Source organism: Hesperophylax consimilis, chromosome 10 (assembly GCF_061612785.1).
Source record: "Hesperophylax consimilis isolate HC1 chromosome 10, BYU_Hcon_1.0, whole genome shotgun sequence".
NCBI lineage: Eukaryota > Metazoa > Arthropoda > Insecta > Trichoptera > Limnephilidae > Hesperophylax > Hesperophylax consimilis.
Window position 1 is genome coordinate 28,429,954 of NC_142845.1, and position 229,524 is coordinate 28,659,477.

The 229,524-nt window shown below is 34.4% G+C and overlaps 4 protein-coding genes across 7 annotated transcripts; 1 reads left to right on the plus strand and 3 right to left on the minus strand.

The window, feature by feature from the left end:
- Window positions 1-5,218: 5,218 nt before the first annotated feature.
- LOC149420574 (forkhead box protein J3-like) lies at window positions 5,219-34,068 on the minus strand. 2 transcript variants are annotated; one of them, XM_089636214.1, is made up of 6 exons: window positions 34,033-34,068; window positions 23,127-23,353; window positions 21,495-21,618; window positions 13,241-13,393; window positions 10,960-11,101; window positions 5,219-6,928 (listed from the first exon to the last, which is right to left on the minus strand). In XM_089636214.1, exons 2-6 carry the CDS (start codon window positions 23,291-23,293, stop codon window positions 6,849-6,851), a joined length of 666 nt encoding a protein of 221 aa, XP_089492340.1. In that variant the 5' UTR covers window positions 23,294-23,353; window positions 34,033-34,068; the 3' UTR covers window positions 5,219-6,848. The 2 variants fall into 2 exon arrangements, with proteins under 2 accessions (XP_089492340.1, XP_089492339.1); XM_089636213.1 differs by lacking the exon at window positions 34,033-34,068 and adding an exon at window positions 28,888-29,135.
- On the plus strand, window positions 27,350-31,860 carry LOC149420575 (uncharacterized). Its single transcript, XM_089636386.1, has 2 exons — window positions 27,350-28,870; window positions 31,840-31,860. The coding sequence occupies exons 1-2, from the start codon at window positions 27,350-27,352 to the stop codon at window positions 31,858-31,860; spliced, it is 1,542 nt and encodes a 513-aa protein (XP_089492512.1).
- A 1,321-nt stretch (window positions 34,069-35,389) lies between the features above and the next one.
- LOC149420576 (alpha-tubulin N-acetyltransferase-like) lies at window positions 35,390-64,902 on the minus strand. 3 transcript variants are annotated; one of them, XM_089636812.1, is made up of 7 exons: window positions 64,765-64,902; window positions 64,131-64,308; window positions 56,303-56,452; window positions 48,992-49,163; window positions 47,870-48,057; window positions 39,501-39,591; window positions 35,390-38,122 (listed from the first exon to the last, which is right to left on the minus strand). In XM_089636812.1, the coding sequence occupies exons 2-7, from the start codon at window positions 64,226-64,228 to the stop codon at window positions 38,093-38,095; spliced, it is 729 nt and encodes a 242-aa protein (XP_089492938.1). In that variant the 5' UTR covers window positions 64,229-64,308; window positions 64,765-64,902; the 3' UTR covers window positions 35,390-38,092. The 3 variants fall into 3 exon arrangements, with proteins under 3 accessions (XP_089492938.1, XP_089492939.1, XP_089492937.1); XM_089636813.1 differs by lacking the exons at window positions 64,131-64,308; window positions 64,765-64,902 and adding an exon at window positions 58,270-58,453 and having other exon boundaries at window positions 47,918-48,057; XM_089636811.1 differs by lacking the exons at window positions 64,131-64,308; window positions 64,765-64,902 and adding an exon at window positions 58,270-58,453.
- A 2,761-nt stretch (window positions 64,903-67,663) lies between these two features.
- Window positions 67,664-209,810, minus strand: LOC149420577 (uncharacterized). Its single transcript, XM_089636810.1, has 7 exons — window positions 209,785-209,810; window positions 200,728-200,911; window positions 77,500-81,798; window positions 76,715-76,768; window positions 75,181-75,226; window positions 74,699-74,757; window positions 67,664-67,876 (listed from the first exon to the last, which is right to left on the minus strand). Exons 2-7 carry the CDS (start codon window positions 200,866-200,868, stop codon window positions 67,676-67,678), a joined length of 4,800 nt encoding a protein of 1,599 aa, XP_089492936.1. The 5' UTR covers window positions 200,869-200,911; window positions 209,785-209,810; the 3' UTR covers window positions 67,664-67,675.
- Window positions 209,811-229,524: the final 19,714 nt, after the last annotated feature.

Genomic DNA, 229,524 nt, shown 5'->3' on the forward strand with positions numbered 1-229,524 from the left:
AGTAGTGCACTATTTAAAGACAACTACTCATACGAAGTGGTCGATCAATTCACCTACCTGGGCTCCAGCCTGACAGAGAACAATGAGGATCCAGCAGAAATCAGAAGAAGAATCACAGCAGCCAACAAAACATATTTCTCTTTGGTGCCAGTGTTTAAGTCACGTAGTGTCCACAGAAAAACCAAAATAACCATATATAAGACCATTGTAAGAACTGTATTGGCATATGGATGTGAGGCGCTGACACTGACAGTAAAGATGGCTGAAATGCTGGATACTTTTGAAAGAAAGGTGCTGAGAAGAATATGTAGACCGGTGAAAGAGGACGAACAGTGGCGTATCCGGCACAATAGAGAATTGTACGATATATATAAGGCCCCTAGCATCTCTGCACACATGAGACTCCTCAGGCTGAGATGGGCTGGTCATGTACAGAGAATGCCGGATACACGCGTCCCAAAAAGAATTCTGACTGGTCACCCAGGTGGAAAGAGAAAAGTGGGAAGACCCAGACTGAGGTGGGAAGATGAGGTAAGAGGGGATGCAGCACAGCTTCTCCAGGTGACAAACTGGAAGTCAGCCGCTGAGGACAGGAGGAGTTGGAGGCGACTGTTGCAGGAGGCCAAAGCTCGATATGGGCTGTAGCGCCATCGAAGAAGAAGAAGAAGACGAAAAAAACAATTCTAACTATCGTCCCATAGCACTCACATCAAATATAGCAAAAATCTATGAAAAAATTCTTAAAAAACAACTCAACAACTACATAAAAGATAAGAAGATAATGAGCTCAAACCAGTTTGGATTTAGGGACAATCTCAGCACACAGGATGCGATTGCTAAATTGACATCAACAATAATGCAAAAATTAGATAATGGAGAAAAGTGTCTTGGAATCTTCATTGATCTCCGCAAAGCATTTGATAGCATATCACACTCAAAACTCACTGAGAAACTAAAACAAATTGGATTGGACGGAATAGTGCTATCATGGTTCCAAAGTTACCTAAAAGAGAGATTTCAATATGTCAAAATCAATAATACCCTTAGTGAACCCAAAACCTCATCTTTTATCATACCGCAAGGAACTGTCATCGGTCCAATCCTTTTTATTATATATGTAAATCAAATGTTCACATTGTTGGAGATATCATATTTTACGCAGACGACACTGTAGTTATCACAAAAGGAAAATCATGGGAGGAAACAATGAGGATAGCCAATATCAATATAAACATACTCAAAACATGGTTCGACCTAAAGTGTCTCTCACTAAATACCGAGAAAACATATTTCATCCCATTCTCTTTGCAGGAAATAAGTTTAGAAAACAATATTACAATTAAAATCCATTCATCAGTGTGAAAATAAAAAAAGGATGCGGCAATGTAAATTGTTTACCAATAACATGCAAAAATAGTATAAAGTATCTGGGTATCATAGTAGATAGACACTTAAAATGGAACGAACAAGTCCAAAATACGGCAACCAGAGTAAGAAAACTTATTTACTTATTCATTAGATTGAGAAACATCCTATCATATAATATGATTAAAACTATTTATTTCTCTCTTGCCCAATCTATTCTCCAATATGGTATAATTGGGTGGGGGGGGGGACTTTCAAAACTAACCTCTTACCTGTAGAAAAGGCACAGAGGTTGATTCTAAAAGTCATCCTATGTAAACCATGTATATTTCCAACAACACAGTTATTTAACTCTTTTAGGGTTCTCAGTCTAAATATTATATTCAAAAAGAACTCATTGTTACAAACTCATAAAGATCATTTCAATCCTACAATAACATTTCCAAAAATAAGTAACCCATCAAGATCACGTGGCAACTTAGAAATCCCTAAATTTAAAATGAGCGCTTCTCAACACCATTATATGTACTTATCAAGGTATAAAATTTTTTAATGCACTCCCATATATAATCAAATCTGAAAAAAAATATAAAGCCTTTAAATTACAAATAAAACAACTTCTTGATCAACCAAATAATAATTATAAGTTTTAATTTGATTTTTTACATATCTTCTGATTACAGGTAAATATTAGTAGTAATTGATCAAATTCAAATTTTAATGGTACATACTCAGTATATAATTAACTATTTAATTTCATAAAATTAATTAACAAAAAAAAATATTTTTCTTCTTTTACCATATCCTCTTAAAATATTATATCAGCATTCGAGCCACCAACAGATTATTGACGCAATTTATTATGTACCTTCGCTTGCAATATTATCAGCTCTGTTTACTCCAAATGAATAAAATAACTCCATGTACCTACCACCTACTACCTACTTATTAATCGAAATATAATATTATTTTTAATTTATTTTTATTCTTAAATTAATGTTCAATGTAAATAAATATATTCTTATATTTATTTACATTTACTGTGTATCTAATTTAGTAACAGCTGTTGTAGTCTATTTCCATTATCTATACTTTTGTTATCATGCTTTATACATTTTGTTTATTTCTTACTTTATAAATAAAAACTTTCTTTCTTTTCTTTACCCAATATAATATATTGTAATGGCACTACTCCCCAAATCAAACACGAGAAACGTTTTTCTCTATTGAATTGGGTAGTTACGTTAAAAAGAAAACATTTTTATTGTAATTAGTTTCTTTTTTTAGTTTAACATATTTATGTTTTTATATAAAAGAAATACTATATTTTTAAATAAATTTTTTTTTAAATATTTTTAAATATCTTTGTTTACGTTTGAAATCAACGATGTCTGGTTACAACTTGACATAGTTAACATTGACGAGGCTGAAAGAGGAAGTGTGGAATTTTTAAAGCATTACAAATGTGAAACTATAAAGAAGCATTATTCACCTGTATGAAAACCTATAAAAAGTCTCGATAACCAAGGACATATGGCTGCCAGTTTAAAGATGCAGCAACATAACTTAAGATTGGGAATTGAAACCATGATTTCTAGCACCAGATTAAATATAATTATCCGAGTTGAGTTGGGAGACTCAGGGGGGTATAACTCCGATCGAAAATTTGAACCGAAATATTGTGACGTCATATGTGTGCCTAACTATATCCACCAATGAAAAACTCTGAAAATCTATGGAATAAACATTCAAAGTTTTTCATTGGTGTATATTACAATAAGTAGTTTCCGAATGAGAATTTTACTGACTATATATTGGCATATCTATGGTTTTTTAGGTCCAATTGTTTTATACAAAAAGCCCGAAGTTATCAATCTTGAGATGTGATGATTTCTGGGGAGACTCCCGGGCAGGGTGGCCAAGAGTCCGAGCCAGGCACGAGGTTGCTCATTACTGATCGCTGTGGGAACACTAGATATTAAAATAAATAAAAATTTCATCATTTTGTGTACAGTTTATTAATTTAAAAGAATGTTAAAGTTTTAAGTCATTTTCAACAATATGTTAACAACATATTGTTGAAAATGGAAAATGATTTTGTTAATAACAATCCACGTGAGGCATATAAAGGCGTCAATGTATTTAAAAAGGGCTTCAAACCCAACACATCCCTGTGCAGAGATAGTAATGGAGACATAATAGGAGATAAGGAAAAGATTAAAACTAGGTGGAAAGAATACTTCCAACAGCTCTTGAATCCCAATAACAACCTGACAGTCGAACCAACTCACATTCCGGAGGAGCTAAATAATGATGAAACGACTAGAGCACCATCGGTGGCAGAAGTAAGGGCTGCCCTAAATAAATTGAAAAACAATAAAACACCGGGAGGAGACAATATCCCGGCAGAGCTCTATAAATATGGAAACGAAGATCTGAAAAACCTGCTACACAATCTTATTGTTAAAATATGGACCGCCGAAAGAGTACCAGAAGAGTGGCAAACTAGTATAATATGCCCCATACATAAAAAGGGAGACAAATTGAAATGTGAAAATCATAGAGGAATATCGTTACTTTGTACAGCGTATAAAATCTTCACAACAATTTTGAAAGAAAGACTAGAACGTCATTCAGAGAACTTGCTGGGAGAGTATCAGGCAGGTTTTAGGAGGGGGAGATCCACCACTGATCAACTCTTTACTACTCGACAAATCCTGACAAAATGCTGGGAATTCGATATAGATATATATCAACTATTTGTTGACTTCAAACAGGCATATGACAGTATAGATAGGGAGAAAATATATGAAATACTCCTAAATTTTGGTAGACCGCCCAAAATAGTCAAGCTTGTAAAAGCAACGATGGTTGGATCACGATGTCGAGTAAGGATAGGAGGTGAAACAACGGAGGATTTTAACGTCTCCCAGGGGCTGAAACAAGGTGATGGCTTAGCTCCCACTCTCTTCAATATAGTTCTGGAGCACGTCGTGAGGAAGACAATGATTGCTACCGACTCAAACATTTGCTACAAAAGCAATCAAATAGTTGGATATGCAGACGACCTTAACATTGTTGGAAGATCCTTACAGGCTGTAAGAGAGGTGTTTGACCCTTTGGAGACTGCAGCAAGAGAGGTGGGCTTGCAAATCAATGAGAACAAAACTAAAATCATGATGCAAACCAGAACCCCACACCGCAGAATAAAAGATAAAGTGAATTTTAAAAACTCCTATAACTTTGAAGTGGTCGAAGAGTTTGCCTACCTGGGCTCCATCATAACGCAGGACAACGAAGACCCAGTAGAAGTAAGAAAGCGCATCACAGCCGCTAACAACACTTACTTCGCGTTGCTGCCAGTGTTCAAATCCCGAAACGTCCATAGGAAAACCAAAATAACCCTGTATAAAACAATTATTAGAACGGTCTTGGCCTATGGATGTGAGGCGGGAACACTGACAGCAAAGTCTGCGGAACGGCTGGACACCTTCGAAAGAAAGGTACTTCGAAGAATCTTAGGAGCGGTGCGAGAGGGAGAGGCATGGAGAATCCGCCACAATAAGGAGCTATATGACATCTACCAAGCTCCCAGACTCTCTACTCATTTACGGCTCCAAAGACTAAGATGGGCCGGACATGTGCACCGAATGCCAAGCACACGTGTACCAAAGAAGGTTCTAACAGGACACCCGGGAGGCAAACGAAAGGCGGGCAGACCTAGGCTGAGATGGGAGGACGATGTCAGGAAAGATGCCAGAGGACTACTCCATGTTGCAGATTGGAAGACGACGGCCGAGGACAGAGGGCGGTGGAGGCTCATGTTAAAGGAGGCCAAGGCTCGAAATGGGCTGTAGCGCCATTGAAGAAGAAGAAGAAGAAGTTAAAGTGAATGCAAAGTAAGTTAGCAAATATTTTCTGCTGATAAATTTAAAACTAATGTGCAACTAAAAAAAAAGTCCACATCCAAAACAACCATTAAAATAATTAGATAATTTAAACCAATTATGAATCTTAATAAAAAATAAATAAAAGTGCTCAAGATTTTATTCAATAATACCATTCTGTACACAACCAACGTAAGTTTTTAAAACTGACAAAAATTGTACCACATATTTTAAAGTAAAATAAATTAATATAGGTAGGTACTGTGGGACTACTTTGTTTCCCCCCACATGTGGCAATACTAACGCGAATTAATCCGCTGCTATACGCAAGCGAGCATGAGAAGAGAAATCTCCATTCCTGTTTCAACGTTCGATTCAACCGCCAGTACCTCCACTCTTTATGCCACCGTCACCGCATTCTGTAAAATTGTAATATTCATCCTCACGAATAAACTAAATTAATTGTGCAGACACTCGTTTCAATCTCCCATCTCCTGAACACAATTTACGGTTTGGGCAGCCGCCGTAAATTACAAATAAGTATAGCCCTCATACTACACACACGCTGCCACAGTACTTAACAAGTACACATAAAAAAGATTAGCTTCTAGGATCACAGATTTGGATATAAATTTAATATAAAATTAAAATAATGAAAACTACAGGAACAAAGCTCGTACATGTTCCACATGTTAGAATATTTAAGTATTTTAGGAATGTTAATAATTTTTTGAGATTACAATTTACAGAGATTAATAAATATTAATAAAGTATTAGATCTTACATAAGTTTGTTTAACATTCTTAGATTGATGTTTTACAGAAATTCAAATACTATAACGTTGTCATCAAATGGCCAATCAGCGCCATTGTGTTTTTTTTTAATTTGAAAGGTCCCCGTTAAACATCGACTCTAGGTCCGTTACAGCGTTTGAACAATTTGAGATTAGCAGAAAAGCACAACTGATGTATTGTTATGTTTGTCAGCTGATCACAATTTGACAAAATGCTAGAATCGTCGTTTAACAGGGACATTTCAAACAATGTTAAAAAACAAAATGTAGGTGATGGACCATTTGAAGACAATTGTTTGCATTATGAAAATTAATTCCTGTGAGACAACCCAACTTTACAAGAATTGAGAATTCATCAATCATTTCACTACAACAGTGGGGGTCCTTAACTTTTCAGAGAGTCAGAGTGCTAAGATTGAAAAATAACACCTTATTGATGTTGTTGTATCTGAAAACGAATTATTTTTTCAAAAATTAAAATTTTGTTTTTATGTAGGTTTTTCAGTTTGGGACAGCCTCCCCAAAATATTAAAATTTTGAAAAAAACTCCATTTCCATATGCGACATCAATAAGGTAATATTTTTCAATCTTAGCACTCTAGCTCACTGAAAAGTCACAGACCGCCACTGCACTACAAGTACACCATTGATATACAAAAGCCGTTGATCACAAAATAAATCTATTTTATAATTGTCTGATTTAACTTATAATACAATTTAATTTAAACTTTTTCACCAAATACGATTAGTCGTTTAGAGTCATAAATTTATTTGCTCAAACTACTACTTCTACAACAGCTCGGTTATGTTATATTTTCCACATCTCCGAGTACAAGGGGGGCAGCTGCATTTCGTGGGGAGACGGGGGCACCTGTTGGATTATCTGGAAACATGAGGTCAATATTATCACGTGCATTAAATAAATAAGAGGCAAGGTTAGCAGTCCAAAGTGGAGATCTGAGACAAGTCCTGATGTGTTGCAGTCAGAAATATTAGAGATGGATTATTAATGATTTAAATTTTTTTTTTGTTTTTTCAAAACGAATTTTTTTACAAACCATGAAAAATGTTCTTTTTCGATGTTTGAACAACCATAAACATATAAAAATAGAGATAGTCACTGTCAGTTAACCCCTCAGGCTAATTTGTTCAGTTTTGTCCAGTTCCCGTAGTCAATTTGTTCGCTTTTGGAAACAACTCATATATTATGGTCTCATAGAAATCATTGTATGTATCTCCCTTACTGCCATGGTGATAAATATAAAATAAATGGTGTTCTAAAGAGAAAGCACCACGCTTTATATTCAAATACAGATGTTAACCACAGAACAATTAAAATGTACTAGCTTTTTGCCCGTTGCAGGCAACTAATGGGTAAAAATTATTCGAGTAAGTGGATGTAAAAAATAAAAAAATAATATGTATTTTGGTGTTGAATGTGGATGAAGCAAAGAGTGTGTTTCGACACTTTTGCTTTTTGCCCGAAACTAATGGGTAAAAATGTGGTGCGTGGTGTAATGTTTGAATGTGAATGAAGCCAGGAGTGTGGGACTACAAAATTTAAAAAAAAAGAATATTTGGAGAAAAAATGGTGCCAAGGAGCTTACTGATCATTTTTTCACCGAGCCGTTCGGGTTGTGTAGGTCGAGACGCGTAATTTGATACCAATATCCAATGTACGGTTTTTGTCACCGACATTCTTGAAAAGTCCCAGGGAGTTTTATTTTGGAAAAAGCATTGCTCAATTAACACGCACAATTTAAAAACTTTTAAATAAAAAAATGTTTATAAATGTAATATGTATGTTTGCATATGAATTAAACAATGAGTGTGTGACCACAAATGTATTAAAATATATGTGTGTTTAGAAAGAAATGGATATTTTGAGAAAAAAATGTGCCAAGGAGCTTACTGATCATTTTTTCACCGAGCCGTTAGGGTTGTGTAGGTCGAGACGCGTAATTTGATACCCATATCGTATGTACGGTTTTTGTCACCGACATTCTTCAAAAGTACCAGCGAGTTTTATTTTGGAAAAAAACATTGCTCTATAAACACGCAAAATGTAAAAACTTTTATTGGAAAAAATTATACTAAAAAAAAAAACAATTAAATAATCCGTTTTTAATATTAAATAACTTTTCCAAACTTCTGTGTTCCTGGTAGATTACATTTAGCTTTATAAGAATTATCACTATGGAGGAAAAAAGTTGTCATTTCAAACTTAATTTAATTTTTAAAAAAAATTACCGAAAAAATATTTTCATAACGCAGTTAGGTACCTACTCGTTTAAAAATAAAGAGATAAAAACTAAAATATGAATGGCTCCCAGGACGACGGTACCCATGCCTGCCTCCCAAATTTAATGATTATTATAAACACTCAAACTGCATAAACTTTTGATTAAAAAAAATGTTTATTTTACAAAAAAATTAAAATCGCTTCACCCTACTAACTTCTGCGCTCCTGGTATAATTTACAAATTTGCGTGACGCTATTGATGTTGTTTTTCACTGTGGGGCGACGGTACCCATGCCAAATTATTTTTATCCAACTTTATTTTATTTCGTTTTAAAGCATTATCGATTTTAAAAAGACGAACTGCCAAAGTAAGTACCTGAACAGATTTAATCGTTTCTTTGAATTCACATCACTATGTTATATTTACAATTTTTTTTTTTTAATCATTTCGCGTTCAGGGTGCGTTCGAAATTGAATAAAAATATAAACGGTGAAAGAAAAAAAGTTTTACAGATAGATAATGATCGATGAAAATGAAACATTGCAAAAATGCACCGAAATCTAGCCGTTTCGCAATCGCGCGTGTTGTAACACTCGTGGCGAAACTGTTATGATGCAGGGCTAGACTCTTTTTGTTTTAATATTTTATTCATTAATTTGTTCTGCATCATCACATTTATCCTCGCCGATTCTCTAACCTAGTTAGGAACTGGGCGATTGTCGCTGGTATTGGTTTTGGTAAAATTTCGAATCATAATTTAAAATTTAACATCTGAACCGGGCGGAAACAAAAATCACTTCTTGGCTGGACAGCCAACGTGTGGGTTCGTGGACTGTACAGACGATGGTCGCAGTGCTTTTCGTTTTTGAATAATTAATTGTACGGAATGTAATTCCCCTTTTTGTGTCGCCGATGAGTGCGATTTTGCTTACGGGCACGGCGGTAAACGTTTATGTGACCGAAAAATAACCATTCCCGAAGTGGGTAATAGTGATTTCGCTGGACGGAAGTTGTTACGGACGGACCACGCGACCGCCGTTATACGATTGAACGGGAATCCGTAAAGTAACGGTCAATCCTGCGTAGGATTGGATCATACGCGATTTACATTTTGTGCCATGCATGGCTGTCAAGCGGGAACTTCGTTCTTTTTGATTTCTGGAGTTTGAATCCCGACATCGCACGTGTTCGACGGGCCGAGAAAGAGCCCTATGTATGGGTTGCAGCATCCCCAGGAACGGCTACCCGCTTATAGATAGCTGGAGTTTATGGATGTGGCCAGGAGGAGTATATCCACCTTTCCAGAAGACGGATCACGCTTCTACGGAGTTACGTCAGCCACCGAATGGGTGTGCGGGACGTTCCGTCGCTTTTCCCATCAAGAAAAGCAGTGTTCGGCATTAGAAAACGCGATGTTCGGCACCCGTAGTTTAGATACAGATAGCTAAAAACTGGTCGGTCTTTGGGGTATTTTTATGGTTTGTTTTTGGGGTGTTATGCCGTGTTGCGCTAACTCCTTCTTTAGCCGACGTTTCGGACAGCGTTGCAGTGTCCATCATCAGGGCAGATCCGGCATAACACCCCAAAAACAAACAACAAAAATGCTTTTGGCCGTGAGAATCTAAAAACTTACCGGTCTTTGGGGTAAGTCAAAATTATATAATTCTGTTAATCTGTTGAGTTAGGGCTCATCAGCAAAATGTCCAAAAGATTTCCAATACATGTAATATCAATCCATGCACCGCCTTTTATTTATGTACATTGAGATACCTTCCTAAAAAAAAGAAACTATCATGATACTGACACGCGACCTTGGTTGCGAACTTTCACACCTGAGATTATTGAGTATAAACATTCTAGATGATTAATTCTAACCTAGATTGGCGCGTTCTACCGAACAAAGTTTATACAATTATTATTATTTGTACCCTGGGTCAAACCCACTTAACAAAACGTCAATTTGTCAGCGGGAAGCTGTGCTAATTAAGCAGCGACAAATTAACGTTTTGCGAGTGTGGCCTTCCCGGCCGCCAAAAAGAGTACCGCGGCGCTTTCGTATGGCACGCCGCGAGCGCTTCCAGTTTCCGCCGCCAGAGTTTCCGGAAATTTTTGTCGACATCGAGTCCGAACGAATCTGGTCGAGTTTCGGGGAAAAATTTCAATACAAAGTTAAACTGACTCGTTTTCGCGGTTTTGCCAGACCGAATTGAACCTCAGGTTCTATACTGAAGGGAAGGCGTCTCGGTCGACTTTCGCCTGAAGCCCGAAACAAATAAACTAGACTTTTTTCGAAAAACGGGGCACGCGAAAACGAACCTCGAGTCGAAACGACTCTGGGGAAACGGCGGTCGCTTTTGGCCTGAAGCCCGAAACAATTGAATGGGACTTTTTTCTAAACGCCGCGCACGGGAAAATGAACCTCGAGTCGAAACAACTCAAGGGGGAGAGCGGTCGCTTTTCGCCTAAACGCCCCCCGAAAAAAACAAAACAACTGGGTATTAATACATGTATAGAATGGTCCCATTAGATTAACAGGCCCTCATTTGGGGTTATTGAAACTGTGGATGTGTGATGGTTATTGAAACAGGAGGCCAAAGCTCGATATGGGCTGTAGCGCCATCGAAGAAGAAGAAGAAGAAGAAGAAGAAGAAGAAACTGTGGATGTACTTACATTTCAGCGGTGTGGGGGGCGTAGACACGCTCACGGGGGGTGTGGGGAGCTCCCCAGGTCCCTTGCTGCCAACCGCCCGGCACCCCCCGCCTTCGATGTAGTCGGAGCTGTTACTGGAGCACTCCGGGCTGTAGGGGGCACTCTGGAATACAAACAAGACAGTATATAAGTACAACAACACTCATACTTCAGTAGAACCTTAATTAATTAATTCAAAATCCACGGGACATCAAAAAACAAATTTCGAATTAACGAATTACTACGTAATTCGAAATTTTATGAAAAAAAAAACTATATATTTCCGCCTAAATCGAGATTTCGCTGCCGATTTCCATTGCAATCAGCCTTTTAAAAAATAATAATAATAATTGGATGACTTGTATAGCGCCGTTTTTGTGCAAAATCACCTCAAGGGCGCTGTACTTATATATTCGAAGTATTTCATAAATTGAAATTTCGCAGCCAACTTTCGTCGTGGCTGGCCATTTAAGTGCAGTTATTCAAAGTAAATTTCGTAAAATTTCGCGGTCGGTTTCTGTTGCGGCCGACCTCTTAAATTCAGATATTTTAAGTAAATTCCGTTGCAGTCGACCTTTCAAACTCATATTCGAAGTAAATTCGTAAAAATACAATGTATTTCGAAATAAATCGATAGTTCGCCGCCGATTTCCATCGCGACCGACCCTTTAAATTCAGATATTTGGTGTAAATTCGTAAAAATATGACATATTTCAGCGTAAAACGAATTTTCTCGGTCCTTCAAGCTCGGATATTTGAAATAAATTGGAAAAAATACGACATTCAAGTGTAAATCGATTCAGATTTACAAAATAATATAATTAGGATGATGTATAACCCCGTTAAAATACATTTTTCGGCGTTTTACCGCCACGGCTGTCTTTCAGATTCAGATTTAGAAAATTTTATGATTTATTTTCGCAAAAGTTGAATTTTTTCGAATTACATAAATAAATTTTGGTGCGTGGACAAAAACAAATTTCGAATTAACGAATTTCGAATTTAAAAAAAAATGTATGTAAAATTTATCCAGGGATATTTTTTTAACTTTCGAATTACGCATTTTTTCGAGTTATCAGGGTTCGAATTAACAGGGTTCTACTGTATAAGAGCAATATAATAACTTCAAAAGAGAATTTTGTATAATTTTAAGGGTAATTATGTACCACTAGTGACATCTATGAAAGCTAAATTATATTATTTATGAAAGGTTCTCGCCTCTGCTAATTGCTTGATTAAATTCTGTCAGCAAAGACGATCTCTGTTTTGCGGCCTGTTGGATTTGAATGTGTCAACAGTCTTTTGTCAGGTTATAAAAAGGTGGTCTTTGCTTAAAAACGCGCTCTTATTCAAAAACAATCAAAGGTTTCACCTCTCCGAAATAACTACGGGAACTAGTACCTGTACCCAGAGTAGTTATTAAAAAGTGCTTAGTCATACCTGTGAAAGTGGATGTTTATTGTCAAATAAAAAGTGATTCAGTTTAACTCTCAAGAATCTGAGTTATTATTCTAAGGACCCCAATTTATAACAAATTTCACTGCATAATAAATTAGGCTTCCTTTTTCAATAACTATAAGATTTCTTGTGAGGTGTCATTAATCCTTCAAGCCTCGGAAGGACTTTACTAGACACACACGTCATATTCCATTAGAGCCACTGAAGGACAGATCCAACATGGGCGTCCATATATAATAAAAGTATTTTCATATTTTTTTTCTATGATGCGGAAATATATAATTTGTTCGTCATTGGAAAGAGAAATAATTTCTCAAATATTTATACTTGATTCCATGGATAAAATCCAAAAAATTGTCAAAGTGAATGATTACAAATTGGCGGGAATTTTTCATTGACAGTAATTTTTTTATTTAATGTATAAATGGAATAAAAAGTGAAATATCAAATTCTTTAAAAATATTGGATGTGTCGAATGAAAATGTTTCGATAAGTTTTTTTTATAACATTCATATTTGATATTAAAATATTTTTATTTAGAAATATCGATGTTTATTTCAAATACAAACTTCTCAAAGATAATTTTATCTGGTTTCTCCAAAGTATTTCGTTTTCCGAAAACTTATAAATAAGAAATATATAACACATTTAAAATATCTCGGAAGCATTACGAAATTCCATGAAATTTCACCATGTTGGTGGGGCAATCAATAAATGCATTCCTAGACCTAGACACCCTTCACAATAAGGTCTTTTACGCCGATGGCATGTCTTCAAGTAAAATAAGGTATGCAGATCCGCTCACCCTGAAGATGTGTCCCTTCTTCCTCTTGATCTGCCCCTCCTCCTGGGAGTAGGTCAGGTCGATGGCCCAGTAGGAGCCCTTCTCTGGGTCATCCTTGCTCCGGGCCACCTTGAGGAAACACTTGTTGTGGGAGAGGTTGTGACGGATGGAGTTCTGAAATATGTAATAGTCTCATATTAACACTAATTGGGAAAACAATAGAATGGTCAGCAGTAATGTTCCTTAGCATTTCTTTAAATTTTAATTAAAACTTGTCAACTATAAAAATATTGTAAGAGTCCAACTGCTGAGGAAGTGCCCTAATAATACAGAGAGAGAGAAAACAAATAAATTACTTATTAGCATCGCACGGTCGCACTCTTCTCTTGCCATCGTGCATCCCTTGTTAGACAGAGAATAATGTCATCGCTTACATTCTTTTTATAAACTACATTGTCAAAATTGAACAATCTGTCCAGTATTAGGTCTGACGCCGTCTTCTTTTGAACTGTCAGTCGGCTAATTGTAAAATGATTGCTTGAAAAGAATATAAAGTTCATTAAATAAACAGTCAAAATGCAGCGTAAGTGTTCAAAAATGTTTCAAATGTCATTAATATCATTTCATAGGTAAGTGAAAGTTGATGCGACCATTCTGTCATTTTTTTTATCATTCTGACATGTTTTGACGTACGTTAGTTAATATTGTATTAACTGAGGAGTTTATTCTTATGACAATAAACCCGGCCAAATATTATATTTTAATGGGCAGCCGTCATACAAATATTTGCATTGCACAATAAAAACACATGAAAATACGCCACGGCCCGGGGCTAATATATTTTTGCTTTCAACTTATTTTTAATTATGTATGTAACGGACGTACTGCTCCAATATCAGCCGACGTCACCTCATATTAAAATCTGCCATTTGCCTTAACTTTGCCTGTCCTTTAATTGAATAAACTGCCCTCTATGTATGTGAAATTTGTAAAATTGCTATGTAAAATTGTTATGTAAAATGTAAAATTGTTATAATAAACGAAACGTCGGAGCTTGGCTAGAGGTATACGGGCAGAGAAGTATTGTGAGAGCTGGTACAATCATAATCATATTTTAATTCGGGCACGATTGTTAGAACCGTGCCAAAACGTAGTGGGAAGCCGTGCCGTGCGCCATGCGCCGTCATAGCGTCACAAATGACCGGTGGTACGCCGTCATTACGTCCCACGGGCACGGTTCTGAGGATCGTGCCCAAACAAACGAAGGCCGTGGTCACGTTCGGCCACGGCCCGAAACTACCGGCCGAGCGACGGGGCGCCGCGATAGCGTCGCAAACACGGCTCACGGATTCCAGGAATCAAAGAGAAAGTGAGCCCGTGTGCGCGTCGTGCGCCCGCTGGCGGCTATAAAACGGGCAACAGGCCCTCAAAACGTCAGATCTCCAGCAACCACCACCAGCTCTACACCTCTCTCTCTGCTCTGCCCTCTACCTCGCTCCGACTTCTGACTCTGCTCGCCTTCTTTCACTCTGACCCCCGCCTCACCCTGGACCACGGACTGCCTACACCTTCGGACCAGACTCGGAATCAGCTCAAGAACAAGCGACAAGCAATCGGACCAGCTCTACAGCGGCTTCAGAGACGGCCCCGTTCTACCCCTCCACGCCACTGAAGGACGACATCTCACGCCTCCACAGATTGGGATCACCGGCCCCTTACAGTCTTGTGTGTCACACGATTACGTCTGATACAATGTATATCAATGAAAATATATATTATAACACCTTTTTTTTTTTGTATTAGGCAATTCACCCTAAAGAGAGTGCTTTGTGCCGATTGGGTTAAGATATATGGTTAAACTGATGTGAATTATCTATAAGGGGACTGGACATATCATATATTAAAGCCATTCAAATCTATAAACTTATAAATAATAGAATATACGCGAGAGTTGTTGAGAGACAGCAAATATGGAATACTAAGGGGAGACTGGTGGGTGATTTTAATAAGCAATCGATACATGCCTTTGAAAGAAGAGTGGTTTTTACAATTGAAGAAGACATGGTCAAGAGTCTCATCTTCCACACCACACTGGCATAATGAACTTTCGAGCACCCGAATTTTAAACAAATGAGTTGCAATAGAGCAGTGGCCAATTCTCATTCTCGAGATACAGGAAGTAAATCTTTTGGACTTTTTTTTGCCGTGGAACCAGGGTTTACTTGGAATATGATTTTGTATTCCAGCATAGAAAGATCCAGTTTGAGTTTTCGTGACTGTCCAATTTTCTTCCCAGGAACGAGACATGTTGGATTTAAGAATAGAGAAGACGTCAGAGACAGGAATTTTAAAATCTAAAGGAATAGAACCAGATACAGTTCCAAGTTTAGCGAGAGAATCAGCTTTCTCGTTACCCTCAATTCCTAGATGGCCAGGCACCCAAACCAGTATTGTCTCAAACATAGATTCGTTTAAAGAATCGAGGATGTTTTTAATATTACAAATAACATAGTCTTCTGGACATGGAACGATATTAGAGGAAATTTTTAATACTGCACTTAGAGAGTCAGTACACAGTAAGGCTCGACGAATATTGAGGAGTTGGATTTGAATTAAAGCTTGTTCAATTGCGAAGCATTCTGCAGTAAATATGGAAATTTCTTTAGGCAATTTATAAGACAGATTAACATTGAATTCAGGAATATATACCGATGCGCCACATTCTTTGTGGTCGGATTTGGAACCATCTGTGTATATGAGGGAAAATCCAGGAAACTTTGAAAATATAATCTTTTAAAAATGTTCTCAACATTTTGAAAGTTATTAGCTGAAGATAAAATGTTCGTCCGGAAGTCAGAAATTATTACGTTTGGGATAAAATTAATAGCATTAAACGGGGTACTGTAAATAGGAAGGATTGGATCATTTTGTAGATTTTGAAGGTAAGAAGACAGAGATCTAAATGATAGAAAACTTTTTAATAAGAGAGGGAATCGATCTCTATCTAGTACCCTCCTTCTGTTATTCAAAATACTGAACAAACGATCGAGACTCTGTTCCAATGAGTGACGCGATAAAGATAACGCTTTGAAGATATATCTATCCGCGAGGTATTGTCTTCTCAAAAATAAGGGGGGATCTACACATTCTATCTGAAGAGCATTAATTGGAGAAGATTTCATTGCCCCAATAATCATTCTGAGCCCTTTTGATTGGATTCTTTCAAGTTTTTTATCCAGATATTTAGGAAGTGGGTCGAAAAGAAATGTGCCATAATCCAAGTGACTTCGAACGAGGGAATTATACATTAGTTTAAGAGTAGTAGGGTGGGATCCCCACCATACTCTGGAAACAGCTCGCATCATATTAAGCCCCTTTTCACACTTAGCAGAAACGTTCTGAATATGCGGGAGCCAGGAAAGCTTATGGTCCAAAAGCAGGCCAAGAAATTTTATTTGCTTAACGATTTGAAGGGGGAAATTATCAAAAGAGACTGTAAAGTGAGGCAGTTTTCTTTTGCGAGTAAAAGCCACTACCTTGGTTTTAGAGGTAGCTAAATTCATTCCATTTGTCAACATCCAAACTTTAATATTATGTAAGGCCAAATTTAATTCCTTCGCAGCATGCGATAAATTTTTGTGAGATAAATATATGAGAAAATCGTCCGCAAAATAAAGTCGCTTAGTAGACGAAGGGATTACAATGTCTAAATCACTCATATAAATATTAAATAATAATGGACTGATTACAGACCCCTGGGGTAGCCCTTTCCAAAGCTTGCGCTTAAATATGTTTGAGGAAGAGTGGATAATAATGGATCTGTCTGTTAGCAAGTTGATAATAAATTGAACTAATTTTATGGGGATTTTTATTTTAATTAATTTTTCCTTCAAAACATCAATTAATACATCGTCGTAAGCTGAAGAAAGATCTAGAAATGTGGCCAATGTACAAGAGTTAAGGGATTGAGAAATACGGATATCTGTTGTTAACAAACTTAAATTATCCATAGTAGATTTCTTTTTCCGAAAGCCGTATTGATTAGGAGGGATAATACTGTGATTTTCAACAAACCATTCTAATCTGTTCTTTATCAAATGTTCCACTACTTTAATTAAACACGACGAAAGAGCAATAGGACGATAGGATAAGGCTTCGGACGGATTTTTCCCTGGTTTTAAAACCGGGAGGATTTTTTGAACTTTCCAGACATCCGGAATATATCCTGTTTCAAACATGTTATTAATTAAGGATAAGAAATATTCAACCGACAAGTCGGAGAATGCTTTAAAGAAGCTATATAATATTCCATCAGGACCCGGAGAAGAGTCAGAAAGGGATTTAATTACTCGTTTTAGTTCACTAACTAAGAAAGGAGAGTCTAGCCAGTTAGAGTGAGATGGATATGAAATAAAAGAGGGCATTTCTTCACATCTGGCAACTGAAGGAGGGGCAATCTTATCAGCAAAACCTATAATAATTTCCTCCGGAATATGTTTGGTACGCTCCGGAGCATATGACGAACCGAATTTTTTTAAATTAGTCCAAACAGATGACTGGGGAGTTTCAGGAGACAGGTTTTCACAAAATTTTCGCCATCCAGACCGCTTTTTATTTTTCAAAATACGTTTAGTTTCTGATTGGACGCGTTTCACTGATAAAAAATTTTCAAAAGACATGCATTTGCGGTAAATGGAAACTGCTTCTTTTCTAGAGTTAACAGCACGAGTGCATTCTTCATCCCACCACGGAGTCGAATGTTTAGTTTTAATGTTAACTTTACGCTTTGGAATGGATTTTTCTGCTGCTTTTATAACTATACTAGGAAATAATTCACATTGTGTTCTGATGTTCCCAAGAGAAGATTTTACAGAGTGAACAAGAGAGTCTAATACAGAAGAAAAAAATCTCCAGTTCGCATCTTTCGTTTTAAATTTAAAATTATTGTTAATTGTAAAGAAATGAGAGGTGGTTAGATAGTGAAAGAGGATTATAATAGGGAAATGATCACTGGAAAGGGGGTCTTTAAGTATGTTCCAAGAACATTTACGTATCACCGAAGATGAACAGAGAGATAAATCAACAACACTTTTCCTTTGTTGAGGGGGGGTGAATCGGGTTGGAGATCCGTCGTTTAAAATACATAAATTATGGGAATCAATAAAATCTAAAAGATTACGGCCAGAACGATTCGTTAATTCACTACCCCAAGAGGTAGAATGAGCATTAAAGTCGCCCAGTAACATATACGGGGGACGGATCTGAGACATAAATGATGACCATTCGTTTTCATCAAAAATAGTGGAGGGAGGGACATATATTGATAGTATTGTAATATCACATACAACGGCTGCTACTATCTGAAAATCGTTAGAGAGAGTATGAAACATGATTGGTTTGAAAGGGATAGAGTCATGGATGATTAAGGCAGCGCCACCTTTACCATCCAGTCTATCATGTCTAAGACAATTATATCCAGAAATCTTAAATAGATACGAGGGTTTAAACCACGTTTCAGAAATAGCGGCAACTGAAATTTCATGTTCATCGAGTAATTTTACAAGTTCAAATTTATTACAGATTAGACTTCTGATATTCCACTGAAGAATTCTGTTCAGTTTCGGAGATATTAGGAAGACAGGATAATAAAGATTTAATGCAATCGGCAGCGTTGGACGGTATATTATTGTTGTTTGAAAGAATAGAAATTAAGAGGGTAATTAAAGTCTGAATGAAAGCAGAATTTTCATTCACCACTTTCCCTAAATTAGGGGAAGATTGGGAACTATTTAAAGCACTCCCATTGAGTGTCTGAGATTTATAATTCCCATTTGGGTTAAACAAAATATCATTATGTTGATTTTTATCAATAGAAGCAATAAATTTTGGTTTTGGTTTTAGTGGTATAAAAATTGTTTCCCTGTGAGAAGATGATGGAGGAGATTTAGAGTAAGATAGATTGCAAGGAATTGAGGTAGATGTTACCTCTGCAAACGATTTTATTGCAGGTGGGAATAATTTTGATGCCTGGAAATAGGAAATGTTGTCTGAAGCCATTGATTGTTTAATATTCCTTTGTCTGGTCAATTCTGGACAGGCCACACTAACCGCTGTATGATTTCCCTTGCAGTTAATGCAACGTGGATCATTCGATGATTTTTGGCAAAGATCAAAGGGATGGTCCTCTCCGCAATGAAAACAACGTGGAGGGGAACGACATATGGGTTTTGAGTGTCCGAAACGGCAGCAGTTAAAACACTGGATCGTCGGGAATTTGTATACTTCCACAGGGAGTGCGTTGTAATAAATAAATACCCGAGATGGCAAAGTTTGGCCTTCAAAAGTAATAACAACCGATTGTGAGGGTTTCCATGTAGTGGTTCCATTAGATGTATCTTTGTAATTTAATCTACGTGCTTTTAAAACCTTAGGGGTCACTTGAGAATCATTAAGTGCATCAACAATTTCAGATTCTGAGAGATCGGTTGGTATACCTCTCACTCGGCCCATTCTAGTAAGGTTGTAAGTTGGAATATAAGATTTAAATTTGTGGAGTGAAAGCATATCAATTTTTTGGACAAATTCATTTGCAAAGTTTGCGGATTTAAATTCTAGGGATAACTTATAGCGGCCTTCCGGCTTAATAGATCCGTTAACTATGCCAAGGTTACTGTTTTTTGAACTAAAAATGAATTTCCCGAAATCCAGAGGATGAATGATTTTTCCTTGTTCAGTACTTTGGACATTGACAATGAATGGAGCCGAGGAAGATGGGGAATAACTTAGTTCAGTATTTTTAGATTCTGATAATATGGTATCCTTACGACTTTCCTTAGGGTTTGAGGTTTCATCGGATTGCGAAGGTTTAATTTTGGGTGGTACATTAAGACAGAGCGATGGTCTTCGTTTTCTGGAAGGGAGTATTATAGAAACATCCGATTCATACTCATCTCCAATATTAAATATGGACTCGGGGTCAGGAGGTCGATTTTCATCTTCCTCCATATTTATAAATTAATTAACAAAAAAAAATAATAATACAGTCTATTTGATTGACTGTACACACTAATTTATCAAAACCTAAATATAACAAACAAATAATAGAAAACAAAAATGTAACAATAATTTCTTATCTGTACGAAGTCCGCGACAGCAGGTAGGCAATTCGTCAAACACAGAGCACGACTATCCACTACCGTTGTTCGATGACTCTTATAACACCTTGATATTTATATTCGTAGAAATATTAATTAACACCTCAGGCCTCAGCCATATCTTGACAGAAGGTCACAGTATTTCCACTTTGCAATAAAATCCAAATAAGTGGAATATTTCTGAACGTATCTGAAAATTAAAAGAAACTGCTTTAGAAAGGTGATAAAATACGCATTCAAATTGTATTGTTTTAAATAAAAATATGATTTTCAATATGTTAAAATTTTGAATTTTTTTGAAAATACTGAATTTAAAGGGCCGTTTTCGAGGGTAATCGGACGCGAAATTTCGATTTAAATAAATAAAATAACTGAACTTGAAGGACCGACTGCAGCGGTAATTGGCTGCAAAAATTCGATTTACAAGTGACATTATTACGAATTTACTCAGAATTTACAGGAACTCGATGTTGGGCATTTTTTTTTCTTTATAAAATTTCGAATTTCGTGAGAATTCGTTAATTTGAAATTAGATGTCGATGATCTACTGTATATGTATAACATATTTGTGATATATCCACTCCCTTGCCTAACGTTTTAACAAAAACTGACAAGATTGCCCCGGATCAAACAGACGGCCGCGCGACGCATGAACACATTATATAATTTATTATACCAAGAAATATTCCATTTATTTGGATTTTATTGTAAAGCGGGGAAATACACACAAATTCTGACAGAATATGCTAGAGGCCTGAGGGGTTAAGGATCTGTTCGACAGATGTCAATGTCATCTACTACTTTCGTCAGGTTATAACATAAATAAAGACAAGTTAAAATAAAACAAAAATACTCAACTAGTTCAGGAATGTCAATGGTGTTATGTATTAACCTTCTGTTCACAAATTACCTACTTATTCAGTGATTGGTCATGCGTTATTGTCTATAGGAGAGTTATCTTAATTCAGATCCATTTAATACTGGCCTGAGGAATTTGCCTCGAAAGAAGAAGTCTATGTTGTCAAAAGAGGGATTAGAATGTATTTTTTGCATTTTATTGTAAAAAAAAAAGTTTTCATTAAGTGCGAGAGTAGTGTACAATGAGGGAGCTTATAGCGCACCTTCCATCCAGTGTTGGCCACCCGATAGTAGGGGAAAGTCTGTATGATGAACCGGTAGATCTGTGAGAGGGTCATCTTGCCCTTAGTGCAGTTGCTGATGGCCAGTCTGATGAGGCTTGTATAGCTGGAACACAACAAATATGTATACTATAACACAAATCCATAAATAGTTTGCAAATTAACTACTAAAAGTTATCTTCTTCTATTGTATAGTAGCGATCTGTAGCAATGACTACTTTAAGGTCTAGAGTGACAAGAAATCCATAGCAGATTTGCTAATAATTCACCGCACTTGCCTTGATATTGTATTTTGTACCTTAAAAAATGCTCCTAGCATACAAAAATATATTTAATTCGCTCGGCAAGGAAAAAATGTATCTCAATATTATTTTAGCTTGTCGTTACGTCAATTGCAAACATATTTATTTTATCTGTGAAAAAGAGCGTCGCAAATTCCTTGTCAAATGTCATAATTCTGATTTTATTGTATTTATTTTCAGGAAAACTTCATAAATACGACTTTTTTGAAGAATGTTTATTTAGCTGAAAAATATAATAAAACAAAAGAAAATTTCAGTATTTATTCAGTTAATATTTTTTTATAACATTTGAAAGAGAATTTATTTTTTCTATGAATATAAATACTTATCCTGGGAAACTACATTGGAAAGATATGTTTACAATTTTTATAATTACATAAAGACATTATTTTGTAAGACGGTACAATTTACAAAAACATCATTTTGCAAAAATTGAGTAAATTATTATGAAAATAGTGTCATAGCGAATGGTTGGCAACTCAGCCTTTTCCCTGGCATACTCGAGTAGTATCAGGTGGTGGGAACCTGGCATTCCAAAGGCTAGGGTTCAAAATACTATAAAATTAAGGCAAGCGCGCTGAGTTCCCAGCACATCCCCTACACGGATATATATATATATTTATTTATTTAAAAACATACGGCACAACATGTGCCATTAACATAGATATAAAGTTAAAAAGTGTAAGAAAATATAAAAATACAAAAGGTAAGAGAAAAAAAAAGTTAAAATGACATATTAATGAAATATAGAAAATTATTTTCCATTGATGCCAATCTGCACAAACCCATAAATAACCATTATTATCAAATTATATAAATTATCAAATTACAGGTGACTAAAGTAGCGTAGCAATCTATTTGTTGTCAGAATAACCACCTAGTTTTTATGGATCAAAAAAGAAAAAATAAATAATTACAAGTAAATCAATAATCTCTTAAGAACTTTAGTAAGAGACAATTTAAATGTAATGCTATCAGATAATAAAAAAGGCAGTTAAAATACCTGGATCAAAAACAAGAAATACAAAAGAATTCATGTATATAATTTTTTTTTCTTACATTAGCTCAACACATGAGGCCTTGAGGAAAAAACGCTGTGTGGAGTCCTTTTAGGGAAAGAAAGGAGAGGAAATTTTGGGTAGGAAAAAGGCGTGAGGGGTGGGTAGGAATCTGGATAGGATCTATATCAGGAGCGTTGGTTACCCAATAAATGGTTCCCGGGGCAGCGGTACCCATACCCGCCTCTCAAATTGAAATATTGAGGATATGGTGGAATTCAAGGATTAAAAAAGAAATAAGACAGTAATTTTACGTGTACGGCGGTTTTTCATCGTTGGGTTTGGTCTGCATCGCAGTGATAGCAGGGGGAGATAAGGGTAGGGCTGGCAAGGGGGGCAGGGGGCCCAGGGGGTTGTGGGGCGGCCCCCGCGGACTCAGCTCTCCCGCCCATTCCTCGCACTCACTGGACAAGTCACCCATCCTAGCACAGGCACACACCACTGGACAGACCTGCTATCATCCTGCAGCCCATAAGACTAACTGGAAATTAATAAAACATATCATTTAAATCGTTTTCAAATGTAATCATTTTTGTTATTATTCATATGACAGTGAAATCCCTGTACAATGGTTTGCATGTGGAAAAAATTTGGTAAGTAAAAAAGGATCGACAGATAAAATTAATAAGTAATTCTCAATATTTTCAATGTGGAATGAGCAGGTGATACGAACACCCCACGCAGTGACAATGTTTTCCAGACATTATCTATGGCCATGTATGTATGGGCACACCGCAATCAAGGGGCATAAAGTGTCATGGCATGTATCGACATACCCTACCTAAAGCATGAAAGAAAGAGGGAAAAAGAAGTGTAATATTATGTATGTACTATAATAATTTTACAAATATCATTACTTTTCTTTGTCGTGCCGATAAAATATAAGATAATGGCATAATGAGTTCTAATTACAAGTAAAATATGAAATACTTTTTCTGTGACTGGTTTGAGTGCAGTTTCGTAGAATTTTTTCAGGCTGTATAGCCTGCAGGGTAAAGATTTCCCTGATAATATCCAAACTTCGATATCGATCTGTCAACAATGTAAATAAAAAAAATATGCATTTCGAATAAAGAATTACGAATTCATGACCTGCCGGTGGCCGAGTTGACATCGCGTTTGGATCCCACCCAGGCGTAGTGTGTTCAATTCCTCGGCTGGCTAAGTCCTCCATCACAACACAAGCAACATTTTCAGCTTACTGTGGTAGTAGTAGGAGATTTTAAAATATTGTCAGGTTATTCGTAACCCGGGAATGTTTCTCTTTCTTATTAAGAAAAAAAAAAAAAAATTAAATAATTTTGTTACCTACTTTATTGCTTTTCTGATATGATCAAATATAATAGAATATAAGAAGATATGCTACGAGGGCTGCCCGACCGTCGGTGGATCAAGGTCTACCGAGCGTGATTTAAATACGTAAAGATTTCATTCGTTTGTGTTGTCGCCGAGTACAGTTCGTCCTCATTTTATTAAAAATGCCGTCTTGTGCAGGGTAACTTTGTGAAAATACGACACGCCAAGTGAACTTCAAATCATATGGAATATCATTTCACCTGTTAGTACAAAATTAGAATACAATATAAATTTTTTTATGATTTTTCAATGTTTTTATTGACGTAAGCCCCCAGACTCGCTGGCGAAACTGTCATCGCAAAGCTAGTGATGGGACGCGATTACGATGGTGACCGGATAAATCATCACATCTTTAAAAAGTTATATAAAGTCATGGAAAGTGGTGAAACAAAAAATTTATTAACTGGGTTAAGTAGGTTAGGTTAGGTTTAAATTTAATTTTTTGACTTTATTTTAATGACTTTATACCACTTTTTAAAAGTGTGTTGAATTGTCACTATGTTGAGTTATCATGGAACCGATTACGATTAAATACCGACTATCGATATTTTGTAATACTATTTTTTTTTATTTTATGTATTATTTTTGTTTTATTATTCTTTCCAAATACAAAATATTATTAACTATGAATTATTTTTTTCTATGAACTTTGATTGGAAAAATGGAACTTAAATGCATCTTTTACAATCTCTCCCGACGTAAATAGTTGCTTCTTGTTGAAACAAAGTTTTGTTTAAATAATTTGTGCGTAGCGGAGTAAAGAAATTTTACCCCTTTTGCCTCACAACATGCTCCAATTGGGGATGCCAGAGTATCACTGTCTCTGTACAGGTGGGAGCAGTTGGGACTCTTGTAGCATATTCACATGAAAAACACATGATTATTTATGTTAGGTAAAGAATAATTTATCTCAGTTTTCACGTGTCATAACTTATAGTATCATTATTTCAGATTTCTAAAGGAAGGAAAAATGAAAGAAACATGGATCGACGCAACGGGGAGAAAGGGAACTTGCCATAGTATCATTTGCTTATCTCACTTTGGCCAAAATGATTTTAAACCAGTAACAAAAATTCGCAGACTTATTGCATTGGCTGTTCCTACATTCAAACTACCACTTATTTATAATTCTGTGATTTCTATTCATTTTTTATAAACAATATTTTTTGTATTTTAGATTAGATGAGAAGAATAAATATTTTTTCTCCGTCGTTGCACAAGTTTCTGCTGTTTTTACCAATACTTTTTGTGTTGTTATTTACAATTCTCAAGTGAACCCACAATCTCTACTTCGCTCACTACAGCTGCAACGCAAACAGCAACAATTGAAGATTAACATAAGGAAAAAAATTGTAGTTATTGATTGCTAAAAACATTTAAATGCATATCAAAAATTGCACATAAAACGTCTTCAAGCAACCAAAAGGCGATATCGGAAGAAATTTAAATCAATGACAGATGTCATAAATGCATTAAAAAAAGAAATTTGATAAATGCAGATCAACAATAGTTGTTAGAGAGCTCCGGCAGCGGAGTCAGAGACCTGATGACTCTTTACATATGGTTTCTGTGTCGCGTACGAAATTTCAAGACCCTATAACTCAGTTAATAGTGCCGACCCCCACCTAATTCTTACAGATTCGGATTCCCCAGCCCTAAATTAGTCTTAATCAAGTTCAATTTCGGTTATTCGAGTGACTCCCCTAAACCGAATTTATTCCGAAATTAGTATTAATTACTAAGGACGGGTTGTTTCGGAGAATTTGAACAATTCATCAAATTTCAACGATCATTTTCAGGTTCCTTGAAAGATTTTTTCAAGTTCTGTTTTTATTTCAGTTCTGTCAAGTAACTAGCCTATAATTATATAATAACAGAACTTGAAGAGGACTTTCACAGAAGCCGAAAACGAACGTTGAAATTTGATGAATTGTTCAAATTCTCCGAAACAACCCGTCCTAACCTAACAAACGTCAACTTCAGAAAATTAGATAGTTTGGCTAGTAAGATTTTATCGTTTCGCAGATTTCATTGGTTATATTTAAAATATTAGAATCCTGAAATATTACATCGCGAAAAAATCTGCTGCATAAATACTGTGTACAATTTAATAAAAGCCAACAGATTATAATATAGTTCGTAAAATATGTATTCTAACTGCACGTTTTAATTGTCTTTCACATCGCAGAACGGTTGCGTTCACTGCCACTGCTTTTGCAGTACTTGCATATCACCACACGCCCTCCTGATGTCGTCATCACTGTACAAATTGACTTAACCAGCCCGGAGACCTTCGCACCCTAGTGGGTCGTCCTTCTGTACTGGTCTCTCCTTCTTCTTCACTATCCTCTTCAAACACATCGAAAAGATTTATTAAGGTGTTTTAATGGCGAGGGCGACGTTATTCAGTGGATAACAAAAAGTCGAGTTGGTTTTAAAGAAGTAAAGGATGTGTGCGCGAGGGACCTGCATTTGCTGTCTACAATGAGCTGAGTGCAGAGGATAAGGGCAATGGTGACGCCATCAAACATGCGTTGATTTGTGCCTTCGCAACAAACCCGTTTCTGGCCTATGAGGAGTTCGTGAGGCGCACATGGCGTGATGAGCTGGTCGACGTCTATATGACGGACCTGAGGAGGTTGGCAAGGCTAGCGGGTGTGACGTCAGATGCTCTCCTCATGAAAGCTTTCATAGTAGGTCTGCCTTCAGTGGTATCACGTGAATTGCGCGCGCAGCCAAAAGTAGAGACAATGTCGCTGTCAACAATCATGGAGCGTGCTAGAGCTCTTATGGCAGAGCTCGTGGATCAGCCTGTCTTGGCGGTGGCTCAGGGCCAACAGAAATTTGTCGCAATATCTCCAAATGCAAGACGGCGTTGTTTTAAATGTGGTGGGCCACACATGGTCAAATTCTGTTGTGAAGAGCTGAAAAGTGTCTGTTGGAACTGCGGAAAAGATGGTCACTTGGCCAGGCACTGTGAGAAGGGAAACGGAAGCAGGAGAGCTGGTGCGCCGGCAGCTCTTCTGAATCAGGTCTAAAGGCGCTACCAATAATCCAAGTTGCAGTCAATGGAAAGCAGGTGCGTGCACTCGTTGACTCAGGGTGTTCTCGTACAGTAGTGATGAGTGGGCTGTGTAGTGTACAAGGTCCTGGTTGTGATGTGATTGCTGTTGATGGCAGTCGTGTATTTTGTGAGGGGCGAGGTGTCGCCAAGATAGTAGTGCATGGTGTGTCGCTACTGGTAGACTGTGTGGTGGTGAAAAAACTATTAAGTGCAGTCGATGTTATACTGGGCATGGACGTTATCGAAGAACTGGGTGGTGTTACGATAATGCGCGATAGGGTAGAGTTCGTAAGAAGCAGACTAGACGAGTACAGTGCGAATTGTGTCGAGTCTGGTGAAACCTCGGCAGACAGAATATCTGTTGAGAACAAGGATTTTAAAGCTACATTCAACGGAAGAAACTGGTGCGTGAGTTGGGTGTGGAGAGGTTCTCCTGCTGAATTAGAAAACACTGTAGAGTGCTATAGAAGCATTAAGTTACCAGAAGCGGAGGCAGCTTTTGAAGAAGAGATTCAAAGGTGGATCTCCGAGGGCTGGCTCAGGCCATGGAAGGGAAGCTCCGGTGGTATCCTTTCTTTAATGGCTGTGATCCAAAAGAACAAGGGAAAAGTACGTCCTGTCTTGGATTATCGTGAACTCAACGAGAGTGTTCAGTGCCATACTGGTGAGGATGCAGCAGTGTGTGATGAGACACTTTGGAAGTGGAGGAAGCTACGTGAACCTCTAAAGTTGCTTGATCTCCAATCAGCATATTTACAAGTGCACATTGAGGAAAAACTTTGGAAGTACCAACTCATTAAGTATAAAGGCAAAACATACTGCTTGACAAGATTAGGTTTTGGGTTAAAGTGTGGTCCCAAAATCATGACACGGATTGTAAACGAGGTGCTCTCGCTTGACGAAAGGGTGCAACGGGGCACAGATAGCTACATCGATGACATTATAGTGAATGAAAACATAATATCAGCTGAAGAGGTTGCGGCACACTTGCATACTTACGGTCTCGTAACTAAGCCTCCCGAGAAGCTGGAGGGCGCAAGAGTGCTCGGATTGCGTATTGAACGTGATAAGGTCGGACGTCTTATGTTCAGAAGAGGCAATGACATTCCCATAATGCAAGAAGAATCGCACCTGAGTAGAAGGGAATTATTTTCGATCTGTGGCAAGCTGACTGGGCACTATCCTGTGTGTGGATGGTTAAGGACAGCCTGCAGCTTCATGAAGAGAGAGTGTCAAGGCCAGGCATGGGATGATTACGTTGGCGACAGGGCCCAACAAATGGCTGAAGAGCTTCTGGTGAGAGTGAGAATTGACGATCCTGTAAAAGGGGAGTGGCTAGTGCCTGAATCATTAGGTGATGCCAGAGTTTATTGTGATGCAAGTAATCTGGCCCTTGGAGTTACCTTGGAAATTGAGGGAAGAACTGTTGAAGACGCCGCATGGCTGCGTAAGACAACCGATGTAGCTCATATTAACATAGCGGAGCTAGATGCTGTCCTGAAGGGATTAAACCTAGCTCTCAAGTGGAATCTTCAAGTTGTGGAAATAATTACAGATTCGGCAACGGTTTTGTGTTGGGTGAGATCTATACTTACAGGGAGTAGTTGTGTAAAAGTTTCTGGCATGTCAGAGATGCTCGTCAAGCGGCGTCTGGGATTGGTGAAGGAGATTGTAGAAGAATTTGATCTCACATTGTCGATCACCCTTGTAGAGTCTTGTAAAAATAAAGCCGAAATAGCTTGTATTCTAACTGCACGTTTTAATTGAATGTCAATTGTCTTTCACATCACAGAACGGTTGCGTTCACTGCCGGGTCAATCCGCACCAAATCATCCAGAAAATTTTGGATTTGTCACCCACCATCTCAGATTTTGATGAAACTTTAAATTTTTAATCCTTCCATATAGATAAGAAAATATACCAAATTTTACCTTCCTACCTCAACTCGTTTTTTTTTTATGGGCAGTTGAAGTTTGGGCAAAATAAGCGTTTTTACATATTCCGAGCACTCCGGAAGAGCTTGTACCTTCAATGAAAAAAATTGTATCTTTTTCATTTATAGTGCAAATGCAATGAAAATTTTCAATATTATCAAGAAAACTATGCTGATTGCAGAAAAAAATAAATAAACCCTTTACATTTATCTACTTGACTTACCAAAAGTAATTTTTTAAGTAATTTTTGGGACGGAAAAGGTACTTTACAAAAAAGCAATATCTCGGGAAGGTACAGTGTTAATGAAGTAATTTTTTTTTTTATTCATATCTACAAATAGCATAGAATCACATACAAAAATAAAATTCATGGCATTTTACTTGCTTCAATAAATAAAATCCATTTTAAACTTTTTTCAAACTTTTTGTAATTTTTTTTTATTCTTATCTACAATAAACATAGTACAACCTAAAAAAATAAAACTCCTGGTATTTTGTGTGCTTCACAGTGTAGAAACGTTTTTAAAATAAGAAATCTTTATCATACAGAATTGTTCTAGGTTTTTTTAAATCTAGATACAAAAATAAATAAAATCCATTTTAAACTTTTTTCAAACTTTTTGTGATTTTTTTTATATCTATTTTTAGTTTGTAATTGGGCAAGTTATAGTTTAGGTATATAGCTAGTAATATAGGTTGAATGAATGGACTAATATCAAAGAAACAGTCCTAGAGACAAGTCACTACATGGAAATGATGTATCTGCAACAAGAACAAGACAGAACATGAAAATTACTATCTGCCTCATCACTAAGTTTGCAGGATACTACATGCTTTGTTTCCTCTGACATGCTTAGTTCTGAGTCAGCTTCAAAGCAGTGATCATCTATATAAATACAGTAGTTGTTTCATGTTATGGTGTACGTTGTTAAAATGTCTCTAATCGAAACAAGTTTAGTTAAATGTAGTGTGGGACAACATAATGGTACTGAATGTCACAAAAAAAGTTATACTAAGTCAGAGAAATTAACGAGTGTGGATTTGTTAAGTGAATTTGAAAAAAAGCTTATTCAACAAAGAAGTTTTGTATCTACAGACTTGGTTTTCAACATTTGTGAGCACCACAGAATATTTAACTTAAATAAATATGAAACATTTCAAAAAGCTTGTTTTGACCCGTTCCAAAGCCACAAAAGGAAAATTACAAAAACTTTAAGAACAGTATCCTTGGAATTTTCAGAGAACATTAATACCATTCTAAAAGTAACTAATAAAGCAATCCCTGGACAAAAAATTTGTAATGCATGCAGAGCAAAAATTAGTAAGAGCCAAAACCTTAACAATGAAATTGAAGAGCTTAACACTTTTCAAGAAGACATAAGTGAAGTTGAAAATGTTTTAAACAAAGAAATTTTTTTACAAGAAATCAACACTTCTTTAACTGACATTGGAGAATCTCCATTTAAACTACATGCAATACCATCCCACAGTAAGTCTAGTTACGCTAAACGGAAGTTAGATTCTGCTTGTTCAACCTTAAAGAAAAAAGTAAGTAAAGTTTTAGAAAAAGAATTTTCCCCAGTAAAATGTGATGCAAAAATACCAAGATGTATTCAAGAAAAAGCTAATGACATGGACAGGCTTGTTGAGTTGGTTAAAAAAAAATTGGAAACACAAGTTACACGCCGTGAGAGAATTCAGCTTCTAACTCTCGCTCCAACTTCGTGGAGTAGAAAAAAGGTTGCTGAAGAATTCAGTGCTGGTGAATACTCAGTTCGTAAAGCACGAGAGCTACTAAATGAAAATGGTATCATTGCTTTACCTGATCCAAAAAAAGGAAAACCATTAGACCAAGGAACAGTTACTTTGGTTAAAAATTTCTACCAAAACGATGAATTTTCTCGTGTTATGCCAGGGAAAAAAGATAAAGTTAGCATAACCAAAAATGTTTATGAACAAAAGAGACTATTGCTTTGTAACCTGAATGAACTTTATGCTACCTTCAAGTTTGAATACCCTGCTTCAAAAATTGGGATTTCGAAATTTTGTTGGTTGCGTCCCAAATGGTGTGTGCCAGTAGGTTCTCCAGGCTCTCATTCTGTCTGCGTTTGTGCAATTCATCAAAATGTAGTGTTGCTTCTTAATGCTTGTGACAGTGAAGAAACGTACAATGATACATATAAGTATATAAGTGTTCAACATCTAGTGAAAATCTTAAGAAACATTTGTTAGAAAAATTTGAAGAATGGGACCAAGAAGATGAAATTACATACAGTGCATGGGTAACTACTGATAGAACACAGCAGGTTTCAGTTACAGTTCCCTTTCATGAATATGTAGAACATCTTGTGAAGAGTCTTGTAAAACTTCTTCCTCATTCTTTTATAACAAAGTCTCAATCAAAATATCTCAAAGAGTCCCTAAAAGCACAGCTTCAGATAAATGAAGCTGTTGTGTTATTAGACTTCAGTGAAAACTTCTCCTATGTTATCCAGAATGAAGTCCAGGGTTACCACTGGACGCAAGACAGTTGTTCACTCCACCCAGTGGTAATTTACACTTGTGAAGAGCCTGGCAAAGATCTCACAGTGTCAAGCTTGTGTGTAATTTCAGATGACTTGGAACATGATGTAAGTTTCGTTTACGAAACTCAAAAAATTTTTGCTCAATTTTTAAATCAAAAATTTCCCCAAATTCAAAGTGTTCATTATTTTACTGATGGTTGCGCAGCGCAATATAAAAACTGCAAAAACTTTTTAAATCTGTGTCACCATCAAAAAGACTTCAACTTGAAAGCATGTTGGTCGTTTTTTGCTACGAGTCATGGGAAATCTCCCTGTGATGGAATAGGTGGAACAGTAAAACGCCTTCTAACTAGAGAAAGTTTGCAACTTGGCCCTGGCAACACTATCACAACTGTAGACAAAACTTTTAAGTTTTGTCAGTCGAGAGTAGAAAATACATATTTTTACTTGCTGAGAAAAGAAAGCTTATTCACTTGCAGGCAACAATTACAGCAGCGTTTTTCACAAGCTAAAACAATACCAGGCACTCGAGGTTTCCACTGCTTTGTTCCCCTGTCTGAAAATGAAGTTGGCACAAAAAGGATAAGTTCAGATTCAGATTATGCTTTGATTTTTAACTTCAGTGGGGAACGAAATCGCTCTGAGCAACTAAGTATGGTACAAATTTGTACAAACTCTTATGTAGCTTGCGTATATGACAACCATTGGTTTTTTGGACTTGTGGTTTCCAAAGATGAAGACGAGTGTGATGTATCAATCAAGTTTATGCATCCTTTTGGCCCAGCTCCATCCTTTTACTGGCCACATCAAAAAGAAGATATTTGTTTTGTTCCACTACAAAATATTTTTAATATCGTTGACCCTCCCACAACAAAAGGTTCAGGAAGAGCTTACTACTTTCTTGAAAAAGACGTTCATCATGCTGATCAAAAGTTCAACCATCTTATGGGTCAGATCAAGAATAAAAGTAAAAAATGAACTTGAACATTTATTTGTAAACAATATTATTGTAATGTACTTTCATTTAACCTAATCCTACATTGCCTGTTTTATTTTTATTGTATTTGTTTTTTAAAGAGTTAACTTTGTATTGAAAAGAGTGAAAAGAGTTAAAAAGTTGATCTTGTTATAAAATATTGCTATGGTGTATGCATTCAGGGTAAGGTACAAGGTACATTATTTTGTTGGTGCCTTAAGCTTACATTGCAAGCTTACCAGCATGTTGTAAAGGACCGAATAAGTTTGACTTTTTTTATTTGCAAATACAGTATCTAGATTTTAAAACACTTGGAACAATTCTGTATGATTAAGATTTCTCATTTTAAAAACGTTTCTACACTGTGAAGCACACAAAATACCAGGAGTATTTTTTTAGGTTGTACTATGTTTATTGTAGATAAGAATAAAAAAAAAATTACAAAAAGTTTGAAAAAAGTTTAAAATGGATTTTATTTATTGAAGCAAGTAAAATGCCATGAATTTATTTTTGTATGTGATTCTATGCTATTTGTAGATATGAATAAAAAAAAAATTACTTCATTAACACTGTACCTTCCCGAGATATTGCTTTTTTGTAAAGTACCTTTTCCGTCCCAAAAATTACTTTTGGTAATTTTTTAAAGTCAAGTAGATAAATGTAAAGGGTTTATTTATTTTTTTCTGCAATCAGCATAGTTTTCTTGATAATATTGAAAATTTTCATTGCATTTGCACTATAAATGACAAAGATACAATTTTTTTTCATTGAAGGTACAAGCTCTTCCGGAGTGCTCGGAATATGTAAAAACGCTTATTTTGCCCAAACTTCAACTGCCCATAAAAAAAAAACGAGTTGAGGTAGGAAGGTAAAATTTGGTAAATTTTCTTATCTATATGGAAGGATTAAAAATTTTAAGTTTCATCAAAATCTGAGATGGTGGGTGACAAATCCAAAATTTTCTGGATGATTTGGTGCGGATTGACCCTGCCACTGCTTTTGCAGTACTTGCATATCACCACAAAATACATTTGCTGATATGACGTTTATTCAATTTATAGAGCATTGCCCTTATTTGACGACTGTCATTTTAATTTGCAGATGTTAACTTCAAAACTAAGAGTATGTTTACACCTAGAATACGATACACACGCATTCGCCTTCGATATTATAATTGCATTCTTGAAACATACGAAAATTAAGGCTATACGGAAGAGCCTGACGTTTGATTTCACTCAGTAAAGACATACAGAAATGAAAATTTACATATTTTCAAGTAATAACGATTTGTTTTGTTTTATTTACAAAAGCATGTGTGCGTCGAAACTTGTATATAAACAAGATTACACAAATAAACAACACACGATTTTACCAAACAGGTGACATTTATTCAATGTTGCCAGCTGTGAATATTTTATTAGGTGCTGCCACTATCTGCGATTAAATAGGTACCTACTTTCCAAAAAAAAAATTTTTTTCACAAAAATAGAAAATCATGGGCCACGATCTTCTAATTATGAGATTATGAAATGCAGATCTGTCGAGACTGCTAAAAAAAGGGTTTTTTGAAAAATACATATTTACAAAATGGGTCGAGTAAGGTATCGTTTACTATGTTTTCATTCACGCTGAATCGAACTCCACTCTCAAATCAAAATAAGACGGGTTTTATGTAAAGAAACATGAAAATATTACATGATAGCCTCCTAGACTAGAGGCGTGCTCCATCACTTTATTTTGGGCAGACTGCAGATCTTCATTTTGACCCCTCCTACGTAAACTATTGTAATCCACGAAATGGCAATTTTGAGTTTTTAATGTTTCTAGTTTGGATGCTGTACAAATTTTATGTGGGAATTAACGAAAAAATTATAAAAATATAAACAGGTTTATTAATACCGTCATTTATCGTAACTCCTTTGGCTGTATGACCAAAAAACTGCTCTCCAACAATCAGGATTTTGAAGATACATTAGTTTACATAGGAGGAGTCGATTTCTATTGCCAAGAAGAATGCATGAAAAATTTCATGAATGCACGAATTGTAGTGTTTATCAAACCCTATTTATTTTACCTGTACCTACAATTTGGGTAGGAAAGTTGTTTTGTTAATGGTTCTTGATTCTGCTAAAGGTAGAAAGAATATTATGCTTATTTAGATTTTATTTAGTGATATTTTTAAATATCTTTGTTTACCTTTGAAATCAACGATGTCCGGTTACAACTTGCCATAGTTAATTAACATTGACGCGGCTGAAGACGAAGTGTTGAATTTTTAAAGCATTACAAATGTGAAATTATGAAGAAGCATTATTCACCTGTATGAAAACCTATAAAAAGTCTCGATAACCTCAGTATAAGGACATACGGCTGCCAGTTTAAAGATGTAGCAACACAACTTAAGATTGGGAATCGAACCCATGATTTCTAGCACCAGATTAAATATAATTATCCGAGTTGAGTTGGGAGACTCAGGGGGGTATAACTGAGATTGAAAATTTGAACCGAAATATTGTGACGTCATATGTTTGCCTAACTATGTCCACCAATGAAAAACTCTGAAAATCTATGGAATAAACTTTTTAAAGTTTTTCATTGGTGTATATTACAATAAGTAGTTTCCGAATGAGAATTTTACTGTCTATATATTGGCATATCTATGGTTTTTTAGGTCCAATTTGTTTTATACAAAAAGCCCGAAGTTATCAATCTTGAGATGTGATGATTTATGGGGAGACTCCCGGGCAGGGTGGCCGAGAGTCCGAGCCAGGCACGAGGTTGCTCATTACTGATCGCTGTGGGAACACTAGATATTAAAATAAATAAAAATTTCATCATTTTGTGTACAGTTTATTAATTTAAAAGAATGTTAAAGTGAATGCAAAGTAAGTTAGCAAATATTTTCTGCTGATAAATATAAAAATAATGTGCAACTAATTAAAAAGTCCACATCCCAAACAACCATTAAAAAAAATGATAATTTAAACCAATTATGTACCTTAATAAAAAATAAATAAAAGTGCTCCAGATTTTATTCAATAATACCATTCTGTACACAACCAACGTAAGTTTTTAAAACTGACAAAAATTGTACCACATATTTTAAAGTAAAATAAATTAATATAGGTAGGTACTTTATAAGTACACATAAAAAAGATTAGCTTCTAGGATCACAGATTTGGAAGATAAATGAGTGCGACATTAAAACTAATGATAAATAATATTATAAATTTAATATAAAATAAAAACAATGAAAACTACAGGAACAAAGCTCGTACATGTTCCACATGTTAGAATATTTAAGTATTTTAGGAATGTTAATAATTTATTGAAATTTTAATTTACAGAGATTAATAAATATTAATAAAGTATTAGATCTTACATAAGTTTGTTTAACATTCTTAGATTGATGTTTTACAGAAATTCAAATATAACGTTGTCATCAAATGGCCAATCAGCGCCATTATGTTTTTTTGAAATTTGAAAGGTCCCCGTTAAACATCGACTCTAGGTCCGTTACAGCATTTGGATAATTTGTGATCAGCAGAAAAGCACAACTGTTGTATTGTTATGTTTGTCAGCTGATCACAATTTGACAAAATGCTAAAATGGACCTAGAATCGTCGTTTAACAGGGATATTTCAAACAATGTTAAAAAAACAAAATGTAGGTGATGGACCATTTGAAGACAATTGTTAAATTAATTCCTGTGAGACAACCCAACTTTACAAGAATTGAGAATTCATCAATCATTTCACTACAACAGTGGCGGTCCTTAACTTTTCAGAGAGTCAGAGTGCTAAGATTGAAAAATAACACCTTATTGATGTTGTTGTATCTGAAAACGAATTATTTTTTCAAAAATTAAAATTTTGTTTTTATGAAGGTTTTTCAGTTTGAGACAGCCTCCCCAAAATAATAAAATTTTGAAAAAAAACTCCATTTCCAGATACAACGACATCAGTAAGGTAATATTTTTCAATCTTAGCACTCTAGCTCACTGAAAAGTCACGGACGGCCACTGAACTGCAAGTACACCATTGATAAACAAAAGCCATTGATCACAAAATAAATCTAATTTATAATTGTCTGATTTAACTTATTATACATTTTAATTTAAACGTTTTCACCAAATACGATTAGTCGTTTAGAGTCATAAATTTATTTGCTCAAAGCAAGCACCTAACTTAACAGCAGCTGAGGGTATGTAAATTTTAAATTTATTTCCTCACAGCTTAGCGTGTAATTAAATATTCTTCATAAAGCTGCAATTTTTGGCGAGGAAAGTCAAAACAGTCTTCAATTTAATATAATCCAATTGGAATGACAGGACAAATATTTTAATATATAGTTTTACTGAGCATTTTGTAAATAAAGCTCCCATCATATTGATCCCAACAATAGTAGGTATTTTAATTATGTACTAACCGTTACAACGCTGGCCTTGTCAATGCAATCTATCCCATCATGCAGCACTATTTGACACAATCAAGTGTTTTAGCGAAACTTCATGGATCATATACGCGACATCTGCATAAGGGGAAAGTCGCTGATGGATCACACATGCAAGTCGCGTAGATCGGGTTATTCAAGACAAACCAGGGTGTAAAATTATAAAACAAATCTATATATTATTTTGTTAATGTTGGCTGCTAAAAGTTCATCCAAAGAGATATTATTTTTTGTTAATGCTGATTACTCGATAATGAACCATTTGCGAACCTTTCATATTAACTTCAACCAATCCAAATCACCTGGGCAATAAAATTGACATTATGTAATAGATTTCGCAAACTAAACTAGTACAGTTCTAAAAATTTGATACAGTCTGACAAGTCAATGTAGAAAAAGTATAGGGCACTGCATTTGTTATATCTGTAGTACATGGTAACACAAATTCAAACCATTTTATCGAAAGTATGTAACTTTAAAACGGCACTAAGGTCCTGGTGCATATTTTTCACATTATGTACACATAGTCTACAGAAATTAGAGGTGCTTTTCGAAAGGATACGATTCTACATGATTTCTAAGGTAATTTAATTTTTGAAACAAGTTAATTGTCAAACTGTTGAATAACATAACATTAACATAACCTCACATCTGAATGTACTATTTGTTCCAAAATGGCCAAACTAGGTGTTGCCATGATAATTTTTTTCTACATTTAATTGCCTAACTGTACCTGATTCTATCACAATGCTCGTGTTGCCGCTATTCAGATTCTCTGCGTGATATCCTACTATAAATAAATATTTTAATAAATAAACAGTAACGGGTAACATTGGCTAGGTACTACTTCTACAACAGCTCGGTTATGTTATATTTTCCACATCTCCGAGTACAAGGGGGGCAGCTGCATTTCCTAGGGAGACGGGGGCACCTGTTGGATTATCTGCAAACCGAAACATGAGGTCAATATTATCACGTGCATTAAATAAATAAGAAGCAAGGTTAGCAGTCCAAAGTGGAGATCTGAGACAAGTCCTGATGTGTGACAGTCAGAAATAGTAGAGAGATGGATTATTACTGATTTAAAATTTTTGTTTTTGTTTTTTCAAAGCCGATTTTTTACAAACCATGAAAAATGTTCTTTATTGATGTTTGAACAACCATAAACATATAAAAATAAAGATAGTCACTGTCAGTTAACCCCTCAGGCTAATTTGTTCAGTTTTTCGAACCAACAGCTATAACCCGTAGTCAATTTGTTCGTTTGGGAACAGCTTATATGATCTCATAGAAATTGTATCTATCTCCCTCACTGCCATGGTGATAAATATAAATTAAATGGTGTTCGAAAGAGAAAGCACCACGCTTTATATTAAATTGCAGAAGAATTAAAAAGGTTCCGACGGCAATTAGAAAAAAAAAATGTTTTCACTTTCACGGTTAGTAATAATGTTTATAATACATTTGTCTAGTAAAATATGTGATTTTCGTTATCAGTAATAATTTTAGTGTTTTAGCTGAAAAAACTCAGGGTGAGCCATTTTTAAAACTTTTTTGTTTGATTTGAACATTTTAATATTTCAAAAATTATTTGTATTTTTCTAATAATACAATTTGAAAATGTATTTCATCAACTTTCAAAAACAGTTTTCGGATACATTCAGAAATATTTATTGCGAAGCGGAAATATGAACAAATTCTCTGACTTTCTGATAGGGTCTTTAAGAAATATAACGGTCAATATGAGGGGTTAACAACTATCAAATTACAAAAATAAAATCTAGTAAAACTTTAAAAATATTTAAGCGTTCATGATCGCAGAAATAAATCAAAAAGATTAGTTAACGTTTTCATTGAAACAATGTAAAACTACTGGGTAAACTCGTCAAATTCACTGTCAGTTTTAAAATGTAATCATAATTTTTTTTTTAACAAGATTAAATTAACAGTAGTGATAGACCACACTATATGCATCAACGCATATTTTTGAGTGGCCTATGCAGATTATATGTTGAGGTGTCACACTACTCTATAATCTTCCTCAGGAGATGTATGGGATCTGTCACTTTGACAGATGACAGCCGCTTGATCACGGCGCTCCTTAAATTGATTAGACCTCCTCTCCTGCGTATGGGGTCACATTATTTTCAAATATGCCTGGCCAGCAGATTATGGAGCATCATCTTGCGAGAGGCTCATTGCCTGACACTGTTGTCTTTGTTTCCGTATACCACAAATCTAAATCAAAAGATATGAAGTATTTTAATTTTAATTGTAATTTTTTCAGCAATATAAATAAAAACAGATGCGCTGGTCCTCACCTTGCTTATAGAATCCCCGCGTCTATTCTGAGAGCCCGTAGCTCCATTGGTAGGCTCCGGAACACATCTGTTTGACAGAATCTTACCTATGCTGTAATCAATAACATCACATCAAGTTTAAACACTTTCTTCATTCATTATTACATATTCAGGGTGTTCGGGGGTAAAGTGCACTAACTTTGGGAGATGATTCTACAAGTTAAAAAAAAGTAATAACTTTTTTCAAAATTCCAACTTTTTTTTCCCATACTAAAACATTTTTCCATAGAATAATATTTATTTTCCCATACAAATAATTCTACTTTTTAAGCTAAAAACTACCTTAAAACGTTGGAATTTCGAAAAAAGTTACTTATTTTTCTACTTCTAAAATCATGTAGAATCACCCCCACAAAGTTAGTACACTTTACCCCTGGACTCTCTGTATTGTTACTATAATAATTGGATAGTAATTTGTATGGCACCATAGACATATGAATATTAGTAGACCTGCCCTAAGTGATTAAAAGCGTATTATTCCCCACTCCCCATACCGGTTCCATTGGAGCCGGCTGGGCTCCCGTATGGCTTCCCGTGAATCTTGAGAATGTGACGTCATCATTCTTGTTCGAACTAGCGTCGAGCTATGGTCGAGGCATTTTATGAAATAACACGGCAAAATGTGGCTTGTGCTATGAAAACTTGTAAAAATAGATGTGAAAAAGAGAATAAACCCAATTGTCGTATTACATTCCATATGAAAGCATCATTTTAAGCTTATTCACAAGCGCCCCTGAGGTGATAACTCACAAAAGCGGCGCTATAAAAATTGTCCAATATTATTATTATTATATTATTATCGTATAATATGAATCAGTTGTAGAAACATATACTATCACATCGAGATACATCTGGTCGAATGTAGCGATTCTCAAGTGTGCGCATCGTTGTTACTGGGAAGTAAATTATGAACACTTATAAAAGTGTCTTAACTAAATACGTAAACAAAATATTCGACTCTGAAAATAGAAGAAATTTTTTTTTACAAATTTGGACTTCGCAAATTTGTTCATAACGTGGCGAGTAATTTGCGCTCCCATGTAAAAATGTCTATTCATTCAAAAGCAGATTTTACTTTTAAGAACTAAATGGTGATATTATAATGCGAGATGCCTATATACTGTCAGATTGATTTATTGACGAATCACAGTCAGCTTTACCCCCTTCGTTTTTCAACAGTTGATTTTACCCCTCACCTTTAATTTCTAGTCTATATATTCATTGTCTGTGTATGGCACGGTTTTTGTTGAAAATCACCTCAAGGGCATAAATACAATTTACATATTTAGGGCCTTACTAATAAACCTGTTTTAAATTTTAAACAACTGATAAACAACCGTTTAGGATACATAAATGGTTGTGTAAAATTTAATACATATTTATTAGTAGGACTGTTAGTTATTTACAATATCGTGGACCGTGAGAGATTTCCGACTTATTTATTGATATTGTTAATAAGTTCTGGTGTGTGATATTATTACTATGAGTGACAGCTATGTCGCCTTCTGAAGACTAAGGCGAACTGTGGTGAGACCACTTACAGACTATTTCTTTAAATATTACTTCTATATTGTCCTGAGCCAAACGGCACCTAGCGCTACTAAAAACCTCAAGGGTGTTGGTGCTAGGTATTAACAGCACCTTGGACCCTTAGCACATGGACGAGTCGGCGCCTAGAGCGGACGGTTCTAATTTTTTAAATTTTTCTTTATTCAGAGACATGGTTATTACAATTATTAGGTATCTTTAGACCACCAAGCTAGGCACATGCCCGTCTTGTGGTGGTGGTTGATTATATATACAGTACATTAGAATAATATATCAAGTATGAAATATAGAAGAAATATAAAAAAGTATATAATTTAAAAGAAACTAAGGAGCATAGAGTTTAAGAGAATATAAGTAGTATGTAATTTATAAAAAATATATATAATAATAATAATAATAAAACATTTATTTTATTGTAGAAAGCAATCACTTTGTGGTTTGACATATTTAATAAAATACTTTTTTGTTTTAAAAACCACGATATTTATTAATTTAAGAACCGACCGGTTTCGCTTTACTTAAGCATCATCAGGGTACAAATTAATACTACAAATAAATAACACAAATACAAATTAATACAGTATTAATTTGTACCCTGATGATGCTTAAGTAAAGCGAAACCGGTCGGTTCTTAAATTAATAAATATCGTGGTTTTTAAAACAAAAAAGTATTTTATTTTATTAAACATTTATTTGTCAATAGATGAATTTTATATATTTTTTAACATAAATTCTATTGACAAAAAAGTCACTGCTCAGTTATGCATTCCGGATCTCTCCGGGAATGCAGCTGGTTTTCAGCAGTGCCTCCAATATAATAATATATACTATGAATATTTAGGTATAATAATGAACAATGAAACAATATTAACAATAAAAACTCAAATCAACACAAACAAATAAAAATAGTAGGTATACAAATCAGTGCAAATAAATAATATAGTCAACAAAAATTCAAAATAAATATACTCGTACATAATCGCAACCACATGTAGCTAAGTATCCCCTTCATTGTAACGATAGCAACCATTTGCAGCAGAGCTTAGTGTTTATGTGAAATACAAAATAACATATAAAATAATTTGAAAGAATATATCAAAAGATTGAAATATAAAGGAATTTAAAAAGAATAAAAAAAATTATAGAATATAAAACATAGTAAGGAAGTAAAGGATTTAAAAAAAAATCTACATATATATATAAGAAATTATTAAAATTATACATATATAGCATCAAAGTGAGTGTGTACAACTGCGCTGGAACGTGACCTACCCAGCTTGTAAAGAAAATCAAATTTGCTTTTATTTTTATACCCAATACCCTTATTGATTTACAAGCAAATTATCGGAAAAGCTTGACGGTTATTACCATGTAGAGTTTCTCCACTCATCGTGTTTTCAAAATTGACTATAGGTCGTTAAAGTGAAGTGTTTCTGAATTTTTTTTATTTTTTTTTTATTTTTTATTTATTTATTTAATTCAAAAAACAGTTTTTACATAAAAAGCATACTCTGCACATCTCACTAGGGCATTCCTGTATCAAGATGTGCAGCTTTACAATAATATCATTTAAAAAAATACATATATGTAAATTTAAAATAATAACAACATTAAATTAAATTTAAACAAAAAAAGAAAAGTTTATGACACGGACGTTTCGAGACCGGTAGACAAAAATAAACAAAATTTTAGTAACAAATGTATGAAAAAAATAAAAACAAAAAACAAAATAAAAAACAAAAAAGTCAACAAAATAAAAGAAAAGAAAAGAAGCATTATTAAGTAAGTTGGCAACAATAATATTCTTCTGTTAACTAAAGTACAAGGTACCTGTGCTGGCTTATCAGACACAGGCATAGGGAAACCATACTGACAATTACAACATGGATAGTATGAATAATAGATTATAAGAAAAAATAAAAAATAACTAAATAAAAAAAGGTAAATAATAACCGATAGGTAAGTAGATAATATTATAATAAAAAGTAAGTAAGTAAATATTTTAGCTAGACAATAATTAAAGTAAATATTAATACGATAATTAAGTAGATAATAATAATAATAAGTAACATAATAATAAATAACCAAAAGTTATTTTAGAAGTAAATAAGTGCATGCGCAGTAAGTAAATAAGGATTGTATCGAAACAGAGCTTCCACAAGGAATTATGATATAAGCGACAACATGGGTGATCCAAAATCATCATTCTCAGCTAGTACGGAGATTTTGACCATTTTCTTGAATGAATTTAACGTACCTATAGTTTTTATATTTTCTCCAAGCATATTATATAGCAACGGAGCTTTATATGAAAAACTCCTTTGTCCGAAGGATGTTCTGGTATACACCGGCTGATACATTAAAGAAGAACCCATTCTAGTGCTGCGCACTTGTTGAGATCTTTTGGCAGTAATAGTGTTGTTGAAAAATTTACAGAGAGCCTGTATTATGTACAACTGCCTTATTGTCATAATTTTGCTTTCACTATATAATAACTTTGATGGATACATAAAATTTCTCTTATACATTATTTTTAAAATTAATTTTTGCGCAACATTCAAAGGCTCTAAGGTAGTCTTGTTACAAGAACCCCAACAGACAACATTATATGAAAGCATTGATTGAACTAGAGCATAATATACAGTTTTTAATGTAACTTTGTCCAATATGTTTCTTAGATTTTTGAAAATGTATGCTAGCCTTCTTATTTTGTTTCTTAATGTAGTAATGTGATTGTTCCATTTTAAATTTTTATCAATAATTAAACCCAGGTATTTGATGTTGTCTACTCTTTCCAAAGATTGACAGTTACACTCCTGCACACAACAATGTATTTTTAATGAACGTTCCAAAGATGGTTGATTTACAGAGGAAATGCTAAAAGTAATATAATATTTAGTTTTGTTCATGTTTAAGGTTAACAAGTTTTGATCAAGCCAATTTTTGACTGCCCTTAATCCTGCCTCGCACTTAGCATACGTTTCGTTCCACGTGTCAGCAGCAAACACCAAGACAGTGTCATCTGCAAATACAATTGAAGATCCAGAAAATTTCAGTTTACAGAGGTCGTTAATATATAACAAAAATAGAATTGGACCCAGAACACTACCTTGAGGAACACCATATACAATTGATTTATTTGAGCTAATGTGATCATTAATTATTACTCTCTGTGTTCTATTTTCAAGATATGATCTGAACCAATCTAAAGATTTATTAACAATACCCATTGAACTGAGTTTTTTTAAGAGTAAACCGTGGGATACGGTATCAAATGCCTTAGACAAGTCTAAAAAGACGGCCATTGCTTTATTGCCAGTATCAAGAGCTTCTACGACTGTGGTGATCATTTTTAATGCAGCATCACTTGTTCCCATGTTCTCTCGGAAGCCAAATTGATTATCTGAGAGAATTTCATATCTTTTTTTAATAGTTTGGATGACTCACTAGGGTTTTTTCACATATGACTTTCTTTTCTTTCGTTATAATAATATTTGGATGATTTATACAGCACCATTTTTGAGCAAAATCACCTCAAGCGCTTCCTTAGTCTATAATTGACTTCAGCTTAAACATACCTAGCTATTAACTTTAGGATTATTAGAATTAAAACTATAAAAAATAATATTATTCAATATATCATCTTAATGCGGAAAAGATTGAAGACTAATTTAATTAATTCAGTTCATTTCATTTCATTCTCTTAAAATATCTATACTTAGAGAGACTATATTCTATACTTTTCTATAAAATCCAAAATACATGTAAGTATTTTAGTTTTAAGTCTCTAACTATAAGCCACAGTTGTAAATATGTATCTTATTTTAAGTCACTAGTTTTAAGTCTTAGTCGTAAGTCACTAGCTTATAAGTCACTTTTATTTTATTTTTATTTGTACAGTGCCCTTGAGGTGATTTTTCACAAAAATGGCACCATACAAATCGGCAAAATTTTATTATTATTATTATTGTAAAAGAAAAACTTTAAATGTTTCTGACTTTTTGTATAGCAGTAGATCGACGCATTTTGTGCACTAGTGCATAATATAATAATCATTTTCCATAAGTGATCTTAAGTGAGGACTAACCAGCTAGCCTAGATATGCAATTTGGGTAGTGCCATTTGTGGACATGATTGTCTGAAAAGGCGGGTTTTAAGTTTAGCTCTAAGTACTATGTGGTACATAACACTTTATTGTGCAGGTAGTTATTGAGGACCGTGTAACATAAACATATAATGTGTCATACGGGAAATTAAATGTACAGTGCAATTGGTACACATGAAAATGAGGTGTGAAAACAATATGTAACATGAATATGTATGTTTAAATAAATTGATTTATATTTTTAAGATTGAAGGTAGTGGGGAAGGGGAAGGAGAAAAGAAAGAGGAAGGTTGGGAAGTACTTGGTCACCAAAGATGGCTAAAGCCATTTCACACAAAGTTTCTATTCTGATTTCTATTATTACTTCTGTGGCATTTCACCAGCGCGATACTGAAAGTATCTTTCACTCTGTAATGTACCGCATATATAATAATAATAATAATAATTGGATGACTTGTATAGCGCCGTTTTTGAGCAAAATCACCTCAAGGGCGCTGTACAAACTTTATATATTTATTATTAAATTAAATAATAGATTTCTCTACATGAGGGAGTATGGCTACTACCCGTGGCTCTATCCCACTGACTTTCTTTTGGGTATGCTCGGAATGAACTATCTACGGGTCAGGAGGGATGTGCACATTGCTACACATTTCTTTAGACTGATTCGTGGATGGTTTGAAAACTCGGTCATCATGGAGAGCATTCATTTCTATGTTCCCGAAGGTTATCTACGTTACCGACAACATAAGACTATTTTATCTCCCGGCCTGCAGAACTAACTTGCCAATGGTCATGCCTGTGGGGAGAGCAATCTTGCTGTTGAACAGAATCAATTCGGATATCGACATTTTTAACATCAATGAAGCTTCCTTTAAAAGGCAGCTCTATTATCACTGGTATAGTTGATATACACACTGTTAATATTAATCTAAGAATTCTTATTACAATTATTACAATTCTTGTTTTGAAATGAATAAACAAAATTGAATTGAATTGCAAAATAACATAAAATTATTATTATTAAATGAAGTTTTGTTTTTAACCAATTTAGGCTAGTATTATTATAAACTAACAAATCTATCAAGCTAAGCATAAAGAGTACAAATAAAAAGTTTATAAACTGTGATTACTTCTACAGGGTGATTAATAAACAAATGCCTATTATTAATTGAAATATTATTTTGAGATTTTTAAAATTAAAATTTCATTTATTTGACTTATAATCTTTATAACTAGCATGATAGAAATATTAGTTTATGGTAAAACTGTCCTAATCACTCGGGCGATGGCTACCCAAATTTAGGTAGGTGATTTTTATGAATTATAAATTTAACGATTTTATTTTTATAAACCCCAAAAATATGGGATAAGCGGTAAAATCTAGGTGGATTGATCAGCTTTAAGCTGCAGTAAGCAGTTCATGTGTTTCCCTATTAATATTAAATCGAAAATCAAACATCCGGAAATCTCCATCGCTCAAGCGGCTAAAGGTCAGGATACATTGACACAATGCAAAAATCATAATAAAGTGGTTAAGGCGAAGCTTAATGCCAAATCACTATTTTGATTAATCTTTATAACGAATTGCTGTACATTATGAATATCAAAAATATGATTTAGATAAATTTAAGGTTTTCCTATCGCTTCGCTTGAGTAGAATACAAATAAAAAAACAAATAACTCGATAAAAAATATAAATGTAAACTACTAAAAAAAATATTTCTTCTATAGAAATGTATGAACGCATAAAGAAAACATCTTTTTAAAAAACAGTATTATAGCTAAGATTATCTGTGACAGTTTCACTTGATTAACTTCTATGCTTTCTTATAAAATTATTTACAAAATAAATAAAAACCAGTTTTGTGCTTGAAATCGAACGTTTCTAGACTTCGTTTATCAAGCGATTTTAATGCCTATTACCTACAATATAAGGAGTACCAAGAATATACACATTTTTGGCTTGTAGCTTCCTCTTAAAAAGAAAATAATTTTTCATTTAATTTGACGGCCGGCATAGTCCAGTGGTAACGCATTGGACTGCCATTCCGAAGGTCGCGGGTTCGAACCCGGCGTGCGCAAATAAATTTTATTTGATTAATTTGTGTTATTTCACAACTAATTAATTAAAATAATATATAGTATATTTGCGGCACGTTCCAGAGTGGAAGATACTACCAGTATCGCCCTGGTGTAAGACCACCATTCAGAATTGAAACGTTGCTCCAAATGGCTTTAGCCGTGTTTAGTGACTAGATCTGAATAGCCAGGTACTTCCCCACCTTCCTCTTTCCCTTCCCCACTTACCTTCAGCCTCACAACATCCCCCAATTGGGAATGCCATAGTCTCACTGGCTCCAGACGGGAGCAGTTGGGACTCTTGTGAGGTATTCACTATAAAAATAAAAAAATAAATAAAAAATAACATCAGGCCACAAAGAGATTGGTGTCATCAATAAAAATTTAATTACACACTCGTAATCGCAGATCTTATCCACTCGACCACGGAGACCGTCAAGTGATAATGAAACTTTGACATCCCTACAATAAATATATTATATACATATTTCCATACCATGCTTATTTATATGAAATATGATAATTGATAATATATGCATGCAAAGCGCTATGTAATACAGCAGGCAAAATACAAGAACATTGGCTTTGGGTTTACCTAGTGGGGCGGTTGTTACGTTTGTCAGACTTATGAGTGTGGGAGTACCTATCGAAGTAGTCTCTGTAGATGGTGTAGCGGTTTGGCTGCCAGATAGAATTGATCAGGCCGTAGTGCGTCTGCAGGAACTTCAGCAGTTTGGGCGAAGGGCGGTCGTAGGCCATTGTGCCCGGAGTCAACTTCTCAACCTGGAACAAGTGCAGATGATTACTCTCGGTGAATCAATAGAGGTGTGGAGTTCAATAAACTAGATCTGATACATCATCTGGATACATGATCTGAACAGCTGTAGTAGAGGAGACAACGATTTCAAACTGTAAAAAGCGTTAACCTACGTGTAATTATTTAGGATAGAATACCAGTTTTCGTAATTCAGTCAGTAAAAATGCAAATCCAATGAAAAATATTTTGACTTTAAAAAATACAGTCATAGAAAACAACAAATAATGTAGATTCCATTATTTTTTTTCGATCTGAACATTTTTCCATTGGCAAATTTTTTTTTACTTTTTGGAGCTGGGTCTACATTTCTAAACACTAAATAGCGGTGTGTTACCTGAAAAATTCTAACTCTGGACTCAATTTACTTGAAAACAAAAACCACACAATTGACTCTAAATGTGATGTAGATTTTCGCTTGTACTACGAGTTTTATTGTTTATGTAGAAAAAAAAAATATTTTGAAAAATGATTTAAAAAATCCCACAGATCGAAAACACCTCTGACGTCATCCTATTCTGTCATTTAATAATAATAATATTTTGATGATTTGTTTAGCACTGTTTATGTGCAAATTCACCTCAGGGGCACTATGACGCCATTGGGAATAGAATAACAACTATGTGATGTTGTCTGACCCTGATTACTATGTTTAAATTTGGATCTCAATACAATAGATTCAAATTCAGTTGGTCTTTAGAGATAACCTTGGATTGCTGTGCCGTCCGAACGGTCCGTCAAATTTGTTTGCAATTTGGAACACTGTTGTGAGATGTTTCTATCTTCACAAAATATGGTATGTTGAAAAGCGCATGTTAAAAATATTCCACTTTTTTTTTCTTGGGTATTCTTTTTGAGTTAATTGGCATTCGTCATTGTGAAATAAGCATAAATTGAACATACGCTAAGCATGTAGTCGAATATCCTCCGTCCCCAGCCCTTACGCTGCTGGTTGTTGAACACGTAAAAGTCCAGCACGCAAGGGATGTCCACCGCCACTTGCTCCCGCACTCCGTCCGTTAGGAACAGCTTCTTCTTGCCCACCTTTATGAAGCCGGTGGCCGCACCCTGGCCGCTGGAAACCAGAACAACTCATTCAATATATGTACAAGCAAAAATAAATTACTCCAACGGTCCTGACGAACAATGTCAGATCAACAACGAAAAATGTTTCCATAGTAATAAATTGGTTAGAAAATGATTTTTATTACGCCTTAATGTGTGTTCCTCAAAACTCAATTTGGTAAACTTTTAGAATCGCTGGCCACGCTCAATACAAATAACCAGAAAAAAAACCAAAAATGACTGAACTGTCAAATCGCACAAAATTTTAAAAATTTGATTGCCAAAAAAAGGAACTTTAATGCAGTATTTTCCGTTCCCAGATGTAAATAGTTGGCTTTTATAGACTACAAACATTCCAAAATAAAGCCATTCGCACAGTCCTGGGAGTGGATGAGGGTCTCTCATCTCCACCGTGACTCCGAAGTCCCCCTCCGTAAAGACCACATCTTAAGTCTCGCAGAATCCTTTTATTCGGACATTTCAACCCATACTAACCCGTCCATTAATTGTCTCGCCCAGTACAAGGGAAATACCAAAACTCAATTTAAAAAACCCAAACAAATCTTACGTAAATTACCCCCCTAATTGCAGCCGTGTTTTCATTGCAAAAAATTTTTTCACAAGAAAAAAAAAACCAAAAATAATTTTCCAACAATCAATTTAAACTCATGATGAAAGAGAAAGGGGCCTTATTGGCCCGGAGCTCTGTATGCCAGTTATACAAAATGATGTATTATATTTATAAAAGGCCCACAGGTATTCAATAAATGCCAGCAATTCTAAAAGATTACTGTCTATTTATACAAAAGTGCCCGTGTGCTTTTGTGGCGATCTTATTTATACTCTCAATATTGAATTATAAAAATTCAATATCTAATTATCCTAGCCTATTGAATTCAACGAGTTTGTATTATGATTCACCTACCCACATAATAGAATATATATTATTACACTGGTTTCTCATTTACATTGTGTTATGTGATATTATTTTTATTTATTTATTTTATTTTATTTTATTTATTTGCAAAAACAGTACAAAAACCAATACATTGCAAAAGCGGTAAACAAATTATTGAAGAAAATTTTATACATAAGTATACAGTTAAAACATATGCAAAAGCGGTAAACAAAATATGGAAAAAAAAATTATACATAAGTATACAGTTAAAACAAATACAATATTTCGCGCTTAAAGTCGTTGTAGGACATATGGAAAATATCCAAGTTAGCTGGAAGGGAGTTAATTAACCTAGTGAGTCTTCCCAGGGGCATCACCATTGGTAAGTTAGTTCTGGACCTGGGAAGAATTAAAAGCCTGTGTTGGCGGCCTCTCGTGAAATTATCCGGGACATAAAGTCCTATTTTTGACAGAATGTCTGGAATTGATACTAAACCATTCAGAAGCTTGTAAGCCATCATCAATAATGCGACGTCCCGTCTGGAACTAAGGCTGCAGATATTCAGCATTCCCGAGATAAATGCTGTTGGAAACAGCCATGGGTAAAAACCAAATTCTCTCATATAGAGGTATCGTAAAAATTTCTTTTGAATTTTCTCGACCATTAGTACATAGACAGTGTCCTCTGGCCCCCATACCTGAGATCCACTCTCGAGAATGCTACGCACTAAGCTAAAGTAAAGCAGCCTAATGACTGCAAGGTTTGTCAGTTCCTTTGAATTGTGTATGACAAAACCTAACATTCTTGTAGCTGATTTACAGATCTTTTCAATGTGAGCGTGAAATGTTAAGCGAGCGTCATACACAATTCCTAAGTCCTTATAAGTCACCGTATGCTTTAGTGATGTATCTTTCATTTTGTAATTAAAATATACGATCTTTTGTGACCTCGTAAAACACATAACTGAGCATTTTTGGAAGTTGAAACCGAGTTTGCTGTCAATACTCCAGTCAATAATTGCATTTATATCTTCCTGGAGCTTTTTACAGTCTTCTAATGATCTTATTCTTAAGAACAGTTTAATATCATCTGCAAAAAGTAAAAAACGGACGAATTTGATTTTTCCCCGAATATTATTTATAAAAATTAGAAACAATAAGGGTCCTAAATTGGAACCCTGCGGCACACCAGAGTTTGTAGGATACGCGTTAGAGTTAAAACCACCATAGGAAACGAATTGTTCCCTTTCTTTTAAATAGTTAGCAAAGAGTTTAATTAAGTTTTCTGAAAAACCAATTTCTTCAAGCCTACTTAAGAGCACTAAGTGATCAACCTTATCGAAAGCTTTCGCAAAGTCATGGTATGACGTGTCAACTTGCTCATTATTATCGAGCGCTCTCGCCACGTAATCAGTATATGCCATCAAGTTTGTAGTGGTTGATCGGCCACGTCGAAATCCGTGTTGTTGTTCGATCAAGAATGGTTCAACCTTGGCATATACATATTTATGAATAATTATTTCGAATAACTTGGCAGGTGCGGAAAGAATTGCTATAGGACGGTAATTGGTTGCCTGACACTTGTCACCATCTTTATGTAGAGGGGTAACTTTTGACAGCTTCCACAGTTTAGGAAAAATTCCGTTTTTAATCGTAAGATTAAATATATGTAGAAGTGGATTAGACAGTGGTTCAGAACAACCCTTAATGACGAAGGGTGGAATGAAATCAGGGCCAAATGATGTTTTTGGTTTCAATTTTCTTATTGCTAAACTGAAATCCATGTTATTAACGTTTTCTATAGATATGTTTTGAGCTTTTGTCAATCCAATCTGTCCTGGTACGTAAGAATCAAAATCAGCTTTTTCTGGATTATAGACAGATTGGAAATATTTTGCGAAAGCTTCCGGTACGTCAGTTCCTTTGTAAGTACAATCATTCAGAATAATATGATTTAAGAGGCCTCTGTCATTTTTTTTGTCAGAAACATATTTCCAAAACGACTTTGGATCGTGTTTAACATTATTCTCTACCTCCACAATATATTTTTTGTGTGCTATTGAAATGCTATGTTTAATTTTTGTACGATAGGATTTGAATAACTCGTGTTCACTATCCAAACCTGATCGTTTCCACCGTCGATGGTATACAAGCTTCGTCTTTATGTCCCCGATAATCTCACGCGAAAACCATCTAGGATAGTTTTCATTTCGCGGCGCTTTTTTTCTTAGAAAACATTTGTCAAAATACGCGTATAGGGTATCGTAGAAGTACTTAACTGCTTCGTCAACATCGGAGATCTCCAAGATAGCCAGCCAATTGTGGTCACGCAATTGGCTGTACAGCTTCTCAAAGTCTCCTTTGCGGAAATTCCAACCACGAAAGTTATTTTCTGAATGTAAACAACGACTTTTCAACGGTCTGTCATGATCAAGACTAATTTCTGACACAAGTGTCGGGTGATAATTATCTTCTTGAACAAGACAGAAATCGGATTTTTTTGTAAACATACTAAAGTTACTTAATACTAGATCCAAAGTACGATTACATGAGTTAAGTACTGTATTAAATTGCTTCAATTGAAAAAGTTCCATAACATATAAAAGCTCAGTGTTCACTGCACGTGGATTTTGTGAAGAATTAATGTTAAAATCACCAATCACTAAGATTTTTTTATCAACAAGGTAAGTTAAGTTACTAATTAAAGTTTCGAAAAAAGTCGTGTAAATATGCGTTTTTGAACTGGGTGGGATATAAACAGAACAAATAAATAAACATAAGCCTTGAATTGTGACTTTGACCCATAAATTTTCGTCTCCCGTTTCCAGATGGGAAAGTCGTTCGGCTCGCATGTTTTCTTCGTTTAGTAAAGCGAGCAGTAGTCCACCACCTCGTGTTTGTTGAGTGCTTCTGTCTTTTCGGAAAACTGTGTATCTGCTGTCGAAAATTTGCACGTTAAATATCGAATCGTTTAGCCAAGACTCCGTAATCACGATGAATTTATGTTCTTGGTTAAGAACATTTTCTAGAAATTGATTCATCTTAGACCTAAGTCCTCGCACATTCTGGTCACGTTCACATTATGCATGGCTGCACACAAAAACAGCTTACAACCATAACATAATAAATTATCTAGTTATAAAATTACTTTAACCGTGTTTAGTGACCAGATCTAATTACTCAGATGCTTCACAACATTCCTTTTCTACACAACTCCTTCTTCTTCCCACTCTCTTCAGCCTCGCAACATACCCTGATTAAGGATGACTTACTCTGGGCAATTGGGACTTTTGTGCAGTATTCTTTTTTTAAAAACAGAGTAAGTTTAGCAGCGGTTGAATCAGCTTGGTTCTGAACCCAGAGGTTGTGGGTTGCAACTTCAAAAATGTAAAATATCTGACAAAATAAATGGAAATACTGGTCCCAGGGTTAAGTAGACCAAATAAGTCATTTATGCAATTGACAACTGCTAATTGATCATTTACTCCATTGACGTGGAGAATGATGTGGATTTTTGGACACCATAGTCAAGCGCCATTGACGCAGCGGAATGATTGTTTCGAAGCGCGATTGACAATCGTTCGTTTCCATTGCTCTATCTATAGAACCCTTTGGAATTCAGTTTCGTAGATCGCCATCATCTTACCCATCTAAAGTTACATAAAGAAAAATTCAAAGATTATTGACACATACACACATTTTTGGTTATGTTTCTGCAGATGTACACAAAGCAACTGGTGCGAAAGAATCGACTGGTCAATTGAAGTTCCGTCAATCATACTTCAATGCACATTGTCAATGACGTATGCATAGAGATACCCATTCATAGCATTAACGATATTTTCGCAAATTAAAGTGATAAATGGCTTGCACCAACATTCAAATCTGTTGATGACAGTAAATTCATGGAAAGTAACAGCTATTTTCAAAGACAGCTTGTAGAGCAAGTGAGGGATGGAGTCACTGTAGACATAATTCAGCTACTCTTAGCTGTAAAACTCTATTGTTCACAAAGAATTAGCTGAGGCAGCTCTGGTGACTGTGTGGGCCCCTGTGAATAGTGTAGACGCAGAAAGATTTTTTAGTCGCTATAATCTTGTATTGACACATCGTAGAACGAACATGACACACTCTACTGTAGAAACATGTGCCATGTTGAGTTTCAATCAATAATACAGGGTAAGTTTTTAGATTCTCACGGCCAAAAGCATTTTTTGTTGTTTGTTTTTGGGGTGTTATGCCGTGTTGCGCTAACTCCTTCTTTAGCCGACGTTTCGGACAGCGTTGCAGTGTCCATCATCAGGGCAGATCCGGTAGATCCAAAGATGTGTAAATTTTGGTTGTCGAGTTTGTGCTTATTTATTTGTGGCCTGGGCCCGTCCAAGTGCGAAATGCCAACGGAAGTGGCGACATCTTGTGGCAAATTCTGAAAGCACAGTATTTATGATAGCCTGGGGCCCATCCAAGTGCGAAATGCCAACGGAAGTGGCGCCATCTTGTGGTGAATTCTAGAATTAGAAAACCGATTGACAGCGGTTAGAGTAGATGTACCCAGTATCAAGGTATAAATGCAATGGTTTTATATTGTATTATTATATGGTATTGGAGTATACTTAGACATGTTATTTGCGTTTAGCTTTGGTGTAGCCGTCAATTACCGGATACCAAGAGCTGTTGAGCTTAGCTCCCTGATAAATCGGCAATCGCCGAACACTTAATTGAAACCGGCTATTACTTTGGATTTGCTCCCGAGGTCCTGGGAAGACCCAAAACTTATAGGTCACGCCTGATTATGGAGGCAATTGAAATCTACAAAAATCCATTTAATATCAATAGAGACGACGGAGCTAAGCTCAACAGCTCTTGGTATCCGGTAATTGACGGCTACACCAAAGCTAAACGCAAATAACATGTCTAAGTATACTCCAATACCATATAATAATACAATATAAAACCATTGCATTTATACCTTGATACTGGGTACATCTACTCTAACCGGTCAATCGGTTTTCTAATTCTAGAATTCACCACAAGATGGCGCCACTTCCGTTGGCATTTCGCACTTGGATGGGCCCCAGGCTATCATAAATACTGTGCTTTCAGAATTCGCCACAAGATGTCGCCACTTCTGTTGGCATTTCGCACTTGGACGGGCCCAGGCCACAAATAAATAAGCACAAACTCGACAACCAAAATTTACACATCTTTGGATCTACCGGATCTGCCCTGATGATGGACACTGCAACGCTGTCCGAAACGTCGGCTAAAGAAGGAGTTAGCGCAACACGGCATAACACCCCAAAAACAAACAGCAAAAATAATACAGGGTTTTCCAATAAGAGGTGTTATTTTGAATAGCCCGCTATTTCGGTAGATGTTACTTTTGAAGCTGTCATTTTTTGACATTTGACAAGTAGAAACTACGCCATTAATAAAAATGGAACGATACACTCTTCAACAACTTAAAATTAATTTCAGTGAATCAAATGCAAATCATCTTGAGTGATGTGGCCCATTTCCACCTCGGTGGCTTCGTCAATAAGCAAAATTGTCGCATCTGGGGCTCGGAAAACCCAAGAGTTATTGTTGATAAGCCTCTCTATCGTCAACGTGTGACTGTTTGGTGCGGTTTATGGTACGGCGGAGTCATTGGACCTTACTTTTTTGAAAATGAGGCTGGAGCAACAGTTACGGTGAATGGATTGCGCTATCGAGAGATGATTAATGATTTTTTATGGCCGGAATTGGATGGTATTGATCTGGACAACGTTTGCTTTCAACAAGACGGCGCTACGTGCCACACAAGCAACGAAACCATCTATCTTTTATGATTGAATATCAAAATAACACCTCTTATTGGAAAAACCTGTACAATAAACATGTTTCAAGTGATTTTGCTAATTTAATTGTTTGTCCCCTCTTGCCGATTCCCATTCTTTGACGTTATCCTATTTAGCTATAAACGCTATGAAAACGCAAAATTAAAGCTATTTTTTCAATAATTAATGCTACATTTCTTAAAAATTAAAGCTATGAATGGGTATCTCTATGTATGCACATTGACAATTGACAATGATTATCTCCGGAACCCAATACCACGCAGGCATCTGGGTGGTCAACCGATTAATGGCATTTCAATCCTCTTCCATCATTGCACAAGCAACATTTTCACTTAAAATTTTGGCAGTAGAAGGAATTCAAATACATATTGTCAGGTTATTCATAAATTAGGATTTAAAAAAAAATAGTACTTATTATAGTCTGGATCTAGAGCCATGTAGATTGTATGGTTCGTATTGATGAGATTCTTGAATGTGGTGATGGGCTTCTTCAGCAGCTGTTCTATTGCTGAAAGTTCCCCGAGGGAATCTACCAGCTTCTCTAACTGCAAGTAGTATCTCCTAGAATTAATGCAATAAAGTTAGGCATACAGAAATATTATTAAACAATATAATTTCAGATGTGATGTATATGACATTATAAAATTTGAAAAAAAAAACATAATTCTCACTTAAATATCACTTTACTTTTATATACACAATCTACATGTTTCGCAAAATTAATTATATTATATATTTTTTTGGAAAACCGAACAAATGTCCCAACTGCTCCCAATAGTCTGGAGCCAGTGTGACTATGGCATCCCTAATTGGGGTGTGTTATGATTCTGAAGGTAGTGGGCAGGGGAAGGAGATGGGAAAGAGGAAGGTGGGGAAGTACCTGACTATTCAGATCTGGTTTTCAAGCAATGTTTCAATTCCAAATGGTGGTCTTACACCAGGGCGATACTACTAGTATCTTCCACTCTGGAACGTGCCGCAAAATACACTACATATTATTTTTAATTAATAATTTGTGAAATAACAGCTGGGATTTGAACCCGCGACCTCCAGCTTGCTAGTCAAGAGCCTTACCCCTCGACAACAAAGGCCGTCATATCGCCGTTCTTAAAATAGCTGTTGGAGTAATAGTCTGCATAGTTGTCTTCCAATCGTTCATTGATTGGGGTTCGATTCTCGTCCGTAACATTTTTTTTTTTTTACTTTAAAAATACTTTTTTTTTTAATTTTTCCATGATTTTTCCCGGGTCTGTGCTAGTAGAACATTATTTTATATGTGAGTATGTAAAGAGCACGAGCATGAATTGTCAAAATTGAAACTGATGAAGTGTTGAGGAAAATATAAAAAGTATCACAAAAAACAAGCAATAAAGTACCTATATGAAATATATTTTCGCATACAATTATTTTAATTCTATATTTGAAACGTGCATACTATATGGCAACTTTTTTAGGCATTTTTTAAAAGTGGAACTATGCTCATAAGTTGCATCCTGTGATTTTTCATGGGTGGGTAGTTATATAGCAAAAATTTCATAATAATCACAAGCCACAATATATCTGGGTTATATAGTTTTACGAAGATTCTATTTTTATTTCTATGGTTATTCTTTGAAGAAAAGTGTGCACACAAGAATGTGATTATTTATTTAGTATATTTTATTAATTAATTTAAAACACAGTCCATGTGTTGTAAAGTTTCTGCTGTTTGATGTGTAAAATAAATAAATTTATTATTATTTACTATAAAGCAGAAATCTATTAATCTAAAGCAGCAAAAACTCTTGAACTGTAAGCTTTGTCACCATGAAAGTTGCACAGCTTCTTTATAGAAAATACATATTTTCCAGATAGATTTCTATTATCAAAAAATACAAAATGCAATATTGTTTATTCAATATTTTCACTTGTTTTAATAAGAAAAGGGAGAATTGAAACTCGAGTGAAGCCGGGTAGGATAATAAAGTCCACAGAATGAGTGGAAAACTAATTTGAAATGGTAAAATCTGTGACTAGTCGCATTATAAACACAGTTGAAACAAAGTGATTTAGAAAACGAAGAAAAACAAATGAAATAGTTTGTGTTATTCCTCCGATTCGCACTGCCACACAAACATTGAACGATCCCTTTATATACGGGACCGTGACTATAAATAATTTCCTATTTTGGAAATTAAATTCAACCTTCGTGCGATACACTGAATAAACCCGACCATAAAATGACAATCTTGTATGAAAATATATTCAACACGTTTCTTGTTAGAACTATTCGTGCGACAGGTAAATCTATTGTATTTATTGTTATAAAAATCTAGGAACGGTAAAGTGCGATACCGTTTTGTAACTCGCGAAAAAATATTTATTAAAACATCTGTAACCTCCTGTCGTCGCTGTTGATTTTATAATAAGACACTACGTCGGCTTCGCTGATGATTAAAAAATTTGCCGACTGAAGCTCCTTGACTTCATATTGAAATTCCATAATTTCCTAGGTATCTTGATGATTTTTCCAAAATAAATACAAATGACAACTCTTTCGCTGCTTTTGACACAACGACTAGGGAATCAAGGAAGCAACTGAAGCATAAATAAACCACTCACTGAACTGAAGTATGTCAAACATGACTCACTTCACGCATGAGCAACCTTGACAGATAACTACACAAACCTTGCAAGGAACATTATCCTCTATTACCTCAATATTAAGACCCATATTTGATGGACAGACAAGTGGATTTCTTTATTCACTATTTATCGGCAGATAAGTAGCTATAGTCTAGCGTTATTGTTATTTGTTAGCGCGATGGAAGACTGCAGCAGGTTACCGGCCGTCCCGGCCGATGCTAATTTGTATGGCAAATGGTGGCATTTGCACCTCCACTTTGGAGCGACGAAGGGTGGTTTATTTATGGAGCGACGGTACCCGCGCAAAAAGTAAAGTACGAAAGTAAGGTGAGGTACACCGCAGTAAATTGTGAGACTTTTCTGCTCGGCGGCATGGAATGGCGCGTGGATTCTTTGTTTGTTTTAATGTAAAACCGCACAAGACTCCCAGCTGCTCCCAACCGCCTGGAGCCAGCGAGACTATGGCATCCCCAATTGGGGTATGTTGTGAGGCTGAAGGTAGATGGGAAGGGAAAGGTGGGAAAAAACCTGGCTTTTCAGATCGTATTACCAAACACGGCCAAAACCATTTGAAACAACGTTTCAATACAGAATGGTGGTCTTACACCAGGGCGACATTGAGAGTATTTTCCACTCTGGAACATGCCGCAAATATACGGTAAAATTACTGAAATTACTAATTTCTGAAATAACACAAATTAATTAAATAATAATTAATAATTGAGATTTGAACCCGCGACCTCCAGCTTGCTAGACGAGAGCCTTACTCCCCGACCATGGAGGCCGTCCAGGTACTATCCTTCGAAGTATACGTGTGCGTTAGTGTTGAGTACCTCACATAAATTGCACTATAGATTATTTTTCTTTGTATGAACATTTTTGTATTAAAGCCGTGAGGTGAGCCGTACAGCATATAATATAAGGGATATTTGTAGTGCAACTTGAATGAGGGAACTCAAACACATTTAAAACGTATTACTCTTATGGTACTGTAAAATCTCGGCTTTTTAAAAATCTTTAATTTTATTTTTTGAAATTGTGTTATTTCACAATTCATTAATTTAAAATAATATATAGTATACTTGCGGCATATTCCTATAACTAAAATTGAAATGGCTTCCTCTCCCCCATCTCCCCACTACCTTCAGCCTCACAACATATCCTATTTGAGGATGCCAGTCTTACTGTTGTCCAGACGGTTGGGAAAAGTTGGGACTCTTGTGCGGTATTCACAAAGTAAGTAAGTATGACAGAATTACAGTGTCCATCATCAGAACAGATATGTAAAGTGTGTGCTATGATACCATGTGTCGCCAACTCCAATCCTCTAATCAGTTTTATCAATGCGGAGATAATTTAGTATGATCTTTTCTGAAGCTTAAATTTGTAGAAATATCTTAAAAACAACATTCAATATTCCGAAGTATATGTTCGAATTTCGGCGCAAACGCTCAACCGAGGCGTATGTTAGCTAGACAATATTGCGGAAATACTCTGCACCCGGAAACGGGCGCATTGTTTCACATTGTTAAAATCATAAACCTAAGAGACCCCGAACAAAGCTATTGGATAGTAATTTGAAGCCGCGGGGTGAGGGGGACGATGCATGAAAAATTCCTTTACTTAATTTTCTTTTTAATAAAATTGCCCGTTCCCTGTCTCATCAAATACCCCAAAAAGGTAAATACATATAGGAACACGCATAATAATCACATTTTATTTTTAAAACACTGGGTCCACAAGCCCCCTTGAGGTGATTTTTCACGAAAACGGCGCTACAATAATGAAAAATAAATATTTCAGTTTCCAGAAATGGATAATAATTCATTTTAGGAGCAAATTCGTTAAGAAAACGGATATTTGATTCTTCTTTTCACGCCTTGTTTGATATTATAATATTTATAGTTTTTTTACTAAACCCAAACTATGAACCTATTTATCATATTTTGGGTTAAACAGGAGAAGGAAAAAAACACTAAACCTAAAACTATCACGTCAATAAAATTGGCCGCTAAGGGAACAATCGATTTTAATTTTAACGAAATGACTATTAAAATGTTTTATTATGAAATACTTACTTCTGATTAATTAATCTAACCACTACAAAATGTTTGCAAGCAAAAAATAGTTCATTTTATACTACTTCGCATAAAAATCATTTCAAAAGTTTTTCAAACAAGATGGCTGCTAGGCAGTTTCTTCTCACCATAGATTTGGCTTTAATGCCATTAATTCAAAATCGCACCAATGCAATGTCCTGCGAAATAACCGGCCGTCACCAGTCTGCCAGCGCGCTTCAGGTTTAGACATAATTATTTTTAGCTGTGTAAAATAAAAGAGTAGCAATTTAGCTCGTATTATTATAGATCGTAAGATCCAAATTTGAATACAGCTCACATGTTTCAATGAGAAAAAGCGCGAAATATGAATATTAATTTTTGCTTTCTTCGTTTTGATTGTATTTTTTGAGTCAAAGTCATATATAAACCACTCACGTCAGCGATTTCAGAGACTGTTCGCATATTGTGTTTATGTTGAACATTTAATAAAAATTTTCTTCAATAGGGTATTCTCAGTATTTTCACAAATTAATGACTGATATTGTAAAAAATGTGCGGAATATTATTTTTCCCGGAATTTGATTAGTATGAATTAAAATGTTCAGTTTGTACAGTTTTTTTATACTTTTTATTGAAATATTATTCAAATAATTTTATCACAGAAAATTTTTGTACTATAATCACAACAAAAAGACATAACAAGCTTATTACAACCCCCAAAGCTGTTTTTTGGAAGAAGGAATGTGAAAGTCAGGAAAAGGGGACAAAAATGGGAATACCTTCTTATTCAGATCTAGTCACTCAATATGGCTAGAGCCATTTACAATGTCAGTTACAAAAAACTACAGATTAGTATGTTATTTAGCCAATAATCATTCTTTTTTTAAATATAGCTATTTGAATTTCACCAAACAACTTTTGGTGGCAATCAATACACACACTCGGCAATATACGCATTTCTCTGAAATCAGATGACATTACAGCAGTTAACTTATAAAATAAATGTCAGTCCTACCCGAGGGGCATTTGGTGAGGTTGATAGAGTTGTTGATTCTAGTTTCTCAAACGATTTTCTTCTTCTTTTTTATGTTTATATTTAAGATATTTAAAATAGATGCATTAAAGTAAAAAAAAAACTTTGTTCTTTACACGTTGATTGTTTAAATAACATTGTTAACAATCTTGACTATAAGGCAAACAATCTGTATGAATCAGCATTGGTATCATGAAATTAGCACAAATCTGTTTGGCTGAGTTCATCACAACTTCCATCATGAACTAAGGAGTTTTGAAATATTCAAACCACTGGGATGCCGAGCTGCCGCCAAATACAGACCCCTTCATGTGCCGGCCGTACTGGCGTTTTGCACGTTGTGCACCAGCTGACAGAAATCTATAATTGCGTTTGTATTTATCAAAATTCTGTGTTTATTTCATAAGCAGTTTCCATAGAGAAATTTTTTCTCCCTCATTTTATATAAAAAAAGTTAAATTTAGAAATCCAAAGACAATTTTTAAAAAATATTTTCATAAAGCTAAATAAGTGTCCTTCACAATGATTTTCAATAAATATAGTAATATGACATAAACAAACACAAGAAGTCCGTTGCAAGGTCGATCACATTTTCACAGATTTTTTGTATTTATTTGCAAGTGACATAACGTCAAGCCAGATAAATATCAAAATATATTATTTCCTTGCCAAGCGAACAAAATATATTTTAGTATGATAGGAGCATTTTTGAAAGTACAAAATACCACAAAATCGAGTCATGTGCAGTTTTGTTGGGGATAGGCCGGACTTCAAAAAACTTCTATAAAAAAATGAGACAAACTTCATGTTGTTTTTTTCACATATTTTTCAATTCAATCTCTGGCACATTTGAGTACTAAAACTAATTAAATATAAGGCACAATTGAATTAATTGAATAAATAGCACTAATTTGTTTGAGAGAAATCTTAACGAATAAATTGTTTATTATTTGATAAATTTCTTGAGATCCAGTCATGAAAACAACTTTTATAGATATATAACTAATTTAATAGATTATATATTGACTGTAGAACAGTATAAAAATAGTTAAAAAATATTATACATATAACTTTGGAAATATTTATATACATTGATAAAAACATTTAGAAAATTCGTGTTTAAACATTAATTCATAATATTATGTATGTAATAACATTATTATAATAAATGCAAAATACTGAAAAGGTATTTTAAAATATATTCACGAAAACAAATTAATATTATATGAACATTTTTAAGTAGATTTATTTTTATATGTCTAATAATCTCACTTTGTGGATCAATATGAGATAGAGAACATTTTTCTTCCTTTAAAATATAATATGATAAAAAATAAAAATAAATCAGGGAGAGAGTAGAAATGATACGCAAAGGATTCAAATAGGAACTGTACTGCATTTATTTTATATTGACCACAAATAATAATCTAACGTAGATTTATCTAATTATATTATGAGTACATATTCACAATTATTTCATTGACAGTTTTGTCAAGACATTCTCATCATCAAAACATCAATGAATGATGTATTCAGGCAAAAAGTTCAACTAACATCGGCCAATAATAAGATTTATTACTGTTGGACAGGACACATGGCAAAAATTAAAGAGAGCGACCCATCTAGGAAGTTTGTCTATAATAAATCTGCACAATGAAGGAGTGTCCAAGAAGGCTAATAATAATAAAAATAATGTAACATCTGTACAGTGCAGTTTTGTGTTATTTCGAGTGCTTTACTATAAATACACTTATAAAATAATGATTTAGTAACCCCATTCAGTGGTCGTGTTTTTAAAATTACTTCTACAGTCCTCTTTAATAATATTGACAAAATAACATGAAAATAACTACACAGTACTCTCTCACTAATCCCCCAACCCAAAAAACTGGGCAAGAGTCCAATTACAAGTTGGCTGGTTATAGTGTATACAAAATATGTATGCTAAAAATTAAAACGGGTATTTCATTGCGTAAAATGTTAAAATTTTGTTTTAAAGTTAAGTTGTCATGTTTACGCTTGCGAGAAGATTACATTTTGTAAGCTAATTCAAACAAAAAACGTACCATTCACTAGCAGGAATAAACAAAATGTTCCAAAACAATAGTAACTGGTAAAATGGTCAGCTCTAGAAAGTTAGACGGCGGTATAGTAACTGAGTGTGTAAAAGTATGATAATCCAACCCGTCAGTGTAAAAAGCTTGGCGTTCGAGTCTAAGCACGTAGAGGACTACTTAATTTGACATACAAATACCGGTGAATTATAGAGCTTGATTTTGCACTGTTAACTGATTATCAGATAATCGAGCGGCGAATTACTAAGAGAGTACTGTACAAACAAAGCAATAAGAAGAGAACAATAATATTAAAGCACAGGACAAAATAACAACATTAAAATACATAAAACAGGAGAGTTTATGTTAAGCAATAAGAACATTTTATTTTGACATTATACATAAAAAGTACAAGGAGGAAATAGAAATTAAACAATTATTATGGGAGGCTTGAGAACATTAATAACCTAAACTTAGGTGGCTGAACAGCGTGAAGGCCAATACCGCATCCTTGGGCATAAGGTGCTGGAGGGAGACAACAGTAGACTTGCTGGAGGGGATGCATTTCCTGTAGACGTCCGGGACTCAAGGGTTGTAGTGCCAAGGATTATGTTAACTTGCAGCAAGTTTTTGTTCTTCAAAAAACTGTGAAACAAAAAAGACTCAGTAAATTTTTTTTAATGTTACTATTGTATTCAGCTAAAACTTTATCATTGTTCATTATAAAAATTAAAGAATTTCATTTGGTAAAATGTCACTTTATTTTGAGTATTTTTCAAACATAATTACAGTATTTATTGTCTTTTATGTGCACATTAGCAAATATTGTAGACATTTTACGATGAACATTAATATATTGCCTTTTTATTATCGTATATATATTTAACTCTGACCTTCGATATTTAAGAAAAAGATAGAAGGACGGACATGTGCTTCCCTTTTGGATACTAATTTAATTTTAGAAAACATCCATATATGTGGGGAGTGAATGACAAATTAAAAATGACATTATTGCACATCAGTTGATACAGTAAGCGGCAAATGGGTTAAATGATTATTGGACAGCACAGTGCATATAGATAGGGCTTTAAGTATTATTACCTGCAGCATAAGTAATAAGAAAATTCTTATTTTGCTGGCTTCCTCAAGCTGCATTTTGTTTCGTCTTGTAGCATCTATGTATAGCATTTCTTCCAGTCAAGAATCGCCATCAAGGTTGTAGTTCCAGGAAACTGGTACCTCCCGGCGGCACACTTCATTCCAGATCTTCTCCCAATGGCTGCTCAGGTTTTGTCAGGTCCAAACAGAGATATATCCCAGCTTTTGAGATATGTCCCTGTGTGGTATCTATGGTATGTAAGCTAACTTAGATTTGATATGTTTAAGATTTTATTTGTCGGACTTCATTCCTCCTTGAGCCAATACATCTTCTCAATGCAGGCTAGCGATAGGTGCAATTGCAGGTTTAATGTTAGAGGACGCCAAAAACGTAGTTTCCGAAATGGTACATATGTATTTAATTCCTGTCATAGTGCAGACACCAAACTGCTAACTGAATGTGACATTCAATCATGCTTTTACTTCTTTCAGCATGATTGTTGAGGATTCATGTAACAATTGCCTTTCGGTACATTAGAAGGCAGTCCCAACATCTAAGCTTGCAACTTTTTAATAAGACATTTGGATTGAATACATATTCTTCTCGTCCGTTTTTCAACGTTAAATCAACATTTGATGTTTGAAGATTTCAGATAATTTTTACGATGGTTCACAGTAGAGTATTTCACAAGCAAATGAAAATACAATGTGAACATAATATTATACATATCTTAAGTTTTTTTTAAATTCGTCTTACCTTTTTGAATGAGTTTTTGGATAACTGACTCATAAAATTTGTTATCCTTCGTAAAATATTAGCGTAGGGATATCAGAGTATCAATAATATGCCATGGTGTACGACAGCAGTCTTTCTTTACCAACCCTATCTCTTTGTTGGGTTCAGCAAGTGTCACAGTAATTTATAAATATGGACATATTTGTGACATCTGACATGAAAATTTACATGTCAATAGCTCTATGATGTTTCATCCTATGTCTTTAAGCATACTTTACTTTCAGTAGATGGAGATAGAATTGGAATTTTCCGTATAAAATTAATTGCATATTATAAGTCCAAATTTTTCCTGAACAACTCAGTACTCGGGTTGGTGAATATATTCATCCTTTGCCATAGAGATTTCAGAAGATCAGTTTAATTGCATTCAATCATTCGATTTTCTAACACTGCTGTTTGAAAAGTCAGAAATTTTCATGGTTCCCTTAACCATGCTGAATTAGACAAGAAACAATAATTGATATATAGTGATAATTCGTTCCTATCATCATAATACGTATAATATATTGTCCATTCCTAGCCAACTGATGTTATTGGATGTCAGCTCATATCTCTATCGATAGACGAATGAAATAATTGTTTCTTGAATTGTAACAGTGACTTATCAACCTACTTCTTGTTTACTCTATGTTTATTGAGATAAAACAGCTCTTGGCTTCTTATTCTAGCCAATCAAATTGCTCCACAAAGGCATGAAGTCGAGCTGCAACTACCTCGAGAATATATTCGTCAGATATCATTGTATCAAAAAAATTCCTCAAGGCTTCAAAAACTTTTTGACCGGTTCAAGTTTAGTTCTGCTGAGATGTTTCAGGCTGCAGTCTGCAGGGTGAAGATTACCCCAATGAAAGTAAAAGAAGAAAATCCTATTGCAATCTTGTTCCAAAGATGAACGGGTATTTTCCTGTCAAATATATCTATCCTTAACCCCATGGTATCACGAGTTTGGACGCCTCTCCACCGACGAATAATCTTCAACCACGAGATTCTCACTCTTCCTCCAGCTATGAGTTTTAACTGCAGTTGTTTGGATTGTCATCATCATGATCGTCCTCACTTCTTGAGAAAGATGCTCATCATCAACATCTAAACGGATTCTAAAAGTAAATTTATCACCGCACGGGGTCCATCAGAGTATATAAATACCATCGTGAGAAAATGACATTGTATTATTAAAGAAGTTTGAAGATCTATTATTTCAGAATATGCATTTCCTTTGAAAATTGTTTGAATCATCTTCACTGATCCACTGATTTGGTGAAGCAGATGAATTTTGTTTTCGTTGTTATCTCCAGGGTTTCTTCAGGAAAACGCACCATCTTTGTGACGCGCATCCAATCCTCATTGTACAAGAATAATCAGTTTCTGGGGGGTTTAGCCGAAGGTGCCACATCAACATGGTAGAATCCATTTCTTCCAAAAGTTGTTCCAACAGCTTGCTTGAGATTCTCCAACCATTTCCAAAGAGTTCCAAAGTAGTTTGAATAGTCATTTATTCATATAATTAGGTAGTTATAACAGATAATAAAAGTATATGCTTAATTATTAAGTCCATCGCCTAATCTAATTTAACCTAATCCAATTTAATCTTATCGCCTAATCTAATTTAACCTAATCTTATCGCCTAATTAATGCCCGTCTCAACTTGAGACTTCTTCATTCATGTCCATTGGTTTGGGCTTTCACACTTTATATTATATATTGAATCTCTTATAATCTATCTATATTACAAACAATGTTGATTATTTTGGTTTAATTTTCCTTACATTATGGTTTGTACTACCCAGAATACTTCTATTTCCTGCAGTGTTTGAAAAGTCATAAAGTCTTTAAACCAAGATTGTATACTGGTAGGAAATTCTAAGTTCCTTTATAACTTCTATCACACTTTTAACAATGCTGGAGTATTTTTTTACTTTCTTTAACAATTTTAATATTATTTAAAGCATTTCTTATATTTGTACAAATTTTTAACAATATTTTGGCATGTAAGAAAACTAAAAAGTAGAATAGTAAAGTAGTAAAAAACTAGAATAGTAATAATTTAGAATGAATATAAATGAATGATGAAGAATACTGCAGTTAAGATGAAGAATTCACGGGGATTGGTTGGTTTGTTTATTTGGGTTTGTTGTTCCCTTGCCGGTTCTTGTAATCATAGCCATGTATCGTTGACCATATGTCTTCTTTCAGGAGAGGTATGAGTTTTTTGTTGTTCAGCCGTGGACGGAGTTTGCGCTGCGAATCTAAGCTACTTCTGGTCATTCTTTCTTTCCGCACTGGCTCTCTCTTCTCAATATTTTCTTTCCTCTTCTTTATCTGAAAGAAAGAAATACACCAGACTATTAATTAAACAACATTCTTAATTCTCTACAATGCGTTAATTTACCAAAATACAACATGCTTTCATGCTATTTATCTACTATCACTTTAATTATTATTATTCTTTTCAAAGTAGCAATTTGCCCAGATAAATGCTTTTGATTATTGCAACATGCTGAGTTAAGCCGCGTCTCCAGCGACAATATTACCACAAACATTGAACCAAATGTTTGTGTAAACATGAAACATTGAGGCGGGGCCACAATGCTTTTGTTTTCTGTTGCCGATGGAAAACATTTAGTCGCTGGAGATCCGACTTTACATACACATTAGTAAACAGAGTAAGTAATAATAAATTATAAAATACACATACATATTATATTAAATCACTTTCATCATAAAAATTCTTAATTAACCTCTTGTGCTCCGCCATTGCTGATAAGAATGATAAAAAAAATCATTTCAATCAATATAAGTAGCTATTTTGGGGAAACAAAAGTAGTTATGGTAGATAATTTTTATATATTTATAAACACATTATCTGGAAAGACAGTACAATTTATAAAAACATAATTTTGCAAAAAACAATATATTACGAAAATAGAATCAGCTGGCATTCGGTGAAAATTCGGCACACGAAGAGTTAATGAAGAAACATGTAGAAAGGTTTGAAAGGAATGAAAGCATGCAAAGGTTAGTAATACATATTTGTTGCAGGAGGGAAACACAAAAGCCGGCAAATCATTTCACAGTCGAGCTGTTGGGTTTAAGAATGAGTTAAAATTAACAAAAAATTTGTGCATAAATTTTGGGTACTCATTTGACCTATCCATCAGTGCTGAAGACATCAAATTTTTATATGTGACAAAATTTTATATGTGACAAAATTTCATATGAACAAATTTAACCCTTAACTACCTACCCCCGGTCTCAGACACCAGCAGTATTATTTTTGTGAATAACTAAGTGTGCATGCATCTTTACATTTAGTGGGTTCATGTACCTTCTCCCCGCATGTGCTGAGCATGCACTCGTCGAGAACATACATGCGCACGTTTGCGTTGAAATTTGTAAATTTTAGTTTACTATCGTAATTATGAAAATTTTCAAAAAAAAAGTTCCTAATTTTTTATTTATTTTTTTATCTTGTTTGTTCCAGATCTCGGCGAGGGTGGTGCAATCCCACGAACTCCATATTATACATAGAATATATAAAATAAATATATAAAAATATTGTAAGAAAATTTATGTTCCTATGATCGTGGATCTTATTTTCCAAATATATATGTTTGTATTTTGATTTATCTAAGAAATCCTGATGATTTGTCGCATTTCGATAATTTTAATAAATCCTAAAAGTGCCTAAAATAATTAATTTTATCTCAAAGTATCTTCCACTGCTATAGATTCTCATAGACGTCTCACGGACAGAGGGTAGGTAGCTAAGTGACTAAAATAGGGTATAGGGATAGGTAGTAAAGGTTTAAATACCTATGAAAAATCTAATTTTAAAAATCTATCTAATTTTTTAATAAATAAAGCAATAAAAAACACAATACCAGCAAGTTCTCCAGAAAAAACCGTCTCGGAGTTTGTTTCTTAATTTCATATTTAAGGCACATTTTGCTAAGTTATGTTGTTAATATTATATTTTATTGTTTAAGTGTTAGTTACACGGCTATATACAAGATTGTTAACGTAATCACCCGACATACATAATATATCCCCGCCAAACAAAGAAAATTGAACTAATAAAAATGGAAAAATATTGTTTTTAAAAACAACTTTATTTCAAATGACCTTACATCTGCTGAAAGAGATTCAGGGTTATCAGTATTTTTGTAATTATTCTGAGCAGTAAATATATTGAATAAGTGATAAGAATATTCACTAGATATTTAAAAGTATTTTCATTACGACATATCAATTGGATAAAATATAAATATGTAAAATAAAATTACGTAATATTTACAATAATTTCAAAGACAATGTTTAAAGAGCAGCAAAAATGTTTAAATCACTCTTCCGTATAATATAATTTTTTTTTGTTAGTTATTCAGTTTTAGCCGCATGACGACAATCAGAAACATGCAGTCATTAGAGGCTGTAAAACTATTCAGGCCAAAAGGAAAAATCTTTATCTTTTTTGGGACGTGCATAGAATTACAGCTTTTATGGACTGTACACCTCCAGTGAATATATGTTAGTCAAATTTAAATAAGAATGCACTTACTGCATTATTCTACGACGACGGGAATATATTCCATATTCACTATTTGCAAGCCAAAAGATTCATAGTTGCTATAATATGTAGTAGTATTCAGACCATCTTGCTCCAGAAGTCTCATTTTAGCGCACGTGATAAGTGATGCGAGTCTGTTTATTACATTATTTATTCTTATCACTTAGTCTACGAAGCGTATGTTTTTATCTAATTGTTCTGCCAATTATATTTAATTATTAGTCAGATTAAAAATGTATTTTTGGTAAATTGCAAAACAAGTCTTTTCTCTCTCCTGCTAAAGACGTCAGCTAATCTTTTTTAAGAGATTATGCAATGTTTATATTTATCTGTTTTATATTATAATGTTAATAATTTATTTTGTTGATATTGTTTGGTTTGTGTCTCACATGTTGAACATGTGTAAATTGAAATGTTGGTATGTCTCTTGGATCTGTGGAAACAAAAGTATGAAAACATTAGCATAAAACACATTTAAAAAAATATATATTTCAATGGAGTCACATTCTCTCTTTCGAGGAAACCATTTTTCTGGAATTAACAACCAGCAGAATTCTACACCTTTCCATTCTGTAGTTATAGCATTCTGTTGCATAATTGCAAAACTTCTCACATTTGAACAACTTTGTAAATTTGGATTCAAACAAACTATGGTTGAATAATAATTAAACAACAAAAAAATTGTCTTCATTTGTAGAGCACCATCATTGTTTAGAGCAGTGATGCACAACCTTTTTAAGAGAAGTGCGAATATTACTTATTTTTCAGACGTTCCAGGACTGCATAGGATGCGAATAGTGGTATAGTATGGCTTTAGAACTGCCTTATTTTAATCTCTTTTTAAATCAACAAGCCAGAATTTTTTTTATTTTGTCAGGAAATTTTTTAAACATTTAATAAATCAATCGTAGCATATACAAAGAAAGCCTCGAAGGCGTTAATTTTGCTAAATTTATGGTGAATAGGAATAGGAATTATCTTTATCATTTGGAAAGTAAGTTTCCAAAGAAAATGTAAATCGTAAAACGGTATTCAATCAATACACCAAATAAAGCACGCACAGAGAGAGCGCTATGGACAATTTTTTTCTAAATCCAAGATAAAACCAATAGGTGCAGTGGATTTAGTAGAATTACATAAAAATTATCCTAGAAAAATATGTAGTAAAATAAATATACTTAAAATATTAATGCAGGAGTTCCACAAGGAACTATATAAGGTCGAAGGATTTATATTTATAATTTATGTATCAATACTGAAAAAAAACTTTTCTTAATTGTTAAACATTTTATGTTACTGACGATACAGCATTGGTTATATTGCATAGACTTAAAAATTGCGAATGATATCATGCAAGCCAACTTTAAAAATCTTTGTAAGTGGTCACAAAAAGCAGGTTTTTAATAAATGCGAAAAAAACAAAGTAATGCATTTAAGATCGTCTAATGCTAAACTCCAACTTAATCCAAATATTTTTATTTCAAATTTTAATATCATTATTTCAAATAATTATAATTGTGAAAGCTCAGAATTAGTAATGGAACATGTTTATCTTGGTAATACCGTGATTTGCTACTTTAAATGGTATGTATTAAGTAAAAGCTTAAATTGTAATATTTAATCATTGAAGAAAATTTCATTTGATTTTTCGATTTATAATTTTCGTTTGAGAATCACTAATATTGTCTTCAATGTTTAATTATTTTAAAAAACTTGTAAAAGGCTAAGATCAATACTGGCAAAATTTAAACATAAACAAACCCAAATGATTCAAAACGCAATTGTAAAACTATTAGTTATCCCTAGTATATATTTACATTTATAGAGGAGACATGTCACCCTAATGCTATTCCAGAGTGAAAATTTTACCTGTTAAGAATGAAACTATGATACAAAACTGTAAATCAATATATATTTAGAAATTGGAATATGTATAGTTATAATACTAGATTCACAAGTGATGGATTCATACTTAAGAAATATATAAATAAGTACTGACGGAGAACATTGGTTGGAATACAAATATACCTTAAGATTTAATAAACACTGCCAAATAATGTTAAAAAATGTAAGACTATGAATAAGGTTAAATGATGACGAATTATTTTGTTGAACCTAATAAGCCAGCGTTTGCAAAAATCAAATTTTGGTTACGTACCCTTTTTACATTTTGTAATAAGGAACACATATTAATATATCAATTATATCATGCATAAACGCCCAAGGCCCAATCAATACAATTGTATTGATTACATTTTGTAATAATATATCAAACGAAGATCCAAACAAAGAAGCGAAGTCCAAAATTTTTTTACCGCAAAACCATTGATTATTTGGATCAAAGCATCCAGAACTGAGAAATATCAAAACTCACCTCTAATACTAATGATGATTATTCTATTTCTACTCCAACACCATGTAGATGCAGTTATAATCCGCTACTCCAATACTACAAACACAACATAACTTGGTTTTTTAAAATTGCAATGAGACAATTTTTGTTCATCCACTGTTTTTGAAATATTCTTCTTTTAAAATTATGAAAATTACCTTTAACATTATGATTTTTATTTAGGACGAGTTGTTTCGGAGAATTTGAACAATTCATCAAATTTCAACATTCATTTTCGGGTTCTGTGAAAGTCCTATTCAAGTTCTGTTATTATATCATTATGGGATAGTTGCTGGACTTGAAAAAATCTTTCACAATACTTAAAAATTCATTTTGAAATTTGAAGAATTGTTCAAATTCTCCGAAACAACCCATTCTTAGACTACAGCCATAAGAAACAGGCCCACGGGTTGTGCATCACTGGTTTAGAATAACCATGTTTAAAGTCTAAGTCAGTGATAAACAACCTTTATAACAGTAAGGGAAATTTTTCATTTTAGGAATGTGGAACATTTAAAGTACATTTTTCTGATTCTGATGATTTTAAGTTGAGGTATTTATAGGAAAAAATACAAATATTATTTTTGTTGTCCTAATTAGAGACATAATTATTACAAGGTTTTCCCTCTCAAACTCTCAGTTAATTTTTTTGGTTTTAATTTAAAATACTTTATTTATTATAAAACATTGATTTTACTAGATTTTTAACAGTAAAAAAAAGTTATCACAAAAAGCTGCCACATGGAAGCTTTTCTGCAGGTTCTACCATTTTTCTTAATTTAATAAACTAAATGTTGACTCTTAATTAAAAAAAAACTAATAATTGTATTTAGTGAAATTTAATTTCATGACAATGCCTATATATAATGCACTATATAATCTTTTTGTTATTCTTCTGGTTGATGACATCATCTTTTTTTCACATAGCATTTGTTGTTTTTATTTATTTTTGTAATGCACATTGAGCTAATTTCCACAATATTGATTCCATACACGAAGCGTTTGGGAGTGCATTGCATTAGTTCGTTCCATGAATACAGATCAGACCTAGATATGGGACATTGCTACTCTTCATTCCGGCGTGTTTATCAGGTAAGTTCGGCCTTCGACATCCTGTATAATATGTACTTTTTGTTTGATTGCAACAATCCCGAAAATGTTTGCCACTATACGTTTTTTCTTCACAATATTACTTAAATAATATATTCAATTCAAATTTACTTACTAGGAAATTAGTTCTAACTACAAAAAAACTACAGGTAAATCATTTTAAAGAGACCATTAATTGTGTACTGGATAGATCAAAAATAAATTAATTTAATAAATTTATTTATTTTTAAACGATTTTGTTTTTGTCAGGAAGCAAGCTGAAGAATGAAACAGAAAAACATGAAAATAACGGAATTGATGAACTTCGCTACTCACCCAGTATATTTGGGCATTCGCGAGGTATGAGGGGACTGCGGGCGGGCATTCCAAACTAGTTTATCTTTAAAATAATTTACCTCTACCTTGTTAGACTAAAAATAATATACATGTACAACATTATAATCACACCGCTTGCAAATTTATTAAAAAAATAATATAATGTTGACTAAAATCATATCAAATAAAGGAACAGTCTAACAGCATTATCATTATTTTTTAAAGTAGTACATTTTTTACTCAAGTGAGTATTTTCACAAACATTTTAACTATTTACTTAGTAAAGTGGGCCGATGGTCGTGCATCACTGGTCTAGACTTATGATGCTGTTCAAACAAAAATATGATAGAAGCAACATGATGTTAGCAGTAAAGCAGGGTACTCACCAAGAGTGTAGCACCGTGTAACGTAACTGATACTGTATCAATCTGCAAGTGGGTACGGCTCGTCCACGGTAACCGCGTATCCAGCTACGAGCTCCCGGATCCGCCTTTAGTGCTCGCAGTGTGATCGCAGTGAATCCGCCGTCGGCGGCTCGCTGCGATCACACTGCGCTCCACCCGCGAGCGGCTCGCAGTAGGCTCGCGCCTACGTACTCACTTGATACAGTTTCAGTTACGTTACACGTCACACGGCTAGATGAGTACCCTGCTTAACATTTTATGATTGTAGTATGAGGTAACAAATATGGTCAAGTTATTCATAAACAACCACCTGTATTAAACATGATTATAATATATAATTATTGAATGTATGTTACCTTGTGTGGTACCTCCTCCTGGTTCATCATCCACATTCCAGGGTTGGGTTCTTGCCCTCCTGTAAAGCAATTAATAAGTTTTGAACATCAGTAGATATTGGATTATATGCACTAAAAAGGGTAAAATTTGCACACTTTGTATTAAACATAGGTGTTTTTAAATAGGAAACGTAAAAAAATATGGGTTAGCTACCAGATTTCAGCAAAAGGGAAGTAGTATTGAAAGCGCCAGTGTAAATAGTCATACAAGGCAACAATATTATAACAATGCGGGAACATTGCAAAGCAACTACCCTTTTGTGGAGGTTCGGCAGTAGTGAATAAAGGTTGTCGATCTGTCAATGATCGTCGACAGTTACTGGGTGATCGATCTCTCAATCCATATTAATTATTATTATTGAGTTGAATTTTCACATTGGAATCAACACATTATTTGTGCGTCATACCAATTTAATCATGATATAAAAAAAATTTAAAAATACCTTGTTGATTGTATGGTGGTGGAGGTGGAATAGATTTATTTGGCGGCTAGAAATCAAAAATAAGATTTTATTTAGCTAAATTAATAACATTTTTTTCTAAAATTACAAAATACTAGCAGAATTTAAGAAGTGTCTGAAATGTATGTTCAAAAATCAATAAACACACATTAAGGATGCGTTGTTTCACAGAATTTGAATGATTTATCACATTTCAAAATTAAGTTATGTTATAATTTCATCAAAGGCCAATGTTTCACAGTACTCGGATAATAACAGAACTTGAATTATAACTTGGAAATTTGATGAATTGTTAAAATTCTGTGAGACAACTCGCCCTAAGTGTGTTCGGTTAGGTTAGGTTAGATAGCAATATCTTCAAAGCAATATTAAATGCTTAGTAAATTTAATTTAAATAATAAATTTAATTTAAATAATAATTTTAATTTATAGACCACTTTGTAAACAATTATTATTGAAAAATCGATAAAAGATTGTTTATCACCGTTTTAAAATAATATACAGTGAAACTCGCTTAAGAAGTTCCCACGTTTTAAGAAGTTTTCACGCTTAAGAAGTTTTATTTTTCAATCCCTTGAAATTCTATACAAAAAAACTGCAAAAACACGATTTTTTTCCATACAAGATGCCTAAGTTTAAAAAGTTTGGTGGTGAATCCATCACAAACAAAACAGGTGACGAAATATACCTGAAAATGTCTCTATTTTCTGAAAGTGATAAAATTTAACACTTTGTTATTATTGTCTGCAACCCATTGAGGTTTTAGAAGTTCGGCAGTAAAACCATCATAAACTGAAACTAGGGTCACAACATACTAGTTACACAGGTACCTTGTACCAAATGAAATTTTTTTTCAACAGTCATAAAATGTACAACATTGTTGAAGCAGATTACATAGTAACAACTCCAGATTTTTGTGGTAACTCGAGATCATTGAAAAAATACGAAAGAAACAATTATATATTTTAATTCATTTTACCTATGAAATTTAAAAATGCATAATAATAATAATTATGTGTACAATACTAGAAAAATCTTCATTTAAAAAATTGGATCCCATTTTTTAAGGAGTTTTTTTTTGTTCGGTCCTTTGGAACATTTCTGAAGAGAGTTTCACTGTAATAGCCCAGCTACACTACTCACGAAGTTGATCGAAGTTGACCGAATACGATAGTGTGGGCACGAACTTCACTTCGCTTCGGGCAACGTCGCTTCGCTTCGCCCGACTTCCGATTGTTGTCGGTAAATGCGCCCGAGTCAAAGGACTCGAAGCGTCACGGCATAAATAAACCAATCACTGACTGGTTGGACTGAGTTACTCGCGAAGTTGCACGAGTGTGTGGGCACGCACTTCGAACTTCGGCTAACTTCGTCGAGGACTTCGTCGAAGCGAGTAGTGTAGCGGCCGCTTAATAGGCAACTGCAGAATATTGCACAATATATTATGAAACTTTTAAGGTGTCATTTAAAAGTTTGGTTTATAAAAAAAAAATAATGATAAAAAACAATTACTTACAACAAATGGATAAGGGTTTGGTTGCTCATAGTCCGAATTTGCGATGTAAGGAGGCTAGAATTCAACAAGCAAATTGAAAATGTTACAATCATTTAATTAGGTATTGAGTACTTGGTCGATGGGTAATTTGCATGTATTACATTGTGCATTTTCAAACAGCATATTCAATAAATAAAAACTGACAGCTGAATAACAAAAATCAACTACTCTGTTTAGTTCCTCTTCTGGTAGCCTGCAAAGCTTGGGTAAATTACAGATTATAATTTGATTCAATATCAACACACTTCCGGCCGGAACGGTTATTCTACTTCTAAGCCGGTCCTATTTGAATAGCGGAAAAGGCATTAATGTCGGATAATTTTATAGGTATCAATATTTTTTAATAATCTCTTTGTAAGGATCCCAACTATATTTTTAAAATGTAACCAAGTTCCCAATCTTCAAATTCTTGTCTTTTGCGTGGAAGAATATTTTATCAACCGATAATACATCCTTACACTTTAAGTTTTATTTTGTAATGCTTTGTGTAATGTAATAAAATATGTACATTTTTACTCATAAAACATCACTAAATGGCTTTAAATTCAGTTTATGGAGTCGTATTACAAAAATAGGCTTTAATTTTAGACATGTTTCAAATTAGATATTGCCTCTCGTTGACCCATATTTGAATGTTTTTATTTTCCAGCTTTCCATATATGTATTCCAGAAATTCAGAACCATCAAGGTTTCATTTACAGTGCCGGGATGGTGAGATTTAAATTTGCTGTATAGAGTACACTTACATTGACAATGTTGCCGTGGGGATAGTAGGAGTTATTCCCGTGATGTGCATACGGTGGTTGTGCGTGCATTTCACGAGGAGGCGGCATCTGCGGAGCGCCCCTCCAGCCCCTGGAACCCATGTAGGGGTACTGTGGCTCCGGCTGCATGGGATAGAAGTAAGCACCCGGGGGTCCCGAGTGGTGAGGGACGTTGGGCTCCCACCGCGTCTGTCCCTGTCCTGAAGATCTGTTTGCCTGCTCCGGCTTCCAAGGCGAAGGAGGAGGACCTCTGACGCTCTGTCTCCGAGAAGTGATTCTCGCTGGCTTGCGGGTGTCCCTCAAGCTGACTGTGGATGTTCCATGTAGCGGTGCTCCCGGCTGCCAAAGCCTACTTACAATTCGACTTTGTTCCAACGGAGAAGCATATTCAGTACTATTTCCATGCCACGTGTTTCCAACATCGGAACGGGATGCCAAGTAATTGCTATAATTATTATTATTGGGATTGTTCGGAGAGGGTAGATTTTTTGTTGGGTAATTAGGACTTTGATTAGGATTCTGATTGTATTTTTTTAATTGATTGTTAGCTGCCGAGGCTGAATAACTAAATTTAACAGAATTTTGTTGGGTTTCCTTTTGTGGTGATTTTATCGAATGACTAAATAGTTTCTGGTTACTACACGGTGTAGTCGGAGAAGCGGTAGTGGCCGCACGAGGCGAAGGATTCATTCTCGATTCGTAGGGGGAAAGACGCGGCTGTGTAGCCAGAACTGTCGGTCGTGTCGAATGAGAGGAGTGCTTACGAATATGCGACGCTGGCGAAGTATTCGCAGAACCAATAATAGATATTGGTAAATTTGAACTATTTGTGGGATAAGAGGGTGCGTGGCCATTTTGCATTAGAGCTCGCCCTGCCACGGAAGCGTTAACATCTTCTGGAGGAATGGATGTCTTTGAGTAAGAATTATCATATTGGGTGGATTTGGGCTTGCTGTTTGAAGAATGCAAGCGCGCCGAGTGCATAGGTAAATTTGGCTTTGTGGCTACTGGCAGTTGCTGTGACGAGTCGTGTACAGATGGTGTTGTTGGTGAAGCAATAGCTAGTTCGCCGAAAGCAGGACTAGTTCTTGGATTGGCTAGCATTTGTGATAGAATCTGTGTATTGGCTGGTAGGGGTTGTCTGGCAAATGCTGTGGTTTGAATGTTTGTCGGAGTATTGTCAGTTTGCGACACAATCTCTCGAGGAGTTGAACTTGCAGATTGCCTGTTTCGTACTTGGGGTAGGGGTAAAGTAAACATTTGCTTACCCTTCACAGAGTTTTGTGAATTCAGAAGATTTTCTACATGCTGTTTTGTTGGAAGCATAATATTTGCTTCTCTCAATGAAGGGTCCATTCCTGAACTATCTCTTAAATGGTAAACAGGTAGGTTATTGTTATACACATGCTGCGAAGGTGCAGTGGTATGATTTCCCGCGACTGTGGGATGTGTCGTTGTATGCAAATTGTTAGCAACTGTTGAAACGGCTAGTATAGGTTGAGTCACAATTCTATTGATTAGAGAAGAATCGCTTCCTGCGTACATATTATTATAATGTGGATTTAATACTCCAGTTCCTGAATTTAAGTTCATATTATAAGGGTTCAATATCGGATTTGGCGCAGGGTTAACTGGTAGTTGCTTTTGTCGTTCTAGAGCAGTTGCAGTTGTAAGCGAAGACATATTATTTACTTGGCCAATATTTTGTGCTACACGCCGTGCTGGCAGAGAAACAATACTTTCTGAAAAAGCAATTTTAGAAGAAGTTTGTTTTGAAGCTGAACGTGTGGCAGTAACCGTGTTATTCTGTGCTGATATCAAGTTAAGGGTAGAGAGAGGCAATGCTGTTCCATCCACGGATGTCAGTCTATCTCTATCTGTCGGCACTGAGTTAGTGTTGTGGTAATAGCCACTGTTACCTCCCACTGTTGGATTGTAATAATGATGATATGAAGGAAGGAAGGCTGCGAGGTTGGGAGCTTCCGCTTGTGTCGGTGGCAACATTGGGTAATTCGATCTTTGCATTGAAGTTGAAGAGTCCATGGAAAATGTGGAGTTAGGAAAGTCCCTCATCGATGAAGTGTTGGCATTGGTGTCAGGGGATTTCCTTGAAGATTCAATATTGGCACCAATGTTCGCTTCTACTAAAACTTCAAAATCAGGAGGTATTTCCACATATTCAGGATTGTGGGAAACATACAGTTTCTTCAACACGTTAAATATTTCCATCTTGGAAATACTGATAGAGAGAGACTTTCTATAGACTGCAGACTTCACCCAGTTGAATGTAGAATCGACCAGACCATTTACAAAGGTATTATCCAAACAAAATGTGTTTAAGCTTGCATCTGAATAGAAGAATATCATTTCATAATCATCTATTTTTTCTGGCTGATTGGCCAATTTTTCAATAACATATTCTGATAAAAGCAGCCTTTTTTGTATGGAATAAACACCTTGTTCAGGTTTTATCTCTGTCTTGAACAATTTACACTTTTCTTCTCCCAGCGGAGAGTCTAGATGTCGTTTAGCAGCCGGAGACTGAGAAACCTTGATCAGAACACATTTTGCATCTGCTTCAGGAGACAATCTTTCTTGCGTCTGGTTTGTATTGATATTAGACGACCCCAATATTTGCATTGAAGATTCGGTGACTGTAACATTTCCAAGGGGCAACGGGTCTATGTTGGTATTACACACACTGCCACGTTGATCAGATGATTTATTGTTAGCCATAGATGGTTCTGTGACTGAATGGCGGCATACACTTTTACGTCGATTGGGTAAATTTTGTATATCGGATCTTGATTCTGTGATTGGATTGGAAACACTGTAACTTCGACCAAGTGATCTATTGTTAGCCATAGATGGTTGTTCTATGACTGAATGGCACACACTTTTATGTCGATGGGGTACACCTTGGATATCGGAAGATAATTCTGTGATTGTGTTGGACACACTGCAACTTTGATCGGATGATTTATTGCTAGCCTTAGATGGTCCTGTGACTGCCTGGCTCACACTTTTACGTCGATTGGGTACACCTTGGATGTGGGACATGGGGCCTGTGTTGGTATTATGCACACTGTCACGTTGATCAGGTGATTTGTTGTTAGCAATAGGTGGTTCTATGACTGAATGGCACACACTTTTACGTCGATTGGGTACACCTTGGATGTGGGACATGGGGCCTGTGTTGGTATTATGCACACTGTCACGTTGATCAGGTGATTTGTTGTTAGCAATAGGTGGTTCTATGACTGAATGGCACACACTTTTACGTCGATTGGGTACACCTTGGATGTGGGACATGGGGCCTGTGTTGGTATTATGCACACTGTCACGTTGATCAGGTGATTTGTTGTTAGCAATAGGTGGTTCTATGACTGAATGGCACACACTTTTACGTCGATTGGGTGAATTTTGGACGTGGGAAGATAAGTCTGTGATTGTATTGGACACACTGTAACTTTGATCGGATGATTTATTGTCAGCTGTAGATGTTTCTGTAACTGTATGGCACACACTTTTACATCGATTGGGTAGGATATCAGACGATGAGCCTGTGATTGCATTGGATACACTGTAACTTCGATCAAGTGACCTATTGTTAGATGGTTCTGTAACTGTATGGCACACACTTTTACATCGATTAGGTAAACTTTCGACAGGAGACAATGTGTCTGTGATTGTAATGGACATGCTGTAACTTCGATCAAGTGATCTATCTTTAGCCATAGACGGTTCTGCACCTGTATGGCACACACTTTTACGTCGATTGGGTAAACTTTGAACACGGGACATTGAGTTTGTTCTTGCATTGAATGCACTGCGACTCAGATCAGGTGAACTCAGATCAGATTCAGTGTAAGAATAAGGGTCTGTAACTATTTTACCCACACTTACAGGATACTGTTCTCGAATAATGTTATTTTGGGTTTGGCTTGTCAGCTCTGAGATTGAAACGAACATACTTTTACGACGAGCTGGTGCAAGTTTCATAGTTGTTTGAGGTGTACCAGATATGCTTTTACGTCTAATTGGGGCAGTTTTTGTGCATTGCGTGCTAATTTCTAAATTCATTTTAATTGCTCTTTGCCATTTAGCAGTCCTGTATTGAGAGGATTTCTTGATTGCTTTGCAAGCTTCTTTATATATTTGGCTTTGACTTTTTATATCTGTCATTTTAAACAATCTGTATTTGGTTCGCGTGCTGGGTGTTGTGTTGAGCGGGGGTGTGGGGGCACGGAACAAGTCTGCTGTCGAGAAGTGTGCCATGTCCTGAAAAGAAAATAAGATAATGTAAACAAATGTTATATGATAGAATATGTCTGCTGTCGAGAAGTGTGCCATATTCTGAAAAGGAAAAGATGACAAGGTGAACAAATGTCATATGGTACAATTGATCCGCCCTGGAACTTCAAACACTCTGTGAACATAAAAACGTAAATTAAAAGAAACAAAAACTAACACATTTATTATAAACATTTCATTACATACTCATTTATATATTTATAAAATAAATAGTTTAGCCATTATTTACAGGGTGGCCACAAAAAACGGATTTCAAAATTCCCTGATAATTCCAGGTTTTCCAGGGCAGTTTCTATATTTTTCCCTGATATGTTTTATTTGGTATAAGGACATATCGTTCAAAATTTTATTTTTGAAACACGATTTTCATCTACGCCAGAAAATTAGAACAGATACATAAATAAAGGGAATTCCGTCATCTAAAGCATTTATTATTTCTTTGCACCACAATGATCTATTCAAAACAAAATACACTTGTTACAAATTTATGATATTTCGCCTGAAGACAATTTGTGTACAAATGAAAAGACCAGACAAAAATAGACAAATAAACAAAAAATATTAACATTAAAAGAGATACTAACAAAGTATCACATGAAAGAAGCAACAATACTAGGGAACAGTTTAGAATATTAATAATTAAAAAAAACAATATACCCTTTGGGTAAGCAGTTGGGACATTAGATAATACAAATAAAAATATGGTAATAGAGAAAATTGAACCATAGCATTTGACTAAAGCTTAGAAGGTGATTTATTATTTATTTACACGAAACTATGATATAAATAGTGATGCAATGTCATTTTAGAAATACTAAAATCCATGATTTAAATGTTAAATTACCTATAAAAAAAACACACACACACCAATTAGTTGACAGGTCGTGTTTAGGTATCATTATTATTAATAATAATAAAAACAGATAGATGTAAAGTAAAATTTCCACAACATACAATATGTATTGTAGTGAAAATGAATAAATGTGAAATCAAAATCTATGCCAACAAGATTACTAACTGAGAATGGAAATCATCAAACATATTACATATACAGAATTTTACACCAAGAACAAAACTAAACCATTATTTACATATTAACAAAATATAAAAAAATAAAAGACAGTCAATAAAACAGAACTAGAATAAAATATGGTACCACGGGACATATTTTATGCAACGATAATATATATATATTTTATAAGATAGTGAAAATAAACAGCAATAGAAAGTATTTTTAATGTTAACAATCAAATTTAAGTTAAGTAAAAAAAGTTTAAAATTATTTATGAGGTGTCGATGGCCCAGTGGGTAGAATGCTCACTTGGCAGTCGAACGGGGCGAGTTCAATACTCGCAGCGGTAGTCCACTTAGTCCTTTTATACAAGTTAAACATAGTGAAAATATAATATGTATTTTAAATCTTAGGGTTTATAACTTAAAAAAAATATATTATAATATCGAGGAATAGCAACAAAAATAACAATAAATAAAAATAGTGGAATAATAATGTTTGTACGTGATGATTGTGAAGTTATAAATACAGAAGAGGTAAACATGGAATTTGTAAATTGTTTAAAAGTAGATTTTAAATTTAAAAATTCTGTTTATAGAATTATTACAATACACCGCACACACAAATCAAACATATCAAAATTTACAAATCAACTTTATCAATACCTTAATAAACTAACAAAGATTTTTACGATTATATGTGGCAACTTTAACATAAATATTTCAAATAACCACAATTAAAAAGTGTACTGAAAACTGAAACTAAAAAATAAAAACTGCACAGTAAAAACAATATCAATATCAAAAATAAAAATAAATAAATTAATAAACAAAATAATAAAAAATCTAACCAAAAAATTAACACCTTCCTCCCACATACACAAGCAAAACTTTTTATGGGAGCACTATCTAAAAATAAAAAAAAATACAGATTCAAAACAAGAAAGAAGAAATGTTATCTATATAAGTTATTTGTACTATCTTTTTTTACTGTTTATAAAAAATAAGATAAAAACTTGTTTTGTATTATTTATTATATTTATGTATGTAACAAGAAAAATTATTAATAAAAAGAATAAATTTTTAAAAAAAACATTAAAATACTTAAAGTAATATAATAAATAATACGGAGTTCTACAAATAAAAAAATAAAAAACAAGAGACACGAATAAAATATGTATAAAAAGTATTAAGTTCACAATGTGAATGCATAGTATTAACTTGTTCATCAATAGCACGAACTTCAGCTAAAAGTTTTGCTTTTTTACACTCCAAGTGTCGCTTCTCATCTGCTACACGTTTCTTTCTTCAGAGAGTGTGTTTGTGTAGCTTATTTTTTTCTCCGTTCTGTCTCTTCTGAAAGAAGTGAACGTGAGTTTCTGAAGGCATGTATTAGAGGCTTCGGAACATTTAGTCTAGTGACATCCCCACCAGTTTCCTTAATCACAGAATCATATGTCATCCTTTGGGCGACCAGTGTTTCGTTCTTCAGGTTTTCAACTAAACACCCAGCGTTAACCGAGAAGCCCCTTTCAATATTGGCATTGCCATGTGACAAAATCATTACCATCTTCAACAACTTCAGCAACGAGTTTGGGCGTGGATTCTTTAGAAGCAAATCTCTCCAGAAATGGTCCAGACGTGTATTTGCTCTGCTGTAGCTCTGAAGTTCCACTTCTGCAGAAGACTGAGAGCATAATAAAGTACTTCATTTTATTTAACTTAATTTCAATTTCAATTTGTAATATTTATATTTTTTTTGTAATATCTGCATTAACTGTAAAGCGCCCCTGAGGTGATATCTCACAAAAGTGGCGCTATATAAATCATCCAATAAATAAATAAATAAATAATAAATAAATAATTTGACAAAGGCTCGATCAATCTCATCAGCAGCCGTGCCAGTGATCCAATTTTTGTCGGTAAGTATGGTGAATAGATCCTTCATTCTTTTATTTCTTACCTCAGGCATGTAAACGAGGCTTGGATCGAAATAAGAAACTGCCTTTGTTAATTTATACAAAAGGGGTGATCTGTTTAGCTTTTGTGTAAATGCTTTTAAGGCAACTGCAGCATCCCTGCGAAATTCTAGAATTAGTAGATCAGTCACATTTTTATCTTTCCTTGCATTTTTTATGGCTTTTTTTGTGCCATATCCTAGATCCACTTGAGCTGGTGCCATCAGATTATTCGCATTCGATAAATCCACTCTAAAGAGAGTTTCTGCTGAAAGCGAATTCATCACATCGTCTTTAACGAACCTGTTCATCACATTTTTGAGAACTGTGACTAGAGAGCTGTGTAGGAAAGGTACCATGGGGGAGTCAGTTGGTATTCCTGTAGGAATGGTTGACATTCAGCAGCTAAAGACCGAAAAAACTCCAACTTCACAGGAAGGAAGGGGTCTGCAATGGCTCTGCTTACAGTTTTGTAACTGGCGCTAGTCGGTTCATTTTTATCCCGTTTCAGACCGTCGACCATTTTCTTCAGATTTGGAATAATTTCAATTGCACGTGCAGCGACTTTGTCATTTTCCAGCCAACGAACTGCACAGAACTTTTTTGGAAAAATAGTTGATCCTGAATACTCCGTAAGTTGGGCACGACGTGTCGGAATATTTTTGAATACACAATAGATTGCCCTAAGAAATTTAACAATCTCCCAACCGGTGGTCTCAATTCCACTCTTAAATGCACCATGCATGTTATGGAGACCGCAACTTCCCATGTCAAGTTTCGATGGATCGTTGACTTCTTCATTAATTTGCATATCAGCTTTAAGGTCTTTAAAAAATTTGTGATTGACATTTGGTCCATCCATTGAAATTTGCAAAATTTTTTAAAGTTTAATTAGTGGTGAAATAGACTCCGTAAACGACTTAATAAGATCAGAGGCCCTTGTGCGACGGAGAAAAGCAGATGCTAAATATCTTGTATGGACTTCATTACTGTCACCATTCCAAAATCGAACATTAATGTCCATCTGAGTTTCTTGACAAACTTTATTGAGTGACTTGTCAAATCCTATAACAAAATGATCACAAGAAGTGAGGGATTTGATCAATTTATTTTTATAATAAGGTGTAATGCCATAAAGAATGGAATAAGCTATTTTTGATCTTTGCAGTTCCATCTTTGCGGCTATTTCACTGTCATTAAACATAATTTTGAACAAGTTCACATCACTGCCTGCCGATCGCATTGAGTTATGTGTCATCATTGTCTGGATACACCAAAGAATTTCTGCACGACTCACATCTTCTTTCAGGACGAATGAATTTAGTGTATTACGTGAAGCTCTTCCGGGAACTTCTTTTCCATTCTCTTGATTAGGAAGAGGTTGAGTTTGAGGGAGGTTATTACTGTTAGAAGGAATCACAGCAGAAGTAGAAGGATCAAGCACAGTTGTCGTACCACTCTTCTGCTGTTGTTTTGGTAGCAAGAAATGATTGATAATAGAGTTTGAAGTTTTACTGGCTGTTATACGTTTAATATGCTCGACTCCTTTGGCATGACTGTTGACAGCTGTTCTGCCCATGTTGCTAAGGGAGAAAGTGACATTGCAAACTTAGCACTTTGCTTTAGTTGGGTCATTCTTAACATCTTCGATCCAAAAATTAATTCCTGAATCATTTAACCAATCATTTTGTAATTGTGTCGCCATTTTTTGTAAAAAGGTTATCTGGTGAAAAGAATAAAAAAAATTAACATAAATAACAAGACAACAAATGATGGCAAGGCAAATATAATATGTGATCTAAAAAAGATCAGCCAGGAGCATGCAATGACTCTTTGAAAGATGTTCATTTTAAAACATACGAGATTGGTATTTATTGGTAGTACCTATCGTCCTAGCGAAATACTACTATTTAAGATTGAAGGTTGTTTAGACATAGGCTCCAGTAGTAAAGTCATGTATATTCACAAGAGTCCCATCTACTTGGGGCCAGTGGGACTATGGCAAATCCATTTCGGGGAATGTTATCAAGTGGGAGACTTGGGGAGGAAAGGAGATAGGGAAAAAGAAGGTTGGAAAGTAGCCGGCTATTCAGATCTAGTCACTAAGCATAGGTATGCAATTTTCAAACAGCTTTCGATTCTTAATGGTGTCCTCTCACCAGGGCAATACTGAGAGTATCATGTACTCTGGAACAAGGTACAAATTTACTATTTATGAATTAAATTTAATTCTATATAAATATACTATATATGAATTAAATTTAATTCTATATAAATATACTATATATGAATTAAATTAAATTTAATATTCATACAATTTTTTTTTCTGTCTTTCACCCTTCAAGGGTGTTCTAGGCCATCATTTCAATTATGGAGAGAGGGAATATGAATTTATATATTAATTTTATTTAAATGGGCAAAATTCAAAATTATATGGAAGTTTGGAGTCAAGTTCAGACTTAGAAGATATGAGATGTTGAATGGAGGAGAGGCTATTTTAGATAAGGTTTGATAAAAGAAAGGATATTTGTTTAAAGAAGGATAACCAAAAAAGATGTGATCTAAAGTTCCCACTTCTTGAAAGGTACAATAACATTACATAATTTTCAAAAAAGATTTTTGTATAAAATAAAATTTGGTGTAAAGGCTTGATTCGTGCATTGCTTAACCCTAGAAGCCTTATCTACGCCTGCAAGGCGTACACAAAATCTTAAATTCTATTTCTCTTTCTAACGGTTGAAGTTAGCGCCTCGTGCTCTTTAACCAACCCAGTGGTCGACGGGAGCTCGCCGATGGTACCCGTATCACTAAGGTAAGTCCAGCCATTTTTGAGTTTTTGAGGTATAGTACGCCTGCGAGACGTATGTTTAGGCTTTGTGTAATTTTTAACCAAGATTATGTGTTTTTACTTTCGTTAATTTTTCGTCCATTTTATGTTTATTTTGGCATTGTTTCAGATACCAACATGTCATGGTCTAATGAATTAAACAATAACGATATTTTGAAAATCTTAGACAAAGAAGATAGTCTTTCTCTGGGAGAATCAGCTTCTGAAGACGAGGACAGCCAGTTTGTGGACGACATTTAAAAAAGATGAGAATAACTATGTAACTGAAGAATCTTTCCTTTTAAAAGAATCTGCTCCCACTGAAGAAGCCGACTCAAAATTGCAGAAGCTGACCTAGCATCTGATTCTGCTCATGCTTCGCAATCTGCCAACTCAGGGCGAATTTATCATGTTCCTGAAAATACTCTTCGCAGTAAGAATGGACGCGGGGTGTTTGGTCAACTAATAAGGGTCAATCATGTCACAGAACTACAGCTATGAATAAAGTCTGCACCTCTCGAGGACCAGATCAAATTACAAATTAAATCTAGTGGGCACTTTTCGATCAAATAGGCGGGAAATCCACGATTAATTGAAGAATTCTAGATCTCGACCTGTTGGCAGTTCTACGTTTTGTTTTGATGACCCTCTGACATTTCTATCGTACAAGCCAAACCCTGCAAGTATGTTTTACCGTTTATCTTCTTGTGATGAAAATTCAATAAATAATAATTCAAGTGCAAACTAGATATGATTCATTTCTACAACCAAACAAAAGGAAGAGTAGATTTATTTGATCAGCTCCTCAATCATTTGCAGCCGCAAAACTAATAGATGGTCAATAGGTGTATACTATGGCATCTTAAACATAGCTTTTGTCAATTCTGTTGTAATTTATGGCCACAACATGATCAAATAAACTCTCAAAACAAAAAAGAATTCATTAAACAACTCAGCACAGATTCGGTCAAGCCTTGGATTCAGACTTGAAGCTCCGACTAAAAAATATAAGCCAAATTCTTGCAAAACCTACTGATTCAGGTAATAAAATTCAGGCAGGAGAACTTGAGCTCGAAAATCGTAAATACTGCCTTTTTTGCTGCTAAAAAAAAGAGAATGTCGAAATTAGTGTGCTGTAAGTGCAAAAAGTCAATATATTCTGAGCACAAAGTTGATGTCTGTGTAGATTGCTCTAAAATTATATCTAGTAATTAAAAGCACGATTACTTTTAATGTTTGCCCTAAGAATAAGAAATTATTCTTAAAAAAATATGTGATTATTTAAAAAAAACATATGTTTAAGTTTATTTTTAAGAAGATGATTTTTTTGTTTGAATATAAGCATAATGTTTTGATTCGTTGTAATAAATACCTGTGATAGTATTTTTCATTGATAAAACTGTGTTTTATTATTAGTTTACATACCAACCTTAACTTTCCATCGAAAAATAGGGCACAAGCACAGACATAGGAATTAATAGACGAGAAGATAAAGGCGAGGGGTAAAATCAACTGTTGAAGAACGAAGGGAGTGAAGATGACTGTGATTCGTCAATAAATCAATCTGACAGTAAATAGGCATCTCGCATTATAATATCACCATTTACTTCTTAAAAGTAAAATCTGCTTTGAATGAATAGACATTTTTACATGGGAGCGCAAATTACTCGCCACGTTATGAACAAATTTGCGAAGTCCAAATTCGGCAAAGTAAGGCAGCTTCTATATTCAGAGTCGTAGTTAGTTTCAGAGTATTTAGTTAAGACACTTTTATAAATGTTCATAATTTACTTCCCAGCAACCAACCAGCTTTGTGTTTCGCGTCCAGACGTTTCTCGATGTGATAGTAACAACTGATTCATATTATACGATGTGAATATGCTTAAAATAAAATAAAATAATGCTTATATATGGAATGTAATACGACAATTGGGTTTATTCTCTTTTTTCGCATCTATTTTTACCAGTTTTCATAGTACAAGTAAACATTTTGCCGTGTTATTTCGTAAAATGAACCGATGATGCCTCGACCATAGTTCGCACAAGAATGATGACGTCACGTTTTCAAATATCACTTGAGGCCGTACGCGAGCCCAGCCGGCTCAATGGAACCGGTATGGGGAGTGGGGATAATACGCTTTTAATCACTTAGGGCAGGTCTACTAATATTCATATGTCTATGGGCACAAGTAGGTATATTTTGGCCTACTGGCTGTCATTTACATGTGTACGCCTCTGAGACGTATGTTAAGGCTTTATGTACCTATAAAATAGATTAGGCTTCTAGGCTTAAATGCGCTTGATATTGCATTGATTAAAATTAGATTATTTGAAAAAGAGTTTGTGACATGTTAAAACAGTCGAAAAATGTATGTCGTCTGAAAGGAGGATTATTTTTCAACAGTTTGATATACGAAGTAATATTAATAATGTGTTCATAAAATAAAAAGGACGGAGTCTAATGTTGTAAAAGAAGAGCAAAGATAATTTTACGCACAATATTTTGAATTATTTGTGTAAAAAATTTCTGAATAACTCAAAGTGACAATATTACATTAATTTACAAAGCAAATAGGAACTTACCTTAAGATACTCCGGATATTGTGATGTCCAAAACAATCTCTTATGATAGCAGCACACTAATAATAATTTAAAAAAACACGTCTCGATTTTCACTGAGAAACTGATCCAACTTACTGCACCGAGATTTACTTCCCTTATGATTGCTTATGATCATAGAATAGATATACTACTCTGTATTCCAGCTGAGTCCAGGAAGTACCGATTTTAGTTAAAAAAAAGTAAGCATTGACACTTTGTAAAAATGTTGATAATGATGATCTTTAAATTTTATTACGACCGTACTGGGTGTCCAACCCTTTTGACACTTTGTTGTAACTTTGCTAGCTTTTTCTTTACAGATTTCGCACCTATAGTATGGTGGAAAAACCAAAGTGGGTGCTTTACGACATGATTGTGTTGCAAGGGCTATTTACGAAAATAATAATAAAAAATACCTACTTATCTAGTTTGTCTTTGTCGGCATATCTTTTGTTACACACGCCGCAAGTAAAAGTAATAAAACACAACTTTGGGACTTCACAAATCGTAAGTAACGAATTTCGTTTTATTTTTGGAATTCCCTGATATTTTAAGAATATTTTGAAACTCCCTGACATTTCCCTGATAATTCCCGGGTCAGTAAAATTCCCTGATAATTCCCTGCTTTCCAGGTCTGTGTCCACCCTGATTTAACAAAGCATTGTCAAGTTATTTTTAAAGTTAATACCGCACTAGAATGCCAACTGATTACACTGCAGCCTGTGGGACTATAGCAACCAGAATGGTAGATACTCTCAGCTTCAACCTGGTGAAAATCCACCATTCAGAATTGAAACTTTGCTCGAAATGGCTTAGCCGTATCTGGTGACTAGATCTGAAGAGCCAGGCACTTTCCAACCTTCCCCTTTCCCTTCTTTCTCCCATCCCCAAACCCTTCAGCCTCCCAACATATCCCAATTCGAGAGCTTGAAGTCAAACTACGTTATCTACAAAAAACATGCAAATAATTCTAGGCCTTAAAGTCGAATAAATTATATACAAAAAAAAGTACCGTTGAAATCCAGTCCCACTGGTTCCGGTTAGCGGTGAGCAGTTTGGGACTCTTGTGCGGTATTCAAATAAAATAAAAAATCCCCAAATGGGGTACAGCTGTTTGATGATGTTATATAGACATATCTTAAGGTAGACGTTATATAAAATGTTAATAAAAAATAATAATAATAAGCGTTATGCAAAAGGAACGGTTCCATGATATTTCATCAAAATGAAAATTCAACACAGCTCCAAAAAGTGATATAGAGTCATGAAAAGTGATGAAACAAAAACTAGGTTTAATAGGTACACATGTAAGTATGTTACTATAAATAATATAAAGAATGAAATATACAAAATATAAAAATTAAATTAAAACTTAAAAACAAAATTATTATTTATAGTACTCACTTAAATTGATATATATATAAGTGAGTTTATTATTATTTACCATTATTAATAATAAAGAATAAAATATACAAAACGGACTGCTGAAAATGGATATTTTTTATTTAAAAGGGCCTTGAGGTGATTTTTCACGAAAACGGCGCTACATAAATTAGCCAAATATTATTGTTATTTCTTAAAAATATAGACTAAATGCCCATATTTTCTAATCTTAATCTATTAGTGACTATTGTAACTAAATGTAATATTAAAATAAAATAAATCTCTAAATAGTATTCAATCCACCTGTTTTCTACTCTTGCATATCCACTACATTTTCTTTTCAACCAGTCATTTCATTACAAACAGGACACTTTCCTGAAAAATGGAAATACAGCTTCCTCACCCCGATATTTAACAATGAGATAAAAATGAGGTGAGCAATTATAGACCGATCAGCCTTGTCAAATATTCCAAAATTGTTTGAGAAACTTCTTTTAAATAAAATCATTCGCTGTATCAAGCCAGTAATTTCACCTAACCAACATGGTTTCACTTCAGGAAAATCAACTTTGTCCAATCTTTTAATTTACCAAAACTATATATACGAATCCATGTCTAAGAAGTTACAAGTTGATTCAGTCTATACTGATTTCAGCAAAGCATTCGACAAAGTTAATCACGATCTGTTGTTAAAAAAGCTTCATAAATTAGGAATAGCGGGGTATTTATACATGTTTAACATGGTTTAACAGTTATTTAATTAACAGGCTGTTAAAATTGATGACTTTATTTCTTATAAATTTACTGCTACCAGCGGTGTCCCCCAAGGGTCACATTTGGGACCAATTTTATTTTTGATATTTGTGAACGATGTGCTCACTATATTCAACGATGTCGAAGTTTCAATGTTTGCGGACGATATGCAAATATACAAAGCTATAAGAAATATGAATGACTGTCAAACATTGTCAAATAACTTGTTTAAACTATTTGTTTGGTGCCAAGAGAACTATCTACAACTAAATATAAACAAATGTCTAATTATGAGATTTCATAGAATAAAAAATCCAATTATTTATGATTACTCCATCAATGATGCAGTTATAACCGCTGTAACCGAGGTGAATGATTTAGGTGTAAACTTTGAAACAAAAACTGAATTTTATAAACCATATTGAAATTACATCAAATAAAGCTTTGAAAATGTTGGGTTTTGTTATAAGAATTTGCAGCCTATTTAAAAATATTCAAACCTATAATACTTTATTTATTTTATTTATTAATCTTAAGTTAGCTCACATCTTCGTGTGTGCTAATAGTTTTATAAACATGTACATTGTTTGGCAAACAAAATCTTTCTTTAAATATTTCACTAAAGTCACAAAAAAAGAAACATTAATAATTGAGATAGACATATTTTCTTAATTCATTTTTGAACTTATTAATATTTTCTATCACAGCAATTTCCTTCGGGATTTTGTTATAGAGTTGAACGGCCTGGTACATCAGAGATTTTCGGGTGCTTGTTTTTTTTCTTGTTGGCAATCTAATTTATATACTTTGTATATATATTATTGGTTAGGAGTCAAATTGAGTACAACTCGACAGTGTGGGCACCTAGTTACGCTAATCATTCACTCATGATAGAAAGAATCAAAAAAAATCTTAAGATTTATTAATTTCAGAATGGGTATTACAAGGGAATGTGTCAACTATGATTATCTACTATGTCAACTCAATTTATTAAAATTATCTGAACGTAGAATAGTTAATGACCTAAAATGTTTCTATAAATTCAATAATTGACAGCCCTGAACTATTATACTTGATTTCTTTACATATACCTCGCAAACCAACATCGAGGCATTATCTACCGTTCTATTGTGATAACTCCAACACGGAATCTCAATTCTATACCCCCGTTCGCCGTATACAAAATTTGGGTAATGACTATAAAGACGTTGTTGATATATTCAACACATCATTCACCAAATATAAACAAGTCATTACCCAATTTATTTCAGAAAGAAGAATATCAAATATAATATAATTTAACTATAGAAACTACGTAGCTCTGTTTATCTTACCAAAGTTTTGTAATTTTCTTAGTATTATATTTTTCCATCTTGCATGGTGGAGTGTCTAGTTTCCACTTTATTTCGTTTGGACCACAGACATAGGAATTAATAGACGAGAAGATAATGGCGAGGGGAAAAATCAACTGTTGAAGAACGAAGGGGGTAAAGCTGACTGTGATTCGTCAATAAACCAATCTGACAGTAAATAGGCATCTCGCATTATAATATCACCACTTAGTTCTTAAAAGTAAAATCTGCTTTTGAATGAATAGACATTTTTACATGGGAGCGCAAATTACTCACCACGTTATGAACAAATTTGCGAAGTCCAAATTCGGCAAAAAATTTCTTCTATTTTCAGAGTCGAATATTTCGTTTAAGTATTTAGTTAAGACACTTTTATAAATGTTCATAATTTACTTCCCAGCAACCAACCAGCTTTGTGTTTCGCGTCCAGACGTTTCTCGATGTGATAGTATATGTTTCTACAACTGATCCATATTATACGATGTGAATATGCTTAAAATAAAGTAAAATAATGCTTATATATGGAATGTAATACGACAATTGGGTTTATTATCTTTTTCACATCTATTTTTACAAGTTTTCATAGCACAAGTCAACATTTTGCCGTGTTATTTCGTAAAATGAACCGATGATGCCTCGACCATAGTTCGCACAAGAATGATGACATCACGTTTTCAAATTTCACTTGAGGCCATACGCGAGCACAGCCGGCTCCAATGGAACCGGTATGGGGAGTGGGGATAATACGCTTTTAATCACTTAGGGCAGGTCTACTAATATTCATATGTCTATGGTTTGGACATTGTTTTTGTTTAAGAGGTTGTGTTTTATTATGTCTTTCTTTTTGATTTTATTTTTTTAAAATTTTGTTTTATAGGTATATATATAATAAATGCACATTATATTTATAGTAAGTAGAGAAAAATCGATGTTTTAAAACATTACCCCAAACCCCCCTTATATTTTTATAAGTCCCCTAGCAACCAGGTATCTATCTATATAAATAAAAATGTTCGTTTGTCATTGCTTTGAAATTTTGACACAACGTTGCATTCAAATACGCGTGTGTTATTATATTACGCACTATTGTTTCTCTAACTGCACAGACAGACAGAGCCAGAACAATGCATGTCGAGGTACAGCTAGTTGTATATAAATGTTCTGTTAACACCTCACCAAGAAAACCTTTACTGGGGTGCTCGCATGTTTTATAATAGTAAAGTTTTAATGTATAATAGATTAGTAGTACACCTGTTTGACGTAAAAGCAGCATGCGCTATTGTTTCTATATCTGCACAGACAGACTGAGACACAGCAACACGTGGCGGGGTACAGCTACTTGTAAATAATTGTTTTGTGAACACCTCACCAAGAGAACCTTTATTGGGTTGCTCGCATGTTTTATAATAATAAAGTGATATTGTATATTAGGTTAGTAGCAGTTAAAGCCCATCATAATACATACTAACAATTGTAACAATATAATATCACTATGCTCTGTTTGCTCATAATCTGTCTGCTCAGAGGGCGCCTGTAATCTAATCAGTACCTAATCACAAACTAAATCTGCAGTTGAATACGAAAGTCAATAGCAATTGAATGCGTCTTGATGTATGCACAAATATAATAAATAATATTTAATAATTAACCAAGTGTTATCGTATATTAGGTTGGTAGCAGTTAAAGCCCATCATAATACATACTAACAATTGTAACAATATAATATCACTATGCTCTGTTTGCTCATAATCTGTCTGCTCAGAGGGCGCCTGTAATCTAATCAGTACCTAATCACAAACTAAATCTGCAGTTGAATACGAAAGTCAATAGCAATTGAATGCGTCTTGATGTATGCACAAATATAATAAATAATATTTAATAATTAACCAAGTGTTATCGTATATTAGGTTAGTTGCAGTTAAAGCCCATCATAATACATACTAACAATTGTAACAATATAATATCACTATGCTCTGTTTGCTCATAATCTGTCTGCTCAGAGGGCGCCTGTAATCTAATCAGTACCTAATCACAAACTAAATCTGCAGTTGAATACGAAAGTCAATAGCAATTGAATGCGTCTTGATGTATGCACAAATATAATAAATAATATTTAATAATTAACCAAGTGTTATCGTATATTAGGTTAGTAGCAGTTAAAGCCCATCATAATACATACTAACAATTGTAACAATATAATATCACTATGCTCTGTTTGCTCATAATCTGTCTGCTCAGAGGGCGCCTGTAATCTAATCAGTACCTAATCACAAACTAAATCTGCAGTTGAATACGAAAGTCAATAGCAATTGAATGCGTCTTGATGTATGCACAAATATAATAAATAATATTTAATAATTAACCAAGTGTTATCGTATATTAGGTTAGTAGCAGTTAAAGCCCATCATAATACATACTAACAATTGTAACAATATAATATCACTATGCTCTGTTTGCTCATAATCTGTCTGCTCAGAGGGCGCCTGTAATCTAATCAGTACCTAATCACAAACTAAATCTGCAGTTGAATACGAAAGTCAATAGCAATTGAATGCGTCTTGATGTATGCACAAATATAATAAATAATATTTAATAATTAACAAAGTGTTATCGTATATTAGGTTAGTAGCAGTTAAAGCCCATCATAATACATACTAACAATTGTAACAATATATGTAATATCACTATGCTCTGTTTGCTCATAATCTGTCTGCTCAGAGGGCGCCTGTAATCTAATCAGTACCTAATCACAAACTAAATCTGCAGTTGAATACGAAAGTCAATAGCAATTGAATGCGTCTTGATGTATGCACAAATATAATAAATAATATTTAATAATTAACCAAGTGTTATCGTATATTAGGTTAGTTGCAGTTAAAGCCCATCATAATACATACTAACAATTGTAACAATATAATATCACTATGCTCTGTTTGCTCATAATCTGTCTGCTCAGAGGGCGCCTGTAATCTAATCAGTACCTAATCACAAACTAAATCTGCAGTTGAATACGAAAGTCAATAGCAATTGAATGCGTCTTGATGTATGCACAAATATAATAAATAATATTTAATAATTAACCAAGTGTTATCGTATATTAGGTTAGTAGCAGTTAAAGCCCATCATAATACATACTAACAATTGTAACAATATAATATCACTATGCTCTGTTTGCTCATAATCTGTCTGCTCAGAGGGCGCCTGTAATCTAATCAGTACCTAATCACAAACTAAATCTGCAGTTGAATACGAAAGTCAATAGCAATTGAATGCGTCTTGATGTATGCACAAATATAATATTTAATAATTAACCAAGTGTTATCGTATATTAGGTTAGTAGCAGTTAAAGCCCATCATAATACATACTAACAATTGTAACAATATAATATCACTATGCTCTGTTTGCTCATAATCTGTCTGCTCAGAGGGCGCCTGTAATCTAATCAGTACCTAATCACAAACTAAATCTGCAGTTGAATACGAAAGTCAATAGCAATTGAATGCGTCTTGATGTATGCACAAATATAATAAATAATATTTAATAATTAACAAAGTGTTATCGTATATTGGGTTAGTAGCAGTTAAAGCACATCTGTTCGACGTAAAAGCAACAAGCGCTATTTTTTCTCTATCGGTACAGACAGACTGAGCCACAGCAATGTGTGGCGGGGTACAGCTAGTAATCTATATTATATAAAAATCTCGTGTCACGGTATTTGTGGTCGCACTCCTCCGAAACGGCTAGACCGATTTTTTAAATGTATATTGGTTAGGTACGAGAATAGCTCGTAAAGTATATTTCATGGTTCCATGATAACTCAACACAGTGACAATTCAACATACTTAAAAAAACGATATAAAGTCATCAGAAACGATGAAAAAAAATTTAAAACCTAACTTACTTAAATCAGTTAATAAAGTTTTTGTTTCATCACTTTCCATGACTTTGTTTAACTTTTTTAAAGATGTGATGAATTATCATTTTGATGATTTATCCGGTCACCATATTTCATACCGCTAGGTGATTAATGTGTTCCTATCCAGATCGTGAACTGCAGTACAATACTGCAGAAACGGCAGCGATTTTTACTCGCAATGTCCCACTACTGACTCATGAACAAAAAATCATTTACGACCGCCATAGAATAAATTAATTAAAATACATCAATGACAACCGCATTATGCTGGCATTTTTAGCGGGACAAGGTGGATTCTTTTTTTGGATGCACCATGTGGGACAGGCAAAATATTTCTCATTTCACTAATTCTCGCCGAAATACGATCAAACAATGCCATCCCATTGCTTTATTGGATGGAGGCAGAACAGCTCATTCTGCATTTTAGCTGCCACTGAATATTCAAAATAACCCAGACGGAGCGTGCAACATAAAAAAAATCTTCCATGGCCACAGTGCTGAAACTATGCAAAATTATCATCTGGGATGAATGAACGATGGCAAATAAACATTCTCTTGAGGCGTTGAACAGAACACTCAAAGATATAAATAAAAAAACAACAACGACAAACTATTCGGCGGCACTCTGTTACTACTTTCAGGTGATTTTAGACTTCCCGTCATTCCATGTTCAACGTACGCTAATGAGATCAAGCTTGCTTGAAATAATCGCAACTGTGGCGTAATGTTGAAAAAGTTCAGCTAAAAATAAACATGCGCGTCCAAATAATACAAGATCCATCCGCTGACTCATTCTCGAAACAATTATTAGATATCAGCGAAAGAAAAGTTGCTGTCTATGAAAATACTGGATGCATAAAATTGTCCACTAATTTCTGCACAATTGTTGATTCGCAAAATTCTCTCATTGACCGCATATTTCCCAATATACGCACACAATACATAAATAATGCGTAACTGGCAGAAAGAGCCATTTTGGCAGCAAAAAATGTGGACGTAAACGATTTAAACTTCAAGATACAGCAGTCGTTGTCAGGCGACTTGGTATCATACAAATCGATCGATACAGTTTGCGATGCCAACGAAGTTGTAAATTTTCCAACAGAGTTTTTGAATTCACTGGATTTGCCAGGCATGTCACCATAATAATAATAATAATAATTGGATAATTTGTAGAGCGCCGTTTTTGTGAAAAATCACCTCAAGGGCGCTGTACAATTTATTACCTAGGATCTACATTTGTTATTTAGAAAAGATACCAAAACATACTTACCTGGCAAGTCACTTCCAACAAACACACTTATATTAAAAAGTTTATGCTTATAAAAGATAGAACTGCACGCAGAGGACACTATATCAAAAAACACTGGTCGTCGCATGATCTTAAGTCTGCTATAGTTTTTATTTTAATTTAAATGTATTTTAACTGTCTTAAAAGCCTACAAATTGTTAGTTGTTATCATTTTTATTTATTTATTTTATTTTACTTTTAGTATTTTTTACATTTTGTTAATTTAAATTTAAATTGCCGTCAACTGTGAAAGTGGAGGTTTACATTGAAATTTATTTGAAATTATGGATACGACTGTCTGAAAAGGTGCGTTTTAAGTTTAGACCTAAATTCTGTCGAGTCTGCGATCATTCTCAAATCATGTGGCAGTCCATTCCAGGCTTTAGGTCCTGACACGGCAAAAGCACGCTCACCGAACTTAGTATCTGGTGTGCGCTTTGGTTCCTTCAACCTTCCGATAGCTGATGACGTTGCTGACCTAATGGTTGACTGTCGGGAATTGGAATCTTCTGGAATACACAATTCTGATAAATAAGCCGGAGCCATTCCGTTAAGTGACTTAAATACCATCCAGCATACCTTGAACTGGATTCTTTCAGGACATTTGAGCCAGTGCAGATTTTTGAGATGCTCTGAAATGTGGGAGTATTTAGATACTCCGGTGATAAGCCTTGCCGCGGAGTTGAAAACGGATTGTAATTTGTTGATTTGACATTTAGGGAGACTTGCATATATTCCGTTGCAATAATCTAGACGTGAAACAACATAGGAATTGACTAGCAATTTAGTCGCCTCTGTTGGCAGGTTTCTCCGCACTGCTTTAATTTGCCTTAATTGAAAGAACCCCGTGCTTACAGTTCTGTTCACCTGAGTTTTAAGGGAAAAATTAGCGTCCAGATTGACACCCAGTAATTTGATGCACGTTTTTGGAGTGATGTCACTTCCGGAAATGGTTATTGGGGAGTTTTCAATGTTATGCTGACGTCTGCTTGTAGCAGTCCACAGAAACTCAGTCTTTGTGGGATTCAGTTTCAATCTATTTGAGGTCATCCAGCGAGTAATTGCTTCTATACACTCAGTTATACGAATTTTTAGACTGTTTATTTCTTCTGGTAAGCAGTAAAAATAAACTTGCTGGTCATCAGCGTAGCAGTGAGATAGAAGGCCGAATGATTCTATTATTTTAGCGACATCATTTGTGAATATTTAGCGACATCATTTGTGATATACCAATCCTAAGAGAAAGTCCAGTTATATTCAATTTTTCAATTAAGTCCTAAATCCTGTATTTTTTTTTTATTTTTTTTTTTTATATTTACTCCACACAGGAGGCATTGTATCTAAATTTCGCCAATAAACAATTAGATAATGTTAATTAAGTGTTAATCTCAAGTGACCTATCAGGTAAGTATTGAACTGTATATTTTCTCCATAAATAGTTAAGTAATAACATAGACCACTGTACAAATGTATTATCAGTTTGTACAGCGCCCTTGAGGTGTTTTTGCACAAAAACGGCGCTATACAAGTCATCCAAGTATTATTATTATTTATTATTAAGAGGATGAAGAGTAGTGGGCCCAGAACGGACCCTTGGGGTACTCCATACCATACCTTCTACGACCGACAAGTTGGATCACAAGTTGGTTCTCCGGTTATTTTGCATTGCGGGGTCCACTAGTTGAGTTATGAAAACTGTGTATTGCGTAGAGAGCATGCATAGACATCCAAATCGATAGATTAGTCCATCAGGGAAAGGGGAACAAATCAAGTTGAGTGGAGCGATGAATAGGAATGACCGTCCGATTTTCTGTGATTTATAAATAGATGAATCTGAGAGTATACAGGGTGTATCGGCACTAACCCGACAAACTTTAACCAGCTATTCCTTAGCACATTTGGAGTAAAAAATGTTATGTACACTTTGCTGTCCGGTAACATTTTTTTTCTTTTAAAAACAAAAAATAAATAAAATTTCCACACTCCGCTACTGCCCACAGTATAGGGGTAAAATAATTGGCAACGCCGCGCTACTGTCATCTCTTTCACACATATTCTGTCTCAAGTCCCGTGTGGTTCCCGCCACCCCGTCTCGTATCAGTGGTCAGTGCTGTTTTGGGAGTTCGCATGTCATCAAGTTTCTAGTTTCGTTTTTGTTTTGTTATCTAAGTTTTTACTGTTGAAATATGCCCCTCAATTATCCACCTGCCGAGCAAGCAGATATTGTTTTTGTTTATGGATTTTGCAATGGAAATTCACGAGCAGCCGTAAGGGAGTATCGCATGAGGTTTCCTGGAAGACGCGTCCCACACCATGCTACCTTTGTCCAGGTTTGTACCCTATCAATTGTTTATTGAAACTATTTACATTCATTGATAATGCCAAAAAGCGCTTTTGAAATTTAAACTGGGAACATTAAAAACATAACAAGGGGCCACCAACTTTAAAAATGTAAATTGTACTTTAGGTGATTTGTGTTCAGTGGTCACTAAACGGCGTTTTAAAAAGTTAATTAATTTTAATCTCTAATAAATGCATCATTCACTGCAATTGAATTCACTCCCTTTCTCACCATGGGATTATTTAAATTACTTGAATTCAATTTCACCCCTGTGAATCCAAGATATCAACCGTACCTAGTTAAGAAAATTATAATTTAAAACACTTTGTTATACATTTTACTATAAAAAAATGAAATAAATGAAGAGAAAACGTAAGTTTTCTGATATGTGCCTAAAATAAGTGTTCTTTAAAAATAAAATGAGTGAAAAAGCCCGCGATTGTTTATTTGACATTATTACTGAGCTGAATAATAAAAGCAGTTGTTATTTGTTGTTTTGTTTCAGATGTATCAACAATTGCGTGACTGTGGCATCGGACGGATTGAAGGCGCCGGCGGAGGACACAACATCGTTCCTGTGGCAGTTGAGGAGAGAATCCTGAACTTAATTACCGAAGACCCCACGCTGTCCGTGCGTCGGGTCGCTCTGATGATAGGACACAGGGAACACATGGCGGTATGGAGAGTTCTGAAGAAGCACGGGCTCAAACCTTTTCACTATAGGCGCTGCCAAGGCCTCATGGAGAATGACCACTTTTCCAGAGTCGTGTACTGCAGAAGAATGCTGCATAATGTCATAAGAGATGCAGACTTCATGAAAAACATATTGTTTACCGACGAAGCACAGTTCACTAAAACAGGAGTGCTAAATGTGCACAACTTGCACCATTGGGCTGAACAAAACCCCAAGCTTGTTCGGGAGTCGTCGAGCCAGGACAGATTTTCCATCAACATGTGGGCAGGAATCCTGGGAAATCAAATACTCGGTCCAATCGAGTTGCCTCCCAGACTAAATGGACCGATGTATTTGGAGTTCTTACAAGTGCAACTGGGCGAGATTCTGGAAGATGTGAACCTCGAATTACTACGGAGAATGTGGTTCCAGCACGATGGAGCCCCACCACACTATTCGATTGCCGTGCGGAACTACTTGGATGTCGAGTTTCCTGGTCGTTGGATAGGCCGTGGAAGTCCGGCCATTGCTTGGCCACCAAGATCACCCGACCTGACCCCCCTGGATTACTACCTGTGGGGGGCTCTCAAGGAAAAAGTGTATGCTAAGCCAATAGCCTCAAGAGAGCAACTGCTCGAACGAGTGATGGAAGCCGCTGCAGAAATTAAAGCAAATCCTGCAAACTTAAATAATCAAAATATAACAAGACTACACGCTTGCATCGAAAATAATGGTAGTCACTTCGAACAAATGCTCCAATAAAAAAATTAACATAAACTACATGTCCGCATTTTCATTTATTATTTATTGGTAAAATTCTCACAATGTCATTCATTTACACATCAATATTACCTACATATCAATATTTAATAAAATCTGTAGAAGAGTATGCCCGTCGGCATTCAACAAGTTTTTCGACAAGTGTGTCGAAAAGCGTCTTCTCTCTTTCCTACACACTAAATATTAATGGTTAAAAATGAGACGACTGATGCTTGTAAGCGCGCCAATACGTAAAAACAACGAAACTCGAATAAGAATTGCCAGGTGGGTTTTTTAATCGCTTTAATCTGACTTTAAACAATAATTAAACACGTAAAAATTATTTAATATAATATTACAGTACAGTACTTTGAACCTTCGCAATAAATTTATTTGATTTTAAGTTTAGTTTGTAGAACTCCATTTCAATTTAGAGATTTTTTTTATTTTAACAGTCTTATTAAAAAATTTATAAAAACAGTGTGTTTATAAACAAGTTCTGCTAGTTGTAATTATTATTACGCGTGACAGCTGTTTCACCTTCTGACGGCATTATCAAACTTTGGTAAAGCCACTTACAGACGACGTAAGTGATAACTTTCTTTTTTTATTATTCTGGCTTTATTGATTTCCGAGTAAATTGTCGTAAATTATTATTTGCTAATCCCAATATTATTTGCTAATGCTAATAATTAAGTGAAATTTTAAACAATGCAATAATAGGATTATTGCATTGTTAATTTCACTTAATGTCGTTGGTATTTCCAACTGATGACTCAGGGGTTTATTTCCCTGAATAATTAAGTATTTTGGGGTCTAATTATTATGCATTTCATTACATCCGATAATTTAAACAATTTTTATGTTGAATTGGGGTAAGTTTTATGGCTAAGGGAAGGAGTGGAAGGTGAGGAAGTACCTGGATATTCAGATCTGGTCACCAAATACGGCTAGTCATTTCAAGCAACGTTTAAATTCTAAACCTGGATATTCAGATCTGGTCACCAAATACGGCTAGTCATTTCAAGCAACGTTTAAATTCTGAACCTGGATATTCAGATCTGGTCACCAAATACGGCTAGTCATTTCAAGTAACGTTTAAATTCTAAACCTGGATATTCAGATCTGGTCACCAAATACGGCTAGTCATTTCAAGCAACGTTTAAATTCTGAACCTGGATATTCAGATCTGGTCACCAAATACGGCTAGTCATTTCAAGCAACGTTTAAATTCTAAACCTGGATATTCAGATCTGGTCACCAAATACGGCTAGTCATTTCAAGCAACGTTTAAATTCTGAACCTGGATATTCAGATCTGGTCACCAAATACGGCTAGTCATTTCAAGCAACGTTTAAATTCTAAACCTGGATATTCAGATCTGGTCACCAAATACGGCTAGTCATTTCAAGCAACGTTTAAATTCTGAACCTGGATATTCAGATCTGGTCACCAAATACGGCTAGTCATTTCAAGCAACGTTTAAATTCTGAATTAATTAATCAATTACGAAAAAGCGTGGGGTTAAGAATATTTTTTTTAAATTATAGTTGTAATTTATTGTCGATTTTTTAAAAAAATTGCGATATTTTAAATAAAATTTAATAATTATTGTTTAAATAAATTAGCAATCTGGCAGCATTCATTTGCAGGTGGTCAATCCAATGCAGTCATGACGTTTGTGTGAGTGCTTTCCTTTGTCTCAGTGTGTTGCGCAGCAGTTTTATATGAACCGTTTTTTGATTCATCGGGATTGTTTTTAAAACTATACATTCTTTGTACCTTCAAATTAGTGGAAATAAACTTAAGTGTGTCAAGCTGCTCGTTATATTCCGGTAATTCTGGAAGGCTTTTAACATAAGCAATAATATTCATAAATCACATTCCGCGAAGTTGTAAATAACTAAATTTATTAAAAAATATACGTTGTAGGATAGCCTAGCAAGTAACATTTTGACAGAGCACTTACGGTGATTTAAAAAACAACGGCGCTGTTCAAATAATCCAATTATTATTATTGATAAGTACCTAAGTGAGGAAAATTGTTTTTAAAAGTGCTCAGAATTATTGGACTTCGATTATAAATTCAGGAAATCTACTAATTAGTTTCTTAGTTTCAAAATTAGACTATTTAATACGTGAAACGCGTAAGAGGTGAAACCAAAGCATTCCAGAGGTGAAACAATTTAGATACAAAAATAAAACTGATGTGTACAATACAAGAAGACAATCAGTGATTCGCATACGAAAAATGTGAATAATCATTATTGTTAAATAAAATATTTCTTTTCTGGTACTGGATTATGTAATACGGGCTTCGTTCGCAGCAACACGCGAGAGTTGCGATGTTGCTTTCAAATTTTGACAAAGGATAAAACAGTGGTGACATGTGGTGAAAATATGTTTAATTAATTTTTTATTAAAAAAAAACGTTACCGGACAGCAAAGTGCACATAACATTTTTTACTCCAAATGTGCTAAGGAATAGCTGGTTAAAGTTTGTCGGGTTAGTGCCGATACACCCTGTATAGCCAACTCGCATTGTAATATCATTATTTAGCCCGCGAAATCTGCTTACGAATTACTAGTCCTCTTAACAAAATTTAATTATGTATCTCAAATCGGGTAAATAAAAGTTCATCAGTTTTACAAATGCGTTATAATTTAACCACCTCACTCATTTTCAGCATTGGTGCGCTAGGCGGTTCGATTGAAAACGGACAGTCAGATCCTGCTCAGAAAAGTCCCTCGATGGACTGCGCTGCAAACCGATGCCTGACTTTAGCTAACTTTACTTTTCTCCGCAGGGTCTGGTTATTTCAATTTGCGCTCTTCGGCAGCAACGTACGACTGATGCCGTAGTTTATTCAAAGCATTCTCGAACCCTCCATTTGGCGAGTGTAACCATTTAAACCTAAATATGTATGGATAATAGCACAATCTATACTTAGGTAAGAAATTAATTAATAGACGATTTTTTTTAAATACTCAGTCAAGTCACCATAGTCATCTCACATGGTCGAAATAAATTAGAAGTTAAATCTAAATAAAAATTAAGCCTGCAACCTAAATATTTTTTTGTATTTTATTCTTGTACGCAGGTTCAACGTTGGTATAGTAAATCCGGCACTAAGCCTGGTTCAAGGTTGTTTTAACTGTACAAACGCCGTGGTAATGATTCAAGTTTTTCACTGTTCCGACCTTACGCGCCGCGTTATATTTACATAACATTCATAAGTAAGGGTGAAGGTACAAATTTGACAAGGTGTGAGGTCATTTTTCACTTTCGAATTTGACACGAAAAACAGTAAAACTATTTTTTCTTAAAAAGATAAAAAAGAATTATAAATATCCCTATTTCAAACTAAACTACGAATAATTTCCAGGCTTTTGTCTACTACCATAATAAAACGTGCAACCTTATGCAGGTAAAACCTGCTTTTTATTTATTGGTTTATGCTAGTTTATGGTATTTGCACTAAAAATACCTGACAGTCAGCGTCAAGGTAGTATTTGAATAAAATATCATCATTTAATATTTATGCTAGGTATTCAAAACGTACAATGACAAAAAATCGTTTGAACAGAAGTTTTAATAACAAGTTTCAAATACACAATTCTCGTTCTAGAACAATAACAAAATTAGCATTTTTCAAGAACCTTTGAACACAAGATGATACTCGTAATTGTGTAAGAAGCCCATTGGTATCATAATATAATTATATTATATTTTCTACTCACGCGCTCGTATTGAGAGGAATCCATTAGTGAATCCGTATCCTATCTACGTAGTGCGCGTATTGAGAGGGAGCCCATTCGTGAATCCGTATCCTATCTACGGAAGTGCGCGTATTGAGAGGGAGCCCATTCGTGAATCCGTATCCTATCTACGGAAGTGCGCGTATTGAGAGGGAACCATAGACTAAATACGACTAGACACGGCATAACCATTGAAAAATAACCCCAACACAATTTTGGTTTGGTTCACGTGCACATTTATGAAAAGGCACACGCATTGTGTCGCAATGCGAAATGGACAATTTGTTGGTCTAGATTTAAGCTATTTTGCTTCTCAGCTATGCTGGCCAAGTTCATTTTTTCAATCACAAAAATAACCCAGTTCCAAATATTTTAGATTGTACCTATCGCGGAACTTTATTTTAGAAAATGTAATCAGCTATCTGAATACAAAAAAATATAAGTACCTTACAGATAGCTTGAAGGCAGCGCATTAAGAAATATCAGAAATTAATAGAATTTCACTATAGACAAGTAAATTTTCTGACGTCATCTTTCAAACTAGTCACAATCATGACGTCATGCAGTGTGTTTTACACTTTTAACGAATACATATAAACAATACGACATGGCAAGAGCCTGGCACATGATAATTATTGATGTGTTGGTTAAAATCACGTGTTTTTACTTTATACGCGCAAAAAATTTAGAAGTATGTTTTTTTTTTGGGTTTGTCTCTAATTCAGGGTTGTATTAAGTCCACAATTATTTGCGTGTTAAATTATATGAAAAAATCGCGTCGTTGAGTAATTTATTTTGTGTGTACTATGTTAATAACATTTTTCTTTTCATTTAAAAATATATATTACACTTACCTTTTGTATTATATATTGAACAATTTTTTAAATGTTACCTTAATCAGCGCAACAAAAATGTGTTCTTTTTTGTCATATTTATTTATATAATTATAACTACTGCTGTAGAGGTGATGCAGGTGGTGGAAGATATGTTACATGAAAAGGAACGTTCATGTAGGCTTAAAATGTTAGGTATAGGAATAAATATTTTCTATATACATTCCGATAATTTTTCTTAAAATGTCTTATTTTCGCTTAGGTTTCCCCATAAACCGAGAAAATTTTGATAAATGGATATAAGCAATCTGGATTCAATTATGTGAAAGTAACTGGGTAATATTTATTATATATTCTATATTTACAAGATTATTTGCTAATTTATTTTAAAAAAACGGATCGCAGGCCTTTAACGAATAAATTAACAGGTTTCTGGTTGAAGTTTTAGTAAATTTCGAATACATTAATTATCACGATGTCGGAACAGAGTTTTTCAAATTTATTTAAAAAAGGGATTGCAGGCCCTTAACGAATGAATTAACAGGTTTCCTTGTTAAATTTTTAGTAAATTTCGAATACATTAATTATCACGATATCGGAACACGTTGACCGTACCATCATCAGGAAACCATGCATGCTCAAATCATTTTCATCCCAAACGTTTAGACTGCAATTTCCTTCAGGTTCTTTATAATCTTTGAGCATGCTGTGTGGAGGAGAGAACGTAATATACCCACAAATTAGGTAACGTTGCTTAATCTGAGAAAGGTTATTTTAATTACGGTTGTTATTGTCTAGCTTTGATTAAGCACCATCTATATATTTCACAAAAATGGCACTACAAAAGTAAACCGAACAGGCATTTCTCTGAAATCGTATGACATTACAGCAGTTAATATACGAAATAAGTGTCGTTCCTAACCCGATCGGCATGCATTTGGCAAGTTTGTAGGCGCGGTTCACCCCAATGCTTGGAAAGGAAGGTACAATCATATTTTTTTCCGTAGATATGTAAAGTTATGCCTATATTCGAAAAAAGGAGACAAACACAATGTAAAAGCTTATTTAATGGGCATAAATAAATTGATATTATTACCATGTAACCCCCACCCTCCCTTGTCCCACCCCACCACACCCTCTCTGAAGCTCTGACCTCGTCTAATATGATTTATCTCGCTTTATTTTAATATAATATTTTATACCTTATTAATGTTTGTACCTAGACTAGTTTTTAAAATGCTGTCTTATAAACCCAACAAAGTGTTTAAAATCAAAATAACTTTTCATTTGATTAAAGTGTCAAGCCACAAAGTAAACGCTTTCTTTGATAATTATATACTATTTTATATAAATAATATTGAAAATTCATAAAACTTCTGCTTTCCCGTTTTGGTTCAATATGTAGTGTACAGAATCCAAAACTTAAAATGTGAAAATAAAAATCATTTTGTGTTATTTATTAGTCGTTTACCTGATTCAGACCAGGTTTAGCAAAAAAATGTTGGTTTGGTGACGGCTTTGTATTCAAATTACAACAACATCTCGGTAACAAAATGAACACTGTTCCTTGGTTTCGCTTACGAGTTTGAACGCTTGTACAAGGAGTTTAAACAGAGTTGGATTATGTTGAAAACATAATTCTTCAATCCCCCTTAGCAAAACATATTATATACTATGTCAGATATGTAGATGATATTCTCATATGTTGGAAAGGCACCAACCGACAGTTAGATATTTTTACGAATTGGGCCAACACCATTAATAATAAAATTTGCTTCACAGTAGAACACGAGATCGAAGGTAAAATAATTTTTTTGGATTTAACAATCGGTAAAAATAATAATAAACATACCTTCGAAATATTTAGAAAACCAACATTTACCGACACAACAATAAATGCAAACTCAACTCACCCTTGGTCCCATAAATTATCAGCTTACCATTCAATGGTACATAGATTATTTAACTTAGAAAATAAAGCATATCAAAAAGAAAAAGAAACAATCAAAACAATCGCAGTTAAAAACGGCTACGAGACAAATAACATCGACAAAATTATAAGAAAGAAAAAATATAAAAATAAAATCAATTCAATATATCCGGTACATAATAATAAGTTAGATAAATTTGCATGTTTAGAATTTTTCGATCCAATATCTTTAAAAATAGCGAAAGAAATTTCAAAATGTGGTCTAAATATTGCCTTTAAAACTAATAATAATATAGGAACTAACCTCAAAAACTCTAAAAGTAAAATCCCTAAACATAAAAATAGCGGCATTTATGAATTAAAATGCGACCATATAGACTGTGATGCCGTTTATATTGGACAGACTGGGAGAGCCTTTTCAACTAGATTCAAAGAACATATGCGTTGCTATAAAAATAATAAAATTGATTCAAAATTCGCAGCTCACCTCTTGGAGAAAAACCACGTCCCGCTTGACAACAACGAGCCTAAACCTTTACACATAGAAAGAAAGGGTTTTAGATTAAATTTACTAGAACAATTAGAGATAAATAAAAAAACTAATGATCCAAACATAACCCTAATTAATAATCAAACAAAAATGATCAATTCTCCCCTGCTTAATATTTTCAAAAAACCCAAAAATATAATTCCTTAACATAATCACCCACGTACCAACAATTAAGAAAACCCTTAGGTCATTAATTCTAACAGGTGTATAAACACTGCTGCATTTCCAAATATTTTGGTTATTCCAATTCTTAATGAATCATTTTTTGAACATTATAGAAATTTAAATGGGTGGGGATAAATAAAATCATATAAATAAGCCGTCGCCGTGTGGACATATCCACAGTTTGATAATGGCCTAAAAAGCCGAAACAGCTGTCACATTAAAAACTGTAAAAATAACAGAAATACTTGCAGAACTTAATAATTATTATAACATTATTAAATTTGATTTATTTTAAATTTATTTGAAAAAATTAAATGGAGTTCTACGAATTAAACACCAAAACAATAAATAAACAGAGTTGGGTTGTTAAGTTCATCTCCATATTTGTGACGTACGCTATGTGGTGTCATTTTTAAAATGAATTTAACTAGACATGGCTAATCTAGTATAATACATCAATGGAGGGAGCCCATTCGTGAATCCGTATCATATCTACGTACGAGCTCGTATTGAGAGGGAGCCCATTCGTGAATCCGTATCATATCTACGTACGCGCTCGTATGAGGGAGCCCATTCGTGAATCCGTATCTTATCTACGTACGCGCTCGTATTGAGAGGGAGCCCATTCGTGAATCCGTATCATATCTACGTACGAGCTCGTATTGAGAGGGAGCCCATTCGTGAATCCGTATCATATCTACGTACGCGCTCGTATTGAGAGGGAGCCCATTCGTGAATCCGTATCTTATCTACGTACGAGAGCGTCTTGAGAGGGAGCCCATTCGTGAATACGTATCCTATTTAAATACGCGCGCGTATTGGGAGGGAGCCCATTCGTGAATACGTACCTTATCTACGGACGCGCTCGTAATTGAGAGCAGTGGCGGCTCGTGACTTTTGGGTGTACTAGAGTGATATAGCTATTGTTGTAGATGAAGACATTTTTTTTCTAAAATTCAATTTTGAAGATTTTCAGGCAATTTCAGTTTGGTCTTGTGCCGCACGGATTTATTTTTACCCTACGAGTATTCTATGTCTCGCTTGAATTGATAGTGCGCCCACTCGCGTCGTATTCTCCATCGCGTTCATATTGATATTGAGCACACTGGTCTCATATTCCGTCCGTCTCTCCCACAGTGATACTGAGCCTTATCGTACCGTTATCAGCTGGGGCATGTCACCACGGGGCAAGACACTCATCCTTCACCCATCACTATCACATCTTGCGGTGGGTTATCAAAATGCGCACTCCTTGTGCCCAGAGGCAATATCTCGTTATTCATATGTTATAGATATGGATATTCTTTCGATGTGACTGTTTCAATTGTACTTGTCTGATAAATAACGCTTATACTGCAACTATGTTTTTATATTTTTATTTTTTCTATTCTGTTATATTAACTTAACCGTTTCATTGTTTGAAGTGTTGTATGTATGTACCTGCTGACAAACTGTAAAAGCAGTTTAGCAGGTTTAAATTGTAAAATAAATAAATAAAAAAATACAGGCAGTTTAAACCGAGAGGAGGTTGCCTTTTCATAGTGGCAATCATGGAATAAAAAAGAATTATTCTATGTTGGCAATAAATTCGCCAATAATCGCCATTATTGTCACATTAATTTGTCATTGGCTGGACAATTTTTAAGGGAGTTTTTTTTACTCCGTTATAAACAAATCCTGTGGTCTAATGCCGAAAACATCAAAGCTGAGATGGTCCCATAATCCACAACTGACACGAATATTATGGCATCATGAATTTGCGTTACCGTCTTTATCTTTCAATCGGGTTTAGATAGCACCAGCGATTAGTGATCTACCAAGGAGGTACAATTCAACTATTCTTTAAAACCTCTTGACTAAATCTTAAATTCGTACGATGTTTCACGTCTAGATTATTGTAGTGGATAATATACTGTATAAGGATTGGGTACTGTGTAAGTCTTCCTAAATATCAAGTTAACAAACTGCAATCCGTTTTCAACGCTGCGGCAAGGCTATCACACATTTCAGAGCATCTCAAAAATCTACACTGGCTTAAATGTCCCAAACGAATCATTGAGGTAGAGAGATAGAGCCACCATTGGCGTTCGACCACTTACTCGCGTATGGGCCACTGACATCGTTGTATTGTCCGCTGTGAGATACCACGGGCTTCAGTCGGTTATGAGCGCTCGCCTGGCACAGGTCTCCGGCGATAACTTCAAAATGCCTACATGCTGAGATATTGTATAAGCCGTACTGGAAAAGATAAGAAAAACGATGGTATAACCTTTCATCGGTAGATGGGTGTTACCATAATCAGTAGTCGTGTAAATTGGCTTTTTAATGATCAAATACTCAAGGAACGCTTGAAGTTGGCGCGCCAGTAACTCAAATCATAAATAAACCACTCACTAGATTAATAACTCTGACTCAAATGTTTCGGCCGGTGGCGCGGCGGGCGGTCACCAGGGATTAGTTAGTAGTTAGTTAGTTCGAGGGTCGGAAGGATTCGGGCAACATCGACAGCCGCCACACCCCCTTTCTCACTTCCCGCACAGGAACAACATTTTTCACAGATTTTGCAAAGGAATATAACTCTATCTATATATGGAAAGAATCCCATTCAAGCTTTGCTGGATGGCATTTAAGTCACTTAACGGAATGGCTCCAGCTTAGGTACTTATCAGAATTGTATACTCCTGAATTATTCACGACAGTCAACTCTTACGACACATTTGGCTCATATGAAAAACTCATAGTTGCTGCACACTCGGGCAGCTGGTAGATTCCTAAACTGTGCATATCTATTATTGTCTGTCGCAAGCGTCTTTAGCGAGAGCCTTAAAAATAAAATTTGTACAGCGCCCTTGAGGTGTTTTTTTCTCACAAAAGCGGCGCTGCACAAATCATCTTTAAATCATATTACTCATAGGTTAAACAATGCTGGGGAAGGCTACCATATCGGAGGACAATGCATCAACAACGTGAGTTACGCAGATGATATGGTGTTCATGGCACCGTCAATAAGGGGACTACGAATTGTCCTTAAGATTTGCGAAGAATTCGCACTCGAAACAAATGACATACGACGCGAACAGCACTGTTGGTCATTAAACACGGATAACGATCAAAAAATATTCCCCCAGCCTTTTTGAACGGTGAGTCTCTCACAATAGTGAAAGCAACAAAATATTTAGGGCACATCATCACCAATAATTTGACGGATGATGACGACATTGACAGGCAGAGGCGAGCACTGAGCACAAAAGGTACAATGATTAGTAGAAGATTTCGACTCTGCAGTCCGCAGGTGAAAAGAATGCTCTTTTCAGCTTTTTGTAGTACATTGTATACTTGCGAGCTGTGGGCCAACTTCAAAAAGAGAACCATGGAAAGGCTTCGGGTGCAATACAACAACGCATACCGTCTGATGTTCGGACTTCCCAGGCATTGCAGTGCCTTTTCAATGTTCACGGAAGGGCGAGTTCACGGATTTGCAGCTCTAATAAGAACTAGGGTGGCAGGACTGAGGGGAAGGATACACAACTCTAGAAATGTCCTTGATTTTGGCCCCCCATAATTGAAACCCCCTCGAACCGCTCTAATAAAAATCAAGGTGGTTGAATATTTATTCTCGTATGATTCCATCCTCTTTTCTTCTTGTTTTCCTTTATTTCGTTGTTTTACTTTTATTTTGGTTTTGTTTTATTTTTATTATTATTTATAAATATGTTCTGACAAATCCCTGTGTTATAACCATGTTCTTATACTCACTATGGAATGTGTGGGATTGCACTTACCTCCCCACATTCTGGAATAAAAAAATATATTAGTATGTTTTGTATGAGCCCATGAAATATGACAGAAAATCCCATATAGTGCTGATATTCATAACGTACGTATGGGCTTCATTACAGTGGGCAGTATTTCGGACGGATGGATTGGATGCGGACTATTCTTTATTCAGTGTTTTTTGTTGTTTTTTTTGGGTGTGTTAAGATAAGAATTATTCAAATACATAGATACCGTCAAGTTTGAATTCAGAACTGAATTCAAATGCATACTAAGGCGACACAAGACTCTAATAACGGGGTTTGATAGAGGCTCAAATTTTAATTATAAAACCATTTTTTAGAACGTTACCCACGGATGTAAGTTATTTATATTGACGCCACGAGGAAAATCCTTCACAAGCGATACGAAAAAATACATTAACAATATACGGAGCAATTTGATTAATTTTGTCTTCATGTTTCTCAGGAAGAAATGGTCTTTAATCTGGTATTGAAAGGGTTAGCGCGGTCAGTTGCGATCTGATACCTTCTTAAGGCGGAATCACGCATGTTTTGATTTAGAAATTGTTTCTGCAGCTGTACGAGGGATCAAAATACCTAACGGCGGGGAATGCTGGATATAAATGAATGAATGGTGGATATAAAAAAAGATTGCAACACAGTAGAAAAAATAGACGCCGTGAGGAATATTCTACACAAGCGATATACAAAATACGGGGAGATTTGATTGACAACTCGGGAAGAACTCTGGTATTGAAATGGTTAACTCGGTCAGGTTCAAGCAGATACCTACACGAGGCGAAGTACGCATGTTTTGATTTCGAAATTGTTTCTACAGTCGTACGAGGGATCCACAAGGAGACGGGTACCAAAATACCTAACGGCGGCGAATGCGCGTTTTAAAGAAAATTAAACAATGAAAAAATTGTTTGGGACGTCGAAGAATATTTGAAAATAAACGAACATAAGGTTCACCCGCCTCAGAACAGAAATCTTTTAGTGAGGCGGGTTACTTTCATATTGCGGGTTATTATATTGATCATGTTATTGCAATAAGCGCCCGGGTTGCCGGCAATTAAAAAAAAATGTTCGAACTTATCGCAAACAAAGCACGAAGCTCGTAACTTTAATGTGTTGTGATGAAGTCGAATAAAGATGATATTTCATTCGGAACGCTGAATCTCGGCGTTTCCTTTCTTTCGCGGATCTCTTCAAGGCCCAGGTTCACGTTGCTTTTTCTTAAAAATACTGTTCGGAAGGCATCTTAAATTCAAATAAAACACTTACGGAAGCACATACGTGTACATTTTTTTGAATTCCTCTATATTGGCCGACACAGGTGTCGATCGCCAAACCTTCTGTGGCCCTTTTAGACGTAATAAGACATGATTGGGTCTTTGAAACATTAAATTGGACTAGGGTATTCTTGCCCCAAGAGGAAATCCTCTCAAGGTAACCGTCCATTCTCTGCTTCAAAGCCCTCGGAGGGCGTTGGAGTTTGTGTATCCTTTGGGGGCCTGTGAAACAAAAAGCTGTCATAGACTGTACTGTCATCCGCGTAAAAATGAATTGGTGCACATGACAGGAGGTCATCGGTGCGTAAGAAAAACAAAAGTCGGAGATATAACCGATCCCTGTGGGACACCAGTATTTATTTATTTTTATTTTTATTCTAGATAAAAGAAAATTACATTTTTCACTTATTTAACTAGAAATAACATATATATTACACATAAATATATTACACACTGATATTATTCACTTTCATTGTTTTGTTGATTGAGCATAAAACTGAGCAATTTTTTTTTAAACGTACCTATACTTGTTTCATTTTTAATTTCGTCTGGGAGGCAATTGTATATGTTGCTTCCCTCGTAACCAATGAATTGCTTGCCATAATGAGTATGTATGGTGTTTAAATGTATTTTATCGTGTTGCCGTGTAAAGTGTGTGTGTACTTGGGACGTTTTAATGAGTTCTGTATTTGTATGTATGAGTTTATTATTTATTTTGTAAATAAGAAGACATGTATTATATTCATATAATTTTCTTAATTTTAATAGTTTTGTTTCCATATATAATTTTTTTGTTGATGTTCTAGATTTGAAGTGAAATAGTTTTTTGATTACTTTGTTTTGTGTTACCTGTAGTTCGTTTATATATGTTTCACATGTATTTCCCCAGATTTCAACCAAGTTGTTTAAATGTGAGTGTACGAGGCTATAATATAAACCTTTTTTAATTTTATTTGGTAACAGATATGATATCCGGCTGAATACGCTAATTAAGGGGGTGATTTTATCTTTAATATCTTGAATATGCTGTTTAAAAGTTAGATGTTTATCAATGCACAGTCCTAGATATTTCTCCTGTATCAGGATTTGCAGGTTGTTATTTTCAATTTTTAAGGGTACATGAGGAGGAATTATTTTACGAGTTGAGCTTAAAATCATGTATCCTGTTTTTTTAACATTCATTGTTAATATATTTGATTGGAGCCAACTGTTAATTTTGTCTAAGTCACTCTGTGCATTTTCTAGTAAGATGTTTAAATCTTTACCCCAGTAGAAAATTGCAGTATCATCTGCATATAAAAAAATATCACCGTTTAAATCTAATTGGGAGATATCATTTATATAAATTTGGAACAGAAGTGGTCCTAGTATGGATCCTTGCGGAACTCCGTAGTTTATTGGTAGGTGGTTGCTATTTTGATTATTGATGCTAACGAATTGCTTTCTGTTGCTAAGATATGATTTGAATAGATTAAGAGCAGGACCAACTACACCAATTTTCTCGAGTTTCTTGAGAAGTATGTCATGGCTTACTGTATCGAAGGCTTTTTGAAGGTCAATTAGTATAGATAAAATATAATTATTATAATTATTAAATGGGATATATAATAGGAGACTAGATACGGAGAGGGCTTTTCGGGGTTTGAGGGCTTGGAGGGCTTGCAGCGCTTACTGTCTCCCAGAATTCTTGAATATATGTTGCAGTGTAAGTCCGAGAATAATGAATTCGATTAAAAATCGGTTTGACAAGAGTGCTTCTTGTTATTTGCTCGCCCCTGTTAATTCTGAGAGCGACGAAGTGAAAGATGATTTTTGGACTGGTGTGAACGATGTAATGAGACAAAAAAATTATGAAAAGATTATAATGGCAGGCGATTTAAACGGCTGAGTGGTTATTAGAAGTGACGAATTTGATTCGGCTTTAGGCATGTTCGGAGATAAAATAACGAATGACAATGGGAGAAGAACACTCAAAGTATGTTACTGGAACATGTTTGTGTCTAATAGGTACTTTCTTCGTTCATAAAGATATCAACTAATATACGCGGGAAAGAAGAAATTTGAGATCAATTATTGATTTTGTAGTAATTGAACTTAGGTTGAAAGAAGAACACAAGAGTTTTAGGGGGTCTGAGGTTGAAGCTGATCTCAATGGACGGTCATAGACGATATAAATACGTAGACGAAACATGAAACCACATAGAAGTGAGCCTTTGTGAATCTCTAGAGAGGTGTGTGGAATAAGGACGCAATGTAGGAAGAAATATGATGCATAGTGGGATGATGAGATTAAAGCACTGGTCTCAGATAGGAAGATTATGATGCAGGATTATACCCGGTAGCGACAGGCAGTACTTTCAGCGAAGAGAGGGATCGAGCGAAAGAAGTGTATAAGGGAGGTGAGAAAAGAATAAGTGTAAGAGTGAGTGAAAGAGTGAAAGAAACGTCTGGAGGTGGGAATCAAAATGACAAACCACTTCCAAGAAAACATTAAACAGTTCTGAAAGGAGATCAAAAGGTCACGGGAGTGATCCAGAAAACTGAAGTATGAAAGTGATAAAATCAAAAGATGGAAAAATTTTGATGAATGGGGAAGAAATAAAAGAGAGACTGATGAAATATTTTGAGGAAGTCTTCGAAAGCAACCCGAGTGACAGTGATTCCAGAGTCGAATCAGGTTTGAACGATGTCGGGGTGAATGTTACCAAAATCAGCACGGATGAAATAAAATATACTACTTATTGCTTATAATACTCGGAGCAGGTGAATGAGTTTGCGTATTTGGGAAGAATGTTAACGAAAGATCGGAAGGCTGATAAAGATATTAAAAGAAGGATAAATGCAGGTAACTCCATTAATGGAGGACTGAACACGGTTGGCGCTAACAAAAAAATGTCCAAAGAAGCGAAGCTAGCAGTCTACGCAGTTTACGTGTTACTAGATCTCCTCACAAAGGCCAATTCAAGTAATGTTTATTATTATTATTATGGTGCCACATGTTGGTTTCTTTCATAAGTCGTCATTGACAAAAAAAACCAACGCTAGCACGCATGGACAACGCGATATGCACCGTCGTTTACTATCCAGTTATATGTAAACGGGATTCCGTATATGTCTATATTATTGGCCCTCAGAACGGACGTGTACATATAGAGGTTCCACTGTAGTTAAGTTCAGTAATAATTTCTGTTTTATTAATTTCTCCGGAATTTGTGTCGATTCTGATTCAGATACGCTTAATGACAATAACATACTTCTGACTACATCAGGAGAAGGATGACAGCCAAAGCACCTACGGGGACGGAAAAGGTTAAACATAATAATAACTGGATAATTTATTCAGCGCCGTTTAAATAAAAACATAAACTTAAAAACGATTTACAACTTAATGTCATTGAGGTATATAGATAGTCTATATTTCTTCCAAAATCAGTGCAAAATTAGGTTACCGTGCGGGAAGTAGGAAGGGAGTATGGTGGCTATTGATGTCGCCCGAATCCTTCTGACTGCGAACGAACTCAACGGACAGTCACCGGTGGCCGCCCGCCGCACCCATCGTCCGGAACATTTGGGTTACCGGTACGCCATCTTCAGTGCTCCTTGAGTTTGTTAACATTAAAAAGGCAATTTACACAACTACTGATTATAGTAAAACCCTATTTACAGATGAAAAAAGTTATACCATTGCTCTCCCTGTATTTTCCGACTTACAACGCACACTTACGACTTCGCACAATATCTCAGCGTGCATTTTGAAGTCAGACCAATGAACTTATGTTTGTCGTGCACACTTCGAACGCTAGGGTTGGCTCTATACCTCAACTTATCAAACTTATAACATATAAGTAGTAACTTACAATTATTGACTTAAACGCTAATTACATGTGTACACATACATTATTACTTACTAGTACGAGCAACTTATTTATTAAAATCAGGAATAGCTTATGCCCTAGGATACCAATCTTTGAATTTATAAGGAGTAGCTTACAATTCAAGATTTAAACGCTAATTTTGAAGGTTCATTTTCAAGTTCTTATTCTATTGGTGTTTTTGTGGAAACGTCTGTATCAGATCTACATCCTTGATGATCGACTCCGTGTTTGGAAAGCATATTCCAGGTGAGGTCGCACATGTTTTGTACATTTTTAATACCATATCCGATGTTGGATCAAGGAAGGGTTTAGGGATTAAGCTTGTAATTGAATTTGATCTTTTGACGACCCGAGCAGTACGCTGTTCCCATTTTAAGTCTTGAGATATGGTAACTCCTAGGCCTTGTTGATTTAAACATGCAGGACAGTGCATTTTTCAACATTGCGTTTTAGAAGTTAATCTTTGTTCATTGATATTTATTTTAAGTCGTTTTGCAGTTGGTGATGATTTATATATAGATTGGCATCATCATAATATCTGCGATACGGCTGAAGTTTAATTTTATTATTGACTGCGATGTACAAAATAAACAGAACTGGACCTAGAACTGATCCTTGGGGTATACCGCTGGTCACATTTCGCTCAGTTGAACATTGGTTGCCGATTCTCTCAGTGAGGAAAAATTTGATCCATTCGAATAGTCATCATCTTATGCCTATACATTTAAGTTTATCCGACAGAAAATAGGAAGAGCATCGAAAGTTTTCTCAAAGTCAAGATATAGTATTTGTCAGTAGGAATCTGTCTGTCCCATTCATCTGTCCAGTAATCTATGTTAAAAATAAGATTGGTAATTGTGGATCTTTTCGGTACAAATACATTTGTTTGTTTGAGATTATACCAACTTTGATCAGGAATGAGCGTACCGCGTATCTCGTTCACTATTATTCTTTCGATAGTTTTGCAGATGATACTAGTCAAACTTGTAGGTTTGTAATTTGCTGGTTCTTCGTTCACCTGTTCTGCAATAACCAACCAAACCACCTAAGCGTCGCATTTGTAATCTTATCTCTACAATTTAACATGAACATATGTGGGTTTTACAACACTTAACGCTTCAGGTATCTCGTTTCTTTAACATTCAATTCACTTTCATCCTTCCTCTGCCAATTCCACGCCTCACTGGCATACGTTAGGGTAGGTATTAACATTCTATTGTGAACTGCTAGCTTCGCTTCTTCGCTCCAAGTATTCATAAATCAATTTTTAATAATTGAGCTTAAGTTGAATTGTAACTGTTGAGGAACGACTTGATATTGACTTTAATTCAACCCTCTATTTCATTCAATTGCCGAGATGATGCTTAATAACGAAACATACATAATATGTATGTTTCGTAATATGTTCATAATACTTATTAATACATAATTATTTTTATTAGATTATTTTATTTTTTAATATTTCATTTGAATTCGTTTAGTTAACATAATTTCAATAGAGTACATTTTTATTTAAATACATAATTTGTCACATAAAATAGTAAAATGGCCTCAGCACGGGTAAATCACCCAGTGAGGCTCTCATTAATAAATCATATTTAAAAAAATACATATTCTAATGTATCGATAAATAAAAAATAAAAAAAAACATACATACAAACATCCAAATGTACATATTAGATAAAATATAAATTGAAAATTCAGTTGGATTTTGAGAACGCTAGCGGTTCATTAAGGAATTGAAAAAAAAACATTTAATGTCTGCCATTGAAGAGATTATCCAATTTATTATGATTATCGGTAGACCATCGTGTTTTTCGTTTCATAATTCCAGTTTATCCTGCAAATAACTTCCTCTGCATGTAAAGATTTTGTTATATATATGATGTATACAAAACATATATTTCTGGAATGTAATGACGTAACATAAATTCCGAAATGTACAAAAAAACATTTTGTGAAAAATTTAAATATTATATACTTAAAAACTATACATAAGAATTTCCAAAAAAATTATATTTAAAAAAAAATTATTAAAGAAATAAGGTAAGTACATATAAATAGTATTTACATTAGGTTTCTAAATATAAGATTTTAATACTACTCTTCCATAGAACCAGTAGCTTGTGGTTGGAAGACAACTATACACTATACAGTACAGTATTGTAGTTATTTGTCAGTAAATAATAATATTATAGGTGTATTATGTGTAACATGTCTTGTAAGTACATTATAATAATAATAGTAAGTGTTTTTTTTTGTAACATGTATATAGTTATAATGATATCCTCATTGGGATCTCCCGTGCTGAAGATTTCATTTACATATGATTAAAATTGAATAGTATGGATAACATGAAGTAATTATAAATATATTATGTAGTAGTTGTGATGGTTTGAATAATCACGAAAATAAATAAACGATAAATAATAAACGAACGTGCTCAAAAAATTTTTTTGTTTAGACAACGACGGAAGATTTATTGACAGACAGGCCTGGAGGAAACACATTCACACGGGACAGGGCGCAGGTACAGTCAGTGAGGTTTTGAACTTGAGTACGTTGACAGCTCCGTGAAATCGATACAAATGAGAAGTGTTGTTTGAAATTGCAGTGAATTAGTGAATTCAGATGGCGTTAGAAAGCTTTGTTGGTTTTTGAATTAAAGTGAAATATTATTGGAACGGTTTTTGTGTGAAGTGAAAGTGGTTGGACTCAGTGAGAAAACAATTAATAATAATGACAATAATAATAATTGGATAATTTGTAGAGCGCCGTTTTGTAAAAACCCACCTCAGGGGCGCCAGGTGTTGTGCAATCGCGATTGTGTTATAAAGTTGTGTTGATTTAAACGTGATTTCGTATACAGTTCGAACTAGATTGCTTGTCTTAAAAACATGAAAATAATAAAAATAATGATTGCGTTTTTAAAACAGAGTGAACGTACTTAAAGGCGGGAAGTGTTTAATCGGGCTAGGTTATTGATTTGGCGAGATGGCATTTATCCACGGAGACCGAAAACCAGAGAAACAAATATATCATTAACTGTGGGTTCGAATCCTGACAGATTAGGGAGGTACAATTTTATTTACAGGAATATTTAATTACGATGACCTTTTCATATATAGGACAAGACGCAGGTACAGTCAGTCAAAGGGGAAGTTTTGCTAGCGTATGACCGCCCAAATAGAAAGCGATCGGATGCAACCAGACAAAACAGAATGAATACTTTTCTTCTGTTATTTGACTTTCTAATTTAATACTTTTCATCTATTGTTTGACTTTCTAAGTTACGAATTGGGATGCACAAAAACAAATCTAAAGTCGAAAGAGGGAGATGGTAATCTCCGAGATAAAACTACCAACCGAACAACTTTTCTCAACAGGTACCTTTCGAGAGGTAGGCAGCCTCTTTAAATTAAATGCAAAAATCAAACCAATTATCCGTTTATACCTACCTGAGAGGATAGGTATTCAGTAGGAGTTACCCATACCTAATACACGAGGATGCTAGTAACCTCATAAAATAATTACTAGAACCGAATATTAAAATACAGACAGTCCTCATCCTAAATTTGGCATTTCGAGTAGACCTTACATATATCTCACATGATAATTGGCTGAATGGGTAGGCACACAACCTATCGTTAAAAAGCAGGCTAAATGTCGACAAGATCGTCGTGTGTTATCTATGTATTGACCTAGAAAGGGATGTAAATCCCCGACGACGTGGGAGTTACAACGTTTTCTAGAGGTGGCACGTAACTTATGACCTTACGTGTCACATTTTCGCGACTAGATTCGTGACAAGGGATGTCATGGTTTTCCCCTTCTACACTCAGTAAAGTAGATTATCCTGGAGGTGTATGAGATTGGGACAATTCTGAAATTGGTGATGAGACCTGGTTTTCCTTATTCTGGCGTGACGGTTGCCGATTTGGAACAAGGGGAGACCCGGCCGGTTGTGATATCCAGACACGCAGATATCGATCGCCTTGCTCAAATTATCATCCATCAGTTTTGTTTGGTAAGAGGAGGAGTCAATCTTAGCTTGAAAAAAAATTCATTTCCTTTCCTCTCCTTCCCCTCCTAAAATATATACATGGATGGCGCCGACAACCAACACCATAAATTTATCGTATGTATATCACATATATAAAATCTAACACTTTATTATACTCACATTACCCTATGACAGGTAGAATCACGTAGCTAGTTTGAAGAGCAGGCGACTTCAGAAAAATAAGGTTTAGGAAATGGCTTTAAAACACAGCGATAATGGATTCAATTCACTCTATCTCAAAAGAACCAAGGGATACCACACATACATAGATAACTAGGTTTCTAAACCGAGAAACAAAAAACCAACACAACGTTCGGTGAAGCCTTTTTATACTGAACCGTCACGTGAAATGAGTACGTTCAAGGTCGTACGTCACGTGGACAAACTAGGATGTACACACTTGAAGGGGTGTGTAATAAAGAGAGGAGCAAAGGCTTGTAGAGACGGCAGGGGAGGAATTTTCCATCCCTGCGAACACATATGCAAAGCCTTATGGAAAAGTTACCTAAGGGACTTTAAAGAAATTTATCGTAGAAAGAAGAGAAGGAAAAGTTTGAAGTAGAAAGGGCGGATCATTACATAGTATGGATAATGTAAAGCACATTTATTGAATACTCTTTTTTCTGAAATAATTATAAATATATTACATGGTGTTTTTTGTTCAGTTGAGTGGTTTCGATTTCAGTCTGTATTTGATGTAAGTATATTATCTATTTCTGATATCCCTGTGTTTTGTATCCAGCTTTGAGATTTAAATGTTAAAATGTTGTTGTGAGTTTTGAATGAGAGTGGGATTTTCTTGTAGAGTTTAGTACCCTAGTATAAGAAGCTTTATTGCCTAAATGTTGTATTTGTAGTTGCTTGTTGGAAATATTTTGATCCTGAGATCTAGTGTTTGTAATATATGTTAGTTTATTTCTTGTGTTTTGTATTTATGACCGTAAAGGAGTATTGTTTTAGAGTTGTTTAAGTGACATGATGTTAAGTTTGTTGAAAGTTTAATCACTTTTCTTTTCTTTCAGAGACTTTCAGAATAATTTTCAATATGACTTTTTGGGTTTTAATGGGTGTCTTGAGGATATTGTCAATTGCACTTCCCCATCCGATAATATCATATTCTAAGAGCGATTGGCAAAGAGCCATCTAGAACTTAAAGTATTTTTTACTAAGGACATTCCTGATGGTTTTGAAGAAATAACTTAGTTTTCCATTTTAAATTTTGAACAATTTTCACACCTAGATAAGTTACATGGTCAACGTTTTCCAATTGCAGTGTTCTCACTATAAAAATAATTATACTTACTCACCGTAAAAATAATTATAGAGAAGAAATTATCACTTTTATTGATTATTTAATGCAGCACGTGAGGACTGCAGCCGTTTCATCCTTTCCCTTTTCATCGCACTCTACAGTACCGTTGTATAGTCTATGGTGATACGTTTCTTTACAGATAATTAATACAAATATTCTAAAACACAACAGAAAAATGTTAAATCGGAAAAGCGCAGTTTTTGTGAAAATCTCACAGGCGCTAAAAAGTGGACGAAAATTAATGAAATCTAATTTAACTAAACTGAAAATAGTACAAAAATAAACTGAAAATATTAAAATACAAAATTTTACCCTCCCATCATAAATCTTCCCCAACTCCTTCCCTTCCCCACGCTCTTACTCTTAACCTCACAACATACTCCGATAAAGGGTGACGTAGTCCCACTGTATATCATTTTTTGGATCAGAATAGCCAGATACTTTCCAACCTTCCCCATCACCTTCCCTTCTCCACTCCCTTAAGGACGCTATCGCCATAATCCAACTGGCTTCAGTGCGACATTTAAAACTCTTGATGGTAGCTAAAAACTTATAACTAACACACTGCAACTACCGAGTTTTTAATTTAAATTAAATTACAAATCAATAAAATGTGAATGAAGTCAAGGTGCGGTCCAGAAAACGGAAGCATGAAAGTGATGAAAAATGATGGAAAAATGTTGACGAATGAAGAAGAAATAACAGAGAGTTGGATGAAGTATTTTGAGGAAGTCTTCGAAAGCGACCTGAGTGCTGAGGTGTCGTCAAGAAAATGCGAGTTGTTAGAGATTCGAATTGCGCATTTTGAGTATGAATTATGGAAAAATACGGTAATAAACAGCCTGGATTTAGGTAAAAAGAGGGAGTTCCGCGGAAGATTGTTTGTAGGGTGCAAGTAAGGAAACTAATAATTGTAATAACCAAAAAAAAAACACTGAATAAAGAAAAAAAAATCGTAATTAGGTATCTTATTTTTTCTTCGGACTTAGAAAGAATTTCGAATCCTCGGATCAAGTCGCGGTTCCGGATTTAATGAATAATAATTGTTGTAATATGGCAATGAAATAACATTCAGTTGGTAACACTACTTGCACAGGAAGTAGGTGTCAAAAGTATAAGTCTCTGTAATGGCTGTAATGTGTGTGCTCTGCTACAATAAACGTTATTTTGGTTATTAAAGATCACGATCTATTATTTATCAAGACTACAGGTTAAGGGCCCAGGCACATGTGAAAAGAGGAAAAACATCTTGTAATGATGGAAGGCAATTAGAACATGTTAAAATTGGAGGGGTCAAGAAACTGGAATGTGTGGAAGTTCCAGACTGCAGTATTGTTACGTGGACAAGGATGGCTGGATATAGTGGAAGGTCGGAGTACAAAACCTGAAGAAAGTGCACAGAAAATTATTTGGGAAAACAAGGATGCAAAGGCTCAGTCCTTAGTCACAAGGATAACAGAAAATGTTATGTTACACATTATATCATGTTCTACTTCAGCGGAAATGTGGAAGAAGTTGCAGAGTGTGTATGAACAAAAAACGGAGACCAGCATTCATATTGTACAACAGCGATTTTTTCAGTACAAATATGAAAAAGGAACAGAAATGTCTGCATTTTTATCAAAAATACAAGAATTACAGAACCAGTTAAAACAATTGGGAGAAGAAATTTCTGAGAAATTTGTTATAACTAAAATACTCATGTCGCTGCCAGAAGAATATAAACATTTTGTTTCGGCTTGGGAATCTGCCCCTGATGACAAACAAACCTTGGAAAACTTAGTGGCCAGGTTATTGATGGAGGAAGAAAGATTTATTGAAAAGAATGATGAACTTCAACAAACCCCATCATCGTCAGCTTTCGTAATGAAAAATAAAAAAAATGGAAAGTGTTTTAAGTGTGGAAAAATCGGACATTTCCAGAGCGAATCTAGGAAAAATAAAAATAACAATGAAGAAAACAAAAATGACAAGTGTTATTATTGTGGCAAGTTTGGACATTATAAATCGCAGTGCTGGTTTAATAAAAAATAAAGACTCAAGTAAATACAACACAAACAAAAGTAATGCGTTTGTCGTATTAAATAAAATTTACGACAATTATCAAGATTCTAAGTGGCTCGTAGACACCGGTGCGGATGAACATATGTGTTGTGATAAAGCCTTATTTACAAATTTTGAATAAATCAGTGATAGTCGGTAATGGCGAGTCAATTAGTGTGTTGGGCTGCGGCCAGATGGCGGTGCAAGTGCAAAACAACACGGAATGGGTTGACACTACCATAGACAACGTGTTATTCGTACCAGACTTGAAAGTTAATCTGTTCTCTGTCAATCGCGCTATTAAAAAAAGGTTATGTTATGATGACAGATGACAAGTCTTGCAAATTTTACAAGGATGGAGATATTTGTGCCGTAGCAAAACGAGACGGAAGCGGTTATTATATGGATTTACGTTTTAAATTGGCAAAATCAGAACTGAATGATTTTAGTTTTTGGCACGAAAAATTAGCTAATCAAAACTTTGAGTATTTCAAGGAAGTTTTACAGAAAAACAACATCGATTCACAACAAACATTAGTTCCAAAATGTGAAAGTTGTTTACAAGGAAAAATTCAACGATTGCCGTTTGCAAAAAGTAATTATACCAGCAAGAAGACATGTGAAGTAATTCACGCGGATACGTGTGGCCCAATGGAAGAAATGTCATTAGGAGGGTCGAAGTACTTTGTTCTGTTTAAAGATGACCACTCAAATTTTAGATATGTTTATTTTGTTAAAAATAAATACGACATCAAGAATTGTATTGAAGACTTTCTAAATAAAACTGAAAATATAACTGGAAATAAGGTTAAAATCTTTCGAAGTGACAATGGACTGGAATTTATTAACAAAGAAGTGAAAGAAATGTTCTCAAAGCGTGGTATAACCCATCAAACGACTGTTCCATATACTCCAGAGCAAAATGGAAATGCTGAAAGAGAAAATAGGACTCTAGTGGAGGCTGCAAGGACAATGCTACATGCAAAAAGTTTACCAAAAAAACTATGGGCAGAAGCTGTAAATACTGCAGTTTTTGTACTTAATAGGACTGGAAAAAGCAAAGTAAACGGAAAATCTCCCTTTGAAGTATGGACAAACAGAAACTTTGACATCCGTCAGTTGAAAGTGTTTGGTACACCTGTATATGCGCACATTCCTAAAGAAAGAAGAAGAAAATGGGACAAAAAGGGTGAGAAAGGACTAATGGTTGGTTACAGCGAAGATGTGAAAGGGTACAGGATATATTTTTCACATAAGAATACCATAGAAACAAAGAGGGATGTAATTTTCTTAGAAAATGAAAGTAAACTCCAGGAATGAATTGAGATAATATCTTTAGAAGACAAACCATCACAGATGACTAAAACAATGGTAAATGAAGAAATTAGAACATTGGAAGATGAAGGTGGTATGAAAATCTCTACTGAAGAAGATATGCTATATGAAACCAAATCGGAAAGTGATAATGAACCATGTGTTGATGAGTTGAGTTCAAATGAGTCAGTGACTGAAGATAATCCACTAGCACTCTACTGTGAGAGATCAAAAAGAACAAGGAAACAAACTTCTTTCTATAAATGCAACAATGTACAAATTAATGTTGATCCTGATCCGATAACATACAAAGACGCTGTGAGTAGGGTTGATGCTTCCAATTGGCAGGAGGCCATTGAGAGAGAGCTGCAAACACTGAGAGAAAACAATACGTGGGAAGTGTACAATGAGCCAGTAGATCCAAGTAAGGTTGTTAGTAGCAAATGGGTGTTCAAAATTAAAGTTCCAAATCAATATAAAGCCCGGTTGGTTGCTAGGGGGTTTGACAACAAAATTTGTTTAGTTATCAAGACATTTATGCTCCAGTAGCAAAATTATCCACTTTTAGACTTTTTGTTGCTATTGCTAGTAAATTGAACTTGCAAATCTATCAAATGGATATTACCGGTGCATTTTTGTATGGAGAAATCCAAGATGAGGTATATATTCAGTTACCTGAAGGAGCTTATTCTAATAATGAAAATATTGTAAAATTAAACAAATCACTGTTTGGTTTAAAAATGTCTCCTAAGTGTTGGAATAATAAGTTCAATGATGTCATGACTAGAGAGGGTTTTCTAAGATCAAGCTGTGATTCGTGTTTATATAAAATGTATAGTGGAAATGATAAAATTTTTGTATTGTTATATGTTGATGACCTATTAATTTTTGGAACAAATAACTGTGAAGTTAAACAGCTTAAAAAGGCTTTGAATAGTGAATTTAAAATGAAGGATTTGGGATGTATATCTGATTTTCTAGGTATTAATGTGAGTCAGAACATAAAATCTGGTATAACTAAACTAAGTCAGAAAAGTTACTTAGAAAATATTCTTGTAAAATTTCAAATGGAAAATTGTAAACCGGTGGCTACACCGATGGATAAAAAATTTAATTTAAATTCTTTCAAAATCAAAAGGTAGATAAAAATATTGAAAAATTATGTAGGCAGATAATAGGAAGTTTAATGTATGCTGTACAAGGTACAAGACCAGACTTATGTTTTACTGTTTCAATGCTAAGTAGGTATCAATATTGTGCAAATAATATATTGTTAGCTGCTCTAAAAAGGGTATTGCGCTATGTTAAGTATACATTACATTATAAGTTGATTTACAGATGCACAGATGTAGGTTTAGAGGGTTTTTGCGATGCAGATTGGGGTGGTAATATAAATGATAGAAAGTCTACTTCTGGTTATATGTTCTTTTTCTCAAAATGTTTAATATTATGGAGTTCTAAGAAACAAGCATCTATGAGCCTGTCGTCAACTGAGTCTGAGTATGTGGCTATGAGTATGGCTGCTGGTGAGGCTTGCTGGTTGATAAACTTATTGAATGATTTTGGTTTTCAAAATGTTTGTCCGGTAAACATTTTTGTGATAATCAGTCAGCAATCTTGACTGCAGCGACAGAATCTATTAAACGTTTGAAGCACGTAGATATTCGTTTTCACTTTGTCAAAGATCTAGTGAAAAATAATAAAATAAATATAAAATACATAAAAACTAGCGAACAACCAGCGGATATTCTCACTAAATCGTTGAGTAAAGAGTTATTTGTACGATTTATAGGAATGTTATTACATTGAGGGAGGATGTTGTAATATGGCAATGAAATAACATTCAGTTGGTAACACTACTTGCACAGGAAGTAGGTGTCAAAAGTATAAGTCTCTGTAATGGCTGTAATGTGTGTGCTCTGCTACAATAAACGTTATTGGGGTTATTAAAGATCACCATCTATTATTTAACAAGACTACAATAATCAAATAATCTCTTTCACATGAATGGGTTATGTAACGGGCTGATCGAGCGCTGGCAAAATAGAAACGCAAATTTTAAGATTTGATAGCTTTATCACCATATGCAGTTTTCACCTCATTATAAACCTCAAACGGAGGTTTAAACGAGATAACGGATGACGCCGCGTATTTCGCACTTGGCGGAAGATTGGATTGACATTTTTCACGAAACGTCTTGTCGCGTCGACACTTCTCAACGTACTGACCTTGAACCGGTCTCGTTTCGGAGGGGAAGAGTCAGGCTACGCGTAAGTGTAGCCAACATGTCGAAAATAAAATTCATTCGATCGTGAGAGCCTCAGTACACTTACTTTCTGGATACGCCTCGTACATAATAGAAACACAAGTATTAAATTTCAATAATTGGTAGGTTAGGGAGGGCATGTTGATTTCATAATTCTTGGGGTACCTTCATAGCCAAATATAAATAGTAGATAATAGAAATTCATAGTACATACATACTATAGGTAGAATATTGGCATCCAGCCACTAAGTTTTAAATTACCATGCATACTCAAAAGCTAGGTAGGCATTAAGGGATGCTTTACCCAAGGGCAATGGTCGTGTATTTCCCGACAGGATGTTGCCATTAGCGGGTAGGAGCCAGGTGAGTATAAACAATTCTGATTGCAATGTTCCAGTTTAACCAAGAACGAACGATGCGGATCTCCGTAAACTTTCAATTATCACTAATCCATTGTACTATGTATAAAACAACATGTCTATTACTCAGACTTCCTTACCAATTTCAACATTACCTCGGTAGTGTCATCAACCTTGCGAACCATCCCCTTATCCTGAACATTGACCCACGGTTAAACTTCATAGTTAGTGGATGTTGATAGTGTCACTGTAAAATAGTATCCAAAAATATGGGCCAGTCAGAAGGTTTTTTTTCTTACGCTATCGTGTGAAAGGGGACGTCAACATAGACTGAGCAAATTTACGCGGGGTACTGAAAGTTATTCCCTTTTGCGGTTTTATGCAGTGTGAGAAGGCATGGGTGACAGAGTGAAAAAGAAACGCCACATGGAATTCAAGGGCATGATTCGCAGTCGGAGGCGTCTCAACCGAAGGTATACCAAGTTTTCTGCAAGGTTATGTGAAGGGGACGTCGACGCGATATTCCGTGGGAATAAGTCCGTAGCGCTATCACATACTCCAATGGTATGACTTCGAAGTTGATGTCATCACAATAATTTTATCTACCTACAGACTTGACGTTTCATCCTTGCTCATACTAATTTAAAGAAATAAACGCAAATAAAGCTATATTTAAGCAGTAAAAAAGTGCAGAATACATTGATTTCACGATCGTGTGTTGTTTGTGTGTTTTCAAACTTTAAAAAAGTGAATCTGTGCTCTATTTCATTGTTTGTGAAAAAAGGACAATAAGACACAACAATTTAGTGAATTAAACAATTAACAAACAGTGAAACATAACGAAATTTAAAGTTTATCCTAAATATCTAGAACCTATTAAGGTTTTTATTAAAAAACGGTGTTTTTTACTTTAAAACAATATGAATTCACATCAATTCATGGATTCTGCAAAGGAGGCAATTGATGATTTATTGAATTGTGTTCAAGATAAAGTGAATAAATTTAATAAAGAACAAATTAACTTAATTACAACAAAAACAAGTGCTATATTTAACTGGATGGGACATCTAACTCTTCAGTTATCTGAAGCAAAGGGAAAAATAGTCGAACCAACATTTGGATACGGCAAAGTAGCTGAAAACCAAAATAAAACATTGGAAAGTGATTACAAATTAATAGTTTCATCGAACAATGCTGACGAATCTTCAGAAAATATACAAAATAAAATCAGGAAGAAAATTAACTTAAGTAAGATTGGTGCAAAAGTGATTGGTGTTAATGCGATATCTAAAAATAGAATACTTATAAAATGTTCGACAAAGTACGATGCGGAAAAAATGAGTAAAGCTATTGGAGACGAGTTCAAAGATATCAGCGCTACAGAAATTAAAAAGAAAAGACCAACTATAATACTTAAGGGCATTGCTAATGACTATAATAAGGATGATATAATACAAGATATAATCGAACAGAATGAAGATATCAAGGATGTGATGATAGATAAACCAGAAATTGAGATGACGTTAAAAAAGATCTTGAAAAACAAATATAATAACACATCTAATTACATAATAGAAGTTAGTACTGAAATAAGAAGAAGGCTAGTATATACCGGTAAAATCTATGTGGGATACCAGAGAATACAAGTAGAGGATGCCCATCCTCTAGTGCAATGCTATCACTGCCTGGGCTTTGGACATACTTCTGTCAGGTGTCTTCATAAAGAAAAGGACAAACCATTGTGTACACACTGTGCTGGTGATCATTCCTACAAAGATTGTGCTAACAAAGATAAAGAACCTAAATGTAAAAATTGTGATAAAAAAAATAAAAAAATGAACTGGAATATTGACATCAGGCATTCTGCAAACGATAAAACGAAATGTATTGTGTATAAAAAAATGAGCTTTTTAGCAAAAGAAAAAATAGAATATTGACTAGAAATAAGATTAAACCTGTCTCAAAATAGATTTAGTGTTATTACATTTTATTACATAAATATCGTTATAAAAATTATAAAAAATCACAAATTAACTAACAAAAATAACATTATTATATTACATTATTTTTTTAATAGTAATATCATAACGTCACCTTCAAAAACATTTTTTTGTTTACTTAAACATGCATTTTTTCACTGTGTACTATATTTCACATTCATAATTATAAAAACAGCTTTTAAATTTTTTTTTTAAATATGAAAAATATTCTGAAATAACACTAGATGTGAACATACAGTTTATTTTATATTTATTAAGCCTTTATCAAAAATTACTTGTACCAATTAGCTTCAAATACAATCACTTTTATTTTGTTAAATATTTAACATTAAATTCTTCAATTTATACTCAAAATATGTCTGTTAAACAAAACAAGAAAACAATTAATTACCATCACGAATTAAATGGCGCAGAATAATTTTTCTTATATAAATAATGATAATGAAATAGAAAGTAGTACAGTAAATAATTTAGAAGATTGGATAAAAAAACAAAACATAAATTCGTCTGATAATCTTGTTTGTATTCAATTAAATATTAGATCTATACAAAAATATTGGGATGTATTGCATATATATTTAATTAATTGTTTGAAGCATATTGACATTCTGATGCTATGTGAAACATCTGTACAAAATGAAAGTATGTGTATTTACAATATTCCTGGATATAATGCATATAACTACTGCAGGACTGATAAGTCAGGAGGAGGAATTATATTGTATATAAGAAACAAATTTGAATTTAGACTAAAAACATTAAAATCAATACATTTTGAAAATATATCAGGAAAGCTCATACTCCAGGACAAAACTAAAGTCAATATAATAGCTATCTATAGACCTCCTAATTTCAGTAAATCTTCATTTCTGACGGAATTATCATCATATCTTGAGACAATTAATAGTAAGGAAAATATTATCTTACTTGGAGATATAAATCTTAATTTGCTTGATGAACAAGATAATATTGTAACTTCGTATGAAAACTTACTTACTAACCATTATTTAACTAAATGCATCAATGTAGTAACCAGAGAAGCTGTATCAAATGGACAAATTACTCGCACGTGTATTGACCATATATTTGTCAAATTTAGAGGCAAGAAAATAACAGCTTGCGTCTGTGAAAATAATATTGCCGATCATTTTATCACTGCTATTAATATAAAATGTCATAAACGTCAGGTAGACTTTGCAAATAAGTATATTCAAATCATCTCACAAAAGGATATTGATAGACATATCAGAGATTATAACTGGAGTAAACTTATAGAGGATAAGGATTGTATTTCATTATATGAAAAAATAAAATCTTTATTTAATAAATTTTACAAGAGTAGTTCTAAAACGATAGTGCAAAACCCGAAAACACGACCTTATGCAATAAATGAATGGGTAAGCAGTGAATTATCATGTCAAATAAATAAAAGGGATAAACAATATAAAAAATGGAAAAGTACACCAACAAACAAAACATATGAAACAGAATACAAAAAATCACGAAACCTTGTCAATAAAATTATAAATAAAGATAAAACTAACTACTATAATAATAAATTTAAAAACTGTTTTAATGATACAAAAAAAACCTGGGATGTGATAAATAATATTTTAGGACGTAAACCCAAAAACGATTGTGATGAAACAATAACACGATATATGTTAAAAGATAGAACTGAGGATTCTGTGTCAAATGATTTTGTGAATTACTTCTCGGATAGCATCAGCAACATGTTACATAAATGCAATCACAAAGCTACTAATATTGTACTGGAAGAACTGCCTCACAGTTTATTTATACCAAGAGCTACTATAACTGATATTGAAAACATTGTTAAAAAAATGAAGAACTCTAAAAGCACAGGTATTGACAATATAAGAATGTTTGATTTAAAAAGAAATATAAAAACTCTTGGGCCAATAATTACTCATTTAATCAATACGATAATAAAGCAAGCAAAAATTCCACAAGAATTTAAATGTAGCATTACTAGACCAATATTTAAAGGTGGAAAACACATTGAACTGGGAAATTATAGGCCTATTAGTATACTACCTGCGTTAGAAAAAATTCTCGAAAAATTTTTATCAAATAAATTAAATAATTACATTGAAAAATTCGCTATCATAGATCCCAATCAATATGGCTTTCAAAGAAAAAAAATACTGAAAAATTACTGCAAGATTTTTCCAATTACATAAATAATCAATTAAATAATAAATTACATGTTATTGTGTTATTTATCGATAACTCTAAAGCTTTTGACACAATTAACTCTAAAAAACTGCTAGAAACCTTAGAAAAAATTGGAATAAGAGGAAATGTGTTAAATTTATTTAAAGATTATCTTAGAAATAGAAAAATATGTACCAAAATAAATAATACTTTTAGTAAAACAAAGAATGTATCTGCAGGAGTTCCACAAGGTTCCATATTGGGACCTACACTATATATAATTTATGTAACTATAATGAAAAAACTTTTCTCTTTTGTTAAACATTTTGTATTTGCAGATGATACGGCATTGGTCATATCACATAAAGATCTAAAAATTGCAATTGAACTCATGCAAATTGACTTTAATCAACTTTGTAAATGGTCACATGATGCAGGACTATTAATAAATGCTAAAAAAACCAAAGTTATGCATATAAGATCACCTAATGCCAGATTTCAATTCAATCCTAATATTATTTCTCATAGTTTTAATTGCATCCATAAAAATATCCCGACTAATTGTAAATGTGAAAGCTTAGAATTAGTTACAGAATATGTCTATCTTGGTGTTACAGTAGATTGCTTTTTCAAATGGGACAAACATATTAAAAAAACCTGTAAAAGACTCAGATCAATTGCTGGCAGAATGTACACATTAAATTTTTTCCTATCAATTGAAACACTTAAAATAATTTATATGTCAATGGCAGAATCTATTATAAGATATGGATTAACCATATGGGGAAATACTAGTACAACCAATCTGAAACAAGTCCAAGTTGTACAAAACGCAATTGTAAAATTACTAGTCGTCCCTAATATTTTTAAACAGAGACATAATACACCGTTGCTGTTTCAGAGTGCCAAAATTTTACCTGTTAAGGCTATACTATGGCAAAAAATCATAATTCAGTATATATTTACCCCGCAGCATAAAGAAAAATTAGAACATAAATACAGTACTAGATTCACGCGCAATGACGGGTTAATAGTTCCGAAATTTAATAATAAATACGGACAGAGAACGTTTGAATACAACATACCGAAGATATTTAATTTATTACCTGACACTATAAAGCAATGTAAATCTATGAATAAGGTTAAATATAGCCGGGGACGATGGTTGTGTTCTGATTACTATTCACCTTTATTGCTTGGCAAGTGCAGGAGCCAGCGAAGTTTGACAGAGATTGCATTTCTATATTTACTCCTTTTCCTCCCCCTCCCCACCCTACGCATTCCTTTCCGCGAGATAAGACTTAGAAGTTAATAACAAAACTAACATAAATCAAAACAGGTGGAGACGGCGGCGGTGACGACCCAAGAGAGAGATGGTAGGAAATCTCCGAAACCCGATACCATATACATGTCGATTTAATACTTCACTAATTTATGCAATAACAAAATTTTAATTACTATTTAATTTCTCAGATTTTTTTAAGGTCGGAAAAATTAAAAATCAAACATACGAGTAGCGACTGCAAGATTAGGGTTAGGTGTCCTGTGGGGAATAAGAGGAAGTTAGACGCACGGTTTTTTGAGAAAAGTTTTAACAATTTCAATGGTACAAAAGATGCATTAATGGCTCGATCATATGAAAGTCCTCTTCATATGAAATTCAAAAGTCATTTGGAGTTTGCATCAGTTGTTTGGTCTACATTTTACAAAATCCACATAAACAAAATCGAAGCAATTCAAAACAAATTCCTAAAATATCTTTGTTAAAAGTCATTTGTAAGATTTAATAATTATGCAGAGGCAGCTTCATACTTTAAAATTGATTCACTCAGTGTACGGAGGCATCATAAGGATGCACTATTCCTATATAAAGTAGTTAACAATAATATTCAATGCCCAGAGTTGCTAAACAAGATTCCATTCAATGCACCTGCGTGTTCAACACGCTCTTGTGTCCTGTTCAGGGTTGATCAAAGCAAAACGAACTCCAAGCAGAATTCTCGCCTGAACAGACCATGCAATAATTACAATCGCGTATTATCTAAGGTTGATATTTTCAGTTGCAAACTTACCAAATACAAGAGGTCCATAAAAGAATATTTCTCTGATGGTTTGTGAATAATGTTTGTCTCTATTGTTCAAATTTCTATTATGATTTGATTTATATCTACAGCCTCTCTCCATGGCTATAAATGCATTGTTTTGTAAACTTTTCGTTTTATATAATTTTGTTTTGTATAAATTTTTTAATTCATATTCCTTTCTCACAAATTTAAATAACTTATTCCGTATTATGCTGTCTCAGTTAAAGTCACAAGGCGGAATTCCATAATTGGTTTTATTTTACTATACAGGGTGTCCGGAAACTCGTAGTACAAGCGGGAAACTGGTGAATCTACATCACATTTGGAGTCGATTTTGTAGTATTTTTTTTTTATTTGAGCTTTCGTTATCGAGTAAATCGAGTTTGAAGTTGATTTTTTTTTTTTTTTTTTTTTTTTTTTTTAATCAAATTCTTATAAATTATTACTGAAGATCAAAGTACCCAACTAATTAAAACTATATGAAAGTAAAAAAAATGAAGAAACTCGGATTTGAAGCATTATTTTGAAATCACCCTTCATTTAACCTGGTGTAACCATAAAATATTTCTGCTCTGCAGGGTTAAAACATCTGTTATTCAACCCTAAACACCAGAAAAAACTTTAACCCTAAAATAGCCGAAAAATATTTTTTTTTGTTTTTTTTTTTTTTTTGAAAATGCTCAAATCAAAAAAACTTTATGTTTTTTTGGGTTCCCCATGTGGTGTAGATTCTCCAGTTTCCCGCTTGTACTACGAGTTTCCGGACACCGTGTATAATACTTATTACTAATGCAAACTGTCGATTTCCCGAAAATGAATAAATAAACTCTGAAAAATGAGCAGTAACGCGAAATAACTCTCAAGATCTTGTTTACTGTATACTCTATAAAGGGATCGAAGGATATTTAGTTAGGTTATGTAGAAATACCACCCGACGGTAGGTACCACTAGCTTAGGAAAAAATCAACGGACAAAGGCCGGAGACCACGGTTTACTTAAATAAGTTAATTAGAGAAGGGAAACATTACAATAATGCGGCCGAGTCCAGGAAGTGCGGATACTTTAGAGTCACAAACATAGGCGGACCATTACAATAAGGAAGTTGAGTCCATTTTTTTTATTTTTTTTTATCAATGTTCGCATTCAAACTTAAATACGAGTTTTTTTTTTTTTTTTTTAAAGTTTGTTTTCATAGTTAAATTAATTCTCAAAGTTTGAATTTTATTAAGCCCGCCAAAACGAGCGGAATCCGAGCGGTAATAGGCGGGGTGTGGTGTGACGTCATTCAAACTGTAAGAACCACGTCGCTAAAAAATTTTGTATGGAAAAAAATTTAATTCTTCAACAAGGAATTCCAGTAATTTTTTTAACAATGTTAACTGTCTATTAGAATTGATGTTATTTAAAAAAAAAAGAAAATTGATTAAGATTTCATAGTTAAATTAATATTTTAAGTTAGAATATTTGCTTTTCCCGCCCGGTACGGTATTTGTTGACGTGCCCCGCGCGAATTCAGGACCACCGCGCAGAAAAGTAAAGACCAAAAGTAAAATAACGGTTTACAGCCCAGTTCACTGTGAAACTTTTCTGGGCGGCCGGCGGCCTGAAGTGTATCACATGTTATGCGACATGTATAATAATAAAAACTTCTAAGTTATGCAATAAACAACATATTATTATAAAGCACTATACGAATATGTATCTTTAGAAATCCATTTCATATAATAATAACAACAAATACGTACATATATTTGACAACCCCAAATAAACGTTTGGCCTATACACCTCTCTCATCTAAACCGACCATCTCTCATGTAATAGAAAGAGATGCACCATAGGTGATCCGTTGTACGTACGAGTCACGACACATGTGACGTCAGAATTCTTTCGACCAATCGTGGAGCGTATATATTCTATTGCTATTGAATGCTTTTTCAAGAACGTTTAACTAATTCTAAGAATAATAATATAGAAATATATTTATATATTTAGAATCGATATTTTTTGATCTAAATGAACATATTTTTTATAAGTCAAAATATTTTTCACTCAACTTCCTTATTGTACCAGTGACCAGGAGATATCAGTGAACGTGATATTAGAGTTAGATTTATATTTACTTTACTCGACAACCGAGATTATTACAAGGGTTACGAATGGAATGTGGCAATCATAGCGCTATTAGCCTGCTAAGCTCAGTTGGCAAGCTGTATGGTAGAATTTTGATTGAAAGGGTAAGAAAGGTAACAAAGGATAAAGTATGGGATGTGCAAGGTGCTTTTATGAGTGGAAGGGGGTGCATGGACCAGATCTTCTGATTGTGTATGCTCACTGAGAAGTTTCTGGCAAAAAAACAGAAAATTTTCTGTGCATTTGTAGATCTACAAAAAGCATAAGACCGAGTCGACAGCATGGAAGTTATAGAAGGTGTTGTCCAAGTATGGAGTGAATACGAATATCACTCAGGCAATTGCGTCTCTGTATGAGAGAAGCGTTGCATTACCGAAGTTAGCAGTCCACAATGGAGTGTTGGTACCTACCCTGATGTATGGAAGTGAGGCATGGAACTGGCAGAGAAAGGATGAAAGTAGACTGAATGCTGTAAAAATGAGATCCCTGAGGCGTGTGTGTGGTAAAACCATGTGTGATAGTGTGATAAATGTGGAGATCCGCAAAGAGTGCAAGGCTGATGTAAGTGTAATGAGTAAGATTAAGAAAGGCGGTCCATCCTCTCTGCCCACCCCTGCGGGGAAACAGCGCGACGGTTAGTTAGTTCCAATTTTAACTAAAATAACTAATACAACATTATCTACGAACGAAGTAACCTAACCTAACCCAACAGGTCATTAAAAACAGGAAAACTAGATTAAAAAGCCATAATATTGATAATTCGAGATTGAGCAAATTCTATTATCAAATGCGATTTTTACCCATAAGACATACAAGTAATTATGCAAATAATATAGTAAAAGGATAATAAATAGACGATATAAATAAATAATTATATGAACATAATAATGGTCCTCACTTATTATTGCTTACTAATACGAATATATACATATATATATACGAATATTACAATACGGTGTATATATATTTTTATTGAAGATGTTATTATTACATATTAACGAAGATATTATTTTTAGGGACGCAGAAACATTGATAAGAATACTAGCGATAAAATAGATACATATTCTATTCCTGGTAAGTCGGTTCTTCCTTGATGAGGATTGTGACCCCGACTCCAATTTCGACTCCTCGCGGTTCTGCGCTGCGTGGAGGGCCAAGGACACCGACGTATAAATAGGACGCCAGTGATATTTGGTCACTCCAACGCATTGGTGACCTTCCTCTGCTTCTCCTATAAATACTTTTTCACTGTGACTAGTGGCGTGCAGATTTTATAATCAGGGTAGGCAGTAGGAAAACAGCGAATTAATTGATCTTCATGAATCTTACTTTAGACCTGGCAAAGTTTTCGCCAAGAATGGCTAACCTGCAAGTGTTGGTTAGGATGAACAATCAAATATCCACATATCCGCTATATATTCATGTCACAAGCCAAGTATTAAATACATAAAAATTCCGTATTTTTTTCTACCACACAAATTGCATGAAAGAAAGCCAATATAACATTTTTTTAAATTTTGTTGGTAAAATCCAAAGTACCAAATACCAAGAGATGGCACTGATTGCTACATTTTTGCATTCGCATTGAAAGGCACGGCCTTTTTTGACACTTAACACAAACAAGTCTTACCTTGAATGCGCATTGCGAACACGTCAATATTGGAATATTTCGATAACGTCATTTTGCATATTTAGTTCATGCTTTTGACACGTTTTATGTGGTAGGGCGGTCGTAGAGACGCGCGCTGCGCTGCGATTAGTAGCCGGAACTTCGGGCGTTGAAAGTGTAGATTGATTTCTTGCAATGATTTTTTTTTATTTTATTTATATTTTTCGGTGAGTAAGGTAGGGCAGACAGTGCTTATACAGGGTGTATCGGCACGTACCCGACAAACTTTAACCAGCTATTCCTTAGCATATTTGGAGTAAAAAATCTTATGTGCACTTTGCTGTCCGGTAACGTTTTTTTTTAATAAAAAATTTATTATTCATATTTTCACCACATGTCACCACTGTTACATCCTTTGACAAAGTTTGAAAACCCATCTGGCAAATATTTTATTCGAATTCCGTTGAATAATGCACGTGTGTACCTATATTGGCGCACGTTTACAGTCACAACGAAATAGCACGGCACCATTCGTCTCATTTTTAACTATTATTATTTAGTGTGTGCGAAAGAGCGAATACGCTTTTTGACATACTTGCTTATAACAGCTGTTTAACACGAAACGCAATGCCAATGACAGTGATGTAGTGTGGAAATTTTAATTTTTTTTGTTTTTAATTGAAAAAAAAATGCTACCGGACAGCAAAGTGCCCATTACATTTTTACTCCAAATGTGCTAAGGAATAGCTGGTTAAAGTTTGTCGGGTTAGTGCCGATACACCCTGTATACCTATGTGGAATGCACGCTTCTCCGGTGACTATGACTTTCTCCAAGTTGGAGTACTCAGTTTGACGAGCAACGTGTCCAAAGCATCTTACAATACGGTGTAGGCACAGTTTTTCAGCTGTCATAGGCTTTCATTGTGAATGCCTAGCTCTTCCAGAATGGACATATTTGTGCATCTGGCTGTCTATGGAATCCTGAGTATTTTCTGTAGCACCACATTTCGAAGGCGTCTATCCGCTTTCTTTCGCTTTAACCTCTATTTTTATTTATTTATTAGATACTATAAAATACAATTACAGACTAATGAATCTTTGACTGTCCAACGGTTTCCCGTTTCAGAACAATCAATTTATATTCTAAGTGTATTATACATATTTATTATTCATTAACGCCCTATCGGGCTTTTACAGAGGAAATTGACATTTTATGCATGTAAGTGTAACAAAATACATGGATAATAACATAACTATATACAAAAAAATAAATAAAAATCAAATGCCAATACAAGATTTGTTTCTGCTCTTGTGGTATTAGAACTGACTATATGAAGAAAAACACTTTACCAGAACTTTACTACAGTTTAAAATTATAGGTTGTGCCTCCTTAGACTTGATATTATAAAATAAATTGAACTGCGATAAACAGTACAATAGTATGAGATGCATATTTACTTAAATTCTGTGCAATAACAATGTCACCGGCCAAATGAAAACAATGTTAAACTATTTATTATATTTTTTTTTTACTGATAAACTAATGTTTATAAGACAAGGTTTTTTTATGCATAGCGCAAAAGATAACAAATTATTATAAGCAATAATTATCCGTACAAATTGAAAATATCTCCCGAGTAAAAATAAAAATATAATAAGCAGTAATAATTGTTGATTGAAGTAATAGTACATATTGAATTATTTGGCGTAATAAGTATGGAAATAAGCCGACGTAGCTCAGTGGTCCAGAGCACCTGACCGGACATCAAAAGTTTGTAGTGTTTTCGCCTTTTCGCCATTCTTTTATTTTGTTTCAAACAATATAGAATTTTCTTCTCTCTTGGCTATGACCGATATTTAATTTTTTTCTCTAAGGCTTTGCATATGTGTTCGCAGGGATGGAAAATTCCTCCCCTACAACACATAAGCCTCCATGAAAATTGGACCCTTTTCTTTGATATCTACAGAAAGCTACTTAAAGCTCTCTTGTACTATATATCTTTATAGACATATGTACTTAACTAATTAATACGTTATTTACGATCTTGAACGCAAATATACCCGTATTTATATTGTAACTAAATTCCATCAAACGTTGTGTAATTTTTTTGATTTATGATATAGGATTTTAATTACTTTCATTTTTGTGGTAACCCCCTTGGTTCTGATCGAGGTGTTGAGTTTCACAATTTAATTGGTCTTTCCTTTGCAAACCTAGACTTAAATGAATTCCCTGAATGAGCTAACTTTCCTATTGTAATTATTCTGATTCCCTGCACCCTAACAAAATCGTAGTTAAACGCTGCTAAAAGATATTATACATGTTTATTTGGACAGGTAATTTGATATAACTCAAATGGTTAATTGTTAGTAAATTTGATTTTGGTAAACTCTTGTGTCTGTGGGGCGCCACTCCTTTATGATTCTGCTGCTATAAGGTACATGTAAAGATTGATTTAGTAGGTTAATGTAATTAGTTAATTGCATATTTGACGAACTCGGAATAGCCCATTTGCTGGCATAATTTGGCTCCAAATCCTCCTGCAAGTAAACGAGATGATCGTGAGTCAACAAGAAATTTGCACAATCCTTTGACACGGCTCTTTGATTGATACCTAAGTTATCTCGTTCCAAAAAGCCTTCCACGTCATCATGTGCAGCCTTCAAGTTTCCCCTCGGGTCTCGATACCCCCAAATTCCGACCCCTCCTTGGACTACAATTTACTTAGGGCGAACCGGTTTCGTCCTATATACAATCATATACTCACGGTTGGTGTGGACTTACGGGTCGTGAATCCTCATTCCACGTTTAAGAGAAAATGCGATAGTGGCCTATAAGACCTAAAATGCAAGCTGTATGCAGGTCCGCATTCTCCAGTAAACAGTACATACGAATAAATATATGTATACATACAGTTTGGGAAAGGTTTATAACTCGCAATACGAGGCTATCTACCTCGCATCCCGAGCTCGGATCTCGCGCCAAGAACTCTGCGAAGCTCTAGGTCTGGTAACCGAATATATACGTACTAATAAGGTGATACTAATAAATACTAGTAGAATAAGGTCATATTTGATAGTTTGTTTTGGAGAGCTATCGAACTCCAGGCTTTTGTTTGTTTGGTTTTGACGTTTTTATTTAAGAGAATCGTCATCTCTATTTGGTTTGGTTAATGGTCTTGTTGTAGGAGCGACCACTGCCTCCTATTGATGAACTGTATTTGTTTTAAATTTTACCTCCAGGGTTCAACATTAATTTTTGTTCATCCTATCCCGTGATTTTCCAATTGTTTCAAGTGGTTGATTGCCACATTAGAGAGTACTCGACCCTCAAATATCTCAGGCAACTGATGGGGTTTTGTATGAGCACCCAATCAATAAAATTCAAATGTTTCGTATAATTATTCGATATAAATCTGGCTAACCCGTGATTTTTCAATTGTCGATTGTGAATGATAAGTATTTGTAAGCACGCAGCTTCCAGCTGTTTCAGGTAACTAATAAAACTGTGCGATTATCTAATCAATGGTATTCAAATGTTTCATGTAATTTTTTGATATAAATCTGGCTAACCCGTGATTTTCCAATTGTCGTTTGTGATTGATAAGTATTTGAGAACACGCATCTTCCAGCTGTTTCGGGTAATTAATAAAATCCTTTGTGACTAACTAATTATGGCCAAGGTCGTTTTCAAACTATGCGGTTGACCCAATTCTCCAGTGATCCTTTGTTTTGTAAACAAATAATATAAACATCTCCTGACACACTAACCTAAATGTGAGATTTGTTTATTTTAAAATTCCTTAGAAGTCATTTGTGCCTCTTTACTTTTATTGCGCACTATTTATTAAAATATTTTTAAATCCTTTATTGAAGTTAAACTATTTATTTCATTTTCCGAATTTAGTAAACTTACTAGGTTTAATTGAAGAATAAATATACATATATAAGTACACATATCTCGATTATCAAAATATGTTAACTAAGAGTACATATATTAATAAATAAATATAAAATATATGATTCTACATGGTCTTGAATATTAATAAATACATATTTTCTTTTTCAATAATATAGATATGTCCTCGGGTAGGTATTAAAAATCGCTACCATTTCGATGTTTCGATTAATAAATAAAATACATATATAAAATTACATTACTCACATATATATACTTTATATACAATATTTTACTTTACTTCTATATAGATAAATATATATACAAATATACAATATACATATATTAATGTGTAATTCTTTGTTTTGTTGTTTTAATTTAATATTCAATTAATATACTTCCACTTCACAGCCCTTCTGTGTCTCCTGGGACCTGAAAATTATTTATAAAAGGAAAACTCACCCACGTCAAGGTATTTCCGGTCGGGTAGTACACAACAACCTTGATGAAGAAATCCTACCTAATTAATTGTATTTTTCAACTAATTTCAAAATAAATCTTTTCGACTATTTATTCCTATTTAATTTTTTATTCTCGCTTGAATCGTATAAATTAGCTGATATTTAATTTTTCTTCCGAACGAAATCCTAATTCAGAAAACCCGTTGATTTAATAACACTTTTCTAGTTTAAGCTTTTGAATGATAACTGTTAAAATACTTTTTTCGAAATGATAGACTGATGATTAAAATTCCGGTTAAAACGACACACACTTTTAACACTGTCGCTATACGCACGATGGATTTTAATTGAACAATTTATTAATTCTAAATTTCTTTTTATATAAATTGATAAGAAAATTTATTCCGAATTGTGCAAACTTTTAATTAACTTCTTAATAAATTAAATTTTTTTCCTCTTACTATTAATTTTAGAACAAAGGTTTAAACGTTTATTATTATCGAATCCTTTTTTTTTGTTTTTGTGTTTCTTTTAACCTAAGATGAAGTATTTATTACTATTATTATTATTTTTTAACCAAATTGACGTTAAATTATAATCTATTTTTAAATATCAATACGCGATCACGTTCACTTTAGATTAACGATAACAAACTCTTAAATTTAATTTGAATGTTTTCACTTTGAATGAAATAATTATTTTTAAATTTTTAATTAATTCACAATTCACTTTTTGCACTTCACTTAACACTTTTAAGCACTGAGTTTAAATTATATTTATTTTCACTGTTTAACCAAATTAACTGATTTAACAAAACTTCACTGGTGGGGTTTTCAGAATTTAGAAACTGAATTTAAGACTTTTTACAAAACTTTCTAAGTCCAGGTACTTGTTCAGAATTTAACACTTAGATTATTTCACTAGAATTTTACCAATAGACGTAGTACTGCCATGTAACAACTTTTCAAACCCTCGGCGCGACTGCCCTCCTGACTGATGAGTTCCATCTTTTATACCCCTCTCAGGTTCCAAAAGACGTATCTGAATGTCTCTTGATGCTTAATTCTATCTCCTATCAACTCGTAAATCCAAACACCCCTTCCATCAATATCGAATGTGCTCCCATAAGATGTTCTGCTTTCCGGCTCTGGGCGGTAGTTAGTTTTTATCTCACAAATCTAAGTCGATAGGGTCCGAATCGGGTAAGTCTGTGTTAATCGCCCAAGCTTCCTTTGTCCTGTGTTCATACAAAATGTAGTTAAATTCTCATGATTTTGTGTTCCTTTTTTTTCTCAATTTGCGATAGGTCCGTCCTCAATAATATATATATACATCTCAATTTTACGCATCTCGTGTGAAAAATACCTAAATCCATGTTGAAATCCCTACTATGCAGTTTAGAATTTCGATTTATCTAAATTCTACTCAATTTTATTGTCACCTATATGAGCTTTTCCATTTTCACCAGTACTTTCTCTCTTAATGCCGCAGATTTGAATTTTTCCTTATCTTTTGGATTTTCTTTTATCCGCGACGTTTTCTTGCACAATTTTCTTCTTTATTCTTATGTCATTTCTCATAACTCTTTAACTAGTTATTTTCCAAGTCGTATTTATTTATTTCACGGATAAATTTGAATTGTATCACTTTTCTCCACTTGGATTATTCTTTATCTCCGTTCTTTACCCTTTCTTTCATCTTTTCTCCACTTTTCCCGATGTGTGTGGTCTCCAGGAAAATTTCATACTTCATCTATTATTAATTAATATATAATTTTCCACACTTCTATGGGAGATATACCTAATTAGACTCTGGGATATCTGTCATTTTTATTGCCTGACCCAATCTCCGCCCCATCCTCCATCCCTCACTTACAAGATTTCACATAAATTATATGTCTGGACACCTGTTTACGTTTAAAATTTTGGTACCAGACTCGTAAATTTAGTTTAATTTCAAACCTATTAATTTTTATCTCTTTTGACTAATCTAAATACTTCATAAGACCAACGTTAAAGTTAATCGCTTTTCCAATCGTTTATTACCTTAACGTAAATAAAAATCATGTTCGGATTTCGATTGTTTATTCTTCAAAATATACATGAGACCGCCAACCTTTTATCTTGGTTCGATCCCTCCGTAATATTGGGTAACTCTAATATATATCTAACCTAATAATCATGAAAATGTCTACTTTTCCTGAATCTAATCTATCGATATATGTTTAATTTTACTGTCTTCTTCTAATACTCAATTTTCATTTTCCTAGAACCTTCGTAGCAGCTAAAATCTCTGTATTATCCTTCCATTCGGTCGCCGCAATTTTCTAAAATGTCTATTTTTTTTGCGAGATTTTCATTCAAAATTGATTTACCAATATGTCCGTTTCATCTTAAATTGATAACGATTAATTTCCATTGTTTCCAACACTCACTCCTCTCTTTAGTACGATTTTTATCGAACATGACACCCTCCTTCTATCATAAATAATTGCACTACAGTTGAAATTCCGCCAGTAACTTTCCTTCGCTTTTCCCGTCCCTTTTTTATACTATCACGTTTATAAATTTTCCATTGCATTTTCGTGCGTGTGTTTTTCAATTTGTAAAATCTTCAAAGCACTCGATTTCAACGGTTCGCCATCACCTAAATGTCTCGGTTATTGTAAACATTTCCTAGAGTTTGTCGCCTTGAACGTCAGTGTTTATGCCATAGTGCGTTCACCTCTAATTTTTGTGGGAACGGAAATGCAATTAATTATCTTTTTTAATGTCGGGTCCAAGGTTCAATCCTTTGTCTTTCGTAGACACACCCCCCTTCGTTCACTGATTGGTTACTCAAAATTTTTATAGCTCTTTGTTTAGATCTATTGGTTGACAACCTTCATTGTTTATTTTTAGGCCTAGAAAAGGGGAAGCCCTGTCTAGTCCTAGACGATTTTACGACCTCTCTGCTTTCGTCTTAGAACCTCGATATAATTTCAACTATTACAGGAGCCTACCGCAAGCAAGCTGGATCAATTCTTTCTCCGCCAGATGTCGTTAGTATGTCCGTTTTTCATAAATAATTTGCATATTTTCTTGCAGCTATGGTTTATCTGTTTTTTCTTTCACTGTGATTTAAAGCCTTTCATCACAGTTCCCCCCTCTGAACTCAATTTGCTGTGGCTAACGTTGTATACTACTTTAGACATCGAAATTGTGTTCAAAATGTAGTCTAGCTTTTCTCCCCCCTTCGTTCTGTTATTCCTTTTCCTACATCACTTCCTGTTATTTCCTTTCTCTACCTCACTCTATCATTCCCTATCTCTCTCTCCATTCTGTTATTTCCTTTCTCCCCCCCCCTCATTCTGTTATTCCCTATCTCTCTTTCCATCCTGTTATTTCCTTTCTCCCCCCCCCTCATTCTGCTATTCCCTATCTCTCTTTCCATCCTGTTATTTCCTTTCTCCCCCCCCTCATTCTGTTATTCCCTATCTCTCTTTCCATTCTGTTTGGATTGTTAACAACCTTGACTTTGAATCACATTGTATTTTCTATTTTCTTTTCGCGTAGATTTTATTTTATGGAATTTTCTCTAATTTTGATAAACTCAAAATTAATCTCTTTTTTTCTGGGAAAAAACACGCCCCTCGACTCGCGTGTTTAGGTGGTCCTCAACCTGGTTGGACTAAGACCTCCCTCACAATGATTCATATAAAGATTGTTTGCAATCTCGCGGTCTATTGACCAACTGAAGGGCGGGTGGTCTCTTGGTGTGCAAATAATTGTTTGTTTTGGTTTTGTAAGTATTATATTTTTGTGAAATGTATATCTTTGCACGACCTCACCCAATCCGACAATCAGTGGTATACATGTTTCATTTAAACTTTTCCAGCATTTTGTTTTTTTTTTTTTTTTTTTTTTTTTTTTCTCTTATTCGCTAAAATTTTTTTTGTGTAATTTCTAATTGTCTTTTCATAGATCATTCAAACAAGTTGTTCTAGCCTAGGTGTTGTCCATCCTAAATTTTTTTTTTCATAAATGTTCTTAACTAACCTCCAATTTTCTCATCGTTCCTGTTTCCTTTTAAATTTTTTTTTTTTTGAAAATTTAACCTAACCATATCGTAATTTCTAATGTTCCCTTTTTATCTTTACCTAATGTCTACTCTAAATCTATAGATAACCTTATTTCAAGTTTTCAAAAAAGTTCTAACTCTATGCATTGTCAATTTAAAATCTTGTTTTATAAAACGTACCCTATCCTATTTATAATATATATATATATTTTTTTTTGTTCCTTTTGTGGGTATATAACTCCCATACGCTTTCCTTCTGTGTTCTTACTTATCTAACAAAAATTTTCCTACGCACTAACACACAATTTTTTTTTTCTAAACTAGAAAATCAATATTATCGAAAAAAATTTCTCTTACTCTATTAGTAAATTAGAATATGATTGTCGCTTATTAAGAAATTTGTTCACTCAACCTTAAAGACTTAAGGACGACCCGCCCCTCGCAAACAAACTGATAGTCTAATATTTTAGTAATTTTCTTTCTCCCTCCCTCCTTAAATTATATCGTATTCTAACATATTCTTATTTGTATTTCTCAATCGTTTGTTTATTTAAAGTTTCAAATATTTATAAATTTCGCATTTTATTCGTTGATTTCCACTATTTCTAAACTCGGTTTTCGTTCCTTATTACATGTATAATATTTCGCTAGATGAATTGCGCTATAATCTCCTTTTATTTCCCGAGTTACCGGATCAATTAGCGTATACGTGTTACTATAAACTTCTGACCCAATTACATAAGGTCCATCGTAAAGCAGATTGAATTTTTTTATTTCTTTTTTGAGTAGGTTTGATTGTGTAAATTTTTTCAACTTGACCAGGGTCCCAATCTCATAAGTTATTAATCTTTTGTTGAGATTATAGTATTTCTGTCGATTTGCAGCGCTTTTCTCTAAATTTTTCCGTGCTGCTAATCTTATTTCATTTATTGTTTTCGTAGATTTTCCGCAGCCTTGAGTATACCTGTCTAAACTATAAATTGGTGATTTCCCAAAAGCTATTTCATTAGGTGAGAATCCTGTTGAACAGTGTATCGAATTATTGTAGGTTTGTTCTATTTCTTTAAGGAAAGCCGCCCACTTGGTATGTTTTTCGTGACAATAAATACGGAAAATTCTACCTAATTCTTTATTCACGCGCTCTGTTATGTTCGGTCCGGGATTTCGTATTGAAGTATGTACGATTCGTATGCCCATCCTATTTAAGTTGTTTTCCCATTTCTTCGATGTAAATTGAGATCCGTTGTCAGTTAACAAAGCATCTATTTGTATTGTTTTATTAAAATCCTCTACACAATTTAACACGGTCTTAGTACTTGCTATCCTCAATTTATATAATTTTACAAATCTACTGAATGAATCTTGGATCACGAAAATGAATTTAACCCCTCCTATTCCTCTCGGTAAAGGTCCGTATAAATCTGCCATAGCTAATTGTCCTACTTCTTTGGTAATTATGGATTTACTCGGCCCTACAGTTGGTCGAATTTCGCGCTTCGCCAGCTGACATAGGTGACACCCTCTCACTATGCGTTTTATATCTCGGTGCATGCCTGGCCAATAATACCTATCTCCCAAAGCTGTCCCTGTTTTAAAAACTCCTCCGTGTCCAATTTCTAAATGTATCATTTTTATTAGTTCTTCAGTCAACTCTTGTGGTACTGCTAACACCGTTTTGTTTAGTCCTGTTGTGTAATATAAAGTCTTGCCTATTTTTTTGTAATTTTTCAAATACCTATTAACATCTTTTGTCGGCGGCCCAAATTTTCCCTTGCGCAAATATCCGGAAATTTCTCCCAAAAATGTGTCTTGTTTTTGTAGTTCAGTTATATTTTCTAAGTGTTTTCGAATCTGTTGTCTACCTTTCACTGCAAAAGCTGCTATCTCTGGGCACGTGTTTTTCTCCTCCTGTACATTTTTTGCATCACAAGAATAACGAGATAAAATATCAGGCCCTATATTTTCTTTCCCTTTGACGTACTCTACAGTGAAGTTAAATTGATTTAAATACAAAATCCACCGTGTTAGTCGGCCACTGTACATCTTCCAGCTCTTTAAAAATGTCAATGCTTGATGATCCGTCCTAATTATTAAGTGTACTCCTCTTAAATATGTCTCAAATTTATGTAAAGCATATATTATCGCCCATAACTCTTGCTCTGACGTGGTCCATTTCAACTCCGGTCCTCTTAAAGCTTTGCTAATAAATCCAATAACGTGGTGATTCCCTTCTTCATCCAACTGATATAATTCTCCTCCTATGGCGAACCCCGAACTATCTGTCTGTAAATAATAAGTACTATTTGGGTCATGATGATGTAAAATAACTGTCTCTAAAAATAATGTTTTCACTCTCTCAAATGCGCGCTGTTCTGAGTCACCCCATCGCCAGGTTCTATTTTTCTGAAGTAAATCGCACAAAACCCGTGTTGTTTCCCCATATTTATTCGCGAATCTACGGTAATAATTACAAAGTCCAAGAAAGGCTCTAACTTGTTTTATTTTCTTGGGTACCGGAAAATTTTTTATGGCGTCAATCTTTTCCGGATCCATTTGAACTCCCAAAGGCGTTATAATATGTCCTAACATACGTACTTCTGTGAATAAAAATTGACATTTTTCGAGTTTACAAGTCATGTTTGCTTCCTTTAACCTCTCAAGCACTGCGTTTACATGTTCAAAATGATCTTCTTGACTACCACACGTATATATTATTAAATCATCTAAGTAATTAGCGCAGAATTCCCTCACCCCTGGTCCTAGAATTTTGTCCATTCCTCTTGAAAAACTCCCTACTGATGTTTTTAACCCCTGCGGTAATACCTTGTATACGTAAGATTTTCCATTGTATACAAATCCAGTATACTTGCGACTTTCTGGGCTGATAGGTATTTGAAAGTAAGCTGAATTTAGATCTATTGTGGTTATGAATTTTACACCATGAAAACGCTGTATAATTTCTGAAGTTAATGGTGGTTTTTCTACTTCCGCCTGCATTCTGGTGTTTAAGAATCTAGCATCTAAGAGTATCCTAACCGTCCCATCTTTTTTCAAGGTAAATGTTAGAGGACTAGAAAACTGCGTGGCCTCTCTACTGATGATTCCTAAAGACTCCAATTCTCTAATTTTTTCATCAATCTTATCTCTGTAAGCAAATGGTACTGGGTAGGATCGCTTAACGAAAGGCGTCTCGTCCGTCATCCTTATTTCGTGAGTGTACAAAGTAGTTAGACCCGGTTTGTCTATAAATACATTCTTATGTTTAATTAAAATCTTTTCTAACCCTTCTTTTCCTTTTGAATCTAAATTTAACTCGGACACAAAGGTCGTTATTCTACGCTCGAGGCACGCCGTATTATTTATTTCAGGGTTTACTTCAATACTAATTATTTTTCCACTTGTGAAATTTTGATTTCTAACCTCCTGTTTAGGTTTCCTATGAATTACGGTTGAATTTACTAACTCTATTTCCTTCTTCCCATTTCCTGTTTTTATTTTTAACTTTCTGTTTTCTCCACATTTAAATTCAGCTGTATATTCGTCTAACCAGTTGATACCCAATATAATTGGCCTAATTAACTTTGGTATTATTAAACACGGCGTATTTATTATAACATCTCCAAATCGCAATGGTACTAGAACCAACCTAGATATTCTCTGACTTTTGTGTCCTATCGCTACTTTAATCTGTATAGTCGTTACAGGCATAATAGGATAAATTGTTTGATCATTTAAATAATTTTCATAAAACTCTTGAGAAACGCACGTGATTTGACTTCCGGTATCTATTAAACAGTGAACTTCCGTGTTATCTATCTGTGCTTTGGCTTCCGGTAATAACGGTAAAGTGCTACCCTTTTCTACTTCCTCATAATCTCTGTCTTCGAAAATGTTGTTGAACCCACTAATTTCCCTGCTTGTTTTCTCTTCGTTCACTTTCAATTGATTCCATTCATCCGTTATTTGTTGTAAAGAATTGACACATACTTCCACATCTATTTCCGCTTCCGTTCTCGTTTCTTCCGCTCCATCCTTTCGTCTTCTCACATTCCTTTCTGCTTTTATTGGGGCAATCATACCTTGTTCATTTTTTCCCAGTCCTTTCATTGGATTCCACCCCCATTTCATCATAATCTTCAATGCAGTGTTGTGTTTTGGTGCCGGCGTCCCTCTCCCTGTGTGAGTCGTATTCATGAGGGCTAATGAATCAACCCTCGGCCGTTTCCCGAATTGTTCGCGATGACTAGCTCCTTGCCGCTTGTAGTTATTGTAGAACCTCCCTTTGAAGATGTCGTAGTTTCGGCACACTTGCTGCAGCTAGCGCCTCCTTCCACACTCTCTATTGCGTGAATTCTCTTCTTTATAGCGTGGTAACGGTCACGGTATTTGTCCTTCTTGGCGAACTCCTCCCCACTCCTTTTCTTTGTATTCCGTTCTTCCGGTGTGCAAACCATTGTATCTAGTTTTCGAAGAAACTCAGCAGCGACAATCTCATCTCCTGACTGTCCTGAAAACCATAGCGATTGAACTTCTTTAGGGTAATGTCTCATAATTTCGTCAACTACGCTTAACGGTGCTTCTGTGATTTTTAATGCTTTCGCTAAATCCCAATAATTCGCGAAATGAGTGAGCATGGATATATCTCTCTTGGCATCATATACCCCTTCTGCAAGACGACGGCGAACCTCATTCTTCTTTATGTCTCCCCAATAGGTAGCTAAAAAATCTCTTTCGAAATCCAACATTGTTTCCCATCGCTTGTTGTATAGTTTGGCCCACGTTTTTGCTTCCCCTTTCAAATTCTCCCGCACGACAATTAATGGATCTGTACGTTTCACTTTTCTAGTGTATTCTTTTATATCTTCTAAGAAACTTATGGGGTTTTGATTTCCACCGGAAAATGAAGGTCGTTCTTGCTGCGGTAGCATTTCCACTACTTGGAGAACGTTTTTCGGCGCACTATCCTCTCCTGTCACCGCCACTGTTGTTGGTCTTCCTAATTGTTTCTCAAGTTCCTGCATTTTATCAACAAGCGGTGCTAAAGCTGCTTGAATTATTGTAGTAATATCTCCGATGTTCACTGCTGACGTCCCAGCTGTAGCATTTTCCTCGATTGCCGTCACTAAAGCTTCTGTTTGCCTCCCCATTCCACGTTTTCCCACCATTTTCTTAGCTCTTCCGAGTGTTACCGGCTTATGTATCTATATTTTTTTCTTACTAAGCGACAACCTTAATATTCCTATTTTAATTTTCTTAATTATTTATATATATGTTGCCTTTCTTATTCTATATTTTTTTTCAAATTTTCTCGTTTTTCTTATTTTTTTTTTGTTTTTCTAGATTTTTCTTGTATTTCATCACCTGACTGTTCCTGTAAAATTTCAAGTTCGTTTATGATTTTCACATCACTCTCTTGTATACCCTCGTCTTGTTTGATATCCGAATATGTTCTAGCCTCCCCCTCTGACTGACCCATATTTTCACGTGCCTTCAAATTCTCGACTTGTAACGAACTTTTTCGCGATCGTTTGAATATTTCTCTCAGTTCATCACCTAAAGGAACTGTTTCGGGTCTTACCTTCTCGTCATCGAGTTTTCTTTTCTCTGCCATATTTATTTATCGTTGAGTTCAAATCTATATTCAATTTGCAAAATTTGTAAATTCTATTATGATTTTGAAATACCTAACATGATTTTTTTTTTCAATAACTATCACGATGTTTCCTCTAAATAGGTATATATATACACATATATATATCCCATCATAAGCATTCGTCAACGACATTAAAATCTCGAGCCAACTCCGAATTGTTTATTTTTTTTCTTTGAAATTGAAACTCGAATTCTCAAATAACACTTTGTCTTTTCAAAACAACGTTTATTTGTTTGGCCTATACTTGAATTCTTTATCGAATCCATTGACTGGGTTCTCTGTGTCTTAAAATATGTTTTAATAGTCAACAACCTGATCCGAATGTCAACAAAATTATCATGAGTAAATCTTACGTTATTTCAACTTACCCGTTTAGATGGTAAATTATATTATGTAAGATTAATCTTACCTCACAAAACAAAACATCAAATGTTTCACCCTCATTAATGTCTCTGCCGATTATCGAGATTTGTGATCCTGACAACAAGTATCTACATTGGCGGCACGTAGCGCGACCATTTGAATCTAACACGTGGTCCTAATGATTAACTATGATGTAATACAATTACACTTTTCTATTTTGATATTATTGTTATTATAGATCTATCTATCACATGATATGGGTGTAATATTTCCGCTATTTATTATGTTACAACATGATCATAATAGATTACACCCCAACATATCAAAATAATTGTTTTTCTTTTGTTTTATAATGATATTGATGTTAATCAAAAAAATATATATATTTTTTTTTTTGTTAATCAATTGATATTAATCAATTTTATATTTTCCGTAATCATTATTTTTGCAAAACCAATGATATCTAGTAAGGTACATTGGGTGTTGTAAAACATTAATCAATTTAATTTCTCTAAACCTTTCTATCCTCCTCATAATTCTGTCGAATGTCTAGCGATGAAATAATAATTTCTTTTCCTGACTTTGTGAATAATTTGTTAAGTACCACGGCCCGCCGCTGGTCGGATATAAGATAAACAATAATTGTTTACGTTAATACTTCACGATATCCAAATGCAATGTTTATGTTATATTTGTTCCAGCTATCTCGTTTTGTGTCATTGTTTATTTAATCTCGACGTTTGTTATTTAATTTTTTGTTCCTCGGAGTGATACGTATTATTCAACGATGTTTCCGACTTTTTAAAATCTCGATGTTTATCTTATCAATTTTTAGATGTTCTTTGATGTCCCAATAAGTTCGATGTTTTTTGGGTTTGTCTGTTTATTAAACTTGCTTTATATCAACATTCCGATTTGTTCGATGAACCCAAAACATAAACAATGTTTTTGTTTACGGAACGCATTCCTCTCGAGTGAATGACATCATTAACCTACTTCTTTCATATTGTTTATACTATCGTATGAAAGGTATTTTTATTGACTCTAAAGTTCACGGTCATTTGAATTAACACATTTTTATTTATAAGGACACTTTTTGCATTATAAGATTTATTCGTTAACACTTTCTTTTTGGATTTATTGTTTGTTTACGTTAACCTATTTATTTTTAAATTTCACTGTATATTTATGTAATGTCGCACTTTTCTGATAAAAATTTTTTTTTCTTTTTGTTAACTCTTTAATTAATTTCGTCCTATTTATTATTATTATTTTCTCCGTTTTTGCAATAGGTTGACCAATAACTTTGTTTTTTTTTTCTCTCAAAGACTTATAAAACCTGAACCTCCTGGACACGGCTGTCAGTTGTAATGTTTTCGCCTTTTCGCCATTCTTTTATTTTGTTTCAAACAATATAGAATTTTCTTCTCTCTTGGCTATGACCGATATTTAATTTTTTTCTCTAAGGCTTTGCATATGTGTTCGCAGGGATGGAAAATTCCTCCCCTACAACACATAAGCCTCCATGAAAATTGGACCCTTTTCTTTGATATCTACAGAAAGCTACTTAAAGCTCTCTTGTACTATATATCTTTATAGACATATGTACTTAACTAATTAATACGTTATTTACGATCTTGAACGCAAATATACCCGTATTTATATTGTAACTAAATTCCATCAAACGTTGTGTAATTTTTTTGATTTATGATATAGGATTTTAATTACTTTCATTTTTGTGGTAACCCCCTTGGTTCTGATCGAGGTGTTGAGTTTCACAATTTAATTGGTCTTTCCTTTGCAAACCTAGACTTAAATGAATTCCCTGAATGAGCTAACTTTCCTATTGTAATTATTCTGATTCCCTGCACCCTAACAAAATCGTAGTTAAACGCTGCTAAAAGATATTATACATGTTTATTTGGACAGGTAATTTGATATAACTCAAATGGTTAATTGTTAGTAAATTTGATTTTGGTAAACTCTTGTGTCTGTGGGGCGCCACTCCTTTATGATTCTGCTGCTATAAGGTACATGTAAAGATTGATTTAGTAGGTTAATGTAATTAGTTAATTGCATATTTGACGAACTCGGAATAGCCCATTTGCTGGCATAATTTGGCTCCAAATCCTCCTGCAAGTAAACGAGATGATCGTGAGTCAACAAGAAATTTGCACAATCCTTTGACACGGCTCTTTGATTGATACCTAAGTTATCTCGTTCCAAAAAGCCTTCCACGTCATCATGTGCAGCCTTCAAGTTTCCCCTCGGGTCTCGATACCCCCAAATTCCGACCCCTCCTTGGACTACAATTTACTTAGGGCGAACCGGTTTCGTCCTATATACAATCATATACTCACGGTTGGTGTGGACTTACGGGTCGTGAATCCTCATTCCACGTTTAAGAGAAAATGCGATAGTGGCCTATAAGACCTAAAATGCAAGCTGTATGCAGGTCCGCATTCTCCAGTAAACAGTACATACGAATAAATATATGTATACATACAGTTTGGGAAAGGTTTATAACTCGCAATACGAGGCTATCTACCTCGCATCCCGAGCTCGGATCTCGCGCCAAGAACTCTGCGAAGCTCTAGGTCTGGTAACCGAATATATACGTACTAATAAGGTGATACTAATAAATACTAGTAGAATAAGGTCATATTTGATAGTTTGTTTTGGAGAGCTATCGAACTCCAGGCTTTTGTTTGTTTGGTTTTGACGTTTTTATTTAAGAGAATCGTCATCTCTATTTGGTTTGGTTAATGGTCTTGTTGTAGGAGCGACCACTGCCTCCTATTGATGAACTGTATTTGTTTTAAATTTTACCTCCAGGGTTCAACATTAATTTTTGTTCATCCTATCCCGTGATTTTCCAATTGTTTCAAGTGGTTGATTGCCACATTAGAGAGTACTCGACCCTCAAATATCTCAGGCAACTGATGGGGTTTTGTATGAGCACCCAATCAATAAAATTCAAATGTTTCGTATAATTATTCGATATAAATCTGGCTAACCCGTGATTTTTCAATTGTCGATTGTGAATGATAAGTATTTGTAAGCACGCAGCTTCCAGCTGTTTCAGGTAACTAATAAAACTGTGCGATTATCTAATCAATGGTATTCAAATGTTTCATGTAATTTTTTGATATAAATCTGGCTAACCCGTGATTTTCCAATTGTCGTTTGTGATTGATAAGTATTTGAGAACACGCATCTTCCAGCTGTTTCGGGTAATTAATAAAATCCTTTGTGACTAACTAATTATGGCCAAGGTCGTTTTCAAACTATGCGGTTGACCCAATTCTCCAGTGATCCTTTGTTTTGTAAACAAATAATATAAACATCTCCTGACACACTAACCTAAATGTGAGATTTGTTTATTTTAAAATTCCTTAGAAGTCATTTGTGCCTCTTTACTTTTATTGCGCACTATTTATTAAAATATTTTTAAATCCTTTATTGAAGTTAAACTATTTATTTCATTTTCCGAATTTAGTAAACTTACTAGGTTTAATTGAAGAATAAATATACATATATAAGTACACATATCTCGATTATCAAAATATGTTAACTAAGAGTACATATATTAATAAATAAATATAAAATATATGATTCTACATGGTCTTGAATATTAATAAATACATATTTTCTTTTTCAATAATATAGATATGTCCTCGGGTAGGTATTAAAAATCGCTACCATTTCGATGTTTCGATTAATAAATAAAATACATATATAAAATTACATTACTCACATATATATACTTTATATACAATATTTTACTTTACTTCTATATAGATAAATATATATACAAATATACAATATACATATATTAATGTGTAATTCTTTGTTTTGTTGTTTTAATTTAATATTCAATTAATATACTTCCACTTCACAGCCCTTCTGTGTCTCCTGGGACCTGAAAATTATTTATAAAAGGAAAACTCACCCACGTCAAGGTATTTCCGGTCGGGTAGTACACAACAACCTTGATGAAGAAATCCTACCTAATTAATTGTATTTTTCAACTAATTTCAAAATAAATCTTTTCGACTATTTATTCCTATTTAATTTTTTATTCTCGCTTGAATCGTATAAATTAGCTGATATTTAATTTTTCTTCCGAACGAAATCCTAATTCAGAAAACCCGTTGATTTAATAACACTTTTCTAGTTTAAGCTTTTGAATGATAACTGTTAAAATACTTTTTTCGAAATGATAGACTGATGATTAAAATTCCGGTTAAAACGACACACACTTTTAACACTGTCGCTATACGCACGATGGATTTTAATTGAACAATTTATTAATTCTAAATTTCTTTTTATATAAATTGATAAGAAAATTTATTCCGAATTGTGCAAACTTTTAATTAACTTCTTAATAAATTAAATTTTTTTCCTCTTACTATTAATTTTAGAACAAAGGTTTAAACGTTTATTATTATCGAATCCTTTTTTTTTGTTTTTGTGTTTCTTTTAACCTAAGATGAAGTATTTATTACTATTATTATTATTTTTTAACCAAATTGACGTTAAATTATAATCTATTTTTAAATATCAATACGCGATCACGTTCACTTTAGATTAACGATAACAAACTCTTAAATTTAATTTGAATGTTTTCACTTTGAATGAAATAATTATTTTTAAATTTTTAATTAATTCACAATTCACTTTTTGCACTTCACTTAACACTTTTAAGCACTGAGTTTAAATTATATTTATTTTCACTGTTTAACCAAATTAACTGATTTAACAAAACTTCACTGGTGGGGTTTTCAGAATTTAGAAACTGAATTTAAGACTTTTTACAAAACTTTCTAAGTCCAGGTACTTGTTCAGAATTTAACACTTAGATTATTTCACTAGAATTTTACCAATAGACGTAGTACTGCCATGTAACAACTTTTCAAACCCTCGGCGCGACTGCCCTCCTGACTGATGAGTTCCATCTTTTATACCCCTCTCAGGTTCCAAAAGACGTATCTGAATGTCTCTTGATGCTTAATTCTATCTCCTATCAACTCGTAAATCCAAACACCCCTTCCATCAATATCGAATGTGCTCCCATAAGATGTTCTGCTTTCCGGCTCTGGGCGGTAGTTAGTTTTTATCTCACAAATCTAAGTCGATAGGGTCCGAATCGGGTAAGTCTGTGTTAATCGCCCAAGCTTCCTTTGTCCTGTGTTCATACAAAATGTAGTTAAATTCTCATGATTTTGTGTTCCTTTTTTTTCTCAATTTGCGATAGGTCCGTCCTCAATAATATATATATACATCTCAATTTTACGCATCTCGTGTGAAAAATACCTAAATCCATGTTGAAATCCCTACTATGCAGTTTAGAATTTCGATTTATCTAAATTCTACTCAATTTTATTGTCACCTATATGAGCTTTTCCATTTTCACCAGTACTTTCTCTCTTAATGCCGCAGATTTGAATTTTTCCTTATCTTTTGGATTTTCTTTTATCCGCGACGTTTTCTTGCACAATTTTCTTCTTTATTCTTATGTCATTTCTCATAACTCTTTAACTAGTTATTTTCCAAGTCGTATTTATTTATTTCACGGATAAATTTGAATTGTATCACTTTTCTCCACTTGGATTATTCTTTATCTCCGTTCTTTACCCTTTCTTTCATCTTTTCTCCACTTTTCCCGATGTGTGTGGTCTCCAGGAAAATTTCATACTTCATCTATTATTAATTAATATATAATTTTCCACACTTCTATGGGAGATATACCTAATTAGACTCTGGGATATCTGTCATTTTTATTGCCTGACCCAATCTCCGCCCCATCCTCCATCCCTCACTTACAAGATTTCACATAAATTATATGTCTGGACACCTGTTTACGTTTAAAATTTTGGTACCAGACTCGTAAATTTAGTTTAATTTCAAACCTATTAATTTTTATCTCTTTTGACTAATCTAAATACTTCATAAGACCAACGTTAAAGTTAATCGCTTTTCCAATCGTTTATTACCTTAACGTAAATAAAAATCATGTTCGGATTTCGATTGTTTATTCTTCAAAATATACATGAGACCGCCAACCTTTTATCTTGGTTCGATCCCTCCGTAATATTGGGTAACTCTAATATATATCTAACCTAATAATCATGAAAATGTCTACTTTTCCTGAATCTAATCTATCGATATATGTTTAATTTTACTGTCTTCTTCTAATACTCAATTTTCATTTTCCTAGAACCTTCGTAGCAGCTAAAATCTCTGTATTATCCTTCCATTCGGTCGCCGCAATTTTCTAAAATGTCTATTTTTTTTGCGAGATTTTCATTCAAAATTGATTTACCAATATGTCCGTTTCATCTTAAATTGATAACGATTAATTTCCATTGTTTCCAACACTCACTCCTCTCTTTAGTACGATTTTTATCGAACATGACACCCTCCTTCTATCATAAATAATTGCACTACAGTTGAAATTCCGCCAGTAACTTTCCTTCGCTTTTCCCGTCCCTTTTTTATACTATCACGTTTATAAATTTTCCATTGCATTTTCGTGCGTGTGTTTTTCAATTTGTAAAATCTTCAAAGCACTCGATTTCAACGGTTCGCCATCACCTAAATGTCTCGGTTATTGTAAACATTTCCTAGAGTTTGTCGCCTTGAACGTCAGTGTTTATGCCATAGTGCGTTCACCTCTAATTTTTGTGGGAACGGAAATGCAATTAATTATCTTTTTTAATGTCGGGTCCAAGGTTCAATCCTTTGTCTTTCGTAGACACACCCCCCTTCGTTCACTGATTGGTTACTCAAAATTTTTATAGCTCTTTGTTTAGATCTATTGGTTGACAACCTTCATTGTTTATTTTTAGGCCTAGAAAAGGGGAAGCCCTGTCTAGTCCTAGACGATTTTACGACCTCTCTGCTTTCGTCTTAGAACCTCGATATAATTTCAACTATTACAGGAGCCTACCGCAAGCAAGCTGGATCAATTCTTTCTCCGCCAGATGTCGTTAGTATGTCCGTTTTTCATAAATAATTTGCATATTTTCTTGCAGCTATGGTTTATCTGTTTTTTCTTTCACTGTGATTTAAAGCCTTTCATCACAAGTTGCGGGTTCAATTCCAGTCGGCGGCATTTATTTTTAGTCGGGAAATATTTTCAATTTGTATGGTTATTTCAGGCGACTAATTAATTATTGCTTATAATAATTTATTTATTAGATATTTGGGATATCTTTAAAGAAGGTTGAAAGTTTTAGTTAGAGAAACTTTTATTAGGGTTCATTAATGGGTTAACAATTAGTATTGTTGCATAGAAAAGAAAGCAAGCATCTTTGCAATAAATTATACAATTATTCGAAAGGTTCATGTTAGGTATTCATAAATTCGGAGACAGTACACTTTTAAAAGGTACAATAAATTTGGGTGGAAATATGACACACATCAAATAAGACATAAAATTATTACATGGAAACATAAAAATTAACAATATCAAATTATTTTAATGCTAGAAATATAAATATATAAGTAGAGTGGTAAGACATTGTGTTCATAAAATTCCAGGCTAGTGGGTAGGTACCTTATTTTATTTTAATAAAACTTGATCTTACTCGTGCAATTATGGGGAAATATTATATTTTAAGTTAATCTTAAATCAGGAAGTGGTAGGAAAACATAGATCTTATTACTAAATTGTTTTTGTAAACGTAATGTCGCATTGGCAGTCCACAATAAAATACTGGTACAATTCAACTTAACCTCAATTTTTAACAATCAATTTTTTGCTTACAGCTTATGAATACTTGAAGCGAAGCTAGCAGTTCACAGTGGAATGCTAATACTTACCCTGATGTATGGCCGTGTGGCCTTGCTGGCAGAGGAAGAATGAAAGTAGACTGAATGCTGTACAAATGTGATCCCTGATAAAACCATGTATGAAAAATTTGGAGATCCGTATAGAATGCAAGGATGATGCAACGTAACGAATAAGTTTAAAATGGGGACGCTCAGGTGGTTTGGGCATGTAGAGCGAATGAACGGAAAAAAGGAGTGTAAGGAGAAAATATGACGAAAATGTGAATGGTAATAGTCGGGGACGCCTGAGGAAGCCACGGCACGATCAACTGAACGGGATACTTGAGTCGGGCCATATCAAGAGTCGATTATGATATATACAGGGTGTATCGGCACTAACCCGACAAACTTTAACCAGCTATTCCTTAGCACATTTGGAGTAAAAAATGTTATGGGCACTTTGCTGTCCGGTAGCATTTTTTTTTCAATTAAAAACAAAAAAAATTAAAATTTCCACACTACATCACTGTCATTGGCATTGCGTTTCGTGTTAAACAGCTGTTATAAGCAAGTATGTCAAAAAGCGTCTTCGCTCTTTCGCACACACTAAATAATAATAGTTAAAAATGAGACGAATGGTGCCGTGCTATTTCGTTGTGACTGTAAACGTGCGCCAATATAGGTACACACGTGCATTATTCAACGGAATTCGAATAAAATATTTGCCAGATGGGTTTTCAAACTTTGTCAAAGGATAAAACAGTGGTGACATGTGGTGAAAATATGAATAATAAAATTTTTATTAAAAAAAACGTTACCGGACAGCAAAGTGCACATAAGATTTTTTACTCCAAATATGCTAAGGAATAGCTGGTTAAAGTTTGTCGGGTACGTGCCGATACACCCTGTATAGAGAGAAGATTATGTTAAGAGAGAGATGAAGTGTGAAGGAGGCAAAGAGGGTGCAACGACCGAGTTGTTTGGCGGTCCGTATCCTCTGCCTATCCCGCAGGGATAAACGGAGTGATGGTTAGCTAGTTAGTTATGTCGAATTTTGGAATGAAAAATGTTATATATATACGAAAAAGTCTCTAATTTTTAGCTATAGTTGTAAGTCACATAGAAGTAGTGTTCATTAGGATTCACTTGGTCATAAATATGTACTTAGTTGACTGATCGTAGCGTAGTATTCCGCTTCCGGTTCAATATGGTAGCCGTGTTAGATACTACCTTTTTGTCCCGCCAGAGTTAGGAAGATCGTGGCTTGTACAACGAGCAGTCAAATCGCAATAATCAATATTGTGGTAAGAAAATTTGAAAAAAGAATTTTCATTGAGATGGTGATATTTCTTTAAATAAATTTCATAATTCCTTATTTGAAATACAAAAATGTTAATTAAAATATTTATGGTTTATATTTACGAAAGTTGGTATTTATGTACCGACTGATAAATCTTATGCTTTCAGAGGAAATTATAAGAGAAAATTGGAAACATACTTGTTCGAAGCCAGGACTACTGTTCACATATCTAATATTCTCGGCAGTTAGTTTCTGGATGTAAGTCTTAGTTTAGTTGTAAGTCGCTAGTTATCTTAGTTGTAAGCAATAAATACTAAATCTTAACTGTTATTAGTTTTAAATATGAGTGATAAGTTATAGGTTAGATAAATTAAGTTGTAAAGCGCCCTTGAGGAGATATTGTCACGAAAACTGGGCTATGGAAGTAGTCTATTTATTATTACCATAAAAACCAAGAATTAAATTTAAAAAATGTTATATATGATGGACAGATAGTTACATTTTCTGTGTTTTGTTATTTGTTCTAAGCGATAATAATATGCTTGATGTACCTAATGTCTTCAAAGCGTTGTTCTCGTTGTTAGCGTTATTCTCGATAGGCTTGGACGAGATTATTTCAAACTTATCACCACAAGCGCAAGGAGTAGGTTACGTGACTATTCCAGAAATGTGTAGGCAATAAATAAATACATTAAAAAAATTATCTGCTAGCGGCCATTTTGTTATGCTTGTTATATATAAGATGATCTAATATTATAGCAGGTTGATTCGAACTTGATTCAGTATCCTGGATTGGGTTGATGGTTTTGGACGAGGCGATGTCCTCTAAAACCACTTCAAGCCGGGCCGGGATACTACATCAATATTATAGCAGGTCAACTTGATTCAGTATCCTGGACTGGGTTGATGGTTTTGGACGAGGCGATGTCCTCTAAAACCACTTCAAGCCGGGCCGGGATACTACATCAATATTATAGCAGGTCAACTTGATTCAGTATCCTGGACTGGGTTGATGGTTTTGGACGAGGCGATGTCCTCTAAAACCACTTCAAGCCGGGCCGGGATACTACATCAATATTATAGCAGGTCAACTTGATTCAGTATCCTGGACTGGGTTGATGGTTTTGGACGAGGCGATGTCCTCTAAAACCACTTCAAGCCGGGCCGGGATACTACATCAATATTATAGCAGGTCAACTTGATTCAGTATCCTGGACTGGGTTGATGGTTTTGGACGAGGCGATGTCCTCTAAAACCACTTCAAGCCGGGCCGGGATACTACATCAATATTATAGCAGGTCAACTTGATTCAGTATCCTGGACTGGGTTGATGGTTTTGGACGAGGCGATGTCCTCCAAAACCACTTCAAGCCGGGCCGGGATACTACATCAATATTATAGCAGGTCAACTTGATTCAGTATCCTGGACTGGGTTGATGGTTTTGGACGAGGCGATGTCCTCCAAAACCACTTCAAGCCGGGCCGGAATACTACATCAATATTATAGCAGGTCAACTTGATTCAGTATCCTGGACTGGGTTGATGGTTTTGGACGAGGCGATGTCCTCCAAAACCACTTCAAGCCGGGCCGGAATACTACATCAATATTATAGCAGGTCAACTTGATTCAGTATCCTGGACTGGGTTGATGGTTTTGGACGAGGCGATGTCCTCCAAAACCACTTCAAGCCGGGCCGGGATACTACATCAATATTATAGCAGGTCAACTTGATTCAGTATCCTGGACTGGGTTGATGGTTTTGGACGAGGCGATGTCCTCCAAAACCACTTCAAGCCGGGCCGAAATACTACATCAATATTATAGCAGGTCAACTTGATTCAGTATCCTGGACTGGGTTGATGGTTTTGGACGAGGCGATGTCCTCCAAAACCACTTCAAGCCGGGCCGGGATACTACATCAATATAGGAGGTTCACTTGATTCAGTATCCTGGACTGGGTTGATGGTTTTGGACGAGACGATGTCTTCCAAAACTACTTCAAGCCAGGCCGGGATACCAATTTAATTTAAATAATGGGGATCTCATAGAAGTTAATAGGCCGATTTGATTAATTGTCCAGGCCTCGATTGATATGTTTTGTTCCACCTCGGTTGTCACTCTGAGAGTGTAGATCAGGCATTATAATTTTGTTTTCAAAATATTATTTTATAGCGATGTAAAAAGAGTTTGCATTTAATTTTGGATGAAGAAATGATAAAGGGAGATCCCAGTGAGGATAGTATTATCTCCATTTGTTACAAAAAAGGATGATAATGAAACATTTATGATTATTATTATTTTCAAGCAAGAGGGTCTGTTTTTTGATAATGATGATATTTAAAAAAATGTTTTTAAAGCCTTTTTAAAGTTTACTTTCTACCACAAAAAAAATGTATACCAACTAGGTCCAATTCTTAATTATTTATATATGTTTCTATATGCTTTGTTCAAAACCATTCTCTTTTTTACATTAACTCCACACAGAAGGCCCGAGGAAATAATCTCCCACAGGGCCTCTGTCATCTTTGGGGATGCTGTGTGGAGAGCTTTTTAAGAAAAGGAAGAAGAGAAAGTTCTGGGATGGAAAAATATATGGGTCAAAGTATTCAGGAGTGACGGAAGTATGAATCCAGCCCTCCGAATGCGTTAGTTATAAGTCACTAATTTTAAGCTATAGTTAGTTGTAAGTCACATAGCTGTATTGTTCATTAAGACCATTTGGTGCAAGGCGACCGGTCGAGAGAGTCCTGCTGGAGGGGTCGAAAGGTCTCCCTCAACCAGTACATCCCACAGTAGGTGGGCAGAGGCATCCGCCGCCAAGACCTAGACAAACTTCACCCAATGAACCCGGGCACCCCTGCTTAGTCACCAATCATAGCGAATCACTTTGGGTGACCTACGGGAAAGATGTTAGTTATCCAATATACTGGGGCGGTGGTACCAAAACCCGCCTCCCAACTTGAAATCACAGTGAATGTTGTTGACATTGTTAATTGTATATCCGTCATTGATAACAAGGGAAATATACAGAAAAGTGGGACCCCGTTAATAGGCATATTTTATTTATAAAACACTTTGTATCAGTTAGATAACGATGACAAACGACCATTTTGGTAACCGATATGGAAAATAATTAATTTTAATGGCTATTTCGTTAAAAAAAATTATAATTTTACGTATTTTCTTCACACCAAGTTTTGACACGTGTGAAAACAAGTTTTTTAAAATTGTTTCTTTGTTAAAACCAAACTAATAACCTATTCAGTTTCTTAGGTTCATAGTTTATAAAAGAGGAAAAAAACTAACCTTAAAAATTTCACATCAATAACAATGGCCGCCGAGTGAACAATCGATTTTAATTTGAAGGAAATAACTAAATGCATTATTTTCACTGACGTCAGATCTCATGTCTGTGATTATTTTCCATTTCAGCTACTGAAATATTTACTTCTCATTATTATCTCAGGTCATAAAGTCATAATACCCACATTCGGACAAAAAAATTATATTTATTTTGCGACGAAACTCCACAACATCCTTCCCCCTGATATAAAGCGAATAGAACATTATTTGAATGATTACAAATCAAGAATAAAAATCTGGCTGAAAAAGATTAGTGAAAAAACTCTGAAAAAAACATTAAAAACGACATACAACATTAATAAAACATAAATGAATAACTTTAGTCTGCCTCAGCACAGGTCACCCTAGTGAGGAGGACTAAGAAATACAATTTACTACACATATATTTTGTATGTACAATGTTTAAATATTAGCTATAATAAAATAAATTTAAAAAACTTATTATCAGAGTTCAGCAGACCCTCCCGGCCCCTCGACGGCTTCCTTCCTTCCTTTGCCTAGGCGTCTGCAGCTCTTCAAACAATTTTAAATTTCACCTCCAATCAACCAGATTTATGAAACATATTTATTGTTTAAAATGTAATAAATCAATACTTGATATGGTACAATATACGATAATTGTTGTGGACGATGAATACTAGGAGTAAGCGATGAGTTTGTTTACCTATTTGGGAAGTACTTATAGACGAAAAGGCTGATAAGTACATTGGAATAAGGGTGGATGCTAGAGGCGAATTCCCACAATGTATCCTTAACTAAGGACATGTTCTTAATACACCCATCGTCCTCATTTCAGCCTTGGCATAAACCAGAGCGAGTGAAATAGCAGCGTAACAATCGCTACTCGCTCCAGTCCATGCAAAGCCAAAAAGGTGGAGATACATACAGTGTACACTAAGAAAATGTCCCTAACCAAGGATAAAGATCGGGAATCCGCCTCCAATGCGGTGGTTGCTACAAAGGTATCAACAGAAGCGAGGTTAGCAGTCCACAATGGAGCGATGATACCAACTCTGATGTATGACTGAATGCTGTAGAACTGAGATCCGTAATGCGTATACCTATGTAATACCATAACGTCTTAAAATGTTGAGATGGAGATTGAGATTAAAGGCTGATGTAAGCGTAATGAACAAGATTAAGAAAGGGACGCGAAGATGGTTCGGAGATGGGAAAGGAGTGTTAAAAATAGATGGCAGGTACTTGAGTCGTTTAATGACAAGAGTCGAACAGAAGGGTATGTGAGACTATGTATGAATGTGAACAAAGCAAGGAGTCATTGAGCGTGTGCCAAAACGGAGTGATAAGTTAGAAAATAATACATATTGCAACGTTTGTTGATCATTAGGAAATTAACGATTGACATACTTATCTCTGCAGGCGGCTAAAAAAGGAACCAACGAACTATTTTAAAGGTCCATAGCTTTTTCTTTCCACAAAATTATATTACGTACTAGCCACCCCCACGCTGCGACTGCAGAGATAATAATATTACACGGTCAACTTTGCAGGCGGCCGAAGGAAGAACTATCGAACTATTTTCATTTTACAATAACTTTTAAATAAGCGACGCCACCGATTGCAAAATTAAGCATGTCGAACTATATTTACGTGTTATTTTTGTACTAATGTATATTATTTTTTTGTCTTGTTTAATTATGTAATATATTGTACTATAACTGTCAATAACTTATATGTAAATGACACCTGTGCCGTTTTCTAAATAAAACAAAAAAACTAAGACTAAATTCTTCGAAAATTGTGATGTTACGAGTAGGTAGGTACTGTAGAGGTTACTGAACGTCATTAAAAATTATAATAAAATTAATAATGTAATAAAAAAATACTTATTTTACGATATCTAAAGTTAATAATAGGTTAGCATGGTTAAAAACAACATAAAATATGGTAAATGTTATGTAAATCGACACGATCACCATTTTTATTAAATATTTAAAATATAATTATGGATAATATGATATCACCGTACATCCGTGATATCATCGATATAATTTAACATGAAGTGACAAGACGACACAACAATTGTTTTAATTTTACATACTAATTATTTGTTTCGAATAAGAATCACACAGTAAAAAGCCGGGAAAATAAACAAGATGATGTTTCACTCACTGTCAAATTAATGTACTCCAGTAGGTAGATTGTTTCGTTAATATACACACTTGTTTCTAATGGATCATTTCACTATAGCACTAGTAAACATAAACACAGCAGATAAATTTTATTTTGACCGCGCTAACAAGCGACACAGCACAAGGGCCAATGGCAAATGGGCGAACTTAATTTCAAATTTCAATATTCATTCAAGCTTCGAGCTTCGAGCCTCGAAACTGGGATGAGATCCCTCAAAAATAAATTTCCCTATCAAAAGGAGAATTTTTTTTCCTTCAAATTCCCCACGATCAAATTTCAATAAAACTATTTAATTTATTAATTACTTATTTCAATACACGTGGGATAGATGTAGATGGATAATTTGTATAACGCAATGTTTTTGTGAAAAAAACGTGTCAATGTAACTAAAACTGTTAATTTTGTTTTTTTTTAGTAAACTAATGTTTTTAAGACAAGATTTTTTATGCATAGCATAAAGGGTAACAATTATTTTATAAGCATTAATTATTAGCCTGAAACACCCATCCACATTGAAAAATCTCCTGATAAAAGATAGTCACGTATCTTTTATATGAAACATTTAGGTTGTTTTCGGAGCTCTGGGTTTTTCTTTCTCTTCTGGTGGACTAATCACTTATCTATACACACATCACATATTTGTACAGCTTCATTGAGGTGATTTTTCACAAAAAGGGCGCTGTACAAATAATTAATGTTATTATTATATCAAAAAAAATATGTGTTTCTTATTATGTCAATAAAGATACATTACTGTTACAATACGATTTGCATAAATAAGCAAAACAGTGTGCTGAGCGTTATGAATGAGCTAGTAAAGCCAAATATGAATATACACGCCAAGTAGTTTTCTCTTGGTAGGGTTTTTATAGTTTCTCTCAACACTAGTCTTAAACTGAAAGTCCAAAAAACTCAAAGCTGGTCATAACTTTTATAGCAAAACAATTATTTTTTCATGAACAACATATCGCCGTTTATTATGCAATACCGCAAATATGACATAAAGCTAATAATTATTGTTCAAAATTGCACCTGAGTCAACACAGGATTTCCTGGCGAGTCAGGCACAGTAAATCACAAAGGGTAACAATTATTATGCATAAAATGCTTTTATGCTATGCATAAAAAATCTTGTCTTAAAAACATTAGTTTACCAAAAAAATAATACAGTAAATCACCCACATACTAAGGTTATTTATAAAGACGAATAAATAAATGCGAGGTGATAATTGAAAATCATTACGAATCAAATAGCATTAAGACATTACTTTTTAATATTATACTCACAGTTTAAAAAAAAACTCACACGTAAAAATTAATGTTCCTAATAAAATGAGTGAATGTACGGAAAACGTTATTCCAAATAATTCCCCAAGACTTACTTTTCCCCAGAACTAGGGAATTTTCCCAAACATGGCCTCACCAGTCTCGCATGCTTCCTTCAAGACACGATGGCGGCGGTACGTGTTCATGTTGTGATAAGCCCGCAAAATGCGCGCCAATGACCGAACAACTCTGTCGGTGATGATTGGCAAACGTCGATCAGCGATACCTATTCATAATGTTGCTAGATATAATAAATATTTTTAACGTTACCCACATGTAATATATCATTTTTTTAGTTGAATAATCACGGGCTACAATTATATTTGTCAAGATGAAAAATGAGTTTTTTTACTACATTATTAAAAAAAAATACGTGTTTCAAATACCTAATATGTACAGAATAAAAATAATCTTTTTGTAAAATATAAAATAGTTAGGTAGGTACTTAATCATTTGTATTGATTCAAAAAAATAAATGAAAAGTTCTTATATTAATAATAATAGGTTAATACCCACTTAAATGATTTATATATCGCCGTTTCTCTAAAAATCAAGGGCTCTTTTTAATGCTCTATCTTAATTTTATTACTAACTATTGACTAGAGACTAGATCAGGTGTGGGGAACCTTTTCACGTCGGGGCCATTTGTATGATAGTAGTATCACCCGTGGGCCTCGCAAAGATTTTTCTGGGGTGGGGGAGGGGGGTTAAAGCTACGCCCATCACATTTTTTTCCTCCGATTTTTGCAGCATACAGTTTGCATCTTGGATTGTAAGGCTAGGTTTACACTTGTAAGTAAAATTTACGACTTTCGTAAATTTTTGATAAGTTTCTCACGGGAGCGATTACATATGCATCCAACTTATCGTAAATAATGCTCACGGAAGTTGTTTGGAAGTTTAACTTACGAACTTCTCACAGAGACCGCTACACCAATAATTCTATTTTTGGTAAGATGGCTTCCTGACAACAACGCGTTGCCGCCGACTTTGACAGCTGTCAGTTAGTAATATTTGATAAGGGATTTGTTTATTTACGGTTAGATCATGGATCCCCATATAGTACCCATTTCCGCACATAACGGATTGCCGCTGCGATAATATGCACAATTTTGTCAAACAAAAACGTAAGGGCCCGCAGAGTATTGGACTAGGAGTTGGCTTCAAAGAAAAAGTACTGATGGGGATTTCGTTCGTTTAACGGCAGAATTAAGAATTGAGGATCAACGAAAATTACTCAATTTTATCCAAATTAGAGCAACTGACTTCTAATACATATTGGAAATGGTTGGACCGCTAATTAAAAAGAATGAGACTCGTTTTCGGAATGCTATTTCACCAGCTGAAAAATTAATGAGATTCCTGAGGCGTATGTGTGTAACACCATGTACGATCGTGTGAGAAATGCGGAGATCCGCAAAGAGTACAAGGCTGATGTAAGCGTAATGAGTAAGATCAAGAAAGGGACGCTTAGATGGTTTGGGCATGTAGAGCGAATGAGCAAAGAAAGGAGTGTAAGGAGAATATACGATGCAAATGTGAATGGTAGCAGAAGTCGGGGACGCCCAAGGAAGACATGGCACGACCAAGTGAATCAGATACTTGAATCGGGCCATGTCAACAGTCATAATAATAGAAGAATATGTATTAGACGATGTATGAATTTGTATGAGGCAATAAGTGTGTGCCAAGACCGAGTTGTTTGGCTGTCCGTCCTCTCAGCCTACCCCTGCGGGGAAACGGCGTGATGGTTAGTTAGTTAGTTAGAAAAATTAATGGTGACTCTTCGATTTTTTGCGTCAGGTAATGTATTCTGTGTATTCATATTGCATTTGTGTATGTATTCATTGGAGATATTAATTTGTTGTGAAGTTTGATAGCTGATCCATCAGTTCGTGAAGTCGAATACTAGAATCATTATCACACATTTACACAGGCATTTAAACATGACATTGTGTTAATGATAAATAATGTTATATTAGTCTCCATAGATTATTGCAGTGTATTATTTCATAAAGCTGTTCATGGCGACAAATAAACAAGTCCCGAGGAGCAACGGCAGAAAGACCTGTCAGTGTTGCAGATTTCTGTTTTACCATCCAGACAGTGACGTCAAAACTTACTGTAAGCGTCTCAACTTATCAATCTGTTTTGATAAGCTGTGAGAGAGCCGTAAATTCCCGCGCGAGCGATTAGACCTGTCAAAAACTTACGTAAAAAACTTCCGTAACTTGGTAAAAATTACGGTAAGTGACTTATGGTGTCGTTTACATTGGTAAATATGTCGTAAGTCGCTTACGTGAGCAACTTACAGGAAAAAACTTCCAAGTGTAAAGGCAGCCTATAACTGTCTTAAACATGATAATGTTTTCCTTCAAAATACGTCATCAGATATGTTCTTCTCAGTTATGTTCTGAACACAATACCGGTTTTTACTTAAAACACGCTCCTCGTGCGAGACCCCAGCTTTAATTAAAACTACACACATACATCTAAACTTTAAAGTTTAAAGTTTATATGTATGGTAGTAGTATTCCTAGAATTAATTACCTCTAAAAACGTAAAACAATACTCTCTCCCTCAACACGAATTATTCTAAATTAGGGAGGTATTAATTAAATTAACATATTAGATGCATTATTATTTTGTAAATTACTTAACAAAAATGATTTAATTTAATTTACCGGTGCCCTCCACACACTCTTCCGTCTCATTAAAAGTGGATCAATGCAAAACAATTTGAAAACATAAAAAATTCTCACTATGTAATAATAACAATAATAACAATAACAAGAAAATGGATTCTTCCGCTTTTTGCACCACAGTCTGCAATTAGAATTTCAAACATGAGATTGCACTTTAAACATGAGAATGGTTTCAGGAACGTCGCCAGCGTCCAAGATAGGGGGGGGAGGGGAAATTTTATTTTTATATACAGTTTACAGTGAAGGAACGAGGAAGTAGTCAGAAAAAAACAAAAAATATTATCGTACATGTTTACCCGGCTTTCCTTGACGTTATGAACAGGGCCATTTTAAGACGTGAAGGAACCAAAATATTAGTTTGCATTTTGAATGTTCAAATAAAAAGTAAACGTATATATTTTTTTAAATTTGTGTAGATATCTAACTTTCTAGATGTTATGTTTTTTTTTATGTTTATGATATAAAAAAAAGACTTACGAATACCGCACATTAGTCCCAATTCCTAAATAATCTCGGAGCCATGTGGAACTGTGATTTCCCAAATTGGAGTATGAATTGTTATACACACAAACACCGTAAAAGGGGGTCAGCTGACGCCCATGAATGGTTTCCCTCTTAAATGCGTAATTTAATTTCTAATCAGTAAAATAAATTAAAAGGGGATGTTGGATCGCCTATTTATTATTATTATTATTTGGCTAATTTATATAGCGCCGTTTTTGTGAAAAATCACCTCAAGGGCACTGTACAAATATATTTCTTAAATAGTTAATACTAGAACTGATGACTTAAAACTAGTGATAGAGACTTACGACTAAGGCCTATAACTACTATCTTAATAAAATATATATTTAAAACTACATATAACTAAATATATATAGAAAACCGTTCTCGAGTTTTAAAACAAATTTTTAAATTCTTTTTTGTGCATCAGCAGGCCGCACCAGAAAGCCTTGCGGGCCGAATGTGGCCCGCGGGCCGCAAGTTTTCCACCTCTGGACTAGACTAATGTTTCTTAATCCTTTTAGTGTCGCGTCTTTAAAAGTGTAAACATCCCAAAGCAAAAAGTAAAGTAATGTATCTTGCGACCCCCTTAAGATATTTTTAAATAATCACTATATTTTTTATAAAATAATAAAAAATGTTGAAGTTGGAAATAATCAAAAATAATAAATTTACAATCTGATTACTGAATTAACATAGAAAATTAATTTTATAGGCAACTGCTGTTTATTAGCGTTTCTTCTAACAATAAATTATTGTTGATTTTAACGGCTTCAGGTTGAGTTACAAGACCCGAGGAGTAAACTACTTCCTGGAACCTTCTAAAATACATTATTTTAAAAAATTAAAAACATATGTTTTCGGAGATCAATTCTTCAAAACTAGTTTGTCCTTCAACTAAATGGCAAGGCATTCTAAGAACCGGTGCATTAAAGTGAAATATTGTCCAAATTTCTGAACTTAGGTCTTCAGACATGCACGGTTTTTGGGTGGTCTTAATTTTGAGGGTGCTCCCAGATTTCACCTACTTGAAATGGCTATATGGTTTAAATCAGCTGCCTGTTTTGATTTATGCAACAAAAAACATCGCCAAAATTGTTTAATATTTCTTTTTTTACGATAATTTTGTAAAGAACTTAATTTGCCACATTATACATTAAAACCAAACGGAAATGTAAGAGAGTTTTAACTTTAAATCAGTTGGCTTGATAATTTATTTTGTTCTAGGCTTATCTAATAAAACAATGGTTAATTATTTAAAAGGCCAAGCACAGTGTGTTGCATCTGAAATATTTCCAAGCGATCAATTTTTCAAACCAAAACACATATGATTTTGCATAAGTTCGTAGTGCTTCGTCTAAAATGATTAGATATTGTTTATGAAAACAAAAAAAATAATTTCCCTCAGGGCCTGTGTAATCTTTAGAGATGCTGATGCATCCTGAACACACCTCTACCGATAAACCCGGGCACCTCTGCTATATCACCAAACCTAGGGTTGATTAAAATGTGTGATGAATAGCATTGGCAATTACATCAGCCGAAGTGTCTTGGGGAAGATCATGGATTGCAATGCGTGGAGGCGATTGAGACTGATTTACAGGCTGCAGCAGAAATACTAGCCACAACATTTCAATCCTCGCGTACCAGTAATATATGCCAGTGTAGTAGAATTTATAGCAGTCATAATGTTTTCATAGTCGCCTGAGATATGGAAGGGATATTGTTAGATGGCCTAGAATTTAGAATGAGCGTTACACACAGTTTTTTAAAAACATTTTTGTCGTCTATATTATTTATTTCAAGCTTGGGAAAGTTCTGAACTTATTTATTGAGAAAGTAAAATGTCATAAATAAACTACTTTTAAGAATGTCATGACGTCCTGGATTTAAAAAAAAAGGTTTCCTTTTAGTCGGAATGTCAAGCAGTTTTGTGTTGGTGAGTTATTTTCAAGCTATTATTAATTTGTTGGGGTTTAATAGTTCTACATTGTATAAATTAAGTAGGTAGCTACTGACCATTGTTTCATAATCACGCGCTGAACTATAAAGATAAACGTTCCGTGCCTTTTCAAAAACATGGATTGTTAGTCATTTTTTAACCACCAGCGCTAAGTAAGCGCTAACGCCCTACATGAAAAATGACTCATTTTCGTAATCTTGAGGTTGGGTACTAAAAATATATTATGTACATATAGAAACATTATATATGTTCACATATAGAAACAAGGGAGATGGGACATAAACCGTTATTAGTATGGAACCGCGCACAACGCGGTTACTCGTCAACTGCGTTTACCATGAAATATTTTTAATACCTACTAAGTAGGTAATAAATACAAAACTAAGCAGTAAATACAAAGACAAAAAACAGACCAATTATTACCAATCTTCACAGATAGAATAAAGAAAAATTATACTGGTCGACATTTTATTTTTTTAAGTGCAGTCCCTTAAGCATGGCTAATTTTTTTATATGTATTTAGTATCCATAATCACGAAATGAAACAAAAAAAATATTATTGGTCAGGTTTTTTTTATTATTTAACAATGTTTTTTTACATAATTCTTCCATAGTATGACGGGTACCTACTTACTTAACAAAATTTCAAAACTATTTAAAATTAATGTTTTTGCTCCTGATTTGCGCTTGTGAGTATCTTGAGAGTCTCTCTGCAGGGTCCAGCAATAGTCTGCTAGCATAGATGGACTCTACTTTCCTTGGTATCGCTTTTCCATAGCCGCAATGTCCTGGTGAAATCGTTCGCCGTGCTCGTCACTGACATCTCCCATATTTTCGGGGAAAAAATTCAAATGAGAGTGAAGGAAGTGTATTTTTAGTGACATGTTACATCCCATATTTTATAGGCCATGAGCATTTCAGACACAATGCTGATAATAGTCTTTAATTTTATGACTTCCAAGAAAGTTCTCGACAACATTCTTGAAGGCTGACCAAGCGGTTAGCTCGACTGTTCTCAACACTGTTATAAAATTCGGATCAGTCAAGATCTCCCTTATTTGTGGTCCTACGAATATTCTTTCTTTAATTTTTGCGTCGCTGATCTTAGAAAACTTTTACTTTAAGTAAATTATGCCATTTCCATCCCTAGACAAGTCTTTAAAAAAATTTCATCAAACCCAATTTAATGTGTAAGGGTGTAAGTAAGATATCTTTAGATTTTACTAAGGGAGCATGTTGAACATTCTTCGGTGCTTTCTAGTAGGCCAGTCCTTGGTCTTTCCTGTCTCTGCTATCCCACTCGCACAGAAAACAACAATACTTTGTGTATCCCGCTTGCAGTCTTAGTAGGAGCCCTATTACTTTTAGATCACCACATATTTTCCATTCGTAATTTACATATTTAATTTTTGTTAACAGCAGCTTCATGTTGTCATAGTTCTCTTCCATGTTTGTAATATTCAAATGACATTCGAGCCTAGTGTTGCCATATTATAAAAAAATCAATAATAACTCACGAATAAATATGAATTAATACACATTTTAGTAAAACTCAAAACCCATAAAAACCTGACGTGATAGAAAAAAACTAATCTCATATCTGAAATCAGCGTGAAATTTCCTGTCAGATTTGGCTACTTTCGTTAAAGGGACAAAAAATGTGTTGATCAGTGTTATCAATGTTCACATATAGAAAACAGGTTGATTTAGAAATACAAAACTAAGGAGTAAATACAAAGACAAAAAACAGACCAATTATTATCAATATTCACAGATAGACAACACGTTGATTCAGAAATACAATTACTTAGTTAAGAATTTTTTTTGGTGCTGTTTTTATTTATTTATGATGAAAGTTTTAATTTTAATTTGATTTTTGGATTTCTTTAGTTAAAGTTTTCAATATTTTATTAAATTTTGTTTTGAATTGAGGGATATTATATTATGTAATAATTTATTAAGAAGTTATATATGTATTTGAAGTTTTCTGAACCAAAGTTTTTTTTAAAATCCCAATCGGTAACACGTTTTTTTGCCTGAGGTTTGTTGAGTTTCTAAATGGTACGACTTTATTTAAAATATCCTTCAATATTCACTTGCAAAGTTGAGTGTTACCTATAGGAGTATTTCATTAAAAAAATTGAGTCGTGAAAGATATAAAAATCATTTCTTTTAAATTATTTTTATTATTAATTTTTGCGCAATGTAAAGAGATTTCGTATGGGTTGAATTAGAAGTTTATTGAAGCTAACTATTTATTAATATTACTAGTTGAAGACACCCTACCTTGCTTTGAGTTAGATTTTGAGGTTATGAATAAATTATGCATAAATGTAACTTTAATGTATACATAATATTATTGTGAAGAATTAAAAATAAGTATTTTTTTCCAATAAGAATTTATTGTTGGTCTAGCACCTGCCAACTGTGATATCGCTTTGCCTAATTCCGCTCGTCGCACAGTGGTGCGGTCTCATACAATGTTAGACATTTATCACAATGTTCACAATCTGAGATTCGAAACTCAGCTGATTGCAATTGTACTTTCAAGTTATTATACATGGTGTTCGGAAACTAGTGGTACAGTCGGGAAAATGGTGAATCTACATCACATATAAAGTTGATTTTATAGTATAAATTTTTGAGATATGAGCTTTCGTTTTCGAGTAAATCTAGTCCGAAGTTGAAATATTTTTAGTTCAAAATTGAAAAAACGGTTGCTAGGGGATTAATAACAGCTGTTTAATATCTTTTAAAATGTCTTGAAGCGCAGACCCGGCTCCAAAAGTTATAAAAACTTTAATTGCCGAAAAAAATCAAAATCACCAGATAAATTTTTTTGTTTTCAGAATATCTTGTTCTCTATGAGATGTAAATTCACCAGTTTCCAGCTTGTACCTCTAGTTTCCAGACACCGTGTATAATTAATAATGTCTAATGATATGATGACGATGATGTACCTATAATATAATTTATATAATGATAAAAAAAAACAATATTATTCATCGTTTCCTGTGATTATTTTCGAGAAATATGCATTAGATATTATCCAACCTGTTTCAATTAAAAATGTACGGGCAACATTTTTATAAAATTTGTATATATTCATGATTATTTTGTCACTAGTCTTCTAGGGGACCGCATCACTGTGCGTAGTCCTATAATAAGTATATATTTTCCTTATAGTCACAGCGGGACATTCCATTTATATTTAAGTATTCATAATACATTTATTGAAGGCCTTAGAGCAAATAAAAAAATTGCCTTCATCTCCCCTCTTCACCGGTGTCGTGTAGGCGGTTTCATGACAAAACCGAAAATAACCTATCTCTGCAGTCCCGTTTTTAACAGGAAAACGAATAATTTGATAAGATATTTTTATATTAAGTTTTCTCCGATGATGCTTTTAGTTAGCGAAACCGGTCGGTCGCAGTAAATGAAATGAATATGTGGTTATAAACAAAACTATTATTATCGAAGATTATTGTTACCTCTTTTTTGCAGACATTTACACATATATATTAGGATGCACATGCCACCACAATGACCCAGGCATAAAAAAGGGTCTGTCGATTGAACCCAATTTTCTCTAAATACGGTCATTGTTATGTATGGCCATGTTGGCAGTCCTGATGCGTCACGTGGGAGATTATAAGCAGTGTGCGCGGTGTCAATAAACGTCCTAGGTCTGAGTCAACAGTCTTTTATTTTTAATAATCCCCGATATAATAATTGGCGACGAGGATAATCGAAAAAGTTAAATTAATAACGAGTAATATTAAGTCCAGTGTAAAACAGTGATTTCGTCTTTGTTTTTTCAATCATTTTAACATGTCTACGAGTACTTTGCCAGTGCCGCAATACGAGTCGAGTTGTGAAACCTTCGGAATGTTTTTAGAACGTGTTCAAATTTATTTAAAAGTAATTAATATTACGGACAAAGAGAAAATTGGATATCTTTGTATGATTATTGGTGCGGAAAAATATAAAATTTTAAAAGAAACAGTTCATCCGAAAAATATTGAAGAGTTAACTTATAACGAGATTGTAACAACACTTCAAAATAAATATGAAGAAAAAAAATGTACGATCGCCCAAAGATATAAATTTTATAATCGTCAGCAACAGTCGAACGAGGGAATTGATGATTACATTTCAGAAATAAAAAGTCTGTCAATATCATGTAATTTTGGAGCATTTCTGGATGAAGCCTTGAGGGATAAATTGGTGTGCGGTGTGAAAAATGAAGCCATGACTATAAGATTACTGTCTGAAGATGAATCGCTGAGTTTCGAAAAAGCAAAAAAAATTGTGAAGAATATGGATACAGTAAGTTGTTCTGCAGAAATATTACACAAAGAAGATCTTTCATCGGGAGTTTTCGAAGTAAAGCCGAAAACGTCACGTCAAAGGAGTACTAGTCCGCAACAAGGTCAAAGGAGTTCAATGTCATCAAGTCGTCTTTCATCTCCATCACGTGGAAATCCCAGAAAAAGATGCGAGAGGTGTTTTATCAGTCATCAACCAGAGTCATGTCCGTCAAGGAATTGGAAATGTTACAAGTGTAATACATACGGTCATACGTCAAAATTTTGTTCTAGTGTAAAATCAATTGTTATTAATCATGTAAAATGTGTGGGTAATATAAATGTTTTAAATATGTCCGTGTCTGAAACAGCTAATATTGATTTGTTTGTAAACGGTAGGAAAATGTCCTTCATGATTGACACAGGGAGTTCATCGACCTTGATAAGTCACAAAATGTACATAAAATTTTTCAAAACTTGTAAATTAAGTCAGTTCTATGGTAATTTGTTTACAGCAAATAGTCAAAATTTATATTGTTTTGGATTTTTTATTGCAAAAGTAAGTGTAAAAGATGATTCTAAATTGGTCGTGGATTTACCAGTATTAGTTATTAAAAATCTATCGTCTGAAGCTATTCTTGGTAGGAATTGGATAAATGTTTTGAATCCGTCTTGGGAAAATACATTTATAAATTCTTTTATGTCAAATATTGGTAATGATAATACTGTAAATTCAGTGTCTGTCAGTGGAAAAAATAAATCAAACATTGTCGAAAAATTGTCACAAAAATATTTAAATTCTTTTTCTAAAACGAATAACGACATACCAATTAAAGAGTTTTCGGTAAATTTAAGTTTAAAAAATAATTCAACTCCTGTTTTCCACAAAGCATATGAGGTCCCTTATGCACTGCGTGCAGAAGTATGTCAAGAGCTAGATCGTCTTGAAAGCGAAGGCATAATTTCTAAAGTTAAATATAGTACTTGGTCTTCTCCAATAGTTTGTGTACCAAAACAAAATGGAAAAATACGTTTATGTGCAGATTTAAAATCTACAGTCAATCCACAATTGAGAATTGATCAATATCCTATTCCACGTCCAGAGGATATTTTTAATAAATTTTCAGGTTGTCAAGTATTTTGTAAATTAGACTTAACAAATGCATATTTACAGTTGTCTGTGTCAGATTCTAGTAAAGAATTACTTACAATTAATACATGTAATGGTTTATATGTTTACAATCGTTTACCTTTTGGGTTGTCATCGGCTCCTGCCACATTTCAAATGGTCATTGATACAGTCTTGGGAGGCATAAAAAACTGTGCTGCATACATTGATGATATTTGTGTAGGTGGTAAAGATGAAACGGAGTGTTGTAATACTTTAGAAAAAGTTTTGTCAAAGTTAAATGAGTTTAATATAAAAATTAATGTGTCAAAAAGTGAATTTTTGGTATCTTCTTTTGAATTTTTAGGGTTTACTTTGTCAGGTCAAGGCAAAAGTCCGTCTTTGTCGAAAGTTGAGAAAATTAAGTCTACTGGGTGTCCAGAAAATGTTACTCAACTAAAATCGTATTTGTCAATGTTGAATTTTTATAGGAATTTTATTCCTATGTGTCCTACTGTACTAGAACCACTCCATAATTTATTAAGAAAGAATGTAGAATGGTGTTGGTCTGATGAATGCGAAAAAGCATTTATAAATAGTAAGTCTCTCTTGTCAGATAAAACTATGTTAGTTTTATTTGATCCGTCAAAACCATTGTGTCTTACAGTCGACTCCAGTGCATACGGTGTCGGATGTGTCTTAAGTCATGTCGTAAAGAATCAAGAATTTCCTATAGCTTTTGAGTCTGCAACGTTAAATTCAGCTCAAAGAAATTATAGCCAATTGCACAAGGAAGCCCTTGCTGTTATTTTGGAATCAAGAAATTTCATAAATATTTAATTGGTCGTCATTTTACTATATATACTGATCATGCTCCATTGTTGTCTTTATTTGCCGAAGATAAAAAAGTCCCCGTTTTAGCTGCATCACGTCTCATAAGATGGTCTATAATATTGTCCGCGTACAATTATAAATTAGTTTTTAAAAATGGACTGAAAATTCCTCAAGCTGATGTGATGTCACGTTTGCCAAGTGAACAACAATTTAATGTAGAGGAATGTAATTTTGTATACATGTCAACACCCTTAATTCCATTTTCAGAAGTTGAAAGTCATTCTGAAAAAGATGAAATGTTATCTAAAGCAGCGTTTCCCAAAAGGTGTTCCGCGGAACCCTGGGGTTCCGTAGAAGCATCACAAGGGTTCCGCGTTCCTTCCGGATTTTAGATATTTAACGAAAAAAAATAATGCGCACGGGAGCTAGATCCAGCGCGCTTGACCGCCGTCGCCTCCTCCCACCACCCGCGACCCGTATCGCCCGCCGCAAGCTTAGTCGAGTCTATGACTGTGACATGAGAGAACGTGTGTGTTCTCGTTCTTTTTTAATTCGTGTGAACTTACAAAGGTGATATTCCAGTGATATTGTTATTCCTGTTCTTATAATCTTGTACTAACGATATCCGTTTTAGGTAAGTATTTGTTATATTTGTTACCAATTGCAGATAGTGCCAAAACAAATAAAAACGATATATTCATATTCATGTTATTTTTTTATTTCAACCTTTATTAAAAAAATGGATAACTGGCTCAAAACAGGGAATCATCATTCCTGTTAAGTTACAGGATTGCTCGTGCTGGCAAACCACACACGATTGCAGAGACTTTAATAAAACCCTGTATGACAGAAATTGTCAAGTGTGTACTTGGCGAAGACGCAGCGAAGAAAGTTGCAGCAGTTCAGAGTTCCAATAGTATCATATCTGATCGAATCCATAAAATATCTGACCACATTGAAGATGAATTGATTTGTAGATTGAAATGTAGTGAAATGTTTGCAATGCAACTCGACGAAAGTACAGATGTCGCTGGACTATCAATGCTGCTTGTTTTCGTAAGATACCTCTTCGGGGGATCTATTGAAGAGGATTTGTTTATTTGTGCTCCTTTGGAGACCAACACCACTGGAGAAGAAATTTTCAAAGTCATTGATAATTACATGAATGTACATAACATTCATTGGAACAAATGTGTCGATGTATGTAGCGATGAAGCTGCCGCTTTGACTGGCAAAATAAAAGGTACTGTAACAAGAATTAAGAATGTTGCACCTAAATGCAGCAGCAGTCACTGCAATTTACATCGACATGCCCTTGTCGTAAAAAAAATACCACACGAGGTAAAGAAAGTTCTCGATCAAGCCGTACAAATTGTGAATTACGTTAAATCACGTCCGCTCCAATTGAGACTTTTTTAAAAAGTGTGTGAAGATATAGGAAGTCAGCATAAATCACTTCTTCTTCACACGGAAGTAGGATGGCTTTCCAAAGGAAAAGTATTATCAAGATTGTTTGAATTGCGCAACGAACTAGTGGTATTTTTTTCCAAAGAATCGCATTCTTCATCTTTGAGTGGTCTTGTTCAACCATTGCACGACGAGCAATGGCTAATGAAACTGGCGTATTTGGCAGACATATTTGATAAACTGAATGTAATTTGCAAGTCATTGCAAGGAAGAAACACAAATACTTTTACAGTAAACGACAAAATCTCTTCTCTTAGAAAGAAACTTGTCTTCTGGATAGAATGTGTTGAACAGAAACAGTACCAATGTTTTACTCTTTTAAACGAGTTTCTGGAAAAAAATGAGTTGCAAGTAACCTCAGATGTTGAAAAATGCATTTACCAACATTTGATGGCCCTCAACAAATCTCTGGAAGAGTATTTTCATGAAAAAAACCTGCAGAACATTGACTGGGTACAGAATCCATTCCTAGTTCACAGGACACCGTCGACTCTTACAGCAACAGAGAACGAGGCTTTGATTGATATACAAAAGTTTAATTCAGAAATAATCTGGATGAGTTTTGGATTGGACTTAAAAACGAATATCAAGAAGTCGTCGAGAAGGCTATCACAGTTTTGTTACCGTTTGTGACCACTTACCGATGTGAAACTGGTTTTTCGGCTTACGCTTACACAAAAAACAAATACAGAAACAGACTGAATGCAGTTCCAGATCTTCGAATTCAGCTGTCTGACATAAAGCCCGATTTCAATGCTATTTTAACAAAAAATGTAAAAAGATATCACTCTTCACATAAAATTAAGTTTTACACACAACTTTTGATCTTTCTTTACGTGGTAAACATGAAAGTATTCAAACTAAAAGTTTATCTTTTACTTATAAAAATAGGGTTCCGCCTAGAAAAGTATGATCGATAAGGGTTCCGGGGCGAAAAAAAATTGGGAAACGCTGATCTAAAGTCATTAAGTATGTTTCAATCGGCTGGATTGAAAACTTGTCAAGTCCAGAAATTAAAAAATATTTCAAGTTCAGAAATTTACTGTCGGTCAAGGGAAAATGTCTTTTATTTGGTAACAGAATTGTTATACCAGAATCTCTTAAGTCTAAAGTCTTAAATTTAATACATTATGGTCATCCTGGTATAGTCAGATCAAAAATTCTTGCTCGTTCTTATGTTTGGTGGTTAGGTATGAATCAAGATATTGAAGATATTATTTCTAGATGTGAAATGTGTCAGTCGGTACAAAAAGCTAACAAAAATGTGCGTCATAATTGGCCTATTGCTGAAAGTCCATGGGAAAGAGTCCATTTGGATTTTTTTGACTTAAAAGGTTCCAAATACTTGTTAGTTTGTGATTCATATTCAAAGTGGATAGAATGTTTTTATATGAAAAATAGTAAATATTCGGATTTGTTATCAAAATTAAGTGAAGTTTTTTCCAGATTTGCGTTTCCGAAAACTATTGTTTGTGATAACGGTCCTCCATTTTCATGTAAAGAATTTTCTATTTTTTGTAAAGAAAAATCTATTAAATTATTATTTTCTCCACCATATAATCCCGAGTCAAATGGATTAGCAGAACGATCTGTTCAAACATTCAAAAAGATTTTAATTAAATTTATGTTTTCAAAAAATTCTAAATTTTTGTCACCAGCTCAACGTCTAATAGATTGTTTGTATACTTATCGTTCCACCCCTACTTCTGTCACGGGTTTGTCTCCTATGGCTAAAATATTTTCGTATGAGCCACGTACACCTCTTCATGTTTTGACAGAAGAAAATAATGTAACGTCATTTTACTATATATACTGATCATGCTCCATTGTTGTCTTTATTTGCCGAAGATAAAAAAGTCCCCGTTTTAGCTGCATCACGTCTCATAAGATGGTCTATAATATTGTCCGCGTACAATTATAAATTAGTTTTTAAAAATGACTGAAAATTCCTCAAGCTGATGTGATGTCACGTTTGCCAAGTGAACAACAATTTAATGTAGAGGAATGTAATTTTGTATACATGTCAACACCCTTAATTCCATTTTCAGAAGTTGAAAGTCATTCTGAAAAAGATGAAATGTTATCTAAAGTCATTAAGTATGTTTCAATCGGCTGGATTGAAAACTTGTCAAGTCCAGAAATTAAAAAATATTTCAAGTTCAGAAATTTACTGTCGGTCAAGGGAAAATGTCTTTTATTTGGTAACAGAATTGTTATACCAGAATCTCTTAAGTCTAAAGTCTTAAATTTAATACATTATGGTCATCCTGGTATAGTCAGATCAAAAATTCTTGCTCGTTCTTATGTTTGGTGGTTAGGTATGAATCAAGATATTGAAGATATTATTTCTAGATGTGAAATGTGTCAGTCGGTACAAAAAGCTAACAAAAATGTGCGTCATAATTGGCCTATTGCTGAAAGTCCATGGGAAAGAGTCCATTTGGATTTTTTTGACTTAAAAGGTTCCAAATACTTGTTAGTTTGTGATTCATATTCAAAGTGGATAGAATGTTTTTATATGAAAAATAGTAAATATTCGGATTTGTTATCAAAATTAAGTGAAGTTTTTTCCAGATTTGCGTTTCCGAAAACTATTGTTTGTGATAACGGTCCTCCATTTTCATGTAAAGAATTTTCTATTTTTTGTAAAGAAAAATCTATTAAATTATTATTTTCTCCACCATATAATCCCGAGTCAAATGGATTAGCAGAACGATCTGTTCAAACATTCAAAAAGATTTTAATTAAATTTATGTTTTCAAAAAATTCTAAATTTTTGTCACCAGCTCAACGTCTAATAGATTGTTTGTATACTTATCGTTCCACCCCTACTTCTGTCACGGGTTTGTCTCCTATGGCTAAAATATTTTCGTATGAGCCACGTACACCTCTTCATGTTTTGACAGAAGAAAATAATGTAAATAAAAGTAAGCAATCAAGTAAAAATGCATTGACAGAGTATGAGGAAAATGATAATGTATTGGTATACTTAAGACATTTGAAAGGTCCTATGAAATGGGTTCAGGGAACTATTAAGTTAAAATTAAGTTCATGGGTGTATTTAATTCTTTTAATCGGAGGAGAGGTAAAAAAGGTCCATGTTAACCAAATAAAAAAAAAGTTGCATTAAGTTAAAATCAAATTATGAAAATCCCGATAAATGGTATGACTTGGGAAGTCAAGAAAATAAAAATGATAGTGAGTCTTTACCCAGCACTAGTGGGAAAACTGATGTAGTAACTAGGGCTGGCAGATTGGTGAAACCTCCTGTCAGATTTAGTCATAGTGATTATGTTTAAGTTTTATTTGGTATTGTAAATTGTTTGAAAATAAAAAAAAAAAAATAAAGGAGGAAAGGATGTTATGTATGGCCATGTTGGCAGTCCTGATGCGTCACGTGGGAGATTATAAGCAGTGTGCGCGGTGTCAATAAACGTCATAGGTCTGAGTCAACAGTCTTTTATTTTTAATAATCCCCGATATAATAGTCATGAATGGCTGGTTAAAGTTTGTCAGGTGACTTAACCACTTATTACCCTGCGTATCGATGTTAGGTATAAATAACTAGGGTCACACCATTCCATACGGGGAAAGTCAAGTGGCGCACGGGGCAATATTTGTTAATATATTTGCCAATAAAAAACCATTCAAAAATGTCTTTCAGGCGTCTTAAGACGTCGTTATTATTAATATTTATCAAAATATAATACTAGATGATGAAATGGTAGTAAAACTGGTCGAATGATTGAAAAATATAATCTCTTTTTCGAATAATTGTAGGCGTCATTGGTTTTCCCGTGGTTGATGGGTTTAACTAGGTGAAAAACTATTCGTTCTTGTTTGCAAGTTGATTCGAACCCTTTTTGTTACCATTTCAGGCAATTTATTGAGAGGATTGAAGATCTGAACTCACTGAGAGTAAGATAGGCGACACATTAAGCTAGGCTTATTTCAGCTCAACACTCCCCATATACCACCAATGGGACTTTATGGCAAACGACGTGCTGAAATAGGCCAAGCCATGAAAATATAGCGCGCTTTCAGGGTGGTCTGATTAACTGATTAACCGTGCACAGGTGCCAATATTTATTTATTTATTGTAAGAAACAAACAGCAATTTTATACAGGATGAGTTATACAATATGTTAAATATGAGGTAAGCCAAAATAGTTTCTTATGCTAATGTTGGTTAATATGATATAAATGTTGTAGCGCTAACATTGTAAATTAGTAATCTAGAACTGATCGAGACTTCACAGACTTCAGACGCATTGGATTACGCATGATCAAAGTGGTGCAAAATTCACTTGCATACAAGGCGCTTCGCGCATGCGTATATAGTGAACGGGTTGCTCCAACACGTGATTTGCTATTATGACCATAATTTGTCTCGCTCATGTCACCGTTATGGCGGTCCGAACTATTCCGATGCCACTAGTTTTTGTCGCAGTTGTATCGTAAACTACGTTTTGTGCAAGAAATATGCACGGGAGCAGTGTTGCCAATTTAGCACATTATATGCTAAATTTGGCATAATTACTCCATCTTTAGCATAACTATTATGTTTTTAGCATATAGCATATTTATTTGGCTTATTTTTACAGAAACATGAAAATAATAAAAACCAATTTTTAACTAACAAAAATGATATCGATAACTTTGTCGGTCTCCCCACCTCACTTGCACTGTGGACAACACTTTTTCGGGCGTTTGTTGATTCTCTATACTATAAAAACAAAACTTCGAAATCGTTTGGCGGTGAGGACCCTGAATGCCATTTTGTACGTGAGATTTGGCCTAAAGAGAGCAGGAAAGTGCTGTTATTCTTACACTGTTCCTGACGAAGTACTACGCTGCATTGGGACCAAAGAAAGACGACTCCGTCTCTCAGCCTTCCACATCAGCTGCTGTTAATGAAGAAGAAGATGAAGATATTGATATTTTATTTCACTGATTTTATTTCTAAATTAAATTTATGTTAGCTTTTTTTAAAGTAATTTAGCATTTTTCTGGCATATTTTTCCCATCACTCTATTTCTCAATAAATACTAAGTTAAATTTATGTTGGCTTTTTTTTGGCATTTTTTAAAGGAATTTAGCATATTTCTGGCATATTTTTCCCATCACTCTAGCATATTTTGAAGTAGTTGAGTTGGCAACACTGCACGGGAGTCTTGTACTAGAAGAAAGCTGAAATAATGAATTGGCGGGATTTTTTTTTGGAATGCGCTTTCGTAAATCGATCACTGGGGCACATGTGTCGTTGAAAGTTATATGAAGACTGAATGCAAGCAGTGCAATGTACATAACTTGGTGTGTTTAATTGTTCCTTGTCCGTACCTTGGAACCGCCTCTGGTTTTGAGTACGTTGCAGAGTAAATAGTGATGGGGCGCTAGTTTCATATTCGCTCACAGACGGAAACTTCTGTTGGGTATGGTAAGAGACCACCATTTAGAATCAAAATTTTCATTGTTTAGTAACCAGATCTGCAGAGCCTCTTACTTCTCAATCTTCTCCTTCGCTTCCTCCGACCTCATGACAATCGACAAATATAGTTGTCATAGCTGGTAGTGATGTTGGTAACCTAATCATGAAATGAGACACGTGTATGTTCTTGTTTTTACCGGTACCAAAGTCAAATTTAATATCAGCAAGAATTATTGCATAACATTTAACTGAAACATTTTTTGATCAATCGGTTCAAAATGTTTTCGTTGCATCCATCTATAATAATATGCTTTATATGTTCCAGTTAAACTTTGTAGAGCTTTGAGCAGAATATTTAATTTGTTCTGTTCACTGTCAGGTTGACTGTCACTCTCAAAAAGGTCAAACATTACCTATCTTCATTGGTGATTGATTTATGATTTCCTCTCTCGTTCAAACATGGTGAATTCTATATCGTATTTAATAATCTTAATTAGTCATCATTTTGGTTTGGTGTATAATACATATTTATATTAGTATGTTTGGTCAGTTTGTATTTGGCAGGTCGTGAGTAATTGATTTGAGGTCGATTGCAATTTATTATATTATGTTCTGTAACGCCTCAACAACGTGTTATTGTTATTAAAAGTCACAATCAAAATTGATCCTTTCTTGTGATTGCACTACGAAAATGGTTTAATTTGGTGTTCATCATGTGCCTAGCAAGTCAACCATACTGTACAGTGAAAAATTTCGTATTTATGTTACAGGGACAGACAAGCCGATGGCTAGGCGAGCTGGTAGCCATCATTTTGGCTGGAGGCATCATAGGGACAAATTTTTATGAAGACACGAGAAGAATTTTTTTTTTCGTTAACGTCATAAACAAAAAAATTGAAGCCATAATAAAATGAGAATGTTTTGATAAAGTGCATCTAATTAAAACTACAGAAAGTGTAATTATGAAATTTAATGGTAATTATGAAAAATGCGTTTAAACATGGATACGTATGTCAATAGTAAAAGTGATTTTATTCATTTTAAACATGAAAGAAAGCAAAAAGGAAGGAAGGATGATGAAAAAATACAGTAAAATAATACTATGCATTTTCGATCGATTGTTATTTTATTTAAATGTGACAGAAATTTTGATAGGTGGTACATCGATACCTGTGCGTAATTTCTACAAGACTGGATCAAATCATGTTTGTCAAAATATGGTTGAAAGAGTTCTCTTGCGCTCTACGCTCTTGCGATGCAATCCGAAGCGATCATTTTATTAATTACAAAGTTGTTTAATTTACAAAACATTCAAAGAACAAACCGACCAAGGACGATTTTCCCAATGTTTAAAGCTTATTAATGCACTACTTATATCGAATAAAAGAGAAGTCGAGCGTAAAATTTACAAAATAAATACTTATATAAATGTTCGTTTGTTCAAAATCTTAAATCTGCGAAATTTCTTCACCGATAGCTTTGAAATTTTAACACAACGTTGCATTCGAATACGCGTATGTTTTAACCGTTTGGGTGTCAATCGTCGATTTTCGTCGATTCGTGTTTTAACGAAGATTGCCGATCGTCGATTTCCGTCGATTGCGTCAGTCGTGTTCTGATTCGCGCGCACGTCTGTACGTAAAATTGTCATTTTTTCGAAACCCTGGACTTCGGGATCCTCCTCCGCGTGATTCTAAACCAATATTCTTTAATAAAACACCAAAAAAATCATCGAAATTGTAACGTCAAAGAATTGTGCAAGTTTGGATTGCCAAGGTAGTGCCTGATTATTGTTTTGTTGAGAGTTTTTCGGGTGGCTGCCCTGCGATCGGTTTGAGGGGGCGAGCAAAAATTACGCGGGTAGGGAGATTGACAACAATACGCGGGAGGACGATTCCGCGGTGCGCGTGGCGTTAGGCGAGAAAAAATGGAGATTGAAATTTTGAGAAAAAGATCGCGCGGATACCTTGAACTTATCCTTTGGAGACTTTCCGTTTAAATTTACAAAACACATAACCAACGTTTGGACTCCTGTGTGAGATCGGCCTGTGCTTGTTCGAGTGTTGTGGCTTGAAGAGATGGAAATATACAATCGCTTATTTGGATTAAAAAATGGTTTTATTTGTGAAGCGTAATTCCTTGGAGACTACACTGGATTACCAAGCATGCTGTCGAGGTGACACAAAGATGAATCATCATTGTTCCGTTAAACGTTCAATGGATGCTGTTTAATTGAGGATGGCCTCGCGCACTCCATCAGACGAATCTCTACCCGGCGCAACCTGCTCACCGCTGGCGGAATCTCAAAACACCTCCAGACGTGACAACATGATCAAGGTTCTTCAATGCTTTTACACATTATGTCTTCTTGCCTTAGCCCCATAATAGCCCTGGTGATTGACAAGGGTCCATGCTCATCAGACGCTCATCAGGATGACATCAGACGTGACATTGGCGCTCCAACGTAAATAAAGTTTTAAAACAACTTTAGGTGCTCGTATTTAAGCCTATGGAAAGGGGATAATCTCTATCGTATCAAATTTAAGATTAAAAATTGTAATTTAATAATTTTTAATGTATAAATTCTCTAATAATATGCTTAATGTTTATATATAATGTGCATTACGAAGTACTTATGTGTGTGCATTGCGTGGTTGCGTTGTGGCTTCGTTCGCTTTACATTGATGTTTTGTTCGGTAGACGGTGTACAATTTTGACGTGAACTAGCTTCGTTCGCTCATTTGCTCAAAATATATTTTTTTAAATTAACTACTGAATGATATTCGGGTGCTGTTGTTTTAATCCACTGGTAACACGGACCTGTCAGTTGATATTGTTTTGAACATAGTGACAGCGATAATGTTTATTATTGTCGATCATTTGATATGTCATTACATTTGTAAATGCGAGCTATACACTTATATAGAATTTGAACACATTTGTTACGACTTGCGGTAACGTGTAAGTGTACCAGTTTTTTTTTTAAATTTAAGAGTTAATGTTTTTTAAATAATTTTTGACAAATTTCTCAAAATTTTTTTTTTCCTTTCAATTAAAATGGCGATTCCTAACATCAATAGTTGTACGAGGGAGGAGTTGATGGTACTTTTAGAAGATAGAAAAATTGTTCCAGAAGCAACCCTTACAGCAATGAGACAACAGGCACGTAATTTTAATCTATCATTAAAGGAAGGGGGCTCCGAATCAATAGACAAATCCTTGGATCCTCAAGTAAATAATATAACAAATAACTACTATTATTCAGCAAGAAAGGAAGATGAAGTCTATTCATGGCAGTTACGTTTTGACGGGACGTCAGACGTCAGGGATTTTTTGTACAGGGTCGAGGAACTGAGTAGAGCCAGGAAAACTAAGACGGACAATTTGGTTTTGGGTTTTGGTGAACTTCTTGAAGGAAAGGCGGCCAACTGGTTTCGTGCATTAGATAAAGAGAATTTAAATTGGAGTACATTGAGAAATAAGCTTATAGATCGTTATGAACGCGAAGACAGCCAGGTAGAAGCAACGCGAGCAATTTACACTATGCGACAGGAACCTAACGACACTGTTGCTGATTTCGTGGACAATTTGAGAATAGCGAATTCCAAATTACTAGAATCCCTATCTGATCAGCAGTTGGTGCGTCTGGCAAGGCATAGTCTTTTAGACAAATATGCAAGTGTATTAGCCTCCAGCGACACATCCGATCTAGAGTCCCTAGTTTCAGCTTGCACAAAAATAGAGATGTACACTTCAAAGCAACCCTCACATAGTCAACCTCGGCGAGCTGTTCATTTTGAAGGACCGACTTCTTCTTCTTCTCGAAATAATTCTTCCCAGAACAATAGATCTTTTTATTGCAATTTTTGTAAATTACAGGGCCACTCTTGGAATAACTGCAGGAAAAGACAAAATCAAAATCAACGTCGGTTTTCAAAAAACTAAAGGGCGGTTTTCACCATCTTACGTACGAGGATGAGGGGAACCGTACTTTGTTTTCATCTTTAGAGTGTTCTAAGACACGTGCAATGCAGGCATTCACGCCTCTGGAACATGCTAAGGATGACATCAGACCACATATTAATATTAACATTGCAAATAGGATCTTTTCATGTTTATTGGATAGCGGCGCTTCGGTTAGTTGTTTTGGGGGGAATATTTATAATTTTTTTACTAGTTTAGGATTTGAATTAAGATATTTAAATTCTTTTGTTACCACTGCAGACGGTAAACACCAAGATGTAATAGGCACGATGCGAATACCTGTTACCTTTAATGAAAAAATTAAAGATATTTTATTCTTTGTAATTCCGTCACTTTCACCTACGATTATTTTGGGGGTCGACTTTTGGAGACAGTTCCAAGTAGCTCCGCAACTGTTTCCAGAAGTAAACATCACAAGTTATGATTTTGAGAGGGGCATTAATGAAATTAGAAAAATTACTGCAGCTTCTTTTCTCTCTCCAAAAGATAATTGGAAGTTAAAAGAAATCATCAAAAAATTTGAAACAATTTCATTTGAAAAATGTGGGTTAGGACTCACCCATCTTATGCAACATCATATAGAAACCACGGGACCACCGATAAAGCAACGTTACTATCCTTTGTCTCCAGCGCGTCAACGCTTATTAGAAGCTGAATTAAAGGAAATGTTCGCCCTTCACGATCGGCTTGGTCTAGTCCAGTGCTTCTAGTAACAAAAAAAGATGGTTCCGCAAGATTCTGTCTTGACAGTCGAAAAATCAACGCAATTATGAGGCGAGATTCATATCCACTACCATACGTGTCACGCATTTTGGACAAGCTTCGTGGCGCGCGTTTTATTTCGTCTGTGGACCTCTCGAAAGCTTTTTGGCAGATTGCTCTAGATGAGTCCTCAGCTCCTGTCACAGCATTTGTTGTACCTGGTTATGGTCTTTACGAGTTTACGCGTATGCCCTTTGGCCTAAAAAATGCACCCAGTGAATTACAACGTCTAATTGATAAGCTATTTGGCCCTGAATTTGATGAAAATGTGTTTGGATATGTAGACGACTTAATATTAATATCGGTTGATTTTGAATCTCACTTAAAACTACTACGAAAGGTTTTCGAACGATTATAAGAAGCTGGTCTAACAATAAATTTTAAAAAGAGTGAGTTTTGCAAGAAAGAACTAAAATACTTAGGTTACGTGGTAGATTCAGAAGGACTACGGACAGATCCGGTTAAAGTTGATTATATCAAACAATATCCAATCCCGAAAAACTCAAAGCAAATTAAAGCTTTCATTGGATTGTGCGGTTATTACCGCAGGTTTATTAAAGACTTTTCCACCGTAGCAGCACCGTTAACTAAACTTACTGGCTCAAGAAAAGGAGTAAGTAATTTTAAATGGTCTCAAGAAGCAGAGGACGCATTCAACAAATTAAAAGAAGCCCTTACAACAGCTCCCGTAATGAATTGTCCAGACTTCAAGTTACCTTTCATTATACATTGCGATGCCAGCGCAGTCGGAATCGGTGGAGTTTTAAAGCAGAACTTTAACGGTGAGGAACACCCAGTGTCTTACTTTTCGCGTTGCTTAAATGTTCATGAAAAAAATTATGGTGTCACAGAGCGCGAACTTCTTGCAGTTTTGGACTCGGTTAATCACTTCAGACCATATATAGAGGGGACTCATTTCACTGTGATTACAGATCACTCAAGTTTGCAATGGTTGGTGTCTCTTTCGAACCCTACCGGTCGGTTGGCTAGATGGTCTACGCGATTGTCGCAATTTTCTTTTGATGTCATACATAGAAAAGGCAAATTACATACGGTACCTGACGCACTATCCCGTATGGAAGTCTCATTATTGTCGACAGGGGATGCGCCTGCTCCAGTTCCCACAAGTACTGATACGTGGTACAATAATTTGTTCTCTAATTGTCTTAATGCACCTCAAAGATTTATTAATTTCAGAATTCTGGGTAACGAACTATTTAGACACTGTAAGACCCGTTTCGCCCTTTGCGAAGATACGGCGTGGAAATTAGTAGTACCTGCAGAGAAACGTATAGATATCTTGAGGAAAGAACACGAATCAGACCTTTCATGTCATCCGGGAATATTTAGGACTTACAAAAAGGTTCATCTACATTATTATTGGCCTGGAATGTATAAGGATGTGAAAAACTTCGTAAATCGGTGCAAAACATGCAAAGCTCATAAGATTAATACAGCTGCACCGGCGGGGATTTCTGTTAATCCAAAAATAGTCAACAGACCAATGAAAATGTTGTCCATTGACCTTGTCGGTCCACTGCCAAGAAGTTATTCCGGATTCACATATATTTTGTCAGTCGTAGACGTGTTTTCAAAATACACATGGATTTTCCCACTTAGGAACGCTACCACAAAAAGCATTGTTAAAAATGTAGAGCAGTACATTTTTCTCATTCATGGGGTCCCACAAACATTTGTTTGCGACAATGGCAAACAATTTATATCTAATGAATTTAAAAAATTGCTATCTGATTATAATGTTCCGGCACCTTTCTATAATGCTTACTACACGCCACAAAATAACGTCGTAGAACGTTATAACCAAACGATAGGTACTACACTGTCTATTTTGACCGAGTCCGACCAACGTAATTGGTCTAGGTTTCTGCCACAAATACAGTCAGCACTTAACAATACGGTTAACTTCGCGACAGGTTACACACCTTTTTTTTTAATGCACGGGCGTGAACAAATAATTGATGGCAATTTTCATAAAAATTTGATCTCTAGCGGTGCGGATTCGAATTTAGAGGAATCAAGAGATAGTTTTGCTAAGAAATTAGAGGACTTGGCTCCGATTTACAATAAAGTTTCGGAGGCCTTGTTGCAGGCTTATAGGAAAAATGCTCAACATTATAATTTACGTAGGAAGTCGGTAAATTATGAAGTTGGAGATGTGGTGTGGAGGAAAAATTTTGTCCAATCGAGTGGACCCAATTTCTTTTCGCACAAATTGGCTCCGAGGTTTGTGCGAAACGTTATCAAAAACAAAGTTTCTAATTTAGTGTATACCCTTGCAGACATGCAAGGCAAGGTAGTAGGAAATTTTCATGTTAAGGACATAGTTCGTTTAGATTAGGTTTAGTTTAGTATATCATAGGAAGCCAATGAAATAGTGTAAAGGACTACCAACCCTTCATGCTGCTTCATTCCCTTCTTTATGTGTTTGTTCCGGTCACGTGTTCTGGAGTTTGGTACCTTCAGGACTTGTGCTTGGAATAAACGCAACATTCTAGTGTACTGATGATAGATTTCATTTTTTTATCCTCGTTGGACTAGAATAGGAACATCTTCACAAAAGATGTTTCTCTGATCCTAGTGATCAGTGGCGCCCATTAATTTAGTTTAGGTCTTAATTCTTTATTATCATTTAAACTTTACTGAGATTTATTCTTATTTACGTTTTGAGTAATTTTCATTTTAAATGAGACGATTCGTCTTTTTACTGTTGTGAGCTTAGTAGTGCGACGCACACACACACACACATTGGTACGTTCCGTCAGCATAATGGACATAAGTTTTGGTTGTCATTATCCTTTGGTCTGAACCCTTTTTTCACAAGTTCATTGGAGTTTTCTTATACTTTTGTCAAGTATCGAAGTTTTATTAGTATCCAAAGAGTCTCCAGGGGACTTGGAAAGAAGGATTATTATTTTTTTGTGTGTGAAAGAATTGAGCAATTTTTCATACACAAGATTATGTAATTTCTATTTTAGTTGTTCAATGTACTAGTTTTATGATTAAATATATTTAGTTTAATATATATATATATATATATATTTTTAAGTCTTAGTTTCTTAAGGAAATTCTCAAATTGTGTTGTTTCAAACAAAGGGAAGTACATACTGCTTTGGCGTACTTACATATTAAATAATTCCGTCTGGATATTATCGTTTTACCTCTGCTACGTAAGAGTGTGTCTTTGTACAGTTTTGTTAGTCATAAGTACAATTTGGTTAGTTATAAGTAATATATGCATAAGTATCTCATTGCTAGTACCAGTGTTATGCTGTAAATTTTGTAGTACAAGTGTCGATCTCTTGAATTGTGCTCGTACACCTCGTAACCTGTGTCAATTATCTAAAGCACATAGTTGAACGCCAATTATATTTTGTTTGTCCAAGAAATTTCGACTCTTTGCTTACATGGTAAGTGAAATTTTTGTTAGAATGCCATCTAGGTTACTTCCTTAGTCATATTTCTTGAGCAAGCAATGTTCATTCGAAGAGAATATGCTAGGTATTTTTTTATATGTAAACCCTGATTCAACCACGATAGACAGGTTTATCTTCTGATTGTAAAACCTCATCTAAAATTCTAGGCATTAAGTTATGTAAATCCTGCACTGAACATTTTTAAATCAATGTTGTAATTGATTTTGTGAAGATCCCTAAGAGATTTAGTGGATTTTTATTTTGTTAAGTTCTATTGTTTCAAGTTTTTATCTTAGAATGGTAAATTTGTTTTATATAAACATAGGGAGAGAAAGAGAGTTTATGTAGTTACTTTATTTATTTTCTGTTAAAAATATATATGTGTTTTTGTTTTCTTCTTCAAAGAATAAAGTGGGAGCTTGAGTTCTCCATACTCACTGGTGTCTCAGAGAGATTGTCTCTCGATAAGTGAGTAAGTGTTTGCGAATCTCATATTAGAGATATAAAAGTGAAGGTACAATCCCCATGTAAATATTGATAATAATATCGGTTGTGCAACACCAATCTGCGAATTGGTTAACTCTTTTCGTTTTCTTGGTTTATAACTTGTTTAGTTTTATGGTTTTCTGTAAAAACTTATTTATTTCTACTAGCTTTGTCTTTTTCGTACATGTGCGGGATAGAAAGGTATTCGCGTGGGTTTTTTTTTGTTTTAAGGTAATTTTACTTCACTTCGCGGCGTAAAATTTCCGGGGGTTGCGGGGAATTGTAACGTCAAAGAATTGTGCAAGTTTGGATTGCCACGGTAGTGCCTGATTATTGTTTTGTTGAGAGTTTTCGGGTGGCTGCCCTGCGATCGGTTTGAGGGGGCGAGCAAAAATTACGCGGGTAGGGAGATTGACAACAATACGCGGGAGGACGATTCCGCGGTGCGCGTGGCGTTAGGCGAGAAAAAATGGAGATTGAATTTTGAGAAAAAGATCGCGCGGATACCTTGAACTTATCCTTTGGAGACTTTCCGTTTAAATTTACAAAACACATAACCAACGTTTGGACTCCTGTGTGAGATCGGCCTGTGCTTGTTCGAGTGTTGTGGCTTGAAGAGATGGTAATATACAATCGCTTATTTGGATTAAAAAATGGTTTTATTTGTGAAGCGTAATTCCTTGGAGACTACACTGGATTACCAAGCATGCTGTCGAGGTGACACAAAGATGAATCATCATTGTTCCGTTAAACGTTCAATGGATGCTGTTTAATTGAGGATGGCCTCGCGCACTCCATCAGACGAATCTCTACCCGGCGCAACCTGCTCACCGCTGGCGGAATCTCAAAACACCTTCAGACGTGACAACATGATCAAGGTTCTTCAATGCTTTTACACATTATGTCTTCTTGCCTTAGCCCCATAATAGCCCTGGTGATTGACAAGGGTCCATGCTCATCAGACGCTCATCAGGATGACATCAGACGTGACAAAATCCTTGAAAATTCAAAGAATTTATGGGGCTTTAAATAAATATATAGTTTCATAAAAAAATAATGTTTTTTTGGTGGCATTTTACAAGCTGTATGAATTTTTTTGGCACTCAAACGGTTAATATACCTATATTATATAGAGGTCACCTGTGACAGGTATTTATTTATTTTATTTGGTACAATATTTTTTACATTTTAAGTTTTCCAGTAATGTAGGCCTCACTGGGTGGCTTGCCCGTGCTGAGGCCTTCATCTTTATCATCTTGGTTTTTTTGTTCAACAGTAGTGTCATCTGTCGGACAAACATGTTTTTTGGAAAAACACCGCCACCTGTTTCACCTAAAAGCTATACGCGATCTTGTTTCTATATCTCCACAGACGGACTAAGCCACAGCAACGCGTGGCGGGGTACAGCTAGTATTTAATATAGAAGTAGTAAAGATCTAGGAAACACGACTTTTGTTTTTTTATTTTGGGTTTTAATTTATTGAATTGAGTTGGATGTAGACGCCAGAGCATAAAATGGATGTTCATGAAATGAAATACTGCACGCTGTCCACCTATCTCCCTCTCTTGGGTTTCTGGGTGCGCAATTGGTGATAATCTCTACAGATAATACACCACACCTTTAAAAGATTGGAATGGAAACGTGATGCAATCACAATAATTTCTGACTGCTAGATCGCAACATCCAGTCAACGTTGAATACTATGTCCGTGTCCCTCTTACACTGCCTGACATCGTATATCGCCATTCCATTTCATTTTGAATTTATAAGATACTTAATTTGTGAATTTGAAATTTACGTCCAATCGGTCCTAATTTTGAATGACGAAACACGCCCACATCGCATTTCTTGTGGTCTTATTTATTCTTCGGTGATAATGAATTTCTTATCAACACATGATATGTGGTGTGGTATCACCATGTTATCAACTATTTCCATAGATTTCTTCTAAATATTGCATGCTATTATATTTTATTCGATTATCTGTTAAAATATTGATAAAAGCCAACAGACTGGCGCCATCAGATACTCAAGAACTTGTCAAGGTGAAATTCACACTATATTGCGCAGTTCAAAAGATTAAATAATAAATGATTATTGAATAGGAAGGTTTTTAAAGTAAAAGGAAACGGATCAACCTCCCATGAAATGTGGTACAGGAGAAGAATGCTCAGGGTCCTATGGATATTTAGACGCACCAATCTATGCATTGAAGAAGCTCATGGTCCTTGATAAAGTGGAAGGAATATTAATATACAAGTACGTTGATCTGATCAACTGCTCTCTGCGGCGCAAAACAGTGAGGAATGGAAAAGCCGGGTTCATCGGGGCAATTGAAATGGGAGTTACGATCCTTAGCAAAGATGCTACAACTCAAGAAAAATAAGCATTACGTCATCCTGTGCAGACGCTGTCGAAATTAAGTTTAGGCGTAGTAATGGGGATATAGGTATTCTTGGTGTTCTGGAATGCCTCAGTTAGAAAACCCGTGTCCAAAAATTATAATTATCTTCTGTATCTTTGTAGACCTAAATTGCCGGTTCAAATCCGGCTCGAAGGACCACGAAAAGATGTGATTCTGGAAGATTTGACCTTACATCTCATTTGAGCCACACTTCTGGTCGTTGTCAGCTGCAGCGAATTCTCTTTTAAAATTGACACTTTTTGCTATTAATATTATGGTGCCCATTTTAATGCATGGATTACTTTTGCGCTCTTCAAATATCGTACCTGGGGCCAGATACTACCTATCCATTGTCCCGACTCTAACGCGGGTATTGCAGAATCTGTTCCTCTAGCAGCAAAAACTCTCGAATAGTGATATCCGGCGCAATTAAATTTGTATTTTATGTCTAACATTCATTGTCAGTAAGTTCTAGGTCAACTATTTTCAAACATTCAATTCCAAAAAGACTTGCGTAGTTTTGGAATATCTTTAGAAAAACATAACCTACGGTGTTATTCCGTATTTTTTTAAAGTTCAAATCGAAAAAATATGTAAAAACTTGGGCTGTTGAACATTTGTTAAGGCTTAGGTTAGGTCAAGAGTAGCATGTAAGAATAAAATTGCTGTTTTATTTTTTATTGTAATTCTATGTATATAAATCCTACGGGGCGAATCCGTTTAGTAAAGCTATTATTATAAATCCTACCTGATTCGTTGAACCATCGGCGTGCACGGTCGGCACGGCGCCATCTCGGAGACGTATCTTATGAAATGTATTTTCAAACAGGTCTTCCGTAAAATGCGCCGAGCAGATCAACGAAGACTTGTAGCATCTCGCGAGACGCATATTCTTTATCCACTTGGAACATAATTCGTTGCTGGTTGGAAATCTAAAAAGAATAAGGAAAATTATGTTATTGGCATAAAATGACAGGTTTCTCAAGTTCATGAACTAGATCGACATTGGAAAGTCAAAGGGACCAAGCGAAAGTAGGTAACAAAGCTCGAAACAAACTATGTGAGAATGCTTTGAATAAACTAAGACTTTTGACCGCCGATGAGCGCACATTCAAATAACCAGACCAGAAAAGTAAAGTTCGCTAAAATAAGGCAAAGAGGAACTTTTCTTCGCAGGATCTGAATGTTCATTCTAAAACTCACCATATGGCGTAGCGACGAAAAAAATGTGTGAGGTGGGTAAATTATAAAACATTTGTAAAAGGGTCTAACTAAATAGTGTAACAAAATTTTCAATTTTGGAAACAAGCCCGAACTTTTGTTAACCGATTTGGGATTTGTGGTTAAGAATTTACACAGCCAGCAATGATAATAAATAAATTTGCGCGCCATTGTAAAAAGGACTCGTAATTCAAAAGCAGATTTTGTTTTCGAGGGTTGAATAGTAGTAATACAATGCGAGTTGCCAATAATCTGTCAGATTTAAAAGCAATGTAGCATTTTCCAACTGTCTCTCTCTCTCTCTCTCTCCCTTGCGTCTGCGTGTGCCGTCGCGACGTCGCGGTCGTCTCGAAAATGGTACGAGTATGTTCAATAAAACTGATATATTCTCCAACTCTCCTAAAATTTTTTTAGGAGAGTTGTTATCCTTGATTTCTGACGGCCTCCGTGGCGGGGTGATAACGCTCTTGACGAGCAAGCCGGATGTGGCGGGTACTTCCTGGATTCATTTATGTAATTTTACAATTTACTAATTAAAAATAATGTATGGTATATTGGAGTGGAAGATACTTAGGGCCGTTTCCCACTTCCGTTTTCAAATCGGATATTTCAAATCCGTTTTTAAAACGGAGGTGTGAACAGGGCCGTAAAGCATCCGTTTTTAGAACGGAAGTGGGAACGGGCCCTAATCCTTGATTTTTGACGGCCTGTGATAACGCTCTTGAAGAGCAAGCCGGAGGTCGCGGGTACTTCCTGCATTAATTTATGTAATTTTACAATTTACTAATTAAAAATAATGTATGGTATATTTGCGGTTCGTTCCAGGGTGGACCACCATTCAGAACTGAAAAGTTGCTTGAAAAGGCTTTGGCCGTGTTTACTGACCAGATCTAATTAGTAAGGTACTTCCCCATCTCCTTCTCCTCCCCATTACCTTCAGCCTCACAACATATCCCAATTGGAGATGCCGTAGTCTCACTGGCTCCAGACGGTTGGGAGCAGTTGGGACGCTTGTGCGATTTCACACAAAAACAGTTACTATTATTTTTATTTTTTTCTCTGCTTTATAGTGTAATTTCAAATATTATCAAGCATACTAATTTCGGTTGTCGGTGCATTGGTGCTTGCGTCAAGTGATGTGAAATATTCCTGCATAACTTTTCAATAATATTTTAACTGGTCAAAATTGTAACTGATAAGTTTAAATTACATTAGATAAGCAATAAAGTAGGTAAGTACCAAAATTATTTTATTTTTATAATTATCACATGCAGACACAGACATATGAATATATAGACTAGAAATTAAAGGTAAGGGGTAAAATCAACAGTTGAAGAACGAAGGGGGTAAAGCTGACTGTGATTCGTCAATAAATCAATCTGACAGTATATAGGCATCTCGCATTATAATATCACCATTTAGTTCTTAAAAGTAAAATCTGCTTTTGAATGAATAGACATTTTTACATGGGAGCGCAAATTACTCGCCACGTTATGAACAAATTTGCGAAGTCCAAATTCGGAAAAAAAAAAATTCTTCTATTTTCAGAGTCGAATATTTTGTTTACGTATTTAGTTAAGACACTTTTATAAGTGTTCATAATTTACTTCCCAGTAACAACGATGCGCACACTTGAGAATCGCTACATTCGACCAATGTTGGCTCGATGTGATAGTATATGTTTCTACAACTGATTCATATTATACGACGTGAATAAGCTTAAAATGATGCTTACATATGGAATGTAATACGACAATTGGGTTTACATATTCTCTTTTTCACATCTATTTTTACAAGTTTTCATATCACAAGCCACCATTTTGCCGTTTTATTTCGTAAAATGCCTCGACCATAGCTCGACGCTAGTTCGAACAAGAATGATGACGTCACATTCTCAAGATTCACGGGAAGCCATACGCGAGCCCAGCCGGCTCCAATGGAACCGGTATGGGGAGTGGGGAATAATACGCTTTTAATCACTTAGGGCAGGTCTACTAATATTCATATGTCTATGCATGCAGAGTATGTTTCAATTTTTGACACGATCGTTATTTTTCAAAAGTTTACTAGCGGTATAAATTCGAAAGGTAAATAAAGCTAAAAAATATTTTTTTTAATTTTAAAATAAAGTTTTTGTTTTTGAAAGGAAAGAGACAATTTTTTACAAATATTTTCAGCTTCACAAATCTTCCTATTAAAATATCCCGTGATTTTTCACCGGTCTGCGCCAATTATTACACATTTCTTTTGGTGATGATGTCGCATGATGAAAACATTATTTTTTTTAATGGAATGATGACCTCATTTTTATTTTTATTACGTTCATAATTTTGTTATCACTAATTTCTTCTCAATAAACAAGAGATAAATAAATTTGAACATACATATAAATAAATATAAGTGCTTAATGTTATCACACTGAAGTATGAACTTATACTTACAATTTACAAGTTATGTTCTCTCATATTATTTAAGAAAACTCTAAATTAATGTGAATATCTGCTTTTTATCCATCCTAGATGAAATAAATAGAAATGACAAAAGAGAAATCATTAGAATACATGGCCAAATAGGTCAACCATTATTCGAAAATATATAATAATTGGCTGAAGTATAATCCCCTAAATATAGCGAAAAAAGCCCTCTTGAAAAAACTACTCAAAGAACCTATCAGAACTTGCTTTTCAGTAATCATCATGAACTCTGCCAAAACCATACTTATTTACACTCACAAAAATGGTACACTTACTTATCTTACAAAATCACTAGATCCTTCAATCAAAAGTACACCCAAGAAAAAACGAACACCACATTTGGACAGAGAAATTTCATTTACTACAGCATAAAACTTTACAACAGATTACCACTCTCCTACGAAAAATATAAATATATTCGAAACATTCATAAAGCAATGGATCTGGGACACAGAGAGACACGAGATTGATAGAATATTTCAATCAAACACAGACTAAGGACGGGTTGTTTCGAAGAATTTGAACAATTCATCAAATTTCAACGTTCATTTTCGGGTTCTGTGAAAGTCCTATTCAAGTTCTGTTATTATATCATTGTAGGCTAGTTGCTTGAAAAAACTGAAATAAAAACAGAACTTGAAAAAATCTTTCACAGAACTTGATGAACGTTGAAATTTGATGAATTGTTCAAATTCTCCGAAACAACCCGTCCTTATTGAAGTGAGACAATCTGTGTTATATTCAAGTAATGTATAATCAAAAGAAAAAATGTTGACAAACTGATTTTTTTTTGTTTTATTCCCCTTTATTTTATTATGTACGTCGACCGGTTTCGGTTTTTTCCAACCTTCTTCAGGACAATAAATATATAAACTTTATATATTTATTGTCCTGAAGAAAGTTGGGAACAACCGAAACCGGTCGACTTAATAAAATAAATGCATCATAAATGCAATACTACATCGTGAAATATTTTGAATCGAGCCGCCATCAATAACACTCCTTACGTAAATGGCGATAAGGCTTAAATTCCCGCTTAACACCATCCAGCTGTTATGATTTAGGCAAGAAAAAAACATGGCCAAGTGCCTTTTATTTTATTTTGTGGATGTTCAGGCATAATTATTTAAATATTTTCCGATCACTTTATAAATAACTTAGTTTGCCACATTATACAATAAAACCATACCCGAAATTGGGTTCGTAAGTGGTAAATTTTGAACTTTAAGGCAGTTTTCATAGGCCTTATAAATTATTTTTTTCTGGGCTTATAAAAAGACTTATGTAAAAAATACTCGATTATTTCAAAGGCCAAGATGTATTATACTCGTGGTATTTATTTAAAGCATCTGAAACATTTTTAGGCGTCTAAATTTTCAAACCAGAAACACATGATTTTGCATTACAATGTAGTGCATCGCCTTAAAACAAAAAACTTCTCCATTTTGTATAATGTCAAGCCTCAAAGTGTTCACTTTCTTCGATAAAAAATGTTGATTTTTAGATTTACATTGTAAAATGTTAAGCAATAAATATTCAAAAAATTGAATAAAAATAAAATACGCAAAATGTATTCCCCAGCACGCGATATTCCAGTGGAGACAACATTATGAAATATAATTGACAATACGAATAAATAAATAAATTTAATTTAATTAGAAAAATATAGAAAATCTCAGTGGAAAAAATGAACAAAACATCAATTAGATCCAATCCTAGGAAACGCTTCTTTGCAAATATATTAACTAGTGCTGCAGTAATCGATGCTACATTTTATTTAGTCACTGGATGATATAAATGCAAACACAAATGCAATTCAAAACTCGATGGATTCTCATTTTGAGATAAGAAAGGTTTGACTTATTATGAAATAAGATATGAACTGCGCATCAGCAGAAAGCTGCCTGCTCAAACTAATAATAATAATGTCTATTGCAGGTGTCAAGTGACAACTTCAAGATTCTTTTGCTGTGCTCAAACATCATAAATCTTATTTCCAATGGTTCTAAATGACACAATTTGTCTGGCACAGCTTTTACTACCCAGTATCTACTACAAAAAGAAACACGTTTTCTTCTTTCAGCCATATTCGTCTGTTCTGCCCAAAAAATCGTAAATCTAAATTATAATATGACACCATTATTCGTGCGGCACTATTACAAAGAAATGTCTGGTAGATATAAACGACGACAGTTGGATAGAGCAGGAAAAATGGGTTCGGATACAAAAAAACAAAAACGTTAAACTGAAAACTTCTCTAAACTAACTGCTCCTACCCATAGACATAAGAATCTCCCACCCGTCTGGCGTCCCCAAAACTGGTGTATGTCGTAAGGTCGAAGGTAGAGTATTTTCACCACTTTAACATCCTTTACAAATACTTTTACGCAAGCCGTTTACGTCGGCATTGGCTGGACTGAGAGGTTTATTTATGGGCTGGACGATGCGGTTAGGAGTTAGGCAGTGCACGTGTTCAAACGGCCACGTTTCGACCAAACCTATAGGATGTTGGCAAAGTTATTGTTTTTCATTATTTGTTATCATATCATAACTTAATTAAATAAAGAAATAAACTAATCCCTATCTTGAAGCCGACATTTGTGCTTGTGGTGGATAACGCGTCTTATCATAATAAGTTATTTAATCCTGTACCGCCGTTGATGACACATAAGTAGTATTAACTAATTAGCTAACCATCACGTCGCGCCGTTTCCCCGCAGGGGTAGGCAGAGAGGGCGGACCGCCAAACAACTCGGTCTTGGCACACACTCCTTCTCTCACATTCATACATCGTCTCATACATAATATTCTGACTCTTGACATGGCCTGACTCAAGTATCTGATTCACTTTATCGTGCCGTGTCGTCCTCGGGCGTCCCCGACTTCTGCTACCATTGATGCAATAACGTCTGAGCAATGGACACACAGTAAAGATGAGTAGGTTCTGTAAGTTCTAGGAGTAGTCCGGGTTCCGAGTTCTTGGGTAAGAACTGTATGACGCACGGTTCCAGCTCCAAACTTGGTCCTGGCAAAAGGCCAGATCAGGATCCGAGCAAAACCTCCTAGATCAGGAGGTGTTGGTCCGAGTTCGGTCAGATTCCGGTCCGAGTCCGGTTCCGATTTCTCTGGGAGTAATTTGAAAAACGAGTAGGAGTGGAATCTGCTTCCCGCAAAGACTATTTTGCACTATCTGCTATTCGTACAGCCGATCTGCACTTGGACGGCTTTACTCATTGTTGTAAATTGGTACTCTCAAATATTTAAATAAGGTATTTTTGAGCAGGATTAATATAAACCCCCCACCCGAGGATCTTATAATGATGAAACTACTCTACTTGGCTGTTCGGATCTGGCCAATAAGCGCGGCTAAAGCATTTCAATCAACGTTTCAAATCTGAATGGTTGTCTTTCACTAGGACGATACTGAGTGTATTTTCCACTGTTGTTGACTTCTTTTGCCTTGTAATCATCGATAAAAACCCTCCCACACGTCCTACCAAGATATAAAATTATGCTCAGATACGGACCAAGGGCAATTAGATACCGTGTACTTTGTACTTTCATTATTTTGTTTAATTCTTTTTCAATTTAATGAAAATTTCGTTTCATTTTACTCTTTTGGTTATATTTTATTTATAGTTATTTGTCGCAGCATCGTGTTCATTGGTTCATTGTGCATTATAATATATACATATAAATATAACGTTATATTACGTTTTATAAATTTTAAATTAAATATCCCACTAGAAGACTTATAGCCCAACTACACTACTCGCGAAGTTGATCGAAGTTGACCGAATACGAGTATATTCGTGTGGGCACGAACTTCGCTTCGCTTCGCCCGACTTCCGATTGTTGTCGGTAAATGCGCCCGAGTCAAAGGACTTGAAGCGTCACGGCATAAATAAACCAATCACTGACTGGTTGGACTGAGTTACTCGCGAAGTTGCACGAGTGTGTGGGCACGCACTTCGAACTTCGGCTAACTTCGTCGAGGACTTCGTCGAAGCGTCGAAGCGAGTAGTGTAGCGGCCGCTTTACAATATCATTTCTTACTAAATACTTTAAAAATACACACATTGGAAGAAAGGCGTAAAATAAACGACTTAAGGCGATGCACTACGTAGCAATGCAAAATCGTGTGTTTTTGGTTTGAACATTTGGTCGCCTAGAAATGTTTCAGATGCTTTAAATAAATACCGCGAGTATAATACATCTTGGCCTTTGAAATAATCGAGTATTTTTTACATAAGTCTTTTTATAAGCTCAGAAAAAAATAATTTATAGGGCCTTCAGCAGTTTCATGCTTTAAAGTTCAAAATTTCCTACTTACGAACCCATTTTCGGTTATGGTTTTATTGTATAATGTGGCCAATTAAGTTATTTATGCCTAAACATCCACAAAATAAAGTAAAAGGCACTTTTTGGCCATGTTTTTTTCTCGCCTAAATCAAAACAGCTGGATGGTGTTAAGCGGGAATTTAAGCCTTATCGCCATCTACGTAAGGAGTGTTATTGATGGCGGCTCGATTCAAAATATTACACGACGTAGTGCATCGCCTTAACATTTTTATTAAAAATTCGAAACTCTAAATTCGACTGTTGCGAACTTCTGCAACTCATAAACTTACGAATACCTACAATAACAACACGACAAAATACACTATTCCACTGCAACACACATAAGCGCAATTACATTGCGAACTCCCCAATACAACGATTTCACACTATGGAAAACACATACTTAGGTGATGTCGATATATTTAATATTAACTTTGCGAATTTTTTGGATCACGTAAAAGATTTATGTCAACACTATTCCTAAATAGAAGTTGTATTTCTGTAAACCAGTCAAATCGCTGTATTTTTTAATTTATTTTTGTTTCTTGCATGTATTATTTTTTAATGTTATTTTAGTTTTACTATTTCTTTCTCATGTTTCAAAATTATCTGTCATCAAAATTAAACCACGCACATGTAAAAGCCCTCTGGGCGTTAAATAAATAAATATTATTCTGTATTATTGTGGATACAATCTGTTATTAATGATGATTTTGACAAAAATAAATGTTTTTTTAAGCTTTTTAAAAATGTTATACTTTCAATTACGTTAGGTTACATCAGGTTAAGAGGAAGCTACAAGCCAAAATGTGTATATTCTTGGTATACCTTATATTGGAGGTAATAGGCATTAAAATCGCTTGACAAACGGAGTCTAGAAACGTTCGATTTCAAGCACAAAACTGGTTTTTATTTATTTTGAAAATAATTTTATAAGAAAGCAAAAAAGTTAATCAAGTGAAACTGTCACAGCTAATCTTAGCTATAATACTGTATTTCAAAAAAGTTGTTTCCTTTACGCGTTCATACATTTCTATTGATATAATTTTTTTTTTTTAGTTAACATTTATATTTTTTATCTAGTAACTTATTATTTTATTTGTATTCTACTCAAGTGAAACGATAGGAAAACCTTCAATTTATCCAAAGCATATTTATTGGTATTCATAATGTACACCGATTCGTTATAAACATTTATCAAAATAGTGATTTAGCATTAAGCTTCGTCTTAAGGTGATGTAATATATTGTCTACTGATAAGATACAGTTACCTACTAATAAGATACAGCTTTCGAAAAAATATATTTGTACGGCTTCCTTGAGGTGATTTTCACAACAACGGCGCTATATAAATCATCCAAATATTATTACCTACTATTGTTATTAAGTTTGAAACATGCTACCGCATTTTTATATACATTATATAAGCAACACACAGTATATGAGTAATGCGACCGGATGCAGTCCGTTTGCGATACCAATACTTGGAAAACTATGGTATTATGGCATATAGTAAGCAAATAACTGGCCAAGGAAGTATGAAAGTAGACGGAATGCTCTAGAAATGAGATCCCTGAGGCGTATGTTTAGTAAAACCATTACGACCGTGTTAAAATGTGAAGATAATTGTAGGCCGAGCGTCATGAATAAGAAAGAAAAGGGATGGCTTGGGCATGCAAAGCAGATGAACATAGACACGAATTCAAGGAAGACATAGCACGCAACTAAAACAAGCTGGTTGGTTAGTTAGTTAATTAGTTAGAACTCACCGGTGAAAAGAGATGCCAGGATTTTTTGACCGCCTCGAATTTCTGCAACCGTAAACCGCGCATGAAGTCATAATTACACTTACAAATATGTTCACATACTTTGTATGTCTTTAATTTTTCGCTTAGACTGCCGTATCGACTGAAGCATCAAAAGGAACTAAAAATAAAATAAAAAGTTTAGATAACTCGCAAGGAGTGGTCGTACAATCCAAGATAAGCCTGATAAGCAATTTATTACAGATAACCTTCTGGGTGTTTACGCAATTAAATTCAAATAAATTATAAATAAATGTTGATGTGAACACATTATATGTACTCAGTGTGTGTAGAAGCAGTGGCGGCTCGTGACTTTAGTGTTCTAGAGTAGCTGAAGCACATTTGTATTTATCAACTTACTAGCTAGTTGGGAGCGGCCAAAGAGCGTTGGGCGGCCATAAGGAAACTTTTGACGTTGTTGCCGAAATTTTTTTTATTCTAAAAATCACTTTTTAGTATGATGATGTTCTGCAATGTGTGCAACTTAACTTAACCTAACCTAACTTAAAGCGAAGCTTAATGCCAAATCACTATTTTGATTAATCTTTATAACGAATTGGTGTTTATTATGAATACCAAAAAATATGCTTTAGATAAATTGAAGGTTTTCCTACCGTTTTGCTTGAGTAAAATACAAATAAAATAATAGATTACTAAATAAAAAATATAAATGTAAACTACAAAAAAATATTTTTTTTCAATGGAAATGTATGAACGCATAAAGGAAACAACTAAGATTATCTGTGAAAGTTTCACTTGATTAACATTTTTACTTTCTTATAAAATTAATTACAAAATAAATAAAAACCAGTTTTGTGCTTGAAATCGAACGTTTCTAGACTCCGTTTGTCAAGCGATTTTAATGCCTATTACCTACAATATAAGGTATACCAAGAATGTACACATTTTTCGCTTGTAGCTTCCTCTTAACCTGATGTAACCTAACGTAATTGAAAATTTTTAAAAAGCTTAAAAAAACATTTATTTTTGTCAAAAACATCATCAATAACATGTTGCTTTTCAATTTTGCTGCTAGACAAGCTAGCATACAAGCATACAGCACATTTTAAAATAATTTTATTCAGCTTCAGAAAAAAAATCAAGAGAATTGGATAAAGTACATTATTAATGTAATCCAAAGAACGGATGTACAACTGTCATCATTTTTCGACTGTCTCATTTTCAATTCCGCTGAAAACATCTCAAAAATTTTATCTTTGGATTTTATTAATTCGTGTTCTGAAATACTCGAATCGAACCTATACACCTGTTTCTGTAGGTTGAGAGAAAAATGGGAAAAACCAAGATTGACGCACACCGCACAGTGAGGCATATAAAATTGGCCAAAAGGTCCGTCTCACTTGTATGAGCAAATACATTTTATAAAAGCACGTTTGCTTACTTGAGCACATTAGAGTTTGTGCAAGTCGACCGATTGAAGATTATCGGTTGGATGTATAATAATAATATTTCTAATAATGGCGTCGTATAACTTATTACTTATTACTTATTATGAATTCCTAGGCTCTGTCTAATTTTGATATTTACAAATAAATACTGATAACTTGATAACGTATTTACCTGGCAGGTCAATACAGATAAACGCACTTTTAATAGAAACTTTAAGCTTGGAGAAGATACGAGTATTTTTCCCTTCATTACTACTGATATTACATTTATTAGAATACTAGATGAACCCCGCCGCGTTGCAGCGGCTCAGTATGTCTGTGCAACTGATGGCGCTGGTTTAAAAAAAAGTTGTTCTTTCCCTGTCACAGGTGACGTCTATATGTATAATATAGGTGAATAAAAACACACGCGTATTCGAAAGCAATGTTGAAGAACGATTTACGGAGATTTACGATTCTGAACAAACGAAAACTTACAGGTTTATTTATATAGATTAGTGACAAAAGAGAAGTTATATTTATTTTAAAATACTGGAGAATTTAGGACTCTTTAGGACTGAAGTTTTTTTTATATAATTAAATAGCTTATAAATGTGTGCAAGGCGATGGTCGAAAGACCACTTAGAGAGGTCAAAAATCACTTGGTGTGACACATGGCAGAGGTGCTGGTTATCAATAAATGGTACCCGGCATCCCAAGTTGTAATATTATTATTTCTCAATTGAGGATTGAGTATTGAAATAAAACAATTATTAATTATTTACTTTCGAAGGCGACGTTAGAAGATTGTAGTAATCTTTTTATTAAGCTGATATTATACCTACGACTAATATTATGATACCCTTGCGGCTTAGCGGTGTACCCTTTCATGGAGTAATTTGTTTAGTCTGTATCCTGTCCAGAATTTTTGTTATCGCAATAACTTATCACGGGTAGGACTCATGACTGATGATATTTAAAACCTTATCGCATTTCACTATCGCGTCCTTATTTTAATATACTTTAATATGGGTAATTATTGTACGCAACCATTGTTTAGAACTAACGACACTTGTATAAAGAACTGTAGCACCACTTCACGCACCACATGTCAACGCCATATGAGGCGTATAAAAAAATATTGAATTAAATATATCCATATTTGTAAATAGCATTTAACTTTGTGGCTCGCCACAATTTACAATATAAACACATAGAATATTTTTTGACCATTGTGGTCAAAAACAAATTTATGTGTATAAAATATAATTTCATTTATTCCCATCGGTAGTGTTTTGCTAGTGATATGCTGAAATAGGCCAAACCATGATGCGTATAGCGTACCTAACTTAGGTATATCGGCCCTCTACACTAGCGACCAAACTCTTGTACTTGACCCCCGCATTCCGAATTTCTACTGAATCATAAAGCCGCGTTTACACCAAAGTTGACAAAACATTGTTTTCAACTTTTAGAATAATTTAGAACAACAAATGGAAAACTTTTTGCCAAAGAATTGGCGCGAAAGGCAGTAGTGTCAAGAATTAGGCATTATCTCTGAGAAGATGACGTCGGTCTGTTGAGTGGTGAGCTGAGGTGCGACGGGAGTATCAAAAACTGCACTGAGAATGACCGGTAGTGACTTTGAGTATTTGATTTCAATGATCGGACATAAAATCAAGAAACGTGACACAAACTACAGGAAAGCAGTACCTGTCCAAGAAAAGCTAGCAGTTACATTACGTTTTTTGGCTACTGGTGATTCGTACACAATTCTTAAAATCTCAAAATCAACCATTTCACTGTTTGTTATTGAAGTTTGTAAGTTTGCGTGGAGGTGGAGCAGTTCTCCACTAGTTTCCTACAAGTTGCTAGCGCAAAGCGCGCAACAACAAATCTTCCACTTTTGGTTGTCAACTTTCTTTGATCTTTACCGACACTCCGCGGGAAACCAAAATTTAGTGAAAGATTTGTCTCTCCACAAGTGGAAGACAGAAAAAGTTGCTGTATTTTGTAGAAAAAGCAACAAATTGCCGCAACTTGTGGAAAACTTAGTGGAAGACTTTGGTGTAAATGCATTACGTCGCGCAATATTTTAAATTGAGCCGCTATCGATAACAACCCTTACGTAGATGGCGATAATTAAATTCCCGCTTAACACCATCCGCCTGTTTTGATTTATGCAAGAAAAAACATGGCCAAAAAGTGCCTTTTATTTTATTTTGTGGATGTTCAGGCATAAATATTTTTTTTTTTGATCATTTTATAAATAACTTAATTTGCCACATTATACAATAAAATCATAACCGAAAATGGGTTCGTAAGTAGGAGATTTTGAACTTTAAAGCAGTTTTCATAGGCCTTATACATTATTTTTTTCTGGGCTAATATAAAAAGACTTATCTAAAAAATACTCGATTATTTCAAAGGCCAAGATGTATTCTACTCGCAGGATCTGAAACATTTCTAGGCGACCAAATTTTCAAACCAACAACACATGATTTTGCATTACTACGTATGGCATCGCCTTAACATAATTCCCCTGAACACTTTTTTGAGCTCTTAAAAAAATACACATAAAATAAATTACATGAGATTCCCTCGCAAAAAATCGCAAAGTATGCTACGAAAATTATAAAAAACACACGTTCTGTTACACTACGCAGGGCCGGCCCTATGGGATTGGAGCAGATCGCTACAGGTGCCTAATTATAAAGGCTCCAAGGCGCTGATAATACACCTAACACCTAACGATCTAACAGTCCTAACTCATCGCCGTTGAGATTATTTTTCACAAAAACGGCTCTACACAAAAATACAAATCATCCAAATATTGTTGATTACAGTGATCACCTACCTACTACCTAGGAATCTACATGTTTTGACAAGGGGCGTCTAAATTTCACTAGCGCCAGGTGCCGCGTTGGCTCAGGGCCGGCCCTGGCACTTCGTCGTGTAACATTTTGAATCGAGATAACACCCCCTATATAGATGGTAATAAGGTCTATTTTCCAGCTTAACACCATCTGCCTGTATTTTTTGTATTTTTTATGCAATAAAAAAACATCGCCAAAAAGTGGCTTCGATTTTGCGGACGTTCAGACACAAATATTTAAATGTTTTTCATTTTATTTATGAAGAACTTCATGTGCCACATTATACAATAAAACCATAACCGAAAATGGGTTCGTAAGTAGGAGATTTTGAACTTTAGCAGCTTTTATAGGCTTTATACATTATTTTTTCTGGGCTTATAAAATTACTCGATTATTTAAAATGCCAAGATGTGTTCTACTCGCTGTATTTAATTAAATGACCTAAAAACACATGATTTTGCATTACTTCGTAGTGTATAGCCTTAATATATTAGAGCTATGAAAAATTTCAGTGTTTCTTAAGAGGAAGCTATAAGCCAAAAATGTGTATATTCTTGGTATACCTTATATCGTAGGTAATAGGCATTAAAATCGCTTGACAAACGGAGTCTAGAAACGTTCGATTTAAAGCAAAAAACTGGTTTTTATTTATTTTGTAAATAATTTTATAAGAAAGCAAAAAAGTTAATCAAATGAAACTGTCACAAATAATCTTAGCTATAATACCGTATTTTTAAAAAATTATTTCCATTATGCGTTCATACATTTCTATTGAAAAAACATTGTTTTTAGTAGTTTGCATTTATATTTTTTATTGAGTAATTTATGTTTTTATTTGTATTCTAGTCAAGCGAAGCGATAGGAAAACCTTTAATTTATCTAAAACATATTTTTTGGTATTCATAATGTACACCAATTCGTTATAAAGAATAATCAAAATAGTGATTTGGCATTAAGCTTCGCCTTAAGACATTTGTAGAGAGATTTTTACTTATTTATTTATTTATTTATTTATTCTAACTTCGTTTTAAGTAAGTCGTGCTTTATTAATTAATTTCGCTCATGCCAAATAATTATAATTCTTTTCCCTCTAATATTGTTCTCGAACGTTTACTAAGAGCTTTGAATCATTTCAATTGTAAGGTTCAATTAAAGATTACAATTTTACACAGCCCTGTAAATGTGAATCCATTGAACTGGTACAAACATATGTACCTATATTTGGGGATAACTATATACACGCACAGGAAATGGGATCAGATAAGGAATAACGTCTTAGGGAATCTAGTACAAAACAAATATAGGTAACATTTAAATTATCAAAAACCATATGACTAAGCTTTTGGTAAGCAAAAATATTTACGTACGTAGAAGAGATATTAAATTATTACATGAGTCGGCTAATGTATTACCTGTTCGAGGGATATTATGGTGTAAAATTGTATACCAAAATCTTTTGTCGGATTCCATATACAGACAAAAGTTAGATCACACCACAACACAACATTTAGTCAAAATGAAGGTATGTTCATTCAAAAAATTACTAATAAATACGGCCAACGAACATTTACTTATCTTGTGCCGTCTATGCGACTATTTAATAAGATGCCAATAATATTTAATAATATTTGGCTAATTTATATAGCGCCGTTTTTGTGAGAAATCACCTCTAGGGCGTTGGATGTAAAAAACGAATCAACATGCACAACCGAGTTAAAAAAGCTAAAACAGTGATTGATGGATCAAGATTTTCCATAATCATAACATAGCATTTATATAGCATAGTTTAGTGTCTTTTCTCTTCAAGTGCGCTTTACTATAACAAACTTAAAAACGATAATTTAGTATTAGTGGTCATGTTCATAAAATTATTCTTACAGTGTGTCTTACCCAAAACAGATCCAATATTATAACACTAAATATACTGTTTATACAACGTGATGACTAAACTTAGATAAAATAGCAATAACAGCAGGACAGGACAAAACAAGAACATTAAAACTAAAACATAATATAAAACAGGAGGCAGTTTGTGCTCAGAAATGAGAACCTTCTGAGCAGACATAAAAGGTACAATAAGAAGGCAACCGAAACCAAACAATTACCGGATGTTTGAGAATGTGGCTTATTATAAAATTTTATCAATACAATATCAAAATTCCAAAATGTAATACCAAACAAATGCAAAATAACTATAAATATTTGGGAATAAAGTATTTCAACAACCTTCCGATTGAAATAAAGAAATTAAAGGATATTAACATACTTAAACTAAAACTAACGTTACTCTTTCAGAAATAATCAACTAAATAATTGCCTGTTTTTCCCTTCATTGATATTCATTGATATTTATTATCTCATCTCCACTGTATTTAGATTTTGTCTCTTTATATATTGTTCCTATCATATATATACTTACTTATAGCATAATGATTCTATTTTTCTTATAATTAGTGTAACTCTCTCACCAAGCACAAGAACCAGTTTCTTCATTGGTGAGATTGCGAACATAAATATATTTTGTAATGTAAATATATTCTTTATGTACTCATATTATATCCTGTGCCCACTTTATATATATTAAATAAATAAAAAAAAAAAAAAAAGTTCAGATTTATAAAAGGTAAGTTTTTTTTAAATAAATTTTGTTTTTAAAGCCCGCTTAAATTCAGCCAAATTCTGGAGATTAGTAAGAGATATTGTATGATAGATAAGAGATAATCTATTATTAATTATTTATTAATTTACTGGACAATTTGTATAGCGCCGCTTTTGTGAGATATCACCTCAGGGTTGCTTTACAGTTCATGCGTCCAGATATGTGTTTGCTGCTAATAAAGCGCTGGCATAATATCCTCACATAGATACCAAACCTTGGCAGCACCGCTGTGACGTTCGACGAAGATAGAAGATGAAGACTCTGCAGCAAGAATCCTAGGTGGTAAAGAAACTGGACCAGCTGCTGCAGCGAGAGAGTCTACCGCGTCCACCAACAGTACCAGCACGAGGTTCGTCATCCGTCAAGGTATGTGTCTGCTGCTAATAAAGCGCTGACACAATATCTTCACATAGATAACAGACCTTGACAGCACCGCTGTGACGTTCGGCGAGTCCATCATTCTAGTCTCTATTAATAATAATAATATTTGGATGATTTACATAGATTGATATTGTTTAAAAATACACTAGTATCCATTGATTGTATGCATGTAATTGTATAAATATGCTATGAGAGTATTTTAAGTATGCTTTGTGCCTTTGAGTGTGTATATGCCTATGAGTATGTTGACTGGAAGAGCGAATGAGGGAAGAAAGGAGTGTAAGGACAATATATGATGTAAATGTGAATGGTGGCAGGAGTCGGGGATGCCCGAGGAAGACATGGCACGATACTTCATCAGATACTTGAGTCGGCCATGTCAAGAGTGAGAATAATAGAAGAGTATGTATGAGATGATGTATGGATATGACGATGGATATTGTGCCAAGACCGAGTTGTTTGGCGGTCTGTCCTTTCTATCTACGCCCGCGAGGAAACGGCGTGATGCGTAGTTAGTTATTTAGTATGTTGACTGTCTTATATCTATCTGTCTATGTATTGTAGAATGTTATTCTTCTGTTTCGATTTGATTGTGGCTTCTCGGTATTTAAGTAATATTGTGAACATGACCTGATGACAAACTGCTTTGACAGTTTAGCGGGTGTTTTATATTGAAGAATAAAAAATAAATAAAAAAATTGTATAAGTTTGCAATTCTGCTACCATTTTGTATCGATTCATATGTTTTCACGTCCAATGACATTACAAAGTTAAATGTCATTACATAGGTCAATGGCATTACAAGGGTACCTACTATAAATACCCTAAAAACAATGAATATTCAGTCGGTGATCCTTACCTACCGATTTGAAAGAAAATACATGTCGCCACTTTGCATAAAACTCCTAGAACCCAGATAGGACGATTAAATAATTGTTACGCGGAGAAAAATGAGTACCGCTAATTTATTAAAAATATCTTCAAATTATTGGTAATTCGTTTAAAAACGGGCTCGCAAACGGTTTCTTGAAAAACTTAGTAAATTCCTAATATACCGGAATACGTGTTCACCTATCTGCATTTGCCTTGATAATGTACAGTGACGAAATGCGAAAATATTAGAATTTTTATGAACACCTGTATACATTCGTATTTTATTAAAAGTTTATAAGAATCAACTCATTCGTTGGGGGGCTGCAATCCAGTTTTTAACTGGATTACGAATAGTTTTAAGAGATTCTTAATAAATTAGCAATATTCAATATTATTATTTTTTCTCCGTTTAAGATGCTAGATAAGAATAGTACCTAACTAGATATTATTATGTACGTAGGTACCTTAAAGCTGCTGCCACACGCAAAGCTCACATCAACAGATAATATAAAGCACAATAGCGCTCGCCATACAATCCCATACAGACCCGACACACGTAAAAAGATAACGCGCTATAAGTGTGGTTCTGAACTTCGCTAACCGAATTTATTTTACGTATTCGCTCCCGACGCGATATTTGAAAAGTTATGCGTACGTCCGCAATTAAAATGACCCCCTCTCCTTTTTACGGCGGAGAGGGGGTCATTTTAATTGCGGATCTACCAACTAAGTTCCGTGTTCCCTTTGACAGCCATGACATAAGCAGCCTAATAATGCATTTCTTATTTATTATGTTAGCTCATATCGTCATGTGTGCTAGTAAATTTAGAAACATAAAAAAAAAACTTTATTTGGCAAACATACTTAACATATATTTAAAATATAAATATAATCAATATTTGAATTTGAAGTAAACAAATTTTCGCCCTTTCAAAATTAATCATATTTTTAACTCAGTATGTTTATTTGGTAATATCATTCGGTTTTTTGATAAAGTTGGACGGCCCGATACCTACTAGAGAAGCTTCTAGTTTGTTCGTTTGTTGATTGTTTTCCTGGGTAATCTGGTTTGCTCTCGTCAGCTCTCGTGCTCTCTTCTCGTTCCCTGCCCTGGTGTTGGTCCTTGCCGCCTTTGCCTTCGACATTTTTGGAAATCGACGTGAGCTTATTTTACAATAATTTATTATATGTCGCTTTCGTCGATCGGCGAAAGAACTGCGAATTTCCTGATTCGACGGAGAGGTTATGTCAGGTTATGTGAAAATGCGCTATTTACGCGCAGATTGTTTAAAATCTAAAAAGTTTATAAATAGCATTTATAATTATATAGTTGGCGGCATCATCATCTGAGGATGAGCTGTCCAACAGATCCAGCAATAGGCGACAAGTATCATCCATTTCGAAAACGTGCTCAAGCTGTCAGTAAGTAAAGTTGTCACTTTGACAGATGAAATTATGTTCCTCGGCCGCTCTCGAATTCAACTGACCCCCTCTCCTACCATAGGAAGAAATATTTGATAGCGTCGTGTGTCGGTAGAAAAGATGATGCGCTGTACATTAACTTTTGATGTGAGCTTTGCGTGTGGCAGCAGCTTTAATCGTCGAGCGAAACGCCGGCCGCTTGCAGTTGCATCGTTTCTTTCCCGTAATTCGTGGCTCTCACTATTTTGATTAATCTTTATGACGAAATGGTATACATTATGAATACGAAAAATTTCAAAGCAATAGATTTTAAACAAACATTTACATTTTTATTTATATATAAGTTAATTATATTTCACTAATTTGTTCTTCACCGGAGACTAAAATTTCATTTCAATTTTTACTCTTAACAAGGTAAGGAACCACTGGTCAAGGTTTGTCAGGTAAATCCTTAGAGTAATAATTATTACTCTAAGGGTAAATCTCTTAACACCCCCTATTTGAACGTTTGTAATTTAATCTCTTGATTTTATTGCTAACTGCGTTGGGTTGAATTTTTAGTAGTTTTACTTTTATGTTGCTCATTTGTGTTTATTACCCTTTTGAGAGACGGTTTCATTTACGCTTTATTGTTGTCAGGTTGAAAGAGCGAGGTTTTCAAAGTACCTGAGTTAAGGCAAACATCTGTTTAAGGCGAGGCTTAGTGCTAAATCACTATTTTCGATTAATCTTTATAACGAATTGGTTAACATTATGAATACCAAAAAATATGCTTTAGATAAATTAAAGGTTTTCCTATCGATTCGCTTGAGTTGAATACAAATAAAATAATAGATTACTCAATAAAAAATATAAAAGTAAACTACTAAAAAAAATATTTTTTCAATAGAAATGTATGAACGCGTAAAGGAAACCACTTAAAAAAAATTCAGTATTATAGCTAAGATTATCTGTGACAGTTTCACTTGATTAACTTTTTTGCTTTCTTATAAAATTATTTACAAAATAAATAAAAACCAGTTTTATGCTTGAAATCGAACGTTTCTAGACTCCGTTTGTCAAGCGATTTTAATGCCTATTACCTACAAAATAAGGTATACCAAGAATATACACTTTTTTGGTTTGTAGTTTCCTCTTAAGGTTCGCAAATGTATACGTACCATAAGAAGGTTAAATTACTACAATTATAACAAAAAGTATATCTCCAAGATAATTCAAAATATGTAATTCCAACAGCTCAGTTAATAAAAATAGATTTAAAAAAAAACAGTGTTGATGGACAACATGGCAGGCAGCTGTGAAATTCGGCAGAAATAAAAGACGTAAAAAGCCGTACCTACAGAAGAATAATTTTAAATAGATTCTTGCTTGTATAGTGGTACACTGCATCGTAGAACTACTGCGACTAGGTAATAAAGTGAAATATGTATATATGTATACCTTCATTCATATTTCTTAAATTGTTAAAACTTTATATAAAAGGTAAGTTTGGTCCTGTTTAATATAATTATCTACCTGTACATAATATAGATAACATTTTTTTTTAATCTAAAGTGGAGCTTATTGGTGATTCATTTAACATACAGTTTTTGTTAAGTAATTGATTGATGAGTTGATCTGTTTTCCTTATATTATAAGCTGTTATTATTAAATTATATATCGTATATACAGCATAATTCTACAGTGCCCTTGAAGACATTTTCCACAAAAACGGCGATTAGTCATCTAAATATTATTATTACTCTTTCAAATATGAATCTTAGTTGCAAGTCATATTTTATATTAATTTTATTAAATACCTATTATTTATTTGGGAGGCGGGTTTGTTATAATATGCTCAAAATACCATGTCTTTAGGTACTTGTGTTTAACGGTGTAAACTTGTCTATGATATGAAAATAACACTTTGCCTGTTTTGTCAGCCTAGCCAAGCACGTTTGGGTACCCTGTCCTGGGAACCATTTATTGAATAACAAACACCTCTGCCATATGTCACACCAAGTGGATCACTACGTATGGTGATTTAGGTTCCATGATAACTCAACACAGTGACTATTCAACACAACTTTAAAAAGTGATATAAAGGCATTGAAAACGATGAAAAAAATAATAATTTAAACCTAACCTAACCTAACCTACTTAACCCAGTTAATAAAGTTTTGTTTTACCACTTTCCATGACTTTATATAGATTTTTAAAGATGTGATGAATTATCATTTTGATGATTTATCCGGTCACCGGTGATTTAGCAGGGTTGTCCCCCCGGTGAGGTGTGAGGTGTGTCAGGACACGCCTGACCACCAGCAACGTGGCTTGCCAGATCGGGAGCACTATAGAAATGAACTAAGTATTATTTTTAATAGAAAAATCGACATTTCGAAATGTTTGAACAATTTCTTAAGACGAAAGTAAAACTTGGACTTACTTCACAACCATAGAACTATACAATTAAAGGCACTATATCTCATCAAAACATGTTAGATTATTACTAACTTTGTAGTTCGATAATAATGGAAAGTGAGTATTTCAGATTTTGTAAATGTACAACAATGCATTTTAGTAATTATTTTGTTAAAATTTAAATCGATTGTTCACTTAGCGGCCTGTGTTATTGATGTCTAAGTTTTTTTTCCTTCTCCTATTTAAATCAAAATTTTAACCTAGGATCCTAAAGCCGTGTTTACACCAAAGTTGACAACTGAAAGTTAACAAAACATTGTTTTCAACTAAAAGTTACTCTTCTCAAATTTAGAACAACAACTTGTTGCCAAAGAACTGGCGCTAAAGGCAGTAGTGTCAAGAATTAAGGTGCTGCCACACGCAAAGCTCACATCAACAGATAATATAAAGCACAATAGCGCTCGCCATACAATCCCATACAGACCCGACACACGTAAAACCGAATTTATTTTACGTAACCGCTCCCGACGCGATATTTGAAAAGTTATGCGTCCCCCTCTCCGTCGTAAAAAGGAGAGGGGGTCATTTTAATTACGGAGCTACCAACTAAGTTCCGTGTTCCCTTTGACAGCCATGACATAAGCAGCCTAATAATGCATTTCTTATTTATTATGTTAGCTCATATCGTCATGTGTGCTAGTAAATTTAGAAACATAAAAAAACCTTATTTGGCAAACATACTTAACATATATTTAAAATATAAATATAATCAATATTTGAATTTGAAGTAAACAAATTTTCGCCCTTTCAAAATTAATCATATTTTTAACTCAGTATGTTTATATGGTAATATCATTCGGTTTTTTGATTAAGTTGGACGGCCTGATACCTACATAGAGAAGCTTCTAGTTTGTTCGTTTGTTGATTGTTTTCAATTGTTTTCCTGGGTAATCTGGTTTGCTCTCGTCAGCTCTCGTGCTCTCTTCTCGTTCCCTGCCCTGGTGTTGGTCCTTGCCGCCTTTGCCTTCGACATTTTTGGAAATCGACGTGAGCTTATTTTACAATAATTTATTATATGTCGCTTTCGTCGATGGGCGTGCGAACTGCGAATTTCCTGATTCAACGGAGAGGTTATGTCAGGTTATGTGAAAATGCGCTATTTACGCGCAGATTGTTTAAAATCTAAAAAGTTTATAAATAGCATTTATAATTATATAGTTGGCGGCATCATCATCTGAGGATGAGCTGTCCAACAGATCCAGCAATAGGCGACAAGTATCATCCATTTCGAAAACGTGCTCAAGCTGTCAGTAAGTAAAGTTGTCACTTTGACAGATGAAATTATGTTCCTCGGCCGCTCTCGAATTCAACTGACCCCCTCTCCTACCATAGGAAGAAATATTTGATAGCGTCGTGTGTCGGTAGAAAAGATGATGCGCTGTACATTAACTTTTGATGTGAGCTTTGCGTGTGGCAGCACCTTTAGGCATTATCTCCGAGAAGATGACGTCGGTCTGTTGAGTGGTGAGCTGAGGTGTGACGGGAGTGTCAAAAACTGCACTGAGAATGACCAGTAGTGACTTTGAGTATTTGATTTCAATGATCGGACATAAAATCAAGAAACGTGACACAAACTACAGGAAAGCAGTACCTGTCCAAGAAAAGCTAGCAGTTACATTACGTTTTTTTGGCTACTAGTGATTCGTACACAAGTCTCGGTTATTTGTTTAAAATCTCAAAATCAAACATTTCACTGTTTGTTATTGAAGTTTGTAAGTTTGCGTGGAGGGGAACAGTTCTCCACTAGTTTCCTACAAGTTGCTAGCGCAAAGCGCGCAGCAACAAATCTTCCATTTTTATTTGTTAACTTTCTATGATCTTTACCGACACTCCGCGGGAAACCAAAATTTAGTGGAAGATTTTTCTCTCCACAAGTGGAAGACAGAAAAATTACCTGTATTTTGTAGAAAAAGCAACAAATTGCCGCAACTTGTGGAAAACTTAGTGAAAGACTTTGGCGTAAACGCAGCTTAAAATAGGTTCTTAGGTTTTTAGTTTAGGTTTAGTAAGAAAGAAACTAGCATAAAAAAAGTATTTTAATATAATTATGTCAAAATACAACGTGAAGAAAAGACGAAAAAAATTCGCTGTTTTCTTAACGAAATAGCTACTAAAATGCATATTTTTCCATTTCTGGAAACTGAAATACTTACTTCTCATTATTAGAAATCAAAGTATTTTTAAAGTAAAGTGTGCGTGTTGAACCTGTCCCTATGTTCTGTATATTTACCGAAAGCCCTATTTGGTAGTTTATACGTTGGAGGTGAATTCGAGATAAAAAAAGTGGAACCTATTTTTTCGCTTCATGTCTCATCCAAATTTAATAAGTCAATGTTCATAACTCACTTGGATCGGTTTGTCAGTTTATTTATGTTCTTCGCTCTCTTCAGTGAAGAACATGAATAAACTGTTATTGTTTCAATCGACGCATAATTACAAAATATTGTAATTATTTATTGAAATTATGCGTTTGGTAAATATGTGTACCACACCAGTGTCATGGCCAGTGACGTATTTATGTCTCATATTTTATGCCTAGGCAGTTAGGCAATTAGGCAACATGGCAGCTGCCTAGGACGGCAATTTTTAGGTGGACGAAATTTCGCCGAAATCGTAAAGACTTTTTGTTTTCCATATTTTGCACGAACTTATACAAATTTCAAAATGTTAAAAAATACTCTCACTAAATAGAAGTTCAAATTTTTTGGCAGCGCAAGTAGGCAAGGAGCCAACTGGCATACGAAAGTTTCCAGTAGGTGTAGGCATAGCTTGTTATTTAGTGTACATGTCAGCATTGTTAGCAGCTATAAAGAAATAATGAATACTTTTTTTAACTCATGCGAACTAATCTCTGCTCAGATCCTCAAACGTGAGTGATGAAGAACTTCTACGGAATATACCTACTGTGGATATTAGCGGAAATGTAGACGTGGTGGTAACAAGTGTCATATAGACGAGCCGGGTCCATTTCGTTCTATGTGAAAACGCACAAGAACTGCTTCCAACCGTCTGAAGCCAGCGTATAGTAAAGACAATGACAACAATGAACAGAATAACAAGACTGTGCTTTGTTAAAATTAAAAGTCAAGAATTTCAAAAAAGGATCAGTTATAGTGGAATTAAAAAACACAGAGGTAACAAAAAAGATCCGAAAATAAGTTATCACTAAGCTTGGGGATAGGTATGATGTTGATATTCCTAAACCCAAGAATCCAACAGTAAAAGTGATAGGAATGACGGATAAATATACCGCCGAAGAAATAGAAAATAAAATAAGGATGCCAAATTATTATATAGACAAGCAAAACTCAAAAATATCGGTAAAATTTATAAAAGAAAATAAAAAAAGTAGTGAAAACAATAACTTTACTGTATTCATAGAAGTAGATGGAAAAACACACTCAAAAATGTTAGTGGAAGCGAAGATAAATATTGGATGGAATAGATGTGCTGTCTTCGATCATCTCTCAGTTTTGAGATGTTTCAATTGCAACGGATACAGACATAAAGCAGGCGTTTGTAAAAATAAAAAATCATGCGGAAGATGCTCAAATGAACATGATACGTCAGACTGTCAGGAAAATATTGACAAAATCAAATGTGTAAATTGCAAACTGACAAATGAAAAACTTTCATTAAATTTTAATGATAATCACCATGCATGGAGCAAGGAGTGTCCTATTTACAAAAGAAATATAGAATTTGAGAAGAGAAAAATTGATTTTTACTATTTTACTATTTAAATATTTCAAGTCTTTTGGCCCACGTAAATGAAATTGAAGTTTTATTACAAGAATTGAAACCAGAAATTTTAATGTTAAGTGAAACATGTATAACTAGTGATATTTACGATTCTGAAGTATCATTTATTGGGTATTCAACTGTAAGATGCGATTCATTTAGTCGGCATACGGGAGGAGTTCTTATGATTATTAAAAATAGTATATCTTTTAAAATAATATCAAATGAAGTGTTTGATGAAAAAAATACATGGATACTGGCAGTGCAAATAAGAAAAAACTTTATTAAAGGAACATACGCTGTATTATATCACTCACCAAACCAAAGCCATTCAAAATTCTTAGATTTTTTCGAAAGTTGGTGTAGTAAAAACATGAAAAATCAAGATATGTTTTATGTAACCGGTGACTTTAACATTGAAATGAAAGTCAAGAATACCTACAGTAATAGACTTCAAAGTTTAGTGAATAATCTAGGACTGAAACAACTTGTGACCAAACCAACTAGAATTTCAAATACACCAACAAGCATTATTGATTTAGTCATAACAAATCATTTTTACTTGAATGTTAATGTTATGGATACTCCAAAAATATCTGACCACGAAAACATATTAACAATATTTGAAACGACCACAATTAAAAATGAATCAAGAGAAATTACATATAGAGATAAAAGGAATTATAATCAAACGATGTTTTGTGAAACTCTACAAAATAATATTTCCTAAGTTACCGAATCTAATGACCTAAATGACAAAGCCGAGAACTTCGTCAATATTTTGACTTCAGCAGTCGATAAAAATATGCCTTTGAAAAGGGTTCAGTTTAAAAATACGAATAAATTGTATTCAAAACCATTACACAACCTTCAGCAACAAAGAGATAATGCATATAAAACCTCAAAATTGGAACCATCAGAAGAAAAATGGAATGCATACAAAAAAGTTCGCAATATTTATTCCAAACAAATTAAACAACATAAATGCGATTTTTATAAACAAAAATTAGAATCACAACAGAATGAACCAAGAAAACTTTGGATTACACTAAAAGAAATTATTAAGGGTAAACAAAAAGAAGTTGTAAAGTCAATTGATTTCCCAGATGGAACTGAAGAAGACGTAGAGAAAATAGCGACTAAATTTAACAAGCATTTTATTTCGAGCATAGATCTTATAATTGAAAGTATTCCACAAGATCCTGAGAACTAAATAGACAAGCTTATATGCACCGATGAAGAATTTAAGTTTAAAAATATAGATTTACCATACTTAAAGAGAGTGCTGAGTAATATGAAGTCGAAGGAATCCCCAGATGGTATTACAATAAATATACTCAAATACTCTATAAATATCATTATTGTCCAAATTATCAATGAATCTTTAAATAGTGGAGTATTTCCCAAAACTTGGAAGACATCTGTAATAACTCCTATTCCGAAAATTGACAACCCAAAAAAATTTGACGAATTTAGACCTATCAATTGTTTACCCAAATATGAACAAGTACTGGAATACATTGTAAAGGAACAGTTAAATGAATACATTGAGGCCAAACAGATATTAGTTCGACAACAATCTGGTTTTAGAAAAAAATGTTCTTGTAAAACTGCTATTAATTATGTAATAGACGAGTGGAAAAAATTTCAAGATAAAAAAGTAAAATTATTGCAGTATTTCTTGACTTAAAACGAGCATTTGAAACAATCGACAGAGATAGATTAATCAAGAAATTAAGTAATATTGGAATTAATGGTAAAGAAAATAAGTGGTTCGATGATTACCTATCAGAAAGAACGCAAGTAACAAAATATGGTGGTATAACATCTGAACCACATCACACTAATAAAGGCGTTCCGCAGGGTTCTGTATTAGGTCCACTGTTGTTCATTATATACATGAATGATATTATCAAAGTGTTAAAGCATTGTGCAATTAAACTCTTTGCTGATGATACATTGTTATACATAGCCAGTAAAAATTTACAGGACGCCATTGAAAAAATACAAATTGACTTAAATTGTGTAACACTTTGGTTAAACCAAAACAAACTAAAATTGAATGTTATGAAAACAAAGTTTTTGATTTTGGATAGTGTAGGGGGAAACGAGCAGGCAATACTAAAAATTGATAACGTAAACATAGAAAGGGTGAGTAGTATTAAATATCTGGGTGTAATATTAGATGAAAAATTAAAATTTGATGAACACTTAGAATACATAACAAAGAAAATTGCTAAAAAAGTTGGATTCCTAAAAAGGATCAGAAATAACTTGGATCTAAAGACAACGCGCCTTGTTTACGATTCTATTGTTACTCCGCATTTATTGTTCTAGTGTTTTATTCTTATGTAACAAAGCCCAAAATAATAAACTACAGGTTATACAAAATAGGGGGATGAGGATGATTTTAAAATGCAACATTTTTACTAGAGTTAAAATTATGTTACAAAATTTAAATATGATGACAACCAAACAACATATAATACGTTAACAATGATGTATAAGCTTCAAAATAATATGCTCCCAAATTATCTGCAAAGAAATATTATGTACCATGAAAATGTTCACAATTATCCTACGAGAAGACGCAGAGATTTTAGGCTTCCCAAAACTAAACTTTCATGCACACAAAACAGCGCGTTTTATAAAGGGCAAAAACTTTATAATAACCTACCAAATGTCATAAAGGAAGCCCCAAGCCTAGCACTTTTCGTAGGACATGTGCTTTATATGTAAAAAATAATTTTTGATTGTTGAACATACTCACCAGTATGTTTTAGTCACCTAGATATCTTAAATAATATAATTTTGTGTATTTATCTTTTTCTCTTAAAATGTAATTGTTATTTTTTGTATTTTTTATATTTTCCTACTAGATGAATGAAAAATTTTGCATAGATACATCTAAATAAAGATTCAAAAACAAACAAAAGCAAAAAAGTGAACATGGAGGAGCAGCTTGTTCCTGATAACATCATTGTAGAAATGTATTATATATTGAATTTGTACAGCGCCCATGAGGTGATAAAATAACCCAAATATTATTATTATTAAATACTTTTCTAGTATCCCGGAATCGTGGGAAGTGTCGTAGTTTTAAGTACGGGACGCAAAAAAGGGTCGTGTAAGAAATCGGTTAAGAGTTTACTTAATTTATTTTCATAAACAAGTGTTTATTTCGAAATGCATGAACGCACAAAAGGTTGACGCTAATGGCGTTTGATTTATAAATAGTAAGGACTGGGATTATAACATAAGGCATTTTGGATTTGAATATATGTATCTATTCTTTTTTATAATTTTACAATTTTCAAATATCACATCACATTCTTTTTTATAATTTTCAAATATCACACAACATTCTTTTTAATAATTTTCCAATTTTCAAATATCACACAACATTCTTTTTTATAATTTTCAAATGTCACACCACATTCTTTTTTATAATTTTCCAATTTTTAAAATATCACACACCATTGACACAAAGAATGAAATTATTATTTGAATTGTGTATTTGTCTGTGGGAGCTAAATCATATTATAAAATGTGACTTGAGAAAAATGACTTTGCACAAGTATTGGTAAATGGTAAAATGGTAAACAACACCATAAATTAGGCAGTCTGTGACCCGTGTCAAAAAGTGTTTAGAGTCATATCATTTACGATTTCAAGTGGTGTTAAAAACATGAGATATTTTATTTAAGCAATGACTAAGAACGGAGCAGGGGTCGGATGTCCTTTATGGGTTATTACCTTATTACCCAGAATTATTTATTTTAAAGACGATATTACCACTGAAAATAGGTCATGTGGTTCGCTACGTTTGGTGACTTAACAGGGGTGCCCGGGTTCATGGGGTGAGATTTACCCGGGTCTTGGCGGCGGATGCGTCGGTCCACCA

Coding starts and splice junctions, on each gene's coding strand:
- LOC149420574 (XM_089636214.1), bottom strand. CDS start 23,293: ATGGGTGACTTGTCCAGTGAGTGCGAGGAATGGGCGGGAGAGCTGAGT. Junction 11,102..13,240: donor AGAAGGGACACATCTTCAGG/GTGAGCGGATCT, acceptor TTTGTATTCCAG/AGTGCCCCCTACAGCCCGGA. Junction 6,929..10,959: donor GCCCCCCACACCGCTGAAAT/GTAAGTACATCC, acceptor TCATGTTTCCAG/ATAATCCAACAGGTGCCCCC.
- LOC149420575 (XM_089636386.1), top strand. CDS start 27,350: ATGAGTGGGCTGTGTAGTGTACAAGGTCCTGGTTGTGATGTGATTGCT. Junction 28,871..31,839: donor CGGCAACGGTTTTGTGTTGG/GTGAGATCTATA, acceptor GTGTAATTTCAG/ATGACTTGGAACATGATGTA.
- LOC149420576 (XM_089636811.1), bottom strand. CDS start 58,373: ATGGAATTTCAATATGAAGTCAAGGAGCTTCAGTCGGCAAATTTTTTA. Junction 56,453..58,269: donor ATCAACAGCGACGACAGGAG/GTTACAGATGTT, acceptor CATTAATTCTAG/GAGATACTACTTGCAGTTAG. Junction 49,164..56,302: donor CTAGATCCAGACTATAATAA/GTACTATTTTTT, acceptor TCTGGTTTCCAG/CGGCCAGGGTGCGGCCACCG.
- LOC149420577 (XM_089636810.1), bottom strand. CDS start 200,868: ATGCGTCTCGCGAGATGCTACAAGTCTTCGTTGATCTGCTCGGCGCAT. Junction 76,769..77,499: donor CCCACGGCAACATTGTCAAT/GTAAGTGTACTC, acceptor GTTGAATTCTAG/CCTCCTTACATCGCAAATTC. Junction 75,227..76,714: donor CAAACCCTTATCCATTTGTT/GTAAGTAATTGT, acceptor TTTGATTTCTAG/CCGCCAAATAAATCTATTCC.